General features: G+C 43.9%; 3 protein-coding genes across 7 annotated transcripts; all 3 read left to right on the top strand.

Moving 5' to 3' along the window:
* Positions 1 to 7,588: 7,588 nt before the first annotated feature.
* Positions 7,589 to 35,197, top strand: LOC143786007 (fibroblast growth factor receptor substrate 2-like). 4 transcript variants are annotated; one of them, XM_077275172.1, is made up of 6 exons: positions 7,589 to 7,858; positions 7,943 to 8,013; positions 25,951 to 26,137; positions 30,456 to 30,569; positions 31,359 to 31,495; positions 33,568 to 35,197. In XM_077275172.1, the coding sequence occupies exons 1-6, from the start codon at positions 7,801 to 7,803 to the stop codon at positions 34,360 to 34,362; spliced, it is 1,362 nt and encodes a 453-aa protein (XP_077131287.1). In that variant the 5' UTR covers positions 7,589 to 7,800; the 3' UTR covers positions 34,363 to 35,197. The 4 variants fall into 4 exon arrangements, with proteins under 4 accessions (XP_077131287.1, XP_077131289.1, XP_077131288.1 ...); XM_077275174.1 differs by having other exon boundaries at positions 7,595 to 7,652; XM_077275173.1 differs by having other exon boundaries at positions 7,595 to 7,652; positions 31,356 to 31,495.
* A 68,534-nt stretch (positions 35,198 to 103,731) lies between these two features.
* Positions 103,732 to 232,305, top strand: PARN (poly(A)-specific ribonuclease). Of its 2 annotated transcripts, none has more exons than XM_077275170.1 (24): positions 103,732 to 103,886; positions 108,310 to 108,387; positions 110,382 to 110,461; positions 112,257 to 112,324; positions 112,438 to 112,519; positions 121,661 to 121,721; positions 121,823 to 122,000; positions 127,798 to 127,863; positions 136,295 to 136,333; positions 137,474 to 137,516; positions 139,726 to 139,806; positions 139,893 to 139,949; positions 143,594 to 143,671; positions 145,739 to 145,782; positions 146,093 to 146,135; positions 152,499 to 152,574; positions 157,155 to 157,265; positions 157,373 to 157,442; positions 160,349 to 160,404; positions 178,388 to 178,474; positions 183,003 to 183,077; positions 226,635 to 226,785; positions 229,302 to 229,441; positions 230,750 to 232,305. In XM_077275170.1, exons 1-24 carry the CDS (start codon positions 103,868 to 103,870, stop codon positions 230,800 to 230,802), a joined length of 1,836 nt encoding a protein of 611 aa, XP_077131285.1. In that variant the 5' UTR covers positions 103,732 to 103,867; the 3' UTR covers positions 230,803 to 232,305. The 2 variants fall into 2 exon arrangements, with proteins under 2 accessions (XP_077131285.1, XP_077131284.1); XM_077275169.1 differs by having other exon boundaries at positions 226,635 to 226,824.
* LOC143785080 (uncharacterized) lies at positions 160,824 to 168,966 on the top strand. Its single transcript, XM_077273752.1, has 3 exons — positions 160,824 to 161,602; positions 161,689 to 162,595; positions 168,950 to 168,966. Exons 1-3 carry the CDS (start codon positions 160,835 to 160,837, stop codon positions 168,964 to 168,966), a joined length of 1,692 nt encoding a protein of 563 aa, XP_077129867.1. The 5' UTR covers positions 160,824 to 160,834.
* Positions 232,306 to 277,925: the final 45,620 nt, after the last annotated feature.

Genomic DNA, 277,925 nt, shown 5'->3' with positions numbered 1-277,925 from the left:
TTAACCCCTTCACGCCGCAGCCCTTTTTCGGTTTTGCGTTTTCGTTTTTCGCTCCCCTCCTTCCCAGAGCCATAACTTTTTTTATTTTTCCGTCAATATGGCCATGTGAGGGCTTGTTTTTTGCGGGACGAGTTGTACTTTTGAACGACATCATTGGTTTTACCATATCGTGTACTAGAAAATGGGAAAAAAATTCCAAGTGTGGTGAAATTGCAGAAAAAAAGGGCAATCCCACACTTGTTTTTTTGTTTGGCTTTTTTGCTAGGTTCACGAAATGCTAAAACTGACCTGCCATTATGATTCTCCAGGACATTACGAGTTCATAGACACCTAATATGTCTAGGTTATTTTTTATCTAAGTGGTGAAAAAAATTCAAAACTTTGCTAAAAAAAATTGCGCCATTTTCCGATACCCGTAGCGTCTCAATTTTTCGTGATCTGGGGTCGGGTGAGGGCTTATTTTTTGTGTGCCGAGCTGGCCTTTTTAATGATACCATTTTGGTGCAGATAAGTTCTTTTGATCGCCCGTTATTGCATTTTAATGCAATGTCGCAGCGACCAAAAAAACGTAATTCTGGCGTTTCGAATATTTTTCTCGCTACACTGTTTAGCGATCAGGTTAGTGGGTTTTTTTATTGATAGATCGGGCGATTCTGAACGCGGCGATACCAAATATAAAAAATAATTTTTTTTATTTTATTTTGGATGGGGCGAAAGGGGGGTAATTTAAACTTTTATTTTTTTATATTTTTTAAAACATTTTTTTTTTAACTTTTGCCATGCTTCAATAGCCTCCATGGGATGCTAGAAGCTGGCATAGCCTGATCGGTTCTGCTGCAAAGCAGCGATCATCAGATCGCTTCTATGTAGCTTAATTACAGGCTTGCTATGAGTGCCGACCACAGGGTGGCGCTCACAGCAAGCCGGCATCAACAACCATAGAGGTCTCAGGGAGACCTCTGGTTACTATGCCGACATGCCGATCATGTGACGGGGGTCGGCGATGAGCGCATTTCCGGCAGCGCGGCCGGATGCGGTAGTTAAATGCCGCTGTCAGCATTTAATTGGTTAATAGCGGCGGGTGGATCGCGATTCCACCTGCCCCTATGTGCTCAGATGTCAGCTGTACAAAACAGCTGACATGTCGCGACTTTGATGTGGGCTCAGCGCCGAAACCCACATCAAAGGGGGAGACACGACATGCGCAGTACTAGTACGGGGCATGTCGTGAAGGGGCTAAAAGAAGTTACAAAAGATGGCACATCTGAACAGAGAGTCATTTCGACGCCGTGCACACCTTTATTTTATTGCATTTTTTTACAGTCATTTTTCAAGTAGGTTCGAGGCAGAGAATCCACAAGAAAAAGCTGCCATAGACACATACCATTAACCCCATAACCCCCAAGGGTGATTTCCACGTTAAAGGGGTTGTCCACTACTTTCAATTAACCGCCCTATGTATCCCCCCGGGGCCCCTAATGAATTTTGCAAATACCTTATGTTGGCGTTTTCGCCTGTGAGCGGCGCTATGCCGGCGGCTGAGTTCGGGTCACGTGACCGACAGGTTGCAGCAGCCGCTAATTTTCGCCGATGTCACGTCAATTTTCAGACTCTGGAAATTGACGTGACGTCAGCAGCAGGCGTGACCCAGCCTCACAGTCAGCGGTCACTCATCAAGAGTGAGTGGGCTGTGGGCAGTGCTGGGGTCAACCTGCGGGGCTGTGCTGGGGGCGTGGCTGTGGGCGGGGCGGTCTGCTCTGCTGGCTGTGCTGGAATGTGCGGCCGGTGCTGGGATGTGTGGGCGGGGCAGGGGGGTCTGCGGGGCTGTGCGGTGGGTCTGCTTTGGGTGGGGAGGGGGGTCATTGCTGTGTGTCTCTGTGTGCAGGCATCGTCCGATGGGACTACAAGTCCCGCCGGGCTATGCCTGATACAGTGACAATGAGTGACACATTAGCCAATGATGGGACAGTAGTAGTCCGATCATCCGGCTAATGTGTTGAATGTAAAAAAAAACACATACACACATACAGTACATACATACATACAACATACATTACACACATATAGACATACAACATACATTACACACATACAGTACATACAACATGTGACATACAACATGCACCATGCGACATACAACATGCGACATGCACCATGCGACATCCAACATGCACCATGCAACATGCGACATACAATATGCACATTCGCAATTTTCCAACTTTGAAATTTTATGCCCTTAAATCACAGAGAAACAGTATGTCACAAAAAATACTTAATCAGCAACATTTCCCACATGTCTACTTTACATCAGCACAATTTTGTAACAAAATTTTTTTTTTGGTTAGGGAGTTATAAGGGTTAAAAGTTAACCAGCAATTTCTCATTTTTACAACACGATTTTTTTTTTTAGGGACTGCATCACATTTGAAGTAACTTTGAGGGGTCTATATGATAGAAAATACACAAGTGTGACACCATTCTAAAAACTGCACCCCTCAAGGTGCTCAAAACCACATTCAAGAAGTTTATTATTTTTGGAATGTTTAAAAAAAAATAAATGAACATTTAACTTTTTTTCACAAAAAATGTACTTCTGATCCAATTTGTTTCATTTTACCAAGGGTAACAGGAGAAATTGGACCCCAAAAGTTGTTGTGCAATTTGTCCTGAGTACGCTGATACCCCATATGTGGGTGTAAACCACTGTTTGGGCGCACCGCAGAGCTCGGAAGGGAAGGAGCACCATTTGACTTTTCAATGCAAAATTGACTGGAATTGAGATAGGACACCATGTCGCATTTTGAGAGCCCCTGATGTGCCTAAACATTGAAACCCCCCACAAGTGACACCATTTTGGAAAGTAGACCCCCTAAGGAACTTATCTAGATGTGTTGTGAGAACTTTGAACCCCCAAGTGTTTCACTACAGTTTATAACGCAGAGCCGTGAAAATAAAAAAATCCTTTTTTTTCCACAAAAAATATTTTTCAGCCCGTTTTGTATTTTCCCAAGGGTAATAGGAGAAATTGGACCCCAAAAGCTCGGAAGGGAAGGAGCGCCGTTTGGAATGCAGACTTAGATGGATTGGTCTGCAGGCATCACGTTGCATTTGCAGAGCCCCTGATGTACCTAAACAGTAGAAACCCCCCACAAGTGACCCCATACTGGAAACTAGACCCCCCAAGGAACTTATCTAGATGTGTTGTTAGAACTTTGAACCCCCAAGTGTTTCACTACAGTTTATAGCGCAGAGCCGTGAAAATAAAAAATATTTTTTTTCCACAAAAATGATTTTTTAGCCCCAATTTTTTTATTTTCCCAAGGGTACCAAGAGAAATTGGACCCCAAAAGTTGTTGTCCAATTTGTCCTGAGAAAGCTGATACCCCATATGTTGGGGTAAACTCCTGTTTGGGCGCACGGGAGCGCTCGGAAGGGAAGGAGCACTGTTTACTTTTTCAACGCAGAATTGGCTGGAATTGAGATCGGACGCCATGTCGCATGCGTTTTTTAACGCATAGTGGAGTCTGGATTTCATGAAATCCCATCCACTATGCTGTAACATCTGGACGCTGCGTTTTTGACGCTGCGGAAAAACGCAGCGTCAAAAACGCAGCGTTTCCTGAATGTGGAAACATACCCTCATACTTTTCCAATGATTGTTTCTCTCTTAGTTTCGGCTTACAAATACTGGGTAAAATACTGACCAAATACTGAACATGTGAACGTGGCCTTAAGATAATCGATGCACTTGGCTCCTGTTTCACCTTCCAAATGGGTGCAAGAGTTAGGGTACGTGCAGGCTTTTAGTAATAATAATAATAGTAGTAATAAAAAGCTTTGGACGCAGCACATGTCCACGGCCGCCTATTGAACTCAGGCGATTCTACTGAGTGTCTCCGCAAGATAAATAGACATGCTGCAGTCTGAAAAGACACGCTGCATGTCTGTCTCCGCAGGTAAGCCGTGGGCATTGGTGCACACATAGTGGGCATGGGATTTCTTGAAATCCCATCCACTATGCTGTAACAGCTGAATGCTGTGGGTTGGGCGCTGCAGATGCACGCAGCATCCAACCCGTAGCATTTACTGACCATGGGAACTTACCCTTAGTGGTGGTCATCTATACATGTGGCTCTCTCCATCGTAGTTTATGGCAGTAGAGTTTATAATAGGGAGAGCTAACCTTCTCTCTAGTCTAGAGCGTTATGTGAGGGAAAAAGGGACCCCCATTTTCTTCCAATAGGTGTAAGTCGCACTTTCTGGACTCATCTATCATACATTTATATTCTATAGAGTTTCTAGTCCATGGAAGTCAATGGATGAACTGTGAAATGTGTGTTTTATTCTATATGTTTTCATGCGTATTTCTCCCACATTATAAAAACAACAAAAATAGTATAACGGTAAAAGAACAACCTCAGAAAAAAAATGCAGTAGTGACACGTAAAAGGAACATAAAGCAATAAATCTCTATATCATATGCATTTTTAATCCACTCCCATTTTCATTCGTGTGAAGGACACACAGGCTGCATCTTACAGCAAAAAGCCTCACACTTCACCCTTTGTAAACAACACGTACCCATTATAATCTATGGTGCTGTTCACATGTCCATATTTTTTAACTGTGTGTCCATGCAAAACTCATGGAGACCCGTCTGCTTTTTTTTTACGCCATTACGAATGAAAAAAGAAGGGAATAAGTCAGCTCATCAAAACGAAGCCAGGGATCATCCAAAGCACAGACGGGTCAGCAGTGCAGTAGGCTTACTAATCGAATGAAGAAAAAAGTCCAGATCCAGGAATCCCATAAAAGGAAAATTTATTGATGATCCGTAAAATCCATTATAACAGCATAATAGTCACCAACCTTGTCGGGGGAGTTCATACGTTTTATGGAGATTCCGGGAGCAGGACTTTTTTCTTCATTCGATCACGAATAGAAAGGACCAATGCAACTCTAAAACACGTGCAGCACACTGATGATATTCGTATTGTCCGTACATAGGCGGATTATAATGAGGGCAATCTAGGCTACCATAATACGAGGCTCTGGGGGGCCCATCGCCAGATTGCCATCATGATAATGATTTGTGCGGCGTCATCTGCGGTGCACATATTCCGGTAGGGAGCTTTCCTGATGCTGCGCTGCTGACGATGCAGAATGGCAGCGTGGCTCCAGGGGAGCTCCCGTCATCTCTGCGACGTCACGTGCTGGGGCAATGACATCATAAGCTGGCGCTAGCATGTACGTGCTGGCCAGAATAGAAGTGGAGCCTTAGGGACTGCAGTAGAGTGCCAGGGGAACGGGAGCGAGAATAGTATGTCTTTTTTTTTAATTAATATGGGATGTGCGGGTTCATACTGTATATGGGAGGCTATATGGGGGCTCAGACAGTAAATAGGAGGCTATATGGGGGATCAGACTGCAAATACGAGGTTATATGGGGGCTCAGACTGCAAATAGGAGGCTATATGGGGGCTCACTATACAAGTGGCTATGTGCGGGCTCATACAGTATATTGGAGGCTATATGGGGCTCATACTATATACAGGAGGCAATGTGCGGGGTCACACTGTGTATAAATTATTAGAAAAGAAAACTCAGTTTGGCCTATTATTATATGTTAAATTGTATATGTATACAACAAATGTTGTACAGATGTCTTATGGATGTAAAAAACGGACATACAGATGACATATCGATGGCACACAAATTATTAAACAGGTGAAAAATTTGTTTTTTTCTAGATGGAAAACAGACAATTTCTCATAAACTCACATGAGCCATGCTTAAAGGCCTCACTCAGTCATAGGTTTTTCACATATGTACGTTCCGTTAGTGTATTTTTACTGAACACATACCCATTATTGTCTTTGGGATGTTCACTTGTCCATTTTTTTTGTCCACAAAATGGAGACGTGTCTGTTTGATCCAAGATAACGATCAAATGCGTTCAATCCAAGCAAAAAAGTGTACAGCAAAGTACTCCGGCCACAGATTGCCACAAATCACATGTAGGGTCTATTTACACAGTGAAATTATATTGTATTTTCCCCACAATTGTGTGAAATTTTAAAGCAATTGTGTCACATTTATGGCAAAAACTCCAATAGAAGAATTTAGGGTATGTTTCCACTGTCAGGATGGCCGGCGGTATCGCCGCAGCGGCGAAGCCGCTCGGTGCTAAGCCCCGCCCCCTTTCTGGGACGCGATCATGCCGGATGTGTTAACTCTTCACATCCGGGATGATCGCTCTCTCCCATAGCGCCCTGTGATATGCCTTGCGGGGACGCTGCGTCCCCGCAAGGTGTACGGACATGCTGCGATCTGAAAAGATGCGCAGCATGTCCGGAGTCGCAGGGAAGACGGATGCGGGTTTCCACGCATAGTGGAGACGGGATTTCATAAAATCCCCTCCACTATGCTGGAACATCTGGACGCTGCTTGTTTGACGCTGCAGCTCTGCGCAGCGTCAAACAAGCAGCGTTTCCTGACCGTGGAAACATACCCTAAATATTTACTTACTGTTATTGCTTTTATTCCGCAGCCGCTTACAGAAAACTGTGTGAATCAATTTGCTGAAGTTGTTTTATCCTGATTCAGGAATGGAAATTTTCGCCGGATCCGGAAAAAAACCTGAAGAAACGGTGGGCAATACGGCGCAAATCCTGTGCTAATACAAGTCAATGGGGAAAAACAGGTTCTGTTTTTTTCTTTTTCTTGGTTTTTCTAAAAAGAGCCGTAATGGGCCGGAATGAAAAAACCTGATGTGTGAAAGTAGCCTAAGGCTACTTTCACACTAGCGTTGTTTGCAATACGTCGCAATGCGTCGTTTAGGAGTTGCCCGCAGGATGCGTTTTTCTCCATAGACTTGCATTAGCGACGCATTGCGACGTATGGTCACACGTCGCATCCGTCATGCGACGGATGCGTCGTGTTTTGGCGGACCGTCGGCACAAAAAAAGTTACTGAAACTCCGCCCCCTCCTCTCCGGACATTACAATGGGGCAGCGGAAGCGTCGTAAGACTGCTTCCGCTGCCCACGTCGGGCATTATTTTCACAACGCACGTCGGGCTGACGCATAGCGCCGGCCCCATGCCGACGCTAGTGTGAAAGCAGTCTTAGGCTAATTTCACACTAGCGTCGTGCACCGCACGTCGCTATGCGACGTTGCGGTGCACCGACGCTAGCAGTGAAACCGCCGCACAACGGGGGCAGCGGATGCAGTTTTACATCGCATCCGCTGCCCCATTGTGAGGTGCGGGTAGGCGGGGGCGGAGTTACATGTAGCATTTTTTGTGCCGACGGTCCGACGCAACACGACGCATCCGTCGCACGACGGATGCAACGTGTGGCAATCCGTCGCTAATGTTAGTCTATGGAGAAAAAACGCATCCTGCAAGCACTTTTGCAGGATGTGTTTTTTTCTCCAAAACGACGCATTGCGACGGAGGACAAAAGACGCTAGTGTGAAAGTAGCCTAACAGATGTAGCTTTGAGCTGTGAACATTTGCTCCAATTAGGGGTTTCCATTGGGTGGGATCACATCGTCAGCCATTATAAGGGTGTTCACATGGAGACATTGCACATTGCACCACCAGTGAAAGTGAACAGAAGCCCTGGTTGGGATTAGGTTTTCTTGCAGAAGGTGATGCCATTTATTTTTTATGTATAGTGTTTATTACCAGTAGATTCAGTGGTGGACGAAGGCTAACAAGGGACCTTGTGCAAGAACAGTATATGGGCCCAGTGCAGTCTATGACAGAAGCTGCTTTGGAGGTAGACGTGGCCCCTGTATGGCTGCAGGTTGCACCATTTGTATATCCGCTTCTGAAGTATTTGCCAGACAAGCAGGTTATGCCTTCTTAATGATTCCTAGAATGTGTAACACATTAAACTCCAGAAAACAACCATCTGCATTTGTTTCTTTCAATGCAGGAGACATGGGAATTTGTCACTGTAGCGCTGCTAAACATTGTGATCCCGAAGAAGGAGGAAACTGCTTTCGGGTGAGTGTATTCACATGGTTGCATTTTTTTAGGGATCCATCACATGGGCAGTTTTGGCACAATTTAGGTAACTTTAACCAGACTTCTAATTGACCTGAGGCTACATTCCCACCATGAGCCTTTGATGTTGCACCTATTCAACATGGGTTACTACTCAAGGACTTTTTTTTTTTTCTTTAATAAATCTGATTTTAGTTTATTACTGCCTTATATTTGACTTTGAAACTTTACTGATCTATTTTGGTGCGGATTACACATGTGTTCCATCTGCGGAAACACACTAAAAACGCACTTGTCTTTTATTTTCTGTCCGAGAAAACTCTGCGTACCTGCCAGAAAAATTGACATGCTGTCTACATGAAACGCAAATCGCAGGTTGGTTTATGCCGTGTTGAAAAAGAACAGCAGGTGTGAGATTTCTATAAATCCCATCCACCTTCTTAGAACTGCAAGATGCTATGGTTTTCATGTAGCGTAAAAAAAAAAAAAGCACTAAAAGTTAACTGGGGAATGTAGCCTATGGCTAAGTTTACACTAGGCATTTTTTAATGCAAATTTTCTGCTGCATTTTGACGTGCCAAGCAAAGTCTGAGACTTCAGAGATCTCCTGCTGCGTTTTTGTGCCAAAAGTTGAGTCTATAGAATAAGACTGCAGTGATAAACAATGCATTGTCGCACTGTAAAGTATGGCGCATATACTGACATTTTGTAAAAACTGCTACTCTAATGTGCCGCAGACTTAAAAACAAACACAAAAAAAACCTTTGCATATAAGCCACCTGAACATATACCCTAACATTGCCAGTCACATACTAATTTGCCTCTTCTGTCGTTTCCATGCTTCATTTAATGCTACGTTCACATTAGCGTCTTTGGGCGCAGCGTCGTCGACGGATACCGACGTATGCGTCATGCGCCCCTATCTTTAACATAGGGGGCGCATGGACATGCGCCGGTATGCGTTGTACGACGCATGCGTCATTTGGGCGCACCAGACAGGGTGCGGCCGACGCTACATGTTGCATTTTTCCTGCGTCAAATTTCCCGTAAACAACGCATGCAACGCACTTGCGTCGTAAATGCGCCAAAAAAAACATTACTGTCTATGTAAAACGCATAGGGCGCAGGTGCCTGCGTTGACCCACGTTGTTCGACGCATGCGCCTTTTGAGTAAAAAGGTGCATTTGACATGCGTTTTGGGTTGCGTAGACGACGCTGCGCCCAAAGACGCTAATGTGAACGTAGCCTTAGCTTGGTTCTTTATATTTGATTTTCCTTGCTACCGTACTTTAACGGTCGCAGGGTCCTATGTTTCCATTATTCTGCAACTTTGGATGTCACTAAAGATTTCTTGTAATCTGACTGTATGTACAGTTGAGTTATGTTGAGTTGTTATATTGACTATGTCCTTGTCTTTCAGTGACTCTATAATTAAGACCCGGGAGGGGTCGAAACATCATGTTTTTCAGTCGCTTTTGTCATTGTTTGTTTAACTCTGCTTCCACTTATGACTCTTTAATAGTTACATAGTTATTAAGATTGAAGGAAGACTTTAGGTCCATCTAGTTCAACCCATAGCCTAACCTAACATGCCCTAACATGCTGATCCAGAGGACAGCAAAAAGAAACCTAAGTGGCAAAGAGTAAGCTCCACATTGGGGAAAAAAAATTCCTTCCCAACTCCACATACGACAATCAGACTAGTTCCCTGGATCAACGCCTTATCAAGTAATCTAGTGTATATACCCTGTAACATTATACTTTTTAAGAAAGGCATCCAGTCCCCTCTTACACTTAAGTAATGAATCACTCATTACAACATCATACGGCAGAGAGTTCCATAGTCTCACTGCTCTTACAGTAAAGAATCCGCGTCTGTTATTATGCTTAAACCTTCTTTCCTCCAGACGTAGAGGATGCCCCCTTGTACCTGTCACCGGTCTATGATTAAAAAGATATCAGAAAGGTCTTTGTACTGTCCCCTCATATATTTATACATTAACATAAGATCACCCCTTAGCCTTTGTTTTTCCAAACTAAACAGCCCCAAGTGTAATAACCTATCTTGGTATTGCAGGCCCCCTAGTCCTCTAATAACCTTGGTTGCTCTTCTCTGCACCCTCTCCAGTTCAGCTATGTCTTTCTTATACACCGGAGACCAGAACTGTGCACAGTATTCTAAGTGTGGTCGAACTAGTGACTTGTATAGAGGTAAAATTATGTTCTCCTCATGAGCATCTATACCTCTTTTAATGCATCCCATTATTTTATTTGCCTTTGTAGCAGCTGCCTGACACTGGCCACTGAATATGAGTTTGTCATCCACCCATACTCCCAGGTCTTATTCATTGACTGTTTTGCCCAAAGTTTTAGAATTAAGCACATAGTTAAACATCTTATTACTTCTGCCCAAGTGCATGACCTTACATTTATCCCCATTAAAGCTCATTTGCTATTTATCAGCCCAAGCTTCTAGTTTACATAAATCATCCTGGAATATAAAATGGTCCTCCTCTGTATTGATTACCCTGCAGAGTTTAGTGTCATCTGCAAATATTGAAACTCCACTCTGTATGCCCCCTACAAGATCATTAATAAATATGTTACAAAGAAGAGGGCCCAATACTGACACCACTGCTAACCGCGACCCAGTCCGAGTGTGTTCCATTAATAACCACCCTTTGTTTCCTATCCCTGAGCCAGCTCTCAACCCACTTACACATATTTTCTCTGACGGCACCACGGAGAGAGGGGATCCGCCCACCAAGGACAGGAAACCTACAGATAAAAAGGCGGTACCTCTCCTGCATCAGGTGGTTTCCTGTCCTTGATGGGAGACCTACAGATTCACCTCCGTGGTGTCATCAAGAGAAGATTCGTCGTGGACAATACCGGGGCCAATCAGCTCGATTCAGGCAGCGGGGGCCCCCCTGCCTCGGCTGGTGTGGTGACCCGAAGCGCCACCGCTGGGGCTAGTAGGCCTTTAGGGTGCGTGGAGAGAGGTGGCTGGACCATGGCCACCTCTCTAGGTAAGACTCACTGGCAGCAGCATTATCCAAGGGGGGTCCCTCTGTGGATAGGAGCCAACATCCTGCTCCTCCTGCGTAAGACTGCGGGCTGTAGTTCCCGGGGGTTCCGGGAAGCCAGCAAGAAGGTACGGTGATGCGCGGCGCCATCTTGGATTCCGCTGCGCACGCGCGAGATTCCCCGAGATTTTAACAGGAGGGGTCTCTGCACACGCGCGGCTGGCTGCGGCACCGCATGCGCCGGGATTCTCGTTCCGCGCGCTCAGGGCAGATGGGCCATGCAGGCGCGCTGCGTGCGGCGGACCTTAAAACTTGGCTGTGCAGCCGCGCTAGCGGTCTGGGCTCGCTACATGCGGCGATCGGCGCAGGCGCGCGATCTCGCCGGAACTGCGCATGCACGGGAAGGAAAAAAAAAATGGCGCCTTCCACCGCTATTTAGTGAGCACACACATGGGGACAGGCGCTTCCTATGGAGTCTGACCAGCGCTCACCAGTCATGAGCGACATCGAGCAGGCATCTCCCCTGTCCAGGGCATCTCCACCGCCGCCACAGCAGCAGCAGTAGAAGCAACGTCCCCAGAAAGGGCACCAGGATACCGGTAAAGGGCGTTCTGGATCACTGCGCAGCAAGGAGTCCAGCACAGCGTCCGGCTCTAAGGATAGACCGACATTGGATCACTCCCAACCGGTATTTATGGGCAGTGGCGTAACTACAAAGTTATGGGCCCCGGTGCGAACTTCCAAATGGGGCCCCCCCCCCGCCATAAAATTCAATGTAAGCCCCATAGAATACAATGCAGCCCCCCTCATAGTATAATGCAGCCCCTCCATACAGGGGCAGTGACAAAGACACGAGCAAATGGTGACGAGGGGGCAGAGGAGAGGGAACAAGGGGGCAAGGAAGACAGGCACTAGGGGACACATGGGGGCTAGGAGGCAGGGGAGAAGGATACAAGGGGTCTAGTGGGCAAGGGAGACTGACACAAGTGGGCAAGGGAGACTGACACAAAGGGCACACGGGGACTAGTGGACAAGAGAGACTGGCACACGGGGACACGGACTAGTGGGCAAGGGAGACTGACACACGGGGAATAGTGGGCAAGGGAGACTGATACAAGGGGACTAGTGGGCAATGGAGACTGACACACGGGGACAAGGGACAAGCACAAGGGGACAAGGGAGACAGGCACAAGGGGACACATAGGGACTAGTGAGCAAGAGACTGACACAAGGGGACAAGGGATACAAGCACAAGGGGACACACAGGGACAAGTGGGAAAGGGAGACTGACACACAGGGACTAGTGGGCAAAGGAGACTGACACAAGCACAAGGGGACAAAGGAGACTGACAGAAGCACAAGGGGACATAGGAGACAGGCACATGGGGACACACAGGGACTAATGGGCAAGGGAGACTGGCACACGGGGACACAAGCATAAGGGAGACAGGCTCAAGGGGACACACAGGGACTAATGGGCAAGGGAGACTGGCACACGGGGACAAGGGACACAAGCATAAGGGGACAAGGGAGACAGGCACATGGGGACACACAGGGACTAATGGGCAAGGGAGACTGGCACATGGGGACACAAGCATAAGGGAGACAGGCTCAAGGGGACTCACGGCCCCCTGACCTGCCAGAGCCGCTTGCAGCTGCGACCGTAGTAGTTACGCCGCTGCCTCACACACACATACTACAGATATCACACACACACACATCATACTACAGATATCACACACACACACACACTACAGATATCACACACACACACATACACACACTACAGATATCACACACACACACACACATCATATTACAGATATCACACACATACTACAGTTATCACACACACACTACAGATATCACACACACACACACACACACACTACAGATATCACACACACACACACTACAGATATCACACACACACACACATCATACTACAGATATCACACACATACTACAGTTATCACACACACACTACAGATACCACACACACACACACACACACACACCAGAGATACCAGCTCATATACACAACTCACAATCTCCTCTCTGGTACAGGGGTGGCTGATGTAAACCGGCTGCAGCTCCTCAGCTTCTCCTGACTAAGGCTAGTTTCACACTAGCGTCGGGAACAACCCATCGCTGTGCGTCGGGCCGACGTTCCCGACGCTAGTGTGGTCTCCGCCGCACAACGGGGGCAGCGGATGCATTTTTCCCACGCATCCGCTGCCCCATTGTGAGGTGCGGGGAAGTGCGGGGAGGTGGGGGCGGAGTTCCGGCCGTGCATGCGCGGTCGGAAAAAGTGGACCGTCGGGAGCAAAAAACGTTACATGTAAGGTTTTTTTCTCCCGACGGTCCACTACCACACGCCCAAGCGTCGCAAAACGGACGCGACGTTTGGCAATGCGTCGCAAATGCGTTGCTAATGTTAGTCTATGACGAAAAAACGTATCCAGCAAGAACTTTTGCTGGATGCGTATTTTCGGCAAAACGACGCATTTGCGACGTATTGCAGTTAACGCTAGTGTGAAACTAGCCTAAAGCGGCTCTGTCCCGCACCTCCCCCCTGCTCTCGCCTTCTGTCCCGGGGTTATTTTGGCTTTCTCTTAAAGGGAACCTGTCACCCCGTTTTTTCCGTATGAGATAAAAATACTGTTAAATAGGGCCTGAGCTGTGCATTGCAATAGTGTATTTTGTGGACCCCGATTCCCCACCTATGCTGCCGAAATACGTTACCAAAGTAGTCGTTTTCGCCTGTCAATCAGGCTGGTCTGGTCAGATGGGCGTGGTGTCTTCCCCCAGATCTTGCTTAGTTTTCCGTTGGTGGCGTAGTGGTGTGCGCATGTCCAAGGTCCCGAATCCACTGCACAGGGGAGTGAAAATAGCGTGATGTGCGACATTTCATTGGTGATCGGTGGGGGCGGCCATCTTCCTTTGGCCGCGCGTGCGCAGAAGCGGCGCTCTGCTGGCCGCGGCTTCAGGAAAATGGCCGCAGGATGCCGCGCGTGCCCAGATGGAGATCGCGGCGGCCATTTTCCTGAAGCAGAGATGCGACACCTCGTACACACCCTACTCCGCTCCGTACACCCCCGACTCCGCTCCGTACACCTCGTACACACACGGCTCCGCTCCGTACACCTCGTACACACGGCTCCGCTCCGTACACCTCGTACACACGGCTCCGCTCCGTACACCTCGTACACACACGGCTCCGCTCCGTACACCTCGTACACACACGGCTCCGCTCCGTACACCTCGTACACACATGGCTCCGCTCCGTACACCTCGTACACACATGGCTCCGCTCCGTACACCTCGTACACACCCGGCTCCGCTCCGTACACCTCGTACACACCCGGCTCCGCTCCGTACACCTCGTACACACCCGGCTCCGCTCCGTACACCTCGTACACACCCGGCTCCGCTCCGTACACCTCGTACACACCCGGCTCCGCTCCGTACACCTCATGCACACCCGGCTCTGCTCCGTACACCTCATACACACCCGGCTCTGCTCCGTACACCTCATACACACCCGGCTCTGCTCCGTACACCTCATGCACACCCAGCTCTGCTCCGTACACCTCATGCACACCCAGCTCTGCTCCGTACACCTCATACACACACGGCTCCGCTCTGTACACCTCATACACACACTGCTCTGCTACATCCACCCAAACCCCTCCTGACCTCACACAAAAGCTTACCCTCCTCCAGCATGATGACAAACAGCACTGCACTACTGTCCTGCACTACACGGAAGCCCTTGATCATGTGACTCCAACTCCTCCCCTCCTGTGACCTCATCACAGGTCCTGTGCGCACAGAGCAGTGGCAGCTATAGTAGTGGTGTGCGGCTCTCTGCGGTGGAGGGGCTCTGCTGCGGGTCAAGTGCAGTCCCACCCGTGATCGCGAGTGCACGCGCAGCAGGGCCTGTAAGGAAGAATTATTTAAAGGGCCGGCGGCCCATTTTGTAGCTTAGAGTTCTTAGGAGCCCGCCCAGTCTGCTGGACTGGGTGGGCCCCTAAGCACTGCGGGGCCCCGTCGCAATTGCGACCCCTGCGACCGCGGTAGTTACGCCCCTGTTTATGGGTCCATAAGGTGGTAAGTGATCTACGTGAATGTTAGTGATAGTGAGGGCCTATCTTTGTGCTTCCTTACTATAGGGGAAGAAATGCACAGGCAAGTCTAAGCATTAGATTTGTGCTCTGTGTAGAGAAGATCTTCAATCTTTGTGGGAAAAGAGGCTTTGCAGTGTTTGTATCCAACAGACCGTGTCAGAGGGCCTCCCCGGGTTTGAAGCGGACCTTAAAAACCTGATCAAAGTCCAGGTAGAAGAGACCTTTAAGTCCCTTAAAGGGGGGAAAAAGCGGAGGAAGACCAAGCACAGATCCCCGTCTCCTGAGTCCGGTGATTCAGAGGAGGATATGGATTCAGACACCTCCACCTCTTTTTCCTCCTCGTCCTCCTCATCATCGTCCTCGACCGCCTCTGGAAGGCGTAGTTGCTTTCCCTTAGAAGAAACAGACAGTCTGGTTAAGGCTGTCAGAAGCACTATGCGGTTGGCAGACTCTCACCCCAAAAAATCTGTATGCAGCGCCCCCACCGCCGCAGGGCCGAGGGGTACCCGGTACCGGGCCTCTGAGTCTCTGTTCTGGGGTAGTCACGGTGGCTAGGCCCGGTCCGTGACCCTGCTGCTGAGGGGCGCCCAATAAGAGGATGACAGTTCGGTGTGTGGTGCAAGACGCAATCAATCACAAGGACACAGGGGTGTAGTCTCTTTACCTCTTTACTGTAGGCTTCAGGGTCCTCAGTCCGGAATACGGCTAACAGGGCTGCGCAAGTCTGGCCGGTCCGATGGCACCTCCAGAGTTCCCTTTGCAGGTGGAAATCTGTGCCTTCCTGCTAGCGCTATGTGTTGTGGTCTTCCCCTGCTGTGCTTACGGGATAGTCCCCACAACTGTTGTGTCTGTTTCTCGTGTTCCCTCACAACTCGATTAGATGATGTTCTGCTAATCCACCGTCCCTCCCTGATGTTACGGTTGGGACGCACCCGTATGACGGGTAGGCTCGGAGCTCTTCCGGGACCCTAGAGTTGCCCCTCTCCACAGGTTGCCCCCTATGTCTTCGTAGGTGATTTAGGAGAGACAGCCCGCCTGTGACTGACTGACTGTCCTGCCGTTGGTTTGAAGTATTGCTTAGAGCTAGATATATATAGATACTTCCTCGGCGTTCCGGCCGCCGGTTGTGCGCCTCAGTAGGATGTTGCCTCGATCTTACAGCACGACTCCTACTGGTATTCTCCTTCTTGCTTTGATCTCGTAGCACTCAGCACAATAAATCTCGCTTCTTATCCTTTCTTGGGGCACCGCTGCTATACTGAGCAGGCACGGTCCCGTAACGTTCTTTCTCGTTGCCAGGCCTCTGTCAGGATCCCACCCCTGACAGGGACCCTACCGAATCTTCCCCCACAACACCCTCTGCCACAAGGTGTTGCCTGGTTCCAACCCAGTCAGCTTTTCTCCCTAACTTCGTGCCTGACCCCTAGTTTTACCAGGCTGTGAGGAGTGGCCTAATGAATAGTACCCTTAGCTCCCCCTGGAGGCCCGACTGTGAAGTGTATTGGTGTATGTGATACCTGGTCAGATGAACTCCTTCAGTGCCATCAGACGTACCATAGCCCCCCATAGTGGCGGAGCCACAGTACTGCAACGACCAGGACTCTGGGGCGCTGCATGTACAGGACATAATGTTCGGGGGGCTCGACCAAAAAAAGAGAAGGGCCTTCCCCCTTAATGAGAAAATCCAGGCTTTAATTAAGAAAGAATGGAAGAAACCCGTAAGAAAGGCACTACTCACACCAAAAAGGAAATACCCATTCGATGATCAATCTTGCTCCTTTTGGGATAAAGCACCTAAGTTAGATGTGGCCATCGCTAAGGCATCCAAGAAATATGCCCTCCCATTCGAGGACATGGGGGTCTTGAAAGACCCAATGGACAAAAAGGCAGATGCCTTCCTCCGAGGCTCATGGGAGGCAGCTGGTGGAGGCCTTAAACCAGCAGTCGCGGCTGCATGTACATCCCGCTCCCTGATGATATGGTTAGACCAATTAGAAAGCCAACTCAAAAATAAATCATCTTGTGACTCTATTTTAAATACTTTTACCAGTTATGCGTGGAGCGGCTGCCTTCTTAGTGGACGCTTCAGCCGATTCAATCAAATTATCAGCAAGAGCGGCGTTTTTTTCTAATGCCGCTAGACGAGCCCTTTGGCTTAAATGTTGGCCAGGAGATCTCCAAACAAAGTCTAGATTATGCACCATCCCCTGCGAAGGAGAATTCCTATTCGGGCCCACTCTAGATGATATCTTAGAGAAAGCTGGGGATAAAAAGAAATCCTTTCCCTCCCTGAGTTTTCCTTCGTACAGGAGGCCCTTTCGGAGCAAGAGGTTCTTCCGAAGGAAACCGGGAAAAAATCAAGATAAATGGGAAGATAAGCGAAACAAAACCAAGGGGTTCATATTCAATAGGAACCCCAATGACCACAAAAAGCCTGCCCAATGAATGCTTGCCCCAGGTGGGGGGAAGGTTGTCCCTCTTCCTCTCGGCCTGGGAGAAAATTACCAGCAGTCCTTGGGTGTTGAGTATAATAAAATCAGGACTGAAGCTGAGGTTCCAAAAAACCCCTCGCCCCTTCTTTATGACATCATCGCTAAGGTCTTCGGAGGAAGAACAGCTAGCGTTGGGAAAAGAAGTCATGGGACTAGTAAGCAATAGTGATGTGTCGTTCGCGAACGAGCCGACACAAAGAGCCGGCTCCCTGCTGTGAACAATGGGAGGCGGCACGCCAGTGAGAGCCACTAAAATTCCTGAATGGCTCTCACTGGGCGTAAAATCCCGGGCTTCGGCATGTTTAACTCCGCCCACCTGAGCAAAACTCCGCCCACTCTTCAATTTAATTGGCTCTAAAGAAGTGGGCGGAGTTTCTGCGGTAGGTGGGCGGAGTTTCGGACGCCGAATAGATATTCAATAGGGATCCATTTAGGATCCAAAAAGAGCCGTTTTGAGAGCCGAAAGAGCCGGCTCTTTTTGGTGAGCGGAGCCATGAGAGCCGGATCACCAAAAAGAGCCGTACTGCCCATCACTGGTAAGCAAAGGGGTTCTTACGGAAGTTCCCCTACAAGAAAGAGGACAAGGATATTACTCTCCTCTGTTCTTGAGAAAGAAACCGGACGGTTCTTTCAGGACTATTATAAATCTGAGAAATCTGAACAAATTTCTGGAAATTCAGTCTTTCAAAATGGAAACAATAAAGACCTCGATAAAAATGTTGTTCCCATTGTGTTTTATGGTAGTCCTGGATCTAAAGGACGCATATTATAACGTCCCCATCCACAAAAATACCTCAGGATAGCAATCTACATCAGGGGGGTGTTATGCCACTTTCAGTTTTTAGCCCTTCCCTTCGGGCTGGCCATAGCGCCACGGGTCTTCACAAAATTAGTGGCGGAGGTAATGGCTCACCTGAGGGAGCAAGATACCCTGATAGTGCCATACCTCGACGATTTTTTGATAATCTGTTCCTCTCCGCAACATTGCGAGGAACAGCTGAAGACAGACATTCACTAGAAAATCTGGGCTGGTTAGTGAACTTAAAAAAAATCCAGGTTGTCACCATGCCAAATCCAGGAGTACCTGGGCCTTACTCTGGACTCTATAAAACAAGAATGCCGTCTCCCAGAGGAAAAAATTCAAAACATCATAAGTCTAGTATCCAAAAGGCGAGACACCCCCTACATAACCCTCCGTCAAGCTATGTCCCTCCTGGGATCCATGACGGCCTGCATCCCGGCAGTCCAATGGGCTCAGTTACACTCAAGGGAGCTTCAATGGCAAATCTTGTTAGAAGAAGTCTCTCTAAAAGGAAATTTAGAAGGTCGGCTCAACTTGTCTCCAAGCACAATTCGGTCACTGAGTTGGTGGACATCGCTAGACAATCTTTCTCAAGGAATCCCATGGGTAACCCCAGTCTCACAGATAGTAACAACGGATGCGAGTCCCAGCGGGTGGGGTGCACACCTTAACGACCTGTTAGCCCAGGGAGCTTGGCCACCTCATCTGAAGAAGGTGTCCTCCAATATGAAGGAACTGCTGGCGGTCAAGTTTGCACTATTAGAGTTCCTGGGTCCCCTTCGGTCTCACCATGTCAGAGTAATGTCGGACAACAAAGTGGTGATAGCGTACCTAAATCACCAGGGAGGTACCCGTTCTCAGAGTCTGATGGAGATAACCAAATCAATCTTCCACATAGCCAAAACCAACCTTCAATCCCTATCGGGCCTTCACATAAAAGGGGTGGACAACTACAGGGCAGATTATCTAAGTCGCTCTCGCTTGAAACAAGGAGAATGGGAACTGAATCAGTCGGTGTTCTCTCAGATCTCAGTAAGATGGGGCAAACCAAATATAGACCTTTTCGCAAACCATCTAAACAAAAAAGTGAACACCTTTTGCTCAATAACACCTTTGGGGATACCCTGTATCTCTAGATGCGTTCCTGATTCCCTGGAACCATCCACTAGCATATGCCTTTCCCCCTATTGCGCTGATTCCGGCAGTGCTGAGGAAAATTCGGGAGGACGGGGCTCACATAATCTTAATAGCCCCGTTCTGACCGAAGAGGCCTTGGTTTTCCTGGATGATGAGAATGTCCATCTCTGATCCATGGGTACTGCCGGATCTCCCAAACCTCCTCTCCCAAGGCCCAGTTCATCATCCAGGTGGAGAATTTGCACTTGACAGCTTGGCATTTGAAAGGGAGTTACTAGAAAACAGGGGGTTTTCTCCGGGGCTGGTATCTACACTGCTGAAAAGTAGGAAGCCTGTTACAACCAAACAATACGGGAAAGTATGGAAAAAAATTTTCATCTTCAGGTGCCAAAATGGGGGAGGGTGTCCCCCTTAAAGCCATACTTGAGTTTCTGCAGAAAGGGTTAGAACTGGGTCTGGCCACTAGCACACTAAAAGTTCATGTAGCGGCTCTAGGAGCCTTATTCAACTATGATTTAGCAGGGAATCGGTGGATTTCTAGATTCATCAAGAGCAGCCGGTAGATCAAGACCTCTACCTGTGAAGGTTACCCCTAAGTGGGATCTAAATTTAGTTCTTAAAGCACTATCTAAACCTCCCTTTGAACCCTTAGCGGAAGCTCCAATCAAAATCTTATCCCTTAAAACTTCCTTGCTCGTTGCTCTCACTTCCGCACGTAGAGTCAGTGATATCCAGGCCCTATCCGCTAACCCCCTTTTCACACAAATCCTTGATGATAGTGCAGCGCCCCAGAGTCCTGGTCGTTGCAGTACTGTGGCTCCGCCGCTAAGGGGGGCTATGGTATGTCTGATGGCACTGAAGGAGTTCATCTGACCAGGTATCACAGACACCAATACATTTCACAGTCGGGCCTCCAGGGGGAGCTAAGGGTGCTATTTATTAGGCCACTCCTCACCGTGTGGGTAAACTGGGGGTCAGGCAGGAAGTTAGGGTGGCAGAGGGTGTTGTGGGGGAAGATTCGGTAGGGTCCCTGTCAGGTTTGGGACCCTGACAGAGGCCTGGCAACAAGAAAGAACGTCACGGGACCGTGCCTGCTCAGCATAGCGGCGGTGCCCTAAGAAAGGATCAGAAGCGAGATAGATTGTGCTGAGTGAGAAACGAGATCAAAGCAAGAAGGAGAATACCAGTAGGAGTCGTGCTGTAAGACCGAGGCAACCTCCTACTGACGCGCACCACCGGCGGCCGGAACGCCGAGGAAGTATTACTATATTCAGCTTCAGGCAATACTTCAAACCAACGGCAGGACAGTCAGTCATAGGCGGGCTGTCTCACCTATGCAGACATGGGGGGGGCAACCTGTGGAGAGGGGCGACTCTAGGGTCCCGGAAGAGCTCCGAGCCTACCCGTCATACGGGTGCGTCCCAACCATAACACCGGGAGGGACGGAGGATTAGCAGAACATCATCTAATCGAGTTGTTGAGGGAACACGAGGAACAGACACAACAGTTGTGGGGACTTTCCGTAAGCACAGCAGGGGAGGACCACAACACATAGCGCTAGCAGGAAGGCACAGATTTCCACCTGCAAAGGGAACTCTGGAGGTGCCATCGGACCGGCCGGACTTGCGCAGCCTGGTGAACCGTATTCCGGATTGAGGACACAGAGACCTTCAGTAAAGAGGTAAAGAGACTGCAACCTGGTGTCCTCGTTATTTACTGCACCGCACCACCATCCACATCTATTATTTATTGGGCGCCCCTCAGCAGGGTCACGGACCGGGCCTAGCCACCGTGACAACCCCAGAGCAGAGACTCAGAGGCCCGGTACCGGGTACCCCTCGGCCCTGCAGCAGTGGGGGCGCTGCAATAGGGTCATCCTGAAAATTGACCCAGCATATCTCCCAAAAGTGGCATCCCGTTTCCATAGGACGCAAGAAATATCTCTGCCCTCCTTCTGTCCTAATCCCAAAAACAAAGAGGAAGAGGCATTACATACATTAGATGTGAGGAGATGCCTGATGCATTACATAGAAGCCACTAGGGAGAGTAGGGAGGATACCTCTCTTTGTGTGTTTCCAGGGCCCCAGGAAGGGGAAGAAAGCATCTAAGGGCACCCTGGCAAGATGGATTACAGAAGCCATCAGCCTGTCATACTCATCGAGTGGCGTACCCGTCCCGGGAAATATCAAGGCGCACTCAACAAGAGCAGTGGCAACCTCTTGGGCGGAGAAGGCCGGAGCTTCTATTGAGCAGATATGTAAAGCTGCTACCTGGTCTTCACCATCCACTTTCTATAGGCACTATAGATTGGACCTTTCCTCCTCTTCGGACCTTACCTTTGGTAAAAGGGTTCTGGAAGCGGTGGTCCCTCCCTAATGTACAAATCTCTGCAATTCTCTCCGTGGTGCCGTCATGGGCGTCAGAGAAAATAGTAGTTACTCACCGATAACGGTGTTTCTCTGAGCCCATGACGGCACCCGTACATTCCCTCCCTTCACTTCTTGGGTATGCACAGAAATATAGTGCCTTATGCTAATAGTAAAACACCAAAAAGGAAAAATTCAAGAAAATGTAAATAGTCACGCGGTATCTCAATTAAGTAATGCTAAATAAATAAAGTCTCTGTTCATAGTCTCCCATCGTTCTCTAGTAAACAACTGATGCAGGAGAGGTACCGCCTTTTTATCTGTAGGTTTCCTGTCCTTGGTGGGCGGATCCCCTCTCTCCGTGGTGCCGTCATGGGCTCAGAGAAACACCGTTATCGGTGAGTAACTACTATTTTCCCCTATCCCCATTATTCTCATTTTATGTATCTACCTTTTGTGTGGCACCGTATCAAAAGCTTTTGAAAAGTCCATATACACTACATCTACTGGGTTCTCTTGGTCCAGTCCGGAACTTACCTCTTCATAGAAGCTGATCAAATTAGTCTGACATGAACGGGTCCCTAGTAAACCCGTGCTGATACTGGGTCATGAGGTTATTCCTCTTCAGATACTCCAGTATTGCATCCCTTAGAATGCCCTCCAGGATTGTACCCACAATAGAGGTTAAACTTACTGGCTTATAATTACAGAGTTCAGTTTTTGTCCCCTTTTTGAATATTGGCACCACATTTGCTATACCCCAGTCCTGTGGTACAGACCCTGTTATTATGGACTCTTTAAAGATTAAAAATAATGGTCTATCAATGACTGTACTTAATTCCTGCAGTACTCGGGGGTGTATCCCATCCGGGCCCGGAGATTTGTCAATTTTAGTGATTTTTAGTTGCTGCCGTACTTCCTGCTGGGTTAAGCAGGTAGCATTTAATGGAGAATTTTTGTTATCACTGATCATATTGGCTGCCATGGGATTTTCTTGTGTAAATATTGATGAAGAAAAGTCATTTAGCATATTGGCTTTTTCCTCATCCTCATCCACCATTTGACCCAGACTATTTTTAAGGGGGCCAACACTATATCACTTTTTTTTTTTTTTTTTTTTTTTTTTTTTTTTTTGGTTTCTTACTATTTATGTAATTAAAGAATATTTTGGGATTATTTTTACTCTCTGGCAATGAGTCTCTCTGTCTCAATTTTTGCTGCCTTGATTTGCTTTTTACAGAATTTAATTTTCTGTATTTATTTAATGCCTCATCACTACCTACTTCCTTTAATTCTCTAAATGCTTTCTTCTTGTCACTTATTGCACCCCTTACAGCTTTATTTGTCCATATTGGTTTCCTCCTATTTCTAGTATGTTTATTCCCATACGGTATATACTGTGCACAGGTCCTATCCGGGATGCTAATAAACGTCTCCCATTTTCTTGTGTATTTTTATGTCTCAGGATATCGTCCCAGTTAATTGCACCAAGATCAGTCTCCTGCTCGCCCATTAATCTAAGTGATACATTGTTGGATTCTGCTTCTCTTGCCTACATTACGCTGCTCGGATGAGGTAGCAAAAACCTGCTGACAATTCCTTTTTTAAAGGCGGGGCTAATGCAACATCCTTTTTCTTCCTTCTAAAGCATAATCATTGCTGAACTATAAAACTTTATTAAAGAAGCTCTCCCAATAACTTTTTTTTTTTTTTTAAATGTGTGAAGATATTTTGGAGCGCCCCGCAAGGGCAAGGGGTTACTCGGTACAGATTCCTGCGGTTCACAGGGGGATGTCACGGTGGCTGACCCGGTCCGTGGCACTGGGATGCCCGTGTAAAAGGGAAAGGTCTTTAAAGGGATAAAGTTTATGTTCGTGATGCCACCTGTGGTATTCGGTCAGCGTGACCGAGGCTGCTTTAAGGGGTCCGCTGGGGTGATGTTATGGCAGCTAGATAGTATAACTTCCCACAGGTGAAGTATATCCCCAGGGCTTCCCAGTGTGTAGATGGTGAATGGTGGGTGGCGCAGAGAAGAACCAGGACACAAGGTTGCAGTCTCTTTACCTTTACTGAAGACTTCAGCATCCACAGTCCAGGGCACCAGACCATAGGGCAGGCAGAGTCCGGCTGGTTTGGAGGCAAGTCCAGAGTCCCCTTGTCCAGGTGGAGAATAAAAGCCTTTCCTCTAGCGCCGTGGTGGTGTAGGCCCTTACTTCTAAGCTTCTCATAAGGTCCTCACAGATGTTCTCTCTGTCCCCAAGGTTGGATAGGACATAACCCGTATGACTGGTGACTTGAGGCGGATTACAGGGACTCGAGCATGCCCCAGCCTCTAAGGTTGTCACCGTGCCTCCTGGGTGTTAGGTCGAGCAGGTAACGTAGAGTTCAGCTGTCCTGCCAGTCTTTGATGTAAGTCATAGAGGTCCTTACAACCTCAGTGTTCCAGCTACCGGTCTCTGCGCCTCAGAAGAAGGCAGCCTGCTCGGGGCTGGTCCCCCTTCTAATATCCTCTCCTGTGCTTCCTCTCCTGCACGCTTGTTGCAAATAATTCGGCCTTCAAATGTCTCTCTGGGAGTTGCAGCTCTGTGGGCATGCACAGCTCTGTGGACCCTCTGTCCTCCTCAGACTACTGTCTGGAAGTCACTAACTTTCCCTACAGACTACCAGAGATAGAGAAGTGTTGCATGTTTGTGGTACCTGGATGCAGTTATCCTTTCTTGCCTCCAAACATAATATCTCTCTCCCTGGGAGGAAACGACATTACTGCAGCGACTAGGACCCTGGGGTGCCACAATTTACTGTAGTGTAATTCTTATAGTTGCCCACCACTGTGGTCTCTGGTATCCAGCGTTGTGCTTTTGACATCGCCACCAGTGTTGGACATCAGAGCAGTATAAGTACATTAATACACACTACATAACATGCATGTACATGTAAAGTGGGGCAGTAGCCACTGGCAAGGTACCTCCCTTGCTCACTGGCACGTTACATGAAAATGGAGATCCTAGCTGGGTGTGTGGACTTAAGCTGTGAGGGTGCTACGCCCATGCAGGCCACATGTAACCAATGTCACTGGTTGCCAGGACCAGATGTTTTACAGTTCAGTGAGGGAGACCACCAATCAAAAATCTTCACGGAATAAGAACTTGGTAGGAAATGTAGAAATAATATAGTGGATACACCACTTCACGAACATTTCCTTCACAAAATTGAGCATTTTTCCACAGTTTCTATTACTACTTATTTACTTGCCCTCTGAATTCACTGTTCCTCACTAGTTAACCACACCCCAGATTGACACAACAGTTCTCTTTAGCAAGAGTCCTTTGCTCAACCCATGGTTCTGTGTCCTTTCCCCTTAGAAGTGCTTCGGTGCCAGTATGGCCGATACTTAACTTGTTTACTTGCTGACGTGTTGGAGCTCTCGCCCGGGACACTTTGCGTCTCGCGTACTCGGTCTGGTCTATGCACATAGCCTCTTGAAGTTATAAACTCTAGGCCTTACAGCTAAGCGCCTTCTCGCAGGACTGGTCTCCAAAAAATCACTCACTTCTGGTCTGAGTCTCTCAATCTCTTCCTTTCAGATTCGTCTTACTTAAAGATGTGCAAGAATGCCGCACTGCTCACACTGGACCCTAGGTCCTGTCTTACCCACTACCAGGAAACTGTCGCTTTCCCTTCAATTTTGCCCCTGTTGCTTGGGGCTAGTCCCAACATTAACTCACTATCCCTGCTAACAACTACACATTACCAACATTATCACAAGTCACCATTCACATTATACATCACAAGTTACATATTCAACGAGGAACATGGGCAATATGTCAGTCTCCTTACATACACTTAAAGAAGCACTCCCACTAACTTTTGAATTGATTCAGTAGGTTAGAGGTTTGATCACTATAATTGGCCATAGAAAGACTTGGGTAAACTTCTGCTGTAATATATCTTTCTTAATATGCCCTTTGTGTTCTTATTTTTAAGGTTATCAATGTGAATGACAATGGCAAAAATGTCTGTCCAGGAATCATGGAGCTTACAGAGACTACTCTAATTTTTCATATTAGGAGAGGAGGGTTTGTGCGATGGCCTTACATCAGCCTGCTGAAATATGGCTATGACACCGATCTGTTTTCCTTTGTCTGTGGCAGGAGATGTCAGACTGGAGAAGGTAATATTGGTCTGTTAACAAAAAAACATTGGTCTGTTAACAAAAAAACATATCACACCTGGGATATGTGCACACAGTCTTGTTGTTTTTTTGCAGAATTTTCAGTGTAGAAATTGCGCAGAACCTTTGTTTTAAAGAGGATCTGGACTTTGTGCTGCAACTCCACCCCCCACCTCCAAAGGAAAAACTGTGAGCACATAAAAGGATGTGCAGAGCATAGTTTGAGTCTTTTGGAGCGTATCTGCAAAAAAACTTTTTTTTTTATTTAACTCTAGTGCTTTAGGACAAAAAAAGCCACATAGAAGAATTTCCTAAAGGTTTCTTGACAAAAAACCCAAAAGTGTGCACATAACCCTTGTAGATTGCTGCTTCAATCATGTGGTGCTATGGAGCTCAAATGCTTTCTATCTGAAGAGTCAATGTGCATATTACATTTTCCAGTGGAGCATTGCACCACAAATAAGCCTCCTTATATCGGCATGCCAGAGCCGTTAAGTCACTCTCCACAAAGAGAAACATACTCCCTTAGACCTCAGTCCTGAGCCTCTCACCTAGCCTAATAAGATCTCATACTTTGCACTGATGAGGGGCAATACCCCAAAACACCATGTCTACAAACTGAGATTTTGACTTGGCTTTTATCCGAAGTCTCTTTTCAAGGCTTGTTAAAGGGTTGATTGTGACATGTAGGATCGCTGCTTCCAACAGGTGGTGCTTTACAGGTAAGTTGTCTTCCTCTCTGAAGAGGCAATTTTCACATAACTTTCTAAATTATATAATTAGATACTACATGCACAAAATGACACAGCTTTTTAGCTGTAAAAGGGTCATGCGGTCTTGAGATCTGACTGCAGACTTCTGAATCCTTGCGGCATGTGCCTCTCACATTAAGATTCTCCATTGATGTTGAGAGCATGCATGCAGTCACATGCTGACTAGACTCTGCTCCTCTATTTACTTGGATTGAGCGAGGCCAAGCAGATCTAGTCGGACTGTGGCAGGAAGTATGCAAATTGCCTGACAGTGTGCCTTGTGGTTTTAGAAGGCTACAGGCTTTTATCACAAGACCAGATAACCCCTTTAACGCCATATACATATGCTTTGTGACTGAGGAGAAGACAAAATTGCACAAGCTGCAATAAGACTAAGGGCAAGCCATTGTGTAGAGGTGAAGAAAAACGATGGGTTAATAGCAGGGCTTCGAACACCTTTTTGGCTTTGAAAAGTTGAGCTGAATATGCAGCAGAAGCAATGATGGGTGTGAAATTGCAAACCAAAAACTGTCACTAATAGTCAATTTGAATAATTACACCCCATCTCTAAATAGAGATATACTAATATGACTATCTGCTGGGCACCCAGGGTTAGAATATTCACCCATATAATACTCAAAATAATCTTCACTATTTGTGTCATTAACGACTGCATGGAAGGCAACTACTAGAAGTTTCTAACAATATGCAATTGCAAAAAGATCAACAAATTGAAGACAAAAACAAATGTCAAACATGAGATGAGTTTGTATGGCCAAAATCCATACATGTTGTCAATGTTCAATGTGTAACACCAAGAAATAAATGCATAATTGATGAATTCAGCATATTGTGGATAACATCCTAAAATGAGAGTAAATGGGCACAATGTTATTACAAGTCCTAAGTGTGCCCTTAAAATGACAATCCTGTGGATATGGAGAGTACATGAGATCACCTTTTGTTCAAAAGTCTTGGATTACAGGGGGAAAAAAAAAAACTTAATGTCCTGGCGTTTGGCAATCTTATGAATGAAGTCTGAATGATGCCCTAATCTAAGTGATGTATGTGATGATGAAGGAAGTGGTTAGCTTCTGAAATGCACAAGCTTCTGTCTTGGTCTCTCTGGTCCAGTGTATCTACAGCAATGGCGTCATTCAGACTGCATCCACAAGATTGCTATGAACGTCACTGTCCGAGGCGTTTTGTTGTTCTACATTTTGGTAGTTGTCCTAGTTGAGGATTTTTGCAGTTTTGTTAGCAACTTCCCGTTTTAATGCATGGCATTGCCTTTAAACTGTCATTGTCATACATAAAAATCTCCTATTTGTATGTTATACTAACCTAATCAATTTACGGAGAACCTGCTCTTGGCCAATATTACCTGTGTATAAAGTCCTGTCCACACTGATGTCTTGTGATCTGGTTACGTCACCTCCTGTTACTGAAGCGTGTACTCCTCATTTTACCTAGCAATAATTACACCAGGATTACTAGTGTTTCAGGACATCAAAAACCAAAGGTCAGCATTTTATCTGCTTTCTCAGATAGAAGTCAAAAGCGAACATGTGTAATTGTTAGTCTGATGCAACTTAAGAATTACAATCTATAACTAAAGCTTTGTTCACATCAGTTGTAAAATGCTGGGTTGTATGATGGAAATCGGACCTTATTCTAGTCAGTAGGATCCATCATGTCAGGGATCCAGCACTTCTGTGATTATTGTTCTCTTCTTGTGACTGAGCAGAAAAAAATTTAATTACTAACGCAAAGCTGTTAAAAGGCAAAAGTCAGAAATGTAGCAAGGGGGGTGGTAGTTGGAGCGCCCCCACACCGCCGCAGGGCCGAGGGGTACCCGGAGCCGGGCCTCTAGGTCTCAGTCCTGGGGTTGTCACGGTGGCTAGACCCGGTCCGTGGCCCTGTCTGTCAGTGGGGGACGTCCGGTGCAATAAGCGATGTTGTAGCGGTGCAGTTGTGGGGTGCAGGTCGCGGTAAATAACGAGGACACCAGGTTGCAGTCTCTTTACCTCTTTACTGAAGCTCTCTGGGTCCTCAGTCCGGAATACGGCTCACCAGGCTGCGCAAGTCCGGCCGGTCCAATGGCACTTCCAGAGCTCTCCTTGCAGGTGGAAATCGGTGCCTTCCTTCTAGCGCTATGTGTTGCAGTCCTTCCCTGCTGTGCTTACGGAAAGTACCCCACAACTGTTGTGTCTGTTTCTCGTGTTCCCTCACAACAACTTAATTCGCAATGATCTTCCTCGTCCCTCCAGATACTATGGTAGGAACGCACCCGTATGACGGGGAGGCTCGGAGATCTTCCGGGACTCTATCTGCGCCCCTCTCCTGTTGGTACCCCCCTTTGCCTTCCTGGGTGATGCGTGAGACAGTCCGCCTCAAGCTAACTGCCCTGCCGTAGGTCTGAGGTATGGCTTGAAACTCTTTACCTCCTCGGCGTTCCGGCCACCGGTAGTGCGCCTCAGTAAGGTGCTGCCTCTTTCAGCACAACCCTCACTGGTATCTCCTTTCGCTTGATTTCGTTTCTCACTCAGCACAATCTATCTCGCTTCTAGTCCTTTCTTGAGTCCCGCCGCTTCCAGGAGCCTGCGCGGACCCGTTACGTTCTTTCAATGCCAAGCCTCTACCAGGATCCCACCCCTGGCAGAGACCCTACAGTCTCTCCCTTCACAACACCCCCTGCCACAGGGTGTTGCTCCGTTCAATCCCGTCAGCGTTCTCTTCTAACTTCCTGCCTGACCCCCAGTTTACCCACTATGGTGGGGAGTGGCCTAATGAATAGCACCCTTAGCTCCCCCCGGAGGCCCAGCTGTGAAATGTATTGGTGACTGTGATACCTGCTCAGAGAACTCCTTCAGTGCCATCGAACGCACCATGGCCCCCCTTAGTGGCTGAGCCATGATACTGCAACGACCAGGACTCTGGGGCGCTGCATAGTGACGTAATCGGGATACATCAAGGCAGGCAGAGGTGAGACAGAACGAGTCAGGAATTGGATCCTGTAGGTCTTCTGGTATTGGGTCCAGCCCAAGGAAGACTGTAGGGTAAGCCAGGAGAAAAGGCCAAGGCCATAATTGGGAATCTATTATTTTGAATGAGAATGTTCTGTTACTGTAATCTTCTCTAAAAGAGATCTCCTTTAGTCTGGAGGCAACACATGTTGTGCGACAGCCAGTCTCCAATAAGTCATGCAACTAAAATCTGTTTTAGACTTGCAGCATAAATGTAAGGTACAGCCAAATTGCATCAAAGTCCATAATGTGTCACTTGCAAATAGCAGTGGAAAGTACAACACATGACAAAGGTTATCACTAGATGCAGAGTCCAATCAGTGGCTGCTTGTTACTATTAGTACCGGACATGGCCAGCATGAAGTTGGTATCTGGTGAGATGTGACAGTCCTAGCATGTATCATAGACCAGAGTTCCACATTCCTTACTTAGCAGTGCAGTCACTACACTAGGATCTATGTAGCTACTTTTATTAACTTTTTTTTGTGTGGAATTTTCATTTATTTATTTTTTTTTTATTTTATTCATTTTCCAACTTAGGCATATTTGGGTTCAGATGTAACCGTGCAGAAGAGCTTTTTAACTTGCTACAAATATGCATGAAAAACAATCGAATAAGTGTCATTTCTGATACAGATGGAGACTCTCCAGTAGGTAAGTGCAAAGTAGTAGTTGTCGTAGTTCCCCTGTGACTTCATTGGAGAACCTGAAGGCACATATCTGTAATGTAATGGTGCTGTATTGCTGATTACATTGATACCTGTGAGGAAATCTTCTATGTGGTTCTTTAATCACAATTTGGAGTTCCCTGCTAACCAGATTTTGGTGCACAGGAGCGGACTGTGCACTGGGTCTTCTCCTCCCTGTCTGAGTCCCAGGCTCCTCCCGATCTGTGAATGACAGGTCACAGCTGAGATTTCCTACAGAGGAGGTAGGAGCCGGATAATCAGACACGGCAAGGAGGAGACCCAGTGTACAGTCCGGCCCCTGTGCGCTGAAATCTAACTGGCAGAACACTTCAAATACTGATAGATCCCACTTTGTGGTTCTTCAATGTAATCTGTATCACAGCGCCATGACAAAATCGTGCTTAGTCTGATAGGTTTTTCTTTAAAGGAGTCTTTCAAGATTGAAACAAAAGACCTGGACTCTTTGGGCCCCAACTTATAAGTTCACCCCAGAATTCGTGAATGTCCCCTTCATGACATATGATGTAAATTTGCCTACCTTTTGGATGCTGGCTCGCAAGCATCAAAGTGTTTGAAATTACACAAATGCTATAAATTTACATAGGAATGTACTCGGTAAATGGAGTATGGAAACTAAAAGATGCACAGAATTAAGAGGTACTCATCTTATTCCAGACACCTCAGATGATTTTTTTTATTTTTGCTGGCCCAGCTCTGTAACTCTTGTTTCATGTTGCATGTTTGTCTTTAGCAGATGCTGAACAAAGTTTCCCATACCGGTATGAGACCTATCCCACTCTCCCAGCAACCTCCCTAATCTCATCTACCATAAGGCCAGAGCCTATTGGAAGTGAATGCATCACTTCTTCATCTTCTACAAGAACTTCAGAAGTCAGTTGCTGTTCGTTCTTTATTAGTGATGAGCGAGTGTACTCGTTGCTCAGGTTTTCCTGAGCACGCTCGGGTGGTCTCCGAGTATTTGTAACTGCTCAGAGATTTAGTGTTTTTTTTTTTTTTTTTTTTTTTATATTGACGCAGCTGCATGAATTACAGCTATTAGCCAGGCTGAGTAAATTTGGGTGTTGCCTGCAGGCTCGGACTGGCCCACCGGAGAATTCTCCGGTGGGCCCAGGCACTGACACATACTGGCCAGCAGCTGCCTAGGGCACCCACTGCTCCAGCCCCCCCCGCCACCCACCTCCCACCCTCTTTGAAGACGATACTCACCCTGCTCCAGCGATGCCTGTCTCGGCGTCTGCAGCTCGTCCTGAATGAACGGTCACGTGGTACCGCTCATTATGGTCAGGAATATGCGCATATTCATGACCTTAATGAGTGGTATCACTTGACCGCTCACGCGGGAAGACGGTGCTACACCGGGAGTCGGGACAGAGCCAGAGGGATGTCGCCACGGCTGTGTGGTGAGGGACAGGTGAGTATGAGGGACGGGGGGATGAAGGAGGACATAAGCCGGCGCGCCATTCAGGATGGGAGCGGGAGCGGGGGGGGCTGGGGTGGAGAGATAAGCCATGCATACAGGAGGGGGATATGAGCCGTGCATACAGGAGGGGGATATGAGCCGTGCATACAGGGGGGGGATATGAGCCGTGCATACAGGGGGGATATGAGCCGTGCATACAGGGGGATATGCAGTATTGAGCATCATGTGTGGCAATTATACAGTATGGAGCACTGTGTGGCGCTATATATATATATATATATATATATATATATATATATATTTTTTTTAATAATTATTGTATATAAAACAGCGTGATCAGCAGTGCTAAATGGATGTGGTTGGGATGTGGATATGGGTGTGACTAGTTGTGAATTGGGTGTGGTCAGAGGCGTGGCCTAAAATTTGCCACGGCGCACTACGCGCGCCGCAAACTTTATACCTCCTTCCATTCTTCAAAAGTTGGGAAGTATGGTACCGCATTTGCCAGATCACGGCAAGTGCTGTAAATCCCGTAGGGAATGAATGAAGCCGAACTCAGTGTTGCCGTAAGTGATCCGTTACGTGGCACATGCAGAAAAACTGCCGGATCTGCTGCAAAAGGCGACTTTCACATAAGCGATTCTTGCCAAAGTCACTGCTGATAGTGTCATACTCACCAAAGGGGGAGGCAGCACTAAAAGTGCCTAGGGCAGAAGAAACTCTAAATATGGCCCTGGGGGGGATACATTATATTCTGTGGGGGGACTGCATTATACACAGGGTACTACATTATATTATGGGCGGCTACATCATACTATGAGGGGTTACAGTATACTCTATGGGGGGCTGCAGTATATTCTGTGGTGGGGCTGCATTATATTATGGGGGGCTACAGTATACTCTTTGGGGGGCTGCATTATATTCTGTGGTGGAACTGCATTCTCTCAGGGGACTACATTATATTCTGTGGTGGGTTGCATTATACTATATGAGGGGGGGCTGCATTATACCCGATGAAGGTGCTACATTATATTCTATGGTGGGGACTGCGTCATACCTGAGGGGGTTGCATTATATTTTGTGGGGTGCTGCATTATATTCTATGAGAGGGGACTGCATTATATTTAATGAGGGGGCTACCCCAACCCTTGCTACATAGTTAAGACGTGAACTACCTTATATTATACCCTGATATTAGCGCTTTTTACCGCACAATTGGTGGTCTTGTATCTATTTCTATGTAGCTACATAGTGGGCCCCAAGAATGATTTTCTCTGGTGGGCCCAAGGTGCTCCAGTCTGACGCTGGTTGCTAGGGAATCCCAACATGTATTCAAGCTGTAAATCATGCAGCTGAGGCAAGGAAAACTAAATATCTGAGTAATTACAAATACTCGGAGATCACCCAAGCGTGCTCAGGAAAACCCGAGCAACAAGTATACTCGCTCATCACTATTTGTTATGCATTATTTATAGCTCTGTCAATGTCTCTATTGTTTACATTTTTTTTTTCTCCCCACTAGAATTGCAAATTTCCTGACTATAACAAGATGAAAAGATCCAATTTACCTCAACACCATAAGCTTTCAGATGGTGGCATGAGTCAAATGTCTATGCAAAGCTATCTTAATGTAGATGAGCATCTTGGACTTGGCCAAGCCTGTATGGTTGGGAACACCATGAAAAGTGAAGCGCTACAAACCTTAAGTAGTATACAATCTGGAGATTTAAATGGAGCCATATGGGACACTGGTTATGACAGTGATGACCGTCAAGAATCCTCCTGTGTGAGAAGAATGGGGTATGAAAATGTTTCGGCTATTCCAGGAGCGTGTCTTAGGTCCCGGAGCATGTTGGTTTCGTTCAGTAGCTCAGAGTCACAAAGCAGTGATAATTTAACACCTGATATATCGGGATGTGTTAATAGTAAGGCATCTTCTCCATCGATCACTGAGCAAAATATAGCCTCCATGAAGGAAGACAGCAGTTCATTAGACACAGAGAAATTGTCTTCAGCGAGAGATTCCAAAACACGTCAAGGCAGTGCACCCATCTATTTTAACTTTGATGTCAGGCAGTCCTCTCAGGAATCAAAAACTCTCAATTACATCCAGGTTGAGATGGAAAGTGGTATTGACTCGGACAACCCTGAAACACCTCAAAGTCCTGATGTACAATGGAGCATGTGCCGCCAGTCTCAGATTTACACAGAACTGGACTTGGCAAAAACCACAGCTTTGTCACTTATACAGAGGAACTGGCCTAAAGAAGATGGCACTAGGAAAACTAGACATAATGGCAAACCTTTCCCAGTTTGACCATGTAGTTTCTAACAATTTAGTCTTTAAGGCAAAGCTTCTTTATTATTGAACACACAGTTTAGTATGTAAAGTCTAGAATCTGTAATTTTGAGTACTGTTCTTGCAATCTTCACTTGTCTTTAGCTGGTCTACGAGCAATGGAAAAGAACAAAGGGACTAGCACCTCTTGTTGGCCATTAAAACATTAATCAGACTTTTTGTGTGTAAATATATTGGCTGTCATGCTTCCAGTTGACTGCCTAATGACATTTGGTCACTTGCAGATCTTAATATAACTGAAGGATTAGGCCTTATTCATTCTAGTACACTTTGGATAGGCCATATGTAGAAGTTACTATGCAACATGAAGTACAAATCTTCCAATTCCTGGGACTGGTTTTCAAATCCTAAATACTGACTTAACACAACCATTATATAATTTATTGGAGCAGCCTTGTGGCCATCAACATTCCTACTAGGAAAAGTTCAAAAGGCCACCAGTAGATTGTGCAACACTAATCCCGCAATTCTTGTGCCACCAAATGTTGGGTAAGGCTAGCCTTTTTTGCTTCATAGCTAAACTGAGCCTGATGGGAGATTCATGATGCTCAAACCAGTGTTTCAGAGTAAAATTTACAAGGCTGCGATAACGCCACTCATGTCTGATTCACATTACCCAAATTTTGTTGGGTTACATTAAAGTTCTGTCCTAAAATTTCACATGACAATTTCTTTTGTCTATATTGGGAGAGGGTGGGGAGCTGCTAATTAACTTTGTTTTTTACTGTAATATTTTCAATAGTGACAAACTGCATGTATAACTTGAATGCAGTTAATAAAGCATTAAAGTTTTTATTGTCTCATGCCTATTCCTGAACCAGGAGAATGTGACAAGTGCTGTGTGCCATACCAAAAAATAGTAACTAGTCCCTGATTGGAGTAATAACATGGTAAACTCACCACACTCCGGTGTATGGGCACAAGTAGCAGCCCAATATATAGGAAGAATTTGGCACACAAATAGAGAATTTCAAGGTGATTTGCAATCCAGTGAAAACGTAACGTTTTGGTCTGTGCCTAGCCCTTCCTCAGATGCATGGATTTCCACCAGAGAACAAGTGTAAAGGGCTGCTTATGAAAGGCTTTAAAGGGCCACTGTCACCCCCCCCCAGGCGTTATAAACTAAAAGAGCCACCTTGTGCAGCAGTAATGCTGCAGTCTAACAAGGTGGCTCTTTTAGTTTTTGATTAAGTTATTACCGCAATAAAACGTTTTAAAAATTGGCCAAACGTACCAGCGATTGTACCGGGAGGCGGTCCGAAGCGTCCTCTATGAATCTTCAAACTGCCGTCACTCTTCTCTTCAGGGCCGATGGTACCCGCCCCCTTCGCGTTGTTGCTTCAAATCCGGCGCCTGCGCTGTGCGTGCCTGCCTGGGGCCTGCGCAGTCTTCTTTGGCCGTCATCACTCACACGCAGGGTGCCTGACTGCGTCTGTGCGGGCAGTGCGGCCGCCCTGTTACTGAATCCCCGCCCCGCACTGTGTTATTCATTATGCACACTGCGGGGCTGGCATTCCTGGGCATGCGCACTGCACTGCGCTGTTCAGGCCCTCCCCCAGCTCGGACGTTCTCCCTTGTCTGACGTTGCCCCTGCTCCCCCGCCTTCCGGCATTATTTTCGGCTGCCAGATTCCAAAATCTGGTGAGGATTAGTGTATATGGCGGCAAGCTGCTGTGTGCTTTGTCTCTCTCTATGTGTTTGTATGTTTTAATGCAAATGCATATTTACACCAGCAGCAATGAAAATTAGGTACTTGTGTGGGTGGCCATAAATTACAAAGCACTGATGATCAATACTGTTTTTTTGGGGAGCATTATAGGTTTACATTGCGTTCGGGCAATACGTTTTGCGAATATAGCTAGCGTATTGCACCAGCGCAATGTCTTTAGCGGGATTGCTTTTGCCGATCCCGCTATCGCAGATCCACAATCTGCGCTAGCGAGGAACGGAGCTGGGACGCTGAAAGCAGCATCTGAGGTCCGACTGAAAATAACGGCACATCGCAAGGGCGTGCCTAAAAAATGGCATGCGCTAGCGATGCGATCCAGATCCTAAACACATTGCCGCCAATGGGTGCGCTAACGGACCCGTTGCATGGCGTAACTTGCGACAATCACGCCATGCAGCGTACTCCTTTAGCGTTAACCCATTAACGCTTAGTGAACCTATTCGTAACGCATTGAACATCAGTAAAGGAGGAGGGGTCTGCATTATACCACATCAAAGAACAATAAACGTTGAGGGGTGACCATTATTACACCGTACTGCAGATCAATGCACGGTCAGGGGTCTGCATTATTATACCGCACTGATCATCAATAAACGGTGAGGGGGATCATTATTCCGCACTATAGATCTATAAACGGTCATGGTGGAGCATTGAGTGGAGCACTTAAATACGTGGCACTGAAATACGTGGCACTGAAATACGTGACACGTGGCACTGAAATACGTGGCACGTGGCACTGAAATACGTGGCACGTGGCATTGAAATACGTGGCACTGAAATACGTGGCACTGAAATACGTGGCACGTGGCACTGTAGTGGCAAATTCACTGTGTCGTGCCTTTGTAAGTCACATAGGCTTCCAAAGGAGCCACACCTGTAGTGGATTCTCAGAGATGGTTTGGGGAGCCATGTCATCTGCTGGTGTAGGTGCACTGTTTAATCAAGACTAAAGTTGGTGCTGCCATCTAATGGAAATTTTGGAACACTTCATGCATCCCTTGGAAATTGCCGTCTCCAAAAAGTTGGTCGGCATTCTCCAGCAGGACTTGGCACATGTCCACACTGCCAAAAGTACCAACACCTGGTTTAAAAACAACAGTATCACTGTGCTTGATTGGCCAGCCAACTCGCCTGACCTTAACCAAATAGATAATCTGTGGGGCATTGTAAAGATGAAATGCCAGACCCAACAATGCAGATGAGCTGAATTCTGCTATCAAAGCAACCTGGGCTTCCATAACACCTCAGCAGTGCCACAGGCTGATCGCCTCCATGCCTCGCCGCATTGATGCAAAAGGAGCCCTGACAAAGTATTGAGTGTATTTACAGAACATACCATATCTTTTTGGACTAGAAGACACACTTTATGCCTCCAAATAATGTGGAGAAAAATGGGAGGGGGGGGTTTGCTTTCTTATAGTCCGTATGTACCGGCTGAGATGGAGGGGCAGCAGCGGAGGAGTAGTGGGTCACAAGAGGCAGGAGCAGGCAGCTGTGGCTAACTCCTATGCCCGCTGCTAAAGCGAAATGAATATTCACTGAATTCCACTCCCATGGTTATGGAGGATAATGAACACTCATTTCTCATTATTAGCATCCTGATAGGCATGACCCCATCAGAAAAACATAAAAAAAAAAAAAAAAAACACTTCCCTTTGCTCCCTCACAGCGTCTTGTTCCAAGGTCAGCAGCTGCTTTATGCTTGTAAGCAGCGCATGGCAGTGACGTCATGTGTTGCTTACAAGCCAAAGGGCAGCTGCTGGAATACCTGCACGCCAGGACTGTGTGGAAGGTAGTGAGTATTCATTGCTAACTCTTTAGTAGCGTGCGCAGTGTCAGTCGCCAGCTTACTTCCAACGCCCCAGTGGCCGAACTCCTCAGATTGAGCGCTAATGAACTGATATTCGCAAGTAGTGCTTATTTCTTCCGCTACATAGACTATATGCATCAGTCATACTCACATTTGCCCTTGGGAATGGGTGTTTCTGCTAAACCAGATGGCAGTATGACAATCCTCACATAGAAGATTTTTTTTTTTGGGGGGGGGATTGCAGATAAAGTTGGTTAAAACCATTTTGTATACAGACCTTAGGCAGTGTTTCTTAGTGCCCTTCAATACAATCACTGAAATTCCAGTGCGATCACAGATGTGAGAGCCACACACTGGAACACTCGCCAAGCAACAATACAGTGAGCTGAATTCTAGTCTGATAGCTCTGATATCTGTAGTGCAAGGGTGGGGAATTTTCTGGAAGAAGTAATTTGGTCTTGGGCCACCAGCCCCATTTTTCTGTTTGCTGGTTCTTTTAATCTTCTGAAGAGCGTTTGTATGCAGCATTCACTAATGAAGACCATGATGTGATGTATGCAAGAGTCGCAGTCTCGGTGTCTCCTATATAAAATAAAAATACAGCAGTTTCTGCATCCCATTTGATGTATCTAAAGCAGTCTGTGTCTCCTATATGATGTACTGTGTATACATATAGCAGTCTCGGTGTCTATGTGATGTACTGTGTGTGTATGTATATCTACTATATAATTGTCTAAGGGGTACTTCCGTCTGTCACGGATATTCATTGGTCGCGGCCTCTGTCTGTCATGTAATCCAAGTCGCTGAGTGGTCGTGGCTGTTTTGCAACGACCAATCAGCGTCGGGCACAGTCTGGCAAGAAAATGGCCGCTCCTTCCTCCCCACACTCCGTGCCCGCTCTGTACTCCCCTCCAGTCTGCCCTCACACAGGGTTAATAGCAGCAGTAATGGACCGCGTTATGCCGCGGTGTAATGCACTCCGTTACCGCTGCTATTAACCCTGTGTGACCAACTTTTTACTATTCATGCAGCCTATGCAGCATGAATAGTAAAACGATCTAATGTTAAAAATAATAAAAAAAAATAAATAAATATATCATTACATACTCACTGTCCGTCGGCCCCCGGATCGACAACAGGCCTTTCCCGCTCGCGACGCTCCGGTAACCGGTCCATGCTGCAATCTCGCGAGATGACGTAGCAGTCTCGTGAGACCGCTACGTCGTCATCTTGCGAGAACGCAATGCACTCTTGGGACCGGAGCGCACGAGCAGCATCTGTAACCGCTTCGCTTGGATCCGGGGGCTCCGGAAGGTGAGTATATAACAATTTTTTATTTTATTAATTTTTTTTTTAACAGGGATATGATGCCCACATGCTATATAATACATGGGCTGTGCAATATACTACGTGACTATACAACATGGGCTGCGCAATGTGCTGCGTGGGCTGTGCTATACACTACGCATACATATTCTAGAATACCCGATGCGTTAGAATCGGGCCACCATCTAGTGTATGTGTAATATATATATATATATATATATATATATATATATATATATATATATATATATATATATATTTATATATCTGTCTTCTATGTGATAGGATATGCAGACACTGCTGGATATGGGATGTGTGTGTATATATAATGCAGTCTCAGTGTCTCCTGTTGTGAATTAGACTTTTTTGGCTCCCTCTAGTGGTTACTAGTGATATTACTCTGGGATTTCCTTCCCTCTGTTTGCACCCAGCTGGGTCGTTACTTCAGGGGTGTTGCTATATAAACCTCCTGGAACCTTAGTCCAGTGCCTGGTATCGGTGTTATCAGACACATTCTGTTTGCTCCTGTTTGCTGGTCCTGGTTCGTGCTAAATTAAGCTAAGTCTTGCTTCTTTGTTTTTTGGGTTATTTGTTTGCTATCATTTTTGTCCAGCTTGTACTAAATGTGATTCCTGACCTTGCTGGAAGCTCTAGGGGGCTGGTGTTCTCCCCCCTGGCCGTTAGACGGTTCGGGGGTTCTTGAATTTCCAGTGTGGATATTTTTGATAGGATTTTTTGCTGACCATATACCGTATATACTCGAGTATAAGCCGACCCGAGTATAAGCCGACCCCCCCCTAATTTTGCCACAAAAAACTGGGAAAACTTATTGACTCGAGTATAAGCCTAGGGTGGAAAATGCAGCAGGTAACGGTGAATTTCAAAATTAAAAATAGATACTCCATACCGTTCATTATGGCCCCATAGATGCTCCACATAAAGCTGTGCCATATATACAATGCTCTGCACCGTTGCCCCATAGCTGTGCCATATATATAGTGCTCTGCACCGTTGCCCCATAGCTGTGCCATATATATAATGCTCTGCACCGTTGCCCCATAGCTGTGCCATATATATAATGCTCTGCACCGTTGCCCCATAGCTGTGCCATATATATAATGCTCTGCACCGTTGCCCCATAGCTGTGCCATATATATAATGCTCTGTGTTGTGAAATTGGATTCTGGGCTCCCCCGGTGGCCACTTGTGGAATTTAACTTGTGTGCATCATCCCCTCTGTTCACCTGCTCCTATCAGGATGTGGGAGTCGCTATATAACCTTGCTCCTCTGTCAGTTTCATGCCGGTCAACAATGTAATCAGTAGCCTTTCTGTGCATGTTCCTGCTACTAGACAACTCCCAGCTAAGTTGGACTTTTGTCCTTGTGTGTTTTTGCATTTTGTTCCTGTTCACAGCTGCTGTTTCGTTACTGTGTCTGGAAAGCTCTTGTGAGCGGAAATTGCCACTCTGGTGTTATGAGTTAATGCTAGAGTCTTAAAGTAATTTCTGGATGGTGTTTTGATAGGGTTTTCTGCTGACCATGAAAGTGCCCTTTCTGTCTTCATGCTATCTAGTAAGCGGACCTCGATTTTGCTAAACCTATTTTCATACTACGTTTGTCATTTCATCTAAAATCACCGCCAATATATGTGGGGGCCTCTGTCTGCCTTTTGGGAAAATTTCTCTAGAGGTGAGCCAGGACTGTCTTTTCCTCTGCTAGGATTAGGTAGTTCTCCGGCTGGCGCTAGGCATCTAGGGATAAAAAAACGTAGGCATGCTACCCGGCCACTTCTAGTTGTGCGGCAGGTTTAGTTCATGGTCAGTATAGTTTCCATCTTCCAAGAGCTAGTTCTCATATATGCTGGGCTATGTTCTCTCGCCATTGAGAATCATGACAGTTTGACCGGCCCAAAAAAGGGTTAAATTACTGGCTGAGAAAGGAGAGAAAAAAGAAGTCTGCTACAATTTTTTTTTTTTTTTCCCTCTAGTTCTGAGTGTGCTCTTAATTGAATCACTTGCTAGTCTGCCTATACTGCAGCCTTCCTCTCTTCCTCTCCTTCTAATCCTTGAATGGCTCTGTGTTCACCTGTTTCAAATGGATCTTCAGAGTGTAGCTACAGGTTTGAATAATCTCGCCACAAAGGTACAAAATTTGCAAGATTTTGTTGTTCATGCACCTATGTCTGAGCCTAGAATTCCTTTGCCTGAATTCTTCTCGGGGAATAGACTTTCAAAATTTTAAAAATAATTGCAAATTGTTTTTGTCCCTGAAGTCTCGCTCTGCCGGAGACCCTGCACAGCAGGTCAGGATTGTAATTTCCTTGCTCCGGGGCGACCCTCAAGACTGGGCTTTTGCATTGGCACCAGGGGATCCTGCGTTGCTCAATGTGGATGCGTTTTTTCTGGCCTTGGGGTTGCTTTATGAGGAACCTCATTTAGAGCTTCAGGCGGAAAAGGCCTTGATGTCCTTGTCTCAGGGGCAAGATGAAGCTGAAATATACTGCCAAAAATTCCGCAAATGGTCTGTGCTTACTCAGTGGAATGAGTGCGCCCTGGCGGCGATTTTCAGAGAAGGTCTCTCTGATGCCATTAAGGATGTTATGGTGGGGTTCCCTGTGCCTGCGAGTCTGAATGAGTCCATGACGATGGCTATTCAGATCGATAGGCGTCTGCGGGAGCGCAAACCTGTGCACCATTTGGCGGTGTCTACTGAGAAAACGCCAGAAAATATGCAATGTGATAGAATTCTGTCCAGAAGCGAGCGGCAGAATTTTAGACGAAAAAATGGGTTGTGCTTCTATTGTGGTGATTCAACTCATGTTATATCAGCATGCTTTAAGCGTACTAAGAAGCCTGACAAGTCTGTTTCAATTAGCACTTTACAGTCTAAGTTTATTCTATCTGTGACCCTGATTTGTTCTTTGTCATCTATTACCGCGGACGCCTATGTCGACTCTGGCGCTGCTTTGAGTCTTATGGATTGGTCCTTTGCCAAACGCTGTGGGTATGATTTGGAGCCATTGGAGGCTCCGATACCTCTGAAAGGGATTGACTCCACCCCATTGGCTAGTAATAAACCACAATACTGGACACAAGTGACTATGCGTGTTAATCCGGATCACCAGGAGGTTATTCGCTTTCTGGTGCTGTATAATCTACATGATGTTTTGGTGCTGGGATTGCCATGGCTGCAATCTCATAACCCAATCCTCGACTGGAGAGCTATGTCTGTGTTAAGCTGGGGATGTAAAGGAACTCATGGGGACGTACCTTTGGTTTCCATTTCATCATCTATTCCCTCTGAGATTCCTGAATTCTTGTCTGACTTTCGTGACGTTTTTGAAGAACCCAAGGTTGGTTCACTACCTCCGCACCGGGAGTGCGATTGTGCCATAGACTTGATCCCGGGTAGTAAATACCCTAAGGGTCGTTTATTTAATCTGTCTGTGCCTGAACACGCTGCTATGCGAGAATATATTAAGGAGTCCTTGGAAAAGGGACATATTCGTCCTTCGTCATCTCCCTTAGGAGCCGGTTTTTTCTTTGTGTCTAAGAAAGACGGCTCTTTGAGGCCGTGTATTGATTATCGACTTTTGAATAAAATCACGGTTAAATATCAATATCCGTTACCACTGCTTACTGATTTGTTTGCTCGTATAAAGGGGGCCAAGTGGTTCTCTAAGATTGATCTCCGTGGGGCGTATAATTTGGTGCGAATCAAGCAGGGGGATGAGTGGAAAACCACATTTAATACGCCCGAGGGCCATTTTGAGTATTTGGTGATGCCTTTTGGTCTTTCAAATGCCCCTTCAGTCTTCCAGTCCTTTATGCATGACATTTTCCGCGATTATTTGGATAAATTTATGATTGTGTATCTGGATGATATTCTGATTTTTTCGGATGACTGGGACTCTCATGTCCAGCAGGTCAGGAGGGTTTTTCAGGTTTTGCGGTCTAATTCCTTGTGTGTGAAGGGTTCTAAGTGTGTTTTTGGGGTTCAGAAGATTTCCTTCTTGGGATACATTTTTTCCCCCTCTTCCATCGAGATGGATCCTGTCAAGGTTCAGGCTATTGGTGATTGGACGCAACCCTCTTCTCTTAAGAGTCTTCAGAAATTTTTGGGCTTTGCTAACTTTTATCGTCGATTTATTGCTGGTTTTTCTGATGTTGTAAAACCATTGACTGATTTGACTAAGAAGGGTGCTGATGTTGCTGATTGGTCCCCTGATGCTGTGGAGGCCTTTCGGGAGCTCAAGCGCCGCTTTTCTTCCGCCCCAGTGTTGCGTCAGCCTGATGTTGCTCTTCCTTTTCAGGTTGAGGTCGACGCTTCTGAAATCGGAGCTGGGGCGGTGTTGTCGCAGAGAAGTTCCGACTGCTCCGTGATGAGACCTTGTGCTTTTTTTTCCCGTAAATTTTCGCCCGCCGAGCGGAATTATGATATTGGGAATCGGGAGCTTTTGGCCATGAAGTGGGCTTTTGAGGAGTGGCGTCACTGGCTTGAGGGGGCCAGACATCAGGTGGTGGTATTGACTGACCACAAAAATTTAATTTACCTTGAGTCTGCCAGGCGCCTGAATCCTAGACAAGCGCGCTGGTCGTTGTTTTTCTCTCGGTTTAATTTTGTGGTGTCTTACCTACCGGGTTCTAAGAATGTTAAGGCGGATGCCCTTTCTAGGAGTTTTGAGCCTGACTCCCCTGGTAATTCTGAGCCCACAGGTATCCTTAAAGATGGAGTGATATTGTCTGCCGTTTCTCCAGACCTGCGGCGGGCCTTGCAGGAGTTTCAGGCGGATAGACCTGATCGTTGCCCACCTGGTAGACTGTTTGTTCCTGATGATTGGACCAGTAGAGTCATCTCTGAGGTTCATTCTTCTGCGTTGGCAGGTCATCCTGGAATCTTTGGTACCAGGGATTTGGTGGCAAGGTCCTTCTGGTGGCCTTCCCTGTCACGAGATGTGCGAGGCTTTGTGCAGTCTTGTGACGTTTGTGCTCGGGCCAAGCCTTGTTGTTCTCGGGCTAGTGGATTGTTGTTACCCTTGCCTATCCCGAAGAGGCCTTGGACGCACATCTCGATGGATTTTATTTCGGATCTGCCTGTTTCTCAGAAGATGTCTGTCATCTGGGTGGTGTGTGACCGTTTCTCTAAGATGGTCCATCTGGTTCCCTTGCCTAAGTTGCCTTCTTCTTCCGAGTTGGTTCCTCTGTTTTTTCAAAATGTTGTTCGTTTGCATGGTATTCCGGAGAATATCGTTTCTGACAGAGGGACCCAATTCGTGTCTAGATTTTGGCGGGCATTCTGTGCTAGGATGGGCATAGATTTGTCTTTTTCGTCTGCTTTCCATCCTCAGACTAATGGCCAGACCGAGCGGACTAATCAGACCTTGGAGACATATTTGAGGTGTTTTGTGTCTGCGGATCAGGATGATTGGGTTGCTTTTTTGCCTTTGGCGGAGTTCGCCCTCAATAATCGGGCCAGCTCTGCCACCTTGGTGTCCCCGTTTTTCTGTAATTCGGGGTTTCATCCTCGATTTTCCTCCGGTCAAGTGGAATCTTCGGATTGTCCTGGAGTGGATGCTGTGGTGGAGAGGTTGCATCAGATTTGGGGGCAGGTGGTGGACAATTTGAAGTTGTCCCAGGAGAAGACTCAGCTTTTTGCCAACCGCCGTCGTCGTGTTGGTCCTCGGCTTTGTGTTGGGGACTTGGTGTGGTTGTCTTCTCGTTTTGTCCCTATGAGGGTTTCTTCTCCTAAGTTTAAGCCTCGGTTCATCGGCCCGTACAAGATATTGGAGATTCTTAACCCTGTGTCCTTCCGTTTGGACCTCCCTGCATCCTTTTCGATTCATAATGTTTTTCATCGGTCATTGTTGCGCAGGTATGAGGTACCAGCTGTGCCTTCCGTTGAGCCTCCTGCTCCGGTGTTGGTTGAGGGTGAGTTGGAGTACGTTGTGGAAAAGATCTTGGACTCTCGTGTTTCCAGACGGAAACTCCAGTATCTGGTCAAATGGAAGGGATACGGTCAGGAGGATAATTCTTGGGTCACTGCCTCTGATGTTCATGCCTCCGATCTTGTCCGTGCCTTTCATAGGGCTCATCCTGATCGCCCTGGTGGTTCTGGTGAGGGTTCGGTGCCCCCTCCTTGAGGGGGGGGTACTGTTGTGAAATTGGATTCTGGGCTCCCCCGGTGGCCACTTGTGGAATTTAACTTGTGTGCATCATCCCCTCTGTTCACCTGCTCCTATCAGGATGTGGGAGTCGCTATATAACCTTGCTCCTCTGTCAGTTTCATGCCGGTCAACAATGTAATCAGTAGCCTTTCTGTGCATGTTCCTGCTACTAGACAACTCCCAGCTAAGTTGGACTTTTGTCCTTGTGTGTTTTTGCATTTTGTTCCTGTTCACAGCTGCTGTTTCGTTACTGTGTCTGGAAAGCTCTTGTGAGCGGAAATTGCCACTCTGGTGTTATGAGTTAATGCTAGAGTCTTAAAGTAATTTCTGGATGGTGTTTTGATAGGGTTTTCTGCTGACCATGAAAGTGCCCTTTCTGTCTTCATGCTATCTAGTAAGCGGACCTCAATTTTGCTAAACCTATTTTCATACTACGTTTGTCATTTCATCTAAAATCACCGCCAATATATGTGGGGGCCTCTGTCTGCCTTTTGGGAAAATTTCTCTAGAGGTGAGCCAGGACTGTCTTTTCCTCTGCTAGGATTAGGTAGTTCTCCGGCTGGCGCTAGGCATCTAGGGATAAAAAAACGTAGGCATGCTACCCGGCCACTTCTAGTTGTGCGGCAGGTTTAGTTCATGGTCAGTATAGTTTCCATCTTCCAAGAGCTAGTTCTCATATATGCTGGGCTATGTTCTCTCGCCATTGAGAATCATGACAGCTCTGCACCTTTGCCCCATAGCTGTGCCATATAGTGCTCTGCACCGTTGCCCCATAGCTGTGCCATATAGTGCTCTGCACCGTTGCCCCATAGCTGTGCCATATAGTGCTCTGCACCGTTGCCCCATAGCTGTGCCATATAGTGCTCTGCACTGTCCATTATTGCCCCATAGCTGTGCTGCTGCAATAAAATAATAAACCACATACTCACCTCTCTTGCTTGCAGCTCGTCCCGTCCCGGCGTCTCTCCGCACTGACTGATCAGGCAGAGGGCGGCGCGCACACTATATGCGTCATCGCACCCTCTGACCTGAACAGTCAGTGCAGAGAGAGAGACGCCGGGAAGATGGCGCGACGCCCGGCGTGTGGAACGAGGACAGGTGAATATGACATACTTACCTGCTCCCGGCGTCCCGCTCCTTCCCCCGGACAGCTGTTCTTCGGTGCCGCAGCCTCTTCCTCTATCAGCGGTCACCGGCACCGCTGATTAGAGAAATGAATTATGCGGCTCCGCACCTATGGGGGGTGGAGCAGCCTATTCATTTCTCTAATGAGCGGTCCCACGTGACCGCTCAGGGGAAGAGGCTGCGGCACCCGGAGACCGTGGGACGGGCAGAGGGAGCGACAGGATCGCCGGGACTAGGTAAGTATGCCTCAGCACCCTCTGCCCCTCACCCGCCGACCCCACCACCGATCATGACTCGAGTATAAGCCGAGAGGGGCACTTTCAGCCCAAAAATTTGGGCTGAAAATCTCGGCTTATACTCGAGTATATACGGTAAGTTATCTTTCTATATTCTGCTATTAGCTAGTGGGCCTCTCTTTGCTAAATTCCTAGCTCATTCTTATGTTTGTCTTTTCCTCTTACCTCACCGTTATTATTTGTGGGGGGCTTCTATCCAACTTTTTGGGGTATTTCCTCTGGAGGCAAGAAAGGTCTTTCTTTTCCCTTCTAGGGGTAGTTAGCTCTCCGGCTGGCGCGAGACGTCTAGGATCAACGTAGGAACGTTCCCCGGCTGCTGGTATTTGTGGTGCTAGGATTAGTTATATGGTCAGCCCAGTTACCACTGCCCTATGAGCTGGTTTTCTGTATTTACTGACTTAGCATTATTCCTGAGACCCTCTGCCATTGGGGTCATAACAGTATGCCAGGCCAATATTGAATGTTTAAAGCATTGCAGAAGTGGGATAATAAGAAAGGAAATTCTGAGTTTTTTTTTTTCCTTCCTTCTCTTCCTCCCCTTTACCTTTGAGTGGCGTGTGCTTGCTGCAGACATGAATGTGCAGACCTTGATTACAAGTGTTGACCAGCTGGCAGCTCGTGTGCAGGGTATACAAGATTTTGTTACCAGTAGTCCTATGTCTGAACCTAAAATACCTATTCCGGAATTGTTTTCTGGAGATCGATTTAGGTTTAGGAATTTCAAGAATAATTGTAAATTGTTTCTTTCTCTGAGACCCCATTCATCTGGAGATTCAGCTCAGCAAGTTAAAATTGTTATTTCTTTTTTGCGGGGCGACCCTCAGGATTGGGCTTTCTCGCTAGCGCCAGGAGATCCGGCATTGGCGAATATTGATGTGTTTTTTCTGGCGCTCGGATTGCTTTACGAGGAACCCAATCTTGAAATTCAGGCAGAAAAAGCCTTGCTGGCTATTTCTCAGGGCCAGGATGAAGCTGAAGTGTATTGCCAAAAATTTCGGAAATGGTCCGTGCTTACTCAGTGGAATGAGTGTGCTCTGGCCGCAAATTTCAGAAATGGCCTTTCTGAAGCCATTAAGAATGTGATGGTGGGTTTCCCCATTCCTACAAGTCTGAATGATTCTATGGCGCTTGCTATTCAAATTGACCGGCTTTTGCGGGAGCGCAAAACCGCTAATCCTCTGGTGGTGTTGTCTGAACAAACACCTGATTTAATGCAATGTGAAAGAATTCAGACTAGAAATGAACGGAAAAATCATAGACGTCAGAATGGGTTGTGTTTTTACTGTGGTGATTCTACACATTGTTATATCAGCATGCTCTAAACGCCTAACAAGGGTTGTTAGTCCTGTCGCCATTGGTAATTTGCAACCTAAATTTATTTTGTCTGTGACTTTAATTTGCTCTTTGTCTTCTTACCCTGTTATGGCGTTTGTGGATTCAGGTTCCGCCCTGAGTCTTATGGATCTGTCATTTGCCAAGCGCTGTGGTTTTGTTCTTGAACCGTTAGTAAATCCTATTCCTCTTAGAGGTATTGATGCTACGCCATTGGCGGAAAATAAACCGCAGTTTTGGACGCAGGTGACCATGTGCATGACTCCTGAACATCGGGAGGTGATTCGTTTTCTTGTTCTGCATAAAATGCATGATTTGGTCGTTTTGGGTCTGCCATGGTTACAGACCCACAATCCAGTCCTGGATTGGAAGGCAATGTCTGTGTCAAGTTGGGGCTGTCAGGGAATTCATGCTGATTCCCCGCCGGTGTCTATTGCTTCCTCTACTCCTTCGGAAGTTCCTGAGTATTTGTCTGATTATCAGGATGTATTCAGTGAGTCCAGATCCAGTGCTCTGCCTCCTCATAGGGACTGTGACTGCGCCATAGATTTGATTCCAGGTAGTAAATTTCCTAAGGGAAGATTATTTAATCTGTCAGTACCTGAGCATGCCGCAATGCGTTCATATATCAAGGAGTCTCTGGAGAAGGGGCATATCCGTCCATCCTCTTCCCCTCTTGGTGCGGGATTCTTTTTTGTGGCTAAGAAGGACGGATCTTTGAGACCTTGTATTGACTATCGGCTACTGAATAAAATCACTGTAAAATTTCAGTATCCTTTGCCTCTCTTGTCGGACTTGTTTGCCCGGATTAAGGGTGCCAAGTGGTTCACCAAGATAGATCTTCGTGGTGCATACAACCTTGTGCGCATTAAGCAAGGTGATGAATGGAAGACTGCATTTAATACGCCCGAAGGTCATTTTGAGTACTTGGTGATGCCTTTTGGGCTTTCTAATGCTCCCTCAGTATTTCAGTCCTTTATGCATGATATTTTCCGGAAGTATCTGGATAAATTTATGATTGTTTATCTGGACGATATTCTGGTTTTCTCTGAAGATTGGGACTCACATGTGGAGCAGGTCAGGATGGTGTTTCAGGTTTTGCGTGAGAATGCCTTGTTTGTTAAAGGCTCAAAGTGTCTCTTTGGAGTACAGAAAGTTCCCTTTTTGGGGTTTATTTTTTCCCCTTCTGCTGTGGAGATGGACCCAGTCAAGGTCCGAGCTATTCATGAGTGGACTCAACCCACGTCAGTTAAGAGTCTTCAGAAGTTCTTGGGTTTTGCTAACTTCTACCGTCGTTTTATCGCTAATTTTTCTAGCGTTGTTAAACCTTTGACGGATATGACCAAGAAAGGTTCTGATGTTGCTAACTGGGCTCCTGCAGCCGTGGAGGCGTTCCAGGAGTTGAAGCGCCGGTTTACTTTGGCGCCTGTTTTGTGCCAGCCTGATGTCTCACTTCCCTTTTAGATCGAGGTGGATGCTTCTGAGATTGGGGCAGGGGCCGTTTTGTCACAGAGAGGCCCTGGTTGCTCGGTAATGAGACCATGTGCTTTCTTCTCTAGGAAGTTTTCGCCTGCTGAGCGGAATTATGATGTTGGCAATCGGGAATTACTGGCCATGAAGTGGGCATTTGAGGAGTGGCGTCATTGGCTCGAGGGTGCTAAGCATCGTGTGGTGGTCTTGACTGATCACAAAAATTTGATGTATCTCGAGTGTGCTAAACGCTTGAATCCTAGACAGGCCCGCTGGTCATTGTTTTTCTCCCGTTTTGACTTTGTGGTCTCGTATTTACCAGGTTCAAAGAATGTGAAAGCTGATGCTCTTTCAAGGAGCTTTGTGCCTGACTCTCCTGGAGTCACAGAACCTGTTGGTATTCTTAAAGAAGGAGTTATTTTGTCAGCCATTTCTCCTGATTTGCGACGTGTGTTGCAGAGATTTCAAGCTGGTAGACCTGACTCTTGTCCACCTGACAGACTGTTTGTTCCTGATAAGTGGACCAGCAGAGTAATTTCCGAGGTTCATTCCTCGGTGTTGGCAGGTCATCCGGGAATTTTTGGCACCAGAGATCTGGTGGCTAGGTCATTTTGGTGGCTTTCCTTGTCACGGGATGTACGGTCATTTGTGCAGTCCTGTGGGACTTGTGCTCGAGCTAAGCCTTGCTGTTCCCGTGCCAGCGGGTTGCTCTTGCCCTTGCCTGTCCCGAAGAGGCCTTGGACACATATTTCCATGGATTTCATTTCTGATCTCCCGGTGTCTCGGGGTATGTCTGTCATCTGGGTGGTATGTGATCGCTTTTCAAAAATGGTCCATTTGGTGCCTTTGCCTAAGCTGCCTTCCTCTTCCGATCTGGTTCCTGTGTTCCTTCAGAATGTGGTTCGTTTACACGGCATTCCTGAGAATATTGTGTCTGACAGAGGATCCCAGTTTGTTTCCAGGTTCTGGCGATCCTTTTGTGCTAGGATGGGCATTGATTTATCGTTCTCGTCTGCCTTTCATCCTCAGACTAATGGACAAACTGAGCGAACTAATCAGACTCTGGAAGCTTACTTGAGGTGTTTTGTTTCGGCAGATCAGGATGATTGGGTGACCTTCTTGCCGTTGGCTGAGTTTGCCCTAAATAATCGGGCTAGTACCGCTACTTTGGTTTCGCCATTTTTCTGCAACTCTGGTTTCCATCCTCGTTTTTCCTCGGGACATGTGGAGCCTTTTGACTGTCCTGGGGTAGATTCTGTGGTGGATAGGTTGCAGCAGATCTGGAATCATGTGGTGGACAACTTGAAGTCACAGGAGAAGGCTCAGCGTTTTTGCCAACCGCCGCCGCGGTGTGGGTCCCCGACTTCGTGTTGGGGATTTGGTGTGGCTGTCTTCTCGATTTGTTCCTATGAAGGTCTCCTCTCCTAAATTTAAGCCTCGCTTCATCGGTCCTTACAAGATATTGGAAATCCTTAATCCTGTGTCCTTTCGCTTGGATCTTCCGGTTTCGTTTGCCATTCACAACGTGTTCCATAGGTCTTTGTTACGACGCTACGTTGTGCCTGTGGTTCCTTCTGCTGAGCCTCCTGCTCCGGTGTTGGTTGAGGGCGAGTTGGAGTACGTGGTGGAGAAGATCTTGGATTCTCGTCTCTCCAGGCGGAGGCTTCAGTATTTGGTCAAGTGGAAGGGTTATAGTCAGTAGGATAATTCCTGGGTGGTTGCCTCTGATGTGCATGCGGCCGATTTGGTTCGTGCCTTTCACGCTGCTCATCCTGATCGCCCTGGTGGTCTTGGTGAGGGTTCGGTGACCCCTCCTTAAGGGGGGGGTACTGTTGTGAATTAGACTTTTTTGGCTCCCTCTAGTGGTTACTAGTGATATGACTCTGGGATTTCCTTCCCTCTGTTTGCACCCAGCTGGGTCGTTACTTCAGGGGTGTTGCTATATAAACCTCCTGGAACCTTAGTCCAGTGCCTGGCATCGGTGTTATCAGACACATTCTGTTTGCTCCTGTTTGCTGGTCCTGGTTCGTGCTAAATTAAGCTAAGTCTTGCTTCTTTGTTTTTTGGGTTATTTGTTTGCTATCATTTTTGTCCAGCTTGTACTAAATGTGATTCCTGACCTTGCTGGAAGCTCTAGGGGGCTGGTGTTCTCCCCCCGGACCGTTAGACGGTTCGGGGGTTCTTGAATTTCCAGTGTGGATATTTTTGATAGGATTTTTTGCTGACCATATAAGTTATCTTTCTATATTCTGCTATTAGCTAGTGGGCCTCTCTTTGCTAAATTCCTAGCTCATTCTTATGTTTGTCTTTTCCTCTTACCTCACCGTTATTATTTGTGGGGGGCTTCTATCCAACTTTTTGGGGTATTTCCTCTGGAGGTAAGAAAGGTCTTTCTTTTCCCTTCTAGGGGTAGTTAGCTCTCCGGCTGGCGCGAGACGTCTAGGATCAACGTAGGAACGTTCCCCGGCTGCTGGTATTTGTGGTGCTAGGATTAGTTATATGGTCAGCCCAGTTACCACTGCCCTATGAGCTGGTTTTCTGTATTTACTGACTTAGCATTATTCCTGAGACCCTCTGCCATTGGGGTCATAACAGTCTCCTATGTGATATATTCAGCAAACCTCCCACATCTTGTTTCATAATCGATACATTAACCATAGTGAATTCCCTATTTTCATGAGACATGCAGTGAAATACACATCTATATTCAGAACAACTTACTGCTGCGAGTTCTTTAGATTTTGGTTCAGACCAAAAGTTTGGACACACCTTCATTTAAAGATTTTTCTGTATTTTCATGACAATGAAAATTGTACATTCACACTGTAGGCATCAAAACTGTGAATTAACACATGTGGAATTATATACTTAACGAAAAAATGTGAAACAACTGAAAATATGTCTTATATTCTAGGTTCTTCAAAGTAGCCACCTTTTGCTTTGATGACTGCTTTGCACACTGATGAGCTTCAAGAGGTAGTCACGTCACCGGGAATGGTCTTCCAACAATCTTGAAGGAGTTCCCAGAGATGCTTAGCACTTGTTGGCCCTTTTGCCTTCACTCTGCGGTCCAGCTCACCCCAAACCATCTCGATTGGTTGCCAGAGGTAGCCTGACTGCCATTAGGTACCGAGATGAGATCCTCAGACCTCGGTGAGACCATATGCTGGTGCGGTTGACCCTGGGTTCCTCCTAATGCAGGACAATGCCAGACCTCACATAGCTGGAGTGTGTCTGCAGTTCCTGCAAGATAAAGGCACTGAATCTATAGACTGGCCCGCCCAGTCCCCAGACCTGAATCCAATTGAGCACATCTGGGACATCATGTCTTACTCCATCCACCAATGTCACACTGCAGCACAGACTGTCCAGAAGATGGAGGATGCTTTAGTCCAGGTCTGGGAGGAGATCCCTCAGGAGACCATCCGCCGCCTCATCAGGAGCATGCCCAGGTGTTGTACAGTAGTGAGGTCATACAGGCACGTGGAGGCCAGACACAATACTGAGCATCTTTTCATTGTCATGAGGCATTTCCACTGAAGTTGGATCAGCCTGTAATTTGATTTTCCACTTTGATTTTGAGTATCATTCCAAATCCAGACCTGTTGTGAATTCCGCTCTTGGGCTCCCTCCGGTGGTTATAAGTAGCATTTTTGTGAATTCTGCTCCTGTGCTCCCTCCTGTGGTTTTGAGTGGTATGGCTGCTTCTTGGATTTAGCATCAGCAGCTGTTCTCACTGATCGTCTTTCTGGCTCGGCTATATTAGTCTGGCCTTATCCCTAATTCAATGCCAGTTGGCAATTGTTGAGCTTGGAGTCATGGCTCTCTGAGGATTTCCCTGCCACTCTGACCATTTCAGCAAAGCTAAGTCCTTGCTTGTCTTTTTGCAGTTCACTTGTTGAGGACTTTGTTGTTTGGCATTTTCTATGTTTTGCTCATTTGTCCAGCTTATCAGTATGGATCTATTTAGCTAAGCTGGAAGCTCTGGGCAGCAGAGTTTGCCCTCCACACCTTTAGTCAGGTGTGGAGATTTTTGCATTTCTCTGCGGGGGACTTTTTCTAGTTTTTATTACTGACCGCACAGTTTTCTGTTCTGTACTAATTCTGTCTAGCTAGTAGTGGCCTCCTTTGCTAAATCTTGTTTCATACTACGTATGTCATTTCCTTCTCCTCTCACAGTCATTATTTGTGGGGGGCTGTCCTATCCTTTGGGGATTTTCTCTGAGGCAAGATAGCTTTCCTGTTTCTACCTTTAGGGGTAGCTAGTTCTCCGGCTGTGACGAGGTGTCCAGGGAGTGACAGGAACATCCCGCGGCTACTGCTAGTGTCTGTGTTAAGATTAGGAACTGCGGTCGGTATAGTTACCACCTGCTCAGAGCTAGTCGCATGTCGCTCCTTAATCACCAGACCATAACACAGACCTCCATGGGATATTCATTTTGATTTACATTGATAATTTTTATGTTACGTTGTTCTGAACACATTCCACTATGCAATGAATAAAAATTTGCAACTGGAATATTTCATTCAGTGATATCTAGGATGTGGTATTTTAGTGTTACCTTTATTTTTTTGAGCAGTGTATATATACATTCACACTTTATATGTGTATACAACAGCAAGAAGGAAAAGTTGTAGAATTATTGAAATCACAGCATGTTAGTTATATGTAAATTAAAAAATTGTACCAAAATTTTCAAAAAATTTAGAGTAAAAGCACCACGCACGGAAATCCCCGCACTTAGGCTCCTTGTCTGCTATTAATGAGGTTATTAATGGCTGTCTGAGGAATGTTGAGTAGACAAATCCTCAAAATCCGCTGAATTTAAAATTGGTAGTTTCTAATGGATGTGTATTTTCCTCCCCAGTTTCCTCTAAATGTTGCTGAAGAAACTTTAAACATGCTTGAGCATGCTTTTTATTCAGCAATGGAGTCTTGTGTGGTGAGCGTGCATACAGGCCACGGAGGTTCAGTGCATTACTTATTATTTTATTTGAAATAATTGTACCTGCTGATTCTAGTCCTTTTTGTAGCTTTCCACTGATCTTGGACAACTCTTTTGATAATTCGTTTCAGTACTCTGTCTGCTGTCTGAAATCCTGCAAGGAGCAACTTATCATACCTGGTTTATAGTGAAATTATATACTTTCCATCTACAGAATATGACTCCAAAAGTGTTTACTGGAGCATTCCGTAGTTTAGGAAGTCTTCCGTAACCAATGACATCAGTAGGTTTTTCAACAATAAGGTTGTGAAGTCTTGAGACAGCTCACTTGTTTTACCCATTATGAGATAGTTCTTGTGTGGCACCTTGGTAATGAGACACCTTTTTTAAGGCAATCAGTTGAATCAACTGATATTATTTTTCACTAGCAGAATTGCTTTTTAATTACCGATAGATTTTAGCTGGTGTCAAGACGTTCCATGGCTTTTTGCACCTCTCTTTCTTCATGTGTCCAATATTTTTTCTGTGTCATTTTTACATTATTACACACAACTTAATTTATGGACATCTATAGTTTGATTTATTTACCCTTTTGGATTGAATATATGTTTAGAAATATGTTTACTTAGAAAATGGTGACATATTCAATATTTATTTCATGCACTGTATGTATACACATACACACACCTCTTTAGATGATAAATCACACATAGCATTTGTAACATACTTAGTGAACCAGGTCCATTACAACATACGCGAGACGTATTTTTATGAATCCCTATAAAGGCAGCAAAGGAAAGAAAGAAGATAGTAATATAAGTATAAATCAACAAAATAAGATTGAACTTTTGAAAAGATCGTGCAATAAGACTGCACTTTGATCCTCTACAACCCCAGGTTTATATATATTACTGTCATCTTTATACTGTTTTTTCAGCGGTTAGTAATTTTCTCCCCATCTAATTGTATATTTCCCAATGGACTTACAAGGTTAAAAGTTCTAGGAATCTACTTCTATTTACATACTGGAGGTCTCTAAATTAAATTAAGTATGGCTGAAACAGCCTCAGTTTGCATGTTAAAATGGAGGGAAATTAAATTGCTGTAAAAGGTAGAAATAATTTTTCAGGTAACTTATCACAATATTAGACTGGTATGTTGCATTGGTTATTGCAATACAGTGATTACAAATTGAGAGGAAATTGATCCAGCAGTTGTTAATAGGTAGCAAGATGTGTAGCTGATCCAATTACTGAGGATAGCAGGTGGAAATCAAATGGTATTGCACTAATTTCATTGGAGGCAGTATGTTCATAAGACATACTGGTAGGGAATTTAGATTGTGAGCCCCAATGGGGACAGCGATGATAATGTGTGCAAAAACTGTAAAGCGCTGCGGAATATGTTAGTGCCATATAAAAATAAAGATTATTTATTTATTATAAGATGAAATGCTCTCTAAAAAGGTCTAAAGTTAAAGATGACATTTCTTTTGTATTTTAGGCAAAAAAAAATTGTAATTTTTTTACATTTTAGAAATTACAAAAAGGAAAATGGTCTGATGCAAAAGTTTGGGCACCATTGGAACTTTGTGTGCTCAGATAACTTTTACCAAGGTTTCGGACATTAATTAACCTGTAAGGGTGATGGCTTGTTCACTATCATCATTAGGAAAGGTCACGTGATGCAAATTTCATAGTTTTATAAAAACCCAGCCTCCTCTGACATTGTCCCCAAAAAACAGCAGATATGAGTTCTTCTATGCAGCTGCATAGCACTCGGAAAATGAAAATAGTGGAGGCCCACAAAGCAGGACGCTATAAGAAGATAACAAAGCGTTTTCAAGTTGCCCTTTCCTCAGTTTGAAATGTAATTAAGAAATGAAAGTTAATATGAGCAGAGGAGGTAAAGATAAGGTCAGGAAGACCAAACAATATTTGAGGGAGAGCTACTCATAGGATTGCTCAAGACACCTGCATAAATATGGCCTTCATGGAAGAGTCATCAGAAGAAAACCTCTCCTGCATCCTCACCACAAAATTCAGCATCAGAAGTATGCAAAAGAACATGTAAACAAGCCAGATGCATTTCAGAAACAAGTCCTGTGGACTGATGAGGTTAAAATAGAACTTTTTGGCCACACTGAACAAAAGTATGTGTGGAGGAAAAAGGGCACAGAATTTCAGGCAAAGAACATCTTGCCAACCATTAAGCAATGTGAGTGGATCAATTAAGCTTTGGGGTTGTGTTGCAGCCAATGGCCTAGGGAAGATTTCACGAGTAAAGGGAAAAATGGATTCAATGAAACTTCAGCAATTTCTTGATGGAAACATAACATCATCTGTAAAAAAGATGAAATTAAAAAGGGATGGCTTCTACAAAAGGATAATGATCCTAAACACATGTCAAAATCCAAAATAGACTACCTCAAAAGTCGGAAGCTGAAAGTTTTACAATGACCCTCACAGTCCACTGATCTGAACATTATTGAAAATCTGTGGCAAGACCTTAAAATAGCAGTGCATGCAAGATGACCCAAGAATCTCACAGAGCTGGAAGAATAGGATTAATGGATGAAAATCCCACAAACAAGAAATGATTGACTATTGTTTGGCTACAAAAAGTGTTGACAAGTTGTTATACTTTCAAAATGGGTTGCTACTAGGATCTCACCGTGCAGGATTGTACACGCCATTGTGTTTGACCATTTTCCATTTTGTAATTTTTAAAATGTAAATGACAAAAATATATATTTTTTAGCCTAACATGCAAAGAAAATGTCATGTGTAACTTTACGCCTTTTAGAGATCATTTCATCTTCAACTTACTCAACTGTTCCCAATAACAGTCATTTTGACCAAAAGTGCCCAAACTTTTACATGCCAAAGTAAATGAATTGGGCTATACTCCAGAACTCTCTCCATAGAAGTGCATCAGACATGTGACATTCATGTAGATCGCATGTCGAGAAGTAGTTATATGGGCAGCACGGTGGCGCAGCAGCCTTGCAGCGCTGGACAACATCTGCAAAGAGTTTGTATGTTCTCCCCGTGTTTGCGTGGGTTTCCTCCGGGTACTCCGGTTTCCTCCCACATTCCAAAGACATACATACTGATAGGGAATTTATATTGTGAGCACCAACGGGGACAGCGATGACAATGTGTGCCACCTGTAAAGCGCTGCGGAATATGTTAGTGCTATATAAAAATAAAGATTATTATTATTAAAGATTATTATATTGTTTTTAAACACAACACTACTTGTACCCTAGTTTACATGTGTGCAAGAAAATGGGATGATCAGCAGCCATTTGTAATGGTAATGACTATACAAAGTAGTACAGTGCTATGTATATTCTGCTGTATTGTAAAGATCCATAAAGAAAGGTCATATACACATGAAATACGCTGACTTCATTAATAACTTTATTCAAGTTGGATAATGTGGAAGGTTTCATTAGAAGTCAGGACAGTAGTTTTAAATGTGGCCCTGATGATGATGGACCCTTGGCTAAGACATAGTCATCCTTTAACACTCAGGAGAGGAAAAATCCCCAATGGTGGAAACCTCTAGGGAACCATGGTTAAAGAAGTGCCCTTCCCTTGGGCTGTGGATAGGTGAGAACAGAGACCGAGCCCGGAATCTGCCTCTTCTTACAGCCGGTACCTCACCTGTGTCATGAGTACAGTTGGCTGCTGAAAGTCTGATAAATGTCATATTAATGGATGAGAGCAGTCCGAGCCCAGAATCTGCCTCTTCATGCAGCAGTTAAGTCACTTGTCTGCGAACACATCTGACTGCGGAAAGTACGGTAAGTTTCATATCCATAGGTGAGAGCAGTCCAAGCCTGGAATCTGCCTCTTCATGCAGTAGGTAAGTCACTTGTCTGTGAACACGTTTGACTGCGGAAAGTTCGGTGTCATGTCCATAGCTGAGAGCAGTCCAAGCCTGGAATCTGCCTCTTCATGCAGTAGGTAAGTCACTTATCCGTGAACACGTCTGACTGCAGAAAGTCCGGTAAAGGTCATACCCATGGGTGAGAGCAGAGACCGAGCCCGGAATCTACCTCGCTGTGCTGCAGGTGAGTCACATGTCCGTGAACACATCTGACCGCAGAAAGTCTGGTAAGTGTCATATCCATGGGTCTTTTTTGCTTCATCACAGGTTGCCTGATCCTCTCATGGTAGCCACCATGTAAAGGAGTTGTTGTGGAGTTGTCTCCTCCTGATGGATTCCTTTAAAAAAAAAAAATAGATTTTAGTACTGTAGGTAAAGCACTGAAGACATTACAAACTCATTTCTTTACTGTATCAAGTGTAATCATCCAAATAATGGGACAGGGCTGCAATAGTTAAATCCTGGGGTCTGCTGGAATACATCGATGAAACATTACATGTTAACCATTTAACAATAGACAGTATTTGCAGAACATGTATGCTGCAACTGAAATACCATGAAATATCCCACATTAGTGGCTGTAATAATTCCTCACCCCAGTCTTTTAATCAATGAACCTATTCTCACCACAACGATGGGAGCATGTTTCGTGGCTGCTCCTTGGGAGGTTTCAGGCCTCCTTGAGCTCGCCTTAGGACACCTGCGTTACGGTTTGACAGGTGTACTGCCCCAGTCATCATGAATTTGACGAGCTGAGGCTGCCACATCCCCCTTCCTGCCCAAGCTCTCGCACTTTATCAGAACTGGGCGAAAATGGTGTGAGAATGCCAAATATCACAATCTTTTAGCGCAGCCTGGAGTTTCACCAAACTGTTGTGACATTTCAAAGTTTTTAAATGTCAGAATACTGGTGTAAAAGAGTTGATAAATCAGGGCCCTAAGTCCTTTTGAAAGGATTGAAAGATGATCTTCTGATAAACTTTGAGCTGAGACATTAAAACACTTACTGGTACCTATTTTTCTGTCCTCCTTGTTTGTTTCGGAAATATATCATTTGACGTCCAGGTTGTGAGGACTCAGAATCGGTTCTCATTAAAAATGCAGAATGATGAGTTACATGAAGAAATAACCGACATAGAAAGATTACAAATTTTGATATTCTGTGGATTAAAAGAAAATTGCCCAGATATTGACATTCTTCTAAAATTAAGGATTGGTCGAAAGAATGTACTTTTATATTCATGTCCATATTTGAAAGGTTGTACAAAACTGTCATTACAAATTTCTAAATTGTTTTGTAAACAAATTTGGATTCCTAAATTCTGTATCTTGTGTTATTGCGTCACAAAAAGATTCTTTATGTGAATGTGTGCAATCCCTTAATTTTTCTAGAAAACATGAGAATCTTGAAAGGAAAATAAATCATACTAAGTTTTTGAAAACAGACAGAATTAAATCTTATCAGAAGCCAAAATCAAAATCTCCAAATCTGAGTTATCCCCAAAATCAAATCTATGAAATACGAAGAAAATTACATATTTGTTACAAACCCTACCAAAAGATCCAAGAATTCACAAAAGAAGTTGCATTGAAAGAGTTGAAAATTAAAGGTTTAGATCTCTCTGTAAAGCGACAAATGGAAATTGACAAACAGGAGCAGGTGTCTTCACAAAGCCACATTATGAAAGGTAAGCTGAAGACTTCACTATCGGAGCTTTTCACAGAATCCATAAATCTAAGAATGGCAATTTTAAATAGAGTTTTTCAAGACATTATCGACAAGGAGACAAGATTTATTTTAGGAATTGGCTAAAAATGTACTGTAATTATATTATATGATGTGTAAATGAGTTATACAATGTATTATTTAGTAATTTGTAATTATTTTAAACAGTATCATTCTGTAGTTTTATAGTTTTGTAGATACATATTCATACAGTATATAGCATATTTGTATAAATAGAGATTGCATAACTGTATTTTTATACGTATAGTGAAATAATTAAAATTTACTCCAGTAGTAATACTTAGAATTACATTAAATAGAAATATTAAATATATACATAGACTGTGTTCCAAGTTATTATGCAAATTGGATTTAAGTGTCAAAACGATTTAATTGTTTTGTTTTTCAAATAAACTCATGGATGGCATTGTGTCTCAGGGCTCAATGGATCACTGAAATCAATCTTAAACACATGTGATAATTAGTTTTCCAGGTGATTCTAATTAAAGGAAAACTACTTAAAAATGATGTTCCACATTATTAAGCAGGCTACAGTTTTCAAGTAACATGGGAAAGAAAAAGGATCTCTCTGCTGCTGAAAAGCATCAAATAGTGCAATACCTTGGTCAAGGGATGAAAACATTAGATATTTCTTGAAAATTTAAGCGTGATCATCTTACTGTTAAGAGATTTGTGGCTGAATCTGAGCACAGTCGTGTTCGTGCTGATAAAGGCATAATGAGGAAGGTTTCTGCCAGGCAAGTTCATCGGATAAAGAGAGCAGATGCTAAAAAGCCATTACAAACCAGCAAACAGATATTTGAAGCTGCTAGTGCCTCTGGAGTCCCTCGAACCTCAAGGTGTAGGATCCTTCAAAGGCTTGCTTTGGTTCATAAACCTACTATTCTGCCACCCCTAAACAGTGTTCACAAGCAGAAACGGTTGCAGTGGGCCCAGACATACATGAAGACTAATTTTCAAACAGTCTTGTTTACTGATGAGTGTCGAGCAACCCTGGATGGTCCAGATGGATGGAGTAGTGGATGATTGGTGGCTGGCCACCATGTCCCAACAAGGCTGCAACGTCAGCAAGGATGTGGAGGAGTCATGTTTTGGGATGGAATCATGGGGAAACAGCTGGTAGGGCCCTTTAAAGTTCCTGAAGATGTGAAAATGATTTCTGCAAAGTATATAGAGTTTCTGACTAATAACTTTCTTCCATGGTATAAAAAGCAGAAACATGACTTGAGGAGCAAAATCATCTTCATGCATGACAATGCACCATCTCATGCTGCAAAAAATACCTCTGAGTCACTGGCTGCTATGGGCATAAAAGGAGATATACTCATGGTGTGGCCACCCTCTTCCTCTGACCTCAACCCTATAGAGAACCTTTGGAGTATCATCAAGCAAAAGATCTATGAGGGTGGGAGGCAGTTCACATCAAAACAGCAGCTCTGGGAGGCTATACTGACTTCATGCAAAGAAATACAAGCAGAAACTCTCCAAAAACTCACAAGTTCAATGGATGCAAGAATTGTGAAGGTGATATCAAAGAAGGGTTCCTATGTTAACATGTAACTTGGCCTGTTTTGGAGTTAAATAGCTTTTTTGTTCAGTGAATGTGACCTCTTAATGCTGCAAATTCCACAAATGAGCATTTTCAGTTCTTTAAAACATATCAAATGTTTAGAAATTCTACTGTGCCTAATAATTTGGAACAGTGCATTTTGAGGTTTTATTCATTTTGGAGATTATGCTGTTATTATTGGGAGGTTTCTTCAATAAAATTCGATGTATACTCTAAAGGGTGATGACTTTTATTAGACTGACTGTCATTTGGACCAACCATTTAGGAAAATCCGAGAAAAATATCATTTGCATAATAATTTGGAACATAGTGTATGTATAACATATTTAAATTGTTTTGATTCTGTATGAATTTGATATTTAAATTTTATCTTTTATTTCTCCTTAGAATTTTCATTTCAAAGCAGGAATTGAACAAAAAAAACCTCTTACATGGATTTATGTATTTATTTACACAGGAAGTTATAATAATTGCATGATTTTATATATTTAACACTTAAAAGAAATAATATATGGTAAATTAGCTTTGTGTGCTATTAACATTATGCAGATATTTTTCTTTGCCTGGTAATAATAAATATATATATAATTTTTTTGCATGGCATGAAATTACATGTCACAACAGGTGGCATCTGAACTGTGGGCTAATAATAAGGATACCATACATGTTTCAGTTTAAAGCTGGTAATCTCAGTAAGAAGAAGCTTTTGAGAATCTCTTAGCCTTTACAAGTCAAGGCCAAGTTCTTATGAATCCTTCTATCTATAGAATGTTTTACAAAGTGTTAGGTAATGTGTGTTTGGGGGATATTCAAAGAAATATTAAAATATTAAATTTAATAGTTTACAATGTGCATTGATAATTAGGATACATTAATTTGGGTTAACATACATGTATTCATATCTTTGTATGTGAAATATGTAGTTTCAATGTATATATGTGTGTCACAGACTGAGTGACAGATGACAGAAGCGTGAATGAGCAGCTGATAAGAGTGAATTTAACGTAAGAATAACGTGGAATGTATGTGCAGTATGAAAGAGGCCTCATGATTTATGGTATGCTGGAAAAAAAATAAAAAATTGTGTTTATGGGAAATAATGCAACTCAGTTAAATTATTAGAATATTAAGATATAATTAAATATTATTTACTCAACATATATTTCTATATTTCTTTAGTAATTATTATTTCTTGGTTTAGTTAATAGTGACTAAGTGCAATCACACATCAATATGGTTTATCAAGAAAATCTACATTTAGAACATTTTTTCAAAATGATAATTTTATGGTATTCAATGTTTTTTTAATGGTTATATAGATGGGTACACATCTTCAAACAAATATATAGCATAAAGCTGATATGACAGTTATAAAATAATTAATTATTTTTAATTTAAGTTTTTACAAATTAATTTTTTTATAAAATAATATTTTTTGGTAATAAGGGGGAAATGTGTTTTTGATCCTAATTACATCATCACATTTCATCTATACCTCTTCTTCACACATTTTCTACTATTGGGTATAATAAGATGAAGTATTATAAAAAAAAACCATTTTTTTTCTCTAATGAAAGGTATTATATGCAAAGTTGCATAATTTCAATATTTTGGTAATGCAAGGTTATGACGAATACAAAAACATCTAGACAATAGAAATATTAAGGCAATGTGTCACTAAGACATAACCTCTGCATTTATCATCAACACATATAAAGGCCTTATTTTTATTCTCATTTTTATTTTTCATTTTTAATTTTTTATTTCATTTTTTTTTTTTTTTTTTTCATCTGAAGAAGAAAAAAATCAATATTTAATAAAGTAATGTCTAGTTACTAGTTAGACTCTAGTACAAGAATATTGCTTCATTAAATATAGTGATCATATGGTTTCATTATAACAGAACTGTTTCAATTCTCAGTTAAATACAACAATTCTTTCACTCATTCATTCATATATATTCTTATTTTGGTTCATGGCTATACATTCTTACATATTATTGGTCTAATAAATATAGTTTATTAATAAAGTTTTAGTAATAAAGATGGAAACACTTGTTACATAAAAAGACACACTGACATCTATGAGTTCAAAAATAAATTACACCTCTAACATAAAAATGTTCTATCACATGGAGAATATGGTTAATAATGTATTATCATTTATTATTATTTTATTTTTCCAAATATGAATTCCATATTAATATTCTGATAATTATATGGATATTATTGATTGCTTTGGTAAGGTGTGATATTATAGATTAGGAAAATTACCAGATTTGGTATAGAATAGGGAATGAAGACTTCAATCAAGATAGTGGAGTTACGTTAATAAAGACTTTTCATACTTCTAAATTCAAATGATTCTTAAAAGTTGCAAGAAGAAAAAGTCACTATCCAGAAGTTGCAGAAGGTAAAAATGCTATGATTTCTGAGTAATAATAGACTGTGTCAATTACAATTCATGTCACCACTGACAACCATCGCTGACAACCACAACTGCAGTATACATCACTGACAACTATGAGGTTACAGTATCTCAACTGACAACCAAAATTGGAGAGGACGATGATCCTATGATGCTAAGATGAACTGTGTTATTACATTTTATCATGTTCCAGTGGGTTCCTATCACCTATAAGACTTCCATGAAAGCTGGTGAACAATAAGGTAATTGTCAGGACACTACAATTGTGACATGTGTCCTGTGCACTAAGGACTGGATATGGTGCTATGTTCAAGAAGGAAGAGTCAATTTAACCCTTACTGTGCTGACCAAAGATGTCACACTTGTTCCAAGACCAGTGCGAATGATGTAAGTCCAGGTCTTTAAAGGTGACACTGCACAGATATTAAAGCTACATTTCATCTATGGACTTTGTTTTCTTATCAACATTTAAATTTATGGGCTTTGATTGACACATGACACACGGTTTCTACAATATCTACATGTCATTACAAAAGAATTATAATAAAGATTGCATTAAAAGAACCAAGAAGACATCAAGATGAAGACCAGATGACATCAGACCTGAGATGCTTCAAATATGCATAGGGAAGTATCATTATATATTTTATATGAATACTAGCTGTACTACCCGGCTTCGCCCAGGTTAATAACTGCTGTTAACAAAAATTTATTCTGCACACAAAAAACACAAAACAAATAGATTGAAATGGCAAGGTTGTGTATGTGTGGTGAAATGTGTGCTGAGGGTGGTATATGTGTTCAAGCACGTGGTAGTGTGTGGCGCACTTTCTGTGTGTGTTCATATCCCCGTGTGTGGTGAGTATCTCATGTCGGGGCTCCACCTTAGCAACTGTACGGTATATACTCTTTGGCGCCATCGCTCTCATTCTTTAAGTCCCCCTTGTTCACATCTGGCAGCTGTTAATTTGCTTCCAACACTTTTCCTTTCACTTTTGTCCCCATTATGTAGATAGGGGAAAAATTGTTTGGTGAAGTGGAACGTGCGGGGTTAAAATTTCGCCTCACAACATAGCCTATAACGCTCTCGGGGTCCAGACGTGTGACTGTGCAAAATGTTGTGGCTGTAACTGCGACGGTGCAGGTGCCAATCCTGGACATACACACACACATACATACTGTACATACACACACACACATTCAGCTTTATATATTAGATTGGTCACGGCTTACCATGACATGAATTTACATATCATTATGTTATTGAGTACGTATAACAATTTATTATTACTATTATTATTATGGACATTAAATTATTTTGCCAAAGAAGAAGAAAAGAAGATCTTATTATTAATATATTTACTTTGAGGGTTCCAATCAATGTCTGTCACCCTCAAAAGGAGAAATTGTTAAATATTAATTGAATTATTCTTATTCTCAATTCTGTACTGAGCACAATGCCTCTCACTGACATTACAAAAGCTATTCCTGTATATATAGCTCAGAGTAAGTTAACACCATATAGAGAGAACATGTGCTCTATGTGACATATATAATCATGTCTCTTAGGAGGTGGAGGGGGCTGTCACGTGAGGCCTGTCACCTCCTGCCTTCTCCATCATTCTCCATGGATTTCAGACTACTCACAGAGGGAATGAACAGCTGGTAGCCATGATGACTTCTACTCCATGACAGACAGATGCCTTTTATCATCTCAGGAAAGATGAGGAACAAATGGACAATCTGTTCGTAACTATTTCACCTATTTTATGTTTTGCTGGAATGTGGTTTTTCTGTGGACAATCCAATAAACCACTACAATTATTATGAAAATATCATGACATTTTTCTTTAAGAGTATCGCATCTGGTAAAGAGTCCTGATTAAATAATTGTGGGCAATAAGCATATTTAACACATCGTCAGTGTTGCTAGGATACCCGCTACGTTGATGACTCCACAGGATTTTGACCTGGCTGCACGGGTACATCATGTGAGTGGTCTCACTTACGTCCGTGCCCCTGGAAGAACTTTCTTGGTGTCTCCATGGAAATAACATACTAGACTCCTATGTCAGTGTTGGGGATGTGGTTTTTATATGGTCATGTGACCAATCACCTTCTTTGTCACTCAAATGACTAGTTTCGGACGCATGTTTTTTTATCGGGCGGGTTCCTCTTTCTGGTAACGTGACCATTTCTGTTATGGTTCTCAATGGCAAGAGAACATAGCCAAGCAAACATAAGTACTAGCTCTTGGAAGGATGGAAACTAAACTGACCATGAACTAAACCTGCCGCACAACTAACAGTAGCCGGGTAGCGTTGCCTACGTTTTTTATCCCTAGACGCCCAGCGCCGGCCGGAGGACTAACTAATCCTGGCAGAGGAAAATATAGTCCTGGCTCACCTCTAGAGAAATTTCCCCGATAGGCAGACAGAGGCCCCCACATATATTGGCGGTGATTTTAGATGAAATGACAAACGTAGTATGAAAATAGGTTTAGCAAAATTGAGGTCCGCTTACTAGATAGCAGGAAGACAGAAAGGGCACTTTCATGGTCAGCTGAAAACCCTATCAAAATACCATCCTGAAATTACTTTAAGACTCTAGTATTAACTCATAACATCAGAGTGGCAATTTCAGATCACAAGAGCTTTCCAGACACAGAAACGAAACTACAGCTGTGAACTGGAACAAAATGCAAAAGCAAACGAGGACTAAAGTCCAACTTAGCTGGGAGTTGTCTAGCAGCAGGAACATGCACAGAAAGGCTTCTGATTACAATGTTGACCGGCATGGAAGTGACAGAGGAGCAAGGTTAAATAGCGACTCCCACATCCTGATGGAAACAGGTGAACAGAGGGGATGATGCACACCAGTTCAATTCCACCAGTGGCCACCGGGGGAGCCCAAAATCCAATTTCACAACAGTACCCCCCCTCAAGGAGGGGGCACCGAACCCTCACCAGAACCACCAGGGCGATCAGGATGAGCCCTATGAAAGGCACGGACCAGATCGGAGGCATGAACATCAGAGGCAGTCACCCAAGAATTATCCTCCTGACCGTATCCCTTCCATTTGAGCAGATACTGGAGTTTCCGTCTGGAAACACGGGAGTCCAAGATTTTTTCCACAACGTACTCCAACTCGCCCTCAACCAACACCGGAGCAGGAGGCTCAACGGAAGGCACAACCGGTACCTCATACCTGCGCAACAATGACCGATGAAAAACATTATGAATAGAAAAAGATGCAGGGAGGTCCAAACGGAAGGACACAGGGTTAAGAATCTCCAATATCTTGTACGGGCCGATGAACCGAGGCTTAAACTTAGGAGAAGAAACCCTCATAGGGACAAAACGAGAAGACAACCACACCAAGTCCCCAACACAAAGCCGAGGACCAACCCGACGCCGGCGGTTGGCAAAAAGCTGAGTCTTCTCCTGGGACAACTTCAAATTGTCCACTACCTGCCCCCAAATCTGATGCAACCTCTCCACCACAGCATCCACTCCAGGACAATCCGAAGATTCCACCTGACCAGAAGAAAATCGAGGATGAAACCCCGAATTACAGAAAAAAGGAGACACCAAGGTGGCAGAGCTGGCCCGATTATTGAGGGCAAACTCCGCTAAAGGCAAAAAAGCAACCCAATCATCCTGATCTGCAGACACAAAACACCTCAAATATGTCTCCAAGGTCTGATTCATCCGCTCGGTCTGGCCATTAGTCTGAGGATGGAAAGCAGATGAGAAAGACAAATCTATGCCCATCCTAGCACAGAATGCTCGCCAAAATCTAGACACGAATTGGGTTCCTCTGTCAGAAACGATATTCTCCGGAATACCATGCAAACGGACCACATTTTGAAAAAACAGAGGAACCAACTCGGAAGAAGAAGGCAACTTAGGCAGGGGAACCAAATGGACCATCTTAGAGAAACGGTCACACACCACCCAGATGACAGACATCTTCTGAGAAACAGGAAGATCCGAAATAAAATCCATCGAGATGTGCGTCCAGGGCCTCTTCGGGATAGGCAAGGGCAACAACAATCCACTAGCCCGAGAACAACAAGGCTTGGCCCGAGCACAAACGTCACAAGACTGCACAAAGCCTCGCACATCTCGAGACAGGGAAGGCCACCAGAAGGACCTTGCCACCAAATCCCTGGTACCAAAGATTCCAGGATGACCTGTCAACGCAGAAGAATGAACCTCAGAAATGACTTTACTGGTCCAATCATCAGGAACAAACAGTCTACCAGGTGGGCAACGATCAGGTCTATCCGCCTGAAACTCCTGCAAGGCCCGCCGCAGGTCTGGAGAAACGGCAGACAATATCACTCCATCCTTAAGGATACCTGTAGGTTCAGAGTTACCAGGGGAGTCAGGCTCAAAACTCCTAGAAAGGGCATCCGCCTTAACATTCTTAGAACCCGGCAGGTAGGACACCACAAAATTAAACCGAGAGAAAAACAACGACCAGCGCGCCTATCTAGGATTCAGGCGTCTGGCGGACTCAAGATAAATTAGATTTTTGTGGTCAGTCAATACCACCACCTGATGTCTAGCCCCCTCAAGCCAATGACGCCACTCCTCAAAAGCCCACTTCATGGCCAAAAGCTCCCGATTCCCAACATCATAATTCCGCTCGGCGGGCGAAAATTTACGCGAGAAAAAGGCACAAGGTCTCATCACGGAACAATCGGAACTTCTCTGCGACAAAACTGCCCCAGCTCCGATTTCAGAAGCGTCGACCTCAACCTGAAAAGGAAGAGCAACATCAGGCTGACGCAACACAGGGGCGGAAGAAAAGCGGCGCTTAAGCTCCCGAAAGGCCTCCACAGCAGCAGGGGACCAATCAGCAACATCAGCACCCTTCTTAGTCAGATCAGTCAATGGTTTAACAACATCAGAAAAACCAGCAATAAATCGACGATAAAAGTTAGCAAAGCCCAAAAATTTCTGAAGACTCTTAAGAGAAGAGGGTTGCGTCCAATCACAAATAGCCTGAACCTTGACAGGATCCATCTCGATGGAAGAGGGGGAAAAAATATATCCCAAAAAGGAAATCTTTTGAACCCCAAAAACGCACTTAGAACCCTTCACACACAAGGAATTAGACCGCAAAACCTGAAAAACCCTCCTGACCTGCTGGACATGAGAGTCCCAGTCATCCGAAAAAATCAAAATATCATCCAGATACACAATCAAAAATTTATCCAAATAATCACGGAAAATGTCATGCATAAAGGACTGAAAGACTGAAGGGGCATTTGAAAGACCAAAAGGCATCACCAAATACTCAAAGTGGCCCTCGGGCGTATTAAATGCGGTCTTCCACTCATCCCCCTGCTTAATTCGCACCAAATTATACGCCCCACGGAGATCTATCTTAGAGAACCACTTGGCCCCCTCTATGCGAGCAAACAAATCAGTCAGCAGTGGCAACGGATATTGATATTTAACCGTGATTTTATTCAAAAGCCGATAATCAATACACGGTCTCAAAGAGCCATCTTTCTTAGCCACAAAGAAAAAACCGGCTCCTAAGGGAGATGACGAAGGACGAATATGTCCCTTTTCCAAGGACTCCTTTATATATTCTCGCATAGCAGCATGTTCAGGCACAGACAGATTAAATAAACGACCCTTAGGGTATTTACTACCCGGAATCAAATCTATGGCACAATCGCACTCCCGGTGCGGAGGTAATGAACCAAGCTTAGGTTCTTCAAAAACGTCACGATATTCAGTCAAGACTTCAGGAATCTCAGAGGGAATAGATGATGAAATGGAAACCACAGGTACGTCCCCATGCGTCCCCTTACAACCCCAGCTTAACACAGACATAGCTTTCCAGTCAAGGACTGGGTTATGAGATTGCAGCCATGGCAATCCAAGCACCAACACATCATGTAGGTTATACAGCACAAGAAAGCGAATAATCTCCTGATGATCCGGATTTATCCGCATAGTTACTTGTGTCCAGTATTGTGGTTTATTACTAGCCAATGGGGTGGAGTCAATCCCCTTCAGGGGTATAGGAGTTTCAAGAGGCTCCAAATCATACCCACAGCGTTTGGCAAAGGACCAATCCATAAGACTCAAAGCGGCGCCAGAGTCGACATAGGCATCCGCGGTAATAGATGATAAAGAACAAATCAGGGTTACAGATAGAATAAACTTAGACTGTAAAGTGCCAATTGAAACAGACCTATCAAGCTTCTTAGTACGCTTAGAGCATGCTGATATAACATGAGTTGAATCACCGCAATAGAAGCACAACCCATTTTTTCGTCTTAAATTCTGCCGTTCACTTCTGGACAGAATTCTATCACATTGCATATTCTCTGGCGTCTTCTCAGTAGACACCGCCAAATGGTGCACAGGTTTGCGCTCCCGCAGACGCCTATCGATCTGGATAGCCATTGTCATGGACTCATTCAGACCCGCAGGCACAGGGAACCCCACCATAACATCCTTAATGGCATCAGAGAGACCCTCTCTGAAATTCGCCGCCAGGGCGCACTCATTCCACTGAGTAAGCACAGCCCATTTACGGAATTTCTGGCAGTATATTTCAGCTTCGTCTTGCCCCTGAGATAGGGACATCAAGGCCTTTTCCGCCTGAAGCTCTAACTGAGGTTCCTCATAAAGCAACCCCAAGGCCAGAAAAAACGCATCCACATTGAGCAACGCAGGATCCCCTGGAGCCAATGCAAAAGCCCAATCCTGAGGGTCGCCCCGGAGCAAGGAAATCACAATCCTGACCTGCTGAGCAGGATCTCCAGCAGAGCGAGATTTCAGGGACAAAAACAACTTGCAATTATTTTTGAAATTTTGAAAGCAAGATCTATTCCCCGAGAAAAATTCAGGCAAAGGAATTCTAGGTTCAGATATAGGAACATGAACAACAAAATCTTGTAAATTTTGAACTTTCGTGGTGAGATTATTCAAACCTGCAGCTAAACTCTGAATATCCATTTTAAACAGGTGAACACAGAGCCATTCCAGGATTAGAAGGAGAGAGAGAGAGAGAAAGGCTGCAATATAGGCAGACTTGCAAGAGATTCAATTACAAGCACACTCAGAACTGAAGGGAAGGGAAAAAAAAAAAAAATCTTCAGCAGACTTCTCTTTTCTCTCCTTTCTCTGTCAATTAATTTAACCCTTTTTGGGCCGGTCAAACTGTTATGGTTCTCAATGGCAAGAGAACATAGCCAAGCAAACATAAGTACTAGCTCTTGGAAGGATGGAAACTAAACTGACCATGAACTAAACCTGCCGCACAACTAACAGTAGCCGGGTAGCGTTGCCTACGTTTTTTATCCCTAGACGCCCAGCGCCGGCCGGAGGACTAACTAATCCTGGCAGAGGAAAATATAGTCCTGGCTCACCTCTAGAGAAATTTCCCCGATAGGCAGACAGAGGCCCCCACATATATTGGCGGTGATTTTAGATGAAATGACAAACGTAGTATGAAAATAGGTTTAGCAAAATTGAGGTCCGCTTACTAGATAGCAGGAAGACAGAAAGGGCACTTTCATGGTCAGCTGAAAACCCTATCAAAATACCATCCTGAAATTACTTTAAGACTCTAGTATTAACTCATAACATCAGAGTGGCAATTTCAGATCACAAGAGCTTTCCAGACACAGAAACGAAACTACAGCTGTGAACTGGAACAAAATGCAAAAACAAACGAGGACTAAAGTCCAACTTAGCTGGGAGTTGTCTAGCAGCAGGAACATGCACAGAAAGGCTTCTGATTACAATGTTGACCGGCATGGAAGTGACAGAGGAGCAAGGTTAAATAGCGACTCCCACATCCTGATGGAAACAGGTGAACAGAGGGGATGATGCACACCAGTTCAATTCCACCAGTGGCCACCGGGGGAGCCCAAAATCCAATTTCACAACACATTTCTATGACAACGGCGTTAACATTGCCTTTATGGTTGGCGCATGCGCTCTGGACCATACATTTCCTTACATTTTCTTCCTTTCTTATTGGCCATCTATGATATAAAAAGGTACCTTACCAGCAGTATCCACCTCTGGACGAAGCATTTCAGTGCGAAACTCGCATCGGGTGTGATGGACGCCTGGACTGGACTCCTCTTACCCTTTCTGGTAAGGAATGTCTTTTTTACTTCACTATATATGCATCTTAAAATGGCTGAGTAGAATTTGCTGGACCTCCCATCGGCCTTATATGTTGATTACTCTTCTTTATATGTATATTTAAATACTTTATTTTGTACACTTAGGTTTATTTGATTGGGATGCCACGTTTTGCAATATATATTTTTTCTACTATGTGCAGCATTGTGCTGGTTTATACTGATTAAATGGCGCCATTATGTGATTTTTTATGTGTTATATAGGATCAATTACCTGATTTATACACTAGTATTTGAATTTTTCCAGGCTTTTCCACCTTTTTTTCCTTGTGTATGTAGTTCTCACCTGTTATTTATTCTGATTTTTATGACCTTTTTGGTTTGGTTTTATTGTGTCTTGATAATAAACTAATTTTTATCATTATTTGCTCTTGTGTGAAGCCTTATTTTACCATATAGGATATATTTTTTTTTGGAATTGAGATCGGATGCATGTCGCTTTTGGGGAGCCACTGATGTGCCTAAACAGTGGAAACCCCCCACAAGTGACACCATTTTGGAAACTAGACCCCTTAAGGAACTTATCTAGATGTGTGGTGAGCACTTTGAACCCCCAAGTGCTTCACAGAAGTTTATAACGTAGAGCCGTGAAAATAAAAAATCTTATTTTTTCCACAAAAATGATTTTTTTAGCCCCCAAATTTTTATTTTCACAAGGATAGCAGGAGAAATTAGACCACAAAAATTGTTGTGCAATTTGTCCTGAGTACACCGATACCCCATATGTGTGTTGGTAAACCACTGTTTGGGCACACGGCAGAGCTCAGAAGGGAAGGAGCGCGGTTTGACTATTTCAATGCACAATTGGCTGAAATTGAGATCGGACGCCATGTCGCGTTTGGAGAGCCCCTGATGTGCCTAAACAGTGGAAAGTAAACCCCCCACAAGTGACATTGTTTTGGAAACTAGACCCCTTAAGGAACCTATCTAGATGTGCGGTGAGCACTTTGAACCCCCAAGTGCTTCACAGAAGTTTATAACGCAGAGCCATGAAAATAAAAAATCTTTTTATTTTCATTTTCCTCAAAAGTGATTTTTTAGCCCACAATTTTTTATTTTCCCAAGGGTAACAGGAGAAATTGGACCCCAAAACTTGTTGTCTAGTTTGTCCTGAGTACACCGATACCCCTTGTTGGGGGGACCACTGTTTGGGCACACATAGGGGCTTGGAAGGAAAGTAGCGACGTTTTAAAATGCAGACTTTGATGGAATGGTCTGCGGGCATCATGTCACATTTGCAGAGCCCCTGATGTACCTAAACAGTAGAAACCTGTTGTGAATTTACCTTTTGGCTCCCTCTAGTGGCTACTAGTGATTTGACTCTGGGTATGTCATTCATCCCTTGTATGCTCACCTGGGTCGTTAGGTCAGGGGTGTTGCTATATAAGCTCCCTGGACCTTCAGTTCAATGCCTGGCAACGTTGATATCAGAGCTAATCTGTAGTGCTCTTGTCTACTGATCCTGGTTCCTGCTTGATTAAGCTAAGTCTGCTTTCTTGCTTTTTGCTATTTGTTTGCATTTTTGTCCAGCTTGTATATAATCTGTTTCCTGACCTTGCCGAAAGCTCTAGGGTGGCTGGTGTTCTCCCCCCGGGCCGTTAGACGGTTCGGGGGTTCTTGAATCTCCAGCGTGGATTTTGATAGGGTTTTTGTTGACCATATAAGTTATCTTACTACATTCTGCTATTAGTAAGTGGGCCTCTCTTTGCTAAAATCTAGTTCATCTCTGTGTTTGTCATTTCCTCTTACCTCACCGTTATTATTTGTGGGGGGCTACTTTCCTACTTTTGGGGTCTATTCTCTGGAGGCAAGAGAGGTCTTTGTTTTCCTCTTCTAGGGGTAGTTAGTCCTCCGGCTGGCGCGAGACATCTAGCGACCAACGTAGGCATGTTCCCCGGCTACTGCTAGTGTTGGCGTTAGGAGTAGATATATGGTCAACCCAGTTACCACTGCCCTATGAGCTGGATTTTTGTACGTCGCAGACTTACTTGTTTCTCTGAGACCCTCGCCATTGGGGTCATAACAGTTTGCCAGGCCAGTATTCAATGTTAAATGCATTGCAGAAGCGGGATTATAAGAAAGAAAGTTCTGAGTTTTTTTTTTCTCTCTCTCATTTTTTTTTCTTTTCCCCTTTACCTCTGAGTGGCTTGTGTTTGCTGCAGACATGAATGTCCAGACCTTGATTACAAGTGTGGACCAGCTTGCTGCTCGTGTGCAGGGCATACAAGATTATGTTATCAGAAGTCCTATGTCAGAACCTGAGATACCGATTCCTGAACCATTTTCCGGAGACCGATTTAAATTTAGAAATTTCAGGAATAATTGTAAATTGTTTTTGTCCCTGAAACCCTGTTCATCTGGAGACTCCGCTCAGCAAGTAAAAATTGTTATTTCTTTTTTACGGGGCGACCCTCAGGATTGGGCCTTCTCGCTGGCGCCAGGAGATCCGGCATTGGCTGACATTGATGCGTTTTTTCTGGCGCTCGGTTTGCTTTATGAGGAACCCAATCTTGAGATTCAGGCAGAAAAGGCCTTGCTGGCTATGTCTCAGGGCCAGGACGAGGCTGAAGTGTATTGCCAAAAATTTCGGAAATGGTCCGTGCTGACCCAGTGGAACGAGTGTGCATTGGCTGCTAATTTTAGAAATGGCCTTTCTGAACCCATTAAGAATGTGATGGTGGGTTTTCCCATTCCCACAGGTCTGAATGATTCTATGGCCCTGGCTATTCAAATCGACCGGCGGTTGCGGGAGCGCAAAACCGCTAATTCCCTCATGGTGTTGTCTGAACAGACACCTGATTTAATGCAATGTGATAGAATCCTGACTAGAAATGAGCGGAAAATTCATAGACGCCAGAATGGCTTGTGTTACTACTGTGGTGATTCTACACATGTTATCTCAGCATGCTCTAAACGTCTTACTAAGGTTGTTAGTCCGGTCGCCATTGGTAATTTGCAACCTAAATTTATTCTATCTGTAACTTTGATTTGCTCACTGTCATCGTATCCTGTCATGGCGTTTGTGGACTCGGGTGCTGCCCTGAGCCTTATGGATCTGTCATTTGCCAAGCGCTGCGGATTTGTTCTTGAGCCATTGGAAAATCCTATCCCTCTTAGGGGTATTGATTCTACGCCATTGGCAAAAAATAAACCGCAGTTTTGGACACAGGTTACCATGTGCATGACTCCCGAACATCGGGAGGTAATACGTTTTCTTGTTCTGCATAAAATGCATGATTTGGTTGTTTTGGGTTTGCCATGGTTACAGACCCATAATCCAGTCTTGGACTGGAAGGCTATGTCAGTGTCAAGTTGGGGCTGCCATGGAATTCATGGAGATTCCCTGCCCTTGTCTATTGCTTCTTCTACGCCTTCGGAAGTTCCGGCGTATTTGTCTGATTATCAGGATGTCTTCAGCGAGTCTAAGTCCAGTGCACTGCCTCCTCATAGGGAATGTGACTGTGCAATAGATTTGATTCCTGGCAGTAAGTTTCCTAAGGGGAGACTGTTTAATCTGTCGGTACCTGAACATACCGCGATGCGTTCATATATCAAGGAGTCTCTGGAGAAGGGGCATATCCGTCCTTCTTCTTCCCCTCTTGGTGCGGGATTCTTTTTTGTGGCCAAAAAGGACGGATCTTTGAGGCCTTGTATTGACTATCGGCTTTTAAATAAGATCACTGTCAAATTTCAGTATCCTTTGCCGCTGTTGTCAGATTTGTTTGCCCGGATTAAAGGTGCCAAGTGGTTCACCAAGATAGACCTTCGTGGTGCGTACAACCTTGTGCGCATTAGGCAGGGCGATGAATGGAAAACCGCATTCAATACGCCCGAAGGTCATTTTGAGTACTTGGTGATGCCATTCGGTCTCTCTAATGCACCTTCAGTTTTTCAGTCCTTCATGCATGACATTTTCCGGAAGTATCTGGATAAATTTTTGATTGTTTATCTGGATGATATTCTGGTTTTTTCTGATGATTGGGACTCGCATGTGGAGCAGGTCAGGATGGTTTTTGAGATTCTGCGTGAAAATTCTTTGTTTGTAAAAGGCTCAAAGTGTCTCTTTGGTGTACAGAAGGTTCCCTTTTTGGGGTTCATTTTTTCCCCTTCTGCTGTGGAGATGGATCCAGTCAAGGTCTGAGCTATTCATGATTGGACTCAACCCTCGTCAGTTAAGAGTCTTCAGAAGTTCTTGGGTTTTGCTAACTTCTACCGTCGTTTTATCGCAAATTTCTCTAGCGTTGTTAAACCGCTGACGGATATGACCAAGAAAGGCTCTGATGTAGCTAACTGGGCTCCTGCTGCCGTGGAGGCTTTCCAGGAGTTAAAACGCCGGTTTACTTCGGCGCCTGTTTTGTGCCAGCCTGACATCTCACTTCCTTTTCAGGTTGAGGTGGATGCTTCGGAGATTGGGGCAGGGGCCGTTTTGTCACAGAGAGGCCCTGGTTGCTCTACTATGAGACCTTGTGCCTTTTTCTCTAGGAAGTTTTCGCCGGCAGAGCGAAATTATGATGTGGGCAATCGGGAGTTGTTGGCCATGAAGTGGGCATTTGAGGAGTGGCGTCATTGGCTCGAGGGTGCTAAGCATCGTGTAGTGGTCTTGACTGATCACAAAAATCTGATGTACCTCGAGTCTGCTAAACGCCTGAATCCTAGACAGGCCCGCTGGTCATTGTTTTTCTCCCGTTTTGACTTTGTGGTCTCGTATTTGCCAGGGTCTAAGAATGTGAAGGCCGACGCTCTGTCTAGGAGCTTTGTGCCTGATGCTCCTGGAGTCGCTGAACCTGTGGGTATTCTTAAGGAAGGAGTTATCGTGTCTGCTATTTCTCCAGATCTGCGACGTATGTTGCAGAGATTTCAGGCTGGTAGGCCTGACTCTTGTCCACCTGACAGATTGTTTGTGCCTGCTAGATGGACCAGCAGAGTCATTTCCGAGGTTCATTCCTCGGTGTTGGCAGGGCACCCGGGAATTTTTGGCACCAGAGATCTGGTAGCCAGGTCCTTTTGGTGGCCTTCCTTGTCAAGGGATGTGCGGTCATTTGTACAGTCCTGTGGTACTTGTGCTCGAGCTAAGCCTTGCTGCTCTCGTGCCAGCGGGTTGCTCTTGCCCTTGCCTGTCCCGAAGAGACCTTGGACACACATCTCTATGGATTTCATTTCTGATCTTCCGGTGTCTCAGGGCATGTCTGTCATCTGGGTGATATGTGATCGTTTCTCCAAGATGGTCCATTTGGTTCCTTTGCCTAAGCTGCCCTCTTCTTCTGATCTGGTTCCTGTGTTCTTCCAGAACGTGGTTCGTTTGCACGGCATTCCTGAGAATATTGTGTCGGACAGAGGATCCCAGTTTGTTTCCAGGTTCTGGCGATCCTTTGGTGGTAGGATGGGCATTGAGTTGTCGTTTTCATCCGCTTTCCATCCCCAGACTAACGGACAAACGGAGCGAACTAATCAGACTCTGGAGGCTTATTTGAGGTGTTTTGTCTCTTCTGATCAGGATGATTGGGTGACCTTCTTGCCGTTGGCTGAATTTGCCCTTAATAATCGGGCTAGTTCCGCCACCTTGGTTTCGCCATTTTTCTGCAACTCTGGTTTCCATCCTCGTTTTTCCTCGGGACATGTGGAGCCTTCTGACTGTCCTGGGGTGGATTCCGTGGTGGATAGGTTGCAGCGGATCTGGGGGCATGTGGTGGACAACTTGAAGTTGTCACAGGAGAAGGCTCAGCGTTTTGCCAACCGCCGCCGCGGTGTGGGTCCCCGACTTCGCGTTGGGGATTTGGTATGGCTGTCTTCTCGATTTGTTCCTATGAAGGTCTCCTCTCCCAAATTTAAGCCTCGCTTCATTGGTCCTTACAAGATATTGGAAATCATTAATCCTGTATCCTTTCGCCTGGATCTTCCGGTGTCGTTTGCCATCCACAACGTATTTCATAGGTCCTTGTTGCGGCGGTACGTTGTGCCTGTGGTTCCTTCTGCTGAGCCTCCTGCTCCGGTGTTGGTTGAGGGCGAGTTGGAGTACGTGGTGGAGAAGATCTTAGATTCTCGTCTCTCCAGGCGGAGGCTTCAGTACCTGGTCAAGTGGAAGGGCTATGGTCAGGAGGATAATTCCTGGGTGGTCGCCTCTGATGTGCATGCGGCCGATTTAGTTCGTGCCTTTCACGCCGCTCATCCTGATCGCCCTGGTGGTCTTGGTGAGGGTTCGGTGACCCCTCACTAAGGGGGGGGTACTGTTGTGAATTTACCTTTTGGCTCCCTCTAGTGGCTATTAGTGATTTGACTCTGGGTATGTCATTCATCCCTTGTATGCTCACCTGGGTCGTTAGGTCAGGGGTGTTGCTATATAAGCTCCCTGGACCTTCAGTTCAATGCCTGGCAACGTTGATATCAGAGCTAATCTGTAGTGCTCTTGTCTACTGATCCTGGTTCCTGCTTGATTAAGCTAAGTCTGCTTTCTTGCTTTTTGCTATTTGTTTTTGTTTGCATTTTTGTCCAGCTTGTATATAATCTGTTTCCTGACCTTGCTGGAAGCTCTAGGGTGGCTGGTGTTCTCCCCCCGGGCCGTTTGACGGTTCGGGGGTTCTTGAATCTCCAGCGTGGATTTTGATAGGGTTTTTGTTGACCATATAAGTTATCTTACTACATTCTGCTATTAGTAAGTGGGCCTCTCTTTGCTAAAATCTAGTTCATCTCTGTGTTTGTCATTTCCTCTTACCTCACCGTTATTATTTGTGGGGGGCTACTTTCCTACTTTTGGGGTCTATTCTCTGGAGGCAAGAGAGGTCTTTGTTTTCCTCTTCTAGGGGTAGTTAGTCCTCCGGCTGGCGCGAGACATCTAGCGACCAACGTAGGCATGTTCCCCGGCTACTGCTAGTGTTGGCGTTAGGAGTAGATATATGGTCAACCCAGTTACCACTGCCCTATGAGCTGGATTTTTGTACGTCGCAGACTTACTTGTTTCTCTGAGACCCTCGCCATTGGGGTCATAACAGAAACCCCCCACAAGTGACCCCATTTTGAAAACTAGACCCCCCCCCAAGGAGCTTATCTAGATGTGTGGTGAGCGTTATGAACCCCCAAGTGCTTCACAGAAGTTTATAATGCAGAGCCGTGAAAATAAAAAAATAATTTTTTTTCCACAAAAATGATCTTTTCACCCCCAAATTTTTACTTTCACGAGGGTAACAGGAGAAATTGGACCATGAAAGTTGTTGTGCAATTTGTCCTGAGTAACCCGATACCCCATATGTGGGTTCACTGTTGTGTTGGCCGGACAACCTAAGGTCTCCTGGAGACTTCTATGTTGTCAGTGCTGGATTGCTGTGAGCGCCACCCAGTGATCGGCACTAATAGCAAGTCAGTGTATCTGCTATAGAGGCGATCTGAACATCACCTCTATGTAGCAGAGCCGATCGGGTTATGGCAGCTTCTAGTCTCCTATGGAGACTATTGAAGCATGCCCAAAGTAAAAAAAAATGTTTTTTAAAAATTTATAAAAAATAAAAAAATATAAAAGTTCAAATCACTTCCCTTCAAAATAAAACAATAAAATAAAATCAAACATACACATATTTGGTGTCGCTGTGTTCAGAAACACCTGATCTATCAATTAAATAAAGGATTAACCTGATCGCTAAACAGTCAAAACGCCAAAATTACATTTTTCTGGTAGCCGCGACATTGCATTAAAATGCAATAACGGGCAATAAAAAGATCGTATGTGCATCAAAATGGTATCATTAACCCCTTAAGCCCCGAGGGTGGTTTGCACGTTAATGACCGGGCCAATTTTTACAATTCTGACCACTGTCCCTTTATGAGGCTATAACTCTGGAACGCTTTGACGGATCTTGGCGATTCTGACATTGTTTTCTCGTGACATATTGTACTTCATGTTAGTGGTAAAATTTATTCGATATAACTTGCGTTTATTTGTGAAAAAAATGGAAATTTGGCGAAAATTTTGAAAATTTTGCAATTTTCCAACTTTGAATTTTTATGCCCTTAAATCACAGACATATGTCACGCAAAATACTTAATAAGTAACATTTCCCACATGTCTACTTTACATCAGTACAATTTTGGAACCAACATTTTTTTTTGTGACGGAGTTATAAGGGTTAAAAGTTGACCAGCAATTTCTCATTTTTACAACACCATTTTTTTTTAGGGACCACATCTCATTTGAAGTCATTTTGAGGGGTCTATATGATAGAAAATACCCAAGTGTGACACCATTCTAAAAACTGCACCCCTCAAGGTGCTCAAAACCACATTCAAGAAGTTTATTAACCCTTCAGGTGTTTCACAGGAATTTTTGGAATGTTTAAATAAAAATGAACATTTAACTTTTTTTCACACAAAATTTATTTCAGCTCCAATTTGTTTTATTTTACCAAGGGTAACAGGAGAAAATGGACCCCCAAAGTTGTTGTACAATTTGTCCTGAGTACGCTGATACCCCATATGTTGGGGTAAACCACTGTTTGGGCGCATGGCAGAGCTCGGAAGGAAAGGAGCGCCATTTGACTTTTCAATGCAAAATTGACTGGAATTGAGATGGGACGCCATGTTGCGTTTGGAGAGCCCCTGATGTGCCTAAACATTGAAACCCCCTACAAGTGACACCATTTTGGAAACTAGACCCCTTAAGGAACTTATCTAGATGTGTGGTGAGCACTTTGAACCCCCAAGTGCTTCACAGAAGTTTATAACGTAGAGCCGTGAAAATAAAAAATCTTATTTTTTCCACAAAAATGATTTTTTTAGCCCCCAAATTTTTATTTTCACAAGGATAGCAGGAGAAATTAGACCACAAAAATTGTTGTGCAATTTGTCCTGAGTACACCGATACCCCATATGTGTGTTGGTAAACCACTGTTTGGGCGCACGGCAGAGCTCGGAAGGGAAGGAGCGCGGTTTGACTATTTCAATGCACAATTGGCTGGAATTGAGATCGGACGCCATGTCGCGTTTGGAGAGCCCCTGATGTGCCTAAACAGTGGAAACCCCCCACAAGTGACATTGTTTTGGAAACTAGACCCCTTAAGGAACCTATCTAGATGTGCGGTGAGCACTTTGAACCCCCAAGTGCTTCACAGAAGTTTATAACGCAGAGCCATGAAAATAAAAAATTTTTTTATTTTCATTTTCCTCAAAAGTGATTTTTTAGCCCACAATTTTTTATTTTCCCAAGGGTAACAGGAGAAATTGGACCCCAAAACTTGTTGTCTAGTTTGTCCTGAGTACACCGATACCCCTTGTGGGGGGGACCACTGTTTGGGCACACATAGGGGCTTGGAAGGAAAGTAGCGACGTTTTAAAATGCAGACTTTGATGGAATGGTCTGCGGGCGTCATGTCACATTTGCAGAGCCCCTGATGTACCTAAACAGTAGAAACCCCCCACAAGTGACCCCATTTTGAAAACTAGACCCCCCCCCAAGGAGCTTATCTAGATGTGTGGTGAGCGTTATGAACCCCCAAGTGCTTCACAGAAGTTTATAATGCAGAGCCGTGAAAATAAAAAAATAATTTTTTTTCCACAAAAATGATCTTTTCACCCCCAAATTTTTACTTTCACGAGGGTAACAGGAGAAATTGGACCATGAAAGTTGTTGTGCAATTTGTCCTGAGTAACCCGATACCCCATATGTGGGTTCACTGTTGTGTTGGCCGGACAACCTAAGGTCTCCTGGAGACTTCTATGTTGTCAGTGCTGGATTGCTGTGAGCGCCACCCAGTGATCGGCACTAATAGCAAGTCAGTGTATCTGCTATAGAGGCGATCTGAACATCACCTCTATGTAGCAGAGCCGATCGGGTTATGGAAGCTTCTAGTCTCCTATGGAGACTATTGAAGCATGCCCAAAGTAAAAAAAAAATGTTTTTTAAAAATTTATAAAAAAAAAAAAAATATAAAAGTTCAAATCACCCCCCTTTCAAAATAAAACAATAAAATAAAATCAAACATACACATATTTGGTGTCGCTGTGTTCAGAAACACCTGATCTATCAATTAAATAAAGGATTAACCTGATCGCTAAACAGTCAAAACGCCAAAATTACGTTTTTCTGGTAGCCGCGACATTGCATTAAAATGCAATAACGGGCAATAAAAATATCGTATGTGCATCAAAATGGTATCATTAACCCCTTAAGCCCCGAGGGTGGTTTGCACGTTAATGACCGGGCCAATTTTTACAATTCTGACCACTGTCCCTTTATGAGGCTATAACTCTGGAACGCTTTGACGGATCTTGGCGATTCTGACATTGTTTTCTCGTGACATATTGTACTTCATGTTAGTGGTAAAATTTATTCGATATAACTTGCGTTTATTTGTGAAAAAAATGGAAATTTGGCGAAAATTTTGAAAATTTTGCAATTTTCCAACTTTGAATTTTTATGCCCTTAAATCACAGACATATGTCACGCAAAATACTTAATAAGTAACATTTCCCACATGTCTACTTTACATCAGTACAATTTTGGAACCAACATTTTTTTTTGTGACGGAGTTATAAGGGTTAAAAGTTGACCAGCAATTTCTCATTTTTACAACACCATTTTTTTTTAGGGACCACATCTCATTTGAAGTCATTTTGAGGGGTCTATATGATAGAAAATACCCAAGTGTGACACCATTCTAAAAACTGCACCCCTCAAGGTGCTCAAAACCACATTCAAGAAGTTTATTAACCCTTCAGGTGTTTCACAGGAATTTTTGGAATGTTTAAATAAAAATGAACATTTAACTTTTTTCACACAAAATTTATTTCAGCTCCAATTTGTTTTATTTTACCAAGGGTAACAGGAGAAAATGGACCCCCAAAGTTGTTGTACAATTTGTCCTGAGTACGCTGATACCCCATATGTGGGGGTAAACCACTGTTTGGGCGCATGGCAGAGCTCGGAAGGAAAGGAGCGCCATTTGACTTTTCAATGCAAAATTGACTGGAATTGAGATGGGACGCCATGTTGCGTTTGGAGAGCCCCTGATGTGCCTAAACATTGAAACCCCCTACAAGTGACACTATTTTGGAAAGTAGACCCCCTAAGGAACTTATCTAGATGTGTGGTGAGCACTTTGACCCACCAAGTGCTTAACAGAAGTTTATAATGCAGAGTCGTAAAAATAAAAAATCATATTTTTTCACAAAAATGATCTTTTCGCCCCCAATTTTTTATTTTCCCAAGGGTAAGAGAAGAAATTGGACCCCAAAAAATGTTGTGCAATTTGTCCTGAGTACGCTGATACCCCATATGTGGGTGTAAACCATTGTTTGGGCGCATAGCAGAGCTTGGAAGGAAGGAGCGCCATTTGACTTTTCAATGCAAAATTGACTGGAATTGAGATCAGACGCCATGTTGCGTTTGGAGAGCCCCTGATGTGCCTAAACACTGAAACCCCCTACAAGTGACACCATTTTGGAAAGTAGACCCCCTAAGGAACTTATCTAGACGTGTGGTGAGCACTTTGACCCACCAAGTGCTTCACAGAAGTTTATAATGCAGAGCCGTAAAAATAAAAAATCATATTTTTTCACAAAAATTATCTTTTCGCCCCCAATTTTTTATTTTCCCAAGGGTAAGAGAAGAAATTGGACGCCAAAAAATGTTGTGCAATTTGTCCTGAGTACGCTGATACCCCATATGTGGGTGTAAACCATTGTTTGGGCGCATGGCAGAGCTTGGAAGGGAAGGAGCGCCATTTGACTTTTCAATGCAAAATTGACTGGAATTGAGATGGGACGCCATGTTGCGTTTGGAGAGCCCCTGATGTGCCTAAACATTGAAACTCCCTACAAGTGACACCATTTTGGAAAGTAGACCCCCTAAGGAACTTATCTAGATGTGTGGTGAGCACTTTGACCCACCAAGTGCTTCACAGAAGTTTATAATGCAGAGCCGTAAAAATAAAAAAACATATTTTTTCACAAAAATGATCTTTTCGCCCCCAATTTTTTATTTTCCCAAGGGTAAGAGAAGAAATTGGACCCCAAAAAATGTTGTGCAATTTGTCCTGAGTACGCTGATACCCCATACGTGGGTGTAAACCATTGTTTGGGCGCATGGCAGAGCTTGGAAGGGAAGGAGCGCCATTTGACTTTTCAATGCAAAATTGACTGGAATTGAGATGGGACGCCATGTTGCGTTTGGAGAGCCCCTGATGTGCCTAAACATTGAAACCCCCCACAAGTGACACCATTTTGGAAAGTAGACCCCCTAAGGAACTTATCTAGATGTGTTTTGAACCCCCAAGTGTTTCACTACAGATTATAACGCAGAGCCGTGAAAATATATATATTTTTTTTCCTCAAAAATGATTTTTTAGCCCCCAGCTTTGTATTTTTACAAGGGTAACAGAATAAATTGGACCCCAAAATTTGTTTTCCAATTTGTCCTGAGTACGCTGATACCCCATATGTGGGGGGGAACCACTGTTTGGGCACATGACAGAGCTCGGAAGGGAAGGAGCGCCATTTGGAATGCAGACTTAAATGGATTGGTCAGCAGCCGTCACGTTGCATTTGCAGAGCCCCTGATGTACCCAAACAGTACAAACTCCCCACAAGTGACCCCATATTGGAAACTAGACCTCCCAAGGAACTTATCTAGATGTGTTTTGAGAACTTTGAACCCCCAAGTGTTTCACTAAAGTTTATAGCGCAAAGCCGTGAAAATAAAACATCTTTTTTTTCCCACAAAAATGATTTTTAGCCCCCCAAATTTTTATTTTCCTAAGGATAACAAGAGAACTTGGACCCCAGAAGTTGTTGTTCAATTTGTCCCGAGTACGCTGACAACCCATATGTTGGGGTAAACCCCTTTTGGGGCGCACGGGAGAGCTCGGAAGGGAAGGAGCACTGTTTTACGTTTTCAACGCAGAATTGGCTGGAATTGAGATTGGACGCCATGTCGCGTTTGGAGAGCCCCTGATGTGCCTGAACAGTGGAAACTCCCCAATTCTACCTGAAACCCTAACCCAAACACACCCCTAACCCTAATCCCAACGGTAACCCTAACCACACCCCTAGCCCTGACACACCCATAATTCTAATCCCAACCCTAATCCAAACCGTAAATGTAATCCAAACCCTAACCCTAACTTTAGCCCCAACCCTAACTTTAGCCCCAACCCTAACCCTAACTTTACCTCCAACCCTAGCCCTAACCCTAGCCCTAACCCTACCCCTAACCCTAAACGTGACTGAAATACGTGGCACTGAAATAAGTGGCACTGAAATACGTGGCACTGAAATACGTGGCACTTAAATACGTGGCACTTAAATACGTGGCAATACGTGGCACTGAAATACGTGGCACTGAAATACGTGGCACTGAAATACGTGGCACTGAAATATGTGGCACTGAAATACGTGGCACTTAAATACGTGGCACTGCAATACGTGGCACTGGAATACGTGGCACTGAAATACGTGGCACTTAAATACGTGGCAATACGTGGCACTGAAATACGTGGCACTGAAATACGTGGCACTGAAATACGTGGCACTGAAATACGTGGTACTTAAATATGTGGCACTAAAATATGTGGCACTGAAATACGTGATACGTGGCACTGAAATACGTGATACGTGGCACTTAAATACGTGGCACTGAAATACGTGGCACTGAAATACGTGGCACTGAAATACGTGGTACTTAAATACGTGGCACTAAAATATGTGGCACTGAAATACGTGATACGTGGCACTGAAATACGTGATACGTGGCACTGAAATACGTGGCACTGAAATACGTGGCACTGAAATACGTGGCACTTAAATACGTGGCACTATGACTGTCAGAAAATGTTCATTAAACGGTTAGGGGTGAGGTTAGGGTAGAGTTAGGGTTAGGGTTTGGATCCCTTTATCACCTTGATGGTGGTGGGTGGCTTTTCAGTGTGTTTTCTGTTTTTTTTCGATAAAAACGCATGCGTTTTTAACGCAAACGCATGTGCTTAAAAGCGCAAGAAAATACTGCAGGTTGTATTTCTGAAAATGAACGCATGCAGAAAAAAAACGCATGCGTTTGAAAACGCGACCAAACGCGTACAAAATACGCATGCATTTTCAATGTTAAATATAGGGGAAAAACGCATGCGTTTTTTTGTGCAAAAAACGCTGCAGACAAAAACGCAAGTGTGAAACCAGCGACGCTTTTTATAGCAAAAAAGTTTTTGCGTCTCCACATTTTGAGACCTATAATTTTTCCACATTTTGCTCCACAGAGTCATGTGAGGTCTTGTTTTTTGCGGGACGAGTTGACGTTTTTATTGGTAACATTTTCGGACACGTGACCGTTTTTGATCACTTTTTATTCCGATTTTTGTGAGGCAGAATGACCAAAAACCTGCTATTCATGAATTTCTTTTGGGAGAGGCGTTTATACCGTTCCGCGTTTGGTAAAATTGATAAAGCAGTTTTATTCGACGGGTCAGTACGATTACAGCGATATCTCATTTATATCATTTTTTTATGTTTTGGCGCTTTTATACAATAAAAACTATTTTATAGAAAAAATAATTATTTTGGTATCGCTTTATTCTCAGGACTATAACTTTTTTATTTTTTGCTGATGATACTGTATGGCGGCTTGTTTTTTTGCGGGACAAGATGACGTTTTCAGCGGTACCATGATTATTTATATCAGTCTTTTTGATCGCGTGTTATTTCACTTTTTGTTCGGCGGTATGGTAATAAAGCGTTGTTTTTTGCCTCTTTTTTTTTTTTTCTCTCTTACGGTGTTCACTGAAGGGGTTAACTAGTGGGGCAGTTTTATAGGTTGGGTCGTTACGGACGCGGCGATACTAAATATGTGTACTTTTATTGTTTTGTTTGTTTTATTTAGATAAAGAAATGTATTTATGGGAATAATATATATATTTTTTTTATTATTTATTTAGGAATTTTTTTTTATTTTTTTTTTACACATGTGGAAAAATTTTTTTTTTACTTTTTTACTTTGTCCCAGGGGGGGACATCACAGATCGATGATCTGATAGTGTGCACAGCACTCTGTCAGATCACCGATCTCACTTACATCGGTGCAGGCTTACCAGCGTCTGCTCAGAGCAGACACTCGGTAAGCCACCTCCCTCCCTGAAGGACCCGGATGCCGCGGCCATCTTGGATCCGGGACCTGCAGGGAGGAAGGAGGTAGGAGACCCTCGGAGCAACGCGATCACATCGCGTTGCTCCGGGGGTCTCAGGGAAGCCCGCAGGGAGCCCCCTCCCTGCGCGATGCTTCCCTATACCGCCGGTACACTGCGATCATGTTTGATCGCGGTGTGCCGGGGGTTAATGTGCCGGGGGCGGTCCGTGACCGCTCCTGGCACATAGTGCCGGATGTCAGCTGCGATAGGCAGCTGACACCCGGCCGCGATCGGCCGCGCCCCCCCCGTGAGCGCGGCCGATCGCGTATGACGTACTATCCCGTCACCGGGAATTAAGTCCCAGGTCACCTTGACGGGATAGTACGTCATACGGGATTAAAAATGACAGCTCCGTGCGCAAAAAATTAGCCCTTACCCAACCCGAGATCAAGAAAAATGGGAACGCTACAGGTATCGGAAAATGGCGCAATTTTGTTTTTTAACAAAGTTTGTATTTTTTTTTCACCACTTAGATAAAAAAGAACCTAGACATATTTGGTGTTTATGAACTCGTAATGACCTGGAGAATCATAATGGTAGGACAGTATTAGCATTTAGCGAACCAGTAAAAAAGCCAAACAAAAAACAAGTGTGGGATTGCACTTTTTTTGCAATTTTACCTCACTTGGAATTTTTTTCACGTTTTCTAGTACACAACATGTTAAAAGCAATGGTGTTCTTCAAAAATACAACTCGTCCCACAAAAAACAAGCCCTCACATGGCCATATTGACGAAAAAATAAAAAAGTTATGGCTCTGGGAAGAAGGGGAGCGAAAAACAAAAACGCAAAACAAAAAAGCTTTGGCGGTTAAGGGGTTAAAAGGTGAAAAGACAGAAAATGATTTACACCTTTGAAATGTGGTACTGGAGGAGGATGTTTTTAATACCATGGCAGCAAGAAGAACAAACAAATCAGTTTTAGAGCAAATCAAGACAGACATGTCACTCGAAGAAAGAATCACCAAGCTACGATTTCCTACTTTGAACACAACATACGAAGAGAGGAATCAATGGAGGACATCATGGTCAGAAGAATAGAAGCAACAAGCTGAAGAGGAAGACCAGCAACCCGATGGCTTTATACTATCAAGATAACAGCAGAGAAGACCTTGGTCGACCTATCTAGGCTTGCTCAAGATCAATCTTAGTACAGAGCGTTCATCCATCAACTAGCTGAGGCTCAAGACCAAGCCAAAGGCCATTAAGTAATAATAAGGAATGAGGTAGCTGACGCTTTGTCTTGTTGCCAGTGGAACAAGTTTCAAGATTTGGCCCCAAGACCAGAGAAGCCAGATCTTGCCAGGATCATTATGAGTGAGTAGAAGTCGGGACATAGCCCTCACCTCTTGGGATGACTTCCTCAAACTGAGACCATTCCGCTGGATCCGGGAGCTATGTGTAAAGCACAGGACATATGTGAACTGTGCCGTATTATAATCTTTGGGAGGCAGAATGAACAAATTTATTTATTTTTCACACGGTTCGCCATGCAGCATTAGTAGTCATAAAGTGGTTTTATTCCTCCAGTCACTGCAAATTCAGCAATACCTGATTTGTATTGGTTCTTTAGGTTTTGCTACACACTAAAAATGTTTTTCCATAACCACTTTGTGAGAGCTATAATTTTTCTATTTTTCAGCCACTTGAGAGAGCTTGTTTTCTTGAGGGATGTCTTGAAGGTTTTTTTTTTTTTGTTCCATTTTGGGCTGCATATGTAGCGCCCCCCACGCGCGTAGGGCAATGGGGTACTCGGTACCGGGTCCTTCGCTGTTCTGGGGATGTCACGGTGTCCCGACCCGGTCCGTGGCCCTTCTGAGGGGCGCCCAAATAAAGTAGTAGTTAGTTGTTTGTACAGTGTTCGTGATGCCACCTGTGGTATTCGGTCAGGGTGACCGACACTGCTTAGGGGTCCGCTGGGGTGATGGAATGGCAACTAGATGGTATACCTTCCCACAGGTGAAGTATGTCCCCAGGGCTTCCCAGTAGAGTAGATGGTAATGGTGTAGGGCGCAGTAAATAACGAGGACACAAGGTTGCAGTCTCTTTACCTTTTTACTGTAGACTTCGGCGTCCACAGTCCAGAGCACTGTTCACAGGGCTGGCTGAATCCGGCCGGTCCGAAGGCACATCCAGAGTTCCCTTTGCAGGTGGAAATGAGTAGCCTTCCTACTAGCGCCTGTGTGTTGTAGTACCTCCCTGCTGAACACCACGGGATAGTCCTCACAACTGTCGTGTATGTTTCTGATGTTCTCTCTCTCCGTCCCCCAGATGGTATGGATAGGACGACAAGTATGACGGGGTAGGCCTGGAGCTATTTTATAGGGACCCTAGTGACGCCCCTCTCCCACAATTTGCCTCCGTTGTCTTCATTAGGTTTAAGGGTTGGACAGCCAACTTGGAATTAACTGTCCTGCTGTAGTTCAAAGTAATGCGTAGAGCCAATTACTCCCTCGGTGTTCCGGCCACCGGCTATGTGCCTCAGAAGGAGGCCGCCGACCTTGGGGCAGACCCTCCTCCCGGTGTTATCTCCTTGTGCTGTGATCTCGTTTCTCACTCTCCACAATATACTTCACTTCGTGTCCTTTCTTAGGATGCTGCCGCAATGAGGTGCAGGCGCAGCTCCGTAACGTTCTAACTCTCGCTCTGTCTCTGTCAGGATCCCACCCCTGACAGGGACCTCTGTCTGCAGCTCAGATGTTCCTACTTCTCCCCCTGTCTGCCTGACAGGTCTTCTCTGGGTCAAACCCAGTAGTGTTCTGCCTAACTTCCTATCCAACCCACCAGTTTTACCAGAGTGTGAGGAGTGGCCTAGTAAATAGCACCTTTGCTCCCCCTGGTGGACTGGAGTGTGAAGTGTAGTGTGTGACTGTGATACCTGGTCAGGTGAACTCCTTTAGTACCATCAGACGTAACATCACTCCCCCTAGTGGGAGAGCGGCATTACTGCAACGACCAGGACTCTGGGGCGCTGCACTCCCCCCCATTAAATCCGGTACTCCCGGCCTGGGAAAAGAAGAACAACAATACATATTAGCAAAAGACATACAAAATTTTAGAATGTTATGAACACATTAATTTAACAATACTTCCCTTTATGAGAGGTGAGAACACTTGAACGTTGCAAACAAAAACATATTTACATTGGGCTTATAATTTTAACCCCTTCCCGACCCATGACGCCTATGCGGCGTCATGGAATGATCGCATCCCTGCAGATCGGATTAAAGGGTTAATTCCTATTTTACCCGATCTGCAGGGAGAGGGGGAGTTGTACTTCAGCCTAGGGGGGGTGGCTTTGCCCCCACGTGGCTACGATCGCTCTGATTGGCTGTTGAAAGTGCAACAGCCAATCAGAGCAATTTGCAATATTTCACCTATGAAAATGGTGAAATATTGCAATCCAGCCATGGCCGATGCTGCAATAGCATCTGCCATGGCTGGAAATCATGTACTGGCCCCCCCCACCGCCCCCGATCTCCTCCCCAGTCGTCCGTTATGTGGCCCGGTCCTCTCCGTCCCCCTGTTCGCTCCCCCGTGCTCCTGTCCGCTCCCCCGTGCTCCTGTCCGCTCCCCCCGTCCTCCGATCCCCCCCCCTGTGCTCCGATCCACCCCCCCACCACCCCCTCATACTTACCGATCCTCCCGGTGTCCGGCCGTCTCCTCGCTGGGCGCCGCCATCTTGGAAAATGGCGGGCGCATGCTCAGTACGCCCGCCGAATCTGCAGGCTGGCAGATTCGTTACAGGTACATTTTGATCGCTGTGGTAGGTTCTACCACAGCGATCAAAATAAAAAAATAATAAATAAACCCCCCCCTTTATCACCCCCATAGGTAGGGACAATAATAAAATAAAGAAAATATTTTTTTTTCTTTTACCACTAGGGTTAGGGTTAGAACTAGGGGTAGGGTTAGGGGTAGGGTTAGGGTTACGGGTAGGGTTAGGGGTAGGGTTATGGCATGTGCACACAGAGCGGATCGGCCGCGGATCCGCAGTGGATCGGCCGCGGATCGGCCGCGGATCCGCAGCGGATCGGCCGCGGATCCGCAGCGGATCGGCCGCGGATCGCAGCGGATCCGCAGCGGATCGGCCGCGGATCCGCAGCGGATCGGCCGCGGATCTGCAGCGGATCGGCCGCGGATCCGCAGCGGATCGGCAGCGGATTGGCCGCGGATCCGCAGCGGATTGGCCGCGGATCCGCAGCGGATCGGCCGCGGATCCGCAGCGGATCGGCAGCAGATTGGCCGCGGATCTGCAGCGGATCGGCCGCGGATCGGCAGCGGATCCGCAGCGGATAGGCCGCGGATCCGCAGCGGATCCGCAGCGGATTGGCCGCGGATCTGCAGCGGATCCGCAGCGGATTGGCCGCGGATCCGCAGCGGATCGGCAGCGGATTGGCCGCGGATCCGCAGCGGATCCGCAGCGGATTGGCCGCGGATCTGCAGCGGATCCGCAGCGGATTGGCCGCGGATTGGCAGCGGATTGGCCGCGGATCCGCAGCGGATTGGCAGCGGATTGGCCGCGGATCCGCAGCGGATTGGCCGCTGCGAATTCGAAGCAGTTTTCCATCAGGTTTACAGTACCATGTACACCTAAGGAAAACCAAATCTGCTGTGCCCATGGTGCGGAAAATTCCGTGCAGAAACGCTGCATTGTATTTTCCGCAGCATGTCAATTCTTTGTGCGGATTCCGCAGCGGTTTACACCTGTTCCTCAATAGGAATCCGCAGGTGAAATCCGCACAAAAAAACACTGGAAATCTGCTGTAAATCCGCAGGCAAAACGCAGTGCCTTTTACCTGCAGATTTTTCAAAAATCGTGCGGAAAAATCTCACACGAATCCGCAACGTGGGCACATACCCTTAGGGTTAGGGTTGGAATTAGGGCTAGGGTTGGAAATAGGGTTAAGAATAGGCTTGTGGTTAGGGTTACGGATAGGGTTAGGGGTGTGTTGGGGTTACAGTTGTGGTTAGGGTTGGGATTAGGGTTACGGTTGGGATTAGGGTTAGGATTAGGGTTGGAATTAGGGTTACGGTTGTGTTGCGGTTAGGGTTGTGGTTAGGGGTGTGTTGGGGTTAGGGTTGTGATTAGGGTTATGGCTACAGTTGGGATTAGGATTAGGGGTGTGTTGGGGTAAGTGTTGAAGTTAGAATTGAGGGGTTTCCACTGTTTTAGGCACATCAGGGGTCTCCAAACGCAACATGGCGCCACCATTGATTCCAGCCAATCTTGCGTTCAAAAAGTCAAATGGTGCTCCCGCCCTTCCAAGCCCCGACGTGCGCCCAAACAGTGGTTTACCCCCACATTTGGGGTACCAGCGTACTCAGGACAAACTGGGCAACAACTGTTGGGGTCCAATTTCTCCTGTTACCCTTGCAAAAATAAAAAATTACTTGCTAAAACATAATTTTTGAGGAAAGAACAATTATTTTTTATTTTCACGGCTCTGCGTTATAAACTTCTGTGAAGCACTTGGGGGTTGAAAGTGCTCACCACACATCTAGATAAGTTCCTTCGGGGGTCTAGTTTCCAAAATGGGGTCACTTGTGGGGTGTTTCTACTGTTTAGGCACATCAGGGGCTCTGCAAATGCAATGTGACGCCCGCAGACCATTCCATCAAAGTCTGCATTTCAAATGTCACTACTTCCCTTCCGAGCCCTGACGTGTGCCCAAACAGTGGTTTACCCCCACATATGGGGTATCAGCGTACTCACAACAAACTGGGCAACAAATATTGGGGTCCAAATTCTCCTGTTACCCTTGTGAACATAAAAAATTGCTTGCTAAAACATCTTTTTTGAGGAAAGAAAAATGATTTTTTATTTTCACGGCTCTGCGTTGTAAACTTCTGTGAAGCACTTGGGGGTTGAACGTGCTCACCACACATCTAGATAAGTTCCTTGGGGGGTCTAGTTTCCAAAATGGGGTCACTTGTGGGGGGTTTCTACTGTTTAGGCATATCAGGGGCTCTGCAAACGTAACATGATGCCCGCAGACCATTCCATCAAAGTCTGCATTCCAAAACGTCACTACTTCCCTTCCGAGCCCCGGCGTGTGCCCAAACAGTGGTTTACCCCCACATATGGGGTATCAGCGTACTCAGGAGAAACTGGACAACAACTTTTGGGGTCCAATTTCTCCTGTTACTCTTGCAAAAATAAAAAATTCTGGGCTAAAAAAATATTTTTGAGGAAAGGAAACACATTTATTATTTTCACGGCTCTGCGTTATAAACTTCTGTGAAGCACTTGGGGGTTCAAAGTGCTCACCACACATCTAGATAAGTTCCCTTGGGGGTCTAGTTTCCAAAATGGAGTCACTTGTGGGGAGTTCCTACTGTTTAGGCACATCAGGGGCTCTGCAAATGCAACCTGATGCCCGCAGAGCATTCCATCAAAGTCTGCATTTCAAAACGTCACTACTTCCCTTCCGAACCCCGACGTGTGCCAAAACAGTGGTTTACCCCCACATATGGGGTATCAGCGTACTCAGGAGAAACTGGACAACAACTTTTGGGGTCCAATTTCTCCTGTTACTCTTGCAAAAATAAAAAAATTCTGGGCTAAAAAAATATTTTTGAGGAAAGGAAACACATTTTTTATTTTCACGGCTCTGCGTTATAAACTTCTGTGAAGCACTTGGGGGTTCAAAGTGCTCACTACACATCTAGATAAGTTCCCTTGGGGGTCTAGTTTCCAAAATGGAGTCAATTGTGGGGAGTTCCTACTGTTTAGGCACATCAGGGGCTCTGCAAACGCAACCTGACGCCCGCAGAGCATTCCATCAAAGTCTGCATTTCAAAACGTCACTACTTCCCTTCCGAACCCCGACGTGTGCCAAAACAGTGGTTTACCCCCACATATGGGGTATCATCGTACTCAGGAGAAACTGGAAAACAACTTTTGGGGTCCAATTTCTCCTATTACCCTTGGGAAAATAAAAAATTGTGGGCTAAAAAATCATTTTTGAGAAAAGAAAAATTATTTTTTATTTTCATGGCTCTGCGTTATAAACTTCTGTGAAGCACTTGGGGGTTCAAAGTGCTCACCACACATCTAGATTAGTTCCTTGGGAGGTCTAGTTTCCAAAATGGGGCCACTTGTGCGGGAGCTCCAATGTTTAGGCACACAGGGGCTCTCCAAACGCGACATGGTGTCCGCTAATGATTGGAGCTAATTTTCCATTCAAAAAGCCAAATGGCGTGCCTTCCCTTCCGAGCCCTGCCGTGCGCCCAAACAGTGGTTTACCCCCACATATGGGGTATCATCGTACTCAGGACAAACTGGACAACAACATTTGGGGTCCAATTTCTCCTATTACCCTTGGGAAAATAAAAAATTCTGGGCTAAAAATCATTTTTGAGGAAAGAAAAATTATTTTTTTATTTTCACGGCTCTGCGTTATAAACTTCTGTGAAGCACCTGGGGGTTATAAGTGTTTACTATGCATCTAGATAAGTTCCTTGGGGGGTCTAGTTTCCAAAATGGGGTCACTTGTAGGGGAGCTCCAATGTTTAGGCACACAGGGGCTCTCCAAACGCGACATGGTGTCCGCTAACGATTGGAGCTAATTTTCCATTCAAAAAGTCAAATGGCACGCCTCCCCTTCCGAGCCTTGCCGTGCACCCAAACAGTGGTTTACCCCCACATATGAGGTATCGGCATACTCAGGAGAAATTGCCCAACAAATTTTAGGATCCATTTTATCCTGTTGCCCATGTGAAAATGAAAGAATTGAGGCTAAAAGAAATTTTGTGTGAAAAAAATGTACTTTTTCATTTTTGCAGATCAATTTGTGAAGCACCTGGGGGTTTAAAGTGCTCACTATGCCTCTAGATGAGTTCCTTGGGGGGTCTACTTTCCAAAATGGGGTCACTTGTGGAGGAGCTCCAATGTTTAGGCACACAGGGGCTTTCCAAACGCGACATGGTGTCCGCTAACGATGGAGATAATTTTTCATTCAAAAAGTCAAATGGCGCTCCTTCCCTTCCGAGCCTTACCATGTGACCAAACAGTGGTTTACCCCCACATGTGAGGTATTGGTGTACTCAGGAGAAATTGCCCAACAAAATTTAGGATCCATTTTATCCTGTTGCCCATGTGAAAATGAAAAAATTGAGGCTAAAATAATTTTTTCGTGAAAAAAAAGTACTTTTTCATTTTTACGGATCAATTTGTGAAGCACCTGGGGGTTTAAAGTGCTCACTATGCTTCTAGATAAGTTCCTTGGGGGGTCTAGTTTCCAAAATGGGGTCACTTGTGGGGGAGCTCCAATGTTTAGGCACACGGGGGCTCTCCAAACGCGACATGGTGTCCGCTAAAGATTGGAGCCAATTTTTCATTCAAAAAGTCAAATGGCGCTCCTTCCCTTCCGAGCCCTGCCGTGCGCCCAAACAGTGGTTTACCCCCACATATGAGGTATCAGCGTACTCAGGACAAATTGGACAACAACGTCCGTGGTCCAGTTTCTCCTTTTACCCTTGGGAAAATAAAAAATGTTTTGCTAAAATATCATTTTTGTGACTAAAAAGTTAAATGTTCATTTTTTACTTCCATGTTGCTTCTGCTGCTGTGAAACACCTGAAGGGTTAATAAACTTCTTGAATGTGGTTTTGAGCACCTTGAGGGGTGCAGTTTTTAGAATGGTGTCACTTTTGGGTATTTTCAGCCATATAGAACCCTCAAACTGACTTCAAATGTGAGGTGATCCCTAAAAAAAATGGTTTTGTAAATTTTGTTGTAAAAATGAGAAATCACTGGTCAAATTTTAACCCTTATAACTTCCTAGCAAAAAAAAAATTTGTTTCCAAAATTGTGCTGATGTAAAGTAGACATGTGGGAAATGTTATTTATTAACTATTTTGTGTCACATAACTCTCTGGTTTAACAGAATAAAAATTCAAAATGTGAAAATTGCGAAATTTTCAAAATTTTTGCCAAATTTCCGTTTTTTTCACAAATAAACTCAGAAATTATCGACCTAAATTTACCACTAACATGAAGCCCAATATGTCACGAAAAAACAATCTCAGAATCGCTAGGATCCGTTGAAGCGTTCCTGAGTTATTACCTCATAAAGGGACACTGGTCAGAATTGCAAAAAACGGCAAGGTCATGAAGGGGTTAAATAACACTTATCAAATAACTAGCTATAAATAACCATTATTACCCATACGGGTATACTATCTACTAAGTGCAAATACAAAACAGTATCTCTCCTTTAAGGGCGCGTACCCACTAAAGGTATACTATAAAACTCTAAAGTATACAGCGTCATTCTCTTTCTTTCTGTTTCACTTTCACATATGCAGGACTACCTGTCTACCCCTACGGGCCTACTGCATCTTTCTTCAGCTTCTCTCTCATAAAATTCTAATAATTACTTTAACTTCAATTTTATTCAAAGAACATTATCAACATTTCTATTATTCTATCTTCTTAAAACAACATTATCTAAGTGCAACAGTAAACATTCCCTTTAAGAGGGAACCTCAAGTCTCTTTGAGGTAGTGCAAATTATCACATCATTTATTTCCAAGTTCACTAAAAGGCAACGTGACGCGATGCAATCTGAGGGACCCGTTACAAACCCCCAAACGTTGGTTTTCGGTGGGGTACAAGACGTGTAATCCTGACCCGGAATTCTGCCGCACCAACGGGTTTTTCTTCAGGTCTGTAAGGCAAAGCAGTTATTTTCACAGCATAATCAACAGCAGTTTCTGCTAAGAGGCAGTCTCTGTAAGGGCCTCTTTTGTAAAACCAGTAGGGAGCACCTTTAAGAAGGTGTAAACTATTTACAGGCAGTTTGTGAATCATTCACCGTCCATGATTCGGTAGTCTTTCTACAATGGTGAACTTGTGTAAATAAAACTGAAAATAGGGATCCCGGGTAAACGAAGGGATCCCTTTAAGAACTAACCCTGGACGGGTTTTGCAGCAAAACAGGAAAAGTTTTAAAAGAACTATTTACATACCAGGTTTCCGAGGTTTATTCTTATAGTAGATTGCAAGGCATCAGTCGGTAATGAACACTCCTTGACCGGGGAAGCTTTGATCCCGTGTTCTCGTCCGATGCGGTGTCAATATCATTGGGCCGTCTCTCAGGTGCGGTCAAGTCACCAGGAGTCTGGTTTCAAATGTCAGTTTTGGTAGGAAGTTCAGTAGTGGCAATAATGCACACAGTGGCGGTAGTGTTAGAATTTGTCAGTTCGGAGTTAGTCGTAGTCAGGACAGCAGGTGGCGTTACTGCAGACTCGCATCGCTTAACATTCCGAGCGCACCAGCCTTGTGCACTCCGATGGCGAGTGTAAGTCACCTGGTCCCCCCCGCGTAAGATTTGGTTATTATATCCGTCGCGGGACTGGGCCTTCACGTTGTAACTGGTAAAGAAGACTTCAGTCGGCAGTCCCGGTTCCTGTATAAAGCCCCAACCCCTTTTCGGGTGAAAGGCTAGTACAGTCCCTTGTTTTACCAAGTTCTTATTACCGCTTTCGATCTTTGGCTTTTATACTGTCGGGGGATCATTTTGTTCTGTCTCTTTTCGGTCTTTCCAATGTGAAATTAAGCATTGTTTGTATTGCTCCCTGGTGAGCGCAGCAATGTAAGTACCCTCCTGCTTAGATCCGTCCGGTCTAATCCTTGGAGCATCCCATTTAAAGATCACCCCCTCGGAGCTCACTTCTAGTGGTTCTCCCATAGTTGTTGGTAACGGAGGCACTATCTTCTCTATGGTGTCGGAGGCTACCACGACGAGCTCAGCGGCGGTAGGTCGGTCACTGTCGGGACGGGGAGCGGTCACGGGAGCAGGATTGGTCGGTAGAGCAGGGGCGTTTTCCATACCTGCGCCTGATGTGATTCCACCGATGCCGATCTGCTCCATTGACGAGGACACTGGAAGCGGCTGCGGCTCGGACCACGAGTCTTCCGATGCGACCTTCCTGCATAGCTCCGACTTCCATTTCTTCGTCGTGGTCAGCTCTACGATCGTGGTAGGTTGGCTCGGCTCCTCCGCCCGCGGTTTCAAGAGGTCCGGATCCTCCAGCGTCGGTGGGTTCGGATCCGCCTCCGGTCGGCGGGGACAATCCTGGATCACTTCATCATCGTTCAGGTACTCGCTGGTCGCTCTCGCTGTTTCGAGGTCTGCGCCCACACATACACATGGCTCCGCCATTTTCTGGGGGTGGTGCTTCTTCTTCCCATCTTTCCCGCTGCTGCTGACCAAGGAGCGGATCTCCTCTGCCTCGGGGCACGTCGTCCTCTTGCAACAGTAGTCGGAGGGGGCAGTCATCACTTTCGGCGCCACTTTGGTAGTTTCCTCCCATGGCACGCCCTCCTTCTTCTCCTGCGCTCCTAGTGGCGCTGTAATGGCGGCAGTTTTGGCAGGAATTTTTGGTGGCAAGTGGCAATATACAGTCTTAAGCAAATCACAGTTCAAGCGCAATTCAGACACAGTTCCAAGGCACACATGACCTGATTCTTCAGGCTTAAGTAGATCCTGTTCGTGACGCCAAGATTTGTAGCGCCCCCCACGCGTGTAGGGCAATGGGGTACTCGGTATCGGGTCCTTCGCTGTTCTGGGGATGTCACGGTGGCCCGACCCGGTCCGTGGCCCTTCTGAGGGGCGCCCAAATAAAGTAGTAGTTGTTTGTACGGTGGTCGTGACGCCACCTGTGGTACTTGGTCAGGGTGACCGACGCTGCTTAGGGGTCCGCTGGGTTGATGGAATGGTAGCTAGATGGTATACCTTCCCACAGGTGAAGTATGTCCCCAGGGCTTCCCAGTAGAGTAGATGGTAATGGTGTAGGGCAAGAAGTAAATAACGAGGACACAAGGTTGCAGTCTCTTTACCTTTTTACTGTAGACTTCAGCGTCCACAGTCCAGGGCACTGTTCACAGGGCTGGATGAATCCGGCCGGTCTGAAGGCACATCCAGAGTTCCCTTTGCAGGTGAAAATCAGTAGCCTTCCTATTAGCACCTGTGTGTTGTAGTACCTCCCTGCTGAGCACCACGGGATAGTCCTCACAACTGTCATGTATGTTTCTGATGTTCTCTCTCTCCGTCCCCCAGATGGTATGGATAGGACGACCCGTATGACGGGGTAGGCCTGGAGCTATTTTATAGGGACCCTAGTGACGCCCCTCTCCCACAATTTGCCTCCGTTGTCTTCATTAGGTTTAAGGGTTGGACAGCCAACTTGGAATTAACTGTCCTGCCGTAGTTCAAAGTAATGCGTAGAGCCAATTACTCCCTCGGTGTTCCGGCCGCCGATCTTGGGGCAGACCCTACTCCCGGTGTTATCTCCTTGTGCTGTGATCTCGTTTCTCACTCTCCACAATATACTTCGCTTCGTGTCCTTTCTTAGGATGCTGCCGCAATGAGGTGCAGGCGCAGCTCCGTAACGTTCTAACTCTCGTTCTGTCTGTCAGGATCCCACCCCTGACAGGGACCTCTGTCTGCAGCTCAGATGTTCCTCCTTCTCCCCGTCTGCCTGACAGGTCTTCCCTGGGTCAAACCCAGTAGCGTTCTGCCTAACTTCCTATCCAACCCACCAGTTTTACCCGTGTGTGAGGAGTGGCCTAGTAAATAGCACCTTTGCTCCCCCTGGTGGACTGGAGTGTGAAGTGTAGTATGTGACTGTGATACCTGGTCAGGTGAACTCCTTTAGTACCATCAGACGTAACATCACTCCCCCTGGTGGGAGAGCGACATTACTGCAACGACCAGGACTCTGGGGCGCTGCACATACATTTCTTGATCGCTTTTTTTTCTGATTTTTGAGAGGCAGAATGAACAAAATAGCAATTCAAGAATTATTTTTTTTTGTTATTTATAAGCATTTCAATGTTTTGGTATAAGTGACAGGAGAGTGCGGACATAGCGATACCACATTTCTAGATTTTTTTTATGTTTTTCCACTTTTGCACACCGAAAGCAATTTTACAGAAAAAAAGCTTTTGCATCGCCCTATTCTGAAAGCTATAGCTTTTTTATTTTCTGCTAACAGAGATGAGTGGGGATTGTTTTTTTGCGGGACAGGATGATGTTTTCAGGAATACCATTTCCACTTACATGACTCTCTGCTTTACATTGCAATTTTTATTTGACAGTATGGAGTAACATGCTTTTTACCACGTTTAATAGTTATATTTTTTTTATTGTTGTGTAAGACCAGTGGCCAAACGTCATTTAACCCTTTAAAAACACCACTTATTCCAATCTGGGAAAATGTGCTATTTGCCCACAATGATGCCAGCTTTGATGGTCAGAACCCCTGGGTCCAGGCTGGAGTGACCTGAAATTGATGCGTGGCATCACTATGTATTGGTGGTGGGATATCAGTGGCCCAAAGTCAGTTAACCCTTTCAATATTGCCCTTCAGTGCCCACTTTGAGGCACATTTTTGTGCCAGATTTAGATCTTTTGTTGCTGATTAATGTGTTCACATCTGGGTTCCTCGCTGCATTGTATTTTATCATTGTCAATTTTGTTGCGAAACCAGTAAATATGAGGAAAAAATATACAGAAGAACCAATTTCAGCCTCGTCCTTCTCTAGTCCTGTGAGGGCTGAGCCCTCTACATGGAGTCATTCCTGTCAGGACCTTGCGCCAGATTCCACTCCAGTCACCTCAGCACTGAGCAGGGTAGAGTGCAGGCGCCGGTGAGCTCCTCACTACAGGCACATGGTCACCTCAGCACTGAGCAGTGTAGGCGCCGGTGAGCTCCTCACTACAGGCACATGGTCACCTCAGCACTGAGCAGTGTAGGCGCCGGTGAGCTCCTCACTACAGGCACATGGTCACCTCAGCACTGAGCAGTGTAGGCGCCGGTGAGCTCCTCACTACAGGCACATGGTCACCTCAGCACTGAGCAGTGTAGGCGCCGGTGAGCTCCTCACTACAGGCACACGGTCACCTCAGCACTGAGCAGTGTAGGCGCCGGTGAGCTCCTCACTACAGGCACACGGTTACCTCAGCACTGAGCAGTGTAAGCGCCGTGAGCTCCTCACTACAGGCACATGGTCACCTCAGCACTGAGCAGTGTAGGCGCCGGTGAGCTCCTCACTACAGGCACACGGTCACCTCAGCACTGAGCAGTGTAGGCGCCTGTGAGCTCCTCACTACAGGCACATGGTCACCTCAGCACTGAGCAGTGTAGGCGCCGGTGAGCTCCTCACTACAGGCACACGGTCACCTCAGCACTGAGCAGTGTAGGCGCCGGTGAGCTCCTCACTACAGGCACACGGTTACCTCAGCACTGAGCAGTGTAGGCGCCGTGAGCTCCTCACTACAGGCACACGGTCACCTCAGCACTGAGCAGTGTAGGCGCCGGTGAGCTCCTCACTACAGGCACACGGTTACCTCAGCACTGAGCAGTGTAGGCGCCGTGAGCTCCTCACTACAGGCACACGGTCACCTCAGCACTGAGCAGTGTAGGCGCCGGTGAGCTCCTCACTACAGGCACACGGTCACCTCAGCACTGAGCAGTGTAGGCGCCGGTGAGCTCCTTACTACAGGCACACGGTTACCTCAGCACTGAGCAGTGTAGGCGCCAAGAGCTCCTCACTACAGGCACACGGTCACCTCAGCACTGAGCAGTGTAGGCGCCGGTGAGCTCCTCACTACAGGCACACGGTCACCTCAGCACTGAGCAGTGTAGGCGCCGGTGAGCTCCTCACTACAGGCACACGGTCACCTCAGCATTGAGCAGTGTAGGCGCCGGTGAGCTCCTCACTAGGGTTGAGCGAAACGGATCGGACATTTTCAAAAATCGCCGACTTTCAGCAAAGTCGGGTTTCATGAAACCCGACCCCACTGTGGGATCGGCCATGCGGTCGGCGATCTTCGCGCCAAAGTTGCGTTTCATGTGACGCTTTCCCCACCATTTTTCAGCCAATGAAGGAGTGTGGGCAGCGCGATGACATAGATTCCGGCTTGCTTTCTGCGGCGTCACAGGGGGTAAAACCGCCATCTTAACGTTTGGGATGTAGTGATTTCCACAGTCCAACACAACCTTTGCTTTACAGGGACGACGGAGGGGAGAGAGAGACTTTGCTCCCCCATTGACTTACATTGGGTTTCGTGTTTCGGTCGATCCCCGACTTTGCGCGATAATCGGACGATTTGACTCGACTCTTGACAAAGGCGGATTTTGCGAAACCCGACTCGATCCTAAAAAAGTTAAAGTCGCTCAACCCTACTCCTCACTACAGGCACACGGTCACCTCACCACTGAGCAGTGTAAACTGCAGGCGCCAGGGAGCTCCTCACTACAGGCACATGGTCACCTCAGCACTGAGCACTGTAGACCGCATGCGCCACGGAGCTCCTCACTACAGGCACACGGTCACCTCACCACTGAGCAGTGTAGACTGCAGGCGCCAGGGAGCTCCTCACTACAGGCACATGGTCACCTCAGCACTGAGCAGTGTAGGCGCCGGTGAGCTCCTCACTACAGGCACACGGTCACCTCAGCACTGAGCACTGTAGACCGCAGGCGCCAGGGAGCTCCTCACTACAGGCACACGGTCACCTCAGCACTGAGCACTGTAGACCGCAGGCGCCAGGGAGCTCCTCACTACAGGCACACGGTCACCTCACCACTGAGCAGTGTAGACTGCAGGCGCCAGGGAGCTCCTCACTACAGGCACATGGTCACCTCAGCACTGAGCAGTGTAGGCGCCGGTGAGCTCCTCACTACAGGCACACGGTCACCTCAGCACTGAGCAGTGTAGGCGCCGGTGAGCTCCTCACTATAGGCACACGGTTACCTCAGCACTGAGCACTGTAGACCGCAGGCGCCAGGGAGCTCCTCACTACAGGCACACGGTCACCTCAGCACTGTAGACCGCAGGCGCCAGGGAGCTCCTCACTACAGGCACACGGTCACCTCAGCACTGAGCACTGTAGACCGCAGGCGCCACGTAGCTCCTCACTACAGGCACTCAATAGTGCTCAGTTTCGAGGAGCAGCTCCACAGCACCATTGCTCTTTATCCCAGTGTGTAGCTAATAGCTATCTGGATGTCATGTACTAGAGCACCGCCGCCGCCCGCGATATGTTGCGGCCACTGACGTCTAATAAACCGCGAGATTAAGTCTCCCCGCTTTGATTGGCCGTCCATTCTAACCACGCCCTCCAAGTAGGCGGGACCTGTCTAGCGTTCTAAGATGGTCAGCAATGCCTAGGACAGTGCTCAGTGAGATCCGGAAGTGTTACCTTGGGGGCGGAGTTACATGGCCTCCTAGGCGACACAGTGAGTCTGTGCTGTACGGTTCCCAAGCATGGAAATCACCTGGCGCAGTGAGTGACCTTCGTTTTTGTGTCATGTCGCCCCGACACCGGGAGCTGCCAGCGTGGAGGAGCTGTCATGTGTCTGTGTAACGTGCGGCTGTGCTCTGTGCCCCCCGTAATGTGTGTGTGTGTGCGTGCAGTGTGCTCCCCGCATAGTGTTTGTGGGGGCAGTGTGTTCCCCTATATATATATATATATATATATATATATATATATATATAATGTGTGTGTGGGGTTCAGTGTGTGCCCCTCATAGTGTGTGTGTGTGTGTGTGTGTGTGTGTGTGTGTGTGTGTGTGGGGTTCAGTGTGTGCCCCTCATAGTGTGTGTGTGTGTGTGGGGTTCAGTGTGTGCCCCTCATAGTGTGTGTGTGTGTGTGGGGGTGGCAGTGTGTGCCCCTCATAGTGTGAGTGTGTGTGTGGGGGTGGCAGTGTGTGCCCCTCATAGTGTGAGTGTGTGTGTGGGGGTGGCAGTGTGTGCCCCTCATAGTGTGTGTGGGGGTGGCAGTGTGTGCCCCTCATAGTGTGAGTGTGTGTGTGGGGGTGGCAGTGTGTGCCCCTCATAGTGCGTGTGTGTGTGGGCAGTGTGTGCCCCTCATAGTGTGTGTGTGTGTGTGTGTGTGGGGGTGGCAGTGTGTGCCCCTCATAGTGTGTGTGTGTGTGTGTGTGTGTGGCAGTGTGTGCCCCTCATAGTGTGTGTGTGTGGCAGTGTGTGCCCCTCATAGTGTGTGTGTGTGTGGGGGTGGCAGTGTGTGCCCCTCATAGTGTGTGTGTGTGTGTGTGTGTGTGTGTGGCAGTGTGTGCCCCTCATAGTGTGTGTGTGTGGCAGTGTGTGCCCCTCATAGTGTGTGTGTGTGTGTGTGTGGCAGTGTGTGCCCCTCATAGTGTGTGTGTGTGTGTGTGGCAGTGTGTGCCCCTCATAGTGTGTGTGGCAGTGTGTGCCCCTCATAGTGTGTGTGGCAGTGTGTGCCCCTCATAGTGTGTGTGGCAGTGTGTGCCCCTCATAGTGTGTGTGGCAGTGTGTGCCCCTCATAGTGTGTGTGGCAGTGTGTGCCCCTCATAGTGTGTGTGGCAGTGTGTGCCCCTCATAGTGTGTGTGTGGGGGTGGCAGTGTGTGCCCCTCATAGTGCCTGTGTGTGTGGGCAGTGTGTGCCCCTCATAGTGTGTGTGTGTGTGGGGGTGGCAGTGTGTGCCCCTCATAGTGCCTGTGTGTGTGGGCAGTGTGTGCCCCTCATAGTGTGTGTGTGTGTGGGGGTGGCAGTGTGTGCCCCTCATAGTGCGTGTGTGTGTGGGCAGTGTGTGCCCCTCATAGTGCGTGTGTGGGGGTGGCAGTGTGTGCCCCTCATAGTGCGTGTGGGGGTGGCAGTGTGTGCCCCTCATAGTGGGCAGTGTGTGCCCCTCATAGTGTGTGTGTGTGTAGGCAGTGTGTGCCCCTCATAGTTTGTGTATGTGTAGTCAGTGTGTGCCCGCCATAGTGTAATTTGTGGTTGTATATCGGCTTGTGTATTTTCTCTCCCCCTCGTGGCGGTGCGGCTTGTGCGTTCCCCCCCGTGGCGGTGCGGCTCGTGCGTGCATGCCCCCCGTGATGTGGTGCGGCTCGTGCGTGCGTGCCCCCTGGCGGTGCAGCTCGTGCGTGCCCCCTCGTGGTGGTGCGGCTCGTGCGTGTCCCCTGGCGGTACGGTGGCAAGTCACAGCTGCGGTTGGCATTATTAATACGGATCGTTATCCTTCAGAGAAACAGGAATTGCCACTTTTTCAGCTAGTCCCTGTGAAGTACATGAGATTCCTGTGCTTCTGAAGTCGGGGCTTGGGGGCTGTTATTAGCCATATGGCCCATTGCTGCCCCCATGTGACAGCTCAGCCTTATGCCTAGGACTGTGGTTGGCGAGCTATGGCCCTCCAGAATTTCTGAAACTACAACTCCCAACATGGCCTGGTTTCCCCAACCTAACAGATCTTCATGAGACTTATGCTGGAGCAGGAGATGGCGAGCAGTGTCGGTGCTGAGCAGTGTCGGTGCTGAGCCCTGGTATTATGTCATGGCCGCCTTATATTTGAAAATGTCATGGCTCAGATACGCTACATGACGATACTTTCTGTGTAGAGCTCGCCATTATTGGCAGCAGGGGCATATGCTGAACCTACACGGGTGACTGTATCCCATCAGTGACATCACTGGACACATGTAGGGTGGTCGGATCAGTGCGGTGCCGTAGTGGTCTGTGTACTGTTGGGATAATCGGTGGTAAAATGTGGAGCTCACTGACTGGTGCAGGATTCTGTACTTGTCATGGAAACGGTGTTAAACTGAAGGAGCCTATTTGCTTGTATAGGGAGAATGACTTTAGGCCTTGTTCATCCAGCTTGTGCTTCCCATTCTTCCTGAGTATTCCTTCCAGATGTGCCAGGTTATGCGTGTACTGACCATAGGCTACTAAATGGCAAGGAAAGGTATACGTGCCCAGTTGATGCCAAAGTGGCCTTTTATTGGCATCCATCAGGTGTATGGGCCTCCAAGATGTTAGACTTAGCTTTAGTCAAACTACTCTTCACGTACATGGACCACCAAACAAAAGCTGTGTGTGAATGCAGCCTTATGGAAGATCAATAACTTCCCTGCTGCTGCCGGACCGCATGTGATGTCCTCAGTGTAATCCTCTAACATGTCACTGAAGGATTGTACCTTTTAGCTTTAGAAAATCCAATCCTCTTTTTACTAAATGTGTAGGGAGTATGGGTATAGATGGGTTAACTTGCCGACGGGTATGTGTCCACGGGCCGGATTACATCCGGAATAGCTGCGGATTGAACGCTGTGTGCAACCGCAGCGTTCAACCCGCAGCGTCCAGATGTTACAGCATAGTGGAGGGGATTTTATGAAATCCCGTCTCCACTCTGCATGCGAACACGCACCCGGCGGCCTTGCGTTTACTGACATGCGCCGCATCTGTTTAGAACGCAGCATGTCTGTAAATCACAGGGCCCTATGAATGAGGTGCGGAGATTCTGGATGTGTGCAATGAACACATCCGGAATCACCACACGTACAGAAGGGGGCGGCGCTTTGGGCGGAGTGAGTTTTCCGCTCTGTCCAAAGAGCTGTCATTACGGATGGTGGACACATACCCTTGGACACATACCCTTAGTCTATGTTCACACGGTGCATTTTTTTAATGCGTTTTTACCCCCCGCAGGCAAAGCTTGTTCTCTTGACGCTACAAATTTTTTTTTTTTTTTTTTTTTTTTTTTTTTTAAAAGCAGTTTTTGCTTACTTTTTGGTGCATTTTTTTTTCCTGCGTTTTTTGTTGGGGAGCATTTGTCTTGCATATGCTGGTAAAAATTGGTGCATACAAAAAAAATCTGATTCTAATTTAGGCACCAAAAACGCAGCGAAAACTGATACCTGAGGTTTTTTTTGTTGCTTTCAATGGGTGAAAAACGCTGAAAGAAGTGACCCGCTGCATTTTGCAAAAACCGAGGTATTGCACAAAATACTGAGAACAAAAAAAGGCAAGCTGTGTGCATGAGATTTCTGAAAACTCAGACTTTGCTGGTTCTGTAAAGCCCAGCTTTTGTGAACATAGCCTTAGGGTATCCGCGCACAATGTGTTTCTCAACATGCCTGAAAAAGGGCCGCAAAAATAAGCATAGTTCGCCAAAAAAATGCTGCTTTTTGAAATTTATTGCTGCGGGAGAATATGATGGGACACAATGAGTTTCCTGGCTTAGAACGAGATACAAGAAATCCCTAAAAAGGCCATTTCTCTTGCGAGTACGCAGAGTTTTAGGCTTCTTTTACACTTGCCGTGTTTTTGCGGGCCGTTTTTGCGGCCCAATAGATTTCTATTGCCAGGAAGGTGGACAGGAATTAAGAAATATTGGAAAAAATGTTTTTTTTCACTGGGGAGTTAATGTGCCAGATCTTCAGGTGCTATGCAAATAATAGGAAGCATATTGTCACGATTATAGAAATGGCAATTTTATTTTCCTGTTTTTTGTAAAATGGTGCAAACCGTGATACCTGCGTTTTCTTGTCATTTTTTCACCACTCATTCAAGTCAATAGGTGAAACGCTGAAAGTGACATGCTCCATGTCCAAAAAAACATGCGAAGCACAAAATGCTGATGACAAGAAAAAAAAAAGTGTGCATGAGATTTGTGAAATATCATAGGCTTTGCTTGTCCTGTAAAACACAGCTGAGAATTAGCATAAAAAAAAAAAATGCATCAAAAGTGCCCAGTGTGAACTTAGTCCATATTATCCCAGCCCTATATTACCGGTGCAGTCTGCCTCTTGGTGGTATGTTGTGCTGTGAATTGTGGACACAATACAGCCTTCCCTGACATAATTGGTCTGCACATAGTAATATGATTAATAAAAAAGGGCATTTTAATAAATATTTTATTTTTTTAATTTTTACTTTTCTTTTTCAGATTTTAAGGACCAGTTACCCGCAGTTTGTCAGGCTATCGCAGAGGCAGACTTCTTGGCTATTGATGGAGAGTTTTCAGGTACGTGCTTCTGTACGTGCAGCTGATGGGTTACAAGGGGAGCGATATCGGGGGCATTTCATTTCTAGCAGCCTGAAAATCGATCGACGGTATTACGATAAAACTCGCAGAGGTTCGGAAATGAGTTGGAGGTTCTCTCCTTCACTCTTGTTCATGCTTTGGCAAAGAACCAAACCAATAATTATATATAGAATATTTAATTATTTGTGACATGTAAAACTTCCCCAAAGTGGATGATCGGTGTATGATCCAACGCATTTTACTGGATGACCACTTCCCATTCACTCATTCTCTGTTTTGAGGGAAATTATGTTGGTAACAGCTGAAGGGATCACGGAGCCCTTTAATTTTTTCGGTTATATTTATTGTGACATACTAAGAATAATAGACAGTTACATATTGCTTTAAAAATACTTTTGCTATTGCTATCCTATTACTATTGCTATCAAAATTTTTGTATTGGAGTGAACACATCCCTTATAATCAGATGCATCTTTAAAGGGAACCTGTCACATGAAAAAAAGCTGTTAACCTGCCGATATGGGGTTAGTCTGTAGGATAATAGCGTTCTGAAGCTGCCGGCGTTGGCAATGAAGAAATTAGCTTTATTCTTCCCGGTAGTGTTCTCGCTTCACTTTTAGCGGTGGAACTGGCCCAGGTTTAGTCACCGCTCTGTGTATAGTGAGCGACCACTGTAATTGAGCCCCCGGCACTGACTGACAGCAGCTGAGCATTAGAGCTGGCTGTCAGTCAGTGCTGGGACATGGTTAAAGCCACCAGTCTGTGCACAGCGGTGAGTGAACTCACGCCGCTGCCGCCCTTGTGACGGAACGCTATCTGGGGATTCCTCCCGGCAGAGGGGCTCTAAGTGCGGGCGCCGGGCAGGTTTAATACGCTATTAGCATGCTGATTAACCCCATATCTGCCAGTTAATGGCGTTATTTCATATGACAGCTTCCTTTTAATTTCCTGTGCAGATTAGGTGTAGAATGAACATGGAATACGTGCAGATTACAGGGGAATGAATACATGTCCAATATAAACAGCTGCCTATTGAAGTTTCTGTGCTTATAGTGAAATAGATACGGAGCCGCTAAAATTTACACTGGCAAATAATAATGATTTCTTGAATATTAGTGGATGGCCGCAGGAATATGCAGCTGTAAATTTATTTGGAGGGGGGATTTCTTTTCCTGTAGAGGTTTTGGAGGATTTTTTTTCCTCTTATATCAATTTTTGCAGCCATTTGATTGCGCCGTGCCACGTTTGGAGAGGTTTCCTTTTGGAACTACATCAAAGTAGTGCACTTTTCTTTTCTTCCACTATATATTTTCCAATCATAGTCATGGGGAAAAAAATTCCTTTGGACAGCATAGACGTGAATTGGAAGAGTTTTTTCCAGGGGATTTTGGAGAATTTCCACTTAAAAAAAAAAAAAAAACCCTGTGTACTAGACACCCTTAGGCTATGTGCACACGCTGCGGATTTTGCTGCGGATCCGCAGCGTTTCCGCAGCTGCGGATCCGCAGCAGTTTCCCATGAGTTTACAGTACAATGTGAACCTATGGGAAACAAAATCCGCAGTGCACATGCTGCGGAAAAAAACGCGCAGAAACGCAGCGGTTTATTTTCCGCAGCATGTCAATTCTTTCTGCGGAATCCGCTGCAGGTTTACACCTGGTCCAATAGGAATCTGCAGGTGAGAAACCGCGATAAATCCGCAGTAAAAACCGCAGCGTTTTTTCACTGCGGATTTATCAAATCCGCTGCGGAAAATTCCGCATTGGAATCCGCAGCGTGTACACATGGCCTTATACAGCTAATTTGCGTGTACTAATGTGTCCTGCCCATTCACCAGTAAATAATCCAGATGAAGAATTATCAGGTCAGTCTTGGAACGTAAGATGTAAATCCAGAGCATTCCTACTTATTCTGAATGTGTTATTTCTTGGCTTGAATAACATGTTGCTTCTTTTTCTTGTCCTGCGTGTTAGGGATCAGTGACGGGCCGTCTTTTACTGCATTAACAAATAGTTTAGACACAGCAGAAGAAAGATACCAGAAGCTAAAGCAGGTCAGTATAACACGTAACACCTTAATGCTTACATTTTCTACCCAAATACATTCAGACTTTACTCACTCTTTAAGGTAATTTATTACAAGATTTGGGCCTTAGTCACACATCAGTATCTTGCATTACTACCTGTAAGCCAAAAACAGGAGTGAAATAGAGAAACTACTGTATATGGGAAGAGTCAGACGGCCGTATAAGTTAGACCAGGATCGCAATGCAATGCTCGGACTGGCTGTGCGCTCTTTGCTCGGGAGAGCTAATGGCCAGTCTGAGCATTGCTATCCTCGTCCGACATATTCGGCCGTCTGACGGCTCTCTGCAAGTTCACTTTTGTTCTGTGTTTTGCAGCTGCTCCTGGTTTTGGCTTACAAGTACTGATGTATGAATATAAGACCAGCAGGGTTGTTCCCTGTTGAACATTTATGTATATGTCTGACTGAGTCCTGCATAGTTTTCGAGAACAGGAGCTCCCCATGCCATCCTGGGAGGTGTATCCAGGCAGAAAGTGAAGAGCTGGTCTTACGCCTATGGATGGATCTCCATCCACCTCTGCATAAGTTATGACTGTAGGTGCTGGCCCCCTCCAAGCTTTCTGTAACTCCTGCAGCACACAGTGGAGCACCCTGCACACATGTATGACCACCTCCCTATTCTTTCTCTGCTTTTGTGGGGTTGCTGACATGGAATTTCTCAGTGCCTTATATCTTATATCTGTCCTCTATCAAATATTTAGGGGGCAAAGGTGTCTGCACAAAAGCTCACTCTGGCTTCCATGCCCAACTTGGGTCGTTACACTGGAATATCTATATTTGCATTTGGGGACAGCTGTGAAGCATATCTGTGACCAGGGATCCTGTATGTATTTCATGCTGCTTGTCTTCAGACAGTATGAATCTCCGGACAGGTCACCTTTTAATGCAACTCAACAAGAAACATTGCATTCAAAACCTGTGCATTGTGTCAGGCCATAACATTAGTGTAGACGTCCCCTCACCTCAAAGACCGTCTGAGAGAAGTCCTGTATCTGCCATTGCTCTCCTCGATCCCTACAGTAGGCATAAGGCCTCACAAACATGGAGTATTAGCGTCTCGGCCATAAAGCCCTTCGTTAGGTGCTACATGTGAGAGGAGATGTGCATTGGAATTAGTGTTTGCAGTGGAAAACCTCTGTGTCTTATACCTTGTGGTTGAATATTTAGTATGGAATTTTTAAAGAAAAAAAAAAAATCTTGTATGCCACAGGGGTACAGTAGGACCCCATACACTTCTATGGCCATCCCACGAAGGTTATATACACCAGGGCTGTAACTTGGCCATATGCATGAGGCCTTACACCATGCATGTGCAGTAAGATGGCACATTGAGGGTATGTGCACATGTTGCAGATTTCCTGCGGATCCGCAGCGTTTTTTCTTCCTGCGCAGATTCGCTGCAGATCCACAAGTGATTTACAGTACAATGTAAATCAATGGCAAAAAAAATGCTGTGCTAATGGTGCAGAAAAATCCGCATGGAAAATGCAGCAGATTCAAAAAAGGACCATGTCACTTCTTTTTGCGGATCTGCTGCGTTTCTGCACCCATTTCATAATAGAAATCTGCAGGGGTAAAAAAAAGGAAGAAATCCGCAAAAAAAGCGCACAGATTCTGACCTGCGTTTTCTGCCAAACGTGTCGCAACGTGTGCATATAGCCTAAGTGCTGTGTACTAAATCTGTGTGCTCTTGCCTTAATGTTGTCACTTTTTTTTTTTTATAACTTTATAACTTTTTACCTAATTTTTTTCCAATTCTTTAGCATTCTATGGAGTTTCTACTGTTTCAGTTCGGTCTGTGCACGTTTACATATGACAGCAAGAAAGCCAAGTATGTCGCATTTTGCTTTGATTAAATGCTTTTGTTTTCCTATTTTTGTGAATGTACTTTTTTTTTTTTTTTTTTTTTACTTGTGCTGACTTAATTTTTTTGCCATCCAACAGGTACATCATGAAGTCCTTTAATTTTTATATTTTCCCAAGGCCATTCAGCAGAAATTCACCAGACAAGAAGTTTGTTTGTCAGGTATGTTTTATGTATAAGGAATCATTTTAGAGGAATACTCCTAAACACATTTGTCTTGGTGGATGTTGCTTTTTTTTTTTCTTTTTTTCCCCCCATTGAGGATTGATTAGACTTAGTCCAGTTTGGTAAAAAAAAAGAAAAGGCTGAACTGTTGCTCAAGAATAACCTTTGTTCATGTACGAGTATTATAACCTGCTGTTTAGGGTATGTGCACACGTCAGGATTTCTTGCAGAAATTTCCTGAAGAAAACCAAAAATTTTCTGCAAGAAATCCGCATTTTTTTTTTTGCGTTTTTTTTTCCAGTTTTTTTCGCGTTTTTTTTTTTTTAAGCATTTTGCAAGCGAAATTAGCTGGCAGAATGCTAAAGTTTTCCAAGCGATCTGTAGCATCGCTTGGAAAACTGACTGACAGGTTGGTCACACTTGTCAAACATACTGTTTGACAAGTGTGACCAACTTTTTACTATAGATGCTGCCTATGCAGCATCAATAGTAAAAGATAGAATGTTTAAAAATAATTAAAAAAAAAAAGGTTATACTCACCTGCAGACAGCCGATCTCCTCAGCGGCGTCCGTTCCTATAGATGGTGTGTGTGTGTGCAGGACCTTCGATGACGTCGCGGTCACGTGAGCGGTCACATGAGCGGTCACGCGACCAATCACAAGACCGCGACATCATCGCAGGTCCTTCACACACACCAGCTATAGGAACCGAAGCGGCAGCATGCACCTGAGAGGCGGGAAGACTGCGGGGGCCATCGAAGGTGAGTATATGACTATTTTTTATTTTAATTCTTTTTTTGACCAATTATATGGTGCCCAGTCCGTGGAGGAGAGTCTCCTCTCCTCCACCCTGGGTACCAACCGCACATAATCTGCTTACTTCCCGCATGGTGTGCACAGCCCCGTGCGGGTTGTAAGCAGATCAATGCATTCCTAGGTGTGTGGAATCCCCGCAATTCCGCAAATTTAATGAACATGTTGCATTTTTTTCCGCGATGCGATTTTTTTTTTGCGGAAAAAAATGCAACATTTGCACAAGAAATGCGGAATACACTGTAAATAATAGGAGGCATATGTAAGCGTTTTTTTCGCGAAAAAACGCGAAAAATACTGAACGTGTGCACATGGCCTTACATCCGATGCCACGGACTCATTGACTTACATGGCTGAGTGCAATTCGATTTATGGAAGCAAATAATGCATGCAGCAATTCTTCTCCTTGCCTTGGACAGACTTGGTCCGAGGAAAAATTGGACATGTGCATGGCCCCATAGAAAAACATTGGTCCCTGATGTTTTGTTTAGATCAGTGGGACTGAAAATTCGGTTGATGCCCTTAAAGAGTATCTATGTATGCATGCTGAATACTTCCAGTGCTCACAATAAATTCTGGACCATCTTTTTGGAACTCTTCAGGGTTGTATTATGGCTGTTCTTCTGGAAATGTTTTAACTAATTCACAATTGTTTGCTGTCGGCACTGGCTAAGAGTTTTAGAGATCAGCTTGAGCCTCTGTTAAAGTTCTAAAAATGAAAATAGCCCTATATGCAGATGACATGTTACTCTTTTTAGAAAATTCTGGAGAGACCTTGGAGGGTGTGATGCATATTCTTAGGACATTTGGTGATATATCGGGTCTTGAAATCAATTGGACGAAGTCAAATATCTTGATAGTGGATAAAGGGGGCGTTGACATCCCAATATCAGGGGAAGGTAGTAAGCTGACAGTGGTTTCTCAGTTCAAATATTTAGGTGTTCAAGTGTCTTTTCCCCTCTTGAGCTACGTCGATCTGAATCAGTCCCCATTGTTGGACAGGTTTAGGAAGAAAATAGGGGCGTGGTGGGAAGGATAAACTTAATTAAAATGATTCTTATCCCCCATTTATTGTATATATTGCATAATTCTCCCGTTTGGTTGCCCCGAAAGTGGTTTCATACCATTAACTCTATATTTCGAGACCTTGTTTGGGGGAAGAAACAGCCAAGAATTAGGCTGGAATTGCTTCAGAGGCCTAAAGATGGGAGGGGGGATTGGCCCTTCCGAATCCCTGGATCTACTTTTTCCCGTCTCCCATGACAGCACACATGAGAGAGGGGATCCGCCCAGTCAGGACAGGAAACCTACTGAAATAAAAGGGCGCTACCTCTCCCTCGCTTCAGTTGGGTTTCCTGTCCTGATGGGAACCCTTGTGCTGAAGTCACGGCGGTATTTTTTGCTTGAAGATTCCACTCACCCACTCCTGTCCCGGCACTGGAAGAACAGGCAGCATGCCTGTATGCCGGCCTTCAGGGTGTGGAAGCGCCGTTTGCAGGTCCTGGGGCCTTTGCGCACGTGCGGGCGTTGGGCAGCGCAGTCCGGAGTCCTGTGGCTCTTCTGCGGCTGCCACGCCGCTCTCTGCCCCCTCTGCTGCTGCCGTCGGCTCTGGTCTGGCTTCCGGGTGCGCGGCGGTGATGAGCGCAGGGCTCGCTGGGAATGGGCGTGCCCGCGTGACGTCGCTGCTGCGCACCGGATCCAAGATGGCGGCGCCCATAGACAGATGCTGCAGCATCACAGGGATCTCCTGGGTCTCCTGGTGGGCGCAGAGGTGGGGGAGGAGCAGAGTTTTGTACCGAATGAGGCGGTGAGCAGAGTGGATCACCCTTCAAAAGGGGGTGAGTCCACAGGAAAAGTGCTCACATCTACAGAGCTCCGCTATGGAGGATTGTATGGAGCAGCACTCACAACAGTCATCACCACAGCAGCAGCAGCAGGAGAGCTTACCAGGTGCTATGTCTGCTCACCAGCATGCTAAGAGGAGAAGCGGCAGTCGTCCGGATCGAAGGTCGCAGGACTCCTCAGCTTCTAGAAGGGATGTTATCCGTACTCCAGATCAGCCTCAAAATCCGGTACCCTTGAGTGTCAGCGGGTGGTGAGTGATCTTCGTGAATGTCACATTGGTGGTAATGGGCTACATTTCTCTGCTTGCTTGTCAGGCGCCAAGGAAGGCTAGTGCCAAGTCCAAGAACAAAGAATGTGCCCTCTGCAAAGCCCCGCTAGCAGTCCAATGGCAGAAAAGCCTCTGTGCGGACTGCATCCAAAAAACTATTCAGGATGAATCCCCTGACTTTGCCGCTAGCCTCAGGGCCATGATTAGAGCAGAGGTTAAAGGGTCTTTAAAATCAGTCCTTAAAAAGAGAAGTAGCAAGATCCTAGAGACTGTTTCGGATTCTGGTACCCCTCAATCTGAGGAATATCAAGAAGGACCTCTGTCTCCATGTTCGTCCTCTTCTGTGTTCTCTGGCTCCTCTTCAGATAGCGATGTTGGGGGCCGACCATGCTTCCTAACTGAGAATACAGATAAACTGGTTAAATCAGTTAGGGCTACTATGGGCCTTAAAGATGAGAAGGAGTCCAGATCAGTAGAGGACGTTATGTTTGGTGGTTTGGAGGAGAAGAGGAAGCGTACCTTCCCAGTAAATACTAGAGTTAAAACCCTTATAGAAAAAGAGTGGAAGAAGCCTGAAAAGTCTGGTAGTCTTCCCTCAGCTTCTAAGAGACGTTATCCTTTTGAGGAAAAGGATTCAGAAGTATGGGATAAAGCCCCTAAAATTAATGGTGCGGTGGCTAGGTCATCTAAAAGGTCATCCCTACCCTTGGAGGATTCAGGCGTCCTAAGAGACCCTTTAGATAAAAAAGCGGATGCTTTTTTAAAACATACCTGGGAAGCAGCCGCTGGAGGTCTAAAACCGGCAATAGCTGGAACATGTGTTGCCCGCTCCCTTATTGTCTGGCTGCAACAAATAGAGGATCAGTTGAAATCTAGAGTGCCGAGAGACGAGGTCCTAGCCAATATGGCAATGGCACAAGGAGCGGCAGCCTTTATAGCTGATTCTTCAGCAGACTCCGTAAGACTTGCAGCTAGGGCAGCAGGATTGTCTAACGCGGCAAGACGTGCCTTGTGGTTGAAGGGGTGCCCAGGGGACTTACCCTCAAAAAATAGACTCTGTTCCATTCCGTGCGACGGCAAATTTCTCTTTGGTCAGAAACTGGAGGACATTTTAGAAAAAGCTGGCGACAAGAAAAAAGGTTTTCCTCGTTTTCCAGTGGATATCAGACGGCCTTATTTTCGGAGAGGAAAATTCAATAGAGGTCGCCCTCCGGGAGATAGAAGGAACTGGGACTATAGAGATAGAAAAGGATCGGGGTACATGTTTAAGGGCCCCTCCACATCCACAAAAAAGCCCTCCCAATGACGCCAAGCTAGAAGTAGGGGGAAGGCTTTCTTTCTATCTTCATGCCTGGTTAAATATTTCCCCCAGTCGTTGGGCGTTGAATGTTGTCGGCGACGGACTAAAAATAAAATTTATTCATCCACCTCGACAGACTTTTGTGTTGACGCCATGCGGAAAATTTCCAGAGGAACAACTAGCTCTGGAAACAGAGGTATTGGGGCTAGTTCTAAAAAAGGTCCTAGTAGAAGTTCCAAAGGAAGAGGAAGGAGAAGGGTTTTATTCCCCTCTCTTCTTGATACGAAAGCCAGATGGCTCACTAAGGACTATTGTCAACTTAAAAAAAACTCAACTGGTCAATAAAAAATGACTCCTTCAAGATGGAGTCGGTAAGCTCAGCGATAAAGATACTGTTCCCGGACTGCTTCATGGCAGCTATAGACTTAAAAGACGCTTACTACCATGTCCCAATTCATCGGGACTATCAAAGATTTCTGAGAGTAGCAGTGATTGTCCAAGGACAACTCAAACACTACCAGTATGCTGCCCTTCCATTTGGTCTATCAATAGCGCCAAGAATATTTACAAAATTAATGTCAGAGGTCATGTCCTTCCTCCGTTCCCAGGACATAGTCATTGTTCCGTACCTAGACGACTTCCTGGTAATAGGCAGATCAGTAGATCACTGTCTTGCACAAATAGAAGTGACTACGACCCTAGCAGTGTTAGGTTGGGAGGTAAATGTCGCCAAGTCGAGATTAACACCAGAGAAGGTTCAATCCTTCCTGGGGTTGGTTCTGGACTCCACGCGTCAACTGTCTCCTGCCGGAGAGCAAAATATCCAAAATACAAAGTCTTGTGGAACTGGCGATACATCAGCCTGTGATGACGCTAAGAAAGGCGATGTCTCTGCTAGGGTCACTAACATCCTGTATTCCCGCTGTAAAATGGGCACAGTTCCACCTGAGGCAATTGCAGTGGGAGGTCCTGTCAACACAAAGGTTGTTAGAAGGGCATTTAGAGGGAAAAGTTCATCTCTCGTTACGCGTCAGAGATTCCCTAGTCTGGTGGTCAGTGAGGGATCACTTGAGCTCAGGGGTTCAGTGGCTAACTCCGATAGAAGACGTGATCACAACGGACGCGAGTGGTACAGGATGGGGTGCACATCTAGGGACCCTTTCCATACAGGGGTCCTGGTCCCATACAGAAAAATATCAAACATCCAATATAAGAGAGTTATGGGCTGTAGAAAGTGCAGTAAGACATTTCCTTCCAATCCTTCAGGGTCGTCATACCAGAGTGATGTCCTAAAATTACGCAGTAGTAGCCTATGTCAATCATCAGGGGGGAACGAGGTCCCTTTCACTCATGAGGGCAACATCGGCCCTTCTTCAGTTAGCAGAATCTCACCTACTGTCCCTCACAGCTCTGCACATAAAGGGGGTTGAAAACACGAAGACGGACTACTTAAGTCGCAAAAAGCTAAGACGGGGAGAATGGTCGCTGAATCCCAGGGTGTTCCAACAAATAGTGCAGGTCTGGGGCGAACCGGTAATAGACTTGTTTGCCACGCTTCACAACAGGAAGGTGGAGAGGTTCTGCTCGTTAGACCCGAGGGGGAACCCGGTTGCAGTAGATGCCCTCCGAATACCGTGGAAGTTCAGCCTCGCTTACGTGTTTCCACCGATATCATTAATTCCGGTTGTAGTGAGGAAGATCAGGATGGAGCAGGCAAGAGTGATTCTGATTGCTCCATTTTGGCCAAAAAGACCATGGTTTTCTCTCCTAAGACAAATGTCGGTAACCGATCCATGGATCCTACTAGAGGTCCCGGACCTGCTTACCCAGGGTCCAGTATGCCAATCTCAAGTGAAGGACTTCCATCTGGCAGCCTGGAATTTGAGAGGGCATTACTAAGCCGACAGGGATTCTCGCCAGGGCTAGTCTCCACCCTGCTGAAAAGTAGGAAGCCGATTACATCGAGAATTTATGGTAGGACATGGAAGAGGTTTCTAGAGTTTTTAGGACAACCTTTGTCAGATGAGGCTCCTGTGGGTGCTATTTTAGAGTTTCTGCAAGCAGGCTTACAGCTAGGCTACCAATACACTTAAGGTTCAAGTGTCAGCATTAGGAGCTTTATATCATTGTAATTTAGCCTCCAATAAGTGGGTTGCCCGTTTCATTAAATCATGTAGTAGGTCTAGACCTGTAGTAATTCAAAAAATTCCTCCCTGGGATTTAAATCTGGTTTTAGATGCTCTAACTAAGAGTCCTTTTGAGCCTTTGCAAAGGCAAGAATTCTTGCAAGAATTATTGATAACATTTCTCACTCTAAAAACAGTGCTATTGGTAGCTTTGACATCCGCACGTAGGGTGAGTGACTTGCAAGCCCTGTCCGTTTGTCCTCCATACACTCAGATATATGACGACAGGGTGATTCTAAGACCAGATCCGGCTTATCTACCTAAGGTAGTTCTTAAATTTCATAGGAGTCAGGAGATTGTATTACCCTCATTTTGTGTTAATCCAAAAAATCCAGGTGAGGAGAGGTTTCACACTCTTGATGTAAGAAGGTCTATGTTACAGTACATATCCTTAACCAGTCAGTGGAGGAAAGATCAGTCTCTATTTGTATCTTTCCAGGGTAGCAGGAAAGGTCATGGGGTGTCCAAAGGTACTATTGCCAGGTGGATTAGGGAGGCCATTAGCTTATCCTTTGCTGCATGTGGCGTTCCGATCCCTGAAGGCATCAAGGCTCACTCCACCAGGGCCGTCGCTACTTCCTGGGCTGAAAAAGCAGAGGTATCGATTGATCACATATGTAAAGCCGCTACCTGGTCCTCACCGTCTACCTTCTTTAAACACTACCGACTGAACTTATCTTCCTCTACTGACCTTACCTTTGGTAGAAGGGTGCTGCAAGCGGTGGTCCCTCCCTAAGGTGTTCCTTTCTCCAAAAATCTCTCATGTGTGCTGTCATGGGAGACGGGAAAACACCAAGGTTACTTACCGGTAGCCGGTTTTTCCGGAGCCCATGACAGCACCTGTATATTCCCTCCCTTCTTTTTTCACCCTTTGGTGCCCACTTTTTAGTTGGGTGTTTTTTGTTATTATTATGATGTGGTGGTGGATTGCCATGTGTACTAACCAAGGGGGCCTCTCATGCTCTGAAAACCAACTGAAGCGAGGGAGAGGTACCGCCCTTTTATTTCAGTAGGTTTCCTGTCCTGACTGGGCGGATCCCCTCTCTCATGTGTGCTGTCATGGGCTCCGGAAAAACCGGCTACCGGTAAGTAACCTTGGTGTTTTGGCAGCGCAGGGTCAGCAGATGAGAGGTTGGAGAGAGGTGAATGGACTGGGTTCGGTTCAGCGGATTTTGGTTTGGTTGGTGGGAAGGGACCCATTGGTTCAGGGATTGGAGGCAGGGGGAATTGGGAAGTTTGGAACGGCCTATCCTACTTTGATACTGGTTCAAAAAGTATGGGAGGCAATTAAAAAGACAAGAGAAGTGGGACTTTTAACAAATCTCTCCCCAATATGGCATAATGAAATACTACCTGAATTTATTAAAATGGGGGAATTCAAAAATTGGACATCATTGGGTATTCAATATGTGGCTCAGCTTCAGGACGCACAAGGACTGTTATCCTTTGAGGCACTGCAGGAGAGTTACGGGTTGCAGGAGACGTGTAGGTTTCAATATGGACTGTTGAGACATGCCTAAATTGCGCAGAGTAAAACGATGGATATGGGAATTTATAGACACATTCTGGTGGACTATGTCTGTGCGACGGGAGGAACGAAAGGGGTAGTCTCGGATATTTATAGGGATTTGTTATATACCTTTCTTAATAGATTCCCTGTTAAGGCAAAAGAGAAATGGGAGGAAGAGTTGGGAAGGATAGAGGAGGATAAATGGGAGGATATCATGGAGTATATTCCCCAATTATTAAGTGAGCCGGGTAGGCTTTCGCAAATATATGTACTTCACAGCGTATATAGAACTCCAGATAGGCTACATAAGGCAGGGCTGAGACAGCCCTCCGAGTGTCCTAGGTGCCAGTCCGAGGGGGCAGGGATTCTACACATGGCAATGTACGAGATTGAATTCATACTGGTTGGATGTGGGAGAAGCAATTGAGAAATCGTATGGCTGTGCAATCGCAAGCGATCCTGTGATATATATTTTGGGATATGTGGAAGAGAGATCCGAGTTCCAAATCATCATAAAGTGGCCATAGCTAGATTATTGTATGCTGCGCGAAAGCTAATTGGCAGGCACTGGTTGAGTGAGGTACCGCCGACAGTCGGATATGGTTATTAATATGGAAAAGGGTATTTATGAAAAAAGGAAAAGTATGAAAACTATTGAAACACTTTAGAAACCTTGGATGGAGAGGAACTGATTCCAGTGGGGGGATGTTTTTTTATGTAAGCAATGAATGCTATTGTCCTATTCTTGTTTATAAAGGAGGGAGGGTGGGGGATTGTTTCAAAATGTTCGTAAACATGTTTATTCTCCTTTGCTGACACAATTGTGTGTAGTTGTCAATTTGAATATTGTTAATAAAAATTATCTGTTTTTTTTCTTTTTTTTTTTTTTTCTTTTTTTAAAGTTCTAAAAATGGGTAAAATTGAAAAATACGTGGAAAAAAAAAAAAAGCCCAAAGCAAGCAATTTTGATTTACCTCTATGGTCTCATGAAAAGAGGGACTTTTGACCATATAGTGTGCATACAGCTCATTGTCTACAAATATCAAGACTGACCGTCCCTTCCAAACTGAAAACAGGTGTGCACAGGTGCATACTAAGAGTAGCCATCTCTATACATAACTAATAAAGTTGCTTGCCATAGCACTACAGAGTGCATCTAATTTAATTGTCATGTAATGGGCTTATTTGTTTTATCTTTTCTGTGTTTTTCTTCCAGAGCTCGAGCATAGACTTTCTAGCTAATCAGGGTTTTGATTTTAACAAAGTCTTTCGTGACGGTGAGTTTTAATTTCTATCTGGGTTTTTTTTTTTTAATAAATGTATGTATGTATGTATTACACAAGTTTTGTATTGGCAAGTGATGGTTTTTCCTACTCAGGTATTCCATACTTGAACCAAGAGGAGGAAAGACAGCTCAGAGATCAGCAGGAAGATAAGCGTTACCACACAAATGGTGCCAGCACGACGTGTTACATGTATGTTTCACCCGATGCGGCCAGAGCTCCTGTCATTCCGGTAATTCCTGATGATCAGAAAGATTTTATCGATACAATTGTGTAAGTGTCCAATACAGTTGCTATAGTTTTGTTTGGAAAACCTATGTCATTTGTTTTATTTTACTGTAGTTAGCTATTGTCTCAACCATGTTGCCGCTGTCAATCTCGGATAGTGGCATTTAACCCGTACCCATGATGTGACCGGGCACTGAAGGGTTGCTGTGACCTCCATTCTTGTCATGATACTGTAGTACTCCTGTGAAAGCTCTTCTGTCTCTAAACCAGAGCTGCCAATCAATATAGATGGGTTTACCGACAGATGGGGAGAACAAGTAGGTGGGAAGGTGCACTTAAATGTTTGGCCACAGCAAGGGTGCACTGAGTGCCTGTATTTAGTTTGAACACTCATTCTATGACTCCCTTTAAGGTGTAAGAATTTAGCTTTGGCAACATACTTAAGTCAAGCAAGTTTCCCCAAAAGGCTGGGGCTCTTACACATTGGCTACTATGCAGGGCAAGGATTTACCCTATGGCAATGATACATTGGAAATCTATAGAAAACTGATGCCAGCTCACCAATTACTTGGAATTAAAATCTAGTGTGCACTGAACCACAATACGACAAATCGTGTGAACAATGGAAAAAAATATGTAAATGGTATTCCAACTTCTCGTAAAAATCACTTTTATTTAATTGAAAATATTAAAAATTTCATCAATGAGTACATGATACAAAGCAAAAAGCGGTGTTTAGAATGCTATCCTGCATTTTATCAAAAGCTTTGACGAAGAATGCTGAATAGCGTTCGAAACGCGTCACTTTATTTTGTATAATGTATAGTTGGATGAATTTTTTTTTTAACCCCTTTCTGTCATCGAACGTACTATACCGTCCATGTAGGGTGGGCCCTACTTCCCAAGGATGGAATAGTATGTCCAGCGCGATCGGCCGCGCTCACGGGGGGAGCGCGGCCGGGTGTCAGCTGACTATCGCAGCTGACATCCGGCACTATGTGCCAGGAGCGGTCACGGACCGCCCCCGGCACATTAACCCCCGGCACACTGCGATCAAACATGATCGCAGTATGCCGACGGTACAGGGAAGCATCGCGCAGGGAGGGGGCTCCCTGCGTGCTTCCCTGAGACGATCGGTACAAGGCGATGTACTCACCTTGTACCGAGCCTCTCCTCCCTGCAGTCCCCAGATCCAAAATGGCCGTGGGGCTGCATCCGGGTCCTGCAGGCGCCAGGAAGCCTCCCTGCTGTGCTGTGTGATCGCCGATCTGACACAGTGCACAGCAAAGTGTCAGGTCGGCGATCTGTCACTTTACTGTGATGCGCAACCCCCCCCCCCCCCCCCCCCCCCGAGGCAAAGTAAAAATTAAAAAAAATCCTAAATAAATAATAAAAAAAAAATATTGTTCCAATAAATACATTCCTTTAGCTAAATAAAAAAACAATAAAAGTACACATATTTAGTATCGCTGCGTCCGTAACGACCCGACCTATAAAACTGTCCCACTAGTTAACCCCTTCAGTGAATACCGTAAAAAAAAAAAAAAAAAAGAGGCAAAAAAACAACGCTTTAATATCATACCGCCGAACAAAAAGTGGAATAACATGCGATCAAAAAGACACAAATAAATAACCATGGTACCGCTGAAAACGTCATCTTGTCCCGCAAAAAACGAGCCACCATACAGCATCATCAGCGAAAAAATAAAAAAGTTATAGTCCTCAGAATAAAGCGATGCAAAAATAATTATTTTTTCTATAAAATAGTTTTTATCGTATAAAAGCGCCAAAACATAAAAAAATGATATAAATGAGGTATCGCTGTAATCGTACTGACCCGATGAATAAAACTGCTTTATCCATTTTACCAAACGCGGAACGGTATAAGCGCCCCCCCAAAAAAAGAAATTAATGAATTGCTGGTTTTTGGTCATTCTGCCTCACAAAAATCGGAATAAAAAGCGATCAAAAAATGTCACGTACCCGAAAATGTTACCAATAAAAACGTCAACTCGTCCCGCAAAAAACAAGACCTCACATGACTGTGGACCAAAATATGGAAAAATTATAGCACTCAAAATGTGGTAACGCAAAAAAACATTTTTTGCAATAAAAAGCGTCTTTTAGTGAGTGACAGCTGCCAATCACAAAAATCCGCTAGAAATAGTAAATCAACCTCCCCCCCCCCCCCTCCCTTCATCACCCCCTTAGTTATGAAAAATTAAAAAATAAAAAAAATGTATTTCCATTTTCCTGTTAGGGCTAGGGTTAGGGTTGGGGCTAGGGTTAGGGCTTACAGTTAGGGTTAGGGTTGGGGCTAAAGTTAGGGTTAGGGTTTGGATTACATTTACAGTTGGGAATAGGGTTGGGATTAGGGTTAGGGGTGTGGTTAGGGTTACAGTTGAGATTAGGGTTACGGGTGTGTTTGGATTAGGGTTTCAGTTATAATTGGGGAGTTTCCACTGTTTAGGCACATCAGGGGCTCTCCAAATGCGACATTGCGTCCGATCTCAATTCCAGCCAATTCTGCGTTGAAAAAGTAAAACAGTGCTCCTTCCCTTCCGAGCTCTCCCGTGCGCACAAACAGGAGTTTACCCCAACATATGGGGTATCAGCGTACTCAGGACACATTGGACAACAACTTTTGGGGTCCAATTTCTCCTGTTACTCTTGGGGAAAATACAAAACCTGGGGGATAAAATATACCGTATTTTTCGGACTATAAGACGCACTTTTTTTCCTCCAAATTTGGGAGGAAAGTGTGGGTGCGTCTTATAGTACGGATATAGCATGTGGGGAGGGGGGCAGCAGCGAGTGGGATGCACTGTTATCCCACTTCAGGATGTCCCCGCTGCCCGGAATCAGCTGCTGGGGAAAGCACATGGCCCCGCTGATTAAGTGCAGTGAATATTTATTAGCTGCTCCCCGCCCACCAATCAGCTGAGCGGTGAGCCCGGAGCAGCAAATGAATACTGCACTTAAGCAGGGACACACAGTTTCCCCAGCACTGATTCCGGGGAGAATCTGTAGGAGAATCTGTGTGTCCCGGGGAGGAGGAGGCAGCAGCAGGGGCCAGGAGATCGCTGTCTACCTGCCTGTGCTGGACGCTGAGCTGTCTGGTGCACAGGGAGGACCTGTGTGATGTCAGAAGTGGGCGGGCTGGAGCATCACATGGCAGCTCAGAGCCCTCCCTCTTCTGACATCATCACAGGTCCTTCAGACTCCCACCTAGAATCTGCAGCTTCCTCTTATGTCCTGTGCTGTGGAAAGGCAACAACAACAGGGAGGGCTCTGTGTGTGTGCAGCCATGGGATGCTCCAGCTTTTACCTCGCCACAGTGTGGCTGGCTGCCACAATTAAGAGGTCAGTCTTTACAAAACACAATAAAGCACTCTGCCACTCCTTTGGTGAACTATAACTCCCAGCATGTCATAGGATCTGCAGGACATGCTGGGAGTTATAGTTCTCCCATGGGATTTTAAAGCAGCACTCCAGTGTTATTTTGCAGTGCTGGAGTGGTGCTTTCACTATAAGCCCTGTGCACCCATTCTTAGGGCTCATTTCCACATGCGAGGCACACGTCCATATCTCGCATGTGGAAACCAAGCTGTGGAGCCGGCACTCCAGAGCGGAGCGTGCGGCCGCATAGGAACACATGGAGCTGCACAGCTCCGCTCCAAAGTGCCGGCGCCAGAGCTTGGTTTCCACATGCGAGATACGGACGTGTGCCTCGCATGTGGAAATGAGCCCTTATACTCACCCTCCAGCGTCTTCATATCGTACTTCACAGACACCACACTGGTCCCGCAGCTTCCAACATAATAACATACTATTATATATAATAACACCACATATAATAGTATGTTATTTATGTTATTAAATATTTTACCACATTTTTTTGGCTTCAAATATTTTTTTCCCTATTTTCCACCTCTAAAACCTGGGTGCGCCTTATAGTCCGGTGCGTCTTATAGTCCGAAAAATACGGTAATTTTTGTGGGAAAAAAAATATTTTTTATTTTCACGGCTCTGCGTTATAAACTGTAGTGAAACACTTGGGGGTTCAAAGCTCTCACAACACATCTAGATAAGTTCCTTAGGGGGTCTACTTTCCAAAATGATGTCACTTGTGGGGGGTTTTAATGTTTAGGCACATGAGGGGCTCTCCAAACGCGACATGGTGTCCCATCTCAATTCCAGTCAATTTTTTTTCATTGAAAAGTAAAATGGCACTCCTTTCCTTCCGAGCTCTGCCATGCGCCCAAACAGTGGTTTACCCCCACATATGGGGTATCAGCGTACTCAGGACAAAATGCACAACAACTTTTGGGGTCCATTTTCTCCTGTTACCCTTGGTAAAATAAAACAAATTGGAGCTGAAATAAATTTTGTGTGAAAAAAAGTTAAATGTTCATTTTTACATTCCAAAAATTCCTGTGAAACGCCTGAAGGGTTAATAAACTTCTTGAATGTGGTTTTGAGCACCTTGAGGGGAGCAGTTTTTAGAAAATACCCAAGTGTGACACCATTCTGTCATATAGACCCCTCAAAATGACTTCAAATGAGATGTGGTCCCTGAAAAAAAAAAAAAAAATGGTGTAAAAATGAGAAATTGCTGGTCAACTTTTAACCCTTATAACTCCCTAACAAAAAAAAATTTTGGTTCCAAAATTGTGCTGATGTAAAGTAGACATGTGGGAAATGTTACTTATTAAGTATTTTGCGTGACATATCTCTGTGATTTAAGGGCATACAAGTTCAAAGTTGGAAAATTGCGAAATTTTCACAATTTTCGCCAAATTTCCGTTTTTTTCACAAATAAACGCAAGTTATATCGAAGAACTTTTACCACTATCATGAAGTACAATATGTCACGAGAAAACAGTGTCAGAATCAGCGGGATCCGTTGAAGCGTTCCAGAGTTATAACTTCATAAAGGGACAGTGGTCAGAATTGTAAAAATTGGCCCGATCATTAACGTGCAAACCACCCTCGGGGCTTAAGGGGTTAAATAGTGTATTCCAAGTAAATAACCATTTACATACATTTTCCAATGATATATTGTAACTAGAGATGAGCGAACGTGCTCAGATAAGGTGTTATCCGAGCATGCTTGTGTGCTAATAGTATTCGAGCACACCGAATGCACGGTTCGAGTCTCCGCGGCTGCATGTCTCGCGGCTGTTCAACAGGCACAACACATGCAGGGATTGCCTGTTTATCGCTCATCACTAACTGCAACCTAATGAAAGTAAATGTAGTCTTGTTGCAGCCTGAAAGTTACAATAAATCCAAAGGTGCTGGACTTTTTGCATCTTCCGTGTTACGGTTGCTGAAACTTAAAGATTGCAATTCAGTCGTTAGCAAAGTAACATTGCCATACTGTCACCGCCAAAATTGTCACGTAGCTCCAGACTTGCACTAACTGCTAGGAAACGTGGGTGACGGATGGGAGCCCAAAGGGGGACAGATAAGTTTATAGCCTAAAATCTCACAAGGCTAGTTATCTTTCTTCGTTACTAGAGTTTGCAAGATATTGCAGTATTTTAATGTTGAAATTCGGCAAAAGGAACGTCCTGATCACTGATGCTGATTACTTGCTAATATTCTATGACTATATGCAGGTGGCAGTTTAGAAAAAACTAATGTATCCCACCTACATGTTTTCTTGGGGAGGTGCACATACTGCGCTTTCCAATGTTTAGATATAAAGCGGATCAGCCACAGATTCCATGGATAGTTACTGCTTATTGCTAATACAATAACACAGCTTTTGATTTATTTGCTTGTACGGTTATTAGAACTCTGCGCACATGTGAACCGTGACTCTATTTTTTTCCAGAGAATCTGTTGATGAATTTTTAAAAGATGAAGAGAAGAAAGTTCTACAACTAGAACCGTGTACTGGGTTTGTGTTTTCCATTTTATAGACCTTTTTTACTACTGTTGTATATGTTCCATAGGTTTTGCTGGAGGTGGAGGGTCACAAAAAATAATGATGGATGTTAGAATATTATATATGAGTATGTATAGGTATAACCCATGGAAGGAAACAATTGTGCACCTTTGCTAAACACATTATTTATTGTATTCTCCGCGTGCTGTCTTCACAACTGAAATCACCCCTTTCTCGTTCAGTGTCTGCAATTTGCTTGCTCTGTTGACTTGCTTTCTTGGGATTGACACTAAGCAGTAATTTGATGTAAAGAAGAACAATCTCCTTGTATTGTAGGTCAGTTAAGCGATCCATTATTTGTCGACAAGTTTGTAATCTGTTTTCAGAGGACGCGTGAGGCTGTGGTGCCACGTAGAGGTGGACAAAAAGATCCAAGGTGTGGCGGACAAGCTGCCATGTCATGAAAGGGTCATTCCATATCAACTGAACCAATGATTTTTACCTCTACATTTTTAATTCTTTTGAGATTTTGTTATTTGGTAATAGTGTGTCAGATAATGCAAAATGTGAAGAAGAAAAAATTCTAGATATTTTTTTTTTTTTCTATTGATTTTCAAAGTTCGGAAAAAGTGCGAATTTCGGTGTTGCCTGCCTTTACTGCCTCATAACTCTGGCTAAAAAAAAAAAGATAGAGAAACAAAATAAACACCATTCTACTCAGAACTGTACAGGCTTTCACCAGATACGTCACAAGAGTATCTTTGTTAATATTTTACCCATGCGAACGGAAACGCAAAATTTTAAAACGCATTTCCGAAAAAAAGTTTAATTTCAAAAACTGCACATGTGCCTGCTAGGCTCCTAGCCACATCTGTACCAAAATGCAAGTTGGGATCTTGATGGGATCATAGTTTAAAAAATAAAACTATTAGGCCATGTGCACACGTTAAGTATTTTTCACGTTTTTTTCGCGTTTTTTCGCTATAAAAACGTGATAAAAACGCGAAAAAAACGCTTACATATGCCTCCTATTATTTTAAGTGTATTCCGCATTTTTTGTGCAAATGTAGCCTTTTTTTCCGCGAAAAAAAAGCAACATGTTCATTAAAATGCGGAATTGCAGGGGATTCCGCACACCTAGGGGTCCATTGATCTGCTTACTTCCCGCACGGGGCTGTGCCCACGATGCGGGAAGTAAGCAGATTATGTGCGGTTGGTACCCAGGGTGGAGGAGAGGAGACTCTCCTCCACGCACTGGGCACCATATAATTGGTCAAAAAATAAGAATTAAAATAAAAAACAGTCCTATACTCACCCTCGATGTCTTCCCGCCTCCACTGCACGTTGTCGCTTCGGTTCCTGTAGCTGGTGTGCGGTGAAAGACCTGCCGATGACGTCACTGTCCTGTGATTGGTCGTGAGCGGTCATGTGACCGCTCACGTGACCGTGACGTCACGGAAGGTCCTGTGCGCACAGACCAGCTATAGGAAGAGGAACGGACGCCGGTGAGGAGATGTCTGGGTGAGTATAAGAATTTTTTTATTTTTTTAATTATTTTTAAACATTCTATCTTTTACTATAGATGCTGCATAAGCTGCATCTATAGTAAAAAGTTGGTCACACTTGTCAAACGCTATGTTTGACAAGTGTGACCAACCTGTCAGTCAGTTTTCCAAGCGATGCTACAGATCGCTTGGAAAACTTTAGCATTCTGCAAGCTAATTACGCTTGCAGAATGCTAAAAAAAACACGAAAAAAACGGAAAATAAAACACAAAAAAAAAATGTGGATTTCTTGCAGAAAATTTCCGGTTTTCTTCAGGAAATTTCTGCAAGAAATCCGCAACATGTGCACATACCCTTACAGTGTCAATTTGAGAATCTTGAATTCAGATCTGTTCAGCTTGGGGTCTATATTTACCAAATAATCCATGATTGTTAGATATTACTGTATTATTTTATTATGTTACAGCTTAGAAGCAGGAGAGGACAGAGGAGAAAGCTTTGTCAGGGGTAGACAGTGAATGCAGAGCAGATGACAGGCCGGCAGCTCGGGCCTCCAGAGGCAATATTCACACCAAATCTTAACACCCAGGCGACTTTTCAAATAGAGGGAGAAAAATATTCTTAACATCCAGTTCATGTATTGTACAAACCAGGACTACGAAGAGGAGGAGAGTTTGTTAAAACATCGGTTACAGGAAGCAGAACCCATCACAGGGACTCAGCAATACCACACTGTCATTCCATGTAGTGACACAGAAATAAAAACAAGGATTTTTTCATTCAGCAAAGACAGTGAAGCGCATGAAGTGGTAGAAGGCGGCACAAGATTGGCAATGGATGACAGAACTGGTTATGTGACCTGTGAATATGATTGGCGCTGGTGGCTACTGTACTCTCCAAAGACTGTGAAAATTAAGTAGAAGTGAATTTTCTGCACCTTCTGGTCCAGCGCCGTCCTTTGTGTAGCCAAGAAAACCAGACATTTTAAAAGTTAACAAAAATCAGATACTAACTTAGGTGGAGCCGAGCACCATGACAGGCCATACATATTCTGAAAAGGAAACGGCCATTGATGGTAAGCGCTTATGGACAAGATCACATTTCACCCACTAGAGGGGGACACATTGATAAGAGGGATTTTTGGTTCTTACCATAAAGTCTTTCTTGGAGACTCCATTGGAGGATACAGGTAACCATGGGTGTATGCTGCTGTTTCTAGGAGGCTGACACTATGCAAATAAAGAAAAGTAACTCCTCCCCGGCAGTATACACCCTCCGACAGGCACCAGGCTACTCATTTGGTGCAAAAGCAGTAGTAAGAACAAGTATAAACAACTCAACATATGTACCAACCCACAACAACGGCACGTTGGCCAATATGGTACAACATAAAGGGAGGGTGCTGTGTCCCCCAATGAAGGCTCCAAGAAAGAGATTTTACGGTAAGAACCAAAAATCCCTCTTTCTTTCTCGCTTCATTGGGGGACACAGGTAACCATGGGACGTCCAAAAGCAGTCCCCAGGGCGGGATAATAAGAATAGAGAACTAGGTCAGCCGCAGTATCTTCCTACCCAGGCCTGCATCCGCAGAAGCCTGAGCGTGCACCTTGTAGAATTTCACAAAGGTGTGGATGGACGACCAAGTAGCTTGGTGACAAACTGCCCAAGAAGCTCCCTCAGCCTGGGTAAAGTGAGTCCTCACCTCCGGGGGAGGCTGTTTGTCTTGAACACGGTATGCCTTCAGGACCGCCGAACGGATCCACCGAGCAATTGTGGACTTAGAGGCGGGGAGCCCCTTCTGACGACCTTCCGAGACGACAAACAGAGGGTCGGACTGACGAAAAGGAGCAGTTCTGGCAAGGTAGACTCGGATAGCCCTGACCACATCCAAATTGTGGAGAGGCTTCTCCAAAGGATGAACTGGGGAAGGGCACAAAGAAGAAAGGGCGATGTCTTCATTGATGTGAAAAGCCGAAACCACCCTTGGCAGAAAAGGAGGGACCGGCCGAAGGACAACTTTGTCCTGATGAAGGACCAGAAAGGGAGACCGACAGGACAACGCAGCCAACTCGGAAAGTCTCCTGATCGAGGTGATGGCGATCAAAAAAGCTACTTTCCAGGAAAGAAGCGAAAAAGAGATGTCCCGAATCGGTTCAAAAGGCGTACACTGGAGGGCGCCGAGCACAAGGGTGAGGTCCCAAGGAGCGACCGGAGAATGGGAAGGAGGTGCAACATGAGCAACCCCCTGAAGGAAGGTTCTCACCTGGGGGAGAGAAGCAATGTCTCTTTGAAAGAGAATTGACAAGGCAGAAACCTGACCCTTTAACGTGCTCTTATCATGGTTTTTATGACACGTTGAGAAAAACCTGCGTCCTTCAGGATCGCGGCCTCAACGGCCATACCATTAAATTCAGAGACCGAGAACTCGGGTGGAAGAGGGGACCCTGCGATAGAAGATCCGGACGGTCTGGGAGCCTCCAAAGTACATTCGATAACATGATCACTAGCTCCGCGTACCAGGCCCTGCAGGGCCAATCTGGAGCTACTAAGAGAACAGGAAACCCCTCTGACTTTATCTTCTTTACGACCCTTGGAAGTAAGGGGAGAGGCGGGAACAGGTAAGGCATCTGAAACTGGGCCCACGAGATCACGAGAGCGTCGCAGCCGACAGCCCTCGGATCCCGGGATCTGGATAAGTACTGGGGAACCTTGTGGTTTGCTCGGGAGGCCATTAGGTCGACGTCCAGCACGCCCCACCTTTGGCGAATGTGGTTGAAGACAGCGGGGAGAAGAGCCCACTTGCCTGACATGAGCCCCTGACGGCTGAGAAAGTCGGTTTCCTGATTGTCCACCCTGGGATGTGGACAGCTGATATGAAGGGAACGTGGTTCTCTGCCCACCGCAGAATTTTTTGCCACCTCCGTATGACCTGCTTGTTGCGAGTCCCTCCCTGATGGTTTATGTAAGCCACAGCTGTGGTGTTGTCCAACAGAATGCGGACTGGTTTTCCTGAGAGGAGGTGCTGCCAGCGGAGGAGGGCTAGAAAAATAGCACTGATTTCTAAGAGATTGATCGGGACGCTTGCGTCTTGAGCAGTACAGCGCCCGTGGGCTGTGAGGGGGAGAAAGACCGCACCCCAACCCTGGAGACTGGCATCGGTGGCGATGACCTGCCAGTGGAGGGGGGAAATAATGTCCCGTGCAGAATGGAAGTGGATAGCGTCCACCAAGTGAGAGACTGTCTCACATCGAGAGGGAGGCGAACTGGGCTGTCTAAGGAGAGTGGATTCCTGTGCCAAACTGACAGAAGGGCCAGCTGGAGAGGGCGAGAGTGGAACAGAGCATAAGGGACCGCTTCCATGGAAGCGACCATCTTGCCCAGAACCCTCATGCCGAGCCGTAGAGGTAGAGGGGTACGACGCCTTAGGGCTTTGATGCCCCTTCAAAGAGAGGATTTCTTCCTTGGGAGGAAGACCTGAGCTTGAATGGTGTCGAATTCCATGGCCAGGAATGCTAGGCACTGGGTCAGAATCAAGGTGGACCCTTGTTCGTTGATTATCCAACCGAGGCGGGTCAACGTGTCCAGAGTGATCAGGAGACTGTGGCTGCAGTCGCGGCGAGATGGACCCTTTACGAGGAGATCGGTCTAAGGGGATTCTCGTAATCCCCTATCTTGACGAAGGATGGCCATGACCGCCGCCATTACCTTCATAAAGACTCTGGGGGCGGACGCCCAGCCGAAAGGAAGAGCCGTGAATTGGAAATGTTGGTCCTGGATCGCGAGACGAAGGAACCTTTGATGCTGAACACAAATTGGAATGTGCAGATACGCATCCCGAATGTCCACAGAGCACAGAAATTCTCCCGGTTCCATGGAGGCGATCACCGAGAGCAAGGACTCCATCTTGAAGTGCCGAATCTGGAGTTGGCGGTTCAACCATTTGAGGTCCAAAATCGGGCGAAGAGAGCCGTCTTTTTTTTTTTTTTTTTTTTCGGAACTACAAATAGATTTGAGTAAAAACCAAAAAAACGCTGGTTGGAAGGTACTGGGACGATTACCCCTAAGGCGAGAAGGGAATCGACTGCCTGAAAAAGCCCTGGGACCTAGGAGAGCTGTTTGGGTGGGCGGGAGAGGAAAAAAACATCTTCCTGGGGGTGACGAAAATTCTATTTTGTAACCTGATGTCACAATCTCCCTGACCCAGGCGTCGTCGACCACCGATAACCAAGGCTCTGTGAACAGAAGAAGCCTGCCTCCCACCCTGGAAAGATTTCCAGGTGGGGGTGACCTGTCATTTGGAAGAAAATATGTGGTCGCGAGAACTGGAAGAGTTGGAGGAGCGGCCTTTAGCTCTCCAGTGAGGGGTAGGCCTGAAAGAAGGCTTCCTTTGGTCGCTATAAGTGGAAGATTGGTCATGCTGAGAGGCACCACCTGAGGAGGTGAAGGAGTGAAAGGGGCGAAAGGAATGGGGTCCCTTTCTATTGAAGGGACGCCTAAGCCTAGATTGCGGAAGAGAAGTGCTCTTACCGACCGTGGCGTCCGAGATCTTTGGAGCGCAGCTAGACCAAATGAGCTTGGATCCCTGGAAAGGCAAACCTGTGAGGGATTTTTTGGAAGTGGGATCTGCGTTTCACGCCTTCAGCCAGAGGACACGGCGAATGGCGACAATATCGCTGTTTGCCCTTGCAGAGCAAGCAGCCGCATTCAGAGAAGCATTCAGAAGGTACTTTCCAGCCAGTGAAATCTGATCTGCTAAATCCGCAAGCTCCTGTGCGGGAGCCGAAGCTACAATGCCTCTGCGTAGGGTTTTGGCCTAGGCTAATACCGCTTTCGCCACCCAGCTAGAATCGAAATTGGGGCAGAGAGAGGTACCAGAAGCTTCAAAAGCTGATTTGGTTAGAGCCACAATGTCTGTCCATGGGGTCCTTTAGAGACGCCGTGTCAGGAATGGACAGCGCTGTCTGGGAGGATAATCTAGATACAGGTGGATCTACCTTAGGAGATTCGGACCATATGCTAACAAGGTCTAAAGGTATAAAATGTGTAAACGTTTCCTCCCTGGAAAACGTTTACCAGGGTGTTCGCAGTGTCTAGACGTAGTGTTATCAAATTCCTTATGATTGGGAAAAACTCTGGAAGGACGCTTCATCCGTTTGAAAGAAACGGAGATGTCCTGAGAAGCTGCCTCTTCGTCCTAAAGCTCAAGCTTTTGAATAATGGCTGAGATAAGGCTGTCAATCATATCCTGCGTTGCGGAAGTCTGATCTGCATCTGAGTCAGAATCCGACTGAGAGGATACATCTGACCCGACGTCCGCCTGCGAAGAGCGGAAACTGGTAGAGAGCGGTATTCCGGCTGACGTAGTTGGCCTGAAAGAAAAAGAAATGCGGATCTGGTGTTAGATCCAGGTCCGCCTCCTACAGACACTAAGCAAAAACTGAGTTGCCTGGTGCCTGTCGGAGGGTGTATACTGCCGGAGAGGAGTTACTACTTCTTTATTTGCATAGTGTCAGCCTTCTAGCGACAGCAGCATACACCCATGGTTACCTGTGTCCCCCAATGAAGCGAGAAAGAAAGACCAGTTTAATAACGTACTATTAATTGTTTGATTAGTTCATATTTTATAGAACGAGGAATTAACTACTGTACTATTCTTCTTAAACACTTCATTAAATGACATTTTTAGTGAAAAAATTGTTCCATGTATAAATAGGTGGTAAAAATATTGGTTCTTTTAATCTGGTTTTTAACATATAATTAGGATGAGACTGTATTTAGAAAATCACACTTGAGGATTTGATCACCTACAACAGGCTGTAGATAAGCCGCCGATATATCCTGAAAGATGAGAAAAAGAAATTAAATTATACTCACCAAGGGGCGGTCCCACTGCGGTCCGGTCCTTGGCCTCCCATCTTCTTACGATGAAGTCCTCTTCTTGTATTCATGCTGCGGGTCCGGCGCAGGAGTACTGTGTCTGCCCTGTTGAGGGCAGAGCAAAGTACTGCAGTGTGCAGGTGCCGGGCCTCTTTGATCTTTCCCGGTGCCTGCGCACTGCAGTACTTTGCTCTGCCCTCAACAGGGCAGACACAGTACGCCTGCGCCGGAGCCACAGCGTGAAGACAAGAAGAGGACGTCATCGTAAGATGGTAGGCCACGGACCGCGACACCCACCGCCCCTGGGTGAGTATAATCTAACCTCTTTTTCTCATCTTTCAGGATACATCGGGGGCTTATCTACAGCATTACAGAATGCTGTAGATAAGCCCCTGATGCTGGTGGGCTTAGCTCATCTGCGATTTTGGAGGTGACAGGTTACCTTTAAGTTAGTTGTCTGGGACTTTAACATTGATGTCCTATCCTAAAGGCTAGGTCATCAATGTCTGGTCGGTGGGGGTTCAATTCCCAGTACCTCCGCCAGTCAGCTGTTTCTGGAGTCGGTGGCTGCCGGAAGTGCTCAGTTACGGAGCTACACAGCACAGCTCCTTCAACAGAATAATGGCCACTGCTGGGTACTGCATACCTACCACTGCTGGGTACTGCACATCTACCCCTTATTTATTTGAATAGGTGGCAGATATGCAGTACCCGACATCAGCCACTGAGCAGTTCTGGCTGCCGCAGACACCGGGAGCTGCTGATCGGCTGGGTGTTGGGTGTCGTACCCTCACCGATCAAACATTGATGACCTATCCTAATAATTGGACATCAATGCTAAAATCCCTGACAATTCCTTTTACATAATGGAATTTAAATCTCCTTTTTCTAGATTATAATATGTAGTTTAGACTTGTCTGGAATCTTTAGATAATATTTGGGACCTTTACAGATTTTTATATAGTTTAATACTTTTTTTTTCTGTTTGTCTGTTCCTTGCATCATAAAGTATTATTGCAGCTTTTTAGTTAAGTATATAAAACCTTGTTTCGTCTTTCTAGGTATCAGAGGAAGCTTATCTACCAGACAATGAACTGGAAGTAAGTAGTTGTACCATATGGTTACTGCATACGTCTGTTCTCACATATGATTAGTCAGTTAGTTTCTGAAACCATTGAAGAAAATAATAAGCTTTAAAATTGGTAGATACTTGTACACTGGCCAATGAGTTACCAAATCGACTTAGTTCCATATATCGATTTGTCTAATTTTTGTCTAATCAAATTATCATTGCGATCATTCCAACTCGTACAGTTTCACTATTGTTGGCAGAACTTTGCACTTTACAGGGGGAAAATGCTATCAACAAACTAGACTTTTAATAGATAGAACCTTTTGGTAAAGCACATCAGTCTACGGTTTATGGAAAACAGAATGAGGCCTACAAAGAAAAGAACACTATACCTACATTCACATATGGTGGAGGTTTAAAGATGTTTGGGGTTGTCTTGCTGCCTCTGGCACTGTGTGAAAGGTGTCATTAAATCTGAATATTACCAAAGGATTTTTGGTCACAGTGTAGTGCCCAGTGTCAGAAAGCTGAGTTTGCATCCTAGGTCATGGGTCTTCCAGCAGGACAATAACCCCAAACATATTTCAAGAAGTACCCAGAAATGGATGTAAACAAAGCATTGTATAGTTCTGAAGTGGTCAGCAGTGAGTCCGTATCTAAATCCCATTGAACACCTGTGGAGGGAGCTTAAACTTGCTTTTGGGAGAATGCCCCTTCAAATATGAGAAACCTGGAGCAGTTTGCAGAAGAAGAGTGGTCCAAAATTCCAGTTTAGAAGTGTAAGCAGCTTGTGGATGGTTATAGGAAGTGATTGTAATTATTTATTCCAAAGTGTGTGCAACTAAATATTTAAGTTGAGGGTGCCAACTATTTTGTCTGGACCATTTTTGAGGTTTAGTATGAAATTATGTCCAATTTGCGTGTGTGTGTGTGTGTGTGTGTGGTGTTCCAATACACACAAAGGAAATAAACATGTATAACAAAACGTATAATTGCAATAATTTTCTGGGAGAAATGCTTCATATTGTGGAACAATTTCATATGTTTCAACACTTTTAAACATGGCTGTATGTCATGTCGGTGCATTGGAATCTTTTTCGTACTTTAATATTTGAAGGTTTCTTTTCTTTAGCTACTTCTGTGAAAACTTGTGTTCTTCTCTTTTTAGGTTTCCACGAGGCACCCATATAGAAACAGTCCAGTCTCCTAATGTAAGTTTCTCCCATTCTGGAGCAGGAGTTATATTACTAATAACGTAGGGGTGTTTGCTCCTCAGGACTTTATGAATACTGATGTGGAAGCTAGAATTGAATTTTGGTTATTATTATTCAGGTTTACAAAGATTGATAAAACATAATACATAGATGATAACATCCTTTTGTTAATAAAATTCTCTTCAGCTAAAACTATTTGACAGCTGAAAGCAACTTTGAGAATGTGCACACGTGGTGTTTTTGCTGCTTATTTGACACAGTATTTTAAAGTGCCATCATAATACATAGGATTTTTGAAATCTCACGCTCCATTTTCTTTCCTTTCGGATTTTGAGCCCTGCTGCAATTTTGCAGAGACGTATCAATTCTTTTCAACCATTAAAATAACTTGCTGAAAAGCACAAGTAAATGCTGCAAAATGCATGGTAAAATGCAGTATTTTTCCTGCCACCACTTTTTTGGGGCAGAAAAATGCTGCAAAAAATGCAATGTGGGAACATTTCCTTAATGTGATTTTCCAATACTGGACAACCGCTTCATGAGCTCAAGGAGGTGAAACCAAACAAATAAATGAAAACTCAAAACTTGCTTCCAGGACTAATGGTATTTCTCGTTAGGAAGTGTTGAATACCCTGCCAGGCTCTTGGGATCAACCTCCAACAAAGGCTGCAAGTGAGCGCTGCAGCTAATCAGCCGTATCTAATCAGCCGTAGCTGCTGAACTGCAACTTTCACATTTTGTACAGGCGGGATTGTCACGCTGCTGCAAAAGCAGGTAGGTGCAAGCTCCACTCGATTGCAGTAGATTGGAAGCAGGACTGTAGCTAAACAGCTGGCTAGTCAAACTAGCTGGGTCAAATCCTAGACTGTAGCGCGGTACCAAAGGAATAGGCAAACCCACAGTCAAAGACAAGCCAGGGAGTCGGTAACGGTCAGGAGCAGATTAGACAGAAGCAGGTCAGGATACAAGCCAAGTCAAAACCAGGGAGTCAGCACACTGAAGGGAAACACGGAGTCAAGACGGGAATAGGGGAAAACTGAGAAAAGGGTTCAGACAGCAGCGCAGCAGGACAAATCGGAGCAATCAGTCAGCTACAGCAGCACTAGGCAAAAACTATAAGGGTATGTTTCCACGTTCAGGATTGCATCAGTCTTTGGTCAGGATTTTATGCAAGTAAAATCCTGACCAAAACTGCACCTGAGGTCACTGGCAGGTCACCTGTGGTGTACCTGCGTGTTTTGCTCATAGTAGCAACATGCAGCGTTTTGAAAAAACGCACAACGCATGCGTTTTCGCGGCAAAAACGCATGCGTTTTTAAACGCATAGTGGAGTCTGGATTTCATAAAATCCCATCCACTATGCTGTAACATCTGGACGCTGCGTTTTTGACGCAGCAGAAAAACGCAGCGTCAAAAACGCAGCGTTTCCTGAACGTGGAAACATACCCTAAGGGTATTTGTCCACGTCCAGGATTGCATCAGGATTTGGTCAGGATTTTCTGTAGGTAAAATCCTGATGAAATCTGCACCTGAGGTCACTGGCAGGTCACCTGCGTTGTTCTTGCGTTGTTTCAGCAATGTAAGGACATGCTGCGTTCTTAAGACGCGCCGCATGTCCTTTTCCGCGGGCCTGCCGCATGCATCTTTTAATGCATAGTGGAGACGGGATTTCATGAAATCCCCTCCACTATGCTGTAACATCTGGACGCTGCGGCTCTACGCAGCGTCGAACACGCAGCGTTTCCTGAACGTGGGAAAACATACCCTTACTGACCTCGCTTGCAGGAAGCAGTGGCGATAAATAGCCAACCTGAACCCAAATAGAGGCTGAGAAAGGTTAACTCTTGACATGACCAGACCGGGAAAAAGGGAAAACGGAACTCAAAACCCAGTCTGGATCATGACACGGATGCAGAGAACTAAGGAGACTGGTGGGGGCTTATCATCGAGTACGTAGAAGGAGCAGCAGCAGTTATGTAGGTATCGTGGTGTTTTTAACCTTCCTGGGCCCATTGGAAAGTGTTTTTTGTTTTTTTTTGTTTTTTTTTGTTTTTCAGTTGCAGACAACCCATTAAAACATTAATGTCCTAGCAGTTTAAAAAAACACCACCTGTGATAGTATTGTTTCTACCATATTTTTAGATCATGATTTTATTTTTAAGTTGAGTTTACCTGTTGTAAGAAGCATATAACTTCTTTGTTCTAGAGTGAAAGGTGCATGGTTATCACCAAAGTAGATGAAGAAGAGAGGAAGACAAAAGAGCTACAGAAAAAAGCCAAAGAACAGGTACAGCTGAAATGTCCCATACACTTGGATAACAATAAGCTTCCCTGATAGTACCAGTGCTGTGTATTTGCCTTTTTTTTCTGCAGGAAGATCTTAATGATGCTGTTGGGTTTTCTAGAGTTATTCAAGCAATCTCATCTTCTGTAAGTATGAAATCCGCACAATAATTAGAATGAACACTAGCAACACACACACTCGCGTCACTTCTATCGAGTTCTCCACTGGGCATGTGACATCTGTTTCGACTCTTTAAAACCCAACTGAAAGGGATCACCTCACTAGAAATTGACCTATTTTTCAAACAGGTTTTTGTTCAATTTATTTTTTGGCAATTATTTTTTAACCATGTCACTATCTGTATAAAAAATGGTAGTGTTGTAATTTTCACACTGATCACTGGAGCTTTTTTCTTCTTTATTCAACTATTTTAGGAAATCCAGATGTAGATAAGCAGACTCTGACCCCAGCTTTAGTATTAAAGCATCTAATGAGCAGAGGTCATTTTGAAGGGAGGGAGAGCAGGTCAGCTGTGACATGACCTATTGTGATTGGTGGATCCTTTGTTATCAGCTGGGTATGTTGTGCTCAAAAGTTTACATACCCTGGCAGAGTTTTTGCTTTCCTGGCCTTATTTCAGAGAATATGAATGATAACACAAACTTTCTCCACTCATGGTTAGTCGTTGGGTGAAGTCATTTATTGTCAAACTACTGTGTTTTCTCTTTTCAAATCATAATGACAACCCAAAACATCCAAATGACCCTGATCAAAAGTTCACATACCCTGGTGATTTTGGCCTGATAACATGCACAGAACTTGACACAAATGGGTTTGAATGGCTACTAAAGGTAACATCCTCACCAGTGACCTGTTTGCTTGTAATCAGTGTGTGTGTGTGTGTGTATAAAAGCTGAGTGAGTTTCTGGGATCCAAACACTCTTCCATCTGTCATCCAGCCACTGACATTCCTGGATTGTGAGTCATGGGGAAAGCAAAAGAATTGTCAATGGATGTACGGGAAAAGGTAGTTGAGCTGTATAAAACAGGAAAGGGATACAAAAAAGATATCCAAGCAATTGATAATGCCAGCAGCATTCAAACTGTGATTAACAAAAGGAAAATTAGGGGCTCTGTAAAAACAAAACCACAGTCAGGTAGACCAACAAAAACGTCATCCACAACTGCCAGGAAAATTAAGGATGCAAAGAAAAACCCACAAATAACATCAGCTGAAATACAAGACTCTCTGAAAACTAGCAGTGTGGCTGTTTCAAGATGCACAATAAGGAGGCACTTGAAGTAAAATGGGCTGCATGGGCGAGTCGCAAGAAAGCCTTTACTACGCAAATGCCACAAAGTATCTCACTTAAAATACGCAAAACCATACAGAGACAAGCATCAAACCTGGAACAAGGTAATTTGGAGTGATGAGGCCAAAATTGAACTTTTTGACCACAACCATTACATTCGGATAGAGGTCAACAATGCCTATGATGAAAGGAACACCATTCCTACTGTAAAGCACGGAGGTGGATTGCTGATGTTTTGGGGATGTGTTTTCTACAAAGGCACAGGAAACTTGTTCAAAGTTGAAGGAAAGATGAATGCAGCACATTATCAGCAAATACTGAAGGCATATTTGCACTCTTCAGCCCAGAAGCTGCGCATGGGATGTACTTGGACGTTTCAACATGGCAAGGATCCAAAACACAAAACCAAGTTGACCTTTCATTGGCTACAGCAGAACAAAGTGAAGGTTCTGGAGTGGCCATCTCAGTCTCCTGACCTCAATATCATTGAGCCACTCTGGGAAGATCTCAAGCACACAGTTCAGGCTAGACAGCCCAGGAATTTACAGGAACTGGAGGCTTTTTGCCAAGAATAGTGGGCAGCTTTACCATCTGAGAAAATAAAGAACCTCAACCACAACTACCACAAAAGACTTCAAGCTGTCATTGATGTTATAGTGGGGGCAATACATGGTATTAAGAAATGGGGTATGTGATCTTTTGATCAGGGACATTTGGATGTTTTGGGTTGTCATTATGATTTAAAAAGAGAAAACACATTAGTTTGACAATAAATGACTTCACCCAACAACTAACCGTGAGTGGAGAAAGTTTGTGTTATCATTCATATTCTCTGAAAAAAGGCCAAGAAAGCAAAAAAATTCTGCCGGGGTATGTAAACTTTTGAGCATAACTGTAAGTGTTACTTGTCATTGTAATCCTGCCTCTAATGATAAAGAAAATGCTGAAAAGACAGTCAAAAATAGCCCCAGTGGCTAATTTTGTATTTTATTTATTTATTTTTTTTAAATCAAGATTACGATAAGAAAAAAAATTGCCATTTTTTTATTTTAAAGAAATGTAACCACTTGAAAGTGACATTTTCTCTTTAACCTCTTCCCGACATATGATGAACTTTTAAATCATACCCCCCCCTCCCATTTATTAAATTTGTATAACCCTATATCCAGGCTTTTTTTTTTTTTTATTTGTGTGTCATCTCTATCCATGTTTATTCTTTACTTTGCTTGAATTTGTATACTCACTGGGGTCTAAGGGGTAACGTTTCTCCTTATGGAGAGTGACATACCAGCTGGCTTGTCAAGGTAAGGAGGCTTATTCGCCGTGCAATGCTCCTCTGGGAATTTAAATATGCAAATTGCCTCTGCTGAAAAAAAGAGGACTTAACTCTATAGCGCCACCTATTGGAAGTAGCGATCCTACAAGTCACAATCAACCCTTTTGCTCTTTTTTTCAGCAGAGGCAATTTGCATATTTAAATTCCCAGAGGAGCATTGCACGGCGAATAAGCCTTCTTACCTTGACAAGCCAGCTGGTATGTCACTCTCCATAAGGAGAAATGTTACCCCTTAGACCCCAGTCCAGAGCCTCTCACCTAGCCAAATCAGTTCTCATGCTTCGCACTGACGAGGGCCAACAGCCCGAAACACCGTGTCTGCGAATTGAGATACTGATTTGGCTTTTATCCTAAGTCATATTGCACGACTCGTTAAAGGGTTGATTGTGACTTGTAGGATCGCTACTTCCAATAGGTGGCGCTATAGAGTAAAGTCCTCTTTTTTTCAGCAGAGGCAATTTGCATATACTCACTGGCTGATGTTAGTATAGTCCATTGCTAACATGAGCTCTTGCTCAAGCAGCCAGCATAAGGCCGCCAATAGTACCATATTTTAGTACATGATCAGAGATAGGATTTCATGGCATCCACTTCGTCAGGTCTTGCTGTTAAGGGTTTTTATTCCTCCCAAATTTATTTGATATCAAGTGCCTTCTCAACCTTTTCAGCAGACCTATGGGAGTCCCAGGTCTTGAGACCCCCACTGATCTCAGTCTGTACACAGATTGAGGTACATGCTCAGACTTTCTATTGAGGCCGTACAATGCTCTATGTGCACGATCAGGCAGGACCATTTGTGTCTGCTTTATTTAGCATTGCATAAATGTGGTGAAACACCTTAGCCATAGACCAGATGCTGGTTTGGCTCACAGCTTTTCCTCCCAACGTCCCCCTACCTCTATATACATTAGCTCTGGTTTCAGGGCGACTCCCACCGTCATCAACTGGTTCAGTTGACACTTATTTAATGTGTATGGTCACCATTAGTGTGGCGGGATTTTACCGAAGAATGGAAAAATGATATATTTCTAATTAAAACATTTTGCTGTATACATGCAACCTATCCTTTTATGTTCTGACAGTTTTGGTGGTACAAACAGATTTAGTTTTATAGTAATTTTTTGAACTCCTTTTCTTGCAGGGAAAACTCGTGGTTGGACATAACATGATGTTGGACGTCATGCACACCATAAATCAGTTCTATTGTCAATTACCTGTTGTAAGTGGTTATTTTGTTTGGGACCTTCCTTGGTGTGTAGGTCAGTAGTGGGGAAACTTTTTTTTTTTTTTTTTTTTTTTTTTTTTTTTTTTTTCTTTCTGCCAAGGGCCATTTTCATATTTATACCATCCTTGAAAATTACCCTTATATTGCAGATCTCAGCGTGAAAAAGCCATCACTGTTCATGTTACATTTATAGAACTCAAGCAGTGGGATATCTTCAGTATATCTGTGACATAGGAGACACAGAGACTGCTGTGTATGTATCACATAGGAGACACAGACTGCTGTGTATGCATCACATAGGAGGCACAGAGACTGCTGTGTATGCATCACATAGGAGACACGGAGACTGCTGTGTATGCATCACAGAGGAGACACGGAGACTGCGGTGTATGCATCACAGAGCAGACACGGAGACTGCGGTGTATGCATCACAGCAGGCACGGAGACTGCGGTGTATGCATCACAGAGCAGGCACGGAGACTGCGGTGTATGCATCACGGAGCAGGCACGGAGACTGCGGTGTATGCATCCCAGAGCAGACACGGAGACTGCGGTGTATGCATCACAGAGCAGACACGGAGACTGCGGTGTATGCATCACAGAGCAGACACGGAGACTGCGGTGTATGCATCACAGAGCAGGCACGGAGACTGCGGTGTATGCATCACAGAGCAGGCACGGAGACTGCGGTGTATGCATCACAGAGCAGGCACGGAGACTGCGGTGTATGCATCACAGAGCAGGCACGGAGACTGCGGTGTATGCATCACAGAGCAGGCACGGAGACTGCGGTGTATGCATCACAGAGCAGGCACGGAGACTGCGGTGTATGCATCACAGAGCAGGCACGGAGACTGCGGTGTATGCATCACAGAGCAGGCACGGAGACTGCGGTGTATGCATCACAGAGCAGGCCTAAAGCATTACAGGGGGGATGCTGCCGCTGCTGTCTTCTATGGGGCCGGGAGCGCATTGCACGGTCACTCTGCCCACAAAGTACGTCCTTACTCTGGCACGTAATCTGCCATTGCTTGCACCGCAGTGTTCAGTAGTGAACACTACATGCACGTGCTCGCAGAGTAAGAAGAAATTAAGCTGCATTCTGACAGGTGCCTTACCGAGCACTGTGGTCCCAGGAAATCTGCCTGGCAGCCAGAGGAAAGATAATCGGTGGCTGTTTACAGCTGTTTAGGGGCTGAGGATCCCCACCCTTGGTGTAGTTAGTAACTGCTTTGAAATAATGAATTGCTCGGTGTACCCGAGTAGTTCAGTGCAACTTCCAATCTACTTGTTTTCCATCCATCTCCTCCCAATCTTCCTTGATTTGATAGCTCTAGCTTTATAGGGCCAAGGGCAGAGATAGAAGAGAAACAAGTATGAGAACTGTTTGGCCACATCATGGGTGCACCGAGCACCTGTGCTTGGTTTGTACAGTCATTTTGTGCTGACAAGACTCCCTTTAAGCATTCAGGGACCACAGGTTGATTCAGTGGTTTTCGGTCTTGCTGGGTTAGTTAAGCAGTTTTATTGATAGCATTTTTTCTCTGCAGTTAAAGGGGTTGTCCGTGACTTGTGCAGTGACGGCCTGTTTTTAGACTAGGCAGACATTCTTCGATGAATGAGGGTGTTATGTGCTGAATAGTGAGCACACCCGAGATACTCGCATAATACGTTATCAGAGCACGTTCGCTCATCACCAGAACCACCTGAACCCTCGCTAATGAGCAGCATGGAGCAGATGCAATTTCCCTGTGTGTGGCATCCCCACCATTGTTGCGTGTCTGTGTATGGGCCGCAGACTCAAACGACCGTGTGGATGAGCTGCTGATTGCATGTAAACCAGGAAAATAATGTGGCGTTCATCTACATGAAAGTTATTGGTCTGACCACTGCCGATCAAATATCGACATCATCGTCATATCAGAATAGGCAGCGTGTCTGTCCCGGGGATCCACAGAAACAAGACTGCTCACTTCTGACATCTGTCTGGTGTCGTCGTAGAGAAGCCCTTTGGAAATGCTTGTCTGCAAAATAATCTTTTATTTTTTATTTTTTTTCTAGGACTTGGAAGAGTTTAAAAGATTGACAAATTGTGTTCTCCCAAGGTCAGTTTTCCTGCGCCCTTACTATAGACAGTATCTTTGTATTTCGCTATTAGAATTAATTAAACTATGTAGCTGGGGGACAGTCGCATTACCAATACACTAGATATCGGCAGTGACATATTTAGTTATAGAGCTGAAGTATCGGTATACTCCAATCATCCGCCTCATAACCCGTACTCCACAGGTGTAAAGTTGGTGTGTTCATTATGATACACCAGCTTTTGTTTCCAAGTTCACACTTACGTTAAGCTCATTAATGTCCTTTTTTTTTAATTTTATTTTAATAAAACATTTTTTGTCTGTTTTCCAGAGTGCTGGACACAAAGCTTATGGCGTCTACACAGCCCTTTAAGGTAGTAGTCCTACCAAAATGCTTACAATAACATATGGTGGGAACGAGTTCTGTGGTCTAGCTGTTACGTTACATCCATAAAGGGCACGCACGTGCATAGAAAGTGTATCGCATGCGTAGAGCTGTGTATATCCAGCTCATGTGTCCTGGTGTATGGAGAGAGCTTTATGTATGCAGCACTTCCCTACAATGTATAGACGTTTGACATTTATTCTGCACGATTCATGGCCCCATATTTCATGACTGACCCCTATGATGCTGGTCCAGTGCTAATACAGCATGCTTCATTGTATTTTCCATCATGCATTTTACTTAAACACTAGATGGCAACTTATTCAGGAACAGATCCCATTGTTTACTATGGATTATACCCACCTAGAACCAGTTTTCTCTGCAAGAGATGTAGCAGTGCTCTGAATGCTGAGCTCTGTATAACCCCACTCCACTGATTGACAGCTTTTTGAGTACAATGTACACTTCTCAAAAAAAATAAAGGGAACACTTAAAAAAATAATAGCAATGGTTCATGTATTGAAACCACTGAGTATAAGTACGCTGCAGCAATGTGTGCCAGTCTAACTTTTAATCTATATTCAAATAAAATATAAAACTTATAAAATAAGTTGAGCCAGACCTAAAGTGCAAAAAACACACATCAAAACATACGTGCCACGTCCCTTACACTAACCAAAATATAGAACGGATTTTTCCTGGCAGTACTATATGGTGATGCACACACTCAAAATGCTTGGTCAATCAGTGTATTGCGGATACTCCTGTCAGAGGGCAAGGGTACGTCAATCAGTGTATTGCGGATACTCCTGTCAGAGGGCGAGGGTACGTCAATCAGTGTATTGCGGATACTTCTGTCAGAGAGCGAGGGTACGTCAATCAGTGTATTGCGGATACTCCTGTCAGAGGGCTAGGGTACGTCAATCAGTGTATTGCGGATACTCCTGTCAGATGGCGAGGGTACGTCAAACAGTGTATTGCGGATACTCCTCTGAGGGCGAGGGTACGTCAAACAGTGTATTGCGGATACTCCTCTGAGGGCGAGGGTACGTCAATCAGTGTATTGCGGATACTCCTGTCAGATGGCGAGGGTACGTCAATCAGTGTATTGCGGATACTCCTGTCAGAGGGCGAGGGTACGTCAATCAGTGTATTGCGGATACTCCTGTCAGAGGGCGAGGGTACGTCAATCAGTGTATTGCGGATACTCCTGTCAGAGGGCGAGGGTACGTCAATCACTGTATTGCGGATACTCCTGTCAGAGGGCGAGGGTACGTCAAACAGTGTATTGCGGATACTCCTGTCAGAGGGCGAGGGTACGTCAATCAGTGTATTGCGGATACTCCTGTCAGATGGCGAGGGTACGTCAATCAGTGTATTGCGGATACTCCTGTCAGAGGGCGAGGGTACGTCAATCAGTGTATTGCGGATACTCCTGTCAGAGGGCGAGGGTACGTCAATCAGTGTATTGCGGATACTCCTCTGAGGGCGAGGGTACGTCAATCCGTGTATTGCGGATACTCCTGTCAGTGGGCGAGGGTACATAGTCCTTCTCAATTATACACCTAAACCTATACCTAAATAAGAAACTGGAAGACTCTCGCCCGAAATGAGGCTCAGGAGTCCGATACCTGGGTCTGACAGCCCCTCACACGGTCCCAATTTCACCATGTCGTGCTCAGGTTATCAACAGGAGCAAGGTGTGCTGCTCCATCGTGTTTCCTCTGTAAAAAGATTCTTCAGGGGAGTCTTATTCACTCAGTGGGAAGTCCTCCCACCATCAGTCACCGCTAGTCATTACCTCAAGACAACTATGTGGTGTGGTAACAGGCGTTGCGGTGTTATCTTGAAACCTCTGCGCTTTATGCCTGCAGCTGTGTCACTTCTGGGGATACCTGCATCACTTCTGGTGAATGGAGTCTTCTAACATGTAGATCCAGAGGAAGCACTGACGCTCCCATGAGACATGCTCATTGCCCCATATTAGTGGAAACGTTTTCTCAATTCCACATACTGCTATCAGACTTGTTCCCTGGATGAAAGTCCCATCATGGAATCTAGTACTCATAACCTGTGATGATATTTTTTTCAAGATGGACAAACAGGCCCTTCGTGAACTTGTTTAGAGACTCGACCATTACAACACATGTGGCAGAGGGTTGCATAGTCTCACTGCTGTTACAGTGAAGAATCTGTGTCTGTGATTATGATTAACCCTTCTTTCCTATAGATGTAGAGCATGTCCCCTTGTCTCTGTTGCAGGCCTAGGTGTAAAAAGATTCTTATACTTGCGGGCAATCTCCTTACAATATACAAATATAGGATGGAACAGTACAGAGATCTTTATTTTTCCAGCCTTCAAGTCTGATACCCTGTCTTGGGATTGCAGTCCACCCATTCCCTTATTAACCTTGGTCGCTGTGCTTTGCACCCGCTAGTTCAGCTATGTCCTTATACACCAGAGACCAAAATGGCTCATCATATTCTAAGTGTGACTTGTATAGTGGCAAAACTATGTTCTTGTCATGAGCATCTCTGCTTCTCTTGATGCATCCCGTGATTTTATTTGCCTTGGTGGCAGTTTCCTGGCACTGGTCACTAAAGTTGTTGGCTGTCCACCCATACAAAAGTTTTTTTTGGATCTTGTGTACAATTTTGTGCATAATTATACATTTTTGTTTTCTTAGTCCATATTCATGGCCTAACATTTATTTAAGTCTTCCACATGAAGGGACATTTTCCAAACTTTGTCAATAAGGGAACACGAGTTCAATACAGAAAACATTCTGGCAGCTACTCTTGGCATGAAGAGCGAATTGTTTTCACTTCTTGGGTCTCTTAAGGTTAGATGTCATATACTGATATATATATTTTTTTTCATATCGGACGTCTACTTGAACTGTGAAAATGGACACTGCTCTGTGCGGATTTCATTTTCAGCTTGTAATAGTTGTATTCTGTCTCTTCACCTTGCTTGATCTTTACACCTCTGTGCACATCTGGCTAACACACTACCATAGCAGAAAAAGTTTGGACCCATTGGAGGGGTCCCTTCATAGAGTGTAATCAATCACCAGTCTCCAAGTGGGAATTTCCAAACATAGAATGTGTTATGCAGTTTCCAACCACAAAACTCACTCAAGGTGGTCTGGTTATGCAAGTTTGGCTGGTTTGAGTTTTGAACACTCATTGGGATTGCTTCTGCCGCCTTCTATCATTTAAGCGCTCTATGTTTCTTATTGTAAATTGCTCAGTTTTTGTTTGATTTTTTTTCCTCTGAAGAACGTCTTTTTATTTATATTTTTTTTTTGTGTGTGTGTGAGGTCTCCACATTTACTATTTTTTCCTTAGCAACTTTCATCTTATTAATCTGATATGTAGCCTCTTTGTTTGCATGTTGATCCCCTCTGCAACTCCTTTACTGGCCAACGTTTTTGCGGGTGTCTCTTTTTGTCCTCTGAACCTGTGTTTTCCCCATGTGCCCTCTGGAAGATCACTAGTTCTTTCTTGGTGACTAGTGCTTCTTTGCTGTTCATTCCCGCTTTTCCACTCTTATCAAGATATGCTGTCTCAATATTTCTTTCCTTTCTTTGTTTTTTCCTTTCATTTGCAGGCATCCATTTTTCCTTCTCCATTCCACAATTGAGATTTTTTCCAGCTGGAAACTTAGAGCTCCTCATATCTGTCCAACAATGTCTTGCGTTGAGACATCCAGCTCTACTTCACCAGCCAGTTTCCATCCAAAACTACAATTGTTCAACTGATCAAGAGGTCCTGTTATAACCCCTGGTACCTCTTACATGTATTTGCAACCCTTATTAAAATTCTGTCAACTGCACCTTGGTATAAGCTTGCTCCCAGGTCACTTCTCTATTCCTTTCTATGCTCCTCAGGGTGTACACCTTTACAGTCTTGAAAGCTTCTGGTTGCAAGTTCTGCAAGCTTTATTGGTCTGGTTAGATTATCCCTCCCTAAGGTCTGCTTTAGGACATCCCACATTCTCCTGTGTCGTCCAGTGACATGAGTGAGAAATGTGAATTATTTTGTTGTTTTTTTCATTAGAGGAAACTACCAGACAACAATTTTCTTCATGCACTCTGTAATGAGAGAACTAGAGACTCTTTACAAAACCACAGCCTGGAACACTGTACAGGATAGCTGCCAGAACATCATGGCTCCATCATGAGGGACACAAATTTGACATTCTACAGGATGCCGGCGTAAGGGACCATGACCCCAGCTGGAAGAATACCGAGCTTCTCCATTGATCTTCACTAAAACCAAGGATACGTTTCAGGAAGAAAGGACCTGAGCCCCATGGATAGATTTTGAAAAGCTACGATTGGGACCCACCAGTCACCTGGCTACATGGAGATGTTTAAAGAAACCAAGTTGTGACCCTCCGGTCACCTGGCATCGTACCTCAATGGGATATCCGCTTTCTAAGCTTGTCTTTACTCCATTAAGTTTAATAAAGCAGACGTGGTCACTTTGTGCTCTTTACGACATACTTTTAAACCGTGACTGTCCTTTTTAGGTGGGCACTGGTAGCATGGTCAAGTGTGCCATCATGTCAGCCTCAAAAAGGAAGACTCCGCCAAAAGGAGTTCAGAGCGAGCACAAAGTGACCACGTCCGCTTTATTAAACTTAATGGTGTCGTCATCTGATATGCTCAAACCAGTTCTTCAGGGCTTCAGACGGAAGCCCTGTTGAAGCCACTGATGTGTGGCAAAAAAATGTGATGTGAGCATAGCCTTAGATGTCACATCACTATTATAAAGTTATCTTGTGACTTTGCACTAGGGATCGGTATTTTCAGAAAGAAGATGACTCCTTTAACTGCAGTTTGCTAAAAAACAAAGAAAAACCTTACATAATATTCCCGAGTCTACTGCGGTGTCTCTGCTAATGTGGTCTCTGATATTGGCCACAGCGGGGACGTCACGTCAAGAGCACACAGTGCTTGTGTAGATGGAACGCCCCTCTCAATCGATGAGCTGACGGATTTGTGGCCTTGCTGTTGTAGTTATGGCAGTGCTACAGACATTACCTGATCACGGGAGCAGCGGTAGACCCGAGGATGGTGAGGAAAGTGTTTTATTTTGTTTTTTTTATTTCCCTTACCTCCAATTGCACGCTGTGCCCAGGGACCGGTATTTTATGAAAGGGGACAACACCTTTAATGGTGGTTAAAGTGGTCACGTAAAACTGCGTAGCACCACCGTGATTACTTTACCAAATATCCAAACCTATGGGGTTTATGGTCCCAAATCACACAGAGCTTTGAGTATGACTAAACTATTTGTATACCTTTGTCCTGGATCTTGGAATATGTTCACACTGTACACAACATTGAAAGAGCCAAAAAGAAACTGCCATGGAAATCTGCAGCACAAATTGACATTTTATGATTCAAAATCTGCCTTCAACACATATTTTATACACTACAGATGGACGACTTTACCGCATCTCATCTGCTCTGCTGTTCCTGTAATCCAGATGGAATATCTGCAGCATAGTTGTCCTATTAGGGCTAAGAGTATGTTCTCATTCAGACGTCCGTGGTGTATGTCAATATGATAGCTGTTTTTTTTGCTTTGTTTTTTTTTTTTTGTGTGCCTGTGCAAAAGGCACAGATAATTGTTTTTTGTTTTTTTTTGTTTTGTTTTCCAGCAGCATGGATTACAAGGGTCAATACAAGTTTATGCGTCTGTGAAAAATGCGTACAGCACACGGATAGCTTCAGTGTACCACCCATGTGCTGTCTGTATTTATCATGGCAAAGTATAGCAAAAGCTTCACATTTTATCCATCCGGCATCTGGGAAAATACTGATGACACTGAGGGTAACAGTGGGTGAGCAGACCGGCGCGCTGATGGTAGCAGCAGACCGGCGCGCTGATGGTAGCAGCAGACCGGCGCGCTGAAGGTAGCAGCAGACCGGCGCGCTGATGGTAGCAGCAGATATGCGGACCATACACATTGACCCAAAATACTGATGACACTGAGGGTAAGAGCTAGTGAGCAGACCGGCGTGCTGATGGTAGGAGCAGACCGGCGCGCTGATGGTAGGAGTAGATATGCGGACCATACACATTGATCCAAAATACTGATGACCCGGTACCATTTTTTTAATGTGTTTAAATATGGACATGAGAATGAGGCCTTAGACAGTAATTTTCCATTCTATTTTTTGGCTATCATGATATAACATTATTTTAACACCTTTCCCCTGATTTGAACCTATTTCCTTTTTTCCCACATGGTGGCAGCATTGTTAATCCTAGTTTTTTTTATGTGACCCCGTGTACGTCTGGCACTAATTGTTCTGTCTCCACGATCTGCTCCTAGGCAATTATTTCGCACACTGTCCTTGCCGAACTGGAAAAGAGATTACAAATGGTTCCTTTCAAACCTCCTAAAGTTGGTAAGGATTCAAGAACCAGTTGGCTTCTGTCAGCCATCTCTTAAAATCTGTAACTGGCTTCTGTAAAATAAACAGCATTTTTAATAACCACGCTCAGGAAGGTTTTAGAAAACCATTAAGGATATTTATAGGGTAGTAATGCCATTTTCTCAAAAGGAAGAATGTTCTCAACTATTTTAGTAATAAGCTGCTGCTTAAATTATTTTGTTGGCAGTTTACTTGTAATAGGATGATTGCCTGCATGTAAAACACCTTTAATATAACATGTTAAATGTTTTACACATTTTTGTAATAAAATGTTGAGGAAATATTTTAAAGTGGGAATCCAAACTTGTGATAAATGGAATGTTTCTTCAGAAAATTGGGAATAATTAAAATCGGGTTTTTATGTTAAATGTATTTATTTAGCATTCCATAAAATAAAGTTAGGTTTAATAAAGTTGCAGGCTGCAATCTTCATTCCTTTATTTATTCTCAAACCCCCTTTGATATGCATTTTTCCCCTACGCCTCAATGGGGGACACAGGACCATGGGTGTTATGCTGCTGCCACTAGGACACTAAGTTAACACATAAAGAACAGCTCCTCCCCTGCAGTATACACCCTCCTGCTGGGTCTAAGTGAACCAGTTCTTGCTTAGTGTCTGTAGGAGGCAATTGGGTCTGCTTTCAGACACCACCGTTTTTATTTTCATTTTTATTATTATTCTATTTTTTCCCTTAACGGAGCGAATGGGGGCGACGGACCCTTTCTAGGTTCCGATCTCCCTCGAACCACCAACAGGCAAGAACGTGGAGCGTTCCTCCCGTATCCTTTCCTGCAACGTTGGATGCCAGCCCTGAGCTCACCTTACGGGCGACGGTTCCCTCGCGTTCCGACCTCCCCCCTCCATAGCAGGCGACCACATGGCGTAGCCCTCTATCTACCTCTACTGGAGCCAGGTGCATAGCCGGACATATGTATGGCGTCCGTGCAGCCCCCCTCTGCATCACCACTGATATAGCGGATGACGCAAGGCGGCAGAAGCTCTCCACCCCCTCCCTGACTATGGCGACGGTGGATTGAGCAGCGGCCCACCGCATCTACCGTGAGTACACTGCGGGGGCCAAGGCGCTGGGGGGGTCCTGGTCCCCGGGGTATAGAAGGTCCGCACCTCTAGGGCATAAAGCCCAGGTCCGTGTATTGAATCTCACAGGAGGAGCGCCGCTCAGCATGGCAAAAGGGTTAGAATCGTTCCGAGACCCCTCCTCTAATCAGGGCACTCCTACGGACGACGCTACCGATCCTCAAAACCACTCGTACTCTAGGGGTCGTACCTTGCCAAGGGGCTCTCGCCCTTCCAGAAAAAGGACTCAAGCCATAACCCCAGACCATCACCGGGATTCGGGTTCTGAGTGCTCCATTTCTCGCTCCCCTTCCATTGGGGCTAGCAGAGCACCTGTTTTAAAGGACGATTCTGACACGTTCCTAGATCAGGAATTTTATCACGAGCAGGAGACTCTCGACTCTCTGAGGCAGTGAATAAGGCTTTGAAACTTGAGGAGGAACCTTTATCTAAAACGGATCATGCCGTGTCCTTTAAGAGGACCAAGCGAGCTCACAAGGTATTCGCTACTCATCCTGAATTTAAGGAAATCGTTGAAACTCACAGGATCCGTCCCGATAAACGATGCACAGGGCAGAAGCCCATGGAATCAAAATATCCCTTTGCCCAGGATCTAAGAAAAGATTGGTCTCAATCTCCCCCAGTAGATCCTCCGGTATCACGCCTGGCTACTAAATCTATCTTATCCTCTTCGGAGGGCGCCTCTATTAAAAACCCAACCGATCGTCAGATCGACAATATGGCGCATTCAGCCTTTGAAGCCTCAGCAGCTGCACTCTTCCCATCTTTTGCTGCTACGTGGGTGGCTAAGGCTATGACCCACTGGGCTGAGGTCTTGTCTGCAGAGGGGCTAGATACTGATTCCCCCCCCCCCGAGATAGCAGACCTCGCTACTCAGATAGCCAGAGCCGGAGATTTTGTAGTTACCGCGTCCCTGGACGCTGCTAACTGTGCTTCGCAAGCAGCAACAAACGCCATCACCATCCAGAGGTTCTTATGGCTCAGGGACTGGCGTGTGGATTCGGCTTCCAAAAAGTCATTGACTTCTCTTTCATATCAGAGCGGTCGCCTTTTTGGCAAAAAGCTTGACCAATTAATTTCCGATTCCACTGGAGGGGGAAGAGTAAATTTCTTCCACAACAGAGACCCTTTTGCCCTTTCGGAACCAGCAGCAGTAGGCTCGGTCCCGATTTTTTATTTCTTTTTTCTTTTTTTGCTTCAACTCAAATTGCCGAATCGCACAGACCTGTTGTCCCAGGGCCCCATTAGCCACAAGAACTCCGAGGCCCTGTGTTTGACGGCATGGCCGTTGGGTCCTGGGTGCTGACACAAGCTGGCTTCTCTCAAAGTCATTTCTACCATGATCAGTGCTAGAAAGCCTACGTCTATGCGTATATATCATCGCATTTGGAAGACCACCTTCTCTTGGTGCAAGGACCGAGGACGCTCTCCTCTTGAATTTTCCATTCCTTCCATCCTCGAATTCCTTCAGTCGGGTTTGGACTTAGGTCTCGCCCTTAGTTCTCTCAAAGGGCAGATTTCAGCTTTGTCAGTCCTGTTCCAACGTAAAATTGCAAACAGATTACAGGTGAAGACGTTCATTCAGGGAGTCTCCCATGTGGTGCCGCCCTATAAGATGCCGTTGGAACCATGGGACCTTAATTTGGTCCTCGGAGTCTTGCAGGAGGCTCCTTTTGAACCTGTGCAGGACCTTTCCCTGTCTTTTCTGTCATGGAAAGTTGCGTTCCTGGTTGCGGTCACGTCCATCCGACGAGTCTCAGAAGTGGCGGCTTTGTCTTGCCTAGTTCCTTTCCTCATTTTTCATCAAGATAAGGTGGTTTTGAGAACATCCCCGTCTTTTCTGCTGAAAGTTGTCTCATCTTTCCACCTCAATGAGGAAATTGTCTTGCCTTCACTTTGCCCGGCACCAGTACATCGCACCAAGAAGGCTCTTCACACACTGGACTTGGTGAGAGCCCTTAGGAGATACGTCTCGAGGATGGCGTCTTTCCGCAGGTCAGATGCCCCGTTTGTGCTCCCGGAAGGGCCAAGGAAAGTTCTAGCCGCTTCCATAGCTACGATAGCCAAGTGGATTCGCTCAGCTATCCAGGAGTCCTACCGAGTCAGAGGTCACTCCGTCCCAGCAGGGACTAAGGCTCATTCTACTCAGTCAGTGGGTGCGTCTTGGGCCATCCGGCACCAAGCATCGGCAACACAAGTCTGCAGAGCTGCGACTTGGTCCAGCCTGCATACGTTTACGAAACATTACCATGTCTATTCTCAGGCCTCGGCTGATGCGTCTGTCGGCAGACGAATTTTGCAGGCGGCAGTGCCGCATCTGTGACTTGTGGGTACGAGGAGCAATTGCAGTGGATTGTTTCCCACCCAGGGACTGCTTTAGGACATCCCATGGTCCTGTGTCCCCCAATGAGGCGTAGGAGAAATAGGGATTTTTGTGTACTCACCGTAAAATCCTTTTCTCCGAGCCAAGCATTGGGGTACACAGCACCCACCCTGTTAGCCTATTGGCTTTGGTTTTTTCTGTGTTGACTTGGTTTTGACATAGTCATTCTTGTTAATTGTTAAGCTCCTACTGCTTTGTTACCGAACTGGTTCACTTAGAGCCAGCAGGAGGGTGTATACTGTAGGGGAGGAGCTATTCTTATGTGTTTACTTGGTGCCCTCCTAGTGGCAGCAGCATAACACCCATGGTCCTGTCCCCCCCCCCCAATGATTGGCTCGGAGAAAAGGATTTTACGATGAGTACACAAAAATCCCTATTTTGCAGCAGGGTCCAAATTTCACATTTTTCTCTTGCGAGAGTGTCGCTACCGGTAATACAGGCTGGATGTAAGGTCTGTGTGCATCCAAAGTGCTGATGATTTTACTAGCTGTCCTCTTTAGTGCAAATTTATTTATGGAGTGATTTATCCTTCTACAGCTTATCTTCTCTCCCTTTTGTTAACATGCTGAGGAGTGTGATTTCCTCCTCTTTCCTCCCACAGAATCTGACTTGTTTTCTCCTTTGTGTACCCACACCCTGCAGATCGTTGTGTGTCCTCTCTCGTCCTATAGCATGTGTAATCTGCTTTTTCCTGAATTCTTGCCTCTCTCCATACTCTTCTAACCTCCTTCACTGCCTTCTGGCATCTCTAACGCTGAGCAAAGGGAGGGAAAAGTAGAGCAAGCCAGGAGCAGTGTGTAGTCAAATCTGTCACAAGCAGCTGGACAACTAGCTAGGTGAAGGAATAGCACATGCTCAACAGCAGTAAATTGGTGGCAATTTTAAGGGAAAAAAATTATCCTTTAGAATGAAATTATAAAAATTTCACAGGGTTTCATAGCATTTAATAAACATATTTATACTGTAATTTTATGAGATTTATGTACAGTACACTCCAAAAACTAAAGAACACTGATTTCACTGACTAATTCTAATCTTCCACATTTAATAATGTTGTTCTCCTTCCGGCAGAGAGTGCTGAAGATTTTCCAAGTTACGATACCAACGTCAGACAACTTCATGAAGCTGGATATGACGCCTATATCACAGGACTGTGCTTCATTTCCATGGCAGACTATCTAGGTAATTTTTGCTGAAATGTTTTTTCCCCAGATGCTGTGCTTGCCCTTGTTGTTAGACTAGATCTTTAACCTGTGGGTGTTTTATTTATTTTTTTATTCTGCCTTTAGGTTCATTTTTGAATCCACCACAAACTCATGTCACAGTTCAGTCCGATGTGATCAGCCCATTCTTTAACAAGTAAGTCATTTACCGCGGACCCTGTTATGTCTTAAGCGTAGGGTGGGAGCGGCAGCTGCATGGTCCTCGGAGATTGTCTGTTCTGCTTTGTATCCTGGAGGCTGAATTTCCCTGTAACTGGAGCTAATGTACCAGCCCAAGTTACAGGGGAAATCTGTAATATGTTCAAATACCCTCCAAGTTAATGGGTCAAAGTATTAACATGGTAGAACCTTATTTTACTTGTGCATCTACCACTGCTTGATTTGTCCTCTTATGACTAGTTATTGGCATTTCTTCATTATCTGGAGCAGGGAAAATCACCACATTGAAGATCACAAATGAGCAGAATTGGAACTTCATCTTTCTATACACATTAGGGTTAATTTGTGCAAATCTGCCGGTATTGATGGACTCAGCCGCCTATCTAATGAGTATGGGGGTCTGCCGACTCTTCCCTAACAGTTCTACACAATCCTTTTATTTCTGCAGTAAAGAAGCAGCTACTAGAATGCACATGAATGTAGTGGGGTAGTTCGGACACATCGCTGTTGACGATGTTTTGGAATCTTTAGGGAGCATTCCAGTCTTTCTGGAGCCTCTACCGATCACCACAGCAGGACACTTTTATCCCTGCTCGAATGGAGTGTTTGAGGGCCACTCCTTTCATTCTCTATGGGACTACCGGAGTGCTGTGCTCCTTCTATGGCACTCCCAACAGGAATGAACGGAGAGATGTTCGCGTGTGTGCACTGCTGCTTCATTCTACAAGATAAAAGCAGTTAGATACCACCGATCGAGACGTCATCACCTGCCTTGTGGTTTGGTGGTAACGTTTGTCTATTGGAACCTCCCTTTAAGTGATGGACCCAACTGGAACCTGTAATGGTGACAATGTTTGCCTTTCCAAACACCTATGCTGCTATTTCTGTAATGGCTTTTTGATTTGAGGACAATACTCCATAAAAAAAAAAGTTTTAAAGACTATTATCAGTAGAATATAGGGAGCTTCATATTCCCTGAGCTGCAGTTGTCTTTCCATTAGCGAAAAAAAAATATTTTTTTAATTTTAGTACAGGTCACTTTAGGTGATGTCTACTCTTGCAGGGGTTAATTTATCACAGTCATTTAAAAAGAATGTAAAAGCCCTGAATGCATAGCCCTTGGTTCCTGCAGAGCTGTGCGCAGATTTAGAGGCTGATCTGACCAGGAGGTGCCTCGGGTGTATGATTTTCAGCTGTCGGAAGCCCCTTAGCTGCCCGTTTCTTAGCTGTTGGCGAGGCGGAGGGAAGCTCGCAGAAGCTGAGGGATGCATTTGTATGGTGATAAATTTTCCCTCCCACTGGGTCACTGAGTGCTGAAATGATTATGGAGGCCACAATTTGAGTTATGCGTGAAATAAATGTTTTCGCGTTCATAGCAAGTCTTTGGCCCCAGAGAGGTTGGTTTAACTGCTTCCTCGTAAATTAGTGTGGAGTCCGTATAGGAGATCCACACAAGCGCCATACAAAGGGTTAGTGTGCGACGTGTTGCTTTTGGACCCCGTCTGTGTTTATTAGATAGATGGCCGGCCCATAAAGACAGCGTGACTTTGATTCTGTAGACTTGAAATAACACTGGCCAGGAAGAGATAACAAACCTGCACATTTGTAACAAATTTTTGGTTAAATACCAAAGTATTGATTTATTTTGAGTAGGAAACTGTGCAAATGTTGTTCTGAAAAGACGTTTTTATTTTTCTTTCAAAAACCACAGTGTAAATGTTCTTAAGGATTACAGCGTTCGCTACGGTTCAAGTGACCCTATACCTTTCCCTTATGGTTCTCCAAATCCCCCGTCACATGTACGTTTTTGTTTTTTCCAATCACATCCGTTTTCTCCGTGTGAAGTTGGGCTATGTTCACATTGCCTTCTTGGAAACTGTTCAGCATAGATATTCATAAGGTATACACCTGAAAGTGGGCACCACCTGGGTGGCTACCTTAGCATCCTTCCATGATAGTGGCGTACTCCACAGTATATGTTTATACACAGTGGCCTTGTGCTTGGGATTGTTAGCTGTTTAAAGGAATTTTCTGCATTGAACTTCTGTTTTTGCAGTCACCTTTTTTGACTGCACACTGCTGAATCCTGATATTGTGCAATATGCACATTGTCAGGATTCTCCTTCAATGGCAGTTGGAGCGGTCGTCACTGCCAGTATTCTATGTAGATATTATGGATTTGTGTGGACTTTGAGGCAGAATAGCACACATTCTGGAATCTACTTGAAAATTCAGGTCATATAGTAATTTTTTTCTCTTTTTTTTTTTTTTTTTTTTTTATGTCTGACTTTTTGTATTGTTTTGTATTTTTTTTTTCTAACACCATTCATTTTGTCATCTATAAATTTATGAGTGGGAATGACCCAACTTCAGATTATGATTTATCGGATTTGCCAATGTGTCATTGCTGAAATATAAATCAACTTTCCATGCTCTGATTTAATGTTAAGCTCGTGGGACCCATTGGTTTTGCTTATACACAGTAGGTGATCCGAAAAGCAGAGCTGCAGTGCAAAGTATAGATTAGGGGACGGCAAGTGATTGCGCTTTTCACCTTTGAGACACGTTCATGACTTTGTGGGGGTTTTTTTTTTTTGCTCGCCATCTAAGCATGTCATATTGGTTATTTATCAATCAAGAGGGACAGTAGCACTGCTCTTGTGAGTAGATGCACGTCCCTTTAGGAACTCACGTCATGGGTCTATTTGGGTATTGGCAGTCTCGGGAGTCATTTTACAATTTTAACTTTTTTTTTATTTTTACAGTTGTAAATTTTCTCCTCTGATTGCGTTTCTAACAGTAGTCATTTATACCACTGATAGTCGACGTACTGACTTTTGGAAACCTTTTTAATTTGTTTCTTTTCTGATGTCACTCTTCCAGGCTGTTTTTGATGAGAATTACTGACATTCCATACCTCAATCTGGACGGTCCAGACTGTAAGTAATTTGATGAGGACATCTTCGGCCTCTTGTGTTCTATGTACACAAGAATTATTAGCGATGCATTATTTATCAGATGTACAGTGCAGGAACAGCTGCCAGTTGTAATATATTTGGCAATTGTCATCTAAACTTGCATAAACAGATGGGGAAGATCAGTAACTGCTGCATTACTAAATATTAGAGCAGTCTGTGTATAGTGACATTTTACTGATCAGATGATGTAATGGTGATTAACTGAAAAATCTAAACATATTTTTCAGGTTTTGACATCCACACGCTCACTCTAAAGTACCATTCTGGTGTATTTTTAGCTTTATTTTCACACCGTGTAGGTGATTGTGTTGTATGTTCCTGTGTAGCAAAATACTTACTGGTGGCTGCCGTCTATTGGTGCCACTGCAAAACCACTCTTTTACCCTTCGCCATGACAGCACCCACTGGAGAGATAGGGATCCGCCCCAAGGAACAGGAAACCTACAGAGACATAAAAGGGGGCGGTCCCCCTCTCCTCCTCAGTTTAGGTTTCCTGTTCCCAGGGGACAGGATCTCTGAAGACTACAGAAATCATACCTGGGCTAGGAGCATCCGCCTGTGCGGTTTCTGCGCGAACGGCAGGGGATGCAGTCCAGATGCAGCGTCGGGGGAGATTCCGTTAGACGGCTCCCCCCTCGTCTGGCCGGCATGTGGGATGGCTGAGTCCGGGAGAGATGACGCCGATTCCACAGGAGCAGCGCTGCAGAGGTGCGGCTTGAAACAGGCTCCAGACGCGGACCACCAGGTAAAAGGGTCCGGGATCTGCGGCACAGCTGCAGCGGCAGCCGGTACACCGCTCCATAGCGCAGGCCGGGATAATGGCGGCCGCACATGCGTGGAGCGGTGTAAGAATCCCCAGAATGACCCGGAAGTAGAGGAGCACTTCCGGGTCACTCACACAGCGGTGGAGGGAAAAGCGCGGTTTCGCGCATGCGCAGTGCACCGCTGCAGAGAAAAAAAAAAAAAAAAAAAAAGTTTACTGACCGGATCCTGGCCTATAAAAAGGGGGAAGTTGCAAACGCACAGGCGATGCAACATGTCGTCCCCAGGCAAGACTGTGGACCCAGCAGGTGAGCCAGCCAGCAGAAGGTCCTCAGATGCCAGCCACAGGAGTGAGACCAAGGATTCAAGATCCAGAAAGTCGCAGCCTCCTATTTCGGTACTGTACAGCTTCACTGGGTGAGTGTGATTTCCCCTCTGCCTATAAAGCTGACACCCTTTTCCACAAATGTCTTCTTCTCCCAGGCCAAAAAGAGACAGAAATCTAAGCACAAGCAATGTGCGTTATGTGACGAGCCTCTCCCAGATTCCCACCCCAAAAAACTCTGCAATCAGTGTATGGCGGAAACAATGCAGAGTCCATCTATGTCGGTCACAGATATACGGGCCATAATTAGAGAGGAATTACAGGCCATCTCACAAGCCAGTACCCCCCCTAAAAAATCCGGGAAAGAAAAGGCTATATCCAGCTCTGAGTCCGAGGAGGAAGGCGTTATCCACTCAGACTCCTCGCAGGCGTCATCCTCTTCCTCAACACATTCCGACATTGAGGGTCGAGCTTGTTTTCCTCTTGATGGGGTGGACAACCTAGTAAAGTCCATCAGGAATACTATAGGTTGTGAGGATACAAAAGACGACCAAACTGCACAAGACATCATGTTTGCAGGGTTGGCGGAGAGGAAGAGAAGAGCATTCCCAGTAATTCCTGCGGTTAAGGCTCTGATAAAGAGGGAGTGGGAGAAACAGGACCAGAGAGGTTTCCTCCCGTCAGCCTCCAAAAGGAAGTACCCCTTTAATGATGAGGAGTTAATTTCATGGACTAAAATCCCTAAGGTGGACGCTGCAGTCGCCTCCACCTCAAAACAGTCAGCCCTACCAGTCGAGGATGCGGGCCTACTTTCTGATCCTTTAGATCGGAAGGCAGAATCGTCACTGAAACGATCATGGGAGGCTTCCACGGGCATATTTAAGCCATCAATTGCCAGCACGTGCACAGCTAGATCCATGCTTGTGTGGATTGATCAGCTGGATCAACAAATCGAACAGGGGGTCTCCAGACAAAAATTGCGGGATGCGATACCACAAAAGAGAGGAAAAAAGCCTTCCCTGACCCCTCAATTCCTTTCTATAGGAAGACCTTTAGGAAGAGGCCGTTCGGGAAAAGAACACAAAATGAAAGATCGTCACGATGGGCCACAAGAGAGGGAAAACAGGGTGGCACTATGTTCAAAGGCCCCCCTTCCGTAGAGACAACAAATTTTGAAACACCAGACACCCCAGTAGGGGGCAGGTTAAAATTTTTCTTTCCCCAATGGCGAAAAATCACGTCAAGTTCCTGGGTGCTAAATATTATTAAGGAAGGAATGAAAATAGAATTCCTCCAAATTCCCCATGATTCCTTTATTTTAACAGCCCTTTCCTCACCAGTGCAACAGAAGGCCCTTGAACTGGAAATTAGAAGTCTTATAGTTAAAAATGTTTTAGTTAGGGTGCCAAAGGGACAAGAGGGTAAAGGGTTCTACTCTCCGTTATTTTTAATCCCTAAACCCGATGGTTCATTTCGAACAATTATAAATCTTAAAAAACTCAATACGTTTATTAAAAATTATACGTTTAAAATGGAGTCTATTAGATCGGCCATTAAACTCCTTTTTCCAAATTGTAGAATGGGCGGCATTGATTTAAAAGATGCCTACTACCATCTCCCTATCCATAGTAGGTATCAAAAATACTTAAGAGTGGCAGTAACTCTTGAGGGGGAGATTTATCATTTCCAGTATACAGCCATGCCCTTCGGTCTCTCCACGGCACCCAGGATCTTCACGAAGGTAATGTTAGAAGTAATGGCCTACCTTCGCCAGAGAGACACATTAATCATTCCCTACTTAGATGATTTTTTAGTTGTAGGAAACTCATCCCTTCAGTGTGCGGAACGATTAGCTGACACTGTCTCGTCCTTAGAAAGCCTGGGCTGGATCGTCAACTATAAAAAATCCAGACTCACCCCACTTTCTCTTCAGACATTTTTGGGATTTAGTCTAGATTCCATAAAGCAAAAATGTCTACTTCCCCAAGAAAAAATATCTCTTATAGAGGGTAAAGTTGTGGCGGCCATTCACAAACCTCAAATGTCCCTGAGAGCAGGAATGTCCTTGCTAGGATCCCTCTCCTCCTGTACTCCAGCCGTTCAGTGGGCACAACTTCATACCCGAACATTACAACATCAGATACTTCGGGAACAGAGAAAATTTCTGGGGCACCTTGAATCGAAAATAACTTTATCCGAGAAAGTCTTATCCTCCTTAGAATGGTGGCTAAATAAAGACAACCTAGCGGGGGGTGTCCCTTGGGTAATATCACCATCCCACACGATAACTACGGACGCTAGTCCCCACGGGTGGGGCGCACACATGGGAGATAGATTCTGCCAGGGAACCTGGGATAAGAATGAGGATTTATATTCATCAAACCTAAAAGAATTGAATGCGGTAAACTATGCACTGCGTCAATTTCTCCCACAGCTACGAGGAAGCCACGTCCGAATCTGTTCAGACAACACTACGACAGTGGCGTATTTAAACAAACAAGGCGGCACAAGATCAGACGCTCTAATGTCTTCCGCAAACAGTACCTTAATCCTGGCCGAAAAGCATCTGTTGTCCCTCTCGGCAGTCCACATCAAAGGAGAGGACAATCAACAAGCGGACTTCCTAAGTCGACACACTCTTCATCAAGGAGAATGGTGTCTCAATCCTCACATTTTCCACAAGATAACATTGTTATGGGGCAAACCCCAAATAGACCTGTTCGCTACAAAACAAAACAAACAAGTCCAGAAATTCGCATCTCGGTCCCGTGCAGATCACCCGGACATTCTAGATGCTCTTCAAACACCCTGGCAATTCAAGCTGGCGTATGCTTTCCCTCCGATAATTCTGCTTCCACAAGTAATACGGAAAATCAGGGAAGAGCAGGCCAGGATAATACTAATAGCGCCATTCTGGCCCAAGAGACCATGGTTCTCGTGCCTGCGGTCGATGTCGGTGACGGATCCTTGGGTCCTTCCCTCAATCCCAAACCTTCTCTCCCAGGGACCTTTCTTCCACCCTCAGGTGGACAGCCTCCACCTGACGGCCTGGAATTTGAAAGGCAGATATTAAATTCCAGGGGGTTTTCAAAAGGCCTAATTGATACACTCCTGCTTAGCAGGAAACCATCTACAACAAAAATTTACACCAAAGTATGGAAGAAGTTTCTTCAGTTCCATACTAGTTCAAACCCCTCTGAAGTCCCAATAAAATCTATACTAGAATTTCTACAGAAAGGGAAAGAGTTAGGTCTGTCAGTTAACACACTAAAGGTCCAGGTGTCCGCTCTGGGTGCCCTCTATGGCCATAATATTGCTGGTAATAAATGGGTATCCCGCTTCATCACGGCCTGTGAACGAGTTACTCCTGTCCACATACCTAGAGTAGCTCCGTGGGATCTAAATCTAGTCTTAGACTCTCTAACAGAATCCCCATTTGAGCCTATAGACACAGCATCTTTAAAACACTTGTCGTTAAAAACAGCCTTCTTAGTAGCCTTAACATCGGCTAGAAGAGTCAGCGACATTCAGGCCTTGTCGATAGATCAACCTTACCTTCTCACATTTCATGACAGACTAATCTTAAAACCGGACCCCCTATACCTTCCTAAGGTAGCAGGGAAGTTCCACAGGTCACAGGAGATACATCTTCCTACTTTCTTTAAAGATCCCTCTACTCCTGAAGAACAAAAATTCCATACTCTAGACGTCAGGAGAGTAGTTTTGCAATATATTGAGAAAACTAGTAGTTGGAGGCAGAGTAGGGCTCTGTTCATATCCTTCCAGGGCAAAAAGAAAGGATATGGAGTCACAAGAGCAACATTATCCAGGTGGATAAGAGACGCTATCCGGTTGGCCTATTCCATGAAAAACGAAGAACCTCCGGAGGGCATCAAAGCACATTCCACCAGAGCCATGGCTTCTTCCTGGGCCGAAAAAGGGAACGTGCCAATCGAAGATATATGTAAGGCTGCAACTTGGTTGGCTCCTTCCACTTTCTATAATCACTACAGGCTCGACCTGTCTTCTGACTCTGACCTACACTTTGGCAGGACTATCCTCAGCACGGTGGTCCCCCCCTAGGTGTTGGTCTCTGGAAATCTCTCCAGTGGGTGCTGTCATGGCGAAGGGTAAATAGCCGGATTACTTACGGTAATGCTCTTTTAATGAGTCCATGACAGCACCCAGTCACATCCCTCCCTAATAAAAGCCAATGTAATTACTTCTATGAAGTTTATATTCTGATGATACATTGTGATGATTGACTAACACTGGCGGTCCTCCGGGTACTCTGAAATTAAACTGAGGAGGAGAGGGGGACCGCCCCCTTTTATGTCTCTGTAGGTTTCCTGTTCCTTGGGGCGGATCCCTATCTCTCCAGTGGGTGCTGTCATGGACTCATTAAAAGAGCATTACCGTAAGTAATCCGGCTATTTGTCCATCTTGTGGCTGAGGCTGTAACTGGTTGGACGTCAGAGATGACAGACACTATCACTCTCAATACGTCTAAGATCCTCGTTCTGAGTGCCATAGACTTACATTGAGAAGTGACTTCCTCTCCACGCAGCAAACACTGCAGTGATCCAGCTAGTCACACAGCTGCTCACAAAGTGCAAAAGAAGACCAGAGAGGCACTGGGAACAGCAGAAGACTGCAGCCGATAAGTATTTTCCTACACACTGGGAGCATACATTACTGATACCTATTTGGTGTTGAAATAAAAAATACGCCATGGTGCAGGAATGTCAAACTCAAATACACAGAGGGCCAAAATTAAAAACTTGGACAAAGTCACGGGCCAACCTTGATATTTAATGAAACAATGTCTACAATAGAGGAAGTTTTTCCTTATAAACAAATATAAGTACGTCATATGTTCTGAAGGGGTTAAAGGTGTTATCTGGTCTAAAAGAACAAATCTGCAGCCACTCTGTGTGGCTGCAGACTTGTTGATTTTCCCAATTCATGCACATAGCTCTGTGATGATTCTCCGGTGTCAGCATGCATGTATTATGCAAACTCCTGGCCAGAACCTAACTAGACTGTTTTTGGCATGCTCCCTATTAGTATCTTGCATGAGGACCGAAACCATCTAGACAGGTTCGGCCAGGCATTTGCATATCGCATAATTGCAGTCACGTGACCGCTGTTGCCAACGCTAACAGCGGAGAATCCTTACAGCGAGCAGTGTGCGCTGGGAGGATTCACAAGTCTGCAGTCACATGCAGTGAGTGCTGACTTGTCATTTTAAACCGGACAACTCCTTTAATGAATCTCAATATGACTGTGGCACTGCAGTGTAGTTGATATGGTGTCTCCCTAGTACAACACCAGGGAAATGTCACTACCCCTTCAGGTACACATTTCCACCCTCACTATTTGCTGCAGGGGTGAGTGACCTGAGCACTACATTCAGGCACTTTATGCAGGACCCCATTCCTACTGAAGTGTGCTTTACTGCAGAACATGTGTATGGGAGACTGGGGGTGGAAGTTAGTGGAAATTAGCAGTTTTTAATCTTAAATTATTTCCGCACATCCTCTTAAAGGGAACCTGTCAGCAGGACTGTGCACAGTAACCTACAGACAGTGTCAGGTTGGCGCCGTTATACTGATTACAATGATACATGTGTTTATGAAATCTGTCTTGTGGTTATTGTGTAATTTTTATTTTAAGTGTTGAGTTAACGATATGCTCATGCTCCGGGGCGGCCTGTGGGGGGTCTTCATGTGGTGCTCTGATTAGGTATTCATAATGAAGACTGCTGACAGGTCATTGATCCCTCACTCTTCTGCCCCCTAATTTACATAATCGCACGCACTGCTCAAAGAAATAAAGTGAACACTAAAATCCCACATCCTAGATATCATTGAATTAAATATTCCAAATGTAAATGTTTATTCATTACATAGTGGAATGTGTTGAGTAAAACCTAAAAAATGATCGCCGTAAATCACAACTAATATCCCACGGAGGTCTGGAGTTGGAATCATGCTCAAAATCAAAATGGAAAATGAAGTTGCAGGCTGATCCAACTTCAGTGGAAATGCCTCAAGACAAGGAAATGATGCTCAGTAGTGTGTGTGGCCTCCATGTGCCTGTATATGACCTCCCTACAACGCCTGGGCATGCTCCTGATGAGGCGGCGGATGTGCTCCTGAGGGATCTCCTCCCAAACCTGTACTAAAGCATCCGCCAACTCCTGTACAGTCTGTGGTACAACGTGACATTGGTGGATGGTGTGAGACATGATGTCCCAGATGTGTTCAATCGGATTCCGGTCTGGGGAACCGGCGGGCCAGTCCATTGCTTCAATGCCTTCATCTTGCAGGAACTGCTGACACACTCCAGCCACATGAGGTCTGGCATTGTCCTGCATTAGGAGGAACCCAGGGCCAACCGCACCAACATATGGTCTCACAAGGGGTCTGAGGATCTCATCTCGGTACCTAATGGCAGTCAGGCTACCTCTGGCGAGCACATGGAGGGCTGTGCGGCCCTCCAAAGAAATGCCACCCCACTCCATTACTGACCCACTGCCAAACGGGTCATGCTGGCAGCAGATCGCTCTCCATGGCATCTCCAGACTGTCACGTCTGTCACATGTGCTCAGTGTGAACCTGCTTTCATCTGTGAAGAGCACAGGGCGCCAGTGACAAATTTGCCAATCCTGGTGTTCTGTGACAAATGCCAAGCGTCCTGCACGGTGTTGGGCTGTGAGCACAACTCCCATCTGTGGACGTCGGGCACTCAGACATCCTCATGGAGTCGGTTTCTAACCGTTTGTGCAGACACATGCAATTTTGTGGCCTGATGGAGGTCATTTTGCAGGGCTCTGTCAGTGCTCCTCCTGTTCCTCCTTGCACAAAGGCTGAGGTAGCGGTCGTGCTGCTGGGTTGTTGCCCTCCTACGGCCTCCTCCACGTCTCCTGGTTACACACACATTATATACACGATAATGCGCCTCCCTTCAGAAGGGGATTTTTTGTTAAATGATGTGTGTGTATATAAATAGTATTCATTATGTAAATTAGAGGGCAGGGATCAGTGAACTGTCCGAAGCCATACTGATGAATACCTAATCAGAGCACCACATGAAGACCCCCCACAGGGGGGATCCATCCAGACTGTTGCCGCTGTGGGACATGTATAACTCCATGACACTAGGTGCAAACGCAATATGAACTTAGTAAGTCAATGAACTGTAAAATGTCAAGTGATGACAAGTAGCAGCTAGTGAGGGACCACACCTCAGCGTTCTTCATAAAAAAAAGTCTGCAGGAGACAACAAGCCGAGAAAAGATGGTATCTGAACATCAATGCAGTATAAGACCTCCGGGCTGACTCTGTATCCAGCACTTGACTGATGATCACTCGGTTGCTCTTCCTCTAAGTGACAACTGCTTTCTACTTTTTGCAGATGATCTAGAATTCTGATGGCAAAAGACTTATAATTAGCGTAATTGTATCTGCAATCTCCAACATGTGACTCTCCAGCTGTTTTGGACTACAACTCCCAGCATGGCAAGACCTCGAGAATCTGGAGTGCCACAAGTTGGAGACTGCAGGTTTGTTTGTCAGGCTTAAAAAAAAAAAAAAAAAAAAAAGTTTGGAGATTTCCCATCTGCAAATTATGGAAAATGTACAAGATTGCAGCACCCATTTAAGCAGTGTATTACAGAAGCAACTAAGTGGGTGAGATTTAACCAAATCTAATCCACACACTGTGGGGGGGGGGAAGAATCCACAGCAGGTAGTGACCTGTGCTGTGTGTTTTAACCCTTTCCCTGCTAAAGACATGCATCATATGTCCTTGCAGGGTGACTTACATCCTGGCTACTAATGGTCATGTGTCCTGTAGCAGTGATCTAGACCCGTTTTGTGGAGATTTTGAAGCTGGGATTCTAAAATTCCAAAACTGCTGCTGTCACGGTGACCCAGCCCAAGATATAATGGGTTAAAGCAGTGTTTCCCAAACTCCAGTCCTCACGGACCCCAACAGGTCATGTTTTCAGGATTTCTATAGTGCTGCACAAGTGAGAGAACTTCTGTGCAATACTAAGGAAATCCTGAAATCATGACCTGTTGGGGTCCGTGAGGACTGGAGTTTGGGAAGCACTGGGTTAAAGCGAGAGCTGCAGGTGTCTACAGCTGTCATTCCCGACTCACATTAAAACCCGGGATGTCGCAGGCTGGGTCTCGAATACTCCTTTTGAGACTGAGAATGAGCTGAAGCTGCAATCCAGGTGGAGATAAAGCTTATTAAAATACCAGCACTTCCTGACTTCACCCAGTGTGAAGGAAAGGAGGGCTGCAGGATAGTGGACAGGCTGCAGCAGGATTGGAGAGAAGATGCGAGTGATCTCTTCCTGGCCCTCTATAAGAATGTGTTTATCACAGCAGAAAAGTAAAAAATGTAAAGGAGCTCTTCCCCCTACCCCCCTTTTTTTCCCCTCCCCCAGTCTTTTGTTATTGGGGATAAATACCTACACATTTGGTATCTCTGCATCTGTAATAAATTGAACTATAAATGTTTCTTATTCCCTATATTTGAAATAAAGATCAAAATTGCTTCTTTTTTGATGATCGCATCACTGGGTCCAGAGGAGGAAGCACTGTCAGTGATACTTTTGGTATCCATGTCTATAATGACCCAAACTGTAAAATGAGAAATGAGCATGTTGTATACCATAAGTAGAATCTTAACAAACACTGGAAGTAAACTGTATTGCAGTTCTATGATAATTTTGCTTAAAAACATTGAATAATAAAATGATCAAGTCTTATAAAGCCCAAATTGGAACCAATAAATATTACATGCACAAAATGAGCCCTTGCACAGCTCTGTCAACAGCAATAAATTCATGGCTCTAACATTATGGAGACACAAAAAAAAACCACAAATTTTTCGAGGGAGTGTTGGATTTTATTGTTAAAGAAAAAAATAAAGTAATGCAATATACTTAATGTCTAATATGACTAGTGATGAGTGATCATGCTCGGGCGCTAATTGAGTGTCTTTGGCGTGCTCAAAAAATATATTCGAGTCTCCACAGCTGTATGTCTAGGGGGTGTTCAACAGCCACAATACATGCAGGCATTACCTCTCTGTTAGGGAATCTCTGCATGTGTTGCGGCTGTCGAACAGCTGTGAGACATGCAGCCGCAGGGACTCAAAACTATTTCTTGAGCACGCCAAAGACCCTCAGTTAGCACCCAAGCATGCTTAGATAACACCTTATCCCTGCACATTCACTCATCACTACCAATAACCCAAAGTAAAAAATGGGTGTTTATCCCAACATAAAATAAAATCATATAAATTTTGTGTCTCATTAATCGTTCTGACCCACGGAATAACGTTAAAGAAGTTGTTTGGTCTAAAACTACTAGTCTGCATTGATTCTGTGACTGCAGACTTGTGAATCCTCACATCTCGTGCGCTGTGAGGATTCTCCGGCTCCGGAAACAGTGGGCACAATTAATGCGTTGTGAGGGTTTACAAATCTGCAGTCAGTGACTTGTAGCCTAAGGCCGGACATCCCTTTTTAGTATGTTTCCTATATCACATAGTCAGCATAAATAAAAAAAAATCCTGATTGGAAAAAAATAGCAACTTTCACTTTTTTTAATTCTACCCCACATTAATTTCTTAAAGTCACTTTTACGGTCAAAATGGTCACTACATCACTTGATAAATGTTTCCAAAGTGGGTTGACATCTGGGGTTTTTTCTCTGTACTAATACCTCCAGGCCTCTACAAATGCAATATACTGTAACAGGAACCAATTCCAGCAAACTTTGAGTTCCAAATGGTGCTCCCTCCCTTCTGAGCCCGGCCGTGGGCCGAAATATTAGTATAAGATGACAGTGTATTTAAATCCTTTAAAAGGAAAACCACCCATCAAATTTTTACTCAGTTTCTTCCATTAGTCCTTTTGAAAATTTATGGTAAAAAGTGATGAGTGAACGTGCTCAGATAAAGTGTTATCTGAGTATGCTTGAGTGCTAAGAATGTCTTCAGCGTGCTCAAAAAATATGTTCAAGTCCTCGCGGCTGCATGTCTCGCGGCAGTCGACAGCCGCAGCGTATGCAGGGATTGAATGCTAGGAAATCCCTGCATGTGTTGCGGACGTCACTGAGAAGAGCAGATCTGCGCTGAATCACGGAGAAGGCGGCGATGGGCGAGTTTATTAACACATACATATCTGCACAGATTTATTTAAAAAAAAAATCTTTGTGGGAGGGCTTCCATAACTTTAAGCACTATGGAACATGAAAAACCCATCTCCAAACCAAGGGCAAGCAAAGGAATTCCTAAGTTGTTGGTCTGTAAAGTGACACATGCAAAATTTTAATTTGTCAGCGTAAAACCATTTTTTTTTTTTTTTTGTCTTTCCAGTTTTGATGATTTTAAGATATATAAAATGTAGGCCTAGATAGAATGCATGGACTCTGCACATGTTACAGCACGCCTCCCTAAAATAAAAGTTTATCTGTCTTCTGTTTGGGCCACACTTTTAGCCACTGATATCAAGTTGTATGTATTAAAAAAATAAATACATTTGAATGCAAAATTTCTTGAAAGTGCCTGCATGTATAAAGTTTGGGTTGGCATTTTGACAATGAGCAGAATGTATGCTTTAAGAAAATATATAGATATTGTCAGCGAATATCAGTTTATTATTTGGAACGTTAGGTTTTATTTGTACAAATCAAAAGTGCAATAATTGTCCTGGCTATCAGAATGTCAAAATGTGGAGAACCCCCTGGCAGTGAAAGTGTTAAATCTGCAGTGAGCCCATTTATGTGGCATAGTTTCACACCCAGTTTCACACTTGGCTATTAATGGGGTGAGGTCCTTTAGCAAGACTGTGACAAATCCACAGCTGACGCATGCAAATGTTCCTGCAAATACACAGAAAATTTGTACTTGTGAACATAAAGTTAAGGCCCTATACACATTAGACTGTTAGTTTAGCACGCCGATATTGACCGATTCAGCCAACTGCCTACTTTTTTGGGGGGCGCTAGACCAACTGATGGTTGGGAATGATGTCGAACAGACTTGTCTGATTGCAGAATGTCATGTCGCACTGTTCTCCTGGAGATAAGCCGCCGGCCGATGTTTACTCATAGGGAACACAGGTTAGTGCAGCTCAACAAGTGCTCCTGTGTTTGGGAGAGCAGCAGAGATGCTCAAGCATCGTTTGGCCAATGGCCATCTCATGTGTCTGGCCAGCTTTAGTTCTTCACCAGTTGGGAGAACGAAGGCCTCCTCTATAGATCTTAGTTTTATGGCCAACTCTTCACTGATTTCAGGAAAAAAGCAACGGCTTTGAATTAACATTACAGTAATTCAATAGGGTATCAAGCATAAATGTGTATAAAATAATAATACCCCTTTTAATATTCTTAAAAAAACACTCCCCCCTCCCTAAACCTGCGTATACATCTTAGTGGTGTCAGTCGCCTTCTCCAGGATCCAGCGCCACTTCTCTTCTCACTGACATCACCGCTCTTCGGGCTCTCCGGCCACGCTGTGCACTGGGTGGGCCGAAAGTGGACATCCAGGTCACACACAGAACAGAGAATGATCTGGGGAGTCTGATGAATTTAGGGAAAAAAACATTCATGGGACGGTTTCTTTAATGATGGACTTTAGAAGTCTAAAGTAACTGTATGTAATGGTACTATCCCCTTGATTTTTTTGGTAATTCTGTTCTTAATCAGTTTAATAATTTCTTCATTTCTAATAAATTGCTCTTCTAGAAGGTCAAAAGTTCCTCAATTCCTTGTCGGACCCTTACTACTTTCCATGAAGTTCTTTTTTGGCATTGGTTACGGCCCAGGAATTACATCATGCATTCCATGTCTTCATCCTTCATTACGCACAATCATCATGGCTATAATTTTAGAAGTTTGTGTAATTCCTCCAACATAAATGTAACAACTGGAGCCAGAAATACAATGTCTTATTTTAAACTTTTACTAACGGAAAACCAGGTTTGAATCAAGGTTGTGACACTGGGGTAAATGGGATTTGTTGGAAGTGATCTTGGGTTCCATGTTCGTAAGGGGGTTGTCCAGTCAGAAGGTATCTCTGATAGATGGGTCGTCAATATCTGCTTGGTAGGTGAAGATGCCTACTCACTAGCCCAAGCAATCAGCTATTGTACGCTCCTGATGTGGCCGGATGTACCCTGTACTGCAAATTTCCAATCGATAGGTTCTGAACCTGGCAATGAGTGTGGCTCATTGCGGGTGCAGAGACTGAACGGTTATTGATTAGCTATACACAAGATGGATATTCAATATCTTTGACTGGACATCCACTTTCAAGCAGATCTGTTTCCAGCTTTTGCAGCAGAAACCTCATAAATTAATTCATGGATCTTGGACCTGATGAGATTGGTGACCTGCATTTAAAAAACATCATGTCAGAATGGCAGTTTAGTTTAATCCAGATAATTAAAATGAGAAATTTTAGTCCATTGTGTTCAGTCTCTTCCCAAACAGCCTGATTGACAGCTGCAGCTTGTACTAGGCAGTGTGTGATTTCAGCAGCAGGGAAGGGGACAAGGAGGAGCTGTCAGGATAGGTAGGTGAGCAGAGATTATAGAACTTGTCTGAACCCAAAATCCACTGTGTTAAGCTAATCTGTGCTGTATTGTGATATACAACACCGCTATTAATTTATTTTGCCAGAGCGTCGCACCTCTCCACATCACATGCACAGTGGTGATAGAGCTTCACGTGTCCCCAGATCACATCCACAGTGGTGACAGGGCTTCACATGTCTCCTCATCACATCCACAGTGGTGACAGGACTTCACGTGTCTCCACATCACATAAACAGTGGTGGCAGGACTTCACATGTCTCCACATCACATCCACAGTGGTGGCAGGTCTTCACATGTCTCCACATCACATCCACATTACTGACAGGGCTTCACATGTCTCCACATCACATAAACAGTGGTGGCAGGACTTCACATGTCTCCACATCACATCCACAGTGGTGGCAGGTCTTCACATGTCTCCACATCACATCCACATTACTGACAGGGCTTCACATGTCTCCACATCACATAAACAGTGGTGGCAGGACTTCACATGTCTCCACATCACATCCACAGTGGTGGCAGGTCTTCACATGTCTCCACATCACATCCACATTACTGACAGGGCTTCACGTGTCCCCAGATCACATCCACAGTGGTGGCAGGACTTCACATGTCTCCACATCACATCCACAGTGGTGACAGGGCTTCACATGTCTCCACATCACATAAACAGTGGTGGCAGGACTTCACATGTCTCCACATCACATCCACAGTGGTGGCAGGACTTCACATGTCTCCACATCACATCCACATTACGGACAGGGCTTCACATGTCTCCACATCACATCCACAGTGGTGACAGGACTTCACGTGTCTCCACATCACATCCACAGTGGTGACAGGACTTCACGTGTCTCCACATCACATCCACAGTGGTGGCAGGACTTCACATGTCTCCACAGCACATCCACAGTGGTGACAGGGCTCCACATGTCTCCACAGCACATCCACAGTGGTGACAGGGCTTCACATGTCTCCACATCACATCCACAGTGGTGGCAGGACTTCACATGTCTCCACAGCACATCCACAGTGGTGACAGGGCTCCACATGTCTCCACAGCACATCCACAGTGGTGACAGGGCTTCACATGTCTCCACATCACATCCACAGTGGTGGCAGGGCTTCACATGTCTCCACATCACATCCACATTACTGACAGGGCTTCACATGTCTCCACATCACATCCACAATGGTGACAGGGCTCCACGTGTCTCCACATCACATCCACATTACTGACAGGGCTTCACATGTCTCCACATCACATCCACAGTGGTGACAGGGCTTCACATGTCTCCACATCACATCCACAGTGGTGGCAGGACTTCACATGTCTCCACATCACATCCACAGTGGTGACAGGGCTCCACGTGTCTCCACATCACATCCACATTACTGACAGGGCTCCACATGTCTCCACATCACATCCACAGTGGTGGCCAGGGTGGATAAAAATCAATGTTTTTTAAAAAAAATCAAAAAAATCGGATTTTTTTGATTTAAATCGGATTTTTTTGATTTAAATCGGATTTTTTTCAATAAACTGCTTTTTGAGGAAAATATTTTACCATCCAAAGGTTCTTCCATCATGAGATAAAGCTGAGTTGTTTAACTCAGTAGAATAAAGGCTGTATATGTGTAACATTCACAATGCCATGCTCTTCCAGAGGTTTCTGTAGGATTAGTGGGCAGTTTCTCTCCTATATTATCACAGACGCTCGCTTTACTTACGCAGTTCTCAAAACTGAATTTGACTCCGCAGAGGTCCCAGCCTCTTCTTCATGGCAAAAATGTTACAACATGAACAGAGTTGAGAAAAAGACCTTAATCCTATTGTTCTACAAACCTATGAATACAGAATCAACCCCTTCAGTGCCAAGTCCAAGAAGTTAGACAATATGTTTCTGATTGTTTGGAGTGGAATAGATCTGCACAACACAAGAAGAATGTGAATCTAAGTGTTTTGAGGAGGAAGGGCAAGCAGACAAAAAAATGAAAGTGAAGCTTTGAGCACAATACTGCAGCATAGCCACAGACAGACAAGTCTGGATCTGTTTGTGTGTACGATCTGAGGTTTATTACATTCTTTCCTTATAATGGCAGCAGGCCGTAAAAGAGACCCAGTTTGGGAATATTTTAATGAAGCTCCTTCGCCTATCGGTAAGGCAGGCATGCGTGCAAAATGCAAACGATGCAACAAAGAGATGCAAGGCCTGGTGGTGTGAATGAGGCAACATCATGAGAAGTGCGGTGATGAAGATGACCAAAGAAACACTTCACTATCAACATCTTCATTTCCCTTCTGGTTGCAGTTTTCATAATGTGATTTCAAACGGCAAACAAGTCCTTGGATATCCTTTTGACAGTATTTGCACTTTGCTCTTGCACCTTTCTTTCCAAGATCTGCTGCTGGCATCTCAACAAAATGAACCCAAATAGGGTCTCTCTTACGACCTGCCATGGCTCACACAGATCACTTATGAAGTTTGATTGTTACTACAGCCAAGTACTGCTGACTATCCAACAAGTTTGGGCATGTCAACTGAATGGAAAAAGAAACTAAACCAAAAGTGAAACCAAGCTAGAAGTGTGGAATTAAAGGGGCAGTATGAACAAAATGTGGAGGCTATTAATAGTTTATACAATTAAGACATGCTGCTTTTAAACACCTACCTATTGCCATATAGTAAAACAAAAAAGATTTTTACTTACTTTGGGGTCCCCCCCTCACCCTGGCGTTAGATCGTTGCCCCTAGTTTCGTCCGTGTAACTATGGGCGCACATGCGCACTGCTCTCACTTCTCATTTTAATCGTGATTTATATTAAAAAAAACCTTTTGATTTAAATCAGTGATTTAAATCATGATTAAAATCATGATTTAAATCGATCCGATTTAAATAGAAAAAAGTCTTTTGATTTAAATCGTGATTTAAATCATGATTTAAATCGGCGTGATTTAAATCAATCCACCCTGGTGGTGGCAGGGCTCCACATGTCCCCACATCACATCCACAGTGGTGGCAGGACTTCACATGTCTCCACATCACATCCACAGTGGTGACAGGGCTTCACATGTCTCCACATCACATCCACAGTGGTGACAGGGCTCCACGTGTCTCCACATCACATCCACATTACTGACAGGGCTCCACATGTCTCCACATCACATCCACAGTGGTGGCAGGGCTCCACATGTCCCCACATCACATCCACAGTGGTGGCAGGACTTCACATGTCTCCACATCACATCCACAGTGGTGACAGGGCTTCACATGTCTCCACATCACATCCACAGTGGTGACAGGGCTCCACATGTCTCCACATCACATCCACAGTGGTGGCAGGACTTCACATGTCTCCACATCACATCCACAGTGGTGACAGGGCTTCACATGTCTCCACATCACATCCACAGTACTGACATGTAAATGTTTTGTTCACTGAGCCATTTATCAGAGTTACCACTGTTGCTTTGTAACATGGTCTCTATCAAGCTGGAAAAAATGAGTGTTCATGATAAAATTGCTCCTGGATGTTTGGGAGAAGTTGATCTTGGATGATTAGATCCCATTCTTTAGTCATGGCACCATTCTTAGGCAAAATAGTGAGTGAGTCCCCTCCATGGATGGAAAGCCCCTCCACACATGAATGGTCTCCGGATGCTTTACAGTTTGCAGGCACAGGACTCTGGCTAACACTCACCTTTTTCTTGTCCGGACAGTCATTCTTCCAATGTCCCAAACAGTCTGACTTCGCTTTTGCTTTTTTTTTCTTCTGTTTTAGTAACTTAAGGAATCTGCAGATAGTGCCCTCAAAATCTGCGCTACCAAAGTCAAACAGTGCTTCTTCCTCCTAAGCTTTGCCACAGTAGTTTTTGACAATATGTGAGGGGGGATAGTTCCACACGTGGGAAAATTTGTGTGACCTAATGTTTAGGTTCACCCAATACCCCTTGTATACAAAAAAATTGCTGGTAACTTACCATTTTAGTGGTAAATATGTTGTATTTTTCCCACATGATAAAAATTTTCCGTGACACACCTGTGGATTCAAATTACTCACTCAATGGAGCTTTTAAGAAGGGGTAGTTGGGGATATGGGCAGTAAAATATTGCTTTCACTCTGGGTTTTGGGGTGATAGGTATGCATTAACTGCATGTTTGTTGGATATGTTTTAACAATTAAAAAAAAATGTAAAGCTGAGTGTAAAATGTGTTATTCTGTATTTCAGTGCTTCCTAAACGAGATAACGTCCTCCACGTGACATTTCCAAAAGAATGGAAATCCAGTGACCTTTACCAGCTGTTCAATGCCTTTGGTAAGACCTGTTTGTAAATCTCCAGTGGGGGTGTTTCTTACCTTCCCTTGTCATCTCGCCTGTGTGCCAGTACTGTTGTATACTCATCCATATCACCCCACTGAAGATCAGCCCTTCAAACACAGGGAACATAATTTGGGACGCCTTGCCTGTCCGTGTGCGGCACCAATGTTTCTGTTTTGGCACTCAACATATAGGGAGACGGTGAGGTATGACAATTCAAGGGGTTTCGGGGCGCCCTGAGCTTTTGGGCACGACAAGTGTGCATTGAGCACCCTAATTTGTATATTGCATAAAATGCTTTTTCTGGCTAGTAAAAGCAACAATTGCTACATTAATGGGAATCTGTCAGTGGGATCAACCCTCCTAAACCGTCTGTATGGTCATAGAAAGTTGAATAAACTGATGCCTTTTATATCTACAATCCAATAACTTAAAAGAAAACCGTGGATTTCCCTGGAATAAGTAAATGAGCTGTTAAGATCTATGGGTCGGACATAGATCTCCCTGAGAATCTGCCTCCAAAGATTATTTTAAATAAGAGGGGGTGTTACCAGCGTGAGACATGTAATAACTGACAGTCTGCTCTCCGCATCTACGTGTCTCACACTGGTAACGTCCCCTTTAATTTTAAAATAATCTCTGGAGGCAGATTCTCAGGGAGATCCATGTTCGGCCCATAGATCATAACAGCTCATTTACATGTAAAAAACAAAGATTTCTCTGAAGTGAGACATCGGATCACAGATATGAAGGTTTCATTGTATTCAGCTTCCCATAACCTATACTCCCGTATAGACGGCTTAGGAGGGTTGATCCTACTGACGGATTCTCACTAACGGCTTGCTTCTTATAGGGGCTAAGTATCCTTTATGACCGTGTGCTTAGTTTCATGTGTGTCTTAAGGGTAACAAAACTTCCGTTACTGGATCGGCACCATTGTCGAGTGGTCATCCCCTGGTAAGGAGGCTGTCACAAAGAGGTGGGCAATAAGAAGGCGCTGTGCATGTAACCTATAGAAACAGCCAGCATGTATCTCCTTCCTTGCCGTAAGTGAGAGTCACGGAGGTGGCACATGTATTACCCTGTGGTTATGCCATAAATGTACCCCTTTAATTATTCTTGTGTTCCGTATGCCTACTCCTCTGGCTATAGGCTACACAATGTTACAGCGGTGAATAATCTGGAGCCCATTTACAGATTGTAAGCGGAGAACAGGCGTAACAAATGGAGCTCCAATTATGTATTTGTAAAGAAATATTGGTACTTGAACCAAGTGAGTGTCATATCTTATGGGAACATCTTAGGTCAGTGTGTCTGCGTATATTCAGCGCCTTTCTTCTGGAAATTTTAGGAATCAAAGCAATATAAATGTGCAATTAAAAAAATATTAGGCATACCCCAGCTGGAGGCCATATTCCACTTTGCTGTTGCACTGAATATTTCATCTCCTCATCTGGAATATAGGATTTCTTTACGAAAGTTGGCTCACGCCTGAGCCTGTGCAACCTAATCTTTTACGTCTTAGACATATTTTGTTCTGATTACATTAGCGGTCTGACATTCTCAATTTACTGTTGTATTCCACAGCAATGTAAAGGAAAGTTTAGGGGGCCTGTACTGCGAGAGGTCTGCATAAGTACAGTTTTATTGAAATAGGCTTAGGCTCGACATTTTGAAATTTTATATTGATGAGTTTTGGGATAATGACCTCCTGGAGCGCGTTCAAACACAGTAAGAATGCGTGCAATACTAATGATCTAGCAGTGCGCAGCTCACCAGTCACTGACACATCGCATGAGGCGAGTGTGTCTGCATCCCAGTCTTCTGATGGGGATTTCAAGTTTTGCCAATCAATATGCAAATTGGATCTCCCCCCAGAAAGACAGTCTGCACTAGTCCCGCCAGTGCCACCTATTGCATGCCGCTGCCCTACAAGCCTAAAGCTTCAACGAACTTTGCAACACTATTAGGCCTTATTCAGACATCCGTGATTTTTCTTACATGTAAAAGCACAGGCCTCTGTCTATCATTTTCGGGTTTATATGCCTATTGGAGGCTGGCATCCAGATCACACTTTCTGCCCTCCTTAAGTAGATGTATATGGGTAAAGATGCAGATGGAGTAAGTGTGCTCTGTTATGCTTCAGTATAGTTAATGGCCCTGTTGGCACATATGCTCAAATCACGCTTTGCTGGGGTTTAGACATAACCCCCCTATGAAGCCACATTAAGAGGAAACTGCGTGAACCCTACCTCGATCGCGGGCAGCACATGGATTGTACACTAAAGCCACCCGCGTGCTGTCTGTGATTTAGATGGACCCATAGACTTTGATCATGGATAATTTTGATCCATGACTGGGATCTGCAAAACAAAATAAAAACGTGAACATCACCATAGACTATAATGGGTACATGTTGTATCTGTGAAAGCTACAGTGATTCACAGACATCTGAAGCCTAAGAGCTATGATCCAACATAAGATTGTTTTAGGGGAATTGCCCCTGGCTGAATGAGATGCAATGTTGGGCGAAGGGGGCTGGCTGTTAATGTGAACCTGTCACCAGGTTTGGCCAATGGCCACCCCCTTTCAGGGCTGATGTACAGCATTCTATAATGCTGTATATCTGCCCCCGATCCGACCTGTAAGAGAAGAAAAATAACTTGCCTGGATGCGGTCCAGTCCAATGGGCGTCGCTGGTCTTGGTCCGGCGTCTCCCATCTTCTTGTGATGCCGCTCTCCTGTTTGCTTCAAGTGGATGACGTCCCTGCATCATCCACTCGGGCTCCTTGGCATCGCGCTCCTGCACAGGCGTACTTATCTGCCATGTTGAGGGCAGAGGAAATTCCTGCGGTGCGCAGGCGCTGGGCCTCTCTGACCTTTCCCGGTGCCTGCGCACTGCAGTACTTTACTCTGCCCTCAACATGGCAGATAAGTGCGCCTGTGCAGGAGAGCGATTCCGGGGAGCGTGTCGATGAGGCAGGGACGCGTCATCCACTTGAGGCAAACAGGAGGGCGGCATCACAAGAAGATGGGAGGCGCCGGACGAAGAAGAGCGACACCCATCGGACCGGACTGCCCCGAAGTTGAGTATAATAAAAGTTCTTTTTCTTCTCTTACAGGTCGGATCAGGGGCAAATATACAGCATTATAGAATGCTGTATATCATCCCTGAAAGGGGGTGGCCGTAACGCTCATCGGCCAAACCTGGTGATAGGTTCCCTTTAAAGTGTACCTGTCACCGGTCTGCGGCTACCCCTCTTATTGCAGAAAAGATTGGACCTCCTCAGACTTGTGACAAATAGAAAAGTAATCAACTAGCAAAAAGTGGTCACAAAAGCACCTAATGCTCCCCTGTAAGTCCCGACTTTCTAGGATAAGTTGGGTTAGAACTTCCAGGTTGTGGGATTCGTAGCATGCAGGAGAAAAAAGGTTCGTTTTTTCACCTGTCAACATCTGGGGTTTGCTCAGTGGAGCCTTTCTCCGACTTGCTGTAGTTACTTGGGGGCTTTGCACCGATACCTGCTGATTTCTTCATTTTGTTGCATGGCGTACAGCATAGACCTGCACACTGTGATTTGTCTTGGGTTTTTTTTTTACTTACTGTGACCAATTGCAACATGTGAATGGACTTTGTGGCTTCATATAATCACCGATGAGCTAATCATTGGGTCAGTTATTATGACTTCGCCACCTGGGCTGGAGTAGACAGATCTGAAATCCATCTCCTTCCACCCGTACCGAGGGAGACCGCTGTAGGGGATAAAAGGACTTAGTCTGGTTCACCCAAAGACTCTGATGAAAGGCCAGACAATCCGAGCAGGTTCTTATGTAATGCTATAGTCTCCTTGTACTTTCCATAATAAAACAAAAAAGTATTGCAGACTATAATTGCTCGATTTTCTGCTTTCTCGTGTGACTTCCAAGTATGCAACAGCTGAGACTACAGTTGCCCAATTTACTTCTGGCAAGCAATGCTTTCGCGCTTGGTAATGCCCTGCCCAGTGGAGTGTTCTGCCTGCGACTTTAACGTTATCGGCCTGAATTGCTTTAATACTATCCCTAAACAAGATGGAGTCTCCTGATATGATCTGCAGGATTTGGATTTTTCCTTGTTTCCTAAATTTTGCTATGGATCTCTTCTGCAGCTCCTCATGAAGCTGGTCTTTTCGTCATTGGCTCTTCTGGTTTGTCTGGTCGCTTCCGTTTTATAGTGAATACTATTGTCGTAGATTTATATGCAATGTATGGCAGTATAGTGTGTGCTGTACACACCCTGCCACTAGGGGTGCCACATCAGGACCTGTGTATCACGATAGTCTCGCTGTATACCTGCTCGGGTACAAAGACAATTGGAGCACTTAGTGATGGCAAACAATGAGATTATTTCTTTCATTTCCAATAGGGCCTCCGATACACGGAATCAGGAATTTGGTTGCAATCTACGATGGGTTTCGTTGCCTATCTGACGTTCAACAGGTCAGTTTTTTTGCATTGATTCTAATTCTTCCCGTTGATCTTCTAGGTAAAATTCAAGTATCTTGGATTGATGACACATCAGCATTCGTGACACTGACTCAGACCGATCAGGTTCAGATAGGTAAGGAATAATGTTTCTTCTTGCATAAATGTGAACTATACCGAATTTTCTGGGATGGTCAAGACTTTTCGGGAACAGTCCCGGTACATTTGCAATGTCATGGAATGAAACTGTGCCAGGTTTACACAGCTTCCACCCACAACCGGTTGGCATTGGGGCCTTCCTGGGTTCTACTTCAGCGCCCATAAATTGCTAACGCTGACGTTCTCGTCCGTGTCATAACACGTAGTAATTTGTCAGTGTCTTCCTATATCAACCATTCACTGCTGTGTATAAATTACTTCCTACTACACTCAGAGAACTAGGTAACAAAAAAAAAAATGATCAGCTGCCAATCATTCAGTAATTGTGCAGAGGTTAGTGCACTAAATACAGACATTGGTGCTGTGGGCAATGATTGACTGCAGCGGTTATGTGGTGTTATTGTTAGTCATGGCTACATAGACCTATTTGGGACCGTGTGATTGTTGACACTTGGGTTTAAAAGGGGTCGGTCGCTCCTAAAATACAACTTTAATTAACCCCTTCACGACATATGACGTGAAGCCTGCATCTTTTCAGGCACATGACAGCTGGCCTGATCAGCTGTCATGTGTCTTTAACAGCCGCAGGTGGAATCTTGATCCACCCGCGGCTGTTAAATGCCGCTATCAATCTGACAGCGGCATGTGACCCGATCACATCGGAAACACATCACTAACTCCATCGGCGCCCCTGTCACATGATCGCGGAGCGTCAATGGGGTTGGCAGGACAACTGAGGCTCTGCAGGAGAACCCAGTGGTTGTCATTTCTGATCTGCTATGAGCAATTCTGCTACACATAGCATAGTTGAAGCAATCGGAGTATCGCAGCTTCACGTCTCCTAAGGAGACTATTCAAGCAAGTAAAAAAAAATAAAAAATACAATTTAAATAAAAAAATATAAAGGTTTTAATCCTCCCTTTTGCACTATTCAAAATAAAAAAATAAAAATACACAAATTTGGTATTGCTGTGTTAAGGACACCCGATCTATCAAAATATAAAAGAATGAATCTGATCAGTAAACAACGTAATAAGAAAAAAGATAAAAACACCATAATTACGTTTTTTCTTTGGTCACTGCAACATTGCAATAAAATGCAATAATTACAGGTGATCAAAACCTCATATCTATCTCAAATAATTAACCATTAAATCCTCATCACTGTGCGCAAAAATAAGCCCTCACTCAGCCCGAAAAATGGAGACGCCACGCAAACTTTACATTTTCTTTTTCACCACTTAAATAAAAAAGAACCTGTACATGTTAGGTATCTACGTTCTTGTAATGACCTGGAGAATCATAATGGCAGGTCAGTTTTAGCATTTAGTGAACATGGTAATTAAAAAAAAAAAAAAAATTGTGGAATTGCACTTTTTTTCAATTTCGCCGCACTTGGAATGGACACACGAATTTAACACTGACACATTGATCGAAAATGCTGATGATGCACATACAGTGTTTAAACACGAACGTGAATAAATGGATGTCTGGATGAGGCCTTTGATTGTCCTTTTAACTGCTGCTCAGCAAGAGCCCTACACCATATTCAAGCAGTCTGTATGCAGGACTTTCCCTGTATTAGCCCGTTTGCTTCACAACTGCGTTTTCAGAGGGAAAGTCTTATATACAGACTGTTTCACTATAGTTCATGGATCTTTTTTGGCAGCACTTGAAAGCAGCTTGTAAAGAGGTGCGGAAATTGGACATTGAAACAGCTTTGCAGCCTAGTGTTTGGAGAGAAGGACACAAATAAGTTGTGGTATGTTAAAAAATTATCTTTGGAGAATATAAAAAAAAATAGTTACTGCTTAAAAATACAATAAAAACGTAGAATAAATTATATTTGGCTATTTTTTTTAAAGTGTATATCCTTTGATTTGCATTAAACTTGTTTAGGCAGCTAGCATGTCTCTTCATGGCTGATTAATGGTCACACGGACTATTTTGAATACTTTGACCATGAAGCTGGACTTTGTTTTTAATTTCCCGGGGTCCGTATTGAAAACCCCATAGTATAGTTTCTCCTGCAGTGTCCAATGATTTACGCCGCTCCCCATGTGATTGCTCTGATGGCTGCAGCATGTGATGGTCACAGCGCTCTCATAAGCCTGCAGCTCTTGTGATTGCCATCCAGTTATCAGAAACCCGGGATACACACCAGCCATGAAGAGTCGCCATGTGCGGACATCTCCCCTTCTGCATGGAGTTAGCAAAAGACCCTCTTTAACCCACCTTCACCAAACTTTTTTTTTAATCCCCATAACATGCCTGGCTTCCAACATTTCTTTAGGATTTTTTTTTTTTAAGTTTAATAATTAAATGCAACTTCTTGAAGCCCTTGCAATGCCACTACTTTTTTTTTTCTTTCCATAGTATTGAAGCGGTTTTCTCCGAACTGCTAGGAGGTATGGTGGGAGTTGTAGGGTCAGTACAGCTGATGAGCCGCATGTTGGGGACCACAGGTCTAATCCCAAGAGTTTCTAAGATGAGCCATGATCTAGTTAGCAGTGAGCTTGTGAGTATGCATGTCCACCACATGGGGGCGGTATAGATCCAGGAACGTGCTGGACCTTGTTGCTTGGCCTTCTGGTGAACATCTCAGTGGGGAGGCCGGGTCTAATATTATCTCCTCGCCATTTTTGGCAGAGCAATTAATCACTGTACGCTTTGAGCATGCTCCGATATTTAGCTCAAGTTTATTCCCATTTAGACTAGAAATAATAAACATACTTAAGTGTTTCCACAGGTAAAATGAACCTCCCTGTGTTACTATTCATGAGCATTGTGCTGTCAAATTACTTTTTTTCTTTTTTTTTTTTCTTCAGTGAAGTTTTTCTCTTCATGCTTTGACTTCTGGGTATAGAAGTGTTTCTCAAGCAGCCCTTCATAATAGCAAGGTGCATGTGCGTGTCTTGTGTTTTTCTTTCTTTAAATATACACACAGTACAGACCAAAAGTTTGGACACACCTTCTCATTTAAAGATTTTTCTGTATTTTCATGACTCTGAAAATTGTACAATCACACTGAAGGCATCAAAACTATGAATTACCACATGTGGAATTATATACTTAACAAAAAAGTGTGAAACAACTGAAAATATGTCTTATATTCTAGGTTCTTCAAAGTAGCCACCTTTTGCTTTGATGACTGCTTTGCACACTCTTGGCATTCTCTTGATGAGCTTCTAGAGGTTGTCACCGGAAATGGTCTTCCAACAATCTTGAAGGAGTTCCCAGAGATACTTAGCACTTGTTGGCCCTTTTGCCTTCACTCTGCGGTCCAGCTCCCACAAGCCATCTCGATTGGGTTCAGGTCTGGTGACTGTGGAGGCCAGGTCATCTGGCGTAGCACCCCATCACTCTCCTTCTTGGTCAAATAGACCTTACACAGCCTGGAGGTGTGTTTGGGGTCATTGTCCTGTTAAAAAATAAATGATGGTCCAACTAAATGCAAACCGGACGGAATAGCATGCCGCTGCAAGATGCTGTGGTAGCCATGCTGGTTCAGTATGCCTTTAATTTTGAATAAATCCCCAACAGTGTCACCAGTAAAGCACCCCCACACCATCACACCTCCTCCATGCTTCACGGTGGGAACCAGGCATGTAGAGTCCATCCGTTCACCTTTTCTGTCTCACATAAAGACCCGGTGGTTGGTACCAAAGATCTCAAATTTGGACTCATCAGACCAAAGCACAGATTTCCACTGGTCTAATGTCCATTCCTTGTGTTCTTTAGCCCAAACAAGTCTCTTCTGCTTGTTGCCTGTCCTTAGCAGTGGTTTCCTAGCAGCTATTTTACCATGAAGGCCTGCTGCACAAAGTCTCCTCTTAACAGTTGTTGTAGAGATGTGTCTGCTGCTAGAACTCTGTGTGGCATTGACCTGGTCTCTATTCTGAGCTGCTGTTAACCTGCGATTTCTGAGGCTGGTGACTCGGATAAACTTATCTTCAGAAGCAGAGGTGACTCTTGGTCTTCCTTTCCTGGGGAGGTCCTCATGTGAGCCAGTTTCTTTGTAGCGCTTGATGGTTTTTGCCACTGCACTTGTGGACACTTTCAAAGTTTTCCCAATTTTTCGGACTGACTGACCGTCATTCCTTAAAGTAATGATGGCCACTCATTTTTCTTTACTTAGCTGCTTTTTTCTTGCCATAGTACAAATTCTAAGTCTATTCAGTAGGACTATCAGCTGTGTATCCACCAGACTTCTGCACAACACAACTGATGGTCCCAAACCCATTTATAAGGCAAGAAATCCCACTTATTAAACCTGACAGGGCACACCTGTGAAGTGAAAACTATTTCCGGTAACTACCTCTTGAAGCTCATCAAGAGAATGCCAAGAGTGTGCAAAGCAGTCATCAAAGCAAAAGGTGGCTACTTTGAAGAACCTAGAATATAAGACATTATTGACTCGAGTATAAGTCTAGGGTGGAAAATGCAGCAGCTACCGGTAAATGTCAAAAATAAAAATAGATACCAATAAAAGTAAAATTAATTGATACATCAGTAGGTTGTGTTTTTGAATATCCATATTGAATCAGGAGCCCTATATAATGCTCCATACAGTTCATTATGGCCCCATATGATGCTCCATACAAACTAGGACCTATATAATGCTCCATACAGTTCATTATGGCCCCATAAGATGCTCCATATACAAATATGCCCCATATAATGCTCCATGCAGTTCTTTATGGCCCCATAAGATGCCCCATATAATGCTCCATTTAGTTCTTTATGGCCCCATATAATGCTCCATGCAGTTCCTTATGGCTCCAAGTAATGCTCCATATAATGCTCCATGCAGTTCTTTATGGCCCCATATAATGCTCCATGCAGTTCTTTATGGCCCCATATAATGCTCCATGCAGTTATGTCCCCATAGACGCTCCATATAATGATCCATGCAGTTCTTTATGGCCCCATAGATGCCCCATATAATGCTCCATGCAGTTATGGCCCCATAGATGCCCCATATAATGCTCCATGCAGTTATGGCCCAATAGATGCCCCATATAATGCTCATGCAGTTCTTTATGGCCCCATAGATGCTCCATATAATGCTCCATGCAGTTCATTATGGCCCCATAGATGACCCATATAATGCTCCATGCAGTTATGGCCCCATAGATGCTCCATACAGTTCATTATGGCCCCATAGATGCTCCATATAGCATTGTGCCACATGTAATGCTGCTGCACTAAAAAAAAAAAAAATTACATACTCACCTCTAGTCGCTGCTCCTCAGCGTCCCGTCTGTCCGCAGTTACTGTTCAGGCAGAGGGCGGCGCGCACACTAGTACGTCATCGCGCCCTCTGACCTGAACAGTCACTGCAGAGGACACGGAAGTTGAGGCGGCGGTGGAACGCAGAAAGGTGAATATGAAATACTCCCCTGCTCCTGACGCGGTCCCTGCATGTCCCATGTCCCACGTCTCCGGGAGCGGCAGCTTCTTCCTGTAGTGAGCGGTCACGTGGCACCGCTCATTACAGTAATGAATATGCGGCTCCACCCCTATGGGAGTGGAGTCCATATTTATAACTTTAATGAGCGGTACCAGTGACCGCTGAACAGGGGAAGAAGCTGCAGTGCCCGAACACCGTGGGACATACGGGGACAGCGTCAGGAGCGCCGGGAGCAGGTGAGTATTTGACAGGCGTTGCTCCCCCTCACCCGCCGACACCCCCCCCTCCCCTCCCGCCTTCCATGACGAGTATAAGCCGAGAGGGGCACTTTCAGCCCATTTTTTGGGGCTGAAAATCTCGGCTTATACTCGAGTATATATGGTATATAATTCCACATGTGTTAATTCATAGTTTTGATGCCTTCAGCGTGAATGTACAATTTTCATAGTCATACAGAAAAATCTTTAAATGAGAAGGTGTGTCCAAACTTATGTGTTTGGTTATATATATATATATATATATATATATATATATATATATATATATATATATATATATATATATATATATATATATATATATATATACACATACACATACACACACACACACACACACACACACACACACACACACACACACACACACACACACACACTTCCAAAGTTGTGTCACCCAGACAGTTGTGTTTTCCATGAAAACTCATACTTTTATTAATCAAATGAGTTGCCAAGTGAATTGAAAATCTAGTCCAGACATTGACAAGGTTGGAAAAAAATATATATATTTTTTTTATTTGAAATAATTTCTCCTTCAAACTTTGCTTTCGTCAAAGAATGCTCCCTTTGCATCAATTCCAGCATTGCAGACCTTTGGCATTCTAGCAGTTAGTTTGCTCAGGTAATCTGGAGAAATTTCTCCCCATGCTTCCAGAAGCCCCTCCCACAAGTTGGTTTGGCTCGATGGACACTTTTTTCGTACCATACGGTCAAGCTGCTCCCACAACAGCTAAATGGGGTTGAGATCTGGTGACTGCGCTGGCCACTCCATTACAGATAGAATACCAGCTGCCTGGTCTTCCCTAAATGTGCTTTGGGTCATTGTCCTGTTGTAGGATGAAATTGGCTCCAATCAAGCGCTGTCCACAAGGTATGGCATTGCGCTGCAAAATGGAGTGATAGCCTTCCTTAATCAAAATCCCTTTTACCTTGCACAAATCTCCCACTTTACCAGCACCAAAGCAACCCCAGACCATCACATTACCTCCACCATGCTTGACAGATGGCATCACGCACTCTTGCAGCATCTTTTCAGTTATAAGTCTCACAAATGTTCCTCTGTGTGATCCAAACACCTCCAACTTGGATTCGTCTGTCCATAACACTTTTTTCCAACTTCCTCTGTCCAATGTCTCTGTTCTTTTGCCCGTATTAATCTTTTCCTTTTATTAGCCAGTCTCAGATATGGCTTTTTCTTTGCCACTCTGCCCTGAAGGCCAGCATCCCGGGGTCACCTCTTCACTGTAGACGTTGACACTGGTGTTTTGCTTGTACTATTTAATGAAGCTGCCAGTTGAGGACCTGTGAGGTGTCGATTTCTCAAACTACAGACTCTAATGTACTTGTCTTGTTGCTCAGTTGTGCAGCGGGGCCTCCCACTTCTTTTTACTCTGGTTAGAGCCTGTTTGTGCTCTCCTCTGAAGGGAGTAGTACACACCGTTGCAGTAAATCTTCAGTTTCTTGGCAATTTCTCGCATGGAATAGCCTTCATTTCTAAGAACAAGAATAGACTGTCGAGTTTCACATGAAAGATCTTTTTTTCTGGCCATTTTGAGAGTTAAAAGGAACCAACAGATGTAATGCTCCAGATTCTCAACTAGCTCAAAGGAAGGTCAGGTTTATAGGTTCTCTAATCAGCCAAACTGTTTTCAGCTGTGCTAACATACTTGCACAAGGGTTTTCAAGGGTATTCTAACCATCCATTAGCCTTCTTACACAGTTAGCAAACACAAAGTACTATATAGTAATATATACCGTATATAAATATATATGCAAATATTTATTGTGTATATGTGTGTGCATAGATGGGTATGTAAGTGCATATAATATGTATGCGTGTGTGTGTGTGTATGTAGGTGTTTAATATTATTGTACAATTTACCTTGTTTTTTGTTATGCTAAATTAATTTAAATCAAGTTATTTCCTACTGCACTCTATTTTTTGCTTTTTTGCTCTTCTCAAATTAGTGTTTGTGTATAATATATATAAATATGTGTGTGTGTATATATACGTTTGTGTGTGTGTGTATATATATATATATATATATATATATATATATATATATGTATATGTGTGTATATATGTATATAGATGTGTGTGTTTATATGTATATAGATGTGTGTGTGTATATATATATGTGTATATGTATATATATGTGTGTGTATGTATGTATATATATATATATATATATATATATATATATATATATATATATATATATATATATACAGTATATGTATGTGTTTGATTATTATTAATCAGTCTGAGGCCTCATTGGCAAGGTGTGCTGCAGGAAAAATGTATGGGAATTATATTTTGTGTTCTCCTCCACGTGACTTATGCAGCTTTTCAAAAAAATTGTTTAACCCTTTTTTGCATTCTCCGTTTGATTAAATCGAGAACTGAATTACAAGCTCATTTCTACTGTTAGTGCAGGATTTTGCACAAGTCCCAAACCATTACATTATACACCAAATACTGCTCCATTGCTGTGTGTGTATGTATAGATAGATAGATAGATATATTATTTATATATAGACATATATACAGTACAGACCAAAAGTTTGGGCACACCTTCTCATTTAACCCCTTAATCCCATATGATGTACTATCCCATCAAGATGACCTGGGACTTAATTCCCAGGAACGGATAGTACGACATAGCGATCGGCTGCGCTCACGGGGGGAGCGCGGCCGGTTGTCAGCTGACTATCGCAGCTGACATCCCGCACTATGCGCCAGGAGCGGTCACGGACCGCCCCCGGCACATTAACCACTGGCACACTGCGATCAAACATGATCGCAGCGTTCCGGGGGCATAGGGAAGCATCGCGCAGGGAGGGGGCTCCCTGCGTGCTTCCCTGTGACCCTCGGTACAAGGCTTTGTGCTCACCTTGTACCGAGCGTCTCCTCCCTGCAGGCCCCGGATCCAAAATGGCCACGGGGCTGCATCCGGGTCCTGCAGGGAGGTGGCTTACCAAGCGCCTGCTCAGAGCAGGCGCTGGTAAGCCAGGAGCAGTGCACGTCAGATCAGCGATCTGACCTTTATAACATTGCCCCGGGGGGAGCATCATGTTATAAAGTTAAAAAAATAAAAATATTTACATGTGTAAAAAAAAATAAATAAATAAAAAATTCCTAAATAAAGAAAAAAAATAGATCTTGTTCCCATAAATACATTCCTTTATCTAAATAAAAAAAAATAAAAGTACACATATTTAGTATCGCCGTGTCCGTAACAACCCGACCTATAAAACTGTCCCACTAGTTAACCCCTTCAGTGAACACCGCAAAAAAACAACGCTTTATTATCATACTGCCGAACAAAAAGTGGAATAGCACGCGATCAAAAACACAGATATAAATAACCATGGTACCGCTGAAAACGTCATCTTGTCCCGCAAAAAACGAGCCGCCATACAGCATCATCAGCGAAAAAATAAGTTATAGTCCTCAGAATAAAGCGATGCAAAAATAATTTTTTTCTATAAAATAGTTTTTATCGAATAAAATCGCCAAAACATAAAAAAATTATATAAATGAGGTATCGCTGTAATCGTACTGACCCGAAGAATAAAACTGCTTTATCCATTTTACCAAACGCGGAACGGTATAAACGCCCCCAGAAAAGAAATTCATGAATAGCTGGTTTTTGGTCATACTGCCTCACAAAAATCGGAATAAAAAGCGATCAAAAAATGTCACGTGCCCGAAAATGTTACCAATAAAAACGTCAACTCGTCCCGCAAAAAACAAGATCTCACATGACTCTGTGGACCAAAGTATGGAAAAATTATAGCTCTCAAAATGTGGTAACGCCAAAAAATATTTTTTTGCAATTAAAAGCGTCTTTTAGTGTGTGACAGCTGCCAATCATAAAAATCCGCTAAAAAACCCGCTATAAAAGTAAATCAAACCCCCCTTCATCACCCCCTTAATTAGGGAAAAATAAAAAAAATTTAAAAAAGTGTTTATTTCTATTTTCCCATTAGGGTTAGGGCTAGTGTTGGGGTTAGGGTTTGGATTACATTTACGGTTGGGATTAGGGTTAGGGGTGTGGTTAGGGGTAAGGTTGGGATTGGGGGTTTCCACTGTTTAGGCACATCAGGGCTCTCCAAACACGACATGGCGTCCGATCTCAATTCCAGCCAATTCTGCGTTGAAAAAGTAAAACGGTTCTCCTTCCCTTCCGAGCTCTCTCGTTCGCCCAAACAGGTGTTTACCCCAACATATGGGGTATCAGCGTATTCGGGACAGAAGGGACAACAACTTCTGGGGTCGAATTTTTCTTGTTACCCTTGGTAAAATAAAAATTTGGGGGGCTAGAAAACCATTTTTGTGGGAAAATGATTTTTTATTTTCTCGGCTCTGCATTATAAACTGTAGTGAAATACTTTGGGGTTCAAAGTTCTCACAACACAGCTAGATAAGTTCCTTGGGGGGTCTAGTTTCTAATATGCGGTCACTTATGGGGGGCTTCTACTGGTTAGGTACATCAGGGGCTCTGCAAATGCAACGTGACTCCTGCAGACCAATCCATCTAAGTCTGCATTCCAAATGGCGCTCCTTCCCTTCCGAGCTCTGCCATGCACCCAAACGGTGGTTCCCCCCCACATATGGGGTATCAGCGTACTCAGGACAAATTGCACAACAACATTTGGGGTCCAATGTCTCCTGTTACCCTTGGGAAAATGCAAAACTGGGGGCTAAAAAATAATTTTTGTGGAAATTTTTTTTTAATTATTTTCACTGCTCTGCGTTATAAACTGTAGTGAAACACTTGGGGGTTGAAAGCTCTCACAACACATCTAGAGAAGATCCTTAGGGGGTCTACTTTCCAAAATGATGTCACTTGTCGGGGGTTTCAATGTTTAGGCATATCAGGGGCTCTCCAAAGGCAACATGGCATCCCATTTCAATTCCAGCCAATTTTGCATTGAAAAGTCAAACTACGCTCCTTCTCTTCCGAGCTCTGCCATGCACCCAAACAATGGTTTACCCCCACAATATGGGGTATCAGCGTACTCAGGACAAATTGCACAACAACATTTGTGGTACAATTTCTTCTGGTACCCTTGGGAAAATAAAAAAATTGGGGCTGAAAAGTTCATTTTTGTGAAAAAATATGATTTTTTATTTTTACGGCTCTGCATTATAAACTTCTGTGAAGCACTTGTTGGGTCAAAGTGCTCACCACACATCTAGATAAGTTCCTTAGGGGGTATACTTTCCAAAATGGTGTCACTTGTGGGGGGTTTCAATGTTTAGGCACATTAGTGGCTCTCCAAACGCAACATGGCGTCCCATCTCAAATCCAGCCAATTTTGCATTGGAAAGTCAAATGGCGCTTCTTCCCTTCCGAGCTCTGCCATGCACCCAAACAGTGGTTTACCCCCACATATGGGGTGTCTGGGTGCTCAGGACAAATTGTACAACTTTTGGGGTCCATTTTCTCCTGTTACCCTTGGTAAAATAAAGCAAATTGGAGCTGAAGTAAATTTTTTGTGAAAAAAAAATAAAAAAATTAAATGTTAGTTTTTTTTTTTTTTTTAAAACATTCCAAAAATTCCTGTGAAACACCTGAAGTGTTAATAAACTTCTTGAATGTGGTTTTGAGCACCTTGAGGGATGCCGTTTTTAGAATGGTGTTACACTTGGTTATTTTCTATCATATAGACCTGCATTCCTCGAGGGCCGCCAACAGGTCATGTTTTCAGGATTTCCTTGTATTGCACAGGTGATAATTTAATCACCTGCACAGAATGATTCCAGCACCTTGTGGAATGCTAAGGAAATCCTGAAAACATGACCTGTTGGCGGCCCTCGAGGAATGCAGTTTGACACCTCTGATATAGACCCCTCAAAATGACTTCAAATGTGATGTGGTCCCTAAAAAAAATGGTGTTGTAAAAATGAGAAATTGCTGGTCAACTTTTAACCCTTATAACTCCCTAACAAAAAAAAACGTTGTTTCCAAAATTGGGCTGATGTAAAGTAGACATGTGGGAAATGTTACTTAAGTATTTTGTGTCACATATCTCTGTGATTGAATGGCATAAAAATTCAAAGTTGGAAAATTTGTGAAAATTTTTAAAATTTTCGCCAAATATCTGTTTATTTCACAAATAAACGCAGATAATATCGAAGAAATGTTACTACTATCATGAAGTACAATGTTACAAGAAAACATTGTCAGAATCACCGGGATCCGTTGAAGCGTTCCAGAGTTATAACTTCATAAAGGGACAGTGGTCAGAATTGTAAAAATTGTCCCTCCCGGTCATTAACGTGCAAACCACCCTCGGGGCTTCAGGGGTTAAAGATTTTTCTGTATTTTCATGACTATGAAAATTGTACATTCACACTGAAGGCATCAAACTATGAATTACATGTGGAATTATATACTTAACAAAAAAAGTGTGAAACAACTGAAAATATGTCTTATATTCCAGATTCTTCAAAGTAGCCACCTTTTGCTTTGAGGACTGTTTTGCACACTCTTGGCATTCTCTTGATGAGCTTCAAGAGGTAGTCACCGGGAATGGTTTTCACTTCACAGGTGTGACCTGTCCGGTTTAATAAGTGGGATTTCTTGCCTTATAAATGGGGTTGGGACCATCACTTGTATTGAGCAGAAAACTGGTGGATACACAGCTGATAGTCCTACTGAATAGAATAGAATTTGTATTATGGCAAGAAAAAAGCAGCTAAGTAAAGAAAAACGAGTGGCCATCATTACTTTAAGAAATGACGGTCAGTCAGTCCGAAAAATTGGGAAAACTTTGAAAGTGTCCACAAGTGCAGTGGCAAAAACCATCAAGCGCTACAAAGAAACTGGCTCACATGAGGACCGCCCCAGGAAAGGAAGACCAAGAGTCACCTCTGCTTCTGAGGATAAGTTTATCCGAGTCACCAGCCTCAGAAATCGCAGGTTAACAGCAGCTCAGATTAGAGACCAGGTCAATGCCACACAGAGTTCTGGCAGCAGACACATCTCTACAACAACTGTTAAGAGGAGACCAACCACCGTGTCTTTTGTGCGACGCAGAAAAGGTGAACGGATGGACTCTACATGCCTGGTTCCCACCGTGAAGCATGGAGGAAGAGGTGTGATGGTGTGGGGGTGCTTTGCTGGTGACACTGTTGGGGATTTATTCAAAATTGAAGGCATACTGAACCAGCATGGCTACCACAGCATCTTGCAGCGGCATGCTATTCCATCCGGTTTGCGTTTAGTTGGACCATCCTTTATTTTTCAACAGGACAATGACTCCAAACACACCTCCAGGCTGTGTAAGGGCTATTTGACCAAGGAGAGTGATGGGGTGCTACGCCAGATGACCTGGCTTCCACAGTCACCAGACCTGAACCCAATCGAGATGGTTTGGGGTGAGCTGGACCACAGAGTGAAGGCAAAAGGGCCAACAAGTGCTAAGCATCTCTGGGAAGATTGTTGGAAGACCATTCCCGGTGACTACCTCTCGAAGCTCATCAAGAGAATGCCAAGAGTGTGCAAAGCAGTCATCAAAGCAAAAGGTGGCTACTTTGAAGAACCTAGAATATAAGACATAATTTCAGTTGTTTCACACTTTTTGTTAAGTATATAATTCCACATGTGTTAATTCATAGTTTTGATGCCTTCAGTGTGAATGTACAATTTTCATAGTCGTGAAAATACAGAAAAATCTTTAAATGAGAAGGTGTGTCCAAACTTTTGGTCTGTAGTGTGTGTATATATATATATATATATATATATATATATATATATATATATATATATATATATATATATATATATATATATATATATATATATATATATATATATATATATATATATATATATAGTATGTTTTTTTTTTTTTCTCTTTCGCTCTATCTATATATAGATACATACATACATACATAATGGCCCGATTCTAACGTATCGGGTATTCTAGAATATGTAGGTACTATATTGCACAGTCACGTAGTATATAACACAACCGACGTAGTATATAACAGAGCCACGTAGTATATATATTAAAGAAAATTTGGAAGTACTACCAAAAAAAACTGGTACAATGGAGGTGATGTCCAAACCTCCAAAATAAAAATTCAGAAAAAAACAGGCAGCACTCCAAAAATCTAAGTGAAGAACTTTACTGATCGATTAGCAGCAACGTTTCACCAGATTTCTCTGCCTTTCTTAATCCAATATATGTGTATGTATGTATATGTGTGTGTGTATATATCCGAACCCTTTTGGTCCTTTCTCATCCCTGCCTCTGTTAATTCTCGGTATATGCGATCACATCTGCATGACTCAGTAACCACCAGTGTGATTTCCTGTAAATCTTGGTATCGCACTTGTTCTTTAGCATGATATAAGATTCTCACATTGTGACCCTTTAGACTTGCAGCAGCGGTGTGCTTTGGTTAGAGGAATACATTGGACATGTTGAATTCCCTGTGTTTTTTTTAATGTAAATTCAAAGGTATTCTCCTGTATCAAGTGTGAGAAAATGCTGTGCCAATACTGTCTGCTACTTTTTTTTTTCTAAGGGGTGGCTCGATGAATTAGAAGCATCATGCTTTAGAAATCTAAATTTTGTCAGTTTGCCAAAGAACACAAGCCTCGGCTCTGTACAAGCCACGCAGGAGAAACAGATTTTTCTTTCAGTGCTAAAGTGCTTGCAAGCTCAAGGACTGGTGTGAAGCCCTGCAGCAATCTGTACTAAACGCTGAAAGGTTTTTTATTTTTTTTATTTTCCCCCTTCCTAGTACCCCACAACTCCCATGATGGTAACGGGCCGGTGTTTCCAGTAATCCGCAACGCGGCTGATCCTGTTTAGATCTTAATGCAGTGAACCCACAACCTAATTTATTAGCCTCTGCTTATCTATAGGAATGATCTTACAGGAAACCTGTAGCTATTGTGTCTATACCGGGAAAGCTGCCCGGAGCTGGCCTGCCTTCACACCATTGTCACGTATCTGTAACCTTGGACTGCCAGTGGAATAACTTGTTTTATGCAAAAAATGTATATAAATGGATATACCGCATAGTTGTATTTTCTTGAACTTTTTACATTTTTAAGATTTAGGTTTTTTTTGTTTTATATTCCCTTTTCTGTTCAAATGTTTCATTTGCATTTTTACCGCCAATGCGGTTATGTAAGGAAGAAAAATTGCATTAAAATTTCATGGGCACCGTATTCAGAATTGTGCTTAGTGATGAGCGAATGTGCTGGGATAAGGTGTTATCTAAGCATGCTCGGGTGCTAACCGAGTGACTTAGGTGAGCTCGAAAAATATGTTCGAGGCCCCATGGCTGCATGTCTCATGGCTATTAGGCAACTGCAACACATGCAGGGATTGCCTAACAAAGAGGTGATCCCTCCATGTGATGCAACTTTCGAACAGACGTAAGACATGCTCCCCGGGGGACTCGAACATATTTTGTTAGCAGTCGAGCATGCTCAGATAACACCTTATCCCAGCACGTTCACTCTTCTTTTGACACCCTATAAAATTTATAGATCTCCTCTAAAATTCTTGATCATGTTTTTTTTTCTAATTGATTTATACACTTCTATTATCTCTGCCTGGGTGGGAAACAATGCTGCCATGAGTAAGGTAATGTTCACACTAGGCGTTTTTTTAATTTTAATTTTTTTTTTTGCAGCTTTTTTTTATGCTAATTTTCAGCTGCATTTGACAGTACCAGCTATGTCTGAGATTTCAGAAATCTCATGCCCACAGCTTGTGTGGTTTTTTTTTTGTTTTTTTGTCACGTGTATTTTGTGCTTTGCAGCGTTTTTTGGACATAGAGCATGTCACTTCTTTCAGCTTTTTTCACCCATTGAATTAAATGGGGAAAAAAGCATGAAAAAAATGCACCAAAACTTATGTTTTTGCTGCTGCTTCTTTCCTGCCAAGCACTATGGTTTTGCTGCAGAAAAAATCCCAGCAAAAACAACATTCGTGGCTAGAACATTTTTCCAATTTTTAAAGTACTTGACAAGAGGGTAACTGGAGTGGAATTATTATTTTTTACTTTTTTTACCCTTATTTTTTTGTGTGCCAGAGAAATATTTTAAATGTGCAATCTGGCTGTGGAATGTAATCTAATGCGCTTTTTATATAGTTTAGCATTGAATCCATGCGATGTATTAGGCAATGCTGTAAGTAAAATGCCGGGGCTGTCCGTAAAGGAATGTGACAGGGCTGAAGTGAAACCTCCCCGCAGGTGCCTCTAGGAGAGGTTATGAAAAGAGTTCTTTAGTCAGCAGTGCGCACACATTTTTCTTCTGAAAGGGGGGTGGGAAAAATAATTCTTCAAGCACTTCTTTAAGGGTGAATACAAAGAAGGATCTCTGGCTGAATGTAATAACTTTATCCTTAAAGCAAGGTCCACAATTGACAAGATGAAAATCTAAACTTGCTGATTGGGAAACTGCAGAGGTGCAAAGTAGTAGCCAAAATTTAGCACAATATAAAACTGGTAAATTTTTATCAAGGAAATGTTTCATGGGTCCCATACGTGAAATCGTGCTTTTCCTGAAGTGGTCTGCGGCAAAATATGCTACTGCAATCTGCGGCAAAATATGCTACCGCTGTCTGCGGCAAAATATGCTACAGCTGTCTGCGGCAAAATATGCTACTGCAATCTGTGGCAAAATATGCTACCGCAATTTGTGGCAAAGTATTCTAAAGCTGTGTGCTGCAAAATATACTAAAGCTGTCTGCTGCAACATATACTAAAGCTGTCTGCAGCTAAATATACTGCAGCAAGCTGCCCTGATTATTGCATTTTTGCTAATTTTTTTTTTAATGCGTTGTCCGTCCTTTTTTTTTACTTTTCCCTTTTAGGGTATGGGTAGGTCTCCACGTTACAGATGGGCGGCGGTATCACCGCAGCGGCGAAGCCGCTCGGCGCTAAGCCCCGCCCCCTTAATGGGACGCGATCATGTTGGATGTGTTAACTCTTCACATCCGGGATGATCGTGCTCTCCCATAGGGCCCTGTGATATGCCTTGCGGGGACGCTGCGTCCCCTTCAAGGTGTACGGACATGCTGCGATCTGAAAAGACGCGCAGCATGTCCGTAGTCGCAGGGCCGCCGCGTGCGGGTTTCCACGCATAGTGGAGACGGGATTTCATCAAATCCCCTCCACTATGCTGGAACATCTGGACGCTGCTTGTTTGACGCTGCAGCTCTGCGCAGCGTCAAACAAGCAGCGTTTCCTTACCGTGGAAACATACCCTGAGTGTCCACGTTCAGGATTTGGTCAAGATTTTTCATCAGTATTTGTAAGCCAAAACCAGGAGTGGAACAATTAGAGGAAAAGTATAAGGGTATGTTTCCACGTTCAGTTTTGCTTCAGGCTTTGGTCAGGATTTTATGCAGGTAAAATCCTGACCAAAACTGCACCTGAGGTCACTGGCAGGTCACCTGCGGTGTACCTGCGTGTTTTGCTCATAGTAGCAACATGCTGCGTTTAGGAAAAACGCACAACGCATGCGTTTTTTAACGCATAGTGGAGTCTGGATTTCATGAAATCCCCTCCACTATGCTGTAACATCTGGACGCTGCGTTTTTGACGCTGCGGAAAAACGCAGCGTTTCCTGAACGTGGAAACATACCCTAATAGAAACATACGCACCACTTCTGCATCTATCACCCACTCCTGGTTTTGGCTTACAAATACTGATGTAAAATCCTGACCAAATCCTGATGCAATCCTGAACGTGGACACATACCCTTATACGTTTTTTTTTTTTTCATGCTTTTCCACCCAACCTATTTTTGCTATGCTTCTTTTGATGCTGGCTTGATGGTGGTTTTTTTTTTTTTGGTTTGTTTGTTTTTTATTCTTTTTTTTTTTTCTTCCCCCTCCAATTGCATACTGCTCCCAAGGATCGTTATCTTATGAAAGGGGACAACACTTTGTGGTTGTTTAAGTGGTCACGTAATGTATTGGTGCAAAAACTTTAGGATTCTGCATTTTAAAACGCAACTGCATTTTTTCTTTTACATTCATCTCTGCTGGTTCTCCATAGAAAGCTTTAAGGCTGTATTCACGTGTTGCTTTTTTGCTCTTTTTTTGTCCTGCAGGTAAAACCAGCTGTTTGTGCAGTAAAGAAAATGCTTACAAAAAGCAGGTTTTTCTTTTTTCTTTTTTTTTTTATCTAGTACATTTGTCTCTAGTGCATGCTAGTAAAGTTTAATGCCCCCCAATCCCCCCCCACACACACACACACACACACACACACACAGAAAAGTTTTCTGGAGCAAAAACTGATACTTGTGAGTTTTGCTATGTTTCTTGCTGCTTTTTTGCTTTTACTCATTACTTTCTGTGGGCTAAAAAAACGCTGAAAGTGACATGCTGCAGTTCTCATAAACATAGCAGTTTTCCAGTTGTCAGGGAAAAAAAAATCAATGTGAGTGCATAAGATTTCTAAAATCTCAGATTTTTCTGGTGCTGTAAAACACAGCTTAAAATTTGTATAAAAAAAGCAGCAAAAATGCAAAGTGTGAACATGGCCTAAGTTAAAAAAAAAAAAAAAAAAAGGGGGGGGGGGGGTTCAGCATAGTCTTTAAACACGTACTGAGCATGAGTTTCCATTAAATCCCATCCCCTTTGCTTAAACTGTTAAATGCAGTAGCTTTACTCCACACAAACGCATAGCTGAAATAACGCAGATTTTTATCTACGTGTGAACATGGCCAAAGCATGCATTTATGGTGGCCGATATAAACAGCTGACAATCACCCAATCAGCGAAGAAAACACTCGTCAGGTGAAATAATTTTTTAGCTGGCCTGAAGAAAAAAAAAAAAAATCATTCTCGGCGTGTCCTGAATTTCATATAAATCACTCCGGTGTTCTGCTGACTTCCCTGCTTTATTCCTCCTAAATACATCGGAAAGGACTCGAGTACCTCATACTTAGAAGCGAATAGCTAGACATGAAGAGCTTAAATTGTCTTTGCAAAATGTTTAAAAAGTTCTTAATGGTAAAGAATACAAGTACAGGATTATAACTGTCAGCATGGACTTGGATTTAGACTTACATTAATTTTAATAAATTGTTACAGAATAAAGGGCTCTTTTGGTCTGAAAGGCCTCTTTTTAAAAGGCAAAACTGTTAAAGGATTGCACACTAGTGATGAGTGAACATACTTGGATAAGGCATTCTCCAAGCATGCTTGTATGCGAAAAATGCCACTGGAAGAAGCTGGAGGCGAAACGTGCGTCGGGGTGAGGGCACGAGTGTGTTCAGCATCCTTGAGCAATAGTTTCGGGTCCTCTCGGCTTTTCCACAGCCGCGACACGTGCAGGGATTGCTTAACAAGCAAGAAATTCCTGCTGTCGAACAGCCGGGAGACGTGCATTATTCAAGCACACTGATGACACTCAGATAACCCGTTATCTGAGCACGTTCACTGATACTATTGCACACTTCCACATTCAGATGTGAGCGTCCTGTTGACCGGTGCCTGACAGGACGCATCTGTGGCCTGCAGGTGTTATGCAGGCACGTGTCCTAGTGAGATCACATTGACAGGCCTTGATCATCTGTGCTCACGTCCCAATGCGAAAAGGAGCGGCGCCAAAGCAAAACTGAGCTGTGCCGATGCAAACCTTTTTGTATTGTGTAGGGCCAATCTGGTTGACACATGACTCCGAGAATCTGTGTGCTTTACTGTGAGTCCATATGCCATGCACCACCCTAAGATTGAATTGCAGGTCAACCAAAAATGGCAGTTGGTCGAGATATTGACTCCAGTACCTCTACGACACATGCTGCAGGGCTGATGTTCAGTATGCTTCCAGTCACTTCCTCTGATATCTTTTCACAAGTGTGTCAAGCAGTCCGTTCCGTCATATTTATCTTGGACAGAAAGCTGAGTTTTCTGCCACTTGACTTCCGGCTATGTGTCTGATTTAGAGACACCAGATGGACAGCAACTGTCCTCCTTTTTATTGGCAGCGAATATTGTTGAACTGTTCCATGTGTCAGCACCCGGATATATAAAACTGGAGAGACTTTACTGCACATCTGATGCTTTCTACAGGAACCTGAGCGGCCCGGTACACTTACTCTTAAATTGTCAGAAGAGTTAACTTTACAGCAGCTGCAGGAGCTCTGGATTTCTATAGAATGTTTAAACTTAAAGGGGTTTTCCAATTTAATACATTTATCACCTCATCATAAGATCCTGCTGGGTCTGACTGCTGGGACCCACATAGATCCAGAGAAATGGAGTCCCAAAGTCTCCTAAATTGAGCAGTAGTTCACATGCATGACCCCCTCTCCATCCCAGTCTATGGGGCTGGCTGAACAACCTGTTAAAGTAAAGGAGCTGTGGGCACATAGGGGATCTTGGGATCCCCATTCTCACAATTTTGGGGGTACCAGCTGTACATTTATCGCCGATTCTGTCCACGGGCAATAAATAAAGTGGAACCACTAGGGTGACTCATAATGATTAATAGCCATAATTCAAAATACAATCAAGCCCTTGATTTACCATCTTGTTTTTCATATCCCTTCAAAATAACTTTTATTGCCCTCACTCACATACTATATATATATATATATATATATATATATATATATATATATATATATATATATATATATATATATATATATATATATATATATATATATATATATACATACATATACATATACACTCACACTCACCGGCCACTTTATTAGGTACACCTGTCCAACTTCTTGTTAACACTTAATTTCTAATCAGCCAATCACATGGCGGCAACTCAGTGCATTTAGGCATGTAGACATGGTCAAGACAATCTCCTGCAGTTCAAACCGAGCATGTATGGGGAAGAAAGGTGATTTGAGTGCCTTTGAACGTGGCATGGTTGTTGGTGCCAGAAGGGCTGGTCTGAGTATTTCAGAAACTGCTGATCTACTGGGATTTTCACGCACAACCATCTCTAGGGTTTACAGAGAATGGTCCGAAAAAGAAAAAAAATCCAGTGAGCGGCAGTTCTGTGGGCGGAAATGCCTTGTTGATGCCAGAGGTCAGAGGAGAATGGGCAGACTGGTTCGAGCTGATAGAAAGGCAACAGTGATTCAAATCGCCACCCGTTACAACCAAGGTAGGCCTAAGAGCATCTCTGAACGCACAGTGCGTCGAACTTTGAGGCAGATGGGCTACAGCAGCAGAAGACCACACCGGGTACCACTCCTTTCAGCTAAGAACAGGAAACTGAGGCTACAATTTGTACAAGCTCATCGAAATTGGACAGTAGAAGATTGGAAAAACGTTGCTTGGTCTGATGAGTCTCGATTTCTGCTGCGACATTCGGATGGTAGGGTCAGAATTTGGCGTAAACAACATGAAAGCATGGATCCATCCTGCCTTGTATGGAGCATCTTTGGGATGTGCAGCCGACAAATCTGCGGCAACTGTGTGATGCCATCATGTCAATATGGACCAAAATCTCTGAGGAATGCTTCCAGCACCTTGTTGAATCTATGCCACGAAGAATTGAGGCAGTTCTGAAGGCAAAAGGGGGTCCAACCCGTTACTAGCATGGTGTACCTAATAAAGTGGCCGGTGAGTGTATATATATACTAGACTGTGGCCCGATTCTAACGCATCGGGTATTCTAGAATATGCATGTCCCCGTAGTATATGGACAATGATGATTCCAGAATTCGCGGCAGACTGTGCCCGTCGCTGATTGGTCGAGGCAACCTTTATGACATCATCGTCGCCATGGCAACCATTATGACATCTACGTCGATACTGTGCCCGTCGCTGACCAATCAGCGACACGGGATTTCCATTATGACATCATCGTCGCCATGCTGTGCCCGTCGCTGATTGGTCGCGGCCTCGACCAATCAGAGACGCGGGATTTCCAGGACAGACAGACAGACGGAAAAACCCTTAGACAATTATATATATATATATATATATATAATTATCTTTGTCTAGCTTCACAGTCGCTATGATTGATGCTATCCACCCTGCCGTTTGCAGTTATGTGCGCTCACGTGACTTCTTTCCTCCCTGGACAGGAGCAGTGGAGACAATGAAGCCAGAGAGTTCACCCAACTTCACTGCCCCTGTTCAGGGAGGGACCAAAGTCACGTGAATGCACATGATTGCAATCGCTGAAGACCTGTTGTAGGGGGTAGAGAGTCAGTCATGCTTATGGGGTCACGATTAACAACTGAAGCTGGACGGTTGAAGGCAAAAACCTAATAATGCGGAGATGGAATAGCTAGATGGTGCATGAAGGACAAGAGTGTATTGCTTAATTGTGGCTCTAAATCATTGTGGGGCAGTTGGGAGGCCTGAGGGACCTGTCGGGTTACCTTTTACAGTGTCTCTTCAGGTCAGAATTAGGAGACTAAGCGTGGAGTGGCTCAATTTACTAGGTCCCAATTAAAGCAAAAAAAAAAAAAGCACAAATAGGGTCTTATATGGTTTAAAAGTAAGCAGTTAATAAAGGTTATGCTAACCTTATAAGGTTGTGTTCACACCACAATGTCAGGGCATTGAATTACAGCTGCTGCAGGTCCACTTCAGGGCTGTGGAGTCAGTAAGCGACTCATCAATTTCCCTGACCTCCGCCCCGACTCTACAGCACTGGTCACTTCTGAGCATGTGCATAAAGTGCAGCACAGATTCATCTCCATGACTCCGACTACACCAGGGGTCTCAAACTGCATTCCTCGAGGGCCTCAAGCCATGCGTGTTTTCAAGATTTCCTTAGCATTGCACAAGGTGCAGGAATCATTATCTGTGCAGGTGGTTAAATTATCACCTGTGCAATACAAGGAAATCCTGAAAACATGACCTGGTTGCAGCCCTCGAGGAATGCAGTTTGACACCCCTGGACTACACAGCACTGGTCACTCCTGAGCATGTACATAAAGTGCAGCACAGATTCATCTCCATGACTCCGACTACACAGCACTGGTCACTGCTGAGCATGTACATAAAGTGCAGCACAGATTAATCTCAGCTAAAAGGTGAGATCCTTAGATCAGGAACAGAACAGACATTTATACCCAACATATTATATATTTTAGTCGGTCCATTTTATACCGACTCCACAGATCATCTGACCGGTCAAAATGTGTATAAGGGAATAAACGTGGATATTCTCCACTGCAAATGGGCAGATTGAAGATCTCTGATACACAGGGATAATTTTGCTTAAAAGTTTTCAAACTTCTTCCTCAGGTCATAACCTGGACATAACAGCTTGTGTCCTGAGGAAAAATTTTGAAAACTTCGAAACGCGTTAACAAATAAAAAAAAATAATTTAAATATAATAATGATCTTTATAACACAGGTCCTACAAGTCATGTGATTGTATTTTATTTGGGTCCATTTAGAACACTCACAGTACAGAGAGTGAAGCAGTGATGGGGATAACTCAATCTGTGTTTTTTCCCTAGAGAGCGGCTGGTAATATTGCTTTGTATTGTGATCAGTGCATAGTTCTAATATATTATCGAGATGGCTATACAACGCTATTTGGCCACAGATTCATTCACCTTTTCACAAGGTCACATTACTAGCGCTATTATACCAGACATGACTATTTTTAGATAAAAACCCTAATTGGCCCAGAGGGGGTTTAAATGATTTTTTTTTAATGGTAAGTGCACAATATAAGGTGGTGTGCATGCTGTTATTAACATGCCTTAGATGGGAACATATTCCAGGACTACTTAATATGTCAAATGGCTCCTGCTGTTCATCAAATACTAGCTAGACTTTCTTTAGAAGGCATTTGTAGAAAATGGCTTCATGATTCATATTCTGCTTTTGTGAAGGCAGGCCTCTAAACACATCTTTATTCCCATAGCAAAGTTTGTCTTTTTGGTTCAATAATCAAATAATAAATGTGCTTGTGGCAACGGCAGACTCCCACCGAGAATGCAGCGAATTCATTAAGTGCAACTTAAGCTCGTTGACCTTTTGTTTCAGAGCGAAGTTTGATGCCTATGAAAGAAATATGTTCCATCCTTTCTTGGCAAATGCTTCTCGGAGGGTTTATGTCGCTTGCTGTAATATTAAGGCTTGTTAACCTGTTTGTATTTTGTATTGCTAATAACGATTGGCCAAACGAGATCCCTGCCGAGCTCAAAAAGAGATTACGTTGGCGCGTCTGAGTGGTTTTAATGTTTAATTGTATGCGAGCATTACAGATATGCATGATCCAGCACTTTAGGTTGGAAGTGTATATTTTGGAGTCATTTCTGTTCATGTGTAAAGGAACCTGCCACCAACGGAAAAAAAAGCAATATCTACCGGCAGATGGAGTGGTAATGGCATTTTAAAGCTGGTTTAATGGATGCGTGGCTGCAGAGAGAAAGTGAAGTTCTATTCTCTCTGCAGCTGCTAGCTTCCAATATTCATGGCGGTGTTGGGAGGTGTCTGTCACCGCTCACTATACCGTGCGCACACGGTGATCATTCCCCCTGTACATTGATTGATAGCCTGCTTTGCACACTTAATGCAAAGTAGGCAGTGAGTCAAAGTGCAGGGGAAGTGATAACTGTTAGTCACCAATCCCTACACAGTGAATTACAGCTCCCTGCACCGCCCCAATGACTGGATCTCCAAGATCCTACCACAATATGTAGTAGATGTAATAATATTAGTAAATACCTCCATTAGAAATGTAGTAAAGTTCTTCTGATTCGCTGTCACTTACACCATGTGCAGGGCATTGAAGTAGCCTAGATGTCCATTGTTACGACCACCAATGAATCAGAACTGTGCTACATTTCTAATTCGAGGTATTTGCTGATATTTATTAGACCTACTACATATTGGGATAAGATCTTGGGGATGGGACTACCTGTTTTCAGTCATTTCTCACTATAGCTAAAGTGGTCAGCATGGTGGATCAGTGAATAGCACTGTAACTTTGCAGCTCTGGGGTCATAGGTTCAAATCCCACCAAGGACAACATCTGCAAGGATGCATATGCTTGACTCTGGCTTATATAGCCAGCCCTGGTCACATCTATTCTTAAAAGCGCTTCCTCAGCTGACCGGTCTTACAATGTTCCTTTTTGTGTATGCTCCTCCACAGGCTTGGGACGATCAGGACATGTTATAGATCTGGAATAGCCAACACTCCATTACTCAGTGTCCCCCAGTCCCTCCTTGACTGATTGTCCCACAAACTGTCTCCCTACCTCAACCCTACCTTCCTTGTCTTGCTCACAGGCTGACCTCTCACTTCTCCAGCAGACATAGAGATGTTAAGCTCAACGCCTGCGGGCCGAATTCGGCTTGCCATGCCATTGTGTGTGGCTCGCAAGGTCAGGACACACTTCAACACTGCTCCGACCGGTCTTCCGTACAGAGAAAGCAGAGAGCTGGTCAGAGCAATGTAGAAGTATGCGCCTGAACTCGAAATCTAAGATGGCACCTGCCCTCTGTGCTGGTGCCGCCACCTCTATTAAGTACTGGCTGCTTTCTTCATGAATGCAGCCAGTACTTCGCAGAGGAGGCAGAGCTGGCTCGGGGGCAGGTGCCATCTTGGAATTTTAGCAGATGCAGTCAGCACTTAGTAGAGGGCACAGCACCAGCACAGCGAGCAAGTGCCATTTGTGATTTGAAGTGCACACAGTGAACACAGTCAGCCTGCACAAACAGTGATGGCCGAGAATGCAGCCTTATTACCGGGGTACTGTGCTCTTGCCCCCCCCCCCCCATTAGACCAGGGGACTGTCCTCTTGGCCCCCCCCATTAGACCGGTGGACTGTTCTCTCGGCCTCCCCATTGGAACGGGGGACTGTGCTTTTGGCACCCCCATTGCCCCGGGGACTGTCCTCTTGGGCTGCCTCCATTGACTTGGGGACTGCGCTCTTGGGCCGCATCCATTGCCCCGGGGGACTGCGCTCTTGGCCCCTTCATTGCTCTGTGGGTCTATGCTCTTGGGCCGCCTCTTGGCCCCCCCTTTGCCCCTGGGGTCTACGCTCTTGGGGCCTCCCCCCATTGCTCTGGGAAACTCTGCACTTGGGACCCCCAAATTACCTGTCCATGTATTGCTGTCTGTGCTCGTACCATGTTGCATGGACATCTGCATGAACCCTTGCAATTTCAAATGAAGGCAACCATAATGCTTTTGTGGCTTTCTGAGAAAATGAGTTTGACACACCTGTTTCAGCCCTCCTTCGCTGGGACAGCCGTCTTATAGCTCTACTGTGTAGGAACCACTGTCGTATAGACCATGGCTAGTCCATGCATTGCAGTCTGTGCTCGTACTGGGTTGCACGGTCGTCTGTATGAGCCCTTACAATTATAAGCGTCCCTTTGAAGGCAACCATAATGCTCATGTGACCCTTGGTGAAAAGGAGTTTGACACCTCTACCCTAGAACTAATTCTTCCCCATGCTAGCAATGTGTCAGCCATGCAGCTTCAGTGATATCCTGTAAAGAAGTCTGTCAGCTATGTTTTTCTTCAGCTGATTAATTTAGGCCACCATTCTCAAGTAGGAGGCCTTACGTAATCTTAGAACATCTTCCGTTCAAAAGGATTTATGTATTTTGTTTTGATGTACACTTTTTTTTTTTTTGTCGGCATTTTTGCTGTGTAAGTACTTCTAGAATGCCCATTTAAGGATTCACTCACACTAGCGTATGAATTGAATGTGTTCTTTGCCATGCTTCATTGCATAGCACTCGACCCAATGTTACAAAATGGGGCCATGCAGATAAGCTCCGCAAATTGGACCACATGCACCTATGATGTTTTACATGCACCCATAAACTTCTAAACTGCACTCCGATATCACCCAAGTGCAGTCTGATGTATGCGCACAAAGACAAAGGAGAAGATGGAGACATTAGCTTCTCCATCTTCTCAGCACCTGTACTGTGATTCTCTCATGCAAGAATGCAATAAAATCTGATCACACAAAAATGACACTCGGCTCAAACTGACAGTTTGAGCCAAGTGTGATTCGTATAATCGGCCCCGATTCTCTCGTATGAGAGAATATATGCTAATGTGAGCGTACTTTTAATGTCCATTAGGTCCACTCTTGACTCTGAAATGATGTCCTAAAACATCAACGTAGATTAGAACGTAGGAGAATATGCAGCTGTGGGGTCAGGGTATCCGGCTGTGGGACACAGTCAACTCCTGACAGAGAAGGCGGATATGGTTGATCACGTTTGCCTTTCTGATCACTGTGTACACAGCACTAGACAAGTGTTGTGCTTACAGACTAGGAATCACTGACAGTGCTTCCTCCTCTGGACCCAGTAATGCCATCACTGGGTATAGATAGAGAGCAGGAACTTCTGGGTCCTGGGAGACCCAGTCTGCTGTACCATACAGTCAGGTGGCTGAATTTCCTCTGTAACTCACGTAAGTTATAGGGGAAATCTGAACATATTAATACATTATTATTTTCTTTTTCTTTTTTTTTTTTTTGCAAATGATCCCAAAGGGTCTCTTTAAAACCTTTTGGGAGGCACAGTGGGTAAAATAAATGAAAAAAAACAAAAACAGGTAAAGCAAAAAAGAAAAAACTGCATTACAAATTACTGTTTATATTCACGGTCCCGTAAAAAAAAAAATCCTTTTTATTAGATGGTGTTTAATGTCTGGTTTTCTTCTTCTTTTTTTTTTTAACATAAGCTTTAGTTCACAAGGAGGCATAAGAGTAAGATTATGCATGCCTGTTGTCTTAGACGCACCAAAGACACTTCTAAAAACTAAAAAGCTTGTGTCTGACATTAAACAATGCAGTGTCGGTAAATTACCATTTCTGGAGGGTGCAGCCAGTTCTTTACATGCCAGAGACGCCTTTGTTGCAGCAGTTTTAACTGTTAATTCAAAGCTTTGCTTTTTTTTTTCTTGTTAAAGTTCTGTTTAATCGTGAACTGTAAAATGTTCGTTTTTAATGTATGGGTAAAAATGTGTATATGGGAGTTAAAGGAATGCATATGTGGGCTCCGATGTCATGCTGCTGTGAGTTTGTGTTTTTGTTTTTTTTAATTACTCATTGGAAATTGCTGTTATTGTAAAGGTTATATCAGCGAGGGTATAACTAGCTATTGTCATAACCAGATTTCCTTGCTTCTGCCATGGGAGTCATGGTAAAGGCAATACATGGTGAAATGAATGGTTAAAATGCGTTTTGCTCATCACCCAGCATGGGATTATACATGCTTCGAAAAGCGGTGTGGGAGCAAACGATTGTTAAAAAGTATGCTTGTGTGCTGCAAGACTCTGAGGGTATGTCCTCATATGATTTCTATACGAGATCTCATGAAAAATAGCCTTTTACATGTTGTTGAAGCGAATGGGAGGGAACAAAAGTGACAAGTAGTGCCTGATTTGATCACCAGTCTATAGTCCCACATAGTGGGTGTGGAGACACGGGGGTCAGTGAGTGCTCTAGTCTGCTGGCCTGACTGTCTTTTAGACCACTGAACACCCGCTCTCTCCCTGTGGGCAGAACACTACTCGGATAACACAAGGTGATTGTAAAACAGTGTGGCAATAATTTATTGAACCACCAACACACAATAGCGTACAGAACAGTACCAGCAAATACCCAAGATGATGCAAATTAGAGTCTCACCCTTCCGCTGACCCTCCGGGATTAGAGCTTCCAGTGCCTAATGCCCCCACCAGTGGCTCCCCACTTCTGGGGGGCCTCCACAGTGAGGAGGTAATGGCAAGTTTAGGAAGCTAACCAAGAGCAGTGAGGTATGTGGCCAGGTGACCCGATTGTCCCAACCTGGATCCTGTAAGACCTCTCTGGGGTTTTAGTTATGTTCAGTGAAGCAGGCTTGTGTTCTTCCATCCGGGGCCATAGTCCCCTAAGCTGACATCCTGTCAAGTCACATAAACCAGAAGAAAAAGTCTCTTTATATAGTTCACAACTGGCCTTCAACCAGCATCCAGAGGTCAGAGAGAGATGTGAATGAGGCCAACCTGCATTGTTTGATATAATCCATTTGCATAGTTTTTCCTCCTATGTTTAGGAATGCCAACAAACTGTCTAGCATGGACAATGTATGTAATCAACATATCAGCAAACATCATTGTTCAGGGGCCGTGCATTACTGTTTTGTAAAGATAACCAAAAATAAACTATAGGAGATATTAGAGGTAAATATTCGTCCTACAAGAATAGTCAATCCTTCAGACAACAATTCACTGTTCCCCATCATAGCTGCATTGAGCACATGCATAAGATCCTCCTGCACTGAAGCTAATGCAGGGGATAGTCAAGGAGTCATTAATCATGCCAAAAGGGAGCGATTCCCAGCACCTGAGGCTGGATTACCATGCACGTACGGGCGGGATGGTTGGTTCTGTTGGCTACACAACACTCATGGTTCATGGGTGCGCAAGTAGGGTTCTCCGTGTATAGGTCAGATATGTAAAAACTCTGCTCTCCAATATGAGAAGTTAAAACCATTTTTTGACACTCATGTGAGTTTTGAAACACCTTGCTTGAATAGAACCATAACAGATACTGGTGGAACTTTGGTGACTTATGGGGACTTGATGGTTTCCTTTTTGGCCAAAACCAGGTTCAGAAACCAGATGGCGTATTATAAACTAATAGCCGATTATTAAGCATACATTTTCTGGTGCCCTTTTGATTTTGGCTCTAAAGTACAGATCTAATATTTGATCTCAATGTACTCCGTGAAAGAGCCCTTGGTTCCTTTCACAGAATACCCTGTAATGGCTGCAATGGGAATTCTGTCTAGAATATTTCTTAGAAATAGTTTAGGAAACCTGACTGAGTAGCTGTGAGCAGATGAGCAGATTAGTGATTAATCACTTTGCTTGATAAATTAAATGTTTCATTCATTGTACCTAGATAGAATACAAATGTATTTGTTTAGGGCTCCGATAACCTTCTTGGTTAAATTGATGTGTTGGGCTTGCTTGTTTTGTATTGCATCAGTACGAACACTGAAACCTGACACTTTTAGTAAAACGAAAAATCTGCTACCGCATCTGAGCACAGCATAATGTAGAGATGGGTTCCAGCAATGTCTCACATACTGGGCTGCTTGTTGAAGTTTTGATAATCTCCTGCTGATAAAAGTGATTTTATCACTAGAGGAGTAGTAAACCAGTATTATGTATGATCTTTGTTTAACTCCGCCTCTACCACTGATTGGCAGCTTTCTGTGTACACTGCATAGGCAGGAAGATGCCAGACAGTGGTGTGGGTGGGGTTATACTTATACTTTCCGAGAACTAGTATATTTGCAGCAGAGAAAACAGTGATTTTTAACAAAACTGCTGCAAGCATTCCAGTAAGTGACACATCGTTGGAATCGGTGTCCCTGCCCTATATTATGCTGCTGTCAGACGGGGTAGCAAAAACCTGGTGACTGATTCCCTTCAAAGTATATTTCAGTGGCTAATAACTCTTCAATGCTAGTTGGTGAATTTTAACTCCTTCACCACCTTTGACATATCCATACGTTGAGGTCGGTAAGTACTTACCGACCTTGGACATATGGCAAAATCATGACGGTTTTGCTCTCACAGAAGCTGTGCATGCATGATTGCTGCCGGGTGATCAGCTGATTTCACAGAAAGCATAGCAAAGCTCCTGCATTGCTGTGCTTTATAACTGCAAAAGTTGAAAGTCAAAGTCCCATGGTGGGACTAGGTGAAAAAGAAATAATTAAAAAAAAAAAGTTAATTTTTTTTTTTTTTTTAAATTACAAAACAATAAAAAAAAATACCGTATATATTGTAAATAAAAATTATATAGCTGAAAACGTAATCTTGTCCCCCAAAAAACTAGCTGGCATTCAGTTCCATCAGTGGAAAAATAAGGTCTAGCTTTTAGAATAAAGCGATAGTTTGTGTAAAAGCGCCAAAACATAAAAAAATATAAATGTGGTATCGCTGCAGTAATACTGATTTGAAGAATAATGCTGCTTTATTAATGTTGCCACACGTAGAATGGCATAAAAAAAATCCTCAATTGCTGTTTTTTTGTTCATACTGCCTCCCAAAAATCAGAAAACAATCAAAAATGTTACATGCCGGAAAATGGTACCAATATTAATGTCAATTTGTCCCGCAAAAAACAAGCCCTCACATGACTGTTAACCGAAATATGGAAAAATTATAGCTATCTAAATTAGACAATGCAAAAAACAAATTTTTGAAAAAAAAGTGTTTCAGTGTGTGACAGCAGCCAACCATAAAAACCCGATATAAATCTGGTATCACTGTAATCGCACCGACCCAAAGATTAAAGTCATCTAATCACTTATTTCGCACCAGGGACGGCGTAAAAAATGAATATAACCAATTAATCACCTGCTGTTGATTTGTTTATTCTGCCTCACAAAAGTCGCAGTAAGGCCCTGCTCACATTTATCCTGTGCTTTACGCTGAGCACCTACCCCAGGGATCCCATGTAAGTCTCTGAAATACGTGATTCAGACGGATTCTCAGCAGAAGATTCCATTTAATGAAGTACGGACATGAAAAAACTTTTTCAGAATCAGTGGGATCTGTTTAAGCATTCCAGAGCTATTACCACATAAAGTGGCACTGGTCAGAATTGTAAAATTTGGCCTGGGCATAAAGGTGAAAATGGAATTGGGGGGGATGTTAAATATAAATATCCTTCAGCGACTTTACAAAAAAAAAAAAAATTGAATTAAAGAATATAGAACTTTTTTAAAAAGTCAAGCTTAAAGGGGTATTCCCATCTCCTAGATCCTATCCCAATATGTAGTAAGTGTAGTAGTAATAATATTGGCGAATGCCTCTAATTATAAACATATAGTTTTTCTGATTCGCTTTGTCTTTCCACATGTGCAGGCATTGGTATCCATGGTTATGACCACTGACATAGTGACAGTTAGCTAGTTGCTAGTGGCCATAACCATGGATACCTAAGGTCCTGCATTGCCTGCCCAAGAGGAAAGACATAGCGAATCAGAAGAACTGTACTACATTTCTAATTGGAGGCATTTGCTATTATTATTACCATATATCCTCGATTACAAGTTGGTCCGAGTACAAGCCGAGGCACTTAATTTTGCCTCAAAAAACTGGGAAAACTTATTGACTTGAGTTTAAGCCGGGTATGCATTGTCCCCTCATCCCTATCCTTGTATGCTTGGCTCCCCATTCCTGTATGCATGGCTCCCCGTCCTTGAATGCATGGCTCTTTATCCCATATCCTTGTATGCATGGTTCCTATAAAAAAAATAAAACAAAACACATCCTACTTACCTTCCCTGCTTGCCCTCGCTGTATCTCGTTCCCACGCCAGCAGCTCTTCTGGCCAAGCGATCACGTGTCCCCACTCATTAAAGCAATGAATATTTACTCCATGCCTATGGGAGTGTAGAGGGGTGAATATTCATTACCTTAATAAGCGGGGGGACTCGTGATTGCTCAGCCGGAAGAGCTGCTGGAATGAGACGCAGCAAGGGCGTGCAGGGAAGGTAAGTAGGATGTGTGCTGGAAACCGGCGGCTGTAAATGTGTCAGCGCAGTGAATATTCATTTCTCTTTAGCAGCGGGCACAGTTACAGCCGCAACCGCCACTCCCCCCTCCCCCGCAGTCTTTCTGGGGCAATGACTTGTGTATAAGCCGAGGAGGGTTGGGGGAGCGCGCGTCTTCTGCACAAAAAATGTGCTGAAAAACTCGGCTTATACACTAGTATATAACGTATTTCACCTACTACATATTGGGATAGGATCTTGGAGATGGAAATACCCCTTTAAATCATGCCTTCTCTTTTGTTGTCCGGTTATATTTGATGTGATGTGACTCTCTTGCACACTGTTGGCAAACCACTGTCCCGGTGTGCTATAGATCTTAAGCAGTTGTTCTGCCCGGAGTGCTGGAGTGTCTCACTTTATCATTTGGTCATTTTCCTTGGCAGAACAAAGTTTTATATATTCTAAAAATGGAGTAGGCCCACCCACTACACTACCAAAGAGCCGATTTAATTGGGCAAAAAGTGAATGTTTAAAAACTGCTCTATAGTGTTGCCTGAAAGTCGACTCCAACATTTTTTGGGGAAATATATGAGCTACCCTGAGCTCATCTACGAGCATGGTCCCACAACTTGGGGTTGATTTGATTTCATGCCCCATTTTTTTTTTTTTTTTTTTTTTTTTTTTTTACTATGACCTGAGTGTCTATACCATGTAAATCCTATCAATGTACACGACACGGCGTAATGCACATGGGCAGGACAGGCGTTGTAGTTAAATATGCTTCAAGAGGAGAAAAGCTTGATACATCTGGGATCTAATGGCGTATTCCATGAATTACAGAATTAGATTGAAAAAGAAAACCTTTGAATGTCTCCGAGCGGAGGCCTATAGAGGCCCAATACGATGGAATAGCGGAGCTATAATATGACTGGGTGCACAAGGCCGACATTGCAGTTTAGATTTACTAAATGGAGCTTTAGGTAAAGTCTCTGTAACTGTAGACTCCTTTTTCAGTTCTTGTCACTATTGCACATCAGCTAAAGTTATGATGTGAAGCTTCATTGTTAATAGTTCTTCCTAATGCACATCTATGTGCAGCCTCGTCTGCGGGATAGCATTTCCTTGCTAATGAGTTAATAAGGGGAGACTGGGAGGGAGCGGAGCTGCCACTCCTCGGCCCATGGGAACAGATGAGTCACCTAGGGAGCACAGGTGTGATAATACAGCACTAATATGGTTGAGTGACAAGAATTTGGCTCTCTTCCCTTCTCCCTCCAGCCTTCTCTTGGCCATGGACCAAACAGCCACAATCGGCCTAAGGTGGATTCTTACTTTTAACAAAATCGGCAACGGGAGTTCCTCAATTAAATAGTTGTATTTCTATGTAGCGTCATGATAATTAACGCCTACAGCCTTCTTTTTTTGGGGGGGTCCTTGTGTTCCAAAGTAGCTGCCGTCTATAAAACTGCCGACTCCATGACAATGTAAAAACCAGTTCCTCCGCAATTTGCAGTTTGTCTAGTCATGTTATAATTTTATACATAGAGAAAATGCTCCAATAAAGATTTTATCCTCTCATTTAAATTTTGTAATGAATGTTTAGTGTTCTAATAAACGCTCACATAAACTTACGCCTGCAGTAGCTTTGATATTTCTGACTTTTCTCGTGCCACTTGCGCACCTCCAGCTAGGTTTTATAGATTTGCGAAAATGTAAAGATTGGTGACATTATTGATACCTAAAAATTTCTGGGATATTTAGAAATTCTGTGTTTTTCAGGGGTCAGACAGGTGTATCAAATATGATAATCTATTGCAATAGCACAATATTAAAAGCATTTGTCCAGTTACAGCATATTGAGATCGGTGGGGGTCTGACCTGCTGCACCCCCACCGATTTAGCTGTTGAAAGAATAAGATGTGTTCTGCATTACCTGGCACTGACTGCTACCCATTGAAGGGATCTAATGCTTGCAGCCGCCATAGTAAATAACATCTGATCGGATTGAGTGTTGGGTGTTGTCCTCCACAACTCATATATGACCTATCCTTTGGTTATCATCAATATGCTGTGACCGAACAACCCCTTTAACTTTCAATTTCCTTTCTCTGCTGCATTATGCAAAGCTACAGTAGATACTGATATCAAAGTCATACAACCCCTATGAAGGGGGAAAAGGTGAACACCGTAACGGGATGGTTAACATGGCACATCACAAACTTTAAAAAGAAAAAAGTTAGAGATACATAATTTTTTCCATACCTAGATGTCCACTTTAGAGAGGTTTTTTTTTACTACCTGGACAACTTATTCTTAATTACTGTTTCCCCCCAAATAAAATAACAGCTATACTCGCCTTATTCCAGCAGTGTCGGCATTGGCTCTTCCGGAACTTGCCTGACATTATTATGTCATGTGATCCCTGTGGTTATTCAGTGTCAGGTTTTACTCTCCTACTTTGGACAAACCAGACATCTAAAGGAAATGAGCGAGCAGCTGCAGCTCTGCCTTCCTCCGGATGTCCGTTACGTCTGGAGGACGGGAGCGTGAAGAGGTCACTGATTGGCTGCAGGTATTGGGTGAATGTCATGCAATCCCTGCAGCTAATCCGTCATGTGAGAGCCAGAGCTGGAACGGCGCCGGCACCAAAGGCCAAGTATATCTATTATTTTACTTGGGGGTGAGAGAAACATAATAATTGAGAAGGGGTTGTCCGAGGAGTGGCCAACACCTTTTTAAAGTGAATTTGACACAAGATTTCACAATACAAACGGTATACATTATTAAATGGGTCTCTAAATGTTGCAATACTAATGTCACCACATCTTGTTCTAAAGGCAGGGATATAAATTTTAAAAAAGCCTTAAAAAATGGTCAAGAGTGGATTAATGGACTTAACGTTTGTACCAGTTCCTCACTTCAATCTCAGATACTTTTGGATATCCAAGCTCGCTTTCCTCTGAAGTCCTGCAAAGTGGCATCTACCGCTAACTTCCAGAGACATGACCGCAAATGTTGCATGCTTTGATGCAAGTTTTGCACATAGGTTTTTGTGTTTTAATACCTGCACATTTAGCTCGTCAGTGTCTCCCCCAGCCTTTACTTCATTTTCAGTAGCCAGCCAAGCTATACAATAGATTTAGCGTTCACTGTTTGGGCCTCTTGTGCTTTGTAGCTCTTTTTCAGACCCTTTTGCTGATGATACTCTGTTCGCGGACATGTTAAAGTCTAGGGACAATACCCTTTTTCTTTCTGTGAGTGTTTTTTTTTATTCCAGACTGTTAGTTGGAAACTGCAGAGGACACTAGTTGACAGCCAATTCATTTTGCTGATTCATCCGTTCTCCAGATGGCTTAAAGCCAGAGCTTGGCTTGCAGATTAAAGTCTGAAAGCTGCAAAGCTGCTGGGACTTGAAGGAATGTTGGTAAATTGTTGCTGTATGAAGGCAGGCAATAAAAAGAACCTTTTTCATCTAAGTATTATTCTGTGTTGGTTAAGGCATGAAAGCCACCTACTTTCTCACATAACATTGATCTCTTTTGTCTTGCAATAAGTTAGATATAAGGCATACGCTTGAAATCCAGGCATTTTGCCTTGTGCTTTGATTAACTTTCTTACTGGTGTGCAAGTCCATGCCGTTTCTATAGAAATCCTAGAAGAGGATCATTTTAACAGAATTTTAGAACTAGTTCTACCTTTTGTGTATATCTACCTATATGAATATATTTTTAAAGCGTCTTTGCCCCTATAAAATAAAGACAATTTTGATCTTTAAACTCTAGTGGCAAGTTGTTTCATGGTTATGCCATCTTTGAGGAAATCTGGATGACCACCAATATGGTGAGTTCTGTAAAAGCTTGTCACTAAATCTTCGTTTTGTGGTGAGTATAGGTTAGTTGGTTCATGACTTGGTTTGTACCTCTACAATTGACTTGCTAAAGGAATTAAAGCCCTGATTCACCAGAACTGGCAATTTTGTAGCTGGTCTTCGTATGGGGTCTTGTAGGACGCTTCGGATTCATTGAGGATCTTGTCCCTGACTGCAGTAACATTTTTGGCTTAAGTAGTGGCACAGCTCATCATAAATTAGACAAGTTATGGCACCCTGCCCCAGCTCCACCCAGTTTGGCAGAGCTTTTCAAACCTGCAAAAAGAGGGAGACAAGTGCACATAGGGTAGTGCAGCGCCCCAGAGTCCTGGTCGTTGCAGTACTGTGGCTCCGCCACTATGGGGGGCCATGGTGCGTCCGATGGCACTGAAGGAGTTCATCTGATCAGGTATCACAGACACCAATACATTTCACAGCCGGGCCTCCGGGGGGAGCTAAGGGTTCTATTCATTAGGCCACTCCCCACCATAGTGGGTAAACTGGGGGTCAGGCAGGAAGTTAGATCAGAAAGCTGACTGGATTGGACGAAGCAACACTCAGTGGCAGAGGGTGTTGTGGAGGAAGAGACAGTAGGGTCTCTGTCAGGGGTGGGATCCTGACAGAGACTTGGCATTAAAAAGAACGTAACGGGTCCGCGCCTGCTCCGGGAAGCGGTGGGATTCAAGAAAGGACTAGAAGCGAGATAGATTATGCTGAGTGAGAAACGAGATCAAGCGATAGGAGAATTCCAGCAGGGGTCGTGCTGTAAGACCGAAGCAACACCCTACTGAGGCGCACTACCGGTGGCCGGAACGCCGAGGGAGTATTATAACATTCAGCTTCAAGCAATACTCTAAACAGCGGCAGGACAGTCAGTTTAAGGCGGGCTGTCTAACACATATCACCTATGAAGTCTTGGGAGGCAATTGCGGGAGAGGGGCGTCTCTAGGGTCCCGGAAGAACTCCAGGCCTACCCGACAAACGGGTGCCGTTCTAACCGTAACATCAGGGAGGGACGGACGATTAGAAGAACATCATTTAATCGAGTTGTGAGGGAACTTAAGAAACAGACACAACAGTTGTGGGGTACTTTCCGTAAGCACAGCAGGGGAGGACTACAACACATAGCGCTAAGAAGGAAGGCACCGATTTCCACCTGTGAAGTGAACTCTGGAGGTGTCATTGGACCGGCCGGACTTGCGCAGCCTGGTGAGCCGTACTCTGGACTGAGGACTCAGAGATCTCCAGTAAAGAGGTAAAGAGACTGCAACCTGGTGTCCTCGTTATTTACCGCGACCTGCACCCCACAACTGCACCGTTACAACACCACTTATTGCACCGGACGTCCCCCACTGACAGACAGGGCCACGGACCGGGTCTAGCCACCGTGACAACCCCAGAACTGAGACTCAGAGGCCCGGCTCCGGGTACCCCTCGGCCCTGCGGCGGTGTGGGGGCGCTCCAACTTGGCGTCACGAACAGGATCTACTTAAGCCTGAAGAATCAGGTCATGTGTGCCTAGGAACTGTGATTTACTGTGCTTGGACTGCATTATGTTACAAAGACTGTGTCCCGACATTCCCCGCCGAAATCGCCGCCATTATAACACTATGTGGCGCGCAGGGAGCGTGGGGCGTGTCCTCGTGGGCGTAGCTTGGAAGAGTGGCGCAAAAATGGAACCCGCCCCTCACCGTTATTACTATGTCCAGAGAATATGCCCATCAAGGAGAAGGGCCCGCCTCCTAGTGTGGGATGGTGGAGGAGAGAAGGGCCGCCCTCCGGATGGGGAGGGGCAAGAACTGCTGGAGACCACGAGGAGGAATCCGATTGGCAGCATGGAGCGCGGAAGCCACCCCGGAGAGGGAGAAGAGGCCTGTGCCAGGTTCTACCAATGGGAGCCGGCGGAGTCCTTACCAGGCTGCATCACCAATCAGGAAATCCTCGGGGCGGAAGTGGAGGAGCTGTGCCGGCAGTTCCGGAGTCTGTGCCAGCGAGCAACCATCCCTGGCGGGGAGCCGCACCCGGCAACGCTCTCACTATCGACTACAGAGGGGACCGACACCGGAGATGCGGCGGGAGAAGGTAGCGGCGCCGACCCGAACGCGGCGAATGAGGAACCCCTATTGGTGGATATAGACTCGCCCCCACCACGACCACCCGGACGGGTGTGTAGCCGCATTGAATGCGAGAGGCCCTGGGAAACTCTGCAGATGGCCGATCGCCCCCTACAGCCCATTAAACAACCCACGCAGCTCCAAGGAGAATGGGTGACCTTCAAATGGACCCGCGCGGCCACTACCAACCTGATGGGGTTCCCAGGGGATGCCCAGGAGGAGGGGGAGAGTGTCGAGGTCATCCGCCAGAGGGAATACCGCCAACGGCTGCGGCAGCAAGAAGAGGAGTGGGCCCGCAAGAAGGAGCTCCGACGTCAGGCTGAGCGGGAGAAAGACCTGCAGAAGAAAGCCCAAGTCAGGCAGGCTACTGAGGAGAATTGGGGTCCGCAGCGATATGGCGTGGTCAACACCTTCCGGATGCAGGGAGGCTGGGGCTTCATTAAGGAGCCCGGTCTCGCCTTGGAAGTGTTTGTAAACCGGCGGGATGTAGAGGCGCATCTTATTGAAGGACACCCAGGCCGGGACCTCTATCCAGGAGACCGAGTGAAGTATACCCGCCACTGGGGGGATAAAGGATGGTATGCCTTGCATGTACGTAAATACAAGCCGGAAGTGACACTACCACCCCCTGATGATTCCCCGAGACCTGCGGCCATTCCCCCGATCGCCCTGTGTGCCAAGTGCCTGCGGACCATCACTCCGAGGAGAACCGTGAGTACCCAGACCCCTATCCAGGGTGCAGATGCCCTTTATGTGGTGGCGGGAGGAGTGCAGTACTCACGGAGACCGCCCCCAGACTTGGAAGAATAAACCTCGATACCCTGAATTTGTAAATAGTTACTGTTCCACTACTTTGTTGCTATACCCGTAAAGGGCTAACTCTTAAAGGGATCCCTTTGTTTACCCGGGATCCCTATTGTTTTTGGTTATTTTTCTATTTTTTCTATGTTATTCAAAAACTGCTGAAATCATGAACAGTGCATAATCGGAACTTCGTTGTACATAGTTTGCACCTTATTAAAGGCGCTCCCTACTGGTTTTACTTAAACAAAGACTCTTTGCGAAGATACCGCACTGGAACCTTTGCTGAGTAAGGACTGGTAGCTTGAGAAGATGTGCTACCTTACAGAGACTTGGTCCTCTCTTAAAGGGGATGTTCATTTGATGCACGTAAATGGTGATATTGCTTTAAGATCGGTAGCAATAATGTCAATGGAAGAAAACGATGATAATGTTTACCTGAGAAAAGTTATATGTGTTTAACTGGTTAAATGTGAAGAAATATTGATAATGTTCTCTGAAAGAAAAAAGTAGAAGGAAGAAATGAGAAAGGTTAATGTTGTGAAAAGAAGATAGTTGATAATGTTGATAAGAAAAGGGGGGGGGGATAGAAGGTAAACCCTGCGTTCCCCATCGAAAGTTAGTAATGTGTTACTAAGGACAGAAAGTGAACCTGTAAGGGTTAGTGGGTGAGTCCTTATAGGAGCCAAGTAGAGCCGGCTCAGTGTTCTCGAACTGAAAGAAAAGTTATGTTCTATACTGTGTATAGTAGTTGAAAAGGCAGTAGGCCCTGGCTGAACGGGGCGGTCCTGTAACTGAAAGGAGAGGCAGTAGGTCTGGTGCCGATAGGACAGGCGGTCCTGCAGATTTAAAGAAGGAGAATGAAAAAGTTGAAATACCTTATAATGTGATTATAGGAAGGTCTTTAATGGACTAAGAGTGTATATCCTTAAAGGCAAAAGTTAAATTATTGTTCAATAATGTTTGCACTTAGTAGAATACCCGGTTGGGTAAGAAAAGTTAATTGTAGCATGTTGCTATGATATTTTACCATGTTTGTAACGTTCAAGTGTCCTTACCTCCCATAAAGGGAAGCCTGTTCAAATATGCTTATTGTTATTACACTCAACAAAAATTGTATGTCTTTTTGCTAACTTGTATTGTTGTTTTCTTCCCAGTCCCGGAGTACTGTGTTTAACCAGGGGGGAGTGCAGCGCCCCAGAGTCCTGGTCGTTGCAGTACTGTGGCTCCGCCACTATGGGGGGCCATGGTGCGTCCGATGGCACTGAAGGAGTTCATCTGATCAGGTATCACAGACACCAATACATTTCACAGCCGGGCCTCCGGGGGGAGCTAAGGGTTCTATTTATTAGGCCACTCCCCACCATAGTGGGTAAACTGGGGGTCAGGCAGGAAGTTAGATCAGAAAGCTGACTGGATTGGACGAAGCAACACTCAGTGGCAGAGGGTGTTGTGGAGGAAGAGACAGTAGGGTCTCTGTCAGGGGTGGGATCCTGACAGAGGCTTGGCATTAAAAAGAACGTAACGGGTCCGCGCCAGCTCCGGGAAGCGGCGGGATTCAAGAAAGGACTAGAAGCGAGATAGATTATGCTGAGTGAGAAACGAGATCAAGCGATAGGAGAATTCCAGCAGGGGTCGTGCTGTAAGACCGAAGCAACACCCTACTGAGGCGCACTACCGGTGGCCGGAACGCCGAGGGAGTATTATAACATTCAGCTTCAAGCAATACTCTAAACAGCGGCAGGACAGTCAGTTTAAGGCGGGCTGTCTAACACATATCACCTATGAAGTCTTGGGAGGCAATTGCGGGAGAGGGGCGTCTCTAGGGTCCCGGAAGAACTCCAGGCCTACCCGACAAACGGGTGCCGTTCTAACCGTAACATCAGGGAGGGACGGACGATTAGAAGAACATCATTTAATCGAGTTGTGAGGGAACTTAAGAAACAGACACAACAGTTGTGGGGTACTTTCCGTAAGCACAGCAGGGGAGGACTACAACACATAGCGCTAAGAAGGAAGGTACCGATTTCCACCTGTGAAGTGAACTCTGGAGGTGTCATTGGACCGGCCGGACTTGCGCAGCCTGGTGAGCCGTACTCTGGACTGAGGACTCAGAGATCTCCAGTAAAGAGGTAAAGAGACTGCAACCTGGTGTCCTCGTTATTTACCGCGACCTGCACCCCACAACTGCACCGTTACAACACCACTTATTGCACCGGACATCCCCCACTGACAGACAGGGCCACGGACCGGGTCTAGCCACCGTGACAACCCCAGAACTGAGACTCAGAGGCCCGGCTCCGGGTACCCCTCGGCCCTGCGGCGGTGTGGGGGCGCTCCAGTAGTATCAAAGGATGCAAGTAAATTAGGGAGAAGACAAGGGGGGGGTGCTCATTTAATTGGGTTGAGTGCCTGTAGCCTGGTAATTTGCAGCAGTCATGCTTGCGGATTGGAGAGTGGTTAAGAGGTAGACATTTAGCTGACCGCACTTCTATATAGGCAAAGTAGTTCCACGCTGGGAGTTGCGCTTTTAGTAGTTTTTATTTACGTGTTTCATGTCTGTTCCGATCCCATTTTCAAAGCAAAACTGCAACTTTTGGTATTTTCACGACAAAGTTTTTGTGAAAACTGTAAAAGTTTGTAACTTTTCAAAGCAACTTGACATCAGAATTCTGGCTAAATTGCTTTTCAGTCGATGCCGAAATGTTTAAAGTCCTGTCTCACAATTTGCACGCTGGCCAATATTTCAGCCAGAAATTAGATGATGTTTAAACCCTTTTTGGTGTGGTTTGGATAAATAGATCAAAAGAAAGACCGTTTTGGCAAATATGCATTACTTTTTGATCTGTCAATAACTAAATGAAGATCATAAAAGACGTTTTGTCCACTCTTGATGCTGTGGCATTATTATCCGGTAGTCTAACCACCTGTATATCTAATGTGTGGAGCTGGTTCTGAGGGACAGTGTGTCAGGGTGGTTCAGGCAATCACTGGAGCTGATGTCAACTAATCTTGGGGGTGGCCCATGTAAAACCCAACCCTCCACCACTGACCTCATTGATGACCTTTCCCATGGATAAATCGGCAATAGTCCACTCCTTTACTGGCTTTATTATTGGATAAAGTAGCAAAGTTTGGACATACCTTTTTTTTTTTTTTCCCCATGCACATTAGACTAAAGTTCGTGGAATCGGACGACAATCTAATGTATAACGGACACAGGAGAAATTTGTGGATTTTCCACTCTGTTTTAGGTGGTAATAAGATCCAGGATACCCACACTGTATTGATTGTGGTTTTATTATCTTCTGTAGAATTTGAAAAAGGGGAAAAGTCACAGCAAATCCACAGCAGCAAAACACTGTTGATTTAATGCAGTACAAATTAATAGTTTGCGGATATCGATCTTAACAGTGGTCCGAGTGCTATGTGATGTCTTCTCGCATAGCACTCTTCCATATTCTACGCTACTGTGACCCCGGCCTAAGGCAAAGTAGAGCATGTTCTCATGAAGTTGTGTGCATCCATCATCCAATGCAACGACGGCAATTAAATGGTAATATTGGGGACATTCTAATATTGTCATCTCGGAGGTACTTCCTTCTCAACCTTATTGGTTAAAAAAACTTTCTCTCTCTCTCTCCCTCATCACTTTTTCACAATTTACGCCATATCCGTTTTTTTTACAAATTTGCCGGATTTAGCCTGCAACCAAAAAACTGATGTGTGAAAGTAGCCTAAAGCCATTTATACGTTATCAAGATTTGTTCCTCTTCATATACTGTTGCATTCTGTATAATGACTTAAAATACAATTGATTTTGGCTTTATATAGTATGCACTGCTCATGGCCAGGGTGACATTTTCTCTATTGTCCTCTATTTCATATTTGTAACTGTTCCTTCTCTGTAAATCAGTAATATGGACCGACAAAGATATTTTAGCCTAATAAATAATCTCTAGATCTACCTGAGGTTAAATCTGTAAAGGGATTTTCAAAGCCTTGAACAAAAGTCTTCAGTCATTTTGTGGTTGTAGGCTGCCAACTTGTAACAGCGGGTGTTGCGATTTCCGAGTGTGAGTTGGCGTTCACCTGACCACGTGTAGGCAATTTGCTTACGCTCGGTCACTTGCCAACTAGACTTATTTGGCTTGTCTCAATAGAAGTGAATTGAGAGAAGCTAGATGAGACTAGTCAGCTTGTCACACAACCGGCCAAGCGCACCAGGGTAATTGTGACGGTGTGAGCCCCGCATGGTATTACGATTTTGCAGTGTGCAGTCATAGTGACTGTTGACCTTTACCGCAAGCATGGACGACACCTTGATGTAAATGTATGATGTTTATTGCAGTAATACATCTTTCATTGATCATCTTTTTTTTTTAGGCTGTTTATACCTTGAATATTCATTTGCATTCTCCATTGAAAATTGCCTTGAAGCTTTGTATCTAGTTGCTTCTACTTCTTCTTGTCTGGCGTGTTTATATGCCAGAGTGTAAAAGTGTATGTTTTATGTGACCGAAGCATTTTAATTTTTAAGAATTTTTTTTTCGTGTAATTTTTCACATGACCCTTTCTTTTGATTTGCAGCAGTGAACATCAGCAGATTTGCAGAAAGCTATTGTGTCCAAACCTATGCCGAGTATGTTGCAAAAAAAGATAGACAAGGCCTAACAAAAAGGAAACGAACAGAAGATGGATGGATGGATTTTGAGAGGAAAAGGCAAAAAACGCAATTCACGTATGTTCCCCAGAACTCAAGATATCATTATTCATGCAGGTGAACTTTCTAGTTCTTGGTTTAAGCACATTTTTTAGTATGAGCACTCAACAAAGAAAAGAAAAAGCTGAAGAACATAACCATACAAACGTGTTACGGCAAACACTCCCCCACCAGATGTTGGGGTGCGAGACTATACATGATGTCTTTCACCATGCAGTGAAATACTGAAGAGGGTTCTACCCCAAATTTGAGGGGTTTTAGCCTCACAATTTTACAGAAATACTTTGACATGTCTTCCGTGTCACTACATCTGCAGAAGGTACATCAATTAACACTTATGGTAATGCTAAATAATACAGAGGGTCAATTAACTAGCCAGGAATCGTTCCATGTTCACTTGCATCCTCATTTACAAGGATGTGAAGTTTAATGATGAAATACCCATTTGTGACCAAAAAGGTAGGATTTTTCTTTTACTACCCCACCCGCCAAGTTAACTAGCTTGCTGTTCCTAAAGGAGGTTCTCTTTAACTTGTACATACGGCTACCATACGTGCATGTAATTGCCAACAAATTTGGACTTTTTTTTTTTTTTTTTTTTGCAACATGTCTTTAAATACCTCCCAAAACTTTCGGTAAGATAGAGCTCAGATTAAGCCGATAAAAGGTAAAAATTAATACAGCAGGACAAGCCAAGTGTTTTGGACGTTTAGAGAAACCATTAATCATTTTGCTCTCCCTTCTTAATCTATCCCTCGAAGTACTTACAGGCCATACTGGGAATAACATTCATCCTATGTAACAGAACATTATATCTTTAAATAAAACATCTGGCGGGCAGATGTACAGCAGTAAAGATAAATTTGCATTAAGTGGATAACTAAGGGAAAAGAGAATATTGAGTCCTAAATCTGACTCCATACTGTTCTGATCAATGCTGCACTTGCACAATAGCTGAAAGTTTAGTTTGGTTAAAGGGATTGGTTAGTTTTCGAAATACGCATTTAAGGCTAGCGCATCTTAAGTTTGTAGAAAAAAAAATAAAAAATGGGTCTCTCCTTCAAAAACCCGGCTCGTCTGTGGTCTGTGCATTACCCGAGTTGTCCATGAACTAAAATGTGATCTGTGTTGCGCTCCGTTTTTCCTGAGATGGAGCTTTGGAGCAATTCCCTTCCTAATTGATTCCTCAAGATTACTGCAGTTTGTAGCTTTGTCTACAGTATGGGGTTGATGAAAAGCGGCACCATGCCAGTGTTGTGGTTTCTCTAACAGACATGCATTTAGAATACATCTTGTCTGTTGGTAGATCTCAAAAAAGAAAAATGTTACAATTCACCAGCAGACTTTCTCTTCTTTTATATCCACTATTAGTACCCCCCTTTATAAACCAGAGCTGAGAGATGCTGTAACAGTTTTTCTTTTTTGGAATGTTCCCATATATCCCTTGATAATTTTAATTCCTGTCATATCGTGTTTCATGTCATGCATGTGTATTATGGAGACCTCTAAAATTCTCCTTCCTCTCTACATTCCCCCCAGTATAGTTTAGAGATGAGTCCTGAAGAGTCTGGCCAGTTTTTTTTTTTATGATGTCCGGCACAGGGTTGCTGACTTTTTTTTTAATTTTTTTATTTTATCAGGACAGCTTTTCAAAAAAATCATGGACTACCAACTTTTCTTTACAGACTCAAACCATAATAAACCAATGGAATCCTAAGTCATACATGCATACAGAGCATATCTGATGTGACGATGTTCTCTGTGTTCACAGTGAACTGTAAAAGAATAATTACACTCATAATAATGTGTATGAGTTTCTCCAGCTTTAAAAAAAAAAAACAGATGCAACAATTTTTTTTATTTTTTTATTTTTTTTTCCATTTTTTTTTTTTTTTGAGAAAACTGGTGCCAACCAAGTGTCTTCGGTGTTCTCGAAAAATGTGTTTGAGTTCCCGGGGATGCATGTCTCATGGCTGTTTGACAGCTTCAACACATGTAGGCACTATCTAACAAACAGGCAGTGTTGCAGCTGTCGAACAGCCACGAGACCTGCAGCCGCGGGGACTCAAACACATTATTGGCGCACGCCGAAGACACTCAGTTAGCACCCAAGCATGCTCAGATAACACCTGATCCGAGCACTTTCACTCATCACTAGTTATAATGTGTCCGAGCCTGCTCATACTTGTCAGAACCATATGTGGAGACATTGACTCAAAGAAGTTTCTAGATGAGAAAAATGTTGTTTTGTTTTCCTCTCTTAAATCAACTGTATTATAAACATTCATGTTGGAACAACCTCTTTAAGAAACTTGTCTTTAGTGTGAAATATCTGTTATATAATAGAACTAGAAGAATTAATCTGATCATTCTTAAAATGGTTGTCCACTACTGGACAGTGGGCTGAGGCAGGTCAGGAGAGAAAACATCTGATACGCTCCTCCTGGCCCGGCTCCACTCTTTCCCTCTGTCTCCACTTTTCAGTTTTTATCTCTGCCCTTTCCCAGTCTTGAGTAAACGTTTTAATTGAATAGATTGATCAATTCCATCGTGGAAGAACCTGCCTCTCTCAATATGGAAGATTCAGAATGCCAGGGATTAGAAGATGCTGCCAGCCCTGCATCTTCAGAGCCTGCAAATAGTAGCAAGCAGAACACTGACACCGACCAAGCAGGTAAGATACTGTTCCTATAAAAAGTTTTCATAGAAATTTCCCTGCATCATAAATGTTGTTTACTTTTTTTTACTCTATCAGGAGTGTGTTTAACCTCTTCATGACATGACGTAGAATGATGTCAAATGTCCTGTCCCTGCCATTGATGGCAGGCTCGCACCCTGTTCTTGCATTTTTCCTGGCACATAATGACTGATTTAAATCAGCTGTCATGTGCATTTAACAGGCGTGGGTGGAGCGATGCTCCGCCTGCGGCTGTTAACCTTTTTGATTCCACTGTCAATCTCTGACTGTCATTACGATCCTTCTGTGAATGCCGGCCCATAGCTGGCGTTCATAGATCATGATTTCTACCATGTATAGCACAAGGGAGCGGATCCGCAGCTTCAAGTCCCCTAAGGGAACTATTAATTACAGTGAAAAGTAAAAAAAAAAAAAAAAGTTTAAATCAACCCTCTTGCACCATTGAAAATTAAAAATAAAACAATACTTTTGGTATTGCTGCCTTTAGAAATGTCCCATCTATCAAAATCTAAGATAAATTAATCTGATTGGTAAACGGCGTTAACGAAAATAAAATTCAAAACAGAATTATTCTTTTTTTTGGTCTCCGCATCATTGCAATAAAATGCCATAATAGATGATGACAACATTATCTGTACCCCAAATTGGTATCAATAAAAATGCTCAGGGTGCAAAAAACAAAAGCCCTTTGTACATGCCCACATCCTGAAAAATTAGAATGCTTCAGAAAATGTCAACAAAAGCAAAAAAAAAAAAATTGTACAAATTTCCTTTCCAGTACATTTTGGTAGAACAAATGGTGTCAATCAAAAGTATAATCGTCCCGCAAAAAAAAACTAGCACTCATACGGCCATATTGAGGGGGAAAAAAAATTAAAAATGATGGCTTTTGGAAAAAGGAGAAGAAAAAACCTGAAAATCGTCCAGGGGTGATGGAGTTATGTAGTCTTCTGTGAGTTTTGTGTGTCATTGGCCAAAATATTTCACTATAGGGCGTCACTTTGTAGCTCCCGGTTGACGACAGTGGGGACTACAGATCATCCACCGTTACGGTCTTTGAAAGGAGGCGCTCGCTCCTACTACTACAACAGTTCTGTAGAATTAAAGAATAGGTAGAATGGAAAAAATTGTAGTTGAATATATTTTAAGCTGATTTTTCCTACCTGTAGACTGGGGCTGTTTTTTTGTTTTTTCTTTATTTTCCTTTTTTCTGCTTTTGAATAATGTATATTGCACCTAATTAACAGATTCAATTCCACTTTTTTCTCTCTCTCAATTTGCTAGAATGCAGTAACCGCGTCTCCTGTGAAGAATTTGAGCTGGTGCACGCTTGGTAGACGCAATGGCCACTCTTCTGTGACACAAGCTTTGAAAGCCATATATTTTACTTCTGGTTTGGACATGATTTGGATGCGTATGCAGGTCATACTGAATTACCATCCAGTGACCACAGCCCTTACTCCCCCCTTTGTTTTTTGTTTTTTTTGTACAACTGCAAAGCACAACTATGTTGGCCTAAAAATGAATTGTGACCATAAAATTACTATTTGCCCATGTCATGCACACACTTTTCATCAAACCTCTTCATAAGGAAAAAAGCTCCGCTGGCAGTTTTATAACTGAAAGTAAATTTGCAAGATTTAATTCTTCATTGATGGAACTTTGTAATAGTAATGTATACTGTGGCCTTTGCTATGCAATCTCCAAAGGGACCTTTCATCTGAAGTTTTATAGCAAGTACTTTAGATATTCTATTGCATAATATTTATTATTAGTGATAAGCGAATGTGCTGGGATAAGGTGTTATCAGACCATTCTCGTGTTCTAATAGTGTCTTTGGCGTGCTCAAAAAGTACATTCGAGTCCCCGCGGCTGCATGTCTTGCGGATGTTCTATAGCCGCAACACATAGAGGGAGTGCCTATTAGGCAATCCCTGCATGTGCTGCGCCTCCGCGAGACTGCAGCCGCAGGGACTCAAACATATTTTTCGAGCATGCCGAAGTCACTCGATTATCACCGTAGCATGCTCCGATAACACCTTATCCCGGCACATTCGCTCATCACTGTCTATTATACATTATTATTCTCCTCATACATGTTTTTATTGTGATGTGTTTGTGTGATGTGAATGTATGTTTTTTTCCTATAGTACCTGTACTCTTTAAGTGAGCGTTTTTGTCACCAAATATCACAAGGGTTGTGCACATGGACTGTATTTTCCATCTTTTTAATGTGTATTTATTAAAATCACCTAAGTATTGTATATGTACAACACATAACTTATGCCATGTGATAATCCTCACGGTTAGTTTTTTGTTTTTGTTTTTTTTAAATATACTTTAAGAAAAAAAATCTGATTATAAAAACTGGACATCTGTTCTTAACATATTTTCTAATTTTTACTGTAAGCATATTGTGCAGAGGGTCACAGCAACCAGTTTGTCACAAAGTGAAAAATTACATCTAAAGGACAAATTGACATTTTTACAAGAATAATCAGATTTTTTTTTTGTAGGAATTAATGTAGGTGTATTTTATGACCTCTGCACATGTTTTTTTTTTTTCTTACCGTTTTCTCTACATTTTGGGGGAAAAAAAACCTTCCTGGACAGAATGTGACTTTTCTTTTTCGTATTCTGTGTTTTAATATTATATATTTAGTTTACACTTAATTTGTTTAAGAGAACATGTGAGGTACAAAACTGTTGAGGAAAAATGTGTGTGTGGTAATTCAATTCACCCTAGTATTTGCTTTGTATAATTTTTGTAAAAAAAAAAAAATATATATGAAAATAAAGTAAAAAAAAAAAACATTTTGGGGAAAAAAATATAGTAAAAACATGCAAATGGAACCAGCTGTATAGATCTGCAATAGTCTATTTATTTCAGAACTATTTAAATTTTTGTATCCTGGAAATAAAAATGCCTAGTTTTATTTCCGTAATGTCAAATTAAAAACTTCCTTTGTAGAAACTATTTTGGCATCTCCTCGATTTATTTAATTTGATTTTAAGATGAATATTTATCACTGCTTGGTGTAGTTATATTTTAAAACCTTATTAAGTATTGTTGTGGCTTTTATCTTGTGTGTGCACACATAGTTTTTGGACTAGAAATTGAGCCATAACTTTCTAAATCTTGTTCCAGATCTCCAAATTCCTTTTTTAAAAAAACGGACTTTCTCCTACGAAAACTCAACACAACGCGCTATGTGAGCACATAGCCTCTCAAGGAAATACTCTATAGCAGGAGGGGAAGTTTAGCTTCTTGTGAATACCCAACTTTTTGGATTGTCCTACACTTTTGTATATTGTAGGAAATGATGAAGCTTTTTGGCAGGGGACTACATTAATATCATTATGTCTTCAGCTCATTCTCAAGCCAATGCGGCCTGATGGACGAACTCTCTAGGAAGATCGATCTTGTCTAAATAAGGTCCACCAGGTTCTTCTTTGCCGTTGTCTTGATGGTATCATTCCATCGGGTTACTGGTCTTCCTCTTCACCTTGTTCCTTCTATTCTTCTGACCATGATGTCCTTCAGTGATTGCTCTCTTCATACGATGTATCCAATGTAGACAAGTCGTAGCTTGATGGTCAATTTTTCAAGTGACCTGTCTTGTTCCAAAACAACTCAAAACACACTGGACAAAAGCAATACATGTATATTATCTAATCCTATTACATGAGATGACAATGGTGGTGGTGACACATGTGCATGGAAAATAATGGCAGAGTATTCGGGTTACTGCAGTAGAACCAGGGAAGGAAAATCCGAATAATGGTTAGGATTAAGAAGTGCCAAGATAAATTCAATAAAACACCTTTTATTGAGACAAATGGTGGAAAGGTGGACCAGAAAATGTGCCTGCACATACATACAGCATATCTATTTATATAATTGCCTTAAATTGTCTGTCATCCACTTCCGTCTGGACATCCTCGAATCCCACAATCCACCGCGCCGCACCGGAAGTACGCCGACTGCCATATGGAATACCCAAGTGATGGGTACTCCAATATGGCACCCGCTGGTGGTACCAGGCCCTTGCGCAGTACCACCAAGGGGTCATCGCCGGACCTTCCGGGTCGGTAGGGGGAGCGGCAGCTGTCCATCATACTCACCTGCTCCCGGGCGCATCTCTGCATGTCCCTGCTTCTCCGGTGCGGGCAGCTTCTTCCTGTGTTCAGCGGTACGATGTGACTGCTGAACATAGGAAGAAGCTGCTGGCTCCCGGAGACCATCTGTCAGTGAGCAGCTGCCAGGGACCGCGCCGGGAGCAGGTGAGTATAATGGGGGAGGGTGAGCATTCCAATATTCACCTGTCCCCGGTTCCACCGCAGTGCGCCGCTCTGTCTTCCGTGTCCTCTGGCTGTGACATTTAGGTCAGAGGGTGCGATGACGTGTTTAGTGTGCGCGCCACCCTCTGCCTGAACAGTCACTGCAGAGGATGTGGAAGACGGTGCGGCACCCGGCCGTGGAACGGGGGGGCCTGCTCAGGACAAGAGGTGAGTATGTCATTTTTTTTTTTTTTTTTTATCGCAGCAGCAGCATATGGGTCACATGTTTCTATGTAGCATCTTATGGGGCCATAATCAACCATTATGCAGCATTATATGGGGCACATTTTCTATGCAGCATCTTATGGGGCCATAATCAACCTTTATGCAGCATTACATGGGGCCATATTCAACCTTTATGCAGTATTATATGGGGCTTGGGGACACGAGAATCTCAGTGCTGCAAAGCCTGCCCCCATCGGGATGTCACCGCCTCCATCTAGCATAAAATGAAGCTTGTATGTACCCCTGGATATGTAAGCAGCAGAAGCTGACTTGGGTATGGATAGTTTGTCTATTTGACAATAATAAAAAACAAACTTAATTTTTTGTTAGCATTGATGAAATGGTGACCCACCATGCTCTAGCCAAAAGCTGGTACTGCACCAACCAATGTATCTGCATGCACACTGTTGTCCACCAGACTTCATTCACATTTTCTTTATATCCTGGAATCAAGTAGCCTACAAATGCTCCGTGAAAACACATCTGTTTAAACAAACATGAAACCTGCCAATTTAGTTTTAGGTTTATTGTATTTCATAGCATGGCATATCCATGCAAATTTTTTTTTTTTTTTTAGTGCTTTCGGTAAAAAGCCACCAGACTGCATTGCGTGATGTCTAGTTGTCTTGACTCATTGACATTATTGATTGACTCACATGAAACGAGTCTGAGGTTTAGGGTGCCACATGTACATTCCCCTTGACCACTCGGAAAAGGCTATCAGTTATTAAGGCAACAATCATCCTTCCTGGATGCAGGATTAGTTGTGGAGGGGTTGGCTGCTTTTCAAGCTAATGTGTGAATTATGAACCAGATAAACAGTGATTCACTAGGATTTTTTTAACTCCTTTTCCGCCATTTAAGATGACCATTGAAATGAGTTGGTTTTCTAGTTTCTTTTAATGGATGTGCAAAAAGAACAATCCTAGTACAACTACTATTGTAAAGTAAAAAGTTTCTAATCAATTGCTAATGGCTAAATGAGAAAATTATATACAAGCATGACTTTTGTGTTTGTATTTAAATCTTTTCACCAAACGATTATACATAGGGTGGCTCACAATTAACCCTTTTCTTTTGAGTGGTTTCTATAAGTCGATACTTAAGCACTTGATGACTGAGCCCCCATATTGCAGTAAAGGCTACTTTCACACATAAGGTTTTTTGTTTCAGGCACAATCCGGCAATTTTTGGAAAAAACTGATCTGTTTTTTTTACGCCGGATCCGTTTTTTTCCCTCATAGAGTTGTATTAGCGCCAGATTGTGCCTGATGGCCAGACGTTTCATCCGGTTTTTTTTGGATCCGTCCAAGTAGTCGTTTCCGGCAGACGGAGAAAACGTCCACTGCAACTTTTTTTGTTCGGCGGAAAAAAAACGCACAGTGACGGAATCGGCCAAAAACACATGAAAAGGAGGTGTGAAACAATGAATCCGGCGCCCGGATCTGGTTTTCAAAGCATTTCCCATACAAATCACGGAGTTTTCCGTTCTGGCGACTTTCTGTTTCTCTCAGTAAAAATTAATCCATGCGCATTAAAGAAAGACGGATCCAGCTAAATAACGGATCCGGCGCATCAGTTTTTCACAATTTGCGCCGATCCGTTTTTTTATACATTGGCCGGATTTAGCCTGAAAACAAAAAACTGGTGTGTGAAACTAGCTTAAAGTGTCTTGTTGATTCTGTGCAAAAATCTTTTCTAAATAAAATTTTGAAGAGAATCTGTCAGTGGTCCTAGTCTCCCTCTACGCTGCCACCATGTCTATATTGCAGTCTTCCTGCTTTCTAACAAGCCCCTTTCCTGCTGAAAAATTAACTTTGAACCCTGTAGTCATGCTAGGACATTGATTTCTCCAGACTAATCCTCCCCTTCATCATGTTGGTTCCCCCGTGAAATGATTTGTAAGAGCGACTAATGGATGAAATCTGCATTGCTGCCTCCCTAGCATGCGCAGTGTGCTGCTGAAGCCAAGGAAGGTCCACCTGACTTCTTTGCACATGCCCAGGAAGGCAGAATGCGAGTCGCGCACATGCATGAGATTAGCGAATAGTTGGCTGTGACGACGCTATTACAAATCATGTCATTTGCCCCAGGGACATGCTTACGTGATGAGAGGAAGGGTTAGTCTGGAAAGTCAACTGTTTAGCTGATCAACTTCTGGACCATACCATTCTAGCAAAAAGAAGTAGGCATCATTTGGTGGGGAAAAAAAACAGACTTCTCATCTTAATGTTTCTCTTTGACCGGTGTCCAAAGATCTGGTTATAATTAGTGACGAGCGAACGTGCTCGTGTGCTGACAGTGTCTTTGGCGTGCTCCAATGATATGTTCAAGTCCCATGGCTGTTTGACAGCTGCAACACATGCAGGGATCCCCTAACAAACAGGCAAACCCAATGTGTTGCGGCTGTCGAACAGCCGTGAGACATGCATGCGCGGGGACTTGAACATATTATTCGAGCGTGCCGAAGACATCTATAACACCTTATCCCAGCACGTTCGCTCAACACTAGTGGTGATCTATAATTCAAACCAGTACTGCTAACTAGGACATTGCGTTGAGTATATTGCTCCACCGAACAATATTGTCTACATCAACCGGCTATGAATATATGAACACATCATTTTTAAAGAAAGCTCTTATTGTCTAATTCCCAAAAGAGCAATGTATTTTTAAAGCATATAGAAAACCCGAGACGTGCGTGGGTTTTGGTTTTTTTTTAATTTCAGATTGGGGTGATTAATTATAGTCAATGACATCATGAAAGAGGCAGGAAGTGCTGACCTTATCAACTCTACTGCAATGCAACTTTGTGGTATCTGCTCCGATGACATCATAAAGGAACCTTTTTTATCAGCATGAAGGCCTGTCAGACGGTTCTTCATTTTCCTTAGTCATCTTGACTGAAGTCATTAATTCTTGGCTTACTGACTGAATATGCTATTTCATGCTGGTATACATTAGTTTTCATGTGGTTTGCTTCAATTACCACACTTGAATTCAAAGCAAGACCCACCAACAAAAATGCGTAATTGAGACAGAGTGCACAGGATGAATCGGCTTTTATGTTAGAATTAGACATGTACATGCCCTCCGACGGCTGCCCTGATAAATTAGGAAATAATTATGGATATGCCAGTCTGTCATTAACTTTTTTTTATGGCTTGTGCCATTAAAGTTTCACCATTTTCAAAGTTACAAATTTTCTTTTCATATAGCCATGGTCCAAAAATGGCAGCTACCATATGAACTCTTCATCTCCTAGAACACTGGAGTATCCATGGCTTATATAGGTAACACCGATGAGAGGTTTAGGGAGCATTGCCGGTTAATCCAATACAAACAGGTATTGGAACAACACTCTAAAGCCATGTTCACCCCTTCAATATGTGGTGAGGTTTTTAGCTCGGTATTTGTAAGTCAAAATCAGGAGTGGAACAATCAGAGGAAAAGAATAATTGAAACACAACACCACTAGAGTTGAGCCAATATGTTTGGAAAACGATTGCTGAATCCAAATTTACCATATTAGTGTCGAACTTATGCTTGACGATCGTTTCTGAACATATTCGCTCATCTGTGCTCCCATTGTCTCCAGTGGCATTATGTGAATAATGCAAATATGGCAATCGTAATCCGAACCGAATATTCACTCATCTCTAGTCACCACTTCTGTTTTGTTTTTTTTCCCACCCATTCCTGATTTAGGCTTCCAAATACATGTGCATGTAGCCTTAATTAACCAGATATGAGCTGTCCAAAAAAGTGATTCCATCGTCATGGAGTTTGCAGGTTTAGAATATGTACCCATTCCAATAAATAGAGGGGACAGACATAGACCTTGATTCAGCCAAGTGTTTGCTCCAGAACTCTTTGAAATGGGAAGCTGGGCAAAAAAAAAGAGACTGTTGGTGTTTTCACACCACTTTTGGCCAGCTCCTCCAAAATGGGTAGAGCTGGGACAGGGTGTACCAACGGCCGCCTGGCAAATTTATAAAATGTAGCTGTGTACATTACCTCAGAAATGTTATTCCAGTCTCTGATTGAAGTAACATTTCTCGTGAGCCACACTCCACTGATTAAGTGCTATGTACAGCTTAATGCACGGCTCATCTTATTAGTTTGCGAAACAATGTACTAATGAATTGTGGCCATAGACTACTGTTACATAAAGGGGCAAACTGTATCTAACACTTATAAGGAGCGCGATGGTGCCATGATGCATTTAGGTCTGTAGAAGCATGAAGTGACACAAAATGACAGTTTCTTGCAACGTGGTTCTCCTTGTCTCATTTTACTGCTTTTATGGATTTATAGAAATATAGAAGAAAGTATTATCACTCATGGTGAGTGCCGACCTTTTCTTCTTGTTGAATACTTTAAATATCTGCCGATATCGATAGCTGCTACCTCTATAAGTAACATGCAAGAGATGATCCACACAGGAACGGACATATCGGTGCAACCTGTGCTGCTGCCCAGGGGCCCAAGAGGTAACGGGGCCATTTCAACCTCCAAAGCAGGTGCAATTTTGCATTTTTAGGAGCTCTGGGGCTGTAAAGGGCCCATATAATGTTCTTGCACATTGGCCCTTTTCTGTCTTTGTCCGTCAGTGGATCCACAATATCCAAATAAAATTGATGGTAGTGCCGAGCAAATTTTTATTTTTCGGTTTATGTTATTTGGAGTTCAGAAATTAAAACTACTTTACATTGAAACAGTACTGAGTATTACTAGTACTAAACTAATTTTGAAATTCCACATCATTCACTTAGGACAGCTATAAACCAACCATACTGAGTAGCTGCTGGCCAAAGTGTTGGAGGACCCGACATATCTGGATTATGTAATGCACACTGTTTCCTGTAGGGGTGCTGCAGAGAATTGAATCATTTGTTGCTGGGTTCTTTTGCTGAATATAGGTAATCCAGAGTCTCTAAGGGAGTAGCTAATTTTGTAAACTTGTGTGCTCTTCTGATTTTGCCAATGCTTTAGGAAATGGCATAACTTTTGGAATAAAGGCACTGTATATAGCACCTCCATTCTATGAAGGGAAACCTTCATACTATTTTGTAGCTGTGGCACCTTGTCCTCTTGTATGGTCAGAACGCAGGTCTTGTATATGCAATTCTCTAAAATAGGGAAAGTTATATTAAAGGGTTATTTTTTTAATTAAAAAAATAAGGTTTCAAGCAATGATATCAATAATTGCAACTGCAAATTTAAAATGAGGAAACAGACAATCTAAAGTGGGTCACCTTCTCCAAGGGTCCCATAACATCCTCCGGGCTCTCTCTATGGTATCTATGCTTGTTGGTACCCATTAAAAAGTTAACTTGCCATATGTCATCTTTTCTAGTCCTCAAGGAAAAGCTAACTTAATGATATTACTAGAAAATGTACAATATATAATCACATTAACTGGATCACTAGACAAGATCTCTATGTAAGACATTACATTGATGTCTAGGGGAAGAAGGGATCATGTACACAGGTCTCTGGATATCTCTGAAATGAATTTTTCAGGCCTACCTATTCTTTCCTGATGTTCTCTGGTTTGCCCTATGCAGAGTTTTTCAAGGCGTTTTTTTTTTAAAGAAGCTTACCAGAAACTCTTTAAATCATCTTCCAAATCTCAAAACTCTTCAAAAACTTTTACGTTTCTGCTCAGTTTCTTCTCCAAAATCTCAGCAAAAAGACTCCAAAGGCACATACCCCTACAGGTATTGCTCTCTGGAAAAGAGAAGAGCTCATTTGATTGCTGGAAAAATGTGAATCTGCACTTTCTGCATTTCAGGTGTGTACTGTACTTAGCAAAATATACTGTAAAAAAATTGTTTTATCCACTTTCTTCCATTTTAGGAACTTCCACCATGTTCCTGAAGCAAATGACAGGGTTTGAGTTAAAACATGCTTGTCTGACGTACATGAGAAATATCTGAACATTGTTCATGCAGACCTTTCACTTTGTGACTCAATCTATATCAAATCCCTTCTGGCAAAAGAGTATACTTGGAAGATCACCAAATATATTATGCAATATTTATACACGACCACTACATTAATATATGTCTATTACTCCGGCCAAAATGGAGCAGTATATGCAATGTATGGTAGTGTATCTCGCATGCGGTGGGAAAACTGCTCCTATCCCTTTATGTACTGATTCTAGGCTTATTTTGTATGATCATATCATTTTCACTGGTTATTACAGATAAAACTGCTTTTCGAGTGATCAGGCAATACAGCCACATACAAAGTGTCATTGTAGTTAGTGGCAGTAATACTAAGCATTACGACCATGTTGGGCGTCATTCATTCCTTTTTCAATATCCATTTTTTGGGAAATATTAAACCAAAAAAGAGTATACTGCCTTGCAGTATGTTGGATCTGTCCAAGCAGTGTACTGCATGTATACATGAATGTTACACTTAACATTACATTTGGTTGAGTAAAGAATAATTCAATTTGATTCATGAAACTACCTGAAAATGTTTAGCTCCATAGTGAATATATATTTTTTTTAATTATTAAGCCCAATGGTCAATTTTGCCATGTGTTCTTTAATTTTAACAACACATACTAATGTATTTTTCTTACATTTTTTATATATATATATATATATATATATATATATTGCCATTTTTCTTTAGTTTTTAATAACACAGGCCAATGTATTGTATCTTACAATATATATACATATATATATAAAAAATGGAACAGCATCAAGTACTACCTTACAAAACATGCAGAGCTCTTCTGACCAGCAATCCAATGATCACCAATAATAAATTTTAAAAAAAAGAGCAGCACAAAAGAAATGAAAAAAAGTGGACTTTAATGCCTGAACGGCGTGGCAACGTTTCGGATGTGTTATCCTTTCTCAAGCCTGAGAAAGGATAACACATCTGAAACGTTGCCACGCCGTTCAGGCATTAAAGTCCACTTTTTTTCATTTCCTTTGTGCTGCTCTTTTTTTTTTTAATAAAAATATATATATATATATATATATATATATATATATATATATATATATATATATTTTGTATCTATCTCACGGAATTTGATGGGGTTGTCTAATCTTTCTTCAGGGGCACGCCGCTCCTTTGCCTTCCAGCTTTCTGCTTGCCATTGGGCGGTGTACTTCTGAACATAGACAGTTCATAACCAGGACATGGATGTCCTGCTACGCTGAACTGTTAGCATGTAGTGGCAACTTTGTCTCTGCAACATTGGCTCACCTGTTATGGACCTGGTGGTTAGGTGCACCTGGAATGACCTGATGGTTAAACTAGAAGAGAGGACGAGCTCTGGGAAGTGGGAACTCTGCTGACCGCAAATACTAATCCTATAACACACACACTAGAAATAGCTGTGGAGCGTACCTAACTCTCCCTAGGCGCCTCTTCACAGCCTAAGAGCTAACTACCCCTAAAGATAGAAAAATAAGCCTTACCTTGCCTCAGAGAAAATTCCCCAAAGGAAAAAAGGCAGCCCCCCCCACATATATTAACTGTGAGTTAAGAGGAAAGTCACAAACACAGGGATGAAACAGGTTTCAGCAAAGGAGGCCAGACTTACTAGATAGACTGAGGATAGGAAAGAGATCTATGTGGCCAGCACAAAAAACTACAAAAAGCCACGCAGAGTGTGCAAAAAGACCCCCGCACCGACTCACGGTGCGGAGGTGCCACTCTGCAACCCAGAGCCTCCAGCTAGCAAGGCAATATCATGCTAGCAAGCTGGACTAGAACTTAGCAAGTACTAAGAAATATATTCAGTACACAATGAGCAACAAATGAACTAGCAGGGACTTAGCTTCTGCTGGAGTAGACAGGTCATCAGAAAGATCCGAGAGAGATCTGAACCAGTGCTAATACATTGACAGCTGGCATGGAGTAACGATCTGAGTGGAGTTAAATAGAGAAGCCAACCCAGCCGCAAACAAGGGCAGCTGAGGAAGCAACCTCAGAACCAGCAGTTCCACTCAGCCACCAGAGGGAGTCCACGGACAGAACTCGCCGAAGTATCATTCATGACCACAGGAGGGAGTTCAAGAACGGAATTCACAACACTCACCGCAAGGCCATTAAGCTGGACAGATCCAGAGGTCCGACCAACTTCAAATCTGCGTTTGGACACTGTATGAGCACTAGTGAACATGATCGACCATCACTCAATTTAGACAGGAATCTTCATAGTCACAATTTTAGGGATCGGTGGTGGTCCCAGTGGTTGAATCCCATCAACAATTGGAAAGTTATCCCCTATCCAAAAAATACGGGATAATTTTGAAATTTGAGAATATCCCTTCAAATGCAAAGTAACTTGGTAATTGTACCATAAGCATATATAATCGCTATGCATTTGGTCACTGTTCAAAAGAAGTCATGTGGAAATGGAACTTCCCATAGTCAACTTAAAGGTAAGGTAGTCCAAGTACATGTGGTGGTGACAATGTGCCTTCACAAGTTGTTTAGAGGTAATTTTCACTCTTCAATTTCCCACTTACACCTTCTGGGGATAGAAAGACAATACTATTTTAGCACTGGCAGATTAAATATGTTATCCATAACTATTTTATTTTTTTTTTTTAGTATGGGGCTAAAACCTTAACAGGCTGATAGTTGCTAACTACCGGCCTGTTGTATCTGGCATGAGCTCAGAGGAGTCATTGACCGATCCTACCTGCGATTCAGCTGATCCACATTAAAAGGGACTTTACAAAAAACAAAAAAAGTGTATCTACGCACTAACAAGCAGGTAACTGCAGCTTACCTGCCTTTTGTGCATGTCGCCGTTCTTCCCCAGCACATAGCAGTCACAGACTGCTCTTGCCAGAGTTTCAGCTCCCTCTGCTGATGCGACGAGGTGGGACTTCTGAGGTCATTCTGATTGACAGCCAGCTGCCCCATTTAGGCAGTGGGAATACGGCTGTCAATCAGAAGGACCTTGGAAGTCCTGCCTTGTCGACAGAGTGGAGCAGAAAATAAGCCTCTGCTCTGTAGACATGATGTCAGCAGAAGCTTCTGATTTCCCAGCAGGAGCAGTCTTCCGAGGTCATTCTGATTGACTGCCTTATTCCTGCTGCCTAACTGGGGGAGCCGGCTGTCAATCATGATGACCTCAGAAGTCCCGCCCTGTCACATCAGCAGAGTGAGCTGAAGCTCTGGCAGGAGCGGTCTGTGACTGTTATGTGCTGGGGAAGAATAGTGCTATGCACAACAGACAGGTAAGCTGCAATTACCTGCCTGTTAGTTCTTAAATATTATATTTTGTATAATATATTATATATTTTTGTTGTTTGTAAAGTCCCAGATACCCCCTTTAATGTGGATCAGTTGAATCACAGGCAGGAGTGGTCGGTGACCCTCTGAGCTAGCGCCTGGTACAACACGCAGGTAGTTAGCAACTATCAGCCTGTTAGTTTTTAGCCCCATTCTAAAAGATAAAATAAAATAGTCAAGGATAACATATTTAATCTTCCAGTGCTAACATAGTTGTGTCTGTTATGTGTTGGGGAAGAATGGCACCATGCACAACAGGCAGGTAAGCTGCAATGACCTGCCTGTTAGTGCTTAGCTACATTTTTTGTAAAGTCCCGGATATACCCTTTAACATAGTAGCTCTTCCTCTTTCTCGGCTCCCCTGTCAATGAGGCGTAACTGATGATGTCATGGTGATTGACAGTCAGCTCCCTGCAGCTAGGCAGCAGGGAGCCACCTGTCAATCAGCATGACGTCGGCAGTAAATCTTGTTAAGGCCGGTTTCACACGTCAGTGGCTCCGGTACGTGAGGTGACAGTTTCCTCACGTACCGGAGACACTGACACACGTAGACCCATAAAAATCAATGCATCTGTGCAGATGTCATTGATTTTTTGCGGACCGTGTCTCCGTGTGCCAAACACGGAGACATGTCAGTGTTCGTGGGAGCGCACGTATTACACGGACCCATTAAAGTCAATGGGTCCATGTAAAACACGGACCACACACGGACGGTCTCCGTTTGCAGTCCATGTGCCATGCAGGGGACAGCGCTACAGTAAGCGCTGTCCCCCCCACTGGTGCTGAATCCACGATTCATATGTTCCCTGCAGCAGCGTTTGCTGCAGAGAAAATATGAATAATAGTGTTTAAAATAAAGATCTATCTGTCCCCCGCCCTCCCACCCCCTGTGCGCCCCCCGCTGTTCTGAAAATACTCCCCCTCTCCCTCAGCACTGTGCGTGTGGTACCCAGTGGGCACACGGGCGGCACAAGTGTGCCGCCCGTGTGCCACACTGATGTTCACCAGAAACGCAGGGGGACACGGATAATTCCGGTACCGATTGTTTCCGGTACCGGAATTATCTGGACGTGTGGGACAGCCCTAACAGAGCAAAGGGAAAGAGAAGCTTCTGCTCTGCCGATGTGGCGTAAGCTGCTGAATCGCCATCAGGAGTGGCCTATAACTGCTCTGAGCCGGAAGAGATTGTCACCATGCACAACAAGAAGGCAGTTAGCAACTACCTGCCAGTAAGTTCTTAGGCCCATAGAACCCAGGGCCGCGCTTAGTAACCCGATGTTTACCCTGGTTACCAGAGTAAAATGTAAAAAAAACAAACAGTACATACTTACATGCGTCCCCCGGCGTCCGCTTCCTGCAATGACTGAGCGCCGGCAGTAGCAGGGCACAGTGGTGACGTCACCGCTGTGCTGTGGTTTCACTTTCACTTTGCGGCGCTCAGTCAGTGTGGGAAGCGGACGCCGGGGGACGCATGTGAGTATGTACTGTTTGTTTTTTTTACATTTTACGCTGGTAACCAGGGTAAACATCGGGTTACTAAGCGCGGCCCTGCGCTTAGTAACCCGATATTTACCCTGGTTACCAGTGTAAAACATCGCTGGTATCGTTGCTTTTGCTGTCAAACACAACGATACACGGCGATCGGACGACCAAATAAAGTTCTGAACTTTATTCAGCGACCAGCGACATCACAGCAGGATCCTGATCGCTGCTGCGTGTCAAACTAAACGATATCGCTAGCCAGGACGCTGCAACGTCACGGATCGCTAGCGATTTCGTTTAGTGTGACGGTACCTTTAGTTGTGAAATGGCCATCTGAAAAATATTTCCTCTTCTTGTGCCAATCCCATTAGAAATCATCACAGGAAAAGCAGAAGTGAGTGAGGACATATGTCATATTTACTCGTATTCTTCACCCCGGCAGTCAGAGCAGTTTGCTTCCTCGTAGACATTGCATCTCTGTCAGTGCATATAATCCCTTTGTCCTCAAAGAGCTGAGCCCTGCTCTAATAATGTAGATTTTTCCTTTATTGATCATTGGCACCACTATGTGCATTAACTAATCCTCTTATGACTTTCCAAGTTGAGTCCTCCCTAAAGAATGAAGTGATTAATGCACCTGGGCTTGGTCTATTTATTGGGTACATATGTACAGTTGAGTTGAGCACAATAGGTTGACCTTACATTTGGAAAAGACGTCTACATACTATTTGTTGTGTTAGCGCGCTGTGTTCTGCATCCAAATTCTCAGTAATTCATTCTGATTTCTTAAAACATTTTTCAGCTTTTTCCCATGTTTCAGCCAGTTATTTCATTTTTTTTTTGCAGGGAAATTGTATTTGATAATGTCCTGGGAGAGAAGTGTGTTTTAGTAATGCAAAATCCAGGAGCAGAACTGCCGTAAGAACATTTTTCTTCTTTAATGTGTGTAGAATTTCAGCAACCCTTTTAATTCCTTAATTTTCAAACCTCTAAGTCCCCAGTAGGGGCATCGGTGAATTCACATCTTCAAAGGTTTCATTGGTGCTAACACCGTTTTATTTGATATATTAAGAGCAATATGTTATGTGACAAATCACATGTTCTGCATCCTGGGAATAAGTCTTAAGCTGTAGACCTAAATCAATGTGCAACCGGCCAGGACGTTAATTCCATGTGTGATCATAAAGCAGAACTGTAAATCTTTTTTTCGCTATAATTTTTGCTCATATATTCTTTCAATATTTACATGCTATGTAAATCCCAGCTATAGTCCCATCCCCTGATGATGCCACTTTTGCGGTGAAACACGTGTGCTTCATTAATACTGTTCTATCTGCAGAACAATGTTGACACCCCGGACTGCCACTAAATGATATTTAGGCAATTGCCGTATACTATAATGTAATCATTCAAGCAGTATAGGGACAGTATGTTTTATGGATAATGTCATTACACCACTATTTTAATTCATAATAAAGGTTAAGTTTTAGGGTTTCTTAGTGAGGGTTTATTTTGGGGCAACCCAAATTGGAATTTATTTGCATATATGGTAATGGTAAGGGGAAGAATGCATAGAAATAGAAACAATACCAATATATGGTCTCTTTCACTCATTCTTCCTTCTAGCAGTAGCAAAATACCATGACCAGACCACATTTTACCACCACATAGTGACCGAATAATGCCACATACAAAGGACAAATGCTGCCACACCATGACCGGACCACATATTACCACCACATAGTGACCGAATAATGCCACATACAAGGGGCAAATACCATCACACTCAGGTCGGACCACATAGTACCACTACATAGCACGTAGTGACCGAATACTACCACATACAAGCAACAAATATTGCCACACCATGACCAGATCACATATTACCACTACATAGTGACCGAATAATACCACATGCAAGGAACAAATACTGTCACACCATGACCAGACCGCATATTACCACCACATAGTGACTGAATACTACAATACTGATCATTAATTAAAAAAAAAAACAAAACTAAATATTAATATTACCATAAGTGCCATTATACACAGGAGCTCTATACATAGTATACAGTGTATAGTGTCAGTGTACACATAATACAGGGATGACCCGTGCCATTATGCACAGGAGCTCTTTATATTTCTAGGATTTGCTGCTTAGTGGGTAAGTCGGATCACACTATGATCAGTCTCTGATTAACATAACCAGCCTGATTCTCCCGGATGAGAGAAAATACAGTGCTGTTACCCTAGCTTGTCAAAACCTGATCTATTTCATAACAAATACAAGCGGAAGAGGGGCCCCATTGATCATTAAGGGTTCTGCTTTTATTCAGTTGTATGATCGTTGTTTAAATGGAAGAAAAAGCGCAGTGTGCAGAACTTTTTCTTCCCTTCTAAAGACTGACACATAACGGAATCTAGGCAGACCCCATAATAATCAGTGGGATCCCTCTGCTTCCATTTACATCAGTTATTTAACAGATCTGTTTTTACATTAATTCTGTTTATTGGTTTGTAAAAATGAAATAGACAAATTAAATGTCAAAATGCTAATGAGAAAGTAGCCTTAGTCAGAATTTTAACCCCTTAACAACAAACACTGTACATGTACCACACTTGTCAGGATCAGATGTATGGAGCAGGCTCAAGAGATGAGCCTGCATGATTCCCGGCAGTTGATGGCTGTAATTAACAGCAGCAGGAGGATCTGAGCACCGTCAGCTGCTGTTAACCTGTTAAAAAACTTTGTCAATCTCTGACAGCTTCATTTACAGCGTACAACTCAGGGATGCGCCATTCCACATGCCCATCAGCCCAACTGTGACACGATTGTGGTTTGCCGAAAATTTGGAGATAAAGAAATCGACAGCCTGGAATTGCATTTTTTTGGTCACCTCAGCTATGCAAGAAAATGCAACAAAAAGCTGTCTAAACCACAGATCTTTCCCACTATAGCATCAGTAAAAACGTCAGCATTCCTGACATTGCTAAAAAAAAAAAAAAGTCCTCACACTGCTCAGTCGATGGAAAAATGAAAACTAGTTACCAGTTTTTTTGTTTGTTCTTTTACAAATTTCCAATATTTTTTTTTTATGTAATAAAAACTTGGAGAATCATATTGCCAGGCCATTTTTATTGTAAAATGAAAGCAATAAAAAAACACTGAAAAAAACTGCAGAATTGCTATTTGTTTTTTTGCAGTTTCACTGCACTTGACATTTTTCTCCCATTTTCCAGCACAATTCATGGTAAAATGAATCATGTAATTCAAAAGTACAACTTGGACCACGAAGAAACAAGGCTTCATATGACTATGTTGGTGCAAAAATAAAAATGTCATGACTCGTGGAAGATGGGGAGGAAAAAAACAAAAGCCCAACAATAAAAATAAACCTGGTCCTTAATGTGAACCTGACAGCTGATAAAGGCGTTTTGGAGAAAAACATACTTTACATGCACGTAGGCAGACACCTATCAATCCAGGGATTGCCTGTCTGACTTGTCTCCGGCACTGCCTTGTCCAGTGCAGCTTTTAAAGCATGTTATTATCTGAAAGGCTGCAGCGTTTCAGAGCCAAACATGCCTATCAGATCATACAGCCACTGTCTGATACATGCTGCCAGTGGATTGGGCAGCATATATCAGGTGTTAGGTTCACTTTAAAGCACCACTCCAGCATTTCTTTATGTAAACTCTGGAATGGTGCCACTAAACTAAGTTCCCTGACCTTAGTTTATATTCACCAACTGTGGTCTTCTACTCTTCATGGCGTCGCTATGGTCCCACACTGCCATCTTGTGACCACAACTTCTGACTGCCCGGAAGTCAGAGGTAACCATCACAAGCACTCAATGCGAGTCTATGAGAGCCTTCAGTAGTGACTTCTGACTTGCCCAGCATACACTGAAGTGATCTAGCAGGTCACAATGAGCAGAAGACCAACTGAAGGCAGATGAAGATGGCGGCTAGTGAATATACTAATGGCATGGAACTTACATTAGCGACACCACTCCAGCGGGAAAAAAAAATGCTGGAGTGGTGCTTTAAGAAGCAGAGGCTCTGAATCCACGGCAGGTGCGGTCTGTGCCAGGGAAAAACGGCGCTGTGCGCAACAGGCAGGTAAGTTGCAATTACTGCCTGTTAGTGATTAGGTACATTTTTTTGTTTTTTGTAAAGTCCCAGATATACCTTTATAGTGGCCGAACAAAAATATCCTGTGAAATGTTTAGAAATTGCAACCATTTTTCTACAAAGCCTCATTTCAGGGGCTCAGAAGTAACTGGACAAATTAATTTTACCATAAACAGAATGTTAGTTTTTAACACTTTGTAGAGAATCTTTTGCAGGCAATGACTGCCTGAAGTCTCAAAGCCATGGATGTCACCAAACGCTGGGTTTCCTCCTTTCTGATGATTCGCCAGGCCTTTACTGCAGGTCACTTCAATTATTGCTTGTTTGTGGGTCTTTTGGAGTCTTTTTTCCTTAAGTTTTGTCTGAAGCATGTGAAATGCTGCTCGATGAGGTCGAGATCTAGTGATTGACTTGGCCATTGCAAAATATTCCACTTCTTTGCCTTAAAAAACTCCTGTGTTGCTTTTGCAGTATATTTTGGCTCATTGTCCATCTGTACTGTGAAGTGCCGTCCAAACAACCTAGCTACATCTGGTTGAATCTGAGCAGAAATTATAGCCCTGAACACTTCAGAATTCATCCTGTTGCTTCTGTCTTCAGTCACATCATCATTAAACAGTAGTGACCCAGCGCTATTGGAAGCCATGCACGCCAATGCCATCCCACTCCTTCCACTATGTCTTACTGAGGATGTGGTATGCTTTGGATCGTGAGCTGTTCCAAGGCTTTTCCATACTTTCTCCTTTCCATCATTCTGGTACTGGTTGATCTTAGTTTCATTTGTCCAAAAAATACTTTTCCAGAACTGGGCTGGCTTTTTTAGATGTTCTTGGCAAAGTCTAATCTGGCCTTTCTATTTTTAAAGCTGATTAATGGTTTGAGCCTTATGGTGAATCTTTTGTATTTGGTCTCATGAAGTCTTCTCTTTATGGTAGACTTAGATACTTAAACACCTACTTCTTGGAGAGTGTTTTTCACTTGGGTAGATGTTGTGCAGGGTTTTTTCTTCACCATGGAAAGGATTCTGCAATCATCCACCACTGTTGTCTTTCATTAACATCCAAGTTTATTTTGAGTTCCCAAGCTCACCAGTGCATTCTTTTTTGTGTGCAGAATGTACCAAACTGTTGATTTGGCCACTCCTACCATTTCTGCTATCTTTCTTATGGATTTCTTTTTTTTTTAACCTAATGATGGTCTGTTTCTCTTCCATTGAGAGCGCCTTTAACCACATGTTGTGGGTTCACAGCAGCAGATTCCAAATGCAAATGCCACACCTGGAATCAGCACCAGACCTTTTTCCTGCTCAATTGATGATAGATTAACAAGATAAATGCCAATACAGCCCATCAAAGATCTTTTGAGATAATTGTCGAATTACTTTTGGTCGTTTCAAAAAGAAGCAGCTACATATTAAAGAGCTCCAATTCCTAAACTCTTACTCCAATTAGGATGTGAATACCTGCAAATTAAAGCGGAGAGTCTTCACTATCAGCCCTTATTGATTATATTACTGTGGCTTGAATATATTTCGGTAAACCCCTAAAATACCAAAACTTTTGTCTTTGTTCAAATATTTCTGGATTTAACTGTATGTCATTAAGGGGTTCAATAATAAATTAGAAATTAAATATTTTCTTTGTTTCAATATCTGGGGTGTTGTTAAGTACAAGTTGTTCCGGTTATTATACTATGTGTCGTCTCTCCGTTGTTATCTTTGAACTTAATTGAAAATGCTGAAAGTGCTGGATCAGTGTTTAATCCCTTGTTGACATGCCGGTATAGTCACTGCTGTGTTCAGGTTCCCTTTCACTCTGCCTTTCTCCAGCTATCTCTCATATTACACACCCAGAAGGTCTATAATGTCAACAAGGCAATTTAGAAATCACAGAACTAATGTATTTTCCAAGCACTTCATGAATGTTCTCCTGAAGGAAAGTCTCTGTACATGTGGATAAACAAAATAAGTGAATGTGTGAAAAACAGACACATGACTGTGCTACATTCCCCTAATGCCTGTGTAGCAGGGCAACAGACCTGAGCTGTAATACATGCCCTTATATTTACTCTGCAATTCTGAAAATATGAACGCTTAATTACAGAACATGTACTTATATGTGTAAGTGCATTATTCTAGAATCTTGTAATGGTAAATTTAGGTAGATTTTTTTTGCTTTTACTTTTGAAAATATCAAAATTTTCGTGAAAATGTTGAAAATTTTGCAATTTTCAAACTTTTAATTTTTATGCCCGTAAGCCAGATTCTTATATTACAGAAGAGATTTAATCAATAACATTTACCACGTGCACTTTACATCAGCATCCATAGTTTTTTTTGTTAGGAAGTTATAAGGGTTAAAAGTTGACCGGCTATTTCTCGTTTTCCAACAAAATTTACAAAACCAATTTTTTGTGGGAACCACATCATATTTGAAGTGACTTTGAGGGGCCTATATGACAGGAAATACCCAAAAGTGACACCGTGTTTAAAACTACACCCCTCAAGGTGCTCAAAACCACACTCCAGAAGTTTATTAACCCTTCAGGTGCTTCACAGGAATTAAACCAATGTGGAAGAAAAAACAAATTTTATTTTTTCCCACACAAATGTTGATTTAGCCCCAAATTTAGCATCTTCAAAGGGGTAACAGGAGAAACTGGACCATGCAGTTCATTGTGCAATTTCTACTGAGTACGCCGATACCCCATATGTGGTGGAAAACTACTGTTTGGGCGCACGGCAGGGATCGGAAGGGAAGAAGCACCAATTGAATTCTGGAGTGCAATTTTGGCTGCAATAAACTGCAAATGCCACGTCACATTTGAAGAGCCCATAATATGCTAAAACATCAGCAACCCCCACATGTACCCCCTTGTTGGAAACTACATCTCTTGGGGAATTTAGCTAAGGGTGTCATGAGTATTTATAAACCTCAGGCGATTCACAGAACTGTATAAGAATGGAAAATTACATTTTTTTCACTAAGATGTTGTTTTGGCCCCTAGTTTTTAATTTTCAAAAGGTATAATTGGACAAAGTGAATGGTACAGTTTGTTATGCAATTTCTCCTGAATGCGCCAAAACCCCATATAATGGTCAAAAACAACTTTTGAGGCACGGTGTAAAGCTCAGAAGGGAAGAAGCACCATATTGGAGTTCAGATTTTGTTGGAATGGTTTAAGGGTGCCATGTCACATTGGCAAAGTCCCTAAAGTGAGAGAACAGCAGAACTCTACATAAGTCACCCCATTTTACAAACTACACCCCTCAGTGAATTAATTTAGGAGTGCAGTAAGCATGTTGGCACGATATGTGCGTCACAGAATTTTATACTATTGGGCAATGAAGAAAGAATAATTACAATTTTACCACAAATAATGTGGTTTTAGGGCTAATGTTATAAGGGCTAATAGAAAAACATGGATCTCACCGTTTGTTGTGCAATTTCTTCTGAGTGCACCAATTCCCTACATAGAATCAGGAAATACCTTTCAGGCACAGTACAAAGCAAAGCTCAGAAGGGAAGGAGTGCCATATTATAGTACAGATTTTATGGTTATGTTTTGTGGGTGCCATGATTTACTGGAAGAGCCCCCAAGGTGTCAGAACTGCAACCCCCCATAAGTGACCCCATTTTACGGACTACACCTCTTAATGAATTAATCTAGGGGTGCAGTGATCATATTGACACCCCAGGTGGGTCACAGAATTTTATACCATTGGGCAGTGAAGAAAAAATAATTACAATTTTGCCACAAATATTTTGTTTTACAAAATTACAGATTTTACATTGTCACACAGGGAAATGGGTAAAAATGGCATCAAAATTTGTCCCACAGTATCTGTTGAACTCGGAAATACGCCGCATGTGGCTGTGCAGTACTGCTTAGCCATATGGAGAGACTCGGGAGGGACGGAGCAGTAGATGTTGCTTAGTGAAAATTACAAACTGCCGTTATAGTCCCCAGTATGTTGTAGTGACCAGTACATTGTAGTACCCAGTACATTAGGCACAGCTCATGCTTCTGGAGACATGCACCCGTAAATTATGCAGGCTCTCATCGCTACAGTAATGCCAACCATGTGGAAGCTAATAGTCGTTTAGGCCCACTGGGGTGCAGAACAGAGGGAGCAGTTAGATTTGGGAGGATAGTATTAGCTGAATTTATTTTAAGGGGCGAGGAGCTATAGCACTTTTTCAGAGCCTTTGTGTTACCAGAACGTAGAAGCCCCTATATTTCTGTTAACAGATAATGGACCTGAGTGGGGACTTGCTTTTTTAGTACTGTTGATAAAGTGAAAAGGTGAACGTCAACATAGGAATTGAGCAATAAACTAAAAAACTATAAAATTTAAAATCCCTCCATTTTGAGAACAGAGGATTTTTAACCTTATTTTTCTGTTTTTGCGGGGTTTTTTTAACTTCTTTATTTTTCCATCAGTATGGCCGTGTGAGGGTTTGTTTTTTGCGGGATGACTTGTACTTTTGAAAGATATCATTGATTTTACCATATAGTGTACCGGAAAATGGGGAAATAATATCGAAGTGCAGTGAAATGACAAAAAAAAGTGAAATTCTATAATTTTTTTTCACCATGTTCACTAAATGCTAAACTGAGCTAGTAATATGATTCTGCAGGTCATTATGAGTTTGCGGGTACCAAACATTTATAGGTTCATTTTTATTTAAGTGGTGAAAAAAAAGTTTGCAAAAAAAAAAAATTACGCCATTTTCCAAGACCTGTAGTGGCTCCGTTTTTCGGGATCTGGTGCTGGATGAGAGTTTATTTTTTGCATTGAGCTGAAGTTTTCATTAATACCATTTTGAGCTAGATATGATGTTTTGATACCCTGTTATTGCATTTTATTGCAATGTTGCAGCAATCAAAAACACGTAATTCTTGCTTTTTTATTTTTTTTCTCATTACGCCGTTTGCCAATCAGATTATTTTATATTTTGATAGATTAGGCGTTTCTGAATTCAGCTATACCAAATATGTTATTTATTTATTTTGTATTATTGTTTTATTTTGAATGGGGCAAAAGGAGGGAGATTTTAACTTAAAAAAATTAAATATTGTTTAAAACATTTTTTTACTTGCTTCAATAGTGTCCTTAGGAGACTTATTGCTGCGACCTTCAGATCGCTTGTGCTACACATAGCAGAGCTTCATCCCTGCTATGTATAGCAGAAATGATCATCTGCCGTAAATGCCAGCCACATGGTGGCGCTCATATCAGATCTTCAGTGACAAGCACTGGGGTCTTCCGGACAGTCCCGATTTTTATGCCAACCTATCGGCGCTTTGTGATCATGTTACAGCGGTGCCGATGGGTTGGGTTTGTGATCTGCTACCGGCACTCGCATGTTAAATGCTGCTGTCAGAGACTGACAGCAGCACTGAGGCTGTGAACGCAGCCTCAGTGACCGGACGTAACCTCGATGACATCACCACCGGTCACTGATGCTGCGCTCGCAGCAGCTCAGTCACCAGTGGTTCTCACCCTGGATGGTCGTATCTTGGCACCATCCTGGTTGAAAACTATTAAACTCCCAGACATGGCTTACGGCATGGGACAGAACGATGGAGAGGTGAGGAATATTGTTGTTGGTTTTTTTTATTCTAGTTTTATTACAGAAGAAAGAGGGCTTCGGTGAAATTAGGCATTTAGTGAGTATAACTGTTTTTGGGGTTTTTTATACAATAGAAAACTGTGTTTAGTCTTATTTCTAATAAATGACTTTATTCTGGCTGTCTTTATTTACCATATAACTATAGGATTAGTAATGGATAGGTGTCTTATAGACGCCTCTCCATTAGTAATCCTTGGGCTTGATGTCACTGGACAATACAAAGGTGACATCAACCCCACCAATATGAACCCCACTTGCCACAGCTACAGGGCAAGTGGGAAGAGCCGGGCAAAGCGCCAGAATTGGCGCATCTAATAGATGTGCCTTTTCTGGGCAGCTGCGGGCTGCTATTTTTAGGCTGGGTGGGGCAATATACATGGCCCCTTACCAGCCTGAGAATACCAGTCCCCAGCTGTCTGCTTTAGCAAGGCTGGTTGTCAAAAATAGGGGGACCCCATGCCATTTTTTTTAAATTATTTAAATAATTAAAAATACGGCGTGGGGATCCCTCTATTCTTGATAACCAACCTTGCTGAAGCTGACAGCTGAGGGTTGAAGCCTCCAGCTGTGAGTTTTGCCTGGCTGGTTATCAAAAATTCAGGGAAACCCATGCAGGTTTTTTTTTTAATTATTTGTTTACAGCGCAGGAGCTGCTGATGAATATTCACATCTGTGTTATGATCCGATGGCCTTGGAGCCGCATGAGACCTTCTCTGGAGAAGGTGGTACCTGTACAGACCGCAACCCTAAACTGACACCGCAACTAGAAGTAGCCGTGGGGTGTACCTAACACATCCTAGACACCTCGACACAGCCGGAGGACTAAATAACCCTATAGATGGAAATGGGAATTCTATCTTGCCTCAGAGCAGAAACCCCAAAGGATAGGCAGCCCCCCACAAATATTGACGGTGAATATAAGAGTAAAGACACACACAGGCTGAAAACAGGATTTAGCAAAAGAGGCACTTCTAGCTAAATAGTAAAGGATAGCACAGAGTACTAAGCGGTCAGTATTAAAACTCTGAAAATATCCACAGCAGAAAATACAAAAATTCCACATCTAACTAAAGACAGAATGTATATCTGCATCTCCAGAGAATCCAGCATGACTGAAAAAATCCAAACAAGTCTAAGCTGGACAACACAAAACAATGAATTGTTCTGAACTGAAAAGCACACTGTATGTGTGCTGCAGGAAAATAAACCAGACACTTATCTTGGCTGAATTGGCAGCAGAGCAGAAGGGACCAGACAGGGATGTAAACCCTCCAAGAACAATGGACAACTGGCACTGACTAATGAATCCAGCACACCTAAATATCTAATAGAGCTGCAATCAGCATAAACACCAGCCCTGGATTACAACTGCACTATCACCAACAACCACTGGAGGGAGCCCAAGAGCAGAATTCACAACAGTACCCCCCCCCATGAAGAGGGGTCACCGAACCCTCACCAGAGCCCCCAGGCCGATCAGGACGAGCCAAATGAAAGGCACGGACCAAATCAGCAGCATGGACATCAGAGGCAAAAACCCAAGAATTATCCTCCTGGCCATAACCCTTCCATTTGACAAGATACTGAAGCTTCCGCCTCGAAAAACGAGAATCCAAAATCTTCTCAACCACATACTCCAACTCCCCATCAACCAACATAGGGGCAGGAGGATCAACAGAGGGAACAACGGGCACCACATATTTCCACAATAAAGATCTATGGAAAACATTATGGATGGCAAAAGAGGCCGGAAGGGCCAAACGAAAAGACACCGGATTGATAATCTCAGAAATCCTATAAGGACCAATAAACCCAGGCTTAAACTTAGGGGAAGAAACCTTCATAGGAACATGAAGGGAAGACAACCAGACCAAGTCCCCAACCCGAAGCCGGGAACCAACACGCCGACGACGGTTAGCAAAACGCTGAGCCTCCTCCTGAGACAACACCAAATTGTCCACCACATGAGCCCATATCTGCTGCAACCTGTCAACCACCGAATCCACACCAGGACAATCAGAAGGCTCAACCTGCCCTGAAGAAAAACGAGGATGAAAACCAAAATTACAAAAGAAGGGCGAAACCAAGGTAGCCGAACTAGCCCGATTATTAAGGGCAAACTCGGCCAATGGCAAGAAAGCCACCCAATCATCCTGATCAGCAGACACAAAGCATCTCAAATAAGTTTCCAAAGTCTGATTAGTTCGCTCGGTCTGGCCATTTGTCTGAGGATGAAATGCGGAGGAAAAAGACAAATCAATGCCCAGCCTAGCACAAAAGGCTCGCCAAAATCTAGAAACAAACTGTGAGCCTCTGTCGGACACAATATTCTCCGGAATACCATGCAAACGAACCACATGCTGAAAAAACAATGGAACCAAATCAGAAGAGGAAGGCAATTTAGGCAAAGGCACCAAATGGACCATCTTAGAGAACCGGTCACAAACCACCCAGATAACCGACATCCTCTGGGAAACCGGAAGATCTGAAATAAAATCCATAGAAATATGCGTCCAGGGCCTCTCAGGGACTGGCAAAGGCAAAAGCAACCCACTAGCACGGGAACAACAAGGCTTAGCCCGCGCACAAGTCCCACAGGACTGCACAAAAGAACGCACATCCCGCGACAAAGAAGGCCACCAAAGGGACCTACCCACCAAATCTCTGGTACCAAAAATACCAGGATGGCCAGCCAACACAGAACAATGAACCTCAGAAATCACTCTACTAGTCCATCTATCAGGAACAAACAGTTTCCCCACTGGACAGCGGTCAGGTTTGTCAGCCTGAAATTCCTGAAGAACTCGTCGTAAATCAGGGGAAATGGCAGAAAGGACCACCCCTTCTTTCAGAATGCCGACTGGTTCAAGGACCTCAGGAGAATCAGGCAAAAAACTCCTAGAGAGGGCATCAGCCTTAATATTCTTAGAACCCGGAAGATACGAGACCACGAAATCAAAACGGGAAAAGAAAAGGGACCATCGAGCCTGTCTAGGATTCAGCCGCTTGGCAGACTCGAGGTAAATCAGATTTTTATGATCGGTCAAGACCACAATACGGTGCTTAGCTCCCTCAAGCCAATGTCGCCACTCCTCAAACGCCCACTTCATAGCCAACAACTCCCGATTGCCGACATCATAATTGTGTTCAGCAGGCGAAAACTTACGGGAAAAGAAGGCACACAGTTTCATCAAGGAACCATCAGAATTCCTCTGAGACAAAACGGCCCCTGCCCCAATCTCAGAATCGTCAACCTCAACCTGAAACGGAAGAGAAATATCCGGTTGACGCAACACCGGGGCAGAAGTAAATCGGCGTTTAAGCTCCTGAAAGGCAGAGACAGCCGCAGAGGACCAATTCGTCACATCAGCGCCCTTCTTCGTCAAATCGGTCAAGGGTTTAACCACACTGGAGAAGTTAGCAATGAAACGGCGATAAAAATTAGCAAAGCCCAAAAATTTCTGAAGGCTCTTCACAGATGTGGTCTGAATCCAATCATGAATGGCCTGAACCTTAACCGGATCCATCTCAATAGATGAGGGAGAAAAAATGAAGCCCAAAAAAGAAACCTTCTGCACTCCAAAGAGACACTTAGACCCCTTCACGAACAAAGCATTATCACGAAGGATCTGAAATACCATCCTGACCTGCTCCACATGAGACTCCCAATCATCGGAAAAAATCAAAATGTCATCCAAATATACAATCGTGAATTTATCAAGATAAGTCCGGAAGATGTCGTGCATGAAGGCCTGAAAAACAGATGGAGCATTAGAGAGCCCGAATGGCATCACAAGATATTCAAAATGGCCTTCGGGCGTATTAAACGCAGTTTTCCATTCATCCCCCTGCTTAATACGAACAAGATTATATGCCCCCCGAAGGTCAATCTTAGTAAACCAACTAGCCCCCTTAATCCTAGCAAACAAATCAGAAAGCAAAGGTAAAGGGTATTGAAACTTGACCGTGATCTTATTCAAGAGGCGATAATCAATACAGGGTCTTAAGGAACCATCCTTCTTAGCAACAAAAAAGAATCCCGCTCCCAACGGTGAAGAAGATGGCCGAATATGCCCTTTCTCCAAAGACTCCTTAACATAACTCCGCATGGCGGTATGTTCAGGCACAGACAGGTTGAAAAGTCGGCCCTTAGGAAACTTACAGCCTGGAATCAAGTCAATAGCACAATCACAGTCCCTATGCGGTGGAAGGGAACTGGACTTGGGCTCATCGAATACATCCTGAAAATCAGACAAAAACTCAGGAATTTCAGAAGAGGAGGAAGAGGAGATTGACATCAAAGGAACGTCATTATGAACCCCCTGACAACCCCAACTAGTCACAGACATAGACTTCCAATCCAACGCAGGATTATGTACCTGCAACCATGGAAAACTCAGCACAATAGCATCATGCAAATTATGCAACACCAGAAAATGACAATCTTCCTGATGGGCTGGCTGTTATGACCCCAATGGCGAGGGTCTCAGAGATATCAGCAAGTCTGCAAAGTACAAAAATCCAGCTCATAGGGCAGTGGTAACTGGGTTGACCATATATCTACTCCTAACGCCAACACTAGAAGTAGCCGGGGAACATGCCTACGTTGGTCGCTAGATGTCTCGCGCCAGCCGGAGGACTAACTACCCCTAGAAGAGGAAAACAAAGACCTCTCTTGCCTCCAGAGAATAGACCCCAAAAGTTGGATACAAGCCCCCCACAAATAATAACGGTGAGGTAAGAGGAAATGACAAACACAGAGATGAACTAGGTTTAGCAAAGAGAGGCCCACTCACTAATAGCAGAATGTAGGAAGATAACTTATATGGTCAACAAAAACCCTAACAAAAATCCACACTGGAGATTCAAGAACCCCCGAACCGTCTAACGGCCCGGGGGGAGAACTCCAGCCTCCCTAGAGCTTCCAGCAAGGATAGGATACAGATTATGTACAAGCTGGACAAAAATGCAAAACAAAAACAATAGCAAAAAGCAAGAAAGCAGACTTAGCTTAATCAAGCAGGAACCAGGATCAGTAGACAAGAGCACTACAGATTAGCTCTGATATCAACGTTGCCAGGCATTGAACTGAAGGTCCAGGGAGCTAATATAGCAACACCCCTGACCTAACGACCCAGGTGAGCATACAAGGGATGATAGACATACCCAGAGTAAAAACACTAGTAGCCACTAGAGGGAGCCAAAAGGTAAATTCACAACAGCTGGCGCCATACACATGGTCACCTGTGTCCAAAACTGGGGTTTATTTTTAGTCAAAGGTGTAGCATCAATGCCCCTTAAAGGATTAGGGTTCTGCAAAGACTGCAAGGGGAAACCACAACGCCTGGCAAATTCAAAGTCCATTAAGTTTAAAGCGGCGCCTGAATCCACAAACGCCATGACAGAAAATGATGACAATGAGCAGATCAAGGTCACAGATAGCAGAAATTTAGGTTGTACAGTACTGATGATAACTGAACTAGCGATCCTCTTAGTACGCTTAGGGCAGACTGAAATAACATAAGAAGCATCGCCACAATAAAAACACAACCTATTCTGACGTCTGAATCCTTGTTTTTCTGTTCTAGACAGAATCCTATCACACTGCATAGGCTCAGGCATCTGCTCTGAGGACAACGCCACAGCGCGCACAGCTCTGCGCTCACGCAAGCGCCGATCAATCTGAATGGCCAGATACATAGAATCACTTAGACCGACAGGCGTGGGAAACCCCACCATAACATCTTTAATGGATTCAGAAAGACCCTTTCTGAAAATTGCCGCCAAAGCATCATCATTCCATTTAGTCAGCACAGACCATTTTCTAAATTTCTGACAATACAATTCTGCCGCCTCTTGACCCTGAGACAGGGCCAACAAGGTCTTCTCCGCTTGATCCACAGAATTTGGTTCATCATATAATAATCCTAGAGCTTGAAAAAGGCGTCTACATTAACCAAGGCCGGATTCCCAGATTCCAGGGAAAATGCCCAATCCTGAGGATCGCCACGCAGCAGGGAGGTGACAATTTTAACCTGCTGAATGGGATCACCAGAGGAACGAGGTTTCAGAGCAAAAAATAGTTTACAGTTGTTTTTAAAACTCAAAAATTTGGACCTGTCCCCAAAAAACAAATCAGGAGTAGGAATCCTAGGCTCTAAAACCGGAGTCTGAACAATATAATCTGCAATACCCTGTATTCTAGCAGCAAGCTGGTCTACGTGAGAAGCTAATCCCTGAACATCCATACTAGCACAAGACTCCACAGCCACCCAGAGGAAAAGAGGGAAGGAGAGACAAAGCAGACTACAGAAAAAAAATGGCTCAACACCCTTCTTCCCTTCTTCTGAGATGCATTTAACTCATTGTTGGCCAGTTGTACTGTTATGATCCGGTGGCCTTGGAGCCACATGAGACCTTCTCTGGAGAAGGTGGTACCTGTACAGACCGCAACCCTAAACTGACACCGCAACTAGAAGTAGCCGTGGGGTGTACCTAACACATCCTAGACACCTCGACACAGCCGGAGGACTAAATAACCCTATAGATGGAAATGGGAATTCTATCTTGCCTCAGAGCAGAAACCCCAAAGGATAGGCAGCCCCCCACAAATATTGACGGTGAATATAAGAGTAAAGACACACACAGGCTGAAAACAGGATTTAGCAAAAGAGGCACTTCTAGCTAAATAGTAAAGGATAGGACAGAGTACTAAGCGGTCAGTATTAAAACTCTGAAAATATCCACAGCAGAAAATACAAAAATTCCACATCTAACTAAAGACATAGAATGTATATCTGCATCTCCAGAGAATCCAGCATGACTGAAAAAATCCAAACAAATCTAAGCTGGACAAGACAAAACAATGAATTGTTCTGAACTGAAAAGCACACTGTATGTGTGCTGCAGGAAAATAAACCAGACACTTATCTTGGCTGAATTGGCAGCAGAGTAGAAGGGACCAGACAGGGATGTAAACCCTCCAAGAACAATGGACAACTGGCACTGACTAATGAATCCAGCACACCTAAATACCTAATAGAGCTGCAATCAGCAGAAACACCTGCCCTGGATTACAACTGCACTATCACCAACAACCACCGGAGGGAGCCCAAGAGCAGAATTCACAACACATCTGCCTCTCTTGCACTCACTGTTATTAGCGCAGCTGGTGTCAGCTGATGGGAGCTGTAGTCCCATCAGCTGACAAAAGTTACCGGAGGTAAACTTTATACCTCCAATCACAGCTGAGCACTCATGCGGTCTTCTGACAGCGTGGGAACCACAGCTCTCTGACCAGCAGGAATGATTTCACCGCTGATCAGAAGCCCTACGCCAGTGTCTCCCACGCTGTGGGAAACACCAGCTTTTGTGCTGAGTATGTTCGGCTATATTCAGCGATTAAATCAACAATTAAATTGGCGAATATTGTAAATTCGGCAATCGTGAGCCAAACCGAACATTGAAATATTCGCTCATCTCTACTCCCTACTACCCACTATACACCAGGTACCCTGCTTTCTTATAGCCCTACTGCCTTAAAGAGGTTGTCCATTACTTTTACATTGATGACCTATCTTTTGGATAGGTTATCAATGTCTGATCAACCGGGCTCTGACACCTGGCACCCCCACCTATCAGCTGTTATCGGTTGTGGCCACTAGCAAGAAGTACTCACTTGCCGAACTGCACCATCTACGTGTAGCGGCCAGGATTTGGTACTGCACATCTGCCTCCTATTCAAATCAATGGAAGGTGGATGTGAAGTACCCTGCGGTGGCCACTACAATTAGGCTACTTTCACACTAGCGTCGTTTTGCAGAAAAAACGCATCCTGCAAAAGTGCTTGCAGGATGCGTTTTTTCTCCATAGACTAGCATTAGCGACGCATTGCGACGCTTTGCCACACGTCACAACCGTCGTGCGACGGTTGCGTTGTGTTGCGTCGGTCCGTCGCCACCAAAAAACGTTGCTTGCAACGTTTTTTGGTGCATTGAGAACGTCTTTTCCAACCGCGCATGTGCGGCCGGAACTCCGCCTCCTCCTCCCCTCACCTCACAATGGGGCAGCAGATGCGTGGAAAAACAGCATCCGCTGCCCCCGTTGTGCGGCGCAAACAACGCTAGCTTCGTTGCGTCTGCACGACGCTAGTGTGAAAGTAGCCTTAGGTGAATGCTTCCTGCCAGCGGCCGCCTACACCATTAACAACTGATAGTTAGGGGTGCCGGTTGTAGGACCCCAACCGATTGGATATTGATGACCTATTCTAAGGATATGTCAACAATGTAGAGGTAGTGAGCAACTACCTGTCTTTAAGCACATCAAGTTTCCCCTCCATTGAGTGGAGAATGCTCATGTGCATGGTGATGGTAAGGATTTTTCATTGTACACATGCAGTTAGCAAAAATTGAGTATAGGCGTATAGGTTCACACATGACACTTTAGCAATGCATTTTTTTTAAGAAATAGCTGAAACAGATCCAAGACAGGGAAGAAGGATTGTTTTCCTCTGGGAAGCTTTATATTTCTCCCCTCTCTGGGATCCATTCCAGCTATTTCCAAGAAAAAAAAACCTCATAAAAAAAGGCGAAAACTCAATGTTTTACATTGGCCTTAGTGTAATTTTACTGGGGTTCATGGAAAGGGGCCCATGACGCTTATTTCTTGGGATCTGATGCCACATATTGATTCTAACTATTATGGAAGATTTGCAACATGTCTTTAGCCATCATTGGCTGTCTTGTTTGTTGCACGTAATCGGTGACAGACTGATATTTTAATTTAAAGAGACCTCATCACTACTTCTCTCGGCTGAAATCAATATATAACGGGATGTAAAGGTCTTACTGACAATGCTGTAAGAAGTCTCTTTGTCTCTCCAGTGCCATTTATAGGTGACTTCACGTAAAGGGGCTTTCCAGGCTTGACCTATAGATCCTTAGGATAGCTTATCAGTATGAGATTGGAGGACGTCCGACACCCAGCACTTCCACCAATCTACTGCAATCAGTTCCAGCGGCAGTCGGATGTGAACAGTGTACGTAGCAGAGCAGCACAGCTCCATTCTCTGTGTAGTGGCCATTCCTAGATACTGCTCAGGTCCTACTGAAGGGAATGAGATAGGACAACAAAGACCACCTCCATTGGGGGTGAGGAGGACATATATATATATAATGTGTGTGTACCTGCTTTGTGAGATCGTTGTATGAGGTATTCTCTTCCACAATATTAGTTTCCTGGCATATGGTTATATGGTTATTATTGGGATCTCGAAAACAACAGCGGATAGTTTTTATTAGACTAGTTTTCTGCAGTTTCTCATTTTGCATTAGATATTATTCTACATTTGTAAAAATGCAATGTAATTTGTAAGGCAGGGGATATACGCTTGTTTGCAGTGCACTAGACACAAATTTTTGATGTTATCAGACAATTCTACCTTGGGAAGAAATGACTTTGAGGTATAGACATTATGGTTCAGTAACCAGACCTCTCCGGGAAGGATACACGTAAATATGATTCATGAATGAGTCAGAATCAGGTTTTGCCATATCTATTGTCTGTCCAGATAATTACGATACAAACTTTAAGCAATGCACAATAAGCATCATTCTAGTTGACCCCAAATCATTCAGATTTAATTGCATTTTAAGTATTTTTATTTCCTGGTCAGCAATCAAAGTAAACTCATTACCTGACATGTATTTTAAAAACAGATGTCATATTTAGCTGCAGAATTCTATAGTAAATGCTAAACGTTTACTGGAGAAATGCAAACTTTTTACAACTTATTAACCCATTCCCATTGTTCAGAAGCTTTGTCTTCTGACAAACTCATACTCTTAGAATTTCTTGAATTCTTTTTACAGTTATTGCATTTAACAATTGATTAGGGCAAAGGTTGAAGACTCTTGACCAAGGTTGCCATTGCTTCCCGAACATGCAATCGGTAAAAAATGAGTTTTTCTTCTGACCACATCAGTAATTTGGCCATTTTTAGGGCTCAAGCACATGACCGAAAGAATTGGGTGAGTGTGATTAGTCGTTTTGATGGATGGCACTCATACCGATGTTATTTATGGGGTCGTGCACATGTATGATTTTTTTCCTTGGACCGAGTGGTCCATGGTTCTCATGAATTGTGGTATGTGTTAAAGAGGCCCACTAGGACTCTTTCGCCTGGGGCCCACGAAAACTTTGATTCGGCCCTGTGTGCCTGTCTATTCATGTGTGCGTGTGTTTATACATGTGTATGTATGTATGTATGTGTATGTATGTGTTATGCATGTGTGTATCTATGTGTGTGTCTGTGTGTATGTATGCATGTGTGTTTATGCATGCTACTGCACACTTCTGTCCTCACTCTCCCGGCCATGACATTTTAATCGTTATTGATTTTAACGATCGGTGAGTGCTATCCATCTTTTTCTCTACTATGAAGTTCATCACCATGTCTTTTCTGGGGGAGTACCCGGAAACCTCAGGTATAGCTTGCAATTGTATACTACACCTGTGATACACAGATCAAGCGGTGCTGTCTGCTTTTTTCTTTCGGAATGGTGGATATATGAGTGTATGTACTGTATATGTGTTTGTGTGGGTGTGTAGAATTCGCAGGAACGCGGGATGTCACCACGGACAGGAGACAGATCAAGAGTTAAAGTATTTATTAAACAGAGAATATTCTCCACGCATTGAGTGAGGGATTGTGAGGTAATGGAGGGGTAGTAATAGGACAACGGACGGGAAAGGGAGTTTGGACGGGGTAAAACTGGGAGTGTGGCAGGGTAGGTCAAGGATGAACGAAAGTTCAGTAATAAAGAGATGAAACTTATCAGTCTGTAGTCTTCTTGGGTGCAGCTCCTCGAGGTTCCACGGTGGCACCAACAACAGCGGCACGGGTCTGAGAGGCACAAAGATTTCCCGTGCTTAAACATGTCTAGCATGGTACTGAGTCCAGTGTGAGGAACCAACGGAACAGGATGTACACAAGTCCTCGGCTACGAGGCTTTGGCCTAGCCACCTACTCCTCGCTGCGCGTTACAGTCTCTTCTAAGCTGAGTCACCTCCTGGCATGACGAGTGGCGGAACGCTGTCAGTCTGTTGTCCACCTCCAGTGAACCTATATGTAAGAGGTCTGTCAAGTATGCTGTCACTCTTGTGCAGCACTTGTGCGGTACTCACTGTCTCATAGTGTACGGCATCTGGCTTAGCTCCCCATGGCTCCGCTCTGCTGGCTCGGCTAATCCCCCCAGCACTACAGCTCCTATCCTGGACAGCAGCAGCGCGGTCTGTCACAGGCCCAGCACTCTCAGGTGGGGGAAGCGTAGCGCACTCTTCTCTGCTCTGCGTGCTGCACTTTCTTGGCGCCAACTTCCCCTGCAGTGCGCGCTTTTCCTTCTTATACTCCTGTGGCTGTGTGCTGTTTCTAGACTCTCCCCGCCCCCTCCTGTCAGCTGGAAGCTCGGTCTCTCTCCTCCTTCCCTCCTGAGGCAGGGGAAGTCCTCTATCAGGCTTCCCCCCGGAAACAGAGGATGCAGCCTTTTTAGTTCCGGACCCGGCATGCAGGGACCCGCAGTCCAGTCAACCTCCTTACATATGCATTTGTGTATGTATGTATGTGAGGGTGATCCGTTAAGCTCCAAGAGTGGTTTGCACGTTAATGACCGGGCCAATTTTTACAATTCTGACCACTGTCCCTTTATGAGGTTATAACTCTGGAACGCTTCAACGGATCCTGATGATTCTGACACTGTTTTCTCATGACATATTGTACTTCATAATAGTGGTAAAATTTCTTTGATATTACCTGCGTTTATTTGTGAAAAAAATGGAAATTTGGCGAAATTTTTGAATATTTCACAATTTTCCAGATTGAATTTTTATGCCCTTAAATCACAGAGATATGTCACACAAAATACTTAATAAGTAACATTTCCAACATGTCTACTTTACATCAGCACAATTTTGGAACCAAAATTTTTTTTTGTTATGGAGTTATAAGGGTTAAAAGTTGATCAGCAATTTCTCATTTTTACAACACCATTTTTTTTAGGGACCACATCTCATTTGAAGTCCTTTTGAGGGGTCTATATGATAGAAAATAACCAAGTGTGACATCGTTCTAAAAACTGCACCCCTCAAGGTGCTCAAAACCACATTCAAGAAGTTTATTAACCCTTCAGGTGTTTCACAGGAATTTTTGGAATGTTTAAATAAAAATGAACATATAACTTTTTTTCACACAAAATTTACTTCAGCTCCAATTTGATTTTTTTTACCCAGGAGAAAATGGACCCCAAAAGTTGTTGTACAATTTGTCCTGATGCCGATTCCCCATATGTGGGGGTAAACCACTGTTTGGGCGCATGGCAGAGCTCGGAAGGGAAGGAGCGCTATTTGACTTTTCAATGCAAAATTGACTGGAGTTGAGATGGGACGCCATGTTGCGTTTGGAGAGCCCCTGATGTGCCTAAACATTGAAACCCCCCACAAGTGACACCATTTTGGAATGTAGACCCCCTAAGGAACTTATCTAGATGTGTGGTGAGCACTTTGACCCACCAAGTGCTTCACAGAAGTTTATTATGCAGAGCCGTAAAAATAAAAAATCATATTTTTCGCCCCCAATTTTGTATTTTCCCAAGGGTAAGAGAAGAAATTGGACCCCAAAAGTCATTGTACAATTTGTCCTGAGTACGCTGATACCCCATATGTGGGGGTAAATCACTGTTTGGGTGCATCGCAGAGCTCGGAAGGGAAGGAGCACCGTTTGACTTTTCAATGCAAAATTGACTGGAATTGAGATGGGATGCCATGTTGCGTTTGGAGAGCCAATGATGTGCCTAAACATTGAAACCCCCCAAAAGTGACACCATTTTGGAAAGTAGACCCCCTAAAGAACTTATCTAGATGTGTTTTGAGAGCTTTGAACCCCCAAGTGTTTCACTACAGTTTATAACGCAGAGTCGTGAAAATAAAATTATTTTTTTCCCACAAAAATTATTTTTTAGCCCCCAGTTTTGTATTTTCCCAAGGGTAACAGGAGAAATTGGACCCCAAAAGTTGTTGTCCAATTTGTCCTGAGTACACTGATACCACATATGTGGGGGAAACCACCGTTTGGGTGCATGGCAGAGCTCTGAAGGGAAGGAGCGCCATTTGGAATGCAGACTTAGATGGATTGGTCTGCAGGCATCACATTGCGTTTGCAGAGCCCCTAATGTACCTAAACAGTAGAAACCCCCCTCAAGTGACTCCATATTAGAAACTAGACCCCCCCAAGGAACTTATCTAGATGTGTTGTGAGAATTTTGAACCCCAAAGTGTTTCACTACAGTTTATAACGCAGAGCCGTGAAAATAAGAAATCATTTTTTTCCTACCAAAATATTTTTTTAGCCCCCCAAATTTTTATTTTCCCAAGGGTAACAAGAGAAATTGGACGCCAAAAGTTGTTGTCCAATTTGTCCTGAGTACGCTGATACCCCATATGTTGGGATAAACCCCTGTTTGGGCGCACGGGAGAGCTCAGAAGGGAAGGAGCACTGTTTTACTTTTTCAACGCTGAATTGGCTGGAATTGAGATCGGACGCCATGTTGCATTTGGAGAGCCCCTGATGTGCCTAAACAGTGGAAACTCCCCAATTATAACTGAAACCCTACCCCTAGCCCCAACCCTAACCCCATCGCTAGCCCTAACCCTAGCCTTAACCCTACCCCAAGCTCTAACCCTAGCCCTAATCCTAACCCTAGCCCTAATCCTAGTCCTAACCCTAGCCCTAATCCTAACCTTAGCCCTAATCCTAACCCTAACCCTAGCCCTAACCCTAATGGGAAAATGGAAATACATTTTTTTTAATTTATTTTATTATTTTTCCTTAGCTAAGTGGGTGATGAAGGGGGTTTGATTTACTTCTATAGTGGGTTTTTTAGCTGATTTTTATGATTGACAGCCATCACAGACTAAAAGACGCTTTTTATTGCAAAAAATAGTTTTTGCGTCTCCACATTTTGAGAGCTATAATTTTTCCATATTTTGGTCCACTGAGTCATGTGAGTTTTTTTTTTTGCGGTATGAGTTGGCGTTTTTATTGGTAACATTTTCGGCACGTGACATTTTTTGATCGCTTTTTATTCCGATTTTTGTGAGGCAGAATGACCAAAAACCAGCTATTCATGAATTTCTTTTTGGGGGGCGTTTATACCATTCCACGTTTGGTAAAATTGATAAAGCAGTTTTATTGTTTGGGTCAGTACGATTACAGCGATACCTCATTTATATCATTTTTTTTATGTTTTGACGCTTTTATACGTTAAAAACTATTTTATAGAAAAAATAATTATTTTTGCATCGCTTTATTCTGAGGAGTATAACTTTTTTATTTTTTCGCTGATGATGCTGTATGGCAGCTCGTTTTTTGCGGGAGAAGATGTCGTTTTCAGCGGTACCATGGTTATTTATATCCGTCTTTTTAATCGCGTGTTATTCCACTTTTTGTTTGGCAGTATGATAATAAAGCGTTGTTTTTTGCCTCTTTTTTTTTTTTTTTTTTTTACCGCGTTCACTGAAGGGAGTTAACTAGCGGGAAGTTTTATAGATGGGGTCGTTACGGACGCAGCAATACTAAATATGTGTACTTTTATTGTTTTTTTAAATTATTTAGATAAAGAAATGTATTTATGGGAACAATATATATATATATATATATATATATATATATATATATATATATATATATAATTTTTTTTTAATTTTTTTATTTAGGATTTTTTTTTTTTACACATGTGAATATTTTTTTTTTTACTTTACAACATTGCCCCAGGGGGGGCATCATGTTATAGGGTCAGATCGCTGATCTGACACTTTGCACAGCAGTGTGTCAGATCAGCGATCTGACATGCAGGGCTGCAGGCTTACCAGCGCCTGCTCTGAGCAGGCCCTGGTAAGCCACCTCCCTGCAGGACCCGGATGCAGCCCCGCAGCCATTTTGGATCCGGGGCCTGCAGGGAGAAGAAGGTAGGAGACCCTCGGAGCAACACGATCACATCGCTTTGCTTCGAGGGTCTCAGGGTACATGCAGGGAGCCCCCTCCCTGCGCGATGCTTCTCTATGCCGCCGGAACACTGCGATCATGTTTAAGTAACACAAGACCTCTCTAAGAAACTCATATAGATAGTCCACAAGAATGTATAGTTAAAATATACAAACATTATTTCAAACAAAAGAAAAAAGTATCTCAATTATAAATATAAACACATGAATGTAATGTTAATGGTGCCTCCAATCTAACATAGGTCCTGGTGAAAAAAATCCACAGTATCTAAATCTCATACAGTATAAACATATCATTCGATATGCTACCTAGTGGCTGTTAATATATATGCATCAATATGATAACGGCAGCTATACAGACAGGTTAAAGTGCATGGTGCCCATGTTTTTATATATATATAACCGTGGCTTATTTTTTATTTTTTATTTTATTTTATAACGATACCACACATGATTAGAAAAAAATCTATGGTGTACCCATACATACAATTAGCCACTGATATGCCTCAGATACTCCAAAGTCAAATACCGATATCAAACTTATTGGACTGATCTGCTCAGCCTCCCTGTAATAAAGTGCAAATGTGCTGACAGGAGGTACTATAGAGGAACCTGTGTCAGAGATCTAGCAATAGTATTGTAGCTTAGCAGACCAAAGTCCTCTGCATGCGGTATAAAGGCTCCCTGTAATAGAGTGCAAATGTACTGACAGGAGGTACTATAGAGGAACCTGTGTCAGAGATCTAACAATAGTGTTGTAGCATAGCAGACCAAAGTCCTCTGCATGCGGTATAAAGGCTGCACACTAAAAGAACTGAAACCTGTAGCATAGTTATCATAGATCATGTTTGATCACAGTGTGCCGGGGGTTAATGTGCCAGGTCCGTGATCGCTCCTGGCACATAGTGCCGGATGTCAGCTGCGATAGTCAGCTGACACCCGGCAGCGCTCCCCCCGTGCTTTATTCTCTGAACAAAGGAAGATACTAGAAACAGGAAATGGGGTCGCACAACCTCTGAGCAGTTAGTGTCACTCTGATTGGTTCATTCCAACTTCATTTCCATATATGGTATTCAGTCCAATGTCCAGTGACTTCTTCACTTTCCAAAAATTCCTTCCAGTGTGCTGCTGGTCAGGAAATAGACTCCATTTTGCTGCACCATATCTGAACTGACTTATACAGGTCCTTCTCAAAAAATTAGCATATAGTGTTAAATTTCATTATTTACCATAATGTAATGATTACAATTAAACTTTCATATATTATAGATTCATTATCCACCAACTGAAATTTGTCAGGTCTTTTATTGTTTTAATACTGATGATTTTGGCCTACAACTCCTGATAACCCAAAAAACCTGTCTCAATAAATTAGCATATCAAGAAAAGGTTCTCTAAATGACCTATTACCCTAATCTTCTGAATCAACTAATTAACTCTAAACTCATGCAAAAGATACCTGAGGCTTTTAAAAACTCCCTGCCTGGTTCATTACTCAAAACCCCCATCATGGGTAAGACTAGCGACCTGACAGATGTCAAGAAGGCCATCATTGACACCCTCAAGCAAGAGGGTAAGACCCAGAAAGAAATTTCTCAACAAATAGGCTGTTCCCAGAGTGCTGTATCAAGGCACCTCAATGGTAAGTCTGTTGGAAGGAAACAATGTGGCAGAAAACGCTGTACAACGAGAAGAGGTGACCGGACCCTGAGGAAGATTGTGGAGAAGGACCGATTCCAGACCTTGGGGAACCTGAGGAAGCAGTGGACTGAGTCTGGTGTGGAAACATCCAGAGCCACCGTGCACAGGCGTGTGCAGGAAATGGGCTACAGGTGCCGCATTCCCCAGGTAAAGCCACTTTTGAACCATAAACAGCGGCAGAAGCGCCTGACCTGGGCTACAGAGAAGCAGCACTGGACTGTTGCTAAGTGGTCCCAAGTACTTTTTTCTGATGAAAGCAAATTTTGCATGTCATTCGAAAATCAAGGTGCCAGAGTCTGGAGGAAGACTGGGGAGAAGGAAATGCCAAAATGCCTGAAGTCCAGTGTCAAGTACCCAGTCAGTGATGGTGTGGGGTGCCATGTCAGCTGCTGGTGTTGGTCCACTGTGTTTCATCAAGGGCAGGGTCAATGCAGCTAGCTATCAGGAGATTTTGGAGCACTTCATGCTTCCTGGCACCTGCTCACAGTGCCAAAACCACTGGTAAATGGTTTACTGACCATGGTATTACTGTGCTCAATTGGCCTGCCAACTCTCCTGACCTGAACCCCATAGAGAATCTGTGGGATATTGTGAAGAGAAAGTTGAGAGACGCAAGACCCAACACTCTGGATGAGCTTAAGGCCGCTATTGAAGCATCCTGGGCCTCCATAACATCTCAGCAGTGTCACAGGCTGATTGCCTCCATGCCACGCCGCATTGAAGCAGTCATTTCTGCCAAAGGATTCCCGACCAAGTATTGAGTGCATAACTGAACATTATTATTTGATGGTTTTTTTGTTTGTTATTAAAAAACACTTTTATTTGATTGGACGGTTGAAATATGCTAATTTATTGAGACAGGTTTTTTGGGTTATCAGGAGTTGTAGGCCAAAATCATCAGTATTAAAACAATAAAAGACCTGACAAATTTCAGTTGGTGGATAATGAATCTATAACACAGGTCAACAAAAAAAATTTTTTTTTCTGGTGTCCAAAATATTTTAATGAATTTGGGGTATTTTTGGGGTGCTGATTCTGAATATGCTATCAGTTTTGCCAGATTGGCTCAAGTTTTTGAGATTTTTGGTATCTTATTTATAGCACTTGTTGGTAAATGCGACGCATCATCTCATTAATTTCTTTGGATTAGTACTTGAACTGAGCAGTTCTCAATATAGTTTTGTGTTAATTAGTGTTCTAAAAGTTTGTTCATAGCTTGATGTTTGCACTAACTTTATGTTGTTGTCTGTTTTCCAGTGAAAAGCATGAACTCATCAAGAAGAAGTTGTCTTAACGATCCAGACTCATTCTGTTACATTTGTGGTGAATACACACTGCCAAAACATAGAAGAAACATAACAGACTTCGTAAAAAAAGTGTATTTTGCCTATTTTGGGGTTATGCTTGGGGACCAAGACAAGTTTTGGGCACCACACATAGTGTGCAAAGCATGTATGGAATTATTACGAAAATGGAGCAAAGGACAAAGAAAAAGCTTCAAATTTGGTGTTCCAATGGTGTGGAGAGAGCCAAAAAATCATCATGAAGACTGTTATTTCTGTGCAGTGCAAGTGCAAGGATTCAATAAGCATAAGAAACGAAAATGGGAGTAACATGGAATCTGCAAGAAGGCCTGTCCCTCATTGTGAAGATGTGCCTGTACCTGTGTTTACCATAAATAACAGTCATCATGATGATTTTTTGGCTCTCTCCACACCATTGGAACACCAAATTTGAAGCTTTTTCTTTGTCCTTTGCTCCATTTTCGTAATAATTCCATACATGCTTTGCACACTATGTGTGGTGCCCAAAACTTGTCTTGGTCCCCAAGCATAACCCCAAAATAGGCAAAATACACTTTTTTTTACGAAGTCTGTTATGTTTCTTCTATGTTTTGGCAGTGTGTATTCACCACAAATGTAACAGAATGAGTCTGGATCGTTAAGACAACTTCTTCTTGATGAGTTCATGCTTTTCACTGGAAAACAGACAACAACATAAAGTTAGTGCAAAAATCAAGCTATGAACAAACTTTTAGAACACTAATTAACACAAAACTATATTGAGAACTGCTCAGTTCAAGTACTAATCCAAAGAAATTAATGAGATGATGCGTCGCATTTACCAACAAGTGCTATAAATAAGATACCAAAAATCTCAAAAACTTGAGCCAATCTGGCAAAACTGATGACATATTCAGAATCAGCACCCCAAAAATACCCTAAATTCGATGAAATATCTTTGGCACCAAAAATGCTGTTGACCAGTGTAATATATGAAAGTTTAATTGTAATCATTACATTATGGTAAATAATGAAATTTAACACTATATGCTAATTTTTTGAGAAGGACCTGTATAAGGTTTAATATTTGATTTCATTAGCCATTTTCTCCTTCACACATATATGTGAGCATATTTGTTATTGCTTCATGTATGATACTGTAATAGTAAAGAATAGGAAAATCAACCTGCCTCTTTTAAAGGGTAATTCACTAAATAATCAAGTTATCTCCAATCTATAGGATAGCGGATAACTTGCTGATCACTGGGGATTCTACCACTTGGCCCCCCAGAGATTCTAAGAACAGGGGTCTGCAATCTCATCCTGAATGAAGCAGAGTTGTGAATGCTCGACCTCTGCTCTCTTCATTATCTATAGAGCTGCAGAGCGCTTTGCTTGGCTATTTCCATCAGTTCCATAGACAATGAGTAGAGCAGAAGTCAAGCATGCGCACCTCCAATCCATTCATGGCAGAGCTGCAGAGTCCTGTTCTCAGGATTACTGAGGGTCCCAGTGTCAGTCCCCCAAAAGTCAGTAAGTTATCCCTTATCATCTGGATTGTGGATAACTTGTTTTATTTGGGGAATAATCCTTAATCAGATACCAGACATGTAATTTAATTGAGGGGCACTTCATTCTTTTATTGGATGCTCCCTGACTGGTGTGCCCTGTTGAAAGGGTTAAGCTTGAGTGTCCCATGTTTCTTCTCCCCTCCCTTCTTGATTTGTCATCCATTGGCCCCCTTTTCTCCTCCTTTTGTGTTACATCCTATAAATGCAGCCCTTGCCTCTTCCTGTCTCTCTCCTCACAGCAGTGGGACCCGGAGGCCGCCTTGTCCCATGCTCCCTCCTTTTCTTATCTTCTGTTCGGTGTGTTTTGGTTTGTATTGTGTTTTTGCATTCAAGTCACAGCTGCGGTCAATTGCAATACTACAAGAGTGGTTTTGCTGTATGAAGTCGGACTTGAGCCAGTAGTCCTGCAGGGCATAACAATTCGTACTTGTTCAGCTGGCCAATCATGCCTTACTTGTGATTTTATTATACCCATGTGCTGAGCATGCCCCCTTGACTGTGACCAACCTTCACCCATTAAAGAAGAATAGTTTTGGTTTAAATGGTGTCTTGTCTTAATTATGTGGGACACCTTGGGATAAATAGGGTTTTTTGGGTCTCACCAGTCATAATATATACATGGTATCTCCATTTCAGTAAAAAATATAATTACTGTAATTTGCGGATTATAAGACGCACCAGATTATAAGACGCACCCCAAATTTGGAGGGGAAAAATATTTGTTGAGGATTTTCACTGCAAATTAGTATGTGGAAAATTCATGATGTAATACAGTAGTAGTTAAGAAGATGAAATTTAACTCTTTCCTACAGATTGCAATGAGAGTTTTACATGCCAATTACAATAGCCATTATGGATTGCAAAGAGTGAAATCAACTGCAAAATCTTCTACAAAATTAACACCAAAAAGCACATGGGGCACATGTTGATTTCGCTTTTGATTCTTAAAAAATCCTTGTACACACCTCAATATGGACTGATCTTGTGCAATCTGGGTCCTAGCTGACCGCTTCAGCAAACACCATCATCACATATCATTGTCCACACTATCTAATTTTAAGACCTTGAACCTAATCTGACATACCGTATCTTGCGGAACTTTCTATTAATTATGGAGTCTATTAAAGCATCTTCATCTTTCTGTAATTATAATTTCCATCACTATTTTAATTCTTTTTCTGTAACGGAAACTGACACTAATCATGGTGGAAAAACTGTTGACTGTTACAGGAGAATCTAAGATATGTTAAGAGTAGACAAAGGACGTATGCAGATGATAAATACCCTTTAGAGCCTTTTTTCCAACCTGATGGCAAAGTGGACTTGTTAACAAGTCAAACTAAAATTATCATCAACTATGTTACGACCCAACTATATTAGTCCCTTTAAAATCACTGAAGCTTTCACAACTTTCAATTTACAGCTTCCTACCACTTGTAGGGTTCCATATGTGTTTCATAATTCCCTGCTATAAATGTATTCTTTTCACCCTGCCGATGTTCCACTTCCTTTAGTAATGATCAGAGGAATTTTGGAATTTGATTAGATCCATCCGTACACTATAACTGGAGTACAGATCCACCAACTTTGAGTATAGGGGAGCAAAGTGTGAGAACTGCCTCCTAGCAGCCCAGTTAGAAAAGTGCAGGAGTGATGTCTGCACAGCACTCTCACTGTGACTGCTAAAAAGAATACAGAGCACACCTCTGAGAAGAAATGAAGTAGGTAACCAATGGAGGCTGCCTGGGCCCAGAATGGTGCCTAACAATACCCAGGAAAGTTCAGAAGTTGAAAGCCCATGGAATGAGAAGAACGAGGCCAGCCAGGTTGTGGGTCTAACCATGAGTGAAGCCACGGACTAGATTTGTTGGACCTCCCGCAAGCACAGTAGGAATGTTGGTGTGGAATGCCTGGAAGGAAACTAGGTCCGGGGACTGACAAAAGGTGCCAGGGGGGGACTTGGAGGGTCCCCAAATAGCGGGAAAACCCTCCAAACATGGCTCAAAAGGCACCCTAAGGAGATCACTGATGCAAGAAGGTCATAAAATACAGTGCCCAATGGGGGAGAGAGCCCTAGGAAAATTAAGAGTTGAGATAATTGCCCCAAAAGAACCCTTATAAAGCTCTCAGGGGGGACACAGCATGAGTGGATGAGAGGGGGGATTGGTCCATGATGAGGAGTGATAAGAAAGTACTCACCCTTCCGACATCTTCGGACAAAGCTGGGTCACCTCCTCCCGTGATATTTCAAGAATATGGAGTGACCGGCACTCCTTTGCGCCAGCGTTTTTCTCCTGGATGCCAACAAAATAAAGAAATTATTCTTATTACAATCTTGTTGCAAATTCCTTATCCAGCATTAAAATGAAAAGATAATTTAGTTAGTTTTTAAATTAACATTTTATAAGTTAATCTCTAGCAGGACTCATAATGTGCTAATTTTAATAACACAAGGAAAACCTTTTAAGGATTCTGATGTGGATTTTGAAAGTATTTAGACCAGCCTTATCAGGTATAAGAAATCTATGAAATGGTGTATGCAGTTTGTTTTGGGAAATCTGGTGACAAATTCACTTTAAAGATATTATTTTTAATTTCTATTCACCTTTAACTTTGGCTATTTGTCTGGGGCCACCTCTGCAAGAACACAGTGAAGATCTGTTATATGTAAGTGCTTCTCTTCCGCATCTGAGAAACCAATGCAAACTATGGTGATTGAGTCCTGTCATCACAAAAGTCAAGTGTTGGGAATTAGATTCTATGAGGATATTTTTTTTTTACTTAAATACTTCTATTTTTGGCTAAACATTATTTTTGCTATTAGGCTTCATTTTTACAATGTTTTCTGGGTTAATTGCTACTGTTAAGTTGACTGGCATGAATTAAAAAGAGCAGATGCCCAGTGGAAATCCATCTCCACATTTCCAGGGAAACCTATTTGTACCTCTACAGTTTAGTCCTCCATAAAATTCCTGTCTTTGTACTTGCAAAGCATTTAGTAGTTTATCGAACTAGTAGGCTGATTTCCCAATGCCCCTTATCTATCCTGCTGATCATCTTATGTTCTTATCAATTCATAAAAAATCCTTGTATACACCTCAATATGGACTGATCTTGTGCAATCTGGGTCGTAGCTGATCACTTCAGCAAACACCATCATCACATATCATTGTCCACACTATCTAATTTTCAGACCTTGAACCTAATCTGACATACCGTATCTTCTTGCGGAACTTGCTATTACGGTAATTATGGAGTCCATTAAAGCATCTTCATCTTTCTGTAATTATAATTTCCACCACTATTTTAATTCTTTTTCTGTAACGGAAACTGACACTAATCATGCTAGAAAAACTGTTGACTTTTGAAAATGATCTGGTCCAGGATACAGGAGAATCTAAGATATGCTAAGGGTAGACAAAGGACCTATGCAGATGAGAAATGCCCTTTAGAGCCTTTTTTCCAACCTAATGGCAAAGTGGACTTGTCAACAAGTCAAACTAAAATTATCATCAACTATGTTACGACCCAACTATATTAATCCCTTTAAAATCACTGAAGCTTTCACAACTTTCAATTTACAGCTTCCTACCACTTGTAGGGTTCCATATGTGTTTCATAAATCCCTGATAAAAAATGTCTTCTTTTCACCCAGCCGATGTTCCACTTCCTTTAGTAATGATCAGAGGAATTTTGGAATTTGAAGCTCAGAAAATACTTGAGTCATGTTTGGTTAGGAAAT

Source organism: Ranitomeya variabilis, chromosome 7, assembly GCF_051348905.1.
Source record: "Ranitomeya variabilis isolate aRanVar5 chromosome 7, aRanVar5.hap1, whole genome shotgun sequence".
Lineage (NCBI taxonomy): Eukaryota > Metazoa > Chordata > Amphibia > Anura > Dendrobatidae > Ranitomeya > Ranitomeya variabilis.
Note: the sequence above shows the minus strand (reverse complement) of the source record. Positions and strands in the feature narration are given on the sequence as shown.

What these genes read in the sequence shown, in the direction of transcription:
- LOC143786007 (XM_077275171.1), top strand. Translation starts at nt 7,801, where the DNA reads ATGGCTGCAGGTTGCACCATTTGTATATCCGCTTCTGAAGTATTTGCC. An exon ending in AAGGAGGAAACTGCTTTCGG is followed by an intron (nt 8,014 to 25,950) that starts GTGAGTGTATTC and finishes CTTATTTTTAAG; the next exon opens with GTTATCAATGTGAATGACAA. An exon ending in GAGATGTCAGACTGGAGAAG is followed by an intron (nt 26,138 to 30,455) that starts GTAATATTGGTC and finishes TTTCCAACTTAG; the next exon opens with GCATATTTGGGTTCAGATGT.
- PARN (XM_077275169.1), top strand. An exon ending in TTTCAAACCTCCTAAAGTTG is followed by an intron (nt 152,575 to 157,154) that starts GTAAGGATTCAA and finishes TCCTTCCGGCAG; the next exon opens with AGAGTGCTGAAGATTTTCCA. An exon ending in CACTGACACCGACCAAGCAG is followed by an intron (nt 229,442 to 230,749) that starts GTAAGATACTGT and finishes TCAATTTGCTAG; the next exon opens with AATGCAGTAACCGCGTCTCC.
- LOC143785080 (XM_077273752.1), top strand. Translation starts at nt 160,835, where the DNA reads ATGACAGCACCCACTGGAGAGATAGGGATCCGCCCCAAGGAACAGGAA. An exon ending in AGTCGCAGCCTCCTATTTCG is followed by an intron (nt 161,603 to 161,688) that starts GTACTGTACAGC and finishes TTCTTCTCCCAG; the next exon opens with GCCAAAAAGAGACAGAAATC.